Source organism: Budorcas taxicolor, chromosome 3 (genome assembly GCF_023091745.1).
Source record: "Budorcas taxicolor isolate Tak-1 chromosome 3, Takin1.1, whole genome shotgun sequence".
NCBI lineage: Eukaryota > Metazoa > Chordata > Mammalia > Artiodactyla > Bovidae > Budorcas > Budorcas taxicolor.
In genome coordinates this window covers 44,804,532-45,092,889 of record NC_068912.1, presented here as the reverse complement: position 1 = coordinate 45,092,889, position 288,358 = coordinate 44,804,532, and the positions used below count along the sequence as shown (strand labels likewise).

Here is a 288,358-nt window from a genome sequence, read left to right as displayed (position 1 = left end):
CTTGTGAGATAAATACTAACATTACATAGTTATCCATAGTTTATCCTTTCACTCTATCAGGAAAATTTGAATCATTTTTTACACTATGAAATGGTATTCATTAAACAATAACCTCCTGGAGAAAAGCTATGTTCTTCACTTAACTTTTCCAGAAAAAAAGAAAACTTACCTTTCATATTTCAAGTAGTGCAGGTTAAAATTCTAACCCTTTACATAGATTATAAAAATCCACTCTGACAAAATACCTGCTTCCAATTCATCTATTAATTTATGAATGCCATACTGCATTAACTAGAAATTATAATATCACATTTACTGCCAATTAAAAAATTTCAAAGACCCAGATACTATATCAGATTCTAAAACATTGCATTGAGATAAACGAATCTTCTAAAACAGGACTGGGTGACTTGGTCAGTGTTCATAGACTGCAAGTACATATCTGACTTTATGAACATAATGTAGGGTGCATTTCTATACACTCAAAACAGAAATGTTAGCATGAGAGGAAAAAAGGATTTATTCCTAAGGGGCTAAATTAATCATACATCTAACTTTATTCAGTTCATTTCAGTTCAGTCGCTCAGTCGTGTCTGACTTTTTGTGACCCCATGGACTGCAGCAGGCCAGGCCTCCCAGTCCATCAGCAACTCCCGGATTATACTCAACTCATGTTGATTGAGTTGCTGATGCCATCCAACCATCTCATCTTCTGCCATCCCCTTCTCCTCCTGCCTTCAATCTTTCCCAGAACCAGGGTCTTTTCCAATGAGTCAGTTCTTCGCATCAGGTGGCCAAAGTACTAGAGCTTAAGCTTCAACATCAGTCCTTCCAATGAATATTCAGGACTGATTTCCTTTAGGATGGACTGGTTAGAACTCCTTGCAGTCCAAGGGACTCTCAAGAGTCTTCTCCAACATCATAGTTCAAAAGCATCAATTCTTCAGTGCTCAGCTTTCTTTATAGTCCAATTCTTACATCCATATATGATTACTGGAAAAACCATAGTTTTGACTAGATGGACCTTTGTTGGCATAGTAATGTCTCTGCTTTTTAATATGCTGTCTAGGTTGGTCATAATTTTCATCCAAGGAGCAAGCATCTTTTAATTTCATGGATGCAGTCACCATCTGCAGTGATTTGGGAGCCCCTGAAAATAAAGTCTGTCACTGTTTCCACTATTTCCCCATCTATTTGCCATGAAGTGATGGGACCAAATACCATGGACTTAGTTTTCTGAATGTTTAAAGCCAACTTTTTCACTCTCCTCTTTCACTTTCATCAAGAGGCTCTTTAGTTCTTTTTCACTTTCTGCCATAAGGGTGGTGTCATCTGCATATCTAAGGTTAATTGCTGTTTTTCCTGGCAATCTTGATTCCAGCTTGTGCTTTTTCCAGCCCAGCATTTCTCATGATGTACTCTACATATATGTTAAATAAGCAGAGTGACATTATACAGCCTCGACGTACTCCTTTCCCTATTTGGAACCAGTCTGTTGTTTCATGTCTGGTTCTAACTGTTGCTTCCTGACTTGCATACAGGTTTCTCGTGAAATCTTAAGAAAGGTCAGATGGTCAGATGGTCTGATATCCCCATCTTTTAAAGAATGTTCCAGTTTGTTGTGATCCACACAGTCAAAGGCTTTAGCATAGTCAATAAATCAGAAATAGATGATTTTCTGGAACTCTCTTGCTTTTTTGATGATCCAACAGATGTTGACAATTTGATCCCTGATTCTCTGCCTTCTCTAAACCCAGCTTGAACTACTGGTAGTTCATGGTTCATGTACTGTTGAAGCCTGGCTTGGAGAATTTTGAGCGTCACTTTACTAGCGTGTGAGATGAGTGCAGTTGTGTGGTAGTTTGAGCATTCTTTGGCATTGCCTTTCTTTGGGATTGGGATGAGAACTGACCTTTTCCAGTCCTGTGGCCACTGCTGAGTTTTCCAAATGTGCTGGCATATTGAGTGCAGCACTTTCACAGCATCATCTTTCAGGAAATGAAAGAGCTCAACTGGATTCCATCATCTCCACTAGCTTTCTTCATAGTGATGCTTCCTAAGTCCCACTTAACTTCACATTCCAGGATGTCTGGCTCTAGTGAAAGATCGCACCGTCATGATAATCTGGGTCACAAAGATCTTTTTTGTTCATTTCTTCTGTGCATTCTTGCCACCTCTTCTTAATATCTTCTGGTTTTGTTAGGTCCATACCATTTCTGTCCTTTATCGAGCCCATCTCTGCATGAAATGTTTCCTTGTTATCTCTAAGTTTCTTAAAGTGATCTCTAGTCTTTCCCATTCTATTGTTTTCTTCTATTTTTTTGCACTGATCACTGAGGAAGGCTTTCTTATCTCTTCTTGCTATTCTTTGGACCTCTGCATTCAGATGCTTATATCTTTCCTTTTCTCCTTTGCCTTTTACTTCTCTTCGCATCTATTTATAAGGCCTCCTCAGACAGCCATTTTGCTTCTTTGCATTTCTTTTTCTTGGGGATGGTCTTGATCCCTGCCTCCTGTACAATGTCATGAACCTCTGTCCATAGTTCTTCAGGCACTCTATCAGATCTAATCCCTTGAATCCTTTTCTCACTTCAACTGTATAATCGTTAGGGATTTGATTTAGGTCATACCTCCATGGTCTAGTGGTTTTCCCTACTTTCTTCAATTTCAGTCTGAATTTGGCAATAAGGAGTTCGTGATCTGAGCCACAGCCATGGTCAGCTCCCAGTCTTGTTTTTGCTGACTGTATAGAGCTTCTCCATCTTTGGCTGCAAAGAATATAATCAATCTCTTTTTAGTATCGACCATCTGGTGATGTGCATGTGTCGAGTCTTCTTGTGTTGTTGGAAGAGTGTGTTTGCTATGACCAGCGCATTCTCTTAACAAAACTCTGTGAACCTTTGCCCTGCTTCATTCTGTACTCCAAGGGCCAAATTTGTCTGTTACTCCAGGTGTGTCTTTATTTCCTACTTTTGCATTCCAGTCTTGTCTAATGAAAAGGACATCTTTTTTGGGTGTTAGTTCTAGAAGGTCTTGTAGGTCTTCATAGAACCATCCAACTTCAGCTTCTTTAGCATTACTGATTGGGGCATAGACTTGGACTACTGTGATATAGAATGGTTTGCCTTGGAAATGAACAGAGATCATTCTGTTGTTTTTAAGATTGCATCCAAGTACTGCATTTCAGACTCTTTTGTTGACTATGATGGCTACTTTATTCCTTCACTAAAATTGAATAAAACTCATGGGTTTAGTTTTTAAGAAATATAAATTATCCCCCCCCTTTTTTTAGCTGAGCACCATGGTAAGGTATTTGTAGTGAAATAATAGAGATGATTTTTCATGTGTTAACAAAATCTTTTCAAAGGTACAGAAATTGAAGCACATAATGACAAATATCAAACCAGGTGTTTATTATGTTATAATAACAGGAAATTATCTTGGTACGCTGACAAATCCTAACATATTTTGCTGTCATCTCTTAAGATGTAGACTTCTTGAAGCATGCAACTTGAACTCTTTATCTGTGTGCCTATGAATGGAAATAACATCAAGGTATTAACACTTAACTACACACATTGAGAAAACTGTCCTCTAATGGAAAAATGTAGAGACTAACTCTCCAAGCCAGGCTTCAGCAATACATGAACCATGAACTTTCAGATGTTCAAGCTGGTTTTAGAGAAGGCAGAGGAACCGGAGATCAAACTGCCAACATCTGCTGGATCATTGAAAAAGCAAGAGTGTTCCAGAAAAACATCTATTTCTGCCTTATTGACTATGCCAAAGCCTTTGACTGTGTGGATCACAATAAACTGTGGAGAATTCTGAAAGAGAAGGGAATACCAGACCACCTGACCTGCCTCTTGAGAAACCTATATGGTCAGGAAGCAACAGTTAGAACTGGACATGGAACAACAGACTGGTTCCAAATAGGAAAAGGAGTACATCAAGGCTGTATATTGTCACCCTGCTTATTTAACTTATATGCAGAGTACATTATGAGAAACGCTGGGCTGAAAGAAGCACAAGCTGGAATCACGATTGCCGGGAGAAATATCAATAACTTCAGATATGCAGATGACACCATCCTTATGGCAGAAAGTGAAGAAGAACTAAAAACCCTTTGATAAAAGTGGAAGAGGAGAGTGGAAAAAGCTCGCTTAAAGCTTAACAATTCAGAAAACGAAGATTATGGCATCTGGTCCCATCACTTCATGGGAAATAGATGGGGAAACAGTGTTAGACTTTTATTTGGGGGGGCTCCCAAATCACTGCAGATGGTGATTGCAGCCATGAAATTAAAAGACGCTTACTCCTTGGAAGGAAATTTATGACCGACCTAGATATTAAAAAGCAGAGACATTAGTTTGCCAACAAAGGTCCATCTTGTCAAGGCTATGGTTTTTCCTGTGGTCATGTATAGATGTGAGAGTTGGACTGTGAAGAAAAGTGATTGCCAAAGAATTGATGCTTTTGAACTATGGTGTTGGAGAAGACTCTTGGGAGTCCCTTGGACTGCAAGGAGATCCAACCAGTCCATCCTAAAGGAGCTCAGTTCTGGGTGTTCATTGGAAGGACTGATGCTGAGGCTGAAACTCCAATACTTTGGCCACCTCATGTGACGAGTTCACTCACTGGAAAGACCCTGATGCTGGGAGAGATTGGGGGCAGGAGGAGAAGGGGATGGCAGAGGAAGAGATGGCTGGATGGCATCACTGACTCGATGCACATGAGTTTGGGTGAACTCCGGGAGTTGGTGATGGACAGGGAGGCCTGGCATGCTGTGATTCACAGTGTCACAAAGAGTCAGACATGACTGAGTGACTGAACTGTACTGAACTGAACTTCACAAGTAATGATAATAGAGCAATACACTATAAGCACGAGCAGAATCAATACCCCACCCAACCTTCAATCCTGAGTATTAATTAGAAGGACTGATGCTGAAGCTGAAGCTCCAATATTTTGGCCACCTGATACAAAGAGCCAAATCATTACAAAAGACCCTGATGCTGGGAAGGAATTGGGGGCAGGAGGAGAAGGGGACAACAAAGAATGAGATGGTTTGGTGGCATCACCTGCTCAATGGACATGAGTTGTGCAATTCTGGGAGATGGTGAAGGGCAGAAAAGCCTAGTGTGCTGCAGTCCCTGGGGCTCAAAGAGGCGGGCACGACTGAGCCACTGAACAACAACATGGAGCAAGGACCATGATCTTCAAATATGAATTCTCATCTATTTTTGAACCAGCTTAACTCTTGTACTTACTCTCACCAGTGGATTCTAGCCTGTCCAAAGTCTGGGACTGACTTGTTTACTGACTGGCAGTTATTTAAATGTTTTTGCTAGTCTTCAGTTTACAGGAATTTCCTGTCTGTTACAGAAAATGACCTCACCTGTATTTTTCCTACATTTGTCTCAAAGTCCCTCATGCTTCTCATGGACATCACTGCCTGCCACCTTTGACCTCTGGTTAGTGTTGGTTCTTTCAGTCTTTGTCTTGTCTGCCTTGATTTCTGAACCATGAATGATTCTAGTTCCCAATGTCCGCACACTTGCCACTTGTAAACTCCTGTTCTGTCCTTCACTACCACTTTAATTGCTTCTAGATTGGTCTTTGGTCTAGAACTTTGGTCTCTAGGTGCACTGAGATGTCTAGCAATATCCCAACCACTATTCATAGTCTTGGTAGTCGTCCTGTTTCTAGTCCTGGCCAAAGATAAGTGGTCCAGCGAGATGACTGAATCAGAGTGTGTTTATATATTGTGCTTTGTTTCCCCTGACTATTTGAATTTAAAACTAAAAATAGTACTGCAAACTTTAAATGGAGGAAGAAAATGAACAGCATATATATAGGTAGATGTTCCAGAAAAGTGATTGGTTGCTTGATGATTTGTTTATAGCAAAAACTACCACCCCTAACGCTCCCCTCCTAGGACTTAGCAATCTGACTTTGTTCTTGCTTCTTGAGTAAAGTGTTAACATCATAATAAAATTTGCTGTCCCCGGGACCAAAGCACTCAATAGTAAGTATTCAATAAATGTTTATTATTGTTATTACTGATTGCCACTTTTGACATTTCTGGAGTCAAATGGTCTCATTAAGAGAAAATTCAATCGTATTTAAAACACTAAAAAATATTTAGAAAAAAGAAGTCATCTGATGTCTTTTGCTCTTTTTCTAATGGAGAAAAAAGAAAGAAATTACAGGATAACCTTAAATCAATGTTAGGATTTTCATGAACTTTCAAGTGTAGCAACCCTTTAAAATGGCACCATTATGCTGTTACCTTGGGTGGACCACACTTCTCTAAGGCTACTTCTTCATTTGTAAAATATGAGAGATGGACAACAGAAATAAAAAGAACCATTTCCCACCGTCAAATCCCATAGGTGTATGATTTTAAACCCATAGGTATATTGGATATATCAGCAATGTGTCACAGTGACAAACATGCCTTATCCAATATATTATTCAAAGATCCACTGTTTTTTATGCAACGGTAAGTTCAGTTTTTCAAGAATTAATCATTCAAACTGACATTTATAATTTAAGGAATCTTAATACTGAATGAAAGCAGTTTTAAAATTGATAGAAATCCAGTTGATAAAGTGCCTTTGATGAGGTTTAAAAAATTTAGCATGAATTTTGATAATGACAAGGAAGTTAATATCAAGCACAAGTTACCTACCTTAGAAGAAAATAGCATATTGATGAGTTTTATAAAGCCAAAGATCACAAATAAACACTTGAACTTTAAAATGTACTCCAGCTGAAAGTTGAAAACCTAGTTAATTTGTAAAGTTAAAAACTATTTTTATTAAATTTATAACAAGTTACCACTTGGCTTTATAAGAGTCATTTGATTTTTTTTAGTTTAGATACTGGCCCTAATTATATTATTCTTTATATCTAAAATTATCTTCTAAAAGTGATTGTAGTTATGCTTTCCTCTTTTTAATAGTACTTATTAGAAGCAAATCATTAAGCGCCACATACCACTAAAGGATTGGAAAGTTAAGCCCTGCCTTCCTGAGGGGGTAGTATCCATTAAGTTATTTGAAATTCCTCTGTGCTCAAGAGTTGTCTCTTCTCTCCATATGAGGTAAAATTTTAAGTCTTTGTAGATCTGAAAATACCTTTCTTCTGCTCTCACTCAATTGATTGCTTTACCTGTTACAGAAACCTGAGCTGAAATAACTGCCTCTGAGTTTTGAAAACATCACTTTCATATAAGAAATCCAATGTCCTTTGTATTTCTATTCCTTGTGGATGTTCGCTCTGGAAGCTATGGGTATCTTTTGAACCTTGGTGAACTTTTATGATACTGTGCCTTTTTTGGAGGGTGAGGGTGACATTCAATGATATCTTTCAATCTGATGCCATTTGATCTTCAACTCTGTATAATGTTCCTTTATTATTCATTTGATAGTTCCCCCTGTCACTCCCCACTTTCTCTTGCCTATCTTTCTGGAACCCCTCTTGTTCAAGGGGTTAAGAGACTGTTTTTCTTTCCTTGTTCCATTTATTTGTTATTTTCTTTTACTTCTTGAGGAATTTATCTAGCTTTATCTTCTACTAAGTCACTTCAGTCGTGTCCAGCTCTGTGCGACCCCATAGACGGCAGCCCACCAGGCTCCCCTGTCCCTGGGATTCTCCAGGCAAGAACACTGAAGTGGGTTGCCATTCCCTTCTCCAATGCATGAAAGTGAAGTCGCTCAGTCGTGTCGGACCCTCAGCGATCCCATGGACTGCAGCCTTCCAGGCTCCTCCGTCCATGGGATTTTCGAGGCAAGAGTACTGGAGTGGGTTGCCATTGCCTTCTCCGAGTTTTATCTTCTACCTTCCTTTTAAAATTTTGGTTTCTCTATCTGTCTCTTGCTTTCTGATTATTTTATCCTGGCATCATGTTCAATGGAAGCAATAATTTCTCTTATTTATTCCCCAGGTGGCGCTAGTGTTAAAGAATCTGCCTGCCAATGCAGGAGACAAGAGAGGTGGGTTAGAATCCTGGGTCAGAAAGATCCCCTGGAGCAGGGCATGGCAACCCACTCCAGTATTCTTGCCTGGAGAATCTCATGAACTGAGAAGCCTGGTGGTCCACAGTCCATGGGGTAGCAAAGAGTCAGACTTGATTGAAGTGACTTAGCATCCAAACATTTGGTATCAAAGTATAATGTAATATTTGTTTTACATTTTTAGCTTTTTCTGTCTCATCTCTGTTTTCTTGAAATTCCTTGTACTTGTGTGTTTTGTTCATTTCATGGACTCCCTTATTTATTGGGCAGTTTGGAGGATTTCCTCAAACGTCTCTTCATATTGTGTAGCTTTTAAAAGCAGCAAAATTTAGCTCCAATTCCATTATCATAATTTGTCAGAATTGGGAGATCCTTTCTCTTAGACCTTTTAGTTTCTCCAAAGAAGAGATTAAACACCCAGACACTATTTTTCTGGAAATAGATCAAGATTATCTTTAAGAATGCAGACTTTTAACTCAGTTCCTATATATTATCCAATCCCTCTGGTATGTAAGGATCGAAGCCACTTCATCTGTGAGCTTTGGAATTTGACTGGCTGATGGATGAGGAGAGGGCACAAGAGGAATTACTCCATTTACCTGATTCTTAAATATCTCTCTATTTTCAGTGATATACCTTAGCCACACATCTGTTGCAGCAAGTAACTCCAAGTCTCCATCTTCTCAGGGGTTCTTTTGGAAAGTCATCTTGCTCCTCATCCTTAGTTCACTCTGTAGGAATATAAGTTTGAAAATCCTTCTGTTCAGCTCACTCAGGTATCATTCACCTGCTTTAACCTGTAAACTTTGTTGAAATGTCCTCTAAACATCCTCCTTACTCCTTGTTTTCATGATATGTTTACACTTTTTTCTTCTTTTATTTTCCTTTTACTGGGAAGGGAAGAAGTAAGGAGGAAAATGCAATAATCAATTCACCTCATTTCGATTGAAATCCTCCAATATCTAATTTTTTGAGGAGTATTTACACATGGTTGCTTGAAAAAAACTCCCCCTTTTCAGATTATTTACAAAGAAAATATAAATGCTAAAAAATTTCATTTCTTCACATTTAAGAAATATGAGAATTCCACATATCTGGTCATGAAAGCTGTTTATTTGTATCTTGACACTATAGCAAATAGTTAAATTACATTTATATTTCCAGTAATATAAAAAATTTATTTTAATTTTGAAATGCATATTAATACCAAATAATTTTCTGTCATAATTATTTTAAAGTAAGAGGGATAGGAAAATTTTCCTATAGAACAAAAATTTCTTTATTATGAATGCTATTAGGTTTGCATTAAAACTAATTCTATAAAAACCTTTAATAATAAATTGGTCTGAAACATTTTACTCCAAATAACTTCATCATTTACTATGGAAAAAATTTTAATTGAAGATTTTCAAAGCATCTAATAATAAATTTTACTATGAACAAGATTTATGGTTCAATACATTTTTATAAAGTGCTAAGTGAAATAGATGCCCTGCAGCCCTTTCTAGTGTTGATGAAACTCTAATAGTTCTATCATTTTAAGCTACATTTTAACATTCACATTTTTCTTAAAGTGTGTTTTGAATGTGAGATATTTTTAAATTATTTGATTTAACAACAATTTGTTCAACAGTAATTATAAGCCAGGAACTCTTCTAGGCACCAGGGATGTAACAGTGAAGAAAGCAGACAAGATCTTTCAAGAGGCTCATATTCTTGGAGTGGGAAGAGGAGATGACAGTAAATAAGCAAACATACATTACTTTGCCAACTAAGGTCCGTCTAGTCAAGGCTATGCTTTTCCTGTGGTCATGTATGGATGTGAGAGTTGGACTGTGAAGATAGGTGAACGTCAAAGAATTGATGCTTTTGAACTGTGGTGTTGGAGAAGACTCTTGAGAGTCCCTTGGACTGCAAGGAGATCCAACAAGTCCATCCTGAAGGCGATCAGCCCTGGGATTTCTTTGGAAGGAATGATGCTAAAGCTGAAACTCCAGTACTTTGGCCACCTCATGCGAAGAGTTGACTCATTGGAAAAGACTCTGATGCTGGGAGGGATTGGGGGCAGGAGGAGAAGGGGACGACAGAGGATGAGATGGCTGGATGGCATCACTGACTCGATGGACGTGAGTTTGAGTGAACTCCAGGAGTTGGTGATGGACAGGGAGGCCTGGTGTGCTGCGATTCATGGGGTTGCAAAGAGTCGGACACGACTGAGCGACTGAACTGAACTGAAATAGCTAAGATCATTAGGATAAAAACACATGAAGGAAATAAATAAGATGTGATACCTGAAATCAAGATGTATGCTCCTTGGAAGAAAAGCTATGGCCAACCTAGACAGCATATTAAAAACAGAGACTTACTTTTAATAAGTTGTCTTATTTTAATTTATTATTTATAGTAATTACCAACTTATTTTAATAATTGCTTTACCAACAAAAGTCCATATAATCAAAGCTATGGTTTTTTCCTGTAGTCGTATATGGATTTGAGAGTTGGACCATAAAGAAAGCTGAGCACCAAAGAATTGATACTTTTGAACTGTGATGTTTGAGAAGACTCTTGAGAGTCCCTTGGACTGCAAGGAGATCACACCAGTCAATCCCAGTCCTAAATATTAATTGGAAAGACTGATGCTGAAGCTGAAGCTCCAATACTTTGGCCACCTGATGCAAAGAACTGACTCACTGGTGCTGGGAAAGATTGAAGTTAGCAGGAGAAGGGGACAAACCTGGATGATATGGTTGGATGGTGTCACTGACTTGATGAACATGAGTCTGAGCAAGCTCTGGGAGTGGTGATCAACAAGGAAGCCTGGCATGCTGCAGTCCATGGGGTCACAAAGAGTCAGACATGACGGAGCAATTGACCGGAACCGATAGAGAATATCAGGCTTATGGAGATAGGAAGCCTTACTTTTCAGTTAGGTGACATTTATCCAGTTCAGGTTTTTTGGAAGAGTGTTGGACTCAGTCTTTTATCCTTTCTTTCAAATTACTGAAATAACCTAGAGAAGGCATGGTGGCTGGACAACTCAGATACACTGGGGACAGTCAGAGTGGTGAGTCTTTGATGGAGCCTGAACACAGGGAATAGACACTTTGGGGATGTCTGCTCAGCTCACAATACTTCCCTTACTGCCCTTTCCTCCATTCCCAGGATTTTGCCCTCATAGTCATTTTCCCCATAGTATGGTGAATGATGACCATACGGCCTGAGCATATTTGATTAGATTGGTCTGGACCAAGACCAAGTTACTGAGTTTTCCCTGATTGTGGATGGAAATAGAATAGAAGCTATGGGGCTGACCTACGTTTGGGAACCAATTTAATAAGACAGACAAAATGAAGCAAATGTATTGAAAGAAGCATTAGTACAGCAGAGAGTTCTCACTTCTTAAGTCCCAATTGCCTTCAGGTGCTCAAATTCAGTCACTGCTCCCACATTCCAAACCAAATCCTCATCAGACAAGAACATTTAAAAAATTAAGTCTAGTTCCCACAGATTTCTATTATCAAAAGAGTTGGGAAAAAAATATATTAGTGACAATGCCTACTTCATCTGAATACTGAATATTGATAAAACAACTAATATTAATGTGGGCATACAACAAGTTGGGCATCCCAGGTGACTCAGTGGTAAAGAATCTGCCTGCCATTCAGGAGATGCAGGAGACTTGGGTTCAGTCCCGAGTCAGGAAGATCCCCTGGAGGAGGGCATGGCAACCCACTCCAGCATTCTTGTCTGGAGAATCCCAGGGACAGAGAATCCTGATGGTCACCGGCTCCATGCAGTCACAAAGAGTCAGACACTACTGAGTGACTGAGCATCCACACATACAAGTCATAAATCAGTGACACTTAACACACTCACCACTTAAGCCTAAAGAGATATTTATACTACTTATGAAATGGCTCTACTGCATGTGATTAAACTTGCATTATTGGATTTTATTTTTATCCTATTAGCAAGCACAATGCATTTTTAAGCTTGATTCTGATGCCTGGTATAATAACTCCTAGTGAATCCCTAAACTGACCTATATGTAGTTGATCCATCTTTAAAGGGGATGCATGTATAGGGATAATTGTGACTCAATATAATAACATAAAAATCATAAATTTTTGCTTATCTTTTTTGTTTCATGTGTGCATGCTAAGTAGCTTCAGTCATGTCTGGCTCTTTGTGACCCTATAGGCTGTAGCCCACCAAGCTCCTCTGTCCATGGGATTCTCCAGGCAAGAATACTGGAGTTGGTTGCCCTACCCTCTTCCAGGGGATCTTCCCGACCCAGGGATCAAACCCAGGTCTCTTATGTTTCCTGCATTGGCAGGCGGGTTCTTTACCACTAGTGCCACCTAGGAAACCTTATCCTCTGTAAAGTTTTTTTGGTTTTTTAATTATAGTAAAATTTACATAATGTTAAGTTTACCATTGTACCATTTTAAGTGTGGGCTTAAGTGTGGGCATAGCCTCTCACTATCACTCAATGTCTCTCCTGCTTTCAGAATCAAGTACAAACTCTATATACCACAGTGTATAAGACACCTAGCAATTTGCCTTACTCTTCCTTCAAACTTCTCTATCTTCATCTCTCATAATGAGCCTCTTGAATGCTACATTCTAGACCCACTGAGCTATTTGTGATTTTTCATCATATCAACATCTTTCTCTGGGTCGATTATCTTCCTAAACTGTTCAGAGTCAGTACAAACTGCCCTTGAATTAACAAAATGTCAAATATCTTTTGTTTAATCAGTGAATATTTTTTAAAAGCAAAAGTCTATGAGCAAGGTCTTCTTAAGTTGGTGTCAAAATCGGTGGATAAGCCACATCTTGTCCAGGGAGCTAGAAAGAAATGAGAGAGTAGAAACCAATTTATACTCCACCTGCCTAAGGCAAGAGAGTTACTGCAAATCCATAGGAAAATGCCTTCATTATCACCATTTACCATCATGTATCATAGGTTATTGGCAGATGGCCTAGTGGTTATGTGATCAATAATGTAAGTGACTGGAACTTCTGGGCAAATGGGTACCATGACTTCTTCACTCTCAGGATACCTTTCATCTTCTTCATTTTAAAGGTAGAATTAAAAAGTCTTAATTTCTGACAGATTTCAGTCTCTAACTTCTTAAGAGAATCTGTACAAAGTGAAAAAAAATAGTGGGCCTATCTACTCCAATCTGGGCAGATATAGTCACGTAATCTCAAAATAGCTAAAAGATGTTTATTATGTAAAATAAAACTCGAAATTCTGTTCTAGTAAATTTTAAAGCTCCTTTGTATAAAATACATAAATAGCAAGGTCCTACTGTATAGCACAGGGAATTATATTCAATATTTTTTAATAAACTTGGTGGAAAAGAGGGCTTCACTGGTGGCTCAGATGGTAAAGACTCTGCCTGTAATGCAGGAGGCCTGGGTTTGATCCCTGGATTGGGAAGATCTCCTGGAGAAGGGAATGGCAACCCACTGCAGTATTCTTGCCTGGGGAAATCCATCGACAGAGGAGCATGGTGGGCTACAGTGAAAAAGTGTCTGGAAAAGAATATTTACACACAAATATATATGTGTATATATATATACATATATATATATATGTAAGTATCTGTAACTGGATCACTTTGCTGTATACCAGAATCTAACACAACACTGGAAATCAACTTAACTTCATTTTAAAAAATAGTAAATGTTCCACTTTCTTTGAAAACAAAAATCTGTTTAAAAATTTTATATTTTAAAATTCTGTGACATAATTTTTATAACAATTCATCAATTATTAATACTCAATTTCCTCTTTGTTTTCTGGCATGGAAGGGCAACTTTAAATTTCTTTGAGAGAATGTATAGATCCTCAAACATAGCATTATCAGTGGCAGTAAAAAGAACAATAATTACTTGGAAACAAGAAACTGCACCTTCAACAAAGGGGAGGATGTTGGATTTAAGCAATGGACTCCATTTGAGAAAAGTGTATCCATTAAAAAATCAATACTTTTGCTCTAGGGGGTCACAGCAAGTGTTTTTAGATCCTGCCAAAAAAGAAAAGAAAAGACTTGGGAGCATTTCACCTGGCAAACATTTTAAGCTTTAGATTTGTCAGACTTTCAAACTTAAGCATATGCAAAAAACTGTCTTTAAGAATTGACTAACAAAGGATTTACAGAATCAAAATATAAAAATGGCAACTATAGAAACACACAACACAATCATACTTGCAGTAGGGTTGCCTAAGTCAAAAAGGAGAATGCATATTTTTTACTAATATATTTCTTCTTTATATACCAAAGCCTAAGTGAGAAAATAAATGAACATAATTTCCCTAATAAAAGTTGAGTGAGCTTGCAACCCTGATTGGCACTGATATTTATGTTTTTGGGTTGTTTGAACTGGTATAGAGAAATTTTAAAGTCTTACCACTTTTGAGGGTAATGTAAACTGCTAGAGGCTTATCTATCATCCCAGTGGCATGTTTGATAATTTAGTTCAAAATCAATGACAGTTCACCATTCCCCACAGGGCTTCAATGTTTCTATTTTAAATCTACAGAAGGCTGAGCCAAGTACAAACAGTAAATTTTATTTTGGACCCCTAGCTGGGATAATTCCGTAGTAAACTAAACAGAGAAAAGTTTGATTCTTCTAAGGTTCAGTCAAAATACTCAATTTTAGAACCGGATAATCATCAATGAAAATAACATATTGGGAATCAGTTAAGTGTGTTCATTTCTTTTTCTGCAGTTTACTGTATATCAACAGATCTATCCCTCACAATAAAGCAGATGAGGATCTTTCACTATCTCACATCCCACTGTTCGATGAGTTATAGGTATAAAAACCAAGTGGAACAAAAATGTGAACTCTACACAGAAAGTCAAGTCACAGAGGCAAGGTAGTGCAAGGGAATTATATGGAATTTCCTTTAGGGTGAGGGATTATTTTATTCTGATTGGACAGCTGCACAATTTATTTGTTCATGAAATATGAAAGGGATTATTAGCTACACTAATGATATCTTTAGCTTGTAAGTTAAAAAAAAAAAAACTGAAAGTAATCCTGATGTTTTTATTATATGAAACAATTAGACTGGCTAAGAGGAACAAAAGAAAGCATTGCGTAGGTGTGGCTGTTGCAGTTACAGGGAAAAACCTCTTTCAGCCTATGCATTTAATTTCTATTCTAAAATAACCTAACAAATGCAGGGCTTTCAATTCTTTTTTTCTTTTTCTTCTTCCAGGTCCCTTTCTAAATGCTTATAGACATCTCACAAATTTATATCCTTTCAGACATTATTTTTCCCTCATTCAGGGGACTTTTTTTTTCTTAACAGCTAGTAAATATTAGCTTGAATCCTAACATCAATTTGATTCTTGATGTGGGTCAATTTTATAAGTCACCTTTGTATTTCTCCTTGACTTTGCTTATCTTTGCTTGAGTTTTTCTCTCTAAATCACTCTTTCTTGGATTGCTTTCCAATAAACAGAGCTCTGTATCATTCTGTTGATATAAAGGGCTGCATTTTGAAGACAGCAAAAAGGCAGTTAGCTATTGATTTGTTGTTACACTGGAACTTTATTACCACATTTCCCACTAATCTCAGACTTCTGGAACTATGATGGATTTCAAACTAGTTGATACTGTTGTTTTGAAATATTCAAAAATTGTACCATCAAGTCACAGAATCATATAGGGTGAATGTACAGTGGAACCTCAGAAATCATCCATTTCAAACCTATAGTTCTAGAGACGAAGAAACGAATCAAGAGATAGTAAGTTATGACCCTAAGAATGCACATTTACTAATTAGCAATGACATCACTTGCAGCTGGGCCTTATGACTTCATCTGAAGGGAAGAACACCACAGATGGCTTTTTTAAACTCAGAATAAGCATGCGTGAGTAATATTTTATGCTTTTTTTCAGTAGGAGTTAATAACTGATTTGTTTTTAATAGTTCATCCATTATTAAAAGTAAAATTAACAAAGAAGATTGTGTAAAAATTAAATATTTGTATTTCCACTAAGATATGGAAAACCTGTGGTATTGAAGTCCAAGAACATTTTCAATTTTAAAATAATGATAGTTTTAGATTTTGCTCAGTGTTTTATATAAACGCTCCCACTTATATCTTAAAACTACTCTAAGGGGACGGGATAAAGATGGCGGAGGAATAGGACGGGAAGACCACTTTCTCCCTCACAAATTCCTCAAAAGAACATTTCAACGCCGAGCAAACTCCACAAAACAACTTCTGTAGGCTGGCAGAGGTTATCAGGCATCCAGAAAAGCAGACCATTGTCTTCAAAAACAGGTAGGAAAAAATATAAAAGACGAAAAAGGAGACAAAGGATGTGGGGAGGGAGCTCCGTCCCGGGAAGGGAAGCCCGTTCCGGGAAGGGAATTTTAAGAAGAGAGGTTTCCAAACACCAGGAAACACTCTCCCTGCCGAGTCGGTGGCGAATCTTGGAAACACAGAGGGCAACATAACAGGAAGGAAAAATAAAGAAATAATTAAGACCAAGAGATTACAAGCCCAACAGTAACTCCCCCAGCGGAAAAGCGGCACAGACGCCTGCGTCCGCCATTGGGAAGTGGGGGCAGGGCAGGGACGCGCGGGAGGCGCGGGCTGCAGTGCTTTGTAAGAATCGGGCAGGAACGCCCCACGGGCAACCAGAACGATCTAACTTGCGCTAGCAAACCAGACTGTGGGATAGCTACCACGCGAAAAGCTCGAACATAAGACACCGCCAGGACCGAGCACAGAACAAAGGACGGAACGGAAAAAGCCGGCTGCAGACCATCCCCCGCCGGGGACAGGCAGCCAGAGCCGTAAGGGCTGGAAAGGGGCAATTGCAGACCCGGAGAGACTCTACTTACCTAACTGCAAGCAGGCCTCTTTGCTAAGACTTCTGGGGGTGCTGGACACTCACAATCTGCCTCACGGGGGACGCCAGCGGTCCACCCAGAAAGCTGAGAAGCAGCGGCAGAAAAGGTGACGCCGCGGTGATCGCGCTCGCCAAACTCCTGAGCTACTCGGACCTGGGAAGGGCACAAAACACAGTCCCAGCCGAATCTGTGCCTCTGAGGGCGGCCTGAGCGGCTTGGACCGGGGAAGTGCACGCAGCCTAGGGCCGGCCCCAGACGGTTCCCGGCTGAGCATCATAGAGCCAGAGCGGTTTGTACGCCGCAAGAAGGGACAAGTCAGGCGGGGCTGAGACACTGTGCACACGACGGTGCTATTTGTTTGCAGCATCCCCCCTCCCCACAGCGCGACTGAACTAGTGAGCCTAAAAAACCAGCAAACAGAAGAAGTTAAACAGAGGGAACCACCTTGGAAGTGATCCCACACGGCCCAAAACATCAGAGAATGGCCAGATATATTTTTAATAATTTTAAAATCATTCCTTTTTTTTTTTTCCTTTTTTTCTTCTTTTTTTTTCTAACTATTTTTTTAATTGTTAAGTCTTCTATTTATCCTCTAATTTTTATTTCTATAACCTACTATTACTATTAAAAAAAAAAAAAGACTTTTTTTTTTTTTTTTTTAAGGCAAACAACATATATAGCCTTTGGATGGTTGTTGGTGGTTTTTTGTTTTTTTTTTGGTTTGTTTTGTTTTTTTGTTTGTTTGTTTTTTAAATAATTCCTGTGTGTTTTTTTTCTTTCTTCCTTTTTCCTTCTGCTTCTTTTCTTTAATATTGTATTTTCTAAAATCCAACCTCTACTCTAGATTTTTAATCTTTGCTCTTAGGTTTCTGTTGTCAATTTTGTACATTTAAAAACCCAAACTTCACTACCCATGTTTACCTGAGAGCGAGATTACTGGCTCGACCACTCTCTCCTCCTTTGGACTCTCCTTTTTCTCCACCAGGTGGCCTCTGTCTCTTTTCTCCCCCATCTCTTCTCTATCCAACTCTGTGAATCTCAGTGTGTTCCAGATGGTGGAGAACACCTAAGGAACTGGTTACTGGCAGGATTTGTCTCTCTCCTTCTCATTCCTCTCTCTTATCCTCCTGGTCACCTCTGTCTACATCCTCCCTCTCCTCTTCCCCGTATAACTCTGTAAATACCTCTGAGCGGTCCAGACTATAGAGCACACATAAGGAAGTGACTACTGGCTAGCTTGCTCTCTCCTCTTTTGATCTCACCACATCTAATTCCAGTTACCTCTAACTACCCCCTCCATCTTCTCTTCTCCTTGTAACTCAGTGAACCTCTCTGAGTGTCCCTCAATGTGGAGAAACTTTTCATCTTTAACCTAGATGTTTTATCATCGGTGCTGTATAGATGGAGAAGTCTAGAGGCTACTGTAAAAATAAAACTGAAAACCAGAAGCAGGAGGCTTAAATCCAAAGCCTGAAAACATTAGAGAACTCTTGAATTCAGGGAACATTAAGCAATAGGAGCTCATCAAATGCCTTCATACCTACACTGAAACCAAGCTCCACCCAAGGGCCAACAAGTTCCAAAACAAGACATACCACTCAAATTCTCCAGCAACACAGGAACACTCCCCTGAGCTTCAATATACAGGCAGCTCAAAATTATTCCAAAACCCTTGATGTCTCATAACCCATTACTGGTCACTCCACTGCACTCCAGAGAGAAGAAACCCAGCTCCACCCACCAGAACTCCAACACAAGCCTCCCTAACCAGGAAACCTTGACAAGCCACTGATAGAACCCCACCCACAGTGAGGAAGCTCCATAATAAAGAAAACTCCACAAACTACCAGAATATAAAAAGGCCACCCCAAACCCAGCAATATAACCAAGATGAAGAGACAGAGGAATACTCAGCAGGTAAAGGAACAGGAGAGTTGCCCACCAAACCAAACAAAAGAGGAAGAAGTAGGGAATCTACCTGAGAAGGAATTCCGAATATTGATAGTGAAAATGATCCAAAATCTTGAAATCAAAATAGAATCACAGATAAATAGTCTAGAGACAAGGATTGAGAAGATGCAAGAAAGGTTTAACAAGGACCTAGAAGAAATAAAAAAGAGTCAAAATATAATGAATAACGCAATAAATGAGATCAGAAACACTCTGGAGGCAACAAATAGTAGAATAACGGAGGCAGAAGATAGGATTAGTGAAATAGAAGATAGAATGGTAGAAATAAATGAATCAGAGAGGAAACAAGAAAAACGAATTAAAAGAAACGAGGACAATCTCAGAGACCTCCAGGACAATATGAAACGCTCCAACATTCGAATTATAGGAGTCCCAGAAGAAGAAGACAGAAAGAAAGATCATGAGAAAATCCTTGAGGAGATAATAGTTGAAAACTTCCCTAAAATGGGGAAGGAAATAATCACCCAAGTCCAAGAAACACGGAGAGTTCCAAATAGGATAAACCCAAGGCGAAACACCCCAAGACACATATTAATCAAATTAACAAAGATCAAACACAAAGAACAAATATTAAAAGCAGCAAGGGAAAAACAACAAATAACACACAAGGGCATTCCCATAAGGATAACAGCTGATCTTTCAATAGAAACTCTTCAGGCCAGGAGGGAATGGCAAGACATACTTAAAGTGATGAAAGACAATAACCTACAGCCCAGATTACTGTACCCAGCAAGGATCTCATTCAAATACGAAGGAGAAATCAAAAGCTTTACAGAGAAGCAAAAGCTGAGAGAATTCAGCACCACCAAACCAGCTCTCCAACAAATTCTAAAGGATATTCTCTAGACAGGAAACACAAAAAGGGTGTATAAACCCGAACCCAAAACAATAAAGTAAATGATAACGGGATCATACTTATCAATAATTACCTTAAACGTAAATGGGTTGAATGCCCCAACCAAAAGGCAAAGACTGGCCGAATGGATACAAAAACAAGACCCCTCTATATGCTGCTTACAAGAGACCCACTTCAAAACAAGGGACACATACAGACTGAAAGTGAAGGGCTGGAAAAAGATATACCACGCAAATAGAGACCAAAAGAAAGCAGGAGTGGCAATACTCATATCCGATAAAATAGACTTTAAAACAAAGGCTGTGAAAAGAGACAAAGAAGGCCACTACATGATGATCAAAGGATCAATCCAAGAAGAAGATATAACAATTATAAATATATATGCACCCAACATAGGAGCACCGCAATATGTAAGACAAATGCTAACAAGTATGAAAGGGGAAATCAACAATAACACAATAATAGTGGGAGACTTTAATACCCCACTCACACCTATGGACAGATCAACTAAACAGAAAATTAACAAAGAAACGCAAACTTTAAATGATACATTAGATCAATTAGACCTAATTGATATCTATAGGACATTTCACCCCAAAACAATGAATTTCACCTTTTTCTCAAGTGCTCATGGAAACTTCTCCAGGATAGATCACATCCTGGGCCATAAATCTAAACTTGATAAATTCAAAAAAATCGAAATCATTCCAAGCATCTTTTCTGACCATAATGCATTAAGATTAGATCTCAATTACAGGAGAAAAACTACTAAAAATTCCAACATATGGAGGTTGAACAACACACTTCTGAATAACCAACAAATCACAGAAGAAATCAAAAAAGAAATCAAAATATGCATAGAAACTAATGAAAATGAAAACACAACAACCCAAAACCTGTGGGACACTATAAAAGCAGTGCTAAGAGGAAAGTTCATAGCAATACAGGCATACGTCAAGAAACAAGAAAAAAGTCAAATAAATAACCTAACTCTACAACTAAAGCAACTAGAAAAGGAAGAATTGGAGAACCCCAGAGTTAGTAGAAGGAAAGAAATCTTAAAAATTAGGGCAGAAATAAATGCAAAAGAAACAAAAGAGACCATAGCAAAAATCAACAAAGCCAAAAGCTGGTTCTTTGAAAGGATAAATAAAATTGACAAACCATTAGCCAGACTCATCAAGAAGCAAAGAGAGAAAAATCAAATCAATAAAATTAGAAATGAAAATGGAGAGATCACAACAGACAACACAGAAATACAAAGGATCATAAGAGACTACTATCAGCAGTTGTATGCCAATAAAATGGACAACGTGGAAGAAATGGACAAATTCTTAGAAAAGTACAATTTTCCAAAACTGAACCAGGAAGAAATAGAAAATCTTAACAGACCCATCACAAGCACGGAAATTGAAACTGTAATCAGAAATCTTCCAGCAAACAAAAGCCCAGGTCCAGACGGCTTCACAGCTGAATTCTACCAAAAATTTCGAGAAGAGCTAACACCTATCCTACTCAAACTCTTCCAGAAAATTGCAGAGGAAGGTAAACTTCCAAACTCATTCTATGAGGCCACCATCACTCTAATACCAAAACCTGACAAAGATGTCACAAAAAAAGAAAACTACAGGCCAATATCACTGATGAACATAGATGCAAAAATCCTCAACAAAATTCTAGCAATCAGAATCCAACAACACATTAAAAAGATCATACACCATGACCAAGTGGGCTTTATCCCAGGGATGCAAGGATTCTTCAATATCCGCAAATCAATCAATGTAATTCACCACATTAACAAATTGAAAAATAAAAACCATATGATTATCTCAATAGATGCAGAGAAGGCCTTTGACAAAATTCAACATCCATTTATGATAAAAACTCTCCAGAAAGCAGGAATAGAAGGAACATACCTCAACATAATAAAAGCTATCTATGACAAACCCACAGCAAACATTATCCTCAATGGTGAAAAATTGAAAGCATTTCCCCTAAAGTCAGGAACAAGACAAGGGTGTCCACTTTCACCGCTACTATTCAACATAGTTCTGGAAGTTTTGGCCACAGCAATCAGAGCAGAAAAAGAAATAAAAGGAATCCAAATTGGAAAAGAAGAAGTAAAACTCTCACTGTTTGCAGATGACATGATCCTCTACATGGAAAACCCGAAAGACTCCACCAGAAAATTACTAGAGCTCATCAATGAATATAGTAAAGTTGCAGGATATAAAATCAACACACAGAAATCCCTTGCATTCCTATACACCAATAATGAGAAAGTAGAAAAAGCAATTAAGGAAACAATTCCATTCACCATTGCAACGAAAAGAATAAAATACTTAGGAATATATCTACCCAAAGAAACTAAAGACCTATATATAGAAAACTATAAAACACTGATGAAAGAAATCAAAGAGGACACTAATAGATGGAGAAATATACCATGCTCATGGATCGGAAGAATCAATATAGTGAAAATGAGTATACTACCCAAAGCAATTTACAAATTCAATGCAATCCCTATCAAGCTACCAGCCATATTTTTCACAGAACTAGAACAAATAATTTCAAGATTCGTATGGAAATACAAAAAACCTCGAATTGCCAAAGCAATCTTGAGAAAGAAGAATGGAACTGGAGGAATCAACTTGCCTGACTTCAGGCTCTACTACAAAGCCACAGTCATCAAAACAGTATGGTACTGGCACAAAGACAGACATATAGATCAATGGAACAAAATAGAAAGCCCAGAGATAAATCCACACACATATGGACACCTTATCTTTGACAAAGGAGGCAAGAATATACAATGGAGTAAAGACAATCTCTTTAACAAGTGGTGCTGGGAAAACTGGTCAACCACTTGTAAAAGAATGAAACTAGATCACTTTCTAACACCACACACAAAAATAAATTCAAAATGGATTAAAGATCTAAATGTAAGACCAGAAACTATAAAACTCCTAGAGGAGAACATAGGCAAAACACTCTCAGACATACATCACAGCAGGATCCTCTATGATCCACCTCCCAGAATTCTGGAAATAAAAGCAAAAATAAACAAATGGGATCTAATTAAAATTAAAAGCTTCTGCACAACAAAGGAAAATATCAGCAAGGTGAAAAGACAGCCTTCTGAATGGGAGAAAATAATAGCAAATGAAGCAACTGACAAACAACTAATCTCAAAAATATACAAGCAACTTATGCAGCTCAATTCCAGAAAAATAAACGACCCAATCAAAAAATGGGCCAAAGAACTAAATAGACATTTCTCCAAAGAAGACATACGGATGGCTAACAAACACATGAAAAGATGCTCAACATCACTCATTATCAGAGAAATGCAAATCAAAACCACAATGAGGTACCACTTCACACCAGTCAGAATGGCTGCAATCCAAAAATCTGCAAGCAATAAATGCTGGAGAGGGTGTGGAGAAAAGGGAACCCTCCTACACTGTTGGTGGGAATGCAAACTAGTACAGCCACTATGGAGAACAGTGTGGAGATTCCTTAAAAAATTGCAAATAGAACTCCCTTATGACCCAGCAATCCCACTGCTGGGCATACACACCGAGGAAACCAGAATTGAAAGAGACACATGTACCCCAATGTTCATCGCAGCACTGATTATAATAGCCAGGACATGGAAACAACCTAGATGTCCCTCAGCAGATGAATGGATAAGAAAGCTGTGGTACATATACACAATGGAGTATTACTCAGCCATTAAAAAGAATTCATTTGATTCAGTTCTGATGAGATGGACGAAACTGGAGCCGATTATACAGAGTGAAGTAAGCCAGAAAGAAAAAAACCAATACAGTATACTAACACATATATATGGAATTTAGAAAGATGGCAATGACGACCCTGTATGCAAGACAGGAAAAAAGACGCAGCTGTCTATAACGGACTTTTGGACTCAGAGGGAGAGGGAGAGGGTGGGATGATATGGGAGAATGGCATTCTATCATGTATACTATCATGTAAGAATTGAATCGCTAGTCTATGTCTGACGCAGGATACAGCATGCTTGGGGCTGGTGCATGGGGATGACCCACAGAGATGTTATGGGGAGGGATGTGGGAGGGGGGTTCATGTTTGGGAACACATGTAAGAATTAAAGATTTTAAAATTTAAAAAAAAAAAAAAAAAAAACTACTCTAAGAAGCAGCACCAGAGAATTGATTCGTTCAAATCGTGGAGCTGGAGAAGATTTGAGAGTTCCTGGGACTGCAAGGAGATGAAACCAGTTAATCCTAAAGGAAATCAACCCTGAATATTCATTGGAAGGACTGATGCTGAAGCTGAGGCTCCAGTACTTTGGCCACCTGATGCAAAGAGCTGACTTGTTGAAAAAGACCCTGATGATGGATAAGATTGAGGGCAGGAGGAGAAGGAGATGACAGAGGATGAGACGGTTGGATGGCATCATCGACTCAATGGATATAAGTTTGAGCAAACTCTGGGAGATAATGAAGGACAGGGAAGCCTGGCATGCTGCAGTCCATGGGTTTACAAAGAGTCCCACATAACTGAGCAACTGAACAACAAGGAAGCAGGTTTAAATACTGCATAGTACATTTCAAATCTTAAAAGGTGATACTGCTAAAGTTCTGTACTCAATATGCCAGCAAATTCAGAAAACTCAGTAGTAGCCACAGGGCTGGAAAAGTCAGTTTTCTTTCCAATCCTGAAGATGGGCAGTGTTGAAGAATGTTCAAACTATGGCACAGTTGCACATATTTCACATGCTAGCAAGGTAATGCCCTAAATACTCCAAGCTAGGTTTCAACAGTATGTGAACTGAGAACTCCAGATGTACAAGCTGGATTTAGAAAAGGCAGAAGAACCAGAGATCAAAATGCCAACATCCATTGGATCATAGAAAAAGCAAGAGAATTCCAGAAAAATATCCACTTCTGCTTCATTAACTATGTTGAAGCCTTTGACTGTGTGGATCACAACAAACTGTGGAAAATTCTTAAAGACATGGGAATGCCAGACCACCTCATCCGCCTCTTGAGAAACCTGTATGCAGGTCAAGAGACAACTGCTAGAACCAGACATAGACCAACGGACTGGTTCCAAACTGGAAAAGGAGTACCTCAAGGCTGTATATTGTCACCCTCTTATTCAACTTATATGCGGAGTACATCATGTGAAATGCTGGGCTAGATGAAGCACCAGCTGGAACCAAGATTGTCGGGAGAAATATCAATAACCTCAGATGAGCAGATGATACCACCCTTATGGCAGAACATGAAGAGGAACTAAAAAGCCTATTGATGAAGGTGGAAAAGTGAAAAAGCTGGCTTAAAACTCAACATTCAAAAAATGAAGATCATGGCATCCAGCCCCATCACTTCATGGCAAATAGATGGGGAAACAAATGAAACAGTGAGAGACTTTATTTTCTTGGGCTCCAAAATCTCTGTAGATGGTGACTGCAGCCATGAAATTAAAAGACACTTGCTCCTTGAAAGAAAAGCTATGACAAACCTGGACAGTGTATTAAAATGCAGAGACATTACTTTGCCGGCAAAGGTTCATGTAGTCAAAGCTATGATTTTTCCAGTAGTCATGTACAGATATAAGAGTTGGACCATAAAGAAGCCTGAGCAGTGAAGTTGATGCTTTTGAACTGTGGTGTTGGTGAAGACTCTTCAGAGTCCCTTGGACTGCAAGGAGACCATACCAGTCAACCCAAGAGGAAATCAACCCTGAAATTCATTTGAAGGACTGATGCTAAAGCTGAAGCTCAATGTTTTGGCCACCTGATGTCAAGAGTTGACTCACTGAAAAGACCCTGATGCTGGGAAAGACTAAAGGCAGGAGGAGAAGGGAATGGAGATGGTTGGATGGCATCACTGACTCAATGGACATGAATTTGAGCAAGCTCTGGGAGATGGTGAAGGACAAAGAAGGCTGGTGTGCTATAGTCCATGAGGTCATAAAAAGTTGGGCACAACTGAGTGAGTGAACAACAATAACAACTAACTTGCCCAAGACCACACAGCTTCTAAAACTGCAGAGCCATTTAGAAGAGGCAGATATTAGGTTTTTGTGCACAATAGGCAGGGTTTTTCCATAGCCCTTAGTTTTGGGACCACTGCCTAGCTGGAAATTATTCAAAGGAATCACAGTAAATTTATCTCTTGGAGAATGCTTTTCACTAAGCTGCATTCAGTGTTACTGCCTTGGTTTATGTATGGCAGAAACCTGGATGTATCTGGGCAGTATAAATCCTGTGTAATGTCAATGAGAGGCATTGGCACAGAAGACATTGCAAATGATGCCTCGTTTGCAATAGGGATGGACATAAACACTGCTGTATGATATCATTACTACATTTGTTTTCAACAAGTTGTCAAATAGTTCATTTATACAATGAAGTGTTCCTTTTATGAGAAACGTTTCTGATATAAATGTATCCTGAATACTAGGGAGAACATTTTTTGTAAAGAATAATTTCACATTTTCCTTGTAGGAAATTTAGAAGAGTGATGACTGTTTGTATTTTGACTGCTGTGAAGTTCAACTTCAGACCACAGCTGGAAGAACAACAGACCAGGTATTTTCTTAATCTTTTTTTTTTTTTAATTTTTATTATTATTTTTTCAGTTTTTTATTTTTTTAATTTTAAAATCTTTAATTCTTACATGTGTTCCCAAACATGAACACCCCTCCCACCTCCCTCCCCATAACATCTCTCTGGGTCATCCCCATGCACCAGCCCCAAGCATGCTGTATCCTGCGTCAGCCATAGACTGGCGATTCAATACTTACATGATAGTATACATGTTAGACTGCCATTCTCCCAAATCATCCCACCCTCTCCCTCTCCCTCTGAGTCCAAAAGTCCATTATACACATCTGTGTCTTTTTTCCTGTCTTGCATACAGGGTCGTCATTGCCATTTTCTAAATTCCATATATATGTGTTAGTATACTGTATTGGTGTTTTTCTTTCTGGCTTACTTCACTCTGTATAATCGGCTCCAGTTTCATCCATCTCATCAGAACTGATTCAAATGAATTCTTTTTAACAGCTGAGTAATACTCCATTGTGTACATGTACCACAGCTTTCTTATCCATTCATCTGCTGATGGACATCTAGGTTGCTTCCATGTCCTGGCTATTATAAACAGTGCTGCGATGAACATTGGGGTACATGTGTCTCTTTCAATTCTGGTTTCCTCGGTGTATATGCCCAGCAGTGGGATTGCTGGGTCATAAGGCAGTTCTATTTGCAATTTTTTAAGGAATCTCCACACTGTTCTCCATAGTGGCTGTACTAGTTTTCATTCCCACCAACAGTGTAGGAGGGTTCCCTTTTCTCCACACCCTCTCCAGCATTTATTGCTTGCAGATTTTTGGATCGCAGCCATTCTGACTGGTGTGAAGTGGTACCTCATTGTGGTTTTGATTTGCATTTCTCTAATAATGAGTGATGTTGAGCATCTTTTCATGTGTTTGTTAGCCATCCGTATGTCTTCTTTGGAGAAATGTCTATTTAGTTCTTTGGCCCATTTTTTGATTGGGTCGTTTATTTTTCTGGAATTGAGTTGCATAAGTTGCTTGTATATTTTTGAGATTAGTTGTTTGTCAGTTGCTTCATTTGTTATTATTTTCTCCCATTCGGAAGGCTGTCTTTTCACCTTGCTGATATTTTCCTTTGTTGTGCAGAAGCTTTTAATTTTAATTAGATCCCATTTGTTTATTTTTGCTTTTATTTTCAGAATTCTGAGAGGTGGATCATAGAGGATCCTGCTGTGATGTATGTCTGAGAGTGTTTTGCCTATGTTCTCCTCTAGGAGTTTTATAGTTTCTGGTCTTACATTTAGATCTTTAATCCATTTTCAGTTTATTTTCATGTGCGGTGTTAGAAAGTGATCTAGTTTCATTCTTTTACAAGTGGTTGACCAGTTTTCCCAGCACCACTTGTTAAAGAGATTGTCTTTACTCCATTGTATATTCTTGCCTCCTTTGTCAAAGATAAGGTGTCCATATGTGTGTGGATTTATCTCTGGGCTTTCTATTTTGTTCCATTGATCTATATGTCTGTCTTTGTGCCAGTACCATACTGTTTTGATGACTGTGGCTTTGTAGTAGAGCCTGAAGTCAGGCAAGTTGATTCCTCCAGTTCCATTCTTATTTCTCAAGATTGCTTTGGCAATTCGAGGTTTTTTGTATTTCCATACAAATCTTGAAATTATTTGTTCTAGTTCTGTGAAAAATATGGCTGGTAGCTTGATAGGGATTGCATTGAATTTGTAAATTGCTTTGGGTAGTATATTCATTTTCACTATATTGATTCTTCCGATCCATGAACATGGTATATTTCTCCATCTATTAGTGTCCTCTTTGATTTCTTTCATCAGTGTTTTATAGTTTTCTATATATAGGTCTGTTGTTTCTTTAGGTAGATATATTCCTAAGTATTTTATTCTTTTCGTTGCAATGGTGAATGGAATTGTTTCCTTAATTTCTTTTTCTACTTTCTCATTATTAGTGTATAGGAATGCAAGGGATTTCTGTGTGTTGATTTTATATCCTGCAACTTTACTATATTCATTGATTAGCTCTAGTAATTTTCTGGTGGAGTCTTTAGGGTTTTCCATGTGGAGAATCATGTCATCTGCAAACAGTGAGAGTTTTACTTCTTCTTTCCCAATTTGGATTCCTTTTATTTCTTTTTCTGCTCTGATTGCTGTGGCCAAAACTTCCAGAACTATGTTGAATAGTAGCGGTGAAAGTGGACACCCTTGTCTTGTTCCTGACTTTAGGGGAAATGCTTTCAATTTTTCACCATTGAGGATAATGTTTGCTGTGGGTTTGTCATAGATAGCTTTTATTATGTTGAGGTATGTTCCTTCTATTCCTGCTTTCTGGAGAGTTTTTATCATAAATGGATGTTGAATTTTGTCAAAGGCCTTCTCTGCATCTATTGAGATAATCATATGGTTTTTATTTTTCAATTTGTTAATGTGGTGAATTACATTGATTGATTTGCAGATATTGAAGAATCCTTGCATCCCTGGGATAAAGCCCACTTGGTCATGGTGTATGATCTTTTTAATGTGTTGTTGGATTCTGATTGCTAGAATTTTGTTGAGGATTTTTGCATGTTCATCAGTCATATTGGCCTGTAGTTTTCTTTTTTTGTGACATCTTTGTCAGGTTTTGGTATTAGGATGATGGTGGCCTCATAGAATGAGTTTGGAAGTTTACCTTCCTCTGCAATTTTCTGGAAGAGTTTGAGTAGGATAGGTGTTAGCTCTTCTCGAAACTTTTGGTAGAATTCAGCTGTGAAGCCGTCTGGACCTGGGCTTTTGTTTGCTGGAAGATTTCTGATTACAGTTTCAATTTCCGTGCTTGTGATGGGTCTGTTAAGATTTTCTATTTCTTCCTGGTTCAGTTTTGGAAAGTTGTACTTTTCTAAGAATTTGTCCATTTCTTCCACGTTGTCCATTTTATTGGCATACAACTGCTGATAGTAGTCTCTTATGATCCTTTGTATTTCTGTGTTGTCTGTTGTGATCTCTCCATTTTCATTTCTAATTTTATTGATTTGATTTTTCTCTCTTTGCTTCTTGATGAGTCTGGCTAATGGTTTGTCAATTTTATTTATCCTTTCAAAGAACCAGCTTTTGGCTTTGTTGATTTTTGCTATGGTCTCTTTTGTTTCTTTTGCATTTATTTCTGCCCTAATTTTTAAGATTTCTTTCCTTCTACTAACTCTGGGGTTCTCCAATTCTTCCTTTTCTAGTTGCTTTAGTTGTAGAGTTAGGTTATTTATTTGACTTTTTTCTTGTTTCTTGACGTATGCCTGTATTGCTATGAACTTTCCTCTTAGCACTGCTTTTATAGTGTCCCACAGGTTTTGGGTTGTTGTGTTTTCATTTTCATTAGTTTCTATGCATATTTTGATTTCTTTTTTGATTTCTTCTGTGATTTGTTGGTTATTCAGAAGTGTGTTGTTCAACCTCCATATGTTGGAATTTTTAGTAGTTTTTCTCCTGTAATTGAGATCTAATCTTAATGCATTATGGTCAGAAAAGATGCTTGGAATGATTTCGATTTTTTTGAATTTATCAAGTTTAGATTTATGGCCCAGGATGTGATCTATCCTGGAGAAGTTTCCATGAGCACTTGAGAAAAAGGTGAAATTCATTGTTTTGGGGTGAAATGTCCTATAGATATCAATTAGGTCTAACTGATCTAATGTATCATTTAAAGTTTGCGTTTCTTTGTTAATTTTCTGTTTAGTTGATCTGTCCATAGGTGTGAGTGGGGTATTAAAGTCTCCCACTATTATTGTGTTATTGTTGATTTCCCCTTTCATACTTGTTAGCATTTGTCTTACATATTGCGGTGCTCCTATATTGGGTGCATATATATTTATAATTGTTATATCTTCTTCTTGGATTGATCCTTTGATCATTATGTAGTGGCCTTCTTTGTCTCTTTTCACAGCCTTTGTTTTAAAGTCTATTTTATCGGATATGAGTATTGCCACTCCTGCTTTCTTTTGGTCTCTATTTGCGTGGTATATCTTTTTCCAGCCCTTCACTTTCAGTCTGTATGTGTCCCTTGTTTTGAGGTGGGTCTCTTGTAAGCAGCATATAGAGGGGTCTTGTTTTTGTATCCATTCGGCCAGTCTTTGCCTTTTGGTTGGGGCATTCAACCCATTTACGTTTAAGGTAATTATTGATAAGTATGATCCCGTTATCATTTACTTTATTGTTTTGGGTTCGGGTGTATACACCCTTTTTGTGTTTCCTGTCTAGAGAATATCCTTTAGAATTTGTTGGAGAGCTGGTTTGGTGGTGCTGAATTCTCTCAGCTTTTGCTTGTCTGTAAAGCTTTTGATTTCTCCTTCGTATTTGAATGAGATCCTTGCTGGGTACAGTAATCTGGGCTGTAGGTTATTGTCTTTCATCACTTTAAGTATGTCTTGCCATTCCCTCCTGGCCTGAAGAGTTTCTATTGAAAGATCAGCTGTTATCCTTATGGGAATGCCCTTGTGTGTTATTTGTTGTTTTTCCCTTGCTGCTTTTAATATTTGTTCTTTGTGTTTGATCTTTGTTAATTTGATTAATATGTGTCTTGGGGTGTTTCACCTTGGGTTTATCCTATTTGGAACTCTCCGTGTTTCTTGGACTTGGGTGATTATTTCCTTCCCCATTTTAGGGAAGTTTTCAACTATTATCTCCTCAAGGATTTTCTCATGATCTTTCTTTCTGTCTTCTTCTTCTGGGACTCCTATAATTCGAATGTTGGAGCATTTCATATTGTCCTGGAGGTCTCTGAGATTGTCCTCATTTCTTTTAATTCGTTTTTCTTGTTTCCTTTCTGATTCATTTATTTCTACCATTCTATCTTCTATTTCACTAATCCTATCTTCTGCCTCCGTTATTCTACTATTTGTTGCCTCCAGAGTGTTTCTGATCTCATTTATTGCGTTATTCATTATATTGTGACTCTTTTTTATTTCTTCTAGGTCCTTGTTAAACCTTTCTTGCATCTTCTCAATCCTTGTCTCTAGGCTATTTATCTATGATTCCATTTTGATTTCAAGATTTTGGATCATTTTCACTATCAATATTAGGAATTCCTTCTCAGGTAGATTCCCTACTTCTTCCTCTTTTGTTTGGTTTGGTGGGCAACTCTCCTGTTCCTTTACCTGTTGAGTATTCCTCTGTCTCTTCATCTTGGTTATATTGCTATGTTTGGGGTGGCCTTTTTATATTCTGGTAATTTGTGGAGTTCTCTTTATTATGGAGCTTCCTCACTGTGGGTGGGGTTCTATCAGTGGCTTGTCAAGGTTTCCTGGTTAGGGAGGCTTGTGTTGGAGTTCTGGTGGGTGGAGCTGGGTTTCTTCTCTCTGGAGTGCAGTGGAGTGACCAGTAATGGGTTATGAGGCATCAAAGGTTTTGGAATAATTTTGAGCTGCCTGTATATTGAAGCTCAGGGGAGTGTTCCTGTGTTGCTAGAGAATTTGAGTGGTATGTCTTGTTTTGGAACTTGTTGGCCCTTGGGTGGAGCTTGGTTTCGGTGTAGGTATGAAGGCATTTGATGAGCTCCTATTGCTTAATGTTCCCTGAATTTAAGAGTTCTCTAATGTTTTCAGGCTTTGGATTTAAGCCTCCTCCTGGTTTTCAGTTTTATTTTTACAGTAGCCTCTAGACTTCTCCATCTGTACAGCATCTAGGTTAAAGATGAAAAGTTTCTCCACATTGAGGGACACTCAGAGAGGTTCACTGAGTTACAAGGAGAAGAGAAGATGGAGGGGGTAGTTAGAGGTAACTGGAATGAGATACGGTGAGATCAAAAGAGGAGAGAGCAAGCTATCCAGTAGTCACTTCCTTATGTGCGCTCTATAGTCTGGACCGCTCAGAGGTATTTACAGAGTTATACGGGGAAGAGGAGAGGGAGGATGTAGACAGAGGTGACCAGGAGGATGAGAGGAATGAGAAGGAGAGAGACAAATCCTGCCAGTAACCAGTTCCTTAGGTGTTCTCCACCGTCTGGAACACACAAAGATTCACAGAGTTGGATAGAGAAGAGATGGGGGAGAAAAGAGACAGAGGCCACCTGGTGGATAAAAAGGAGAGTCCAAAGGAGGAGAGAGTGGTCAAGCCAGTAATCTCGCTCTCAGGTAAACTTGGGTAGTGAAGTTTGGGTTTTTAAATGTACAAAATTGACAACAAAAACCTAAGAGCAAAGATTAAAAATCTAGAGTAGAGGTTGGATTTTCAAAAATACAATATTAAAGAAAAGAAGCAGAAGGAAAAAGGAAGAAAGAAAGAAAAAAACAAGAATTATTTAAAAAAAAACAAACAACAACAAAAAAAAAAAAAAAAAAAAAAAACCACCAACAACCATCCAAAGACTATATATGGTGTTTGCCTTAAAAAAAAAAAAAGTCTTTTTTTTTTAAAATAGTAATAGTAGGTTATAGAAATAAAAATTAGAGGAGAAATAGAAGACTTAACAATTTAAAAAAAAGTTAGAAAAAAAAAGAAAAAACAAAACAAAACAAACAAACAAAAAGGAATGATTTTAAAAATCGTAAAAATATATCTGGCCCTTCTCTGATGTTGTGGGCCGTGTGGGATCACTTCCAAGGTGGTTCCCTCTGTTTAACTTCTTTATACTGGTTTTTTAGGCTCACTAGTTCAGTCGCGCTGTGGGGAGGGGGGATGCTGCAAACAAATAGCACTGTCGTGTGCACACAGTGTCTCAGCCCCGCTTGACCTGTCCCTTCTCGCGGCGCACAAACCGCTCTGGCTCTACGATGCTCAGCCGGGAACCGTCTGGGGCCGGCCCTAGGCTGCGTGCACTTCCCCAGTCCAAGCCCTCAGGTTCGGCGCTCAGGCAGCCCTCAGAGGCACAGATTCGGCTGGGACTGCGCTTTGTGCCCTTCCCAGGTCCAAGTAGCTCAGGAGTTTGGCGAGCACGATCGCCGCGGCTTGTCACCTTTTCTGCCGCTGCTGCTCAGCTTCCTGGGTGGACCGCTGGCGCCCCCCGTGAGGCAGATTGTGACTGTCCAGCACCCCCAGAAGTCTTAGCAAAGAAGCCTGCTTGCAGTTAGGTAAGTAAAGTCTCTCCGGGTCTGCAATTGCCGCTTTCCAGTCCTTATGGCTCTGGCTGCCTGTCCCCGGCGGGGGATGGTCTGCAGCCGGCTTTTCCCGTTCCGTCCTTTGTTCTGTGCTTGGTCCTGGCGGTGTCTTATGTTCGAGCTTTTCGCGTGGTAGCTATCCCACAGTCTGGTTTGCTAGCCCAAGTTAGATCGTTCTGGTTGCGCGTGGGGCGTTCCTGCCCGATTCTTACAAAGCACTGCAGCCTGCGCCTCCCGCGCGTCCCTGCCCTGCCCCCACTTCCCAATGGCGGATGCAGGCGTCTGTGCTGCTTTTCCACTGGGGGAGTTACTGTTGGGCTTGTAATCTCTTGGTTTTAATTATTTATTTATTTTTCCTTCCTGTTATGTTGCCCTCTGTGTTTCCAAGGCTCGTCACAGACTCGGCAGGGAGAGTGTCTCCTGGTGTTTGGAAACCTCTCTTCTTAAAATTCCCTTCCCGGGATGGGCTTCCCTTCCCGGGACGGAGCTCCCTCCCCACCTCCTTTGTCTCCTTTTTCGTCTTTTATATTTCTTCCTACCTGCTTTTGAAGACAATGGTCTCCTTTTCTAGTTGCCTGATGTCCTCTGCCAGCCTACAGAAGTTGTTTTGTGGAGTTTGCTCGGCGTTGAAATGTTCTTTTGTGGAATTTGTGAGGGAGAAAGTGGTCTTCCCATCCTATTCCTCCGCCATCCTTACCTGATCCCTATATTCTTAATCTTATTTATTTAATCCCATCTTTGTATTTCCTGGCCGCACCTAAATATATTTTTATATATCTTTCTATTAACTTGGAAATGAATATTTGGTGTACCTATAATAGAAGACCAGAAGTACACATCCAAGGTTTGCTAGAAAAGGAATACTGTCATCCCTCAGTATCCATGTGGAACTAGTTCTAGGAACTACCTTGGATATTCAAATTTTGCTGATGCTCAAGTCCCAAAATTGGCCTTTCATGTCTGTAGTTCTGCATCTGAAGATTGAACCAACCACAGATCATGTATTACTGTAGCATTTATTGAAAAAAATTCCCATTGTATGGAGCTATGTAGTTCAAATCCAAGTTGTTCAAGGGTGAACCTTATATAAAACAGGCTATAATTTTCAAAACCGTGCTATGTAGATCTTATGCCAGTTGCTAATAAGGACTCTTTTTTTTCCTGTAACTCTCAATAACATGAGAAAGAATGCCAAAAACCCAATGGAAAGTTACAATTATAAGATTACAGCTTTAAAAAGAAATCATAATGAGAATGAGTTTTTTTCCCTTTTTCTTTTCCCTGGGTTCAGCAGTGGAAAGGAGTTTAAGAAAGAAAAGAAATTTTAATGAAAATGAGAAAATACTTAAAACAGAACAGTGATGAAAGCATTGTATATCAAAACATGGGGTGCGGCTAAGCTTCACTTAGAAGAAATAGTGTGAAATGAAAACATTACAGAAAACTGCTTTTTAAAAAATGAGCTAAGCATTCCGTACAGTAAACTAGGCTGGGGTGGGGAGGGGGGAGGAAGGGTAAAACTAAAAACAGTAGAAATGATAAAACAGTGAATGCAAAATCTCAAAACAACAAAATAGAAACAAAAAAAAAGCCTTTATATTTTCCTAAATTGAAATAATCTGGAACAAAATGACTCTTAGAAATAGTTTGATTAAAATGAACAGAGAAGGTATTATTTTTAAAAAGTAAAGTACAAATAAACAGGGGAGCAGTAAAATGAAATGGTTAATATCATAGAAAATACAGGCTTTTTAAGGCCCAGGCACAAAAGCCAAGGCTTAGACTAAACCAGGATAACAGAGAACCTTCCTGGTGTCCATAAGTAGGCTCTCAAACATGGAGTAAAAAAAAAAAAAAAAACAGTAGTCTGCCACTGGGAGAGAGAGGACTGTGGAGAGATGCTCCCCTCTCCCTATGATTCAGATGCAGAGAGATGCAGGAAAATTGAGAGCAGAGTAAAAAACTAAGGAAAATCAGCACTCCAACATACACCCTAAGAACAAGAGTAGTGTGAACTCTGTGATGCATTAAAGATAACCATAGCAGTAACAAAATCAAACTGAACTCATTTCTTGACTGCATTTACTCATTTCCCCACACCAACAGCCTAACAGACTCAAAGGAAAGACATGCCAGCACTATGAAACAGGGACTTCAAGTTAATATAACAAACACATTTTTTAAAACTTTGTAAAAATTGTGGGCAATATGGGTAAATAAAAATAAGATAACCTCAATCCTGGAGAAGGGAATGGCTATCCATTCCAGTATTCTTGCCTAGAGAATCCCATGGACAGAGGAGCCTGGTGGGCTACAGTCCATGAGGTCGCAAAGAGCTGGACTCAGTTGAGCAGCTAACACACACAATCCCTCAAGAAGGAGATCTCAACAACTTTTAAATTCCATGGAATGGTAAACATACCTTCAAGAAAGTGAAATTTAAAAAATATTTTTTTTCATGCACTATTTCTTTGAAAGCTAGTGAAGAATGTCATCCAAAAAAAAAAAAAAACCAAGGCACTAAACCAGGAAAGAAGAAACCATGGGACTGAAAAAGCAGGAAGACAACCAGAAGAGTAGAAAGAGAAGTTCCCTAAGGGACATCTATGCAGTAGAAGAAACCTGTCCAGAAGAGAGAGGATAAAGGAAAGGGTCTGGAGTACATATCCAAAAAGAAAGAAAAAATATAGGTGAGTTGTGTAAGTATTTGGAAAACCTTACAAATGTGTTGGTGCTATTGGGAAGAATTAGCAATACATACACAAAGTTCAGTAAATGAAAAACCAAGCAAATTATTAATTCTGGGGATGTGGAAGATAGAGAAGATTGTGCCAGAAGGGAGACAATTATGAAATACTACTTGGCCCCACAATGAGTAATGTCCACAGTGGCATGAGGTAGACACTGCCTATTGATTCAAGCAAATGATGTGCTAGAACTATTATTAGAAGGATGGAGGAGGGAGAATCGTCAGGGGTTAGGAATACTAGTGTAAAATGAAGTTAATAATATATTTTAAAGATTGTCAGGTAATAACAACATATGTACATTATACACAAATATCAAGAAAAAGTTGAAAAACAATTGTTTGGGGAGAGAAGGAATGAGGGATAGAGCAGAGAAAGGACCACTGTGTTTCATACAACACTTTATACTGCCTTTGAAATTTTTTGCCATGATGAAAATAACAATTTAAAGATAAACATATAAGCATTTTTATTGTAAGCTACCTCTAATGCTTTTGAGAATCTGAGTAGAAATTATAAATAAACAAGGCTTTTTGTGCATTCATTTACTCACTCAGTCATTTATTTTCTAGGTAATTGTTCTCAGGCCAGAATGTATAAAAATGCACTTCTATAACACTTCTTCAGAGTTGCTATCAAAAGCTTCTTATTAATCTGACTCAATATCAAGAATTTCACAGAAGATTCCATCTAAACTTCAGTTTCAGACCTGTCTCTGCTATAGCTTCCCTTTGAAAAAACATCAAAATGGTTATTTTGTTATCCTTGTGAGAGTTATCCTTATGCTTTCTCTCAAACAAAAGATAGGCATTGTCCTTCATACTGATGGCACAGACTATTTCTATCAAAGGAAACAATTTTAGGAATTGCTGTAGGTGTTGACTAAGTATATAGCCCATGCTCTTTTATACTCAGCTTCTGTTTGGGCTTTGCAAGAAGTTCTGCTAATTGTGGCAACTGCCTCCCCCTGGGGTGCTGCTGATTAGCTGGTGAACACTGAGTGTTAGTGCTGCTGGAGACGGCCTCCTCCTGGCCAACTCAGCTCCATTAAAAACAACTTGATACTCCGTGTTTGATGAGAGTACTAGAAAAAAATACCTCATTTCTGGAAATTTTATGGCACCACACTGGCATGTAGAACCTTCTGACCCTAATAAAGGACAAAGCCAAAGTTGTAAAGTGGTGTGTTTTAAAGACATTGGGAAGCCAATAGGCCTCTAGTTCCAATGCCTGATTACCCTCTAAGGCACTCTGATCCTGAATTCAGCTGTAACATAACTTGTACATCTGTTAAATCCTCTTTTTATGAATGATAACTGACTTCTCTGTTTCTATTGGCTGTCTAGCCCTGCTCCTGAGCACTGGAAGCTAAGTGCCTGTTAGATGTCTCTATTTGAATGTACCCAGTATGACCTAGCTGCATGTTCTTTGGTTTGAAATTTATTTTCTTCCACTTCATTCATCCCTAATCTTAGTAAATGTGCCCAGTCGCTCAGTCGTGTCCAGCTTTTTCTGGCCCCATGTACTGTAGCCAACCAGACTTCTCTGTCCATGAAATTTTCCAGGCTAGAATACTGCAGTGGGTTGCCACTTCCTACTCCAGGGGAATTTTCCCAATCCAGGAATCCAACCTGCATCTTTTGCACCTCCTGCATTGGCAGGCAGATTCTTTACCACTAGCGCCACACGGGAACCCCCAATTTTGGTAAATGTATCAAAATACATGGCACTTGTTCTATTTCCCAGTGCTTCTTTGCACTGTCTGACAAAATCATCCATGAAGTGTTTACAAACTGTAGATACTTACTTCCTACCCAGGCCTATTGAATCAGACTCTCCAAGAATGATATTTGGCATGTATAATTTTATTTTATAATTAATAGCTTTTATTTCAACTTTATTTTAGAAAGACATTATCATTAAAAAATCTTTGCAGTAAAAATGCAAAGTGGTAGTCCTCAGGTAAAATTGTTCATTAGGGATAAAGATTAGTTCATTAGTGTAATGGTTCAGTTCAAAAAGAAAATAATTTAAACATATATATAACTACATACATTTTCCCATTTTCCTGAATTATGATACCAAACTATGATACCAAAGCTATTTTCTAGCTTCATCTCCATTCCTTTAAAAAATTTTTTTAATTTATTTAATTTTTTAATAGAAAGATAATTGCTTTACAGAATTGCACTGGTTTCTGCCAAACATCAGCATAACAGCATGTGTAATTTTTAAAAGCACCACATTAATTTATACTAAGGACTTAAGTTTGAGAACCACTGTATGTCTATTATGTCTCCTCCCCTTCCCTCAATCACTGTCTGCATTTAGACCCTGCTAACCTCTTTCCCGGAGAAGGCGATGGCACCCCACTCCAGTACTCTTACTTGGGAAATCCCATGGGTGGAGGAGCCTGGTGGGCTGCAGTCCGTGGGGTCGCGAAGAGTCGGACACGACTGAGCGACTTCACTTTCACTTTTCACTTTCATGCATTGGAGAAGGAAATGGCAACCCACTCCAGTATTCTTGCCTGGAGAATTCCAGGAACAGGGGAGCCTGGTGGGCTGCCGTCTATGGGGTCGCACAGAGTCGGACACGACTGAAGTGACTTAGCACCAGCAGTAGCAGCAACCTCTTCCCTCGATCACTGCTGTATCTACCCAGTGCACTTCACGTATCCTGTTTCAACCCCTTCAATTTATCTTATTATTATTTTTAAAGTTAACAAATACTGATTGAGGGCCTTGATTGTCAGCAAGTTTTCCTCCACCATGTTGCTTGAATCGTTTTTCTAAAACAAAGGTCTGTTGCTTAAAATCCTGTAAGTTCTTCCTTCACCCTCAGGATAAATTCCAAAGTCATGAATAAAGCATTGATCCTGCCCCATTTCTTCCATCAACTGAAATACATTCAATGCCTTGGCCACAGTATTCATTGTTTCTTAAATAGCTAAAAATGTGATCGGATAGTATAATATAATGCTTAAGAGCTCATGTCAGGAATCACTTAGATATAGTTTCAAAACACCCCTTTGGTATTTATAATCTATGTGTCCATAGCAAGATGCTTAATTTCTTAAGTCTCAATTTTCTTCTTTGCAAAATAGACATAATAATGACTATATCACATGGCTTGAGATGAATAAATTAAATAATTTACATGAAGTGCAGAGTACAAAGTAAGAACTCAGTTTTGGTGACTATTATAGATGGCTATTATTTGCACATGCTATTTTATGCTTTGCGCATTATTTTTTCACTCATTTTCACCTGAATTATCTGTGCTCTATATTTAAATCTGTTTCCTATATCTGTCATACTCTTCTCCAGACAGACTTGACTTAAAACCATGACTCCAGAAATGTGATCTTTCTATCTCAGAAGTCAAGAAACTACAGACAAGAAAAAAAAAAAAACAAAACTATGGCCTACAGACACATCTGGCCTGCTACTTATTTTTCTATAGTCTGTGAAACAAATGCTTTAGTACTATCAGCTGAAAGAAAGCACTGCATGAGAGTTGTGAGTTAAATTTGACTCATCTAGGGGCAAAATGAGGACTATAGCCCTGGAGGCAGCATGTCCAATAGCCCTGAGAAACTACTCCAAAAAGGCAGGGCGGGGGGGCGGGGGGGGGGCGGGGAGTCAGTATATACGTGATCTTGGTGAAGGGGGCATGCATGCAGTCACATACATATTTTTGCAGAAGGTTTCTGCTAGTCACGAGGAGCATTCATCACCATGAAGGAATTTAGTGCTTCTCTAGGAATCAGGAAATGCATGAATTGGTTTCATAATATCTTCTGAAAATACCTAGCTGATATTTTTTCTCCCTATGTCCAGTTACCTCCTTTAGGTCAGAAACACTTCTTATCCTTTCTTCAACATTTAGCACATTTCCTGATTGTACACTCTCAACATGTCTTTACTGAGTGAGTGAAAGAATTATTTTCCTAAAGGGGCTTTTTTTTTTCGGTCCAATATGGCAAGTGTATAACTAAATATTCTGTGTCAATTCAGAGTAATAAGTTCCTAATTCTAATCAGGTGCTATCTATGTGTCAACTTTATAATCCCTAATATACATTATGTCATAAAGTATAGTCTTTTGAAATAAACCATATTATTATTTCCTTTTTCTATATAAGAAACCAGAGGTACAAATCACTCAGATAACATGACTAAGGTCCCAGAATCGGAATTGATAAAGCCCAGCAGTCTGACTCAGAACCCTCTCAATTACCAAGTTATAAAGCTTTCTTATAGTCAAAATGAAGAGTGAGCAGAAATAAAATGTACCTTATTTTTATTGACATTATTTTAAACAACATTTTAGATAAGTTCTAAATAAAATGTAAAAATTTAGATTAGCTCCTTCTGGGCAATCTTTTTGGCAAAATGCAGGAAAGTACTTGCTAGGTCATGGGATATGCTTGAATTTAATTATCTGTTCTTGTTGTCACTTTCATTAGTCAAAAGCTGGAAAAATTTCAAAGAGTCTAATTACTTCTCTATTACATAACATATCTTAAAAACTAGACTATTGATTATGCTTGCAATTGAAAATGAATAGTCGGAATACATGGTAAATGCAACCCTTTAGAAATATGATTCTGTCAGTCCTCAAAAAACATCTCACATCTTAGTTGAAATATAAAGAATGAAATATTATTGAATAGAAAACTTCAAGAGTGGTATGCTGCTGCTACTGCTGCTACTGCTGCTAAGTTGCTTCAGTCGTGCCCGTCTATGCGACCCCATTGACAGCAGCCCATTAGGCTCCTCTGTCCCTGAGATTCTCCAGGCAAGAATACTGGAGTGGGTTGCCATTTCCTTCTCCAATGCATAAAAGTGAAAAGTGAAAGTGAAGTCGCTCAGTCGTGCCCAACTCTTAGAGACCCCATGGACTGCAGCCTACCAGGCTCCTCTGTCCATGGGATTTTCCAGGAAAGAGTACTGCAGTGGGTTGCCATTGCCTTCTTTGCAAGACTGGTATAAAAGTTATTAAGTAATTGAAGTGCTATAGTAGAGAAAAATTCAGTTACATTCAAGTACATTAAAAGCATTTGCTTAGACTGATAAAATATGGCAAAAATAAGAACTTTAAACACAGACAAATTGGTATTACATGCTGATGTAATCTCAGTTTTTGACAATACATCTCAAGTTGCTTTAAGTTTATTAGATAATCCCACTGGTAATGTTTTAGCTGTTTAAGCTCACTTTTTATACCTTTGTGTGGCATAAGTCTATTTAGATACAAAGAATGCTTATACTATTTTCAACTCTTTACAACCAATGTTGAAAAAAAAAAAAGCTGTAAAAATACATCAAGTTTTTATAGCAATAAAAAGTTTCCCAGGAGAGCTAAACCTTTCTGTATGTTAAGCAGAAATTATTAACTAGAAATCATAAATTTAATTTTTCATTAGAAAATAATGGACAAAGATGGTGGATCTTTAGATGTACAGAAAATACAATCATTTCTAAATACTTCAAGAAATATTCAAATGACTTGTCTCATGCAAGCGGGATAGGAAAATATCACAGCTTGCCATCTGGTTCCGTCTGATGGCCATCCTTGATTCTGTGCAGGTAATCTCTCAAAACAGTAACATGAATGTAGTAGAAAAATTCTTCATTCCTTCCTAGTAGTAATCTAGAAATGAATTTTAAAAGAAAAAAAAAATATTTTCTTTAAGAAATCATAAGGTAAGCTTTCTATTTATTTAGAATTTCCTCTCTCCACCCCCCTTTTTTTCTTTAAGATCAGAGCTTACAGGTTTAACTCTTCTTTTAAAATAGGAATTACTTTTTAAATAAAAACAATAAGTTTAATTTTCCATTAGAAAAGAATAGTTCTATGTACGTTCTCATGTTATTAGTGAGTAAATACATTTCTCCACCTTCCTTTCCAAACTGTATGCCTCCTTTTTGTTTTCTTGTATGTGGCACTGATCAGGTAACTTGGTAAAACCCGCAGTAAACTTTGTAAGTGATGAAAAAACTTTTAATATGTTCTCTTTAAGATAGAAACTAGCCAAGAAGATCTACTAATCCTGCTGTGTTTGTCTTACCATTGGAAATTCTGACAAAGACTACAAAAAAGCAAAAAGAAATTAATAAAAAGAATTATAAGGTAAGACACAACACTGTCATAATTTGCAGATAATGTGAACATCTACTTATGAGAGATTTGATTCACTACTACAATAACGAAATAGAAATGAACCTTAAAGATGGTAACTTTCAAAATAGTAACAAAGACAATAAAATGCTTAGGAATTCCTTTGCTGTGCTGTGGTTAGTCACTCAGTCGTGTCTGACTCTTTGTGACCCCATGGACTGTAGCCTGCCCAGCCCCTCTGTCCATGGGAATTCCCCAGGCAAGAATACTGGAGTGGGTTACTATGCCCCCCTACAGGGAATCTTCCCAACCCAGGGATGGAACCCAGGTCTCCCACATTGCAGATGGATTCTTTACTGCCTGAGCCACCAGGGAAGCCCAAGAATACTAGAATGGGCAGCGTATCCCTTCTCCAGGGGATCTTCCCAACCTAGGAATTGAACCAGGGTCTCCTGCATTGCAGGTGGATTCTTTACCACCTGAGCTACCAAAGAAGGCTTAGAATGACACAAGATCTCTCTGTAGACAAAATTTAGATATCTCAGATCAACTCAGAGGATGATCTAAGTAAAGAGAGAGGCATCATATGTTCCTGGATAATATGCCTCAATTCTGTAAACAGTCACTATTTTCTAAATTAACATAAATGGTCAAGAAAGCCACAAACAAAAATTCTTGTATTTTTTGAGAAATAATTTTGAAAAAAAAAAAAAAAGACCAGCAAATAGTAAAGTCAATCTTTAAAAACAAAAGAGGGGAACTTGTTCTACCAGATATGTTAAGATAATCTACAAAATATACTATACATTAAATGTAACATGCTATTGGTGTGATAACAGATAAATGAATCAATGACTATTCCAACGAGTCCAGACAGATCCATACATACTGATAACTTCACATATATTGAAGGTGCATGCATGTATGCTAAGTCGCGTCAGTTGTGACCAACTCTTTGTGACCCCATGGGCTGTAGCCTACTGGGCTTTTATGTCCATGGGATTCTCCAAGCAAGAATACTGGAGTGGATTGCCATGCCTTCCTCCAGGGGATCTTCCTGACCCAGGGATCGAACCTGTGTCTCTCACGTCTCCTGCACTGGCAGGAGGGTTCTTTACCAGTAGCACCACCCGGAGCACCCCCATATTGAAGGTAGTACCACGAAACAATGAAGAAATCTATCAAGGCCAAATGTTACAGAGAATTTAATTCAATAGGAATTTTTATACCAGAGGAATTATAAGGTGCTACAACCACTTTGGAATATAATTTGGAATAAACATTCTCATGTATTCTGATACAATAATTTTTGCACAGGTTCCCTAAGAGTCTTGCACAACTCATTGTGGAAAGAACATTGTGGAAAGAATATGGAAGTAACCCAAATGTCCATCAGTGGGAGAATGAATTTTTAAAAATTATGCTGACTCAAAAATTATGCTGTTTATGTAGTCACAAAACAGTATACATAGTCTTAAAACGAATGAACTACAGGTATATACAGAACAAACAAATTTCAGAAACACAATGCTGAATATAAAAAGCAGGTCCCAGAAAACTACATAATGTGTAATATCACATTTATGATAACACAAAACTAAACAATATATGACTTAGAGGTGTGTGTGTGTGTGTGTGTGTGTTAAATAATATTTTAAAAGAATGAAAATCAAGTTCTATACAACACCTAGCCTGCCTTCTCCACTCCAGAAAAGCCCGCTAGGCAGAGAGTTGCAGTCATTGGCAGTAAGACTTCGTCTGCATTCACAAGACTGGTGAGTGTCAAGAGAATGCATGTGGGGCACAGACAGTGTCTGCAACACAAAAAAATAAAAGCAAACTGAAGAGAACAATTACTTCTAGAGTGAAAACAAGTATACACTATAAGTGAGAACACTTAGTAGGAAAGTGTCACCTCCCTGCCTGTAACACAGGAGACCCAGGTTGATCCCTGGGTTGGGAAGATTACCTGGAGAAGGGAATGGCACCCACTCCAGTATTCTTGCCTGGAGAATTCCATGGACAGAGGAGCCTGGTGGGCTACAGTCCATAGGATCGCAAGGAGTTGGACAGGACTGAGTAACTCACACACAGCGCTTAAGTTGCCGCTTGGTTTGCGGTGTTCTTTTTATTATTATGCTTCCTATCTTACATATACTCTTTTAACACTTCATTAAAATGAAGAAAGGAAAAGTAAACATTTTTCTTGACATGAAAAAGTAAGTTAAAAAAAAAAAAGTGTTCCCAATTAAGAAAAAATTGTTCCCAGCTACAAAAACCTGTTAATTGCACAGTCTGTTTTCTGTACAGTACAAATATGAAAATGTTTTATTTTTTCTTCCAAAATTGTTCTGTTTACTTTTCTTAGGCAGAATACACAGCTCTGCATACATTTTCAGATATTAAAAATCTAGTTGATCAATTGTATCTCATAAATAATTCAGTTTCACCTTCTCACTGCCAGTACCTTCAAGGTATCAGGTGGAAAGAAAGTGCCAGGTAGAGGACATTTTCTGTCCTCTTGCCCCACAATATCTCTCTTCCTTCCAGCATCTGCAGTGTTGGGAAAGGAGAAGACACATTAGTCTTTCTAGCAAAAGTCTTCCTACTAGGATACCTTTATATTATAGGTGTAAGTCTTCATAGCTATTATAGTCCATTCTTGGTTGATGATGTCCTAGGCACAAGTAGGTACCCACTTGCTTCTTTTTGAGTACCTGGGAAGCCCCATGAGAAGAGGCTTATTGCCACTGCTCAGTCCTCTCATGTGGAAGATGCACTCTTATCTCCAGCCCCCTCTGCTCCCATAGCCTTCCCCTCTGCTCCCATAGCCTTTAGTACACTCCATTGTCACTGGCTGCCAGGATCTCTCATCTAGCCATCTTCTTAAGAGAGGTGTTAGTTTGGTGTGCCAGTAAGAACAATGGAAACTCAGCTATCTGTCATGTCCATCTTATATGCCCAGGTTAGCATACTGCATTGTATTATCTAATTTAATTTTCACATCTATCCTAGGAAGTAAGTATTATTCTTTGCTTCATTTTACAAATGAGGAAAATGGAGCTCAAAGATATTGAAAAACCTGCACCTAACTATTGAATACTGGGGCTGGAGAGACCCAAAGCCTTCTGACTTTAGAATCTGAAACCAAATGATAATCAGTAAGATGCTTGGAGGAAATGAAGTCCAACAAATGGAGGTAGTTTCATCCAGGCCAAATTCACATATGATGAACCATTCCTGTCTACACCAGAAACTTTACTCATTGTCCTTAAGATCCAGTGTCCATCTTCCCTGAAATCTGCTGACTGTTTAACTACTCATCTATAAATATCACCACTCTGCTCTCTCAGGTTATTTCTTTTCTAAATGCCATATCTATTAACGTTTTCTTTAGATATGTTTAAAAACATCAGTTAGGTTACAGTTTTATAATGATTAGAATTTTGATTATATTTTACTTTTTAATAGGGTAATCTCTTTACCAACTCAAATTTTTTGGAAGACAGCACCGTTTCTTACTTTTTTAACTACCCAAACAGTTGCAATGTTAAAATACATGATAATGTATGTAGGAAAATAGAAAAAGTATACACAACATATTCTGGGACTAATGAGCATTTTTAAAGAATGATCTTGGGATACAAGTTCAATATATGAAAGTCAATCTTATTCTTAATTACCAGCAAAATTGGAATTAAAAAAAATTTAAATATCATTTATAATATTACTCTAAAATTCAAACTCACTAGGAATAAAGCTAAAAAAGTTCATACTAAATCTATATGCTGAAAACTAAAAAGGCATTTGTGAAAGAAATCAAAGAAGACCCAAATAAATGGAAAAACATCTTCTGTTTATGGATTGAGGATGTAGTATTGCTATGATGTAAATCCTTCTCAATTTAAAATATGGATTCATGTCAATGTATGGCAAAACCAATACAGTATTGTAAAGTAAAATAAGTAAAAATAAAAATAAAAAAAAACAATAAAAAATAAAATAAAATATAGGTTCAGTGTAATGTTTATCAAAACCACAGTTTTAAAATATTTACAAGTTGTATATAAAATTTAAACAGAAAGACAAAGCAACAGAATAGTCAAAACAATTCTGAAAAAGATCAAAATAGATTAGATAACTTATACACCTGATTTCAAGACTACATGTAAACTAGAGTGATGAAGAAAAGAACATAGTACTGGTGAAAGAACAGAACAGATCAATGGAACAATGACCAATGGAACAGAATGGAAAGACTAGAAATAGATCCCACACAAAATAGTAAAATAATGTTTGACATAGTGCAAAGGCAATTCAAAAGATAAAGCATAGTCTTTTTACCAAAACGTGCTGTTACAATTGGATGACCACATTAAAAAAAAAAAAGTTAAATTGACCTGTCACATGTAACACAAAATTATCTAAAATGGAATTATAGTTGTAACTGTGAACAGTAAAACTACAAAATTTCTAGGAAAAGTCTATATGATCTTGGGTTTTGCAAATAGTTTTTAGATATTACACTAAAATCACAATCCACAAAAATAATATTTTGGACTTAATCAAAATTAAAAATGATATAATAGTTTCTTATAAAGCTAAACATATACTTAGCATAAAAACCCAACTATTCTGTTGCTAGATATATACCCAGGGAATTAAAATTTTTTGTTCACACAAAATCTGTATGTGAATGTTTATAGCAGCTTTATTCATAATCACAAAAACTTAAAAACATGCAATTGTCCTTCAGTGGGTGAGTGGTTAAACAGTTATATCTATACAATGGAATTCTACTCAGAAACCAAAATTAATAAACTTCTGCTTCACATAACAAAATGGACAAACCTTAAGTGCATTTTGCTAAGTGAGATAAACCAGCTAAATAGTCTACATGTACATATGATATTCTCTGAAAGACTGTGAAAACAGATGCAGGACAAAAGGAAGAGTTGATCATAAGGAGCACACAATAAAATTTTGAGGGTGATAGAAATATTCTGTATGGTAGATAACATGATTATGTTTGTCAAAACCCATAGAACTGTACGCCAAGAGGACGTTTATGTTAGAGGGTTAAAAAATAATCAGTAGTGATGTTGAAAAGGACCCTAAACAGAATGCAGTTGGTGATACATGAATAACTGTAATACAACTGTAGACACAATTACACCGAAGAGGATGTGAAAGAAAGGGGCTGACCTTTGTAATGTTGTCAAACAGTATTTTAAGTAGATATTGTAAGATTACAGACAAAAAGAACTACACAAACACTTTGGCTGGTAAAGTTGTTTCTCAAAGAATATGATTTAAGTAATTCTGAATCTAAGTTACATGTATAATAGGACTGAAGAAGTAAGTAAATATATTGTAGATAATGACAGCCAGGTTTCTCACCATTAAAAAGTAACAAATAAGAAAGGTGTCAGGCTATAAGGAAACTTTTAGTATTTCTCTAATATAAATACACCAATATAATATCTCCAATATAATGTTACATTAGAGATGGCAGTACATTAATTTAATTTTATGATTTTGATTTCTAAGCACTATTTTTAAAAATAAAAGGTAGGACAACTTCTTGTGAAGTGGCTGAATATTGGCCTTGACCTGGGAAAAAATAAGAAGGGAGGTTGGAGCATTGTGCAGTGTCAAAGAGGAAAGAACTCCAAAAGTGAAAAAAAATAGATTAAAAGAGAGCAAGGAAGGAAGGAGCAGAGGGAAAGAGGAAGGGAGGAAAAGAAAGAGGAAGAAAAAGAAAGAATGGAGGAGGGAGAGAGGAATGGAGACACGCCAACCAAAAAGAGCCCCTCAGTGTCCAAAGCCGAACAATTTGAGCAACAACAACAAAAAATAACAATATCGGGTTATAACCCAACTTATAAAATAGGTGTTCATGAGTTCATGTTAAAATAAGTAAACTATTGACTGACTAAGAGACAACTTCTCTTTTCAGAGAAATTCTAGTTAATAAATGTAGACAATATCTTGCTAAACTGATGCATTACTTCTATTTATATTTTATAGATTCCATAGAATCTTCTGCATACATGCTCATGTTTGTGGATAAAGACTGATTTACTTATTTTGTTACCACCTGGATGCCTTTTATTTCTTTTATTGCCTAGTTCATAGGCTAGAACCTCCAGATCAATGCTTATTTAGGAGTAATGAGAGCAGAAATTCTTGCTTCATTACATGACAAGGGGAAAATAACTTAACCTTTAAATGTTAAGTATGATGTTATCTGTAAGTTTTTGGAAGATACCAGTCTTGTCTGCTCAGGTGTCTTCAAAAATGATAGTGTGCTTAGTTTGACATAACAAAATACCATAGATTGGGGGCCTGTCCTTTTTCTCTCTTTTTCTTTATTGCTTATTAATTATTACTTAGTATTTTGTTATTTTTATTGTTTGAGTCAGCATTTATGGAGTACATCTTTTACTTATCTACCTCTAAGGAATATTCCACTTTACCTTGAGCATATATTTCTTGCAATAATATCCTTTCATTTTTCCCTTCCAGCCTTTGTGTTGTTCAGGCTCTCATGCTGTTGTTAATCTGGAAGCTGAAGATAAATGTATAACCCTATTTGATACTACACATAAAAATAAATTCCAAATTTTGTAAATATTAAAAAATAAAGTAACAAAGTATGAAAAATACCATAGGTAAATATATTTATAATATAGAATGAGGAAGATATTTCTAAGTGTTTAGAGGAAATCAGGAGCCACAGAGAAAAACAATACCTGATTTAATACATAAAAATAAACATTTTAGTTTGACAAGAAATCATTAGCAAAGTTTAAAAAAAACCAGAGGGAAAAGAAGTAGCACAAAAGGAATGAAACATTGCTATTTTAAAAATTAATTTTAAAGACCAATAGGATAAAAAATGGGCAATGATTATGAACAGGCATTTGATGAACAAGAAAATATAAAGGGCAATTAACATGAAACATGCTCTATCCATGTTCAGAGAAGGAAAACAGAAATCACTGTAAGTATTTCTACCAGGAAGAGTTTTATTACAGGAAATTAAGTGCTTACATACTCACTGAAATAGCCAGAGGAAAAAGTCAGGAAATGCTACTCTGGCTCTGAGGTTCATCACCACGCTTCAGAAAACTAAGAAGTCACACCTGTCACCAAGGCCAGGAACCATGGTAATCTATGTCCCTGATAATCACAGCTGCTGCAGGCAGAGGTGGGAGGTTTTAACTTTGGTTAAGGCTTGTGCATTTGCCAAACATTGACAGAATCAACTTCTGCATGACAGAATTTTAACTAGGATGCCTCTGGCAAAAGATTGTGACAAAGATCATCCTCAGAATTCCAGTCCAGCCTTATAGGGAGAAGACAGAGATGCTCAACTTTATGAACGCTAGATGAATCTGTATGGCAAAATGGGTGAGATATTTAAATAGTTTCTTGGTAAATTCTTTTTAAAAGCTTATATACACTATTGTTCATACACTCTCAGCCCAGACTGATGGCATAATCAAAGAAACAGCAAGCAAAAAACACTTTCAAAATAATTATTTTCCTTTTTCGCCTTTCTTGAAAACTGTGAAGGGTACACACACATCAAAGTTACACTCCTTAAAATCCTTTATGCTCCATTTCCTCAAATGCTGATGATTCCATGCTTCTTTAAAACTCTTTCTAAGCAAGCCTATGTGCAAAAATCTTGATTTTTTTTTTTTTTACTCAAACAGCCATGCCATGTCACAGTTATATATGACCAAATCTCAAAGAAACAATTTTGCAAGTGGTGGTTTTATAATCTTTCCAAAATACTCACTCTTTACCCCAGTCTTTATATGGGAAGTATATGGAAATATATATATTTCCATAACCTGTTGAAGTTGTGCTTGGGCATATGACTTGTTTTGGCCGATAGAATATATGATACATCTAGGGCTTAAGAGCCATCCCAGTGTTTCTATTAATATGTGTGCTCTGAAGTAATTCCTTCCTTGACCATATTAAGAACATCACTGTGGCAACTGCTATCCTCAATCTGGGTCCCGATTGACCCAGAATCCTGCTATGTTACAGTATTATTCTAATCGCTTTACATAAGTTAAGCAAATTTTATACTCATAACAAACTTTGAGCTAAGATTGTTCCCTCTATTTTACAGATGAGGAAGCTGAGGCCAAAATAAATAAATAAAAACAAATGAAACTTTATTACCCAAGTTTATTGCAATAGATTGTCACCCTGCTTGTTTAACTTGCATGCAGAGTACATCATGTGAAATGCCACCTGGATGATGCCCAAGCTGGAATAAGACTGTCGGGAGAAATATCAGTAACCTCAGATATGCAGACGACACCACCCTTATGGCAGAAAGTGAAGAGGAACTAAAGAGTTTCATGATGAAAGTGAAAGAGGAGAGTGAAAAAGCTGGCTTGAAACTCAACATTCAAAAAATGAAGATCATGGCATCGGGTCCCATCACTTCACAGCAAATAGATGGGAAACAATAGAAACGGTGAGAGACTATTTTCTTGGGCTCCAAAATCACTACAGATGGTGACTGCAGCCATGAAATTAAAAGATGCTTGTACCTTGAAAGAAAAGCTATGACAAACCTAGATAGCATATTAAAAAGCAGAGATATTACTTTGCTGACAAAAGTCCAAATAGTTAAAGGTATGGTTTTTCCAGTAGTTATGTATAGATGTGACAGTTGAACCATAAACAAAGCTGAGTGCCAAAGAACTGATGCTTTTGAAATGTGGTGTTGGAGAAGACTCTTGAGAGTCCCTTGGACTGCAAGGAGATCCAAACAGTTCATCTTAAAGGAGATCAGTCCTGAATATTCATTGGAAAGACTGATGCTAAAGCTGAAACTCCAAAACTTTGGCCACCTGATGTGAAGAGCTGATTCATTAGAAAAGACCCTGATGCTAGGAAAGATGGAAGGTGGAAGGAGAAGGGGACGACAGAGGATCAGATGGTTGGATGGCATTACCAACTTGATGGACATGAGTTTGACCAAGTTCCAGGAGTTGGTTACGGACAGGGAAGCCTGATTGCAGCAGTCCATGGGGTCGCAAAGAGTCAAATACAACTGAGCAACTGGACTGAACTGAAATATAATCTAGCTTTATAACTGTTCTCTATGTGACATATTTACTTTAATACTGCTTTCATTTCCCAAAACTTTTCAAGTATCTTCTATATTTTATTCTAAAATGTTTTAATAGTTTTATATTTCAGTTTAAAAATTTTCAACTATCTAAGGAAAATTTGCTTTTGTATGATATGATGTAGAATTCTCTTTTAACATGGAATGCTAAAACTCTCCAAGTGCATGGTACTTCATTTTCTGTAGAAGGCAATCAAATAAATCTGTGGGGAATTAGAATAGTATTTCCTTTGATGCTTGCATTTTTCATATTTTAATGCCATCATTTACAATTTAAGTAAAAACATATTGGCAAGTGTCCACTCCTGATTCTCTAGGGTACCATTGTCTTAATGTTTATCTACATAAGTAAATAAATGGATGATAATATTTATAATATAGAAACAGAAACATATCAATACCTAATGCAGAAAATTTTTTCAGTTTTACTGCCCAAAAGTCACCCAATAATCTCCATCCTCAAATTCATCATATAAACCAGACCACAGAAGTTTTTTCCATGTGCTTGAAAGAATCCCAACAAGGAAAACCAATGAATAAATGCATTCATAAGTTATAATTGAAGATCATTAAGAACTTGGAAAGAAGTAGAGGAAGTAAAAGAGAGTAACTGAAATTGCTGACATGACCAGTGTTCTTTTATAAAACCCATTTACTAAAAGTTTATGCTTACTATTTTACTTTTGGATGACAATATAAAAGAAAAGTTTGATATATAATAGATCAGAGTGGGTTCAGCTGTCATTCAGTTACATTAAACTAATACTTGATTATAATATGAGAAAAATAATTGATCTTTTGCACTTACCATCACTTTTTTAATATGAAAAGATGAGCTGGAATATAATTTAGGTAATTTTTAAAAATCTTATTTTAAGAAGTACTTTATATGCAATATATCAGTGATTTTCATTGTGTCTGATATATATAAAAGATTAATGGAATTGTTCATGGAATATTCAAGGTTTGAGGGAACACAGCTTTATAATGAAAGTATAAACTCCATACTCTTAATGGACTATTTATTGTTTTGAGCTTGTCATAGCATTTATGTAAGTTACATGTTTAAGGAACTATGCAATTATTTCTAAATTTGCTCATCACTTGCTAATAATCTAGCTCAATATTTTCATCTCCATTTAATATGAGGAAATGTGAGGTTGGAGATTAAGTGAAATACTTCTCACACAAAATTAGAAGATGTGGTAGGTTTATTATTTTTAGATTTCATAAGCTAAGAACTTCTTTCACTGAATTATAATTTACTAAAGTATAATGTGCTCTTCCTACTGAAGTCTGAGTGTTCCTAATGTTGGCATAGCATAGTCTCAAAAAAAGATGCATTTTAGGAAGAAATGTTAATAAGTGAAGACCAAATTATGTCTTTAAATTTTTATATGTGGTTTCAATCCCTAGGTCAGGAAGATTCCCTGGAGGAGGACATGGCAACCCATGCCAGTATTCTTGCCTGGTAAATCCCATGGGCAGAGTCTGTGCATGTGTTTGCATATGTGTGTATTACATCAACTATCCATTCTCAAGGATTCTTCCTCTTATAGCTCCATCAATACCACTCTTCTAATAAGACTGCATGTCCCAGAACACAATGCAGAACAACCCTTCTAGTACTTCCAGCATTGTATCCTGGAAATCATACTCTCCAAATATATGGACAAATGTAGTGGATACTAGTGCAGATGTTGATGTGGTAAAGGGGTAAAGGTTAGGGAGGGAAACATTTATGTATGAAGTATCATCTGATGTTTTGATCAAAATGACCTTTGCAACCAAATGTTAAATGCTGCCTCTAGAAGTCATTCAAAGTCGTTATATCTTCTTTTGACCCCTAACACTTTTCTGGTTCAGAAGATAGAGCATACATACTACTAGCTTATTCTTACAAAAACAAAATCCACAATGAAATGCTGCTAGTAAAAAAAATTTCCCAGGAAGGTCTATTTTTACTCTTTCTTTTCCAGCATACATGCAGGATTCCTGTGTGTGTATGCATGCATGTGTATGTCTGTATGTTTTCTGAAGCCCGTTCCTCTGAAAAGTCAAGGAAAAGTGTTATAGGTCCCTTAGTCTGCTGCTTAAATAGTCCTTGTCCTACATATTTTAAAATTGGAAATTTAGCTAAGGCTGAATATCAGCCTAATTTCTGGGACTAGATCTAAGGTGAAGTGTGCCAGTGAACAAGTAGAATATAAGGAGTTACCTTGTCTGACAGCAAATTGAAGGACCTGCATGGATCTCTTCCTTTTGAAAATGAATAATGAGGAAACAACAGAAAAACAATAACAATATGGAGTCTTTGAAAAGCATTTTGATGCCAAGAGAAAGGAAAAATTGTTTAAAACATCCCAAGTCTGAAAGTGACTAAAAACAGAAGAAAATTTTTGAAATTTGTCTTATATCTTCTATAAGCTTGAATAGGCATCTTCACAAGGCCTAGAGGAGCTATCCCACGTTGAAGGTCAGGAATGGTGGCGGTAAGGAGATATCCCTCGTCCAAGGTAAGGAGCAGCCGCTGTGCTTTGCTGAAGCAGCCATGAAGAGATACCCCGCGCCAAGGTAAGAGAAACCCAAGTAAGGTGGTAAGTGTTGCAAGAGGGCATCAGAGGGAAGACACACTGAAACCATACTCACAGAAAACTAGTCAATCTTATCACACTAGGACCACAGCCTTGTCTAACTCAATGAAACCAAGCCATGCCTATGGGGCAACCCAAGACGGGCGGGTCATGGTGGAGAGGCCTGACAGAATGTGGTCCACTGGAGAAGGGAATGGCAAGCCACTTCAGTATTCTTGCCTTGAGAACCCCACAAACAGTATGAAAAGGCAAAATGATAGGATACTGAAAGAGGAACTCCCCAGGTCATTAGGTGCCCAATATGCTACTGTAGATCAGTGGAGAAATAACTCCAGAAAGAATGAAGGGATGGAGCCAAAGCAAAAACAATACCCAGCTGTGGATGTGACTGGTGATAGAAGCAAGATCCAATGCTGTAAAGAGCAATATTGCATAGGAACCTGGAATGTCAGGTCCATGAATCAAGGCAAATTGGAAGTGGTCAAAGAAGAGATGGCAAGAGTGAATGTTGACATTCTAGGAATCAGCGAACTAAGATGGACTGGAATGGGTGAATTTAACTCAGGTGACCATTATATCTACTACTGCGGGCAGGAATCCCTCAGAAGAAATGGAGTAGCCATCATGGTCCACAAAAGAGTTCAAAATGCAGTACTTGGATGCAGTCTCAAAAACGACAGAATGATCTCTGTTCGTCTCCAAGGCAAACCATTCAATATCACAGTTATCCAAGTCTATGCCCCAACCAGTAACACTGAAGACACTGAAGTTGAATGGTTTTATGAAGACCTACAAGATCTTTTAGAACTAACACCCAAAAAAGATGTCCTTTTCATTATAGGCGACTGGAATGCAAAAGTAGGAAGTCAAGGAACACCTGGAGTAACAGGCAGATTTGGCCTTGGAATGCGGAATAAAGCAGGGCAAAGACTAATAGAGTTTTGCCAAGAAAATGCATTGGTCATAGCAAACACCCTCTTCCAATGCCATTCTCCCATATCATCCTGCCCTCGCTCTCTCTCACAGAGTCCAAAGGACTGTTCTATACATCTGTGTCTCTTTTGCTGTCTCACATACAGGGTTATTGTTGCCATCTTTCTAAATTCCACATATATGTGTTAGTATACTGTATTGGTGTTTTTCTTTCTGGCTTACTTCACTCTGTATAATCGGCTCCAGTTTCATCCACCTCATTAGAACTGATTCAAATGTACTCTTTTTAATGGCTGAGTAATATTCCATTGTATATATTTACCACAGCTTTCTTATCCATTCATCTGTGGATGGGCATCTAGGTTGCTTCCATGTCCTGGCTATTATAAACAGTGCTGCGATGAACATTGGGGTACATGTGTCTCTTTCAATTCTGGTTTCCTTGGTGTGTATGCCCAGCAGTGGGATTGCTGGGTCATATGGCAGTTCTATTTCCAGGGTTTTAAGGAACCTCCATACTGTTCTCCATAGTGGCTGTATTAGTTTGCATTCCCACCAACAGTGTAAGAGGTTTCCCTTTTCTCCACACCCTCTCCAGCATTTATTGCTTGTAGACTTTTGGATAGCAGCCATTCTGACTGGTGTGAAATGGTACCTTATTGTGGTTTTGATTTGCATTTCTTTGATAATGAGTGATATTGATCATCTTTTCATGTGTTTGTTAGCCATCTGTACGTCTTCTTTGGAGAAATGTCTGTTTAGTTCTTTGGCCCATTTTTTTAATTGGGTCATTTATTTTTCTGGAATTGAGCTGCAGGAGATGCTTGTATATGTTTGAGATTAGTTGTTTGTCAGTTGCTTCATTTGCTATTATTTTCCCCCATTCTGAAGGCTGTCTTTTCACCTTGCTTATAGTTTCCTTTGTTGTGCAGAAGCTTTTAATTAGGTCCCATTTATTTATTTTTGCTTTTATTTCCAATATTCTGTGAAGTAGGTCATAGAGGATCCTGATGTGGTTTTTGTCAGAGAGTGTTTTGCTTATGTTTTCTTCTAAGAGTTTTATAGTTTCTGGTCTTACATTTAGATCTTTAATCCATTTTGAGTTTATTTTTGTGTATAGTGTTAGAAAGTGATCTAGTTTCATTCTTTTACAAGTGGTTGACCAGTTTTCCCAGCACCACTTGTTAAAGAGATTGTCTTTTCTCCATTGTATATTCCTGCCTCCTTTGTCAAAGATAATGTGTCCATAAGTGCGTGGATTTATTTCTGGGCTTTCTATTTTTTCCATTGATCTATATTTCGGTCTTTGTGCGAGTACTGTACTGTCTTGATGACTGTGGCTTTGTAGTAGAGCCTGAAGTCAGGCAGGTTGATTCCTCCAGCTCCATTCTTCTTTCTCAAGATTGCTTTGGCTATTGAGGTTTTTTGTATTTCCATACAAATTGTGAGATTATTTGTTCTGGTTCTGTGAAAAATACCGTTGGTAGCTTGATAGGGATTGCACTGAATCATAGATTGCTTTGGGTAGTATACTCATTTTCACTATATTGATTCTTCCGATCCATGAACACGGTATATTTCTCCATCTATTAGTGTCCTCTTTGATTTCTTTCACCAGTGTTTCATAGTTTTCTATATATAGGTCTGTTGTTTCTTTAGGTAGATATATTCCTAAGTATTTTATCCTTTTTGTTGCAATGGTGAATGGAATAGTTTCCTTAATTTCTCTTTCTCATTGCTCATTGTTAGTGTATAGGAATGCAAGGGATTTCTGTGTGTTGATTTTATATCCTGCAACTTTACTATATTCATTGATTAGCTCTAGTAATTTTCTAGTGGAGTCTTTAGGGTTTTCTATGTAGAGGATCATGTCATCTGCAAACAGCGAGAGTTTTACTTCTTCTTTTCCAATCTTGATTCCTTTTATTTCTTTTTCTGCTCTGATTGCTGTACCGAAAACTTCCAAAACTATGTTGAATAGTAGTGGTGAAAGTGGGCACCCTTGTCTTGTTCCTGACTTTAGGGAAATGCTTTCAATTTTTCACCATTGAGGATAATGTTTGCTGTAGGTTTGTCATATATAGCTTTTATTATGTTGAGGTATGTTCCTTCTACTCCTGCTTTCTGGAGGGTTTTTATCATAAATGGATGTTGAATTTTGTCAAAGGCTTTCTCTGCATCTATTGAGATAATCATATGGTTTTTATTTTTCAATTTGTTAATGTGGTATATTACATTCATTGATTTGTGGATATTGAAGAACCCTTGCATCCCTGGGATAAAGCTCACTTGGTTATGATGTATGATCTGTTAAAATTGTTGGATTCTGTTTGCTAGAATTTTGTTAAGGATTTTTGCATCTATAGTCATCAGTGATATTGGCCTGTAGTTTTCTTTTTTGTGGCATCTTCGTCAGGTTTTGGTATTAGAGTGATGGTGGCCTCATAGACTGAGTTTGGAAGTTTATCTTCCCTTGATATTTTCTGGAAGAATTTGAGTAGGATAGGCGTTAGCTCCTCTCTAAATTTTTGGTAGAATTCAGCTGTGAAGCCGTCTGAACCTGGGCTTTTGTTTGTTGGAAGATTTCTGATTACAGTTTCAATTTCTGTGCTTGTGATAGGTCTGTTAAGATTTTCTATTTTTTCCTGGTTCAGTGTTGGAAAGTTGTACTTTTCTAAGAATTTGTCCATTTCTTCCACGTTGTCCATTTTATTGGCATATAATTGCTGATAATAGTCTCTTATGATCCTTTGTATTTCTGTGTTGTCTTTTGTGACCTCTCCATTTTCATTTCTAATTTTGTTGATTTGATTTTTCTCTCTTTGTTTCTTGATGAGACTGGCTAATGGTTTATCAATTTTATTTAACATCTCAAAGAACCAGCTTTTGGCTTTGTTGATTTTTGCTATGGTCTCTTTTGTTTCTTTTGCATTTATTTCTTCCCTAATTTTTAAGATTTCTTTCCTTCTACTAACCCTGGGGTTCTTCATTTCTTCCTTTTCTAGTTGCTTTAGGTGGAGTTAGGTTATTTATTTAACTTTTTTCTTGTTTCTTAAGGTAAGCCTGTATTGCTATGAACCTTCCCCTTAGCACTGCTTTTAGTGTCCCACAGGTTTTGGGTTGTTGTGTTTTCATTTTCATTTATTTCTATGCATATTTTAATATCTTTTTTAACTTCTTCTGTGATTTGTTGGTTATTCAGCAGCATATTGTTCAGCCTCCATATGTTGGAATTTTTAATAGTTTTTCTCCTGTAATTGACATCTAATCTTACTGCACTGTGGTCAGAAAAGATGCTTGGAATGATTTCATTTTCTTTGAATTTACCAAGGCTAGATTTCTGGCCTAGGACGTGATCTATCCTGGAGAAGGTTCCATGTGAACTTGAGGAAAAGGTGAAATTCATTGTTTTGGGGTGAAATGTCCTATAGATATCAATTATGTCTAACTGGTCTACTGTATCATTTAAAGTTTGTGTTTCCTTGTTATTTTTCTGTTTAGTTTATCTATCTATATTATCTATTTATCTATAGGTGTGTGGGGGGTATTAGAGTCTCTCACTATTATTGTGTTATTGTTAATTTCCCCTTTCATACTTGTTAGCATTTGTCTTATATATTGCAGTGCTCCTATGTTGGGTGTATATATATTTATAATTGTTATATCTTCTTCTTGGATTGATCCTTTGATCATTATGTAGTGTCCATCTTTGTCTCTTTTCACAGCCTTTGTTTTAAAGTCTATTTATCTGATATGAGTATTGCTACTCCTGCTTTCTTTTGGTCTCTATTTGTGTGGGATGTGTTTTTCCAGCCTTTCACTTTCAGTCTGTATGTTTCCCTTGTTTTGAGATGGGTCTCTTGTAGACAACATATATAGGGGTCTTGTTTTTGTATCCATTCAGCCAGTCTTTGTCTTTTGGTTGGGGCATTCAACCTATTTACATTTAGGTAATTATTGATAAGTATGATCCCGTTGCCATTTACTTTATTGTTTTGGGTTCGAGTTTACACACCCTTTCTGTGTTTCCTGTCTAGAGAAGATCCTTTAGCATTTGTTGGAGAGCTGGTTTTGTGGTGCTGAATTCTCTCAGCTTTTGCTTGTCTGTAAAGCTTTTGATTTCTCCTTCATATTTGAATGAGATCCTTGCTAGGTATAGTAATCTGGCTGTAGGTTATTTTCTTTCATTACTGTAAGTATGTCCTGCCATTCCCTTCTGGCCTGAATGTTTCTATTGAAAGATCAGCTCTTATCCTTATGGGAATCCCCTTTACCCGCACCTTCTTAAAGGAAACAAAAGCTGAAGACCAAATTTCTTCACACACAAAAAACTGCTGTGCCAGACTTCCTTGTGAGTTAGAACTCCATCAAATAGGAAGGGAAAATGCTCTCTTTTGTTATTGTTCAACCCAGGTTAGCACAGTAAATGTAAGGACCAACAATCCAGTTGGATATCAATGCAAAAAATTCTAAATAAAGTAGTAGCAAACAGAATTCAATGTATATATTTTCCATAATAAAAAGTTCTTGCTAAGAATAGATGATTTAATATAAAGTGATCTATTATTATGATTTACTGTTTGATATATGCAAGGGGAAGAGAAATGATTATCTTCATAAAACTAAAAGGTATTAGATAAAATTCAAAACAATCCCTTAAAAGATGCCCATTAGGGCTTCCCTGATAGTAGTAAAGAAGCTGCCTGCCAATGCAGGAAGCATGGGTTCAGTCCCTGGTCTGGGAAGATCCCACATGCCATGGAGCAACAAAGCCCATGTGCCACAACTATTGAGCCTCTGCTCTAGAGCCCGGGAACTGCAACCATTAAGCCCACATTCCCTAACTACTGAATCCCACATGCCTTGAGTTGCTCTGCAACAATAAAAGCCACCATAGAGAGAAGCCCGCACATTGCAAAGAAGAGAAGTCCCTACTCCCCACAACTAGAGAAAAGCCTGCAAAGCAATGAAGATCCAACTCAGCCAAAAATAAATAAATAAAATTATATAAAAATATTCTTATTAAAATAGAAACAGAGAAATTCCTCCTTATTATGGTGAATAAATATACACAACTATTTGTATGCATAATGTAAATCATTAACATGAATGTATATTTTTGTGTACATGCATTAATCCAAAAGCTAATCTCAGATTGAATGCTTCAGCAATAGAAGCATTCATACTAAAACCAGAAAGAAGCAAAATGCTTATTATTGCTGCTATCATTAATTAGTCTGGCAGATCTAGCCAAGATAACTAGCAAGAGAAAGAAACATAAGGCATAAACATTTAAAAGGAGAATGCAATATTTTCATTAAAGCAGATAACTGTTATTTTGCCCTAAAATTTTGGGAATAATTTGTTCAGTTACTAGATACAGAGAGAGGACTCAGTAAGTATGCTGGATTTATATGCTTCCCTGGTGGCTTAGAGGTTAAAGCATCTGCCTGGAATGCGGGAGACCTGGGTTCAATCCCTGGGTTGGGAAGATTATATCTATATGTAAGCAATAGTCTGTTATGAAATACAATGGAAATAAAAGTCAAATTTTAAAAATACCTTATGTATGAGAAACTAACCTTAATGAGAAAAGTAGTACATTTATGTAACAAAAAGGAATTTAATGTTACTAAAGGATATCAAAAAGATTTGTATAAATGCCAAGATTTATTATATTCCTGGGTAAGATAACAATGCAAATATGGCAGTTTTTAAAATTTGAAAGCTATGCAAGCTAATTCTAAAGTTTATATGGAAAAAATAATTTAGTGAGAATAGACTTAATTTTGAAATAATATTTTGAAATAACATTGATTTAATAAATATTAAACCCCCCAAAATTCTAAATTAAATATGGGAATATTTTCCCCCAGTGATCTTAGAAAGAAATGTTTTAAATACACAAAAGAGCCTTGGTAGCTCAGACAGTAAAGAATCTGCCAGCAATGCAGGAGAAGTGGGTTCTATCCATGAGTCAGGAAGATCCCCTGGAGAAGGAAATGGCACCCCACTCCAGTATTCTTGCCTGGAGAATTCCATGGACAGAGGAGCCTGGAGGGCTACAGTCCATGGGGTCACAAAGAGTCAGACATGACTGAGCTGCTAAAATTTTAAATACATAAAGCTCAAAAACCATGAGAGAAAGATTAATAAATTTGTGTGAAAATTAAAATATCCACATAAAAACATAAAGTCAAAGAACAATTTCAAAAAAAATTCAACATATCTGACAAATTAACTTTCATGTTTGTAGAGGCATTTCAAATCTATAAGAAAAACATCAGCAATTAAAAAAATGGTAGAGGACAGTTCTCAGAAAATGAAAAATATTAAGTTTTTAAATATTTTTAAAAGTTCCTTTATCTTTATAGATATATCTAAATAAAAATTAAGATATCACCTATTATTTTAAGAAATGAAAAAACCTTTGGAAGCTCACCTTATCAGAGTGGGTATGGAATAAAAGGCATCTTTGGACACAATCAATGGGAGCATACATTACATAAACCATGTAGAGACTGATTTTGCAATATCTATTAAAATTACAAAAGCACACAATCTTTTACCAGGTAGTCCCACTAAATAATACCTGCAAGTATACTTTATGTTCTTGGGCTCCAAAATCACCATGGACTGGAATGATGCTGAGGCTAAAGCTCCAATACTTTGGCCACTTGTTGGGAAGAACTGACTCATTGGAAAAGACCCTGATACCAATTCATAGGTTGAAGCCTTAATCACCAGTGTGATGGTATTTGGAAGTGGAGTCTTTGGGAGGTATTTAAATTTGGGTGATGTCATGGAATTGGAGGTAGAGCCTCCAAGATGGGACTGGTGCCCTTATAAAACGATACAGAGACCTGAATTCTGTAGCTGTCTCTGCCAAGTAAGAAAACCAGGAAGAGCACCATGATCAAAACCTGACCATGCTGACACCTTCAAACTTCTCAGCCTCCAGAACAGTGAGAAATACATATTTGTTGTTTAAAACACTCAATAAATGGCATTTGGCTTATAACAATCTGAGCTAAGAAATCATTCATGATTTAGCTATTAAAAACAATACTTCAAAAATAAACTTATAAATATATCATTAGACAATATTACCAATATTGTTGTTGTTTAGTCGCTCAGTCGGTTTCAACTCTTTGCAACCCCATAGACTGCAGCACATCGGATTTCCCTGTCCTTCACCATTTTCTGAGCTTGCTCAAACTCATGGCCATTGAGTTCATGAAGTCACGCAACCATCTTGTCCTCTGTCATCCCCTTCTCCTGCCTTCAATCTTTCCCAGCATTAAGGTCTTTTCCAATGAGTCAGCTCTTTGCATTAGGTGGCCAAAGTATTGGAGTCACCTCCAGTGAATATTCAGGACTGATTTCCTTTAGGACTGACTGGTTTGAGCTCCTTGGACTTCAAGGAGCTCTCAAAAGACTTCTCCAACACCACAGTTCAAAAGCATCAAGTCTTCGGTGCTCAGCCTTCTTTATGGTCCAACTCTTGCATCCATACATGACTCCTGGAAAAACCATAGCTTTGACTATATGGACCTTTGTCAGCCAAGAAATGTCTCTGCTTTTTAATATACTGTTAGGTTGGTCATAGCTTTTCATCCAAGGAGCAGCATCTTTTAATTTCATGCCTGCAGTCACCATCTGCAGTGATTTTGGAGCCCAAGAAAATAAAGTCTCTCACTGTTTCCATTGTTTCCCCATCTATTTGCCATGAAGTGATGGAACTGGGTGCCATGATTTTAGCATTTTGAATGTTGAGTTTTATGCCAACTTTTCCACTCTCTTCTTTCACTTTCATCAAGAGACACTTTAGTTCCTCTTTGCTTTCTGCCATAAGGTTGGTGTGATCTGTGTATCTGAGGTTATTGATACTTCTGGCAATCTTTATTCCAGCTGGTGCTTCATCCAGCCTGGCATTTCACATGATGTACTCTTCTGCTCCAGGAGATGGTAAAGGACAGGGAAGCCTGGCATGCTGCAGTCCATGGGATTGCAAAGAGTTGGACACCACCGAATGACTGAACAACACTTTGAATATAAGTTAAATATATTTAACTTATATTATATATATATAATACATATTTATAATATATTTACTAACATATATACTTATAATATATTTAATATTATAACAGAGTGACAATATACAGCCTTGACATACTCCTTTCCCAATTTAAACCAGTTCGTTGTTCTATGTCCAGTTCTAACTGTTGCTTCTTTACCTGCATACAAGTTTCACAGGAGGCAGATGAGGGGATCTGGTATTCCCATCTCTTTAAGAATTGTGTACAGTTTGCTGTGATCCACACAGTCAAAGGCTTTAGCATAGTCAGTGAAACAGAAATAGATGTTTTTCTGGAATTCTCTTGCCTTTTCTATGATCCAATGGATGTTGACTATTTGATATCTGGTTCCTCTGTCTTTTCTAAATTCAGCTTGAACATCTGAAAATTCTTGATTCATGTGCTGTTTAAGCCTAGCTTGCTCAGGAATTTGAGCATTACTTTACTATCATGTGAAATGAGTGCAATTGTGTGGTAGTTTGAATATTCTTTGGCATTGCCCTTCATTGCGATTGGAATGAAAACTGACCTTTTCCAGTCCATGGCCACTGCTGATTTTTTCAAATTTGCTGGCATATTGAGCGCAACACTTTCTCAGCATCGTCTTTTAGGATTTGAGATAGCTCAGCTGGAATTCCATCACCTCCAGTAGCTTTATTCTTAGTGATGCTTCCTAAGGCCCACTTGACTTCACACTCCAAAATATCTGGCTCTAGGTGAATGATCACACCATTTTGGGGTTTGTCACAATTCTTGAATCTATCAGTGATGACTCTGATTTTCAATTTCTAAAATTCTTAGCCATTATCTCTTTCTTTCCTCTATTTGGAGACTTTAAATACAAATATCTTAGGTTTTAAAAATATCATTTACCCTGTCTTTTAGACTCTTTTCTGAATTTACAACCTTATTTGTCCTCTCCATGTTTCAGCCCAGATATTTTCTATTAACCTTTCACTCAGTTTACTAATGTTATCTTCACATGTCTTTAATATACTATTAAATCAATCTATTGATTTCTATTTGAATTATTTTATTTATGCATTCTAGATTTCCATTTTGTTCTTTTTATGGATTTTAGTTCTACTATAAGTATCTACTTTATCATTTTTAAAAAATATATTAATCAGAGTTATTTTCAGTGCTAGTCTAATAACTTCAAAGTATTTGTTACCTGTCGTTCTGTTCATCCTGCCTATTTTCTCTTGCTTTCAGTTATTTAATACTGTGTCCTGCCATAGAGGAATTTTGTTTTGTTTTTAATGCCAGCATGTACACACACATTGAAGCTTACATGAGTTTCTTTGAAGTTACATGACATCTTTTTTCAGATTTACATTTGTTTCTGGCTGTCAGCCTGCTATGGATCACCTTAATCTAGTATGGACTGAGCTGTTGAAAACCTGAATTTCAGTCTTTTGTGAGACATGATCAATTTCCTTTTTTTATTATTCCTAGGATGCAACATTTCAGGAATCCCAACTATAACTTCTAAAGGTTTCATCCTTCGCAGAACCTGAACTGAATTTTGTCCTCCTCACACCATGAGTGTTGACATTCTGCTAGGCTTCTCGCGTTTTATTTGCTGCTTTCTGCTTGACTTCTTACTCTTAGCTATCGTTTACAAACAATAAACACTTCAAGGGAAATAGTGACACCAAATGTTAGACTAAGCTCAATGCATAATTTTTTTCCCTTAGGGATCCTGGTCTCTCAGTTTCTGAACATCTTGGTTATTCTCTAATGCTTGTGAACAGTTTTAAATTTTTATCTATAAAGCTTTTTCATTCACTGTGAGAATATTGATTTGACACAAGTAGAATCTTAATAGCCAAAAGTAGAATTTTGAATTAGGTCCTTCTAAGGAATGATGCTAAAGCTGAAACTCCAGTACTTTGGCCACCTCATGTGAAGAGTTGACTCATTGGAAAAGACTCTGATGCTGGGAGGGATTGGTGGCAGGAGGAGAAGCGGATGACAGAGGATGAGATGGCTGGATGGCATCACTGACTCGATGGACGCGAGTCTGAGTGAACTCCGGGAGTTGTTGATGGACAGGGAGGCCTGGCGTGCTGCGATTCATGGGGTCACAAAGAGTCAGACACGACTGAGCAACTGAACTGAACTGAAGGTGTTAAAATTTGGGTAACTTTTTATTTTTCCTGTAATCACACACAAAAAAACCCAATAAATTCCACTTATTTCATGGAAATAAGTATGTCCCTAGAAAAATACATTTGCAGGTGACTAAAAAGGAATAGTTGGATGGACAGAGGTAAAACCAAGAGAATGTGTAATAATGGAAGTCAAGAGATTATTCAAGACTGTAGAAAATACTAATGCTTTGGCCAATACGGTGAAGTTAAAATAAAGGTTAAGATAAGAAAAAGGGAAATGGGTAAGGATAGATATGTTTATTCCAGATATTGATATTAAGCATTAAATCACAATATTACAAGTGAGGTATAGGTGTCAGATATATCAGCTGAATAAAATAAAAAAGCTCATAAACACAAAAGCTACGTAACTATGAATGTCATTATTTTGTCATAAATGTGGTCTTTGGAGTCAGTGAAGAAAGAAAGATTGATTGAATAAATAGCATTGAAATCGTCAAGTACTCTTAGTGGGGATAATAGTTAGATTCTAATTCACACATCATATCAAAACAAATTTTAGACAGATCAAAGACAGAAATCATATAAAATATCATATAATGTAGAGATAAAGAGACTTCAATTATTTTCTTATTTAATAAAGAAAATATTTATAAATATATATTTATGAAGATGGTATTTTAATTTTTAAAAGACTCTAGGGAAAATAATTTAAAAATAAGTTATTTATAATATACATATTAAAACTAGAAATCAGGAAAACATTAGAATTACTAACTCTAGAAAACAAGTATACTGAGAAGGCTTAAATAGATAAAATCTAATTACAAAGAGAAAGAGAAATGAAACATAGCATGAAAAATCTAGTAAGTTAACAATAGTTAGTTTTAATTTAAAAGAATATATATATATATATATAAACTAATATATCTCAATGGAATAGATGTTTTTGCAGAAATGTTTAAAGTGCCATAAATGACACTACTAGTTAAACAATTTATATAAAATAATTTGGGGGAAATATTGTATATTTATAAATATCACTGCTCAAAAAGTTCTGTGCCACATAGGTTTGTGGATGTGGGCTTTCAATATTTTAAAGAATAGTTATTTCTGATCCTAGCATAATTTATTTCAGGCCAATAAAAATGAAAATGAGCTGCCCAATTAATTTTATGTGTCTAGTATCATTCTAAACTGAAATTAACAAAGGATGAAGAAAAGAATTATGTAGACAATTTTATTTAAATAAAGATTCAGACATTTTAAATACATTGTTTTTTAAAACAAATTCAGCAATTTATTTTAAAAATAAGTTTCTATATTCAATAACTTTTATTTAATTGGAGGGAAATTGCTTTACGATGTTATGTTGGTTTTTGCCGTACAATAACTATTGGATGTGCATGCATGCTCAGTCGTTTCAGTCGTTTCTGACTTTTTACAACCCTGTGGGCTGTAACCCCCCAGGCTTCTCTGTCCATGGGATTCTCCAGGCAAGAATTCTGGAGCAGGTTGCCATTTTCTACTCCAGAGGATCTTCCTAACCATGGCATCAAATCCATGTCTCTTACAACTCCTGAATTGGCAGGTGGGTTTTTTACCACTAGCACCACCTGGGAAGCCATAAGTCATAATTATTTTTATATATACACATTGCTTTTTGCTTAAGTAGGTATTCAATATCATTCAAAAGCCATTTCTTATTTTGAAAATGGTTTTAAGAAGTACTAAATGTGTTCTTAAAAATGAGGAAAATCTTTCACCAGCAGTAAAATCTTATTTTTGAATAATTTTAATTGTTTCTGCCATTTATTGGGTATTTATTTATATTAAACATTTTAAGAATACTAGAAGGTGAGTTATTGTCCAGATTTTAAAGAAGCTTTTACTTTATACAGATAGTAAGTGGGATAGGAAGACTCTTAACCATTATAGTGAATAGTAAGGGCATTCCCATCCATTGTGGGCATAACAATGATTTGCTTCATAAACAATAAAATTTCATGCCAGAGAACACCAAAAACAAAAATGAAAGGTCAATGCATTCTTGGAAAGATATTTGCAACTCATCTGGTAGAAAATGGGTTAATTCATTAATATAAAGTCAGGAAGTTTTTTTTTTAATTTAATATATTTTTAAAAAGGGTCATCAACTTACATCTTTACTTCTTTATTATAACCATTTTTCCCTTGATAACGATTATAGCTTTCTGTCCTTTCTTAGTTTATTGCCTTTTATGGAAAGGGAGAAAGAATAAGCATTAGAGAAATTCTTCATAAAAATTACTCTGTATTTAACTTCCATGAAAATGCATTATCTTTGATAATTCAATCTGCTTTGACTTACAACTACTTTAAAAATATTCATGGAATTCATAGTAAGATACTATCATATTTGCATTTTTTGACTCTTCAAAACAAGCAATTAAATTTTCTCACTTTCATATATTGATTTCATTCTTAGCCTGAATATATCCTAATTATGTATTTCAGGAGATTCTGACTTTAGTCATTGAGGAAATTTAATTCCCTTTGATCAGCTAACCAGGTTAAACAGTTTCATCAGGAGACAAAATTTTAATTAATAGGAAATGCTTTGGAACTAAAAGTAAAGGTTGCTAAAACAAACTGAATTCAAAATGTTATCCAATTTTACTCATTTGTGATAAAAATACTAGCTGACTACTTATGAGGTAGGAAGCATTAACTACCTTCTTATTTTTCCCAGTCTTTGCTTCACTTATTTTAAATATGACAAATAGTTGGCCAGAGAATTAAAATATACTTAATTTTTAAAGGAGACATTCTTAAAATTATTTTCATTCTTATTTTCATGGAAGTTACGTATGAAATAACAAAATACAAGCAGGTCTTTATCAGGGTTTCATAGGCTGTATAACTCCTCTGTTCTCTCAGCTCTTTAGATGCAAGCACCTGTGGTTGGCTGTCAATCCAGTAGCATCATTCCCTGGCTCCACCTGCAACCTCAAACAAACTTGGAGCCAATATTAAAAGAACATTTCTTACATTCTTGTATAGTTTGCTATCATATTTATCCTTCCTATCCTGGACACTTGAATTTAATGCCAAATCACCATCCAAAAATATTTGGTGTCTGTCTGGAAATTGGTCATAGGCATCTCTTATACATTTTATTTATGAGAAGAACATCTGTCATATGAGACTGTGAAGTTTATGTTTGGGGTTCCACCACTACATCATTAGCTGTCTGCCTCCCTAGGTGTCTAATAGTAAACTATAATCCCATAGTCTCTCACAGTGTATCTATATATTACACTGTGTTCTTCATGATACCTCATTTGTTCCATTGTTCATCAAGTATTAATTAATTAATTAATTTTTAATTAATTAATTTTTAATTGAAGGATAATTGCTTTACAGAATTTTGTTTTTTTCTATCAAATCTCAGTATGAATCAGCCATAGGTATACATGTATTCTCTCCCTTTTGATCCTTCTTCCCATCTCCCTTCCCATTCCACCCCTCTAGGTTGATACAGAGGCCCTATATTAATTCCCTGAAATATACAGCAAATTCCCATAGGCTATCTATTTTGCATACGGTAATGTAACTTTCCATGTTACTTTCCCACACATCTCACCCTCTCCTCTCCTCTCCTCTCCTCTCTCCATGTCCATAAGTCTATTCTCTATGTTTGTTTCTCCATTGCTGCCCTGAAAATAAATTCTTCAGTACCATTTTTCTTGATTCCATATATATACATTAGAATATGATATTTATCTTTCTCTTTCTGACTTACTTCACTCTCTATAATAGGCTCTAGAACTGATTCAACTGACTCAACACCTCATTAGAACTGACTCAAGTGCATTTCTTTTTGTGGCTGAATAATATTCCATTGTGTATATGTACCAAATCTTCTTTATCCATTCATTTGTCCATGGATAACTGGGTTACTTCCATGTTCTAGCTATGGTAAATAGTGCTGCAATGAACAATGGGATACATGTGTCTCTTTCAGTTTTGGTTTCCTCAGGGTATATGCCTAAGAGTGGGATTGCTGGATTATATGCTGCTTTTATTCCTAGTCTTTAAAGGAATCTCCATATCATCTTCCATTGTGGCTGTGTAAATTTACATTCCCACCAACAGTGCAAGAGGGTTCCCTTTTCTCCACACCCTCTCCAGCATTTATTGTTTGTAGGCTTTTTGATGACGGCCAGTCTGATCTGTTTGAGGTGATATCTCAATGTAGTTTTGACTGCATTTCTCTAATAATGAGCGATGATGTGCACCTTTTCATGTGTTTGTTAGCCATCTGTATGTCTTCTTTGGATAAATGTCTGTTTAGGTCTTTTTTCCACTTTTTGATTGCGTTGTTTGTTTTTCTGGTATTGAGTTGTATGAGCTGCTTGTATATTTTGGAAATTAATCTTTTGTCAGTTGTTTCATTTGCTATTATTTTCTTCCATTCTGAGGATTGTCTTTTCACCTTGCTTATAGTTTACTTTGCTGTGCAAAAGCTTCTAAGTTTAATCAGGTCCCACTTGTTTACTTTTGTTGTTATTTGCATTACTCTAGAAGGTGGGTCATAGAGGATCTTGCTTTGATTTATGTTATTGAGTGTTCTGCCTATGTTTTCCACCAAGAGTTTTATACTTTCTGGTCTTACATTTAGGTCTTTAATCCATTTTGTGTTTGTCTTTGTGTGTGGTGTTAGGAAGTGTTCTAATTTCATTCTTTTACATGTAGCTGTCCAGTTTTCCCAGCACCATTTATAGAAGAGGCTTTCTTTGCCCCATTGTATGTTCTTGCCTCATTTGTCAAAAATAGGGCTGCTGCTGCTGCTAAGTCGCTTCAGTCGTGTCCAACTCTGTGCAACCCCAGAGACGACAGCCCACCAGGCTCCCCCGTCCCTGTGATTCTCCAGGCAAGAACACTGGAGTGGGTTGCCATTTCCTTCTCCAATCAAAAATAGGGCACCCATGGGTAAATAGGTTTATTTATGGGCTTTCTATCTTGTTCCCTTGGTCTATATTTCTGGTTTTGTGCCAATACAATACTGTCTTGATGACTGTATCTTTGTAGTATAATCTGAAGTCAGGAAGGCTGATTCCTCCAGCTCCATTCTTCTTTCTCAAGACTGCTTTGGCTCCTCAGGGTCTTTTGTGTTTCCATATGAACTGTGAAAGTTTTTTTTCCAGTTCTGTGAAAAATGCCATTGTTAATTTGATAGGGATTGTTTTGAATCAGTAGATTGCATTTGGTAGTATAGTCATTTTCACAATATTGATTCTTCCTACCCAGGAACATGGACTATCTCTTTATCTGGTTATGTCATCTTTGATTTCTTTCATCAGTGTCTTTTAATTTTCTGTCTACTGTTCTTTTGTCTCCTTAGGTAAGTTTATTCCTAGATATTTTATTCTTTTTGTTGCAGTGGTGAATGGGATTGATTCCTTAATTTCTCCTTCTGATTTTTGATTGTTATTATATAGAAATGCAAGTGATTCCTGTGTATTGATTTTGTATCCTGAAACTTTGCTAAATTCATTGACTAGCTCTAGTAATTTTCTGTTACTATCTTTAGGATTATCTATGTACAGTATCATGTCATCTTCAAACAGTGAGAGTTTTACTTCTTGTTTTCTGATCTAGATTCTTTTTGTTTCTTTTTATCCTCTGATTGCTATAGCTAGACTTCCAAAACTATGTTGAATAATAGTGGTAAGAGTGGACACCCTTGTCTTATTCCTGATAATAGGGGAAATGCTTTCAGTTTTTCACCACTGAGGATAATGTTTGCTGTAGGCTTATCATATGTGGCCTTTATTATGTGGAGGTAGGTTCCTTCTATGCCCATTTTTTTTTAAAGAGTTTTAATCATAAATGGGTGCTGATTTTGTCAAAGGCTTTTTCTGCGTCTATTGAGATTGTCATATGGTTTTTATCTTTCAATTTGTTAATATGGTGTATCACATTGATTTATTTCCTTATATTGAAGAATCCTTGCATCCCTGGAATAAACCCAACTTGATAATGGTATGTGAGCTTTTTGATGTGTTGCTGAATTCTGTTTGCTAAAATTGTGTTGAGGATTTTTGCATCTATGTTCATCAGTGATATTAGCCTGTAGCTTTCTTTTTTTGTGTTGTCTTAGTCTGGTTTGAGTGATGGTGGCTTCTTGGAATGAGTTTGGATGTGTACTCTCCTCTGAAAATTTTAAAAGAGTTTTGCAAGGATAGGTATTAATTCTTCTCTAGATGTTTGATAGAATTCTCCTGTGAAGCCATCTGGTCCAAGACTTTTGTTTAACGGGAGTTTTTTTTTTTTTTTTTTTTATCACAGTTTCAATCTCAGTGTTTGTAATTGGGTTGTCCGTAATTTCTATTTCTTCCTGATTCAGTGTTGGAAGATTGAACTTTCTAAGAATCTGTCCATTTCTTCCAGGTTATCCATTTTTTTACATACAGTTTTTCATAATAGTCTCTTTGTATTTCTGCTTTGTCTGTTGTCACCTCTCCTTTTTCATTTCTAATTTTGTTGATTTGATCCTTCTCTCTGTTTTCTAGATGAGTCTGGCTAAAGGTTTGTCAATTTCACTTCTCTTCTCAAAGAACCAGCTTATAGTTTTATTTATCTTTACTACTGTTTCTTTCATTTCTATTTCATTGATTTCTGCTCGGATCTTTATGATTTCTTTCCTTCTACTAATTTGGGTTTTCTTTTGTTTTTCTTTTCCAGTTGTTTTAGGTGTAAAGTTAGCTTGTCTATTCAATGCCTTTCTTGTTTCTTACTTAGGATTGTGTTGCTGTAAACCTCCCTCTTAGAACTGCTTTTGCTGCATCCCATTGGTTTTGAGTCATCATGTTTTCATTGTCATTTGTTTCTAGAAACTTTTTTAGTTCCCTTTTGATTTCTTCAGTAACCTGTTGGTTATTAGAAATGTATTGCTTAATCTCCAAGTGTTTCCGTTTTTTACAGTTTTTTTTTTTTTTTACTTGTAATTGATATCTAGTCCCATAGCATTGTGGTTGGAGAATATGCTTGATACAATTTCAATTATCTTAAATTTACTGAGGTTTGATTTGTGACCTAAGATATGGTCTATCCTGGAGAACGTTCCATGTGTCCAAAGAAGAAGGTGTATTCTTTTACATTTGGATCAGTTCAGTTCAGTCACTCAGTCATGTCTGACTCATTGCGACACCACGAACCTCAGAACGCCAGACCTCCCTGTCCATCACCAACTCCTGGAGTCCACACAAACCCATGTCCATTGAGTCGGTGATGCCATCCAGCCATCTCATCCTCTGTCATTTCCTTCTCCTCCTGCCCTTAATCTTTCCCAGCATCAGGGTCTTCTCAAACAAGTCAGTTCTTCGCATCAGGTGGCCAAAGTATTGGAGTTTCAGCTTCAACAACAGTCCTTCCAATGAACACCGAGGATGGATCTCCTTTAGGATAGACTGGTTGGATCTCCTTGCAGTCCAAGGGACTCTCAGGAGTCTTCTCTAACACCACAATTCAAAAGCATCAATTCTTCGGCACTCAGCTTTCTTTATAGTCCAACTCTCACATCCATACATGACCACTGGAAAAACCATAGCCTTGACTACATGGACCTTTGTTGGCAAAGCAATGTCTCTGCTTTTTAATATACTATCTAGGTTGGTCATAATTTTTTTTTACAAGCAGTAAGCGTCTTTTAATTTCATGGCTGCAATCACCATCTGCAGTGATTTTGGAGCCCAGAAAAATAAAGTCAGCCAATGTTTACAATGTTTTCCCATCCATTTGCCATGAAGTGATGGGAATGGATGCCATGATCTTAAGTATTCTGAATGTTGAGCTTTAAGCCAAAATTTTCACTCTCCTCTTTCACCTTCATCAAGAGGCTCTTTATTTCTTCTTCACTGTCTGCATTAAGGGTGGTGTCATCTGCATATCTGAGGTTATTGATATTTCTCCCAGCAATCTTGATTCCAGCTTGTGCTTCTTCCAGCCCAGGGTTTCTCATGATGTACTCTGCATATAAGTTAAATAAGCAGGGTGACATTATACAACCTTGACATACTCCTTTTCCTATTTGGAACCAGTCTGTTGTTCCATGTCCAGTTGTAACTGTTGCCTCCTGATCTGTATATAGGTTTCTCAAGAGGCAGGTCAGGTGGTCTGGTAGTCCCATCTCTTTCAGAATTCTCCACAGTTTATTGTGATCCACACAGTCAAAGGCTTTGGCATAGTCAATAAGGCAGAAATAGATGTTTTTCTGGAACTCTCTTGCTTTTTCCATGATCCAGCGGATGTTGGCAATTTGATCTCTGGTTCCTCTGCTTTTTCTGAAACCAGCTTGAACATCAGGAATTTCATGGTTCGCATATTGCTGAAGCCTGGCTTGGAGAATTTTAAGCATTACTTTGCTAGCGTGTGAGATGAGTGCAATTGTGCAGTAGTTTGAGTATTCTTTGGCATTGCTTTTCTTTGGGATTGGAATGAAAACTGACCTTTTCCAGTCCTGTGGCCACTGCTGAGTTTTCCAAATTTGCTGGCATATTGAGGGCAGCACTTTCACAGCATCATCTTTCAGGATTTGAAAGAGCTCAACTGGAATTCCATCACCTCCACTAGCTTTGTTCATAGTGATGCTTCCTAAAGACCACTTGAGTTCACATTCCAGGATGTTTGGCTCTAGGTGAGTGATCACACCATCATGATTATCTGAGTTGTGAAGATCTTTTTTGTACAGTTCTTCTGTGTATTCTTGCTACCTCTTCTTAATATCTTCTGCTTCTGTTAAGTCCATACCATTTCTGTCCTTTATCGAGCCCATCTTTGCATGAAATGTTCCCTTGGTATCTCTAATTTTCTTGAAGAGATCAGTAGTCTTTCCCATTTTGTTGTTTTCCTCTATTTCTTTGCATTGATCACTGAAGAAGGCTTTCTTATCTCTCCTTGCTATTCTTGGAACTCTGCATTCACATGGGTATATCTTTCCTTTCGCCTTTGCTTTTCACTTCCTTTCTTTTCACAGCTATTTGTAAGACCTCCTCAGACAGCCATTTTGCTTTTTTGCATTTCCTTTTCTTGTGGATGGCCTCGATTCCTGTTTCCTGCACAATGTCATGAACTCCGTCCATAGTTCAGCAGGCACTCTGTCTATCAGATCTAGTCTCTTAAATCTATTTCTCACTTCCACTATATAATCATAAGGGATTTTATTTAGGTCATACCTGAATGGTCTAGTGGTTTTCTCCACTTTCTTCATTTTCAGTCTCTATTTGGCAATAAGGAGTTCATGATCTGAGCCACAGTCAGCTCCCAGTCTTGTTTTTGCTCACTGTATAGAGCTTCTCCATCTTTGGCTGCAAAGAATATAATCAATCTGATTTTGGTGTCGACCATCTGGTGATGTCCACGTATAGAGTCTTCTCTTGTGTTGTTGGAAGAAGGTGTTTGCTGTGACCAGTGCGTTCTCTTGGCAGAACTCTATCAGCCTTTGCCCTGCTTCATTCTGTACTCGAAGGCCAAATTTGCCTGTTACTCCAGGTGTTTCTTGACTTCCTCCTTTTGCATTCCAGTCCCCTATAATGAAAAGGACAAGTCATTTGGGTGTTAGTTCTAGAAGGTCTTATAGGTCTTCATAGAACTGTTCAACTTCAGCTTCTTCAGCGTTACTGATGGGGCATAGACTTGGATAACTGTGATATTGAATAGTTTGCCTTGGAAATGAACAAAAGATCATTCTGTAGGTTTTGAGATTGCATCCAAGTACTGCATTTCGGGCTCTTTTGTTGGCTATGATGGCTACTCCATTTCTTCTAAGGGATTCCTGCCCACAATAGTAGATATAATGGTCATCTGAGTTAAATTCACCCATTGCAGTCCATCTTAGTTCACTGATTCCTAGAATGTCGACATTCACTCTTGCCATCTCCTGTTTGACCACTTCGAATTTGCCTTCATTCATGGACCTAACATTCCAGGTTTCTATGCAATATTGCTCTTTACAGCTTCGAACCGTGCTTCCATTACCAGTCCCATTCACAAATGGGTGTTGTTTTTGCTTTGGCTCCATACCTTCATTTTTTTCTGGAGTCATTTCTCTACTGATCTCCAGTAGCATATTGGGCACCTACTGACCTGGGGAGTTCATCTTTCAGTGTCCTCTCTTTTTTCCTTTTCATACTGTTCATGGGGTTCTCAAGGCAAGAGTACTGAAGTGGTTTGCCATTCCCTCCTCCAGTGGACCACATTCTGTCAGACCTCTCCACCATGACCCAGCCATCTGGGTGGCCATACACGGCATGGCTTAGTTTCATTTTGTTAGACAAGGCTGTGGTCCATGTGATCAGATGGGCTAGTTGTCTGTGATTGTAGTTTCAGTCTGTCTGCCCTCTGATTATCTCTCTCAGTGCCTACCATCTTACTTGGGTTTCTCTTAGCTTGGACATGGGGTATCTCTTCACAGCTGCTCCAAAAAAGCACAGCTGCTGCCCCTTACCTCGGGTACAGGGTAGCTCCTCTCAGCCACTGCCCCTGCCCTTGGGCGTGGGTAGGTCCTCTCAGCCTTGCTTGTGCATTGTGATGGAATGTCCTAAAGATATCAATGAGATCCATCTCATCTAACGTATCATTTAAGACTTGTGTTTCCTTATTACTTTTCTGTTTTGATGATTTGTCCATTTATGTGAATGGGGTGTTAAAGTCTCCTACTATTATTGTGTTACTATCAGTTTCTCCTTTTAAATCTGTTAGTGTTTGTCTTATGTATTGAGGTGCTCCTATGTTGAATGCATAGATATTTACAATTGTTATGTCTTCCTCTTGGATTGAGCCCTTGATCATTATGTAGTGTCCTTTCTTATCTCTTGTAATATTCTTTATTTTAAGGTCTATTTTGTCTTATATGAGGATTGCTACTCCAGCTTTCTTTTGCTTCCCATTTGCATGGAATATATTTGTCCATCCTCTCACTTTCAGTCTATATGTGTCTTGAGGTCTGAAGTGGGTTTCTTGTAGACAGCATATATATGGGTCTTGTTTCTGAATCCATTCAGCCAGTCTGTGCCTTTTGGTTGCAGCATTTAATCTGTTTACATTTAAAGTAATTATTGGTATATATGTTTCTATTGCCATTCTCTTAATTGTTAGGAGTTTGATTTTGTAGATCTGTTTTCTTCTCTTGTATTTCTTGACTATATAAGTCCATTTAACATTTGTTGTGGGCTTCCCTGGTGGCTCAGAGGTTAAAGTGTCTGCCTGCAATGCAGGAGACCCAGGTTCGATCCCTGGATCAGGGAAGATCCTCTGAAGAAGGAAATGGCAACCAGCTCCAGTATTCTTGCCTGGAGAATCCCATGGACAGAGGAGCCTGGTAGGCTACAGTCCACGGGGTCGCAATAAAGCTGGTTTGGTGTTACTGAATTCTCTTAAGTTTTGCTTGTCTGAAAAGCTTTTTATTTCTCCATCAATTTTGAATGAGATTCTTGTCAGATAGAGTAATCTTGGTTCTAGCTTTTCCCCTTTCAGTACTTTAAATATATCCTGCCATTCCCTTCTGGCCTGCAGAGTTCCTGCTGAAAGATCAGCTGTTAAACATATGGAATTTCCATTGTATGTTATTTGTTGCTTTTCTCTTGCAGCTTTTAATATTCATTGTGTTTAGTCTTTGTTAGTTTGATTAGTATGTGTTTTAGCATATTTCTCCTTGGGTTTGTCCTGTATGGGACAGTTTGAGCCTTTTGGACTTGATTTCTTTTTCCATGTTGGGGAAATTTTCAGCTGTAATTTCTTCAAAAATTTCCTCATACCCTTTCTTTCTTTCTTCTTCTGGGACCCCTATAATTCAAATGTTGGTGCGTTTGATATTGTTCCAGAGGTCTCTGAGAATATCCTCAGTTCTTTTCATTACTTTTCCTTTATTCTGCTCTTCAGAAGTTATTTCCACCATTTTATCTTCCCACTCACTGATTCGTTCTTCTACTTCAAATATTCTGCTATTGATTCCTTCTAGAGTACTTTTAATTTCAGTAATTGTTTGTCTTTTTATACTTATTGTTTTATTCTTCTATGTCTTTGTTAGTTTATTCTTGCATTTTCTCCATTCTGTTTTCAGTGTTTTTGATCATCTTTACTATCATTATTCTAAATTGTTTTTCAGGGAGTTTGCCTATATCCTCTTCATTTATTTGGACTTCTGTGATTCTAGTTTGTTCTTTCATTTGTGTAGTATTTCTCTGTCTTTTCATTATTTTTTTTAACTTATTGTGTTTGAGGTCTCCTTTTCCCAGGCTTCAAGGTTGAATTCTTTCCTCCTTTTGGTTTCTGCCCTCCTAAGGTTGGTCCAGTAGTTTGTGTAAGCTTTGTATAGGATGAGATTTGTGATGAGTTGTTTGTTCTTTTTTTTTTTCCATTTGTTATTCCTCTGATGGGCAAGGCTGAGTGAGGTGGTAATCCTGTCTGCTGATGATTGGGTTTGCATTTTTGTTTTGTTTGTTGTTTAGATGAGGCATCTTATACTGGTGGTCAGGTGATGCTAGGTCTCATATTCAAGTGGCTTGTTTTGTGTGAGTTGTCACTATCTGATATTTCCTAGGGTTAGTTCTCTGGTAATCTATGGTCTTGGAGTCAGTGCTCTCACTCCGAAGGCTCGGGGCTTGATCTCTGGTCAAGAATGAAGATTCCAGAAGTGGTTTGTTATGGCATTAAGTGAGATTAACACAAATATCCAAAAATGAGAAACCAAAGATGAACCCCATACAAATGGCAGTTACAATATCAGGCAAATAATAATTGAAATAGTGAAATATACACATATACATACACACCCATAAGCAAAATCAAAACAGTCCAACAAAAATAAAATACAATAGAATGACATGGCAAGAAAGGAAACCAAAAATTATATCTATCAGTTAAGAACAAAACTAACTAAAGCACAAACTGGAAAACAAAACTAAAGCAAGGTACCATGTGGGGAACAAAGCAATGAAAACAAAGCTAACAAATATGTTAAGAGGAAAGGAAAGAAAGAATAGATATGCAAAGTTAAATAGAGGTAGACAAAGAAGATTTCTATACATTAAAGATTAACTGCAAGGGGAAAAGAACAGAAGGAAAAGCAATCAAAGGAATAAATATAGACAAAATAGTAATAAGTTTTTTAAAAATTAAAAATTAAGATTAAAAAAAGAAAAAAAATACAGGAAGAAGAAAGAAAAAGGAAAACTCATAGAACTGCAAAAGCCCAACAAAGAGGCAGGGGTTTATAACAGCAATAAAAAGTGTGCTTGGAAAAAAAAAAACCCTCAAAAGCTTAATTAGATTTCATAGTGCCAATAAAATCAACAACTACAGCAGCAGGGGTTGTGGGGGAGAAACGAAAAGAAAAACAAAATAGAAACAAATCCAAAAGAATCTACAGAACAAGTAAAAACAAAAGAATAATAAATGTTTTTCTTGAGTCACTGCTGTCAGAGTCCTTTCCCTCGCTGGGGGTCACATTCCACCTCACCTCCATAGGATGCCCTCCAACACTGTGCTGGTCTCTGGACCTACTGTGGGGGCAGCTCAGATTCTAATCTGGTCTTACTCCTGTGTGTTCTTGCCTCCATTATCTACAGCTATCAGAACTAGTGCATTTTCTTTTGTGGGAGCTCTCAATGTCCTTTTATATAGTCCATAGACACAGAGTCTGGCTAGTTGACCATGTGGATTTTATCTGCAGCTTATACAGCTAGTGGGAAGGTTTTGGGTCTTATTCCTTAGCCACACTGCTCCTGGGTTTCAATTGTGGTTTTATTTCCACCTCTGCATGTGGGTCGTCCAATGGGGTTTGCTCCTGAGGCTGCTCTGGTGGACGTGGGTTTGCCCCTGTGAGGGCCAGGTGTGGAGGTGGTGCAGCTGCTTGCATTGCAGGGGTTCTGGCACCACCAGGTACTCAGGGGAGCTGGTGGTTAAGGCAGAAGGAAATATAGTGGTCTAGGAGAGTATGACAACCAGTATTGGCCAATATGTTCCAGTATTCTTGCCTGGAGAAACCCCTGACAGAGAAGCCTGGCAGGCCACAGTTCACAGGGTTACAAAGAGTTGGACATGACCAAAGCAACCCTGCATGTTTACATGCAAGCCTTTTTTTTGCCTGTGGCAGCTCTGCCCCAGTGAGGGCTGAGTGTGAAGGTGGCACAGCTGCTTGGATTTCAGGGACCCTGGTGGTGCCAAGTGTTCAGGGACACAGACTGCCTCAGCCACAGGAGTTATGGCCTTATTAGAGTCTTTTTTCAAGCTTCTTGTAGCTAGCAATCAGAAGACCTCTTTGGCCAGTCTTTTTCCATAATTCCGCCCATGCAGGCACTTAGAGAGCTCCCTTGCCTGGGGTCCTACTCTGTAGTTTTGTGCGACTGGCATTTGATGGGCCAGCCTCTCTGTTGTTCAGGTGCCAATGCTGGCATGTGGGGAGAGAGAGGCTATGGTGATGGCTCCACCTCCTACGCATGACTCAGCAGTATCGCCTTGCTTCCATGGCTGCCTTGCTTTCCTCCACAGGCATTTCCCACCACAATCTTCTTCTTTGTATCCACTTGATTCATCTCTCTGCAGTCAACATTTGCCCTCACCCTGGGATTGCTCACAATCCCTAAACTCAAGCTCCCAACCACTGTGCCTTCTAGAGGACCTGCGTCCCTGTCCAGGGTATACATGCTGTGGCAAGGACTGTCTGATGCTCATTCCATTTGGCTGCCACAGATCTGCTGTTTCACTCTCAGCCTTAAATGTTTCTCCTCTGACTCAGACAATTGCCCCGATGAGGAGGTTGGACCCGTGCTTCAGTTCCCCCCACCTGCTGAGAGGAGGTCCAGTCCTTCTAACACTCCTGTTTTCCCCCTAGTTCCTTTGTCCTACCGAGTTTTGGATGGTTCTATGTGTTCTCTTCTACTGGTCAGGTACTCCTGTCCACTCTCAGTTGGTGTTGCGCATGCACTTCTGTGTCTGAAGGTGTATTCCTGATGTATAAGTGGAGAGAGATGTACTCCATGTCCACCCACTACTCCCTATGTTGTCTGTCCAAGTATTTATTGAGTGTTTAAATATGTATCTGACATCACACAAATGATTGGAGTTATACGTAGAAATAAGGCACAATCCCCCGTCTATATCTCTAGTCTTCTCATTCCTTAGGTTACAATTTATGATCTAATAAAACTAATTGCCCAGGCCATCACCTCTGCGCTTGTCCTCATCTGTCAAGATTAAACTCAACTTCCATTCAAGCATCCTTTTCTCATGTCTTTTTTAAAAATTATTCTTTCCTGCCAGAGACTTGACAAATTGTTCCTCTTCTGGGCCTATTAGTAGCCAGGTAATCATCGTGTTTGTATTTCGTTGCACTGAAATCATCAGGTTACAGACCCAGTTTACAAGAACAAAATTGCATCATAGTCACCTTTATAACATCAACATCTGACTGGTTAGAAATAACAGTCACTCTATGAGTGTTCATTGTACTCATGTCAACTGTACTTAACTGAGTCTCGTGGATGAGTGACATCTCCAAATATAATAGAAACATATTCTGTCAAAGTAGCAAATATAAGCAAGGTATTGTAAAACCAGAATGTAAAGAAGGAAAAGGTAACTAATTCTGTGTGCACATTGTTTAGCTGTTAGCTACAGATTCACTCTTTCATACCTTCTGTCTAACTCAGCCTGGGACTGTAGTTCATCTGAAGAAGAAGACAAGAGGAGAGGCAGGAGGAGACAAGGGACTTCCTCCTTTGTGTGTTTCTTGCTGAGTTTGGCAGTGTTTCTTAGCAGTGGAGTGTTGCCACAGCAGCAGGAACTGGTTTCAGCTTCTAGCTATTTTCAAGACTCCCACACCATATTCATCTTGGTCCTTCGTAAGAGCCATCAGCAGCCAGATGGGTTCCATCCATAGGACTCAAGCTCAGTTCCATAGATCCATACATCTATGCTTTTAGGTTCTGAATACTCCTACTTTGTCTCTGTTTTCCCAGTTTTCGTGTGGGAGCTTCTTTCTGAAGATACTATTTCTTGGTAACCCATATTCTGTGGTTTCCATGTGTTGGCCTTATAATACCTATGTAACTATTTCTTTCTATTACATTCCCTTTATGACACCGCTTGGTTGGGGTTTTGGTTTGTTTTACTCCACTGGACCCCAAGACTAATATATTTTGTTAGATGCTGTGTTCTTACAGAAAATATAGTACTAGAGCTGATTTATAAAGAATATGTCAGAAAGCTAGAGAAAACTTTAGAGACCTCAAAAAGCAAAAAATGAGCTAAATCAGTCTACTTCAATCAAGTTACTAATGTCTTAGGGTGATCTAAGTCAAGCTGGAGCTTCGTAAAAATTCATTTGAATGGGGAATTCCTCAGCTTAAAAAAAAATAAAGTTAGAAATATTTCCCTAATCCAAAGATGTAAACCTGACTGGAAACAATTATATTCAATCCTATTGATACATATATGAACCTATGTGGTTCGGGTATATGACCCACTTTGATCTTTTCAGTAAAATAAACTGTGTAGCTATTTTAGATAGGTTTTCTAAAGTCACACAGTTTGTAAGAGACAGATTCCAATGTATTATAAAATCCAGTATATTGTTCACTCTACCATGTGGCCTTTAATTGCAGACAAAAGCTGTTTGGAGGCAGAGAGTTTTTTAGTCCTGTCATGTTCCCATGGGGTCCTCTAAACATAGGCATGGCATTCTTTCCATAGTAATAACTAGTATTCATTTGGTACTTACTATTTGCAAGGCATTTTCCTAAGTGTTTCTCATAGGTTATTTCGTTCGATTCTTCCAACTGTTATTATTTCCACTTTAGAGATGAGAAAACTAGAACTTAAAGATGTTAAGTAATTAGCACATAGTTGGGAAGGGACAAAGTCAGAATTTTATAGCAGGCATGCTGAATCCAGAATCCACATACTTAATCACAACACTCGAATATCCCCTGCTGCTGCTGCTTGGTCACTTCAGTTGTGTCTGACTCTGTATGACCCTATGGACTGTAGCCTGTCAGGCTCCCCTATCCATGGGAAGAGTTGCTGGAGTGAGTTGCCATGCCCTCTTCTGGAGGATCTTCCCGACCCAGGGATCGGACCCAGGTCTCCTGCATTGCAGGCAGATTCTTTGCTGCTGAGCCACCAGGGAAGCCTCTAATGTCCCCTATAAGGAGGTATTGTTAAGCATTATTGTGGTGAAGGGTGTTTTCATCCTCAGGGTCCAAATGAATAAAAACGTTTATATGTTATGGGTTAAAAAGAATTGGTATAGTCATTTCCATGTCACTGTTTAAGTTGGAAACAAATTGGTTATAATAGAACATTTTTAAAGTTGGAAGAAACAATTGAATTCTTACACTAAACTGAAATTGCTTCATTTTTCTAAAGTTTTACTGAAACAAACTAACACTGGAAAATTGGAATTACCTATATATTAATTACTTAAATGAATGCATAAATGTTCATAATTATTTGAATGATTATTTTGTTTTGTGAATTTAAAACGTGATACCATGTGAAAAAGTTAATTCTGTTGAAAAGATTGCTATTATTTTTCAAAAGATTTTGACTTTATTATATACTCATATACTAGAGTTTGTACCACCTTTAGATTCTACTTTTCTTTTTCCATTTGTAGATACTAATGAAAGGCAAATGCCACTTCACTTTCTCTCACATGATCTGTCCATAATATTTCAATTCCTAAAGCACTAACATCAATTACTTTTTAAAAGCTACTCAATTGTCAACTGAACTGACAAATAATATCAAAATAAAATATGAGTCACTGCTTTTGTAGTCTAAGTTGATTTTTAACACTAATAAAGAAAACCTTTATAGAAAATTTCTTTTTGAAATACAAATGAATGCCCAGTAATTGCATCAAATAACAATGTAAGTCATGAAAATGTTTTTGACAGAAGTTTTTTTTGTAGTCACAAGTGGAAATTGTCATATTTGGAGTATGTTGATGTGAAAAACTTTAACAGTTAGTCTTACAGAGCATGAGGATAAAAGGCACTCATTTTATCTGCCTGGTATATTGACTTTTATTTATTTTTAAAATAATTGTATTTATTTATTTTTGGCTGTACTGGGTCTTTGTTGCTATCCAGGGCTTTTTTCTAGTTGTGACAAGTAGGAGCAACTCTGAAGTTGTGGTGCTTGGGCTTTTCATTGTGGTGGCTTCTCTTGTTAAGGGGCACGGGTTCTAGGGTGCCCTGGCTTCAGTAGTTGCAGTTCCCAGCCACTAGAGCACAGGCTTGGTTGCTCTGTGGCATATGGGATCTTCCCAGACCAAGGATCAAACCCATGTCTCCTGCAATAGTAGGCAGATTCTTTCCCATTGAGCCACCAGGGAAGCCTAGTATGTTGACTTTTAGATCAAACCATATTCAGTGCTATCAGCTACCTTTTCTTCTCCTAAGCTCAGTGGCAGTGAAGCTACTCAGCCTAATAGAATTAGCCCCATAAACCAGCAGGTTTTGGAAATTGACATCACTGTTCCTGAGCAAGAGTCTAAAGCTCAAGCAGCTAAATCTGGCAGTTTCTTCCCAAACTCCTACAGAACAGCTGGGGTTTTTTGCCGAGGGTTCTTAGATGTTTCATTTTGCCATCTTTATCAGGAATATAGGATTTCCCTGGTGGCTCAGGCAGTAAAGAGTCTGCCTGCAATGTAGGAGACCCGAGTTTGATTACTGGGTTGGAAAGATCCCCTGGAGATGGGAATGACAACCTACTCCAGTATTCTTGCCTGGAGAATCCCATGGACAGAGGAGCCTACTGAGTTTAAAATCCATGGGGTTGCACAGAGTCAGACACAACTGAGTGACTGCCAACTTTCCCCTTTTCACCAGGATTATAGGAGAAGCTCTTCCTCAGCTTCCAGTTCTCTGAATTCATGTTCTTCAGGCTAAACCTTGCTCCTTTTCTTAGTCTTCTGTGGGGACAGAATTTCTAGAATGACATCCCCAGTTCTGTATCTGACACACTTACAAGCTGTGTTCAGCAACTGACACATGTAACAATGTCTTCTTATATAGCTTTTTTCATTGGTAGCTATTTAGTCAATTTTTTAGGTCATAGTGTCTGCTAGTTGTGTATATTTTTGCCTTTTTGGTTTTCTTTGGCATTCTCTTGTAAACATTGATCATTTATATTTTGCCAGGAGCTATCTATTTTCTGCAGTTTTTCAAATGTGCGGCCATAACATTCATGCAATATTCTTTTATAATTATCTTAACCTCCTGTGTTAAGATATAACCTCCTGGTTATTCCTGTCATTCTTCATCTTGTGTATCTGGTTTTCTCTCTTTTTTACCATTTCAGTGAGGAGAGTATCTGTTTTCCTTAGTCTTTCACAAAAGTAGCCTTTGTATTTACTTTGACTTTGTCCTATTATTTTGCTTTTAACAATTTTAGATTTTGTTATATACTTTCTTAATATTATTTTTTATTGTGTACTCAACTTTTAAAAAATATTTAATTGGAGGATAAATTGCTTTACAATGTTGTGTTCGTTTCTGCCAAAGAATATGAATCAACTGTAATATACATGTATTCCCTCCTTGAGCTTCCTCCCACCCTACCTCCCTCCCACCCATGTTGTCCAACTATCTTAACATGTGTATTCAATTATTTTGTTCTGTTCTCTAGTTTTCCTCTCTTCTTTACTTATAAAGGTAAACAAAGCCAAGCATTTCCTCATGAATACAGACTTCCTTGGGTCTGCAGATTTTGGTGTAATTTCTTCCTTCATTGCTGTCTTAGTCAGTTTGAGACAATATAGCAAACATACCATAGACTGTTGCTTAGTTGCTAAGTTGTGTCCAAGTCTTTTGTGACCCCAGAGACTGCAGCATGCCAGGATCCTCTGTCCATGGGATTTCCCAGGCAAGAATACTGGTTGGTGTGGGTTGCCATTTCCTTCTCCAGGGGATCTTCCTGACCCAGAAATTGAACCCACATCTCTGCATTGCAGGTGGATTCTTTACCAACAAGCCACCAGGGAAGCCCATACCATAGACTGTGTGGCTTAAACAACAAACATTTATCCTCATAGTTCCGATGCTGGGAGGCTCTTCATTTCTCTTCTTAAGACAAAAATCCCATTTATGAAGATTTCCCTTCCATGACCTAATCACCTCCCAATGGCCCATCTACTATTATCATCAAATTGGGGTTTAGAATTTCAACGCACAAATTTTGGGAGTACACAAACATTCAATCCATAGCAATAGCTTTCTAGATAGTTTGCTGTTTTCTTTTAAGTCTCATGTATCAAAATATTGTAGAGTGTTCTATGTTGTAAGCAATTATGGTTTTTGTATACTTCTTTTATATCTAGTTTTATTCATTCCATCAAAAATGTTTACTGTGTAGCTATTATATGACCAGAAAGAATTGTGATGCCAGAAATTCATCAGTGAACAGATTCACTATGCAATCCCACTACTGTTTATCCTATGTTCATTTTGAAATCTCTCACGCTTTGTTTCTAGGTCTATTCCAAAATTTGAAGAAAAATATATGATATTTACATACTAGGGCCATAGAAATGTGATTCACCTCAAAGCAAGCTCGTATGCTGAAACCATCAAAATTCCAATATAAAAAGACACTCCAGACCAAAAGGATTTTCTTTCCTCATACATTATTCATTTTCAAATACTTTACTATATTTTACTTTTCTGCATATCTGTACCATAAGTACCTTATACAGTTTTACATTTTTTCTTGTGTTTCTTCTTATTGGCAGAAAAAATATATGCCTTACTGTTCATAACATCTGTACCTAAAGTTTTACTTATGCTCTATGTTTCTTGCCATCTACTTCACTGTTCTTCCAGGTCACCTTAAAACAATTTTTTTTTAATCCAGTGATTTTCTAATCTAATTATGGCAGGTACTTTATGAAAGTGCCATCTCTGGGACCCTTTTTACTGGATTATTGGGTTAGTTTCATCATTCATTTCAGTGAGTATTTTCCTTTTCTTGTTTTTCTGCCTCCTTTTGTTCAGACTAATCCCCAAATAGTTAATTGATTCTTGCATTTCAGGGAAGACATAATTTGCCTACCTTTTTTATTAATAGTTTGGGTATAGAATTCATGATTAAAATAATTTTAATTAAAAATTTGGGAGATCTGCTTTTTTGCCTTCTAGAATTTAATTTTGCTGATGAGATATCAGATGCCAGTGTAAATCACATTCTTGTATAGCTGGCACATTTTCTTCCTCTCTGCTACCTGTTAACACTATTTCTTCATCCTTGGTGCTCTGAAATTTCATGATAGCACGTCTGTCTCTGGATCTTTCTTTTTTTATTATGTTCACTATGAACATCTTAATATGAAGATCCCTGATTCTTTTCTACCCTGCAAACTTTGCTTCCATTTTTCCTGAAAATTTATTCCTCTCTATTTTCCCTCTCTCTCATTTTGGAATTTACAAGACTTAGAACCACCTACATTTATTATCTATGTCTGATTACTTTCTCTAAATTTCTTTATTTTCTCTATGTTAAGAAATAATGACTTAACAGGCATTTTTAACATACTTTCAAAGTAAGCATTTTTTAAATTATTCAATTACATGTTTACTTTCTGAGAGCTTTTTATTTTTCTCTGATTAATCTACTTTGAAGATTTTTTGATAAAATACCTTCTCAAATATTTTCAAGTCAGTTAGAGTAGTCTTGTTTTTATTTTATATTTTTCTTATTTTTCTCTGGGTTATCTGGATATTTTTCATAAGTAATTTGCTTTGCTAGTATGTCTTTTCTTTTAAGCTATTATATTACTTCATTCTTTAAGCCATTATATTACTTCAGTGTATATTTTTAAATGGAGGACTTGGTTTTCCTTTTTCATTTTTTGATGTATAATTGACATAGGACTTCCAAGGTGGCTCAGTGATAAAGAACCCACCTGCCAATGCAGAGGATGCATGTTTGATCCCTGGGTGGGGAAGATCCTGAAGAGAAGGAAATGGCAACCCACTCCAGTATTCTTGCCTGGGAAATCCCATGGACAGAGGAGCCAGGCAGGCTACAGCCCATGGGGTCACAAGAGAGTCAGACACAATTAGTAACAAAAAAACAACAACAACAAAATAATTGGCACACAACATTCTATTAGTTTCAAGGGTACAATATTATAACTCACCATTTGTATATTTGGCAAAACTCAGTTGACTTTTCTGGATAGCTGATATGGGCTACATTTGCAGGCTTGCTCTTTCCTCTCAGGTCCCTCTGTTGAGGGGTTCCCTAAAGACACATTCAGTTCAGCTCAGTTCAGTCACTCAGTCGTGTCCGACTCTTTGTGACCTCATGAATCACACAGCACGCCAGGCCTCCCTGTCCATCACCAACTGCTGGAGTCCACCCACACCCATGTCCATTGGGTCAGTGATGCCATCCATCCATCTCCTCCTCTGTCGTCCCCTTCTCCTCCTGCCTTCAATCTTTCCCAGCATCAGGATCTTTTCAAATGAGTCAGCTCTTCACATCAGGTGGCCAAAGTGTTGGCGTTTCAGCTTCAACATCAGTCCTTCCAATGCACACCCAGGACTGATCTCCTTGAGGATGGACTGGTTGGATCTCCTTGGAGTCCAAGGGACTCTCAAGAGTCTTCGCCAACACCACAGTTCAAAAGCGTCAATTCTTTGGTGCTCAGCTTTCTTTATAGTCCAACTCTCACATCCATACACGACCACTGGAAAAACCATAGCCTTGACTAGACAGACCTTTGTTGACAAAGTAATACATTCAGGTTTGGTAATTCAATAGAGTTAATCACAGAATTTAGCATGTGGCCATGTTCACAGTTACAGCTCACTACAGTAAAAAGATACAGAGCATCTGGGTTGCTTCCATGTCCTGGCTACTATAAACAGTGCTGCGATGAACACTGGGGTACATGTGTCTCTTTCAATTCCGGTTTCCTCGGTGTGTATGCCCAGCAGTGGGATTGCTGGGTCATAAGGCAGTTCTATTTGCAATTTTCTAAGGAATCTCCACACTGTTCTCCATAGTGGCTGTACTAGTTTGCATTCCCACCAACAGTGTAAGAGGGTTCCCTTTTCTCCACACCCTCTCCAGCATTTATTGCTTGCAGACTTTTGGATCGCAGCCATTCTGACTGGTGTGAAGTGGTACCTCATTGTGGTCTTGATTTGCATTTCTCTAATAATGAGTGATGTTGAGCATCTTTTCATGTGTTTGTTAGCCATCCGTATGTCTTCTTTGGAGAAATGTCTATTTAGTTCTTTGGCCCATTATTTGATTGGGTCGTTTAATTTTCTGGAATTGAGCTGCATAAGTAGCTTGTATATTTTTGAGATTAGTTGTTTGTCAGTTGCTTCATTTGCTATTATTTTCTCCCATTCAGAAGGCTGTCTTTTCACCTTGCTTATATTTTCCTGTGTTGTGCAGAAGCTTTTAATTTTAATTAGATCCCATTTGTTTATTTTTGCTTTTATTTTCAGAATTCTGGGAGGTGGATCATAGAGGATCCTGCTGTGATGTATGTCTGAGAGTGTTTTGCCTATGTTCTCCTCTAGGAGCTTTATAGTTTCTGGTCTTACATTTAGATCTTTAATCCATTTTGAGTTTATTTTTGTGTGCGGTGTTAGAAAGTGATCTAGTTTCATTCTTTTACAAGTGGTTGACCAGTTTTCCCAGCACCACTTGTTAAAGAGATTGTCTTTACTCCATTGTATATTCTTGCCTCCTTTGTCAAAGATAAGGTGTCCATAGGTGTGTGGATTTATCTCTGGGCTTTCTATTTTGTTCCATTGATCTATATTTCTGTCTTTGTGCCAGTAGATGTCCATCAGCAGATGAATGGATAAGAAAGCTGTGGTACATATACACAATGGAGTATTACTCAGCCGTTAAAAAGAATTCATTTGATTCAGTTCTGATGAGATGGATGAAACTGGAGCCGATTATACAGAGTGAAGTAAGCCAGAAAGAAAAACACCAATACAGTATACTAACACATATATATGGAATTTAGAAAGATGGCAATGACGACCCTGTATGCAAGACAGGAAAAAAGACACAGCTGTGTATAACGGACTTTTGGACTCAGAGGGAGAGGGAGAGGGTGGGATGATTTGGGAGAATGGCATTCTATCATGTATACTATCATGTAAGAATTGAATCGCTAGTCTATGTCTGACGCAGGATACAGCATGCTTGGGGCTGGTGCATGGGGATGACCCACAGAGATGTTTGGGGAGGGAGGTGGGAGGGGGGTTCATGTTTGGGAACACATGTAAGAATTAAAGATTTTAAAATTAAAAAAAATAAAATAAAATAAATAAAATAAAAGCCAGAAGGCACAAAGTAAATAAAAAAAAGTAATAATAATTAAAAAAAAAAAAGATACAGAGCAAAATCAGAAAAGGGAAAAGGCACATGGGGAGATGTCTAGAAGAAATCAGACACAAACTTGTAAGAGAAGAGTCACATGACAGTTAATTTTTCCAAAAATGATTTGAGACAACATTTTCAAAATCTCTCAGGGAAGCTCAATAGAGACTTGGCATCCTAAATTTTTATTGGAATATGGTCACATAGCATACTCTGCTAACTGTTCCACAATTCCAGACTCTCAGGGGAAAAGACAGACAGCATAAACTGCATTGTTCATGAAGTCTAGGCACAGTGAACCACCCTTATCAGGTACCTATTGACTGAAAACACTCTAAGAGCCAATTTCCCAGATGCCAGTAAAGGGCCACCCTTGCTATCAGGCTTTTCTAATAATGACAGTCCCAGGCCTTCTAAGTTAATTCTTTACCACACATTCTCTCTTGTGAATATGATGTCTGCTTCAGAACTCTGTAAGCTGGGCTGTTAACATTCACATTATGACAAGTAGGTAGGGAATTGGCCTGAGGTCAGGGAAAGTGGATACACATGCTAGAAAGAGGGGCAGGTTGCAATACACTAAAGCATTGGCATTCATCTTAGTACTGACATTTATCCTCAGCAGTTCTTTATATCTTTGGAGAAGAGCCCTATATCAGACCCATAGCTCCCAAGAGGTCTCTGCACTTTCAAATCCCTCTAAGAGCTTGGTTTTGTTTTTGTTCTGCCTAGATGCTAGAGCCCCACTTCTTCACTTAGAAATGTCCCTCACGTTTAGTTGTTATTGTTTAGTCACTAAATCATGTCCAACTCTTTTGCCATCCCATGGACTGTAGCCCACCAGACTCCTCTGTCAATGGGATTTTCCAGGTAAGAACACTGGATGGGTTGCCATTTCCTTCTCCAGGGGATCTTCCTTACCCAGGAATTGAACCTGCATCTCCTGTATTGCAGGCAAATTCTTTACCACTGAGCCACGAGGGAAGGCCCCTTGTGTTTAAGAACTAGCTATTAATAATACCTCCACTAGAACTTTCTCCATTTCCACTAGTCAGAATTATTTCTTACTTAAAGGATTCAATAAAAATGTTCTGAATGCCAGGTAGTACACTAGGAGACGAGACTTATTTGAAAAGTCTCAAAGCATCAAAGTTGCTTCACCCACAGAAGTTATAAGTGCTGTAATTTTATTACTAACATGTGTTTGCATCATGCTACAGATCCAAATGTTTTTCTCAATAATAGTGTTTTCTTTGACTTTCTGTTATTTATCTATTTTTGTGTCTACTGTAGCAAAGAATGCACTCACACAATAGATAACAAATGTAAAACATTTTTGACAAAGGCAAATACAGGTCAATACAGTTCAATAAGTGTATTGGGATACTTAGAATATTTCAATCTGCTATGTATATATTTGGCTGTGTGTATTAACTTTGAAACTGAAAAAAAAAAGATAACACATTGAAGGAATGTGAATAGAGCAGATGGCAGTGTGTTCACATCTGGGTGTATATTACATTAACTCTAAAACTTAAGGGAAGATGAGAATTCTGCCCAGCACTCAGAAAAAAGCTCCGACATCAAAACATCCAAAGTCTACTTTCATTTTCTGGGATGAAATGTTTCTAATGTTTTATCTTTGAATGAAAGACATCTTTGTAAGTGACAATCCAAACCAAATTGGTTTTGTACAAGGTTGCAATTATGGTTTCTTTGTTGTTTCCACTATCATTCTGATAATAATTTCTAGGTGAAATCAGAATTGAAAAACCTGAGAACCTGGAATTGCTCATAAACATTTCCTTGGTGAATATATTGAGCAGAAAAGTTAAAGAAAATCAAGTTTCTTTCAGGAAGGGGAAATGTGGAAGTCCTTGTTGACTTTATTTTCATATTGGGTTGTCTGATTTTACATTTATTTTGTTTTGGACTTCATTTTAGACTTTGAGACTTTTATTTTATTTTAGTGTTAGTTTAAAAGACATTCAAATTTGCCTTAAAGCTACTTCACATATTTTATTAACTTATCCAAAGCAATCAGCTTATTTTTGCTTTTATAGAAGCAAATATGCATATATAGGATAGACTTTTTCCTTTTATGAAACTAAAATATTTGTTATTCTACTGACTCTAATATTGAATATTGCGTAATTTTAACATAGAGATTCATTATCCTCACAGTGTATATCCATGTTTGAAAAATGGTAAACTTTGAAAAATTATTACCATTTAATTCACCAGTTGCTCTTTCTTTTTTTGTTGGTTCTCCGTCATCTCCCCAAACTAAACATTGGAGTACCACAGATTCAATTTTCAGATATCTTTTATTTTACACATTTGGCAAGCTCATTAAATCTTAGAGGTTTAAATGCCATCCTTATACTTGTGACTCACATTTTTTAATCTCCTGCCTAGACTTTCCTTGAAATTTTAGCCACAATATCTAACTGCCTACTCAACATTCCCACTGTGATATCTAATAATTCTCTCAAATTTAACATGTCAAAATTTGAACTCCTGATTTCTACCCTTCCTCAAACATACTTATTACATATTTTCTCATCTCAGTAAATAGCAATGCCATTCCTCCAACAATAGTGAGTGAAGTCACTCAGTCATGTCTGACTCTTTGTGACCCCATGGACTGTAGCCTACCAGGCTCCTCTGTCCATGGGATTTTCCAGGCAGTAGTCCTGGAGTGGATTGCCATTTCTTTCTCCAGGGGATCTTCCCAACCCAGGGATCGAACCCGGGTCTCCTGCAATATAGACAGACACTTTACCATCTGAGCCACCAGGGATGTCTAGCCCCAAAACTTTTACAGCCAGCTTTTCCTTGGGCATGAATCCATGGCCCAGTCGATTGTATTCTAGGAAGAAGGACCACATGACCCAGGTCCTAAGATCTAACTGAATGGGAAATCCAGTTGGTTAAATCTTCAGGATTTACTCAGCAACCCACCACGTCTCCACTGTTCTCAGCAACCATCATCTTTTGCTTGTGTGTGTGTGTGTGTGTGTGTGTGAGCGCGCGCGTGCACGCGTGCACACTCAGCCTTGACTCTTTGTGACCACATGGACTGTAGCACACTGGGCTCCTCTGTCTATGGAATTCTCCAGGCAAGAATACTGACACAGGTTTCCATTTCCTAGTTCAGGGAATCTTCCTTACCCAGGGATCGAACCAGGGTCTCCTGTGTCTCCTACATTGGCAGGTGGACTCTTTACCACTGGAAAAGTCTCCTTTCTGGTGTTTCAGCTTCCACCTTCACCCTCCTACAGTCTTCTCTTCACACAGTAGTCACAGTGATTCTTCAAAATGTAACAGATTCTGTTGCTCAAATCAGTCTCTTGATATTTTTCCATCCTCCCCAGATTAAAAACCGAAAGCCTAGGTGATCTGATTCCAGGCCACTTCTGTAATCTCATATTTATCAATCTTCCCCTTACTTACCTCCATGACATTGCCTAGAACTAAGCTGCCACAGGTCTTCATATAACTGTTCCTTCCACCTGGAATGCTATTCTCCAAGTGTGTCATTCCTCCTGTCTTTAAGGTCTCTGCTCAAATATTACTTTATCAGAAAGGCCTTCCCTGATTATCCTATAAAAGAGTAAATTCCTCAACATTAATTCCCTCATCAAGTTTCATTTTTGTTCTTGTGCATACAAGCACTTAATATACTTTGTATTTATTCTTTTTTAATTGTTTGATTCCATCTACTGGAATGGAAGCTGCAAAAAGGTAGAGTGTTTATGTCTCTGTTTTGTCTGCTGCAGTAATCCCAGCACTAAAACTTCAGTCTGTCAAGTTGTAGATGCTTAACAAGTCATTGTTAAAATTGCAATAATTTAAAAGTAAGTAAGATCGATTTTATTTTTAATATATGTTAATATAATGAATGCTATCAGCTGTTTCCCAGTGTGGCTCAGACAATAAAGAATCTGCCTATAATGCAGGAGACCCAGATTTGATCCCTGTGTTGGAAAGTTCCCCTAGAGAAGGGAATGACAATCCAACTCCAGTATTCTTGCCTGGAGATTTCTATGGATAGAGGAGCCTAGTGAGTTACAGTACATGGGGTCACAAAAAGTCAGATGTGACTACATACTCATAAACATCAATGATAAAAACTTTAAAACATATATAAGATAGTTATAGTATTAACAAGGAAACTATTCTTAGGCTTCAGTTCAGTTCAGTTCAGTCACTCAGTAGTGTCCGACTCTTTGCGACCCCATGAGTAGCAGCACGCCAGGCCTCCCTGTCCATCACCAACTCCCGGAGTTCACTCAGACTTGCGTCCATCGAGTCAGTGATGCCATCCAGCCATCTCATCCTCTGTCGTCCCCTTCTCCTCCTGCTCCCAATCCCTCCCAGCATCAGAGTCTTTTCCAATGAGTCAACTCTTCGCATCAGGTGGCCAAAGTACTAGAGTTTCAGCTTCAGCATCATTTCCTCGAAAGAAATCCCAGGGCTGATCTCCTTCAGAATGGACTGGTTGGATCTCCTTGCAGTCCAAGGGACTCTCAAGAGTCTTCTCCAACACCACAGTTCAAAAGCATCAATTCTTCGGTGCTCAGCTTTCTTCACAGTCCAACTCTCACATCCATACATGACCACTGGAAAAACCATAGCCTTGACTAGATGGACCTTTGTTGGCAAAGTAATGTCTCTGCTTTTCAATATGCTATCTAGGTTGGTCATAACTTTCCTTCCAAGGAGTAAGCGTCTTTTAATTTCATGGCTGCAGTCACCATCTGCAGTGATTTGGGAGCCCAAAAAAATAAAGTCTGACACTGTTTCCCCATCTATTTCCCATGAAGTGATGGGACCAGATGCCATGATATTCATTTTCTGAATGTTGAGCTTTACGCCAACTTTTTCACTCTCCTCTTTCACTTTCATCAAGAGGCTTTTTAGTTCCTCTTCACTTTCTGCCATAAGGGTGATGTCATCTGCATATCTGAAGTTATTGAGATTTCTCCCAGCAATCTTGATTCCAGCTTGTGCTTCTTCCAGCCTATCATTTCTCATGATGTACTCTGCATAGAAGTTAAATAAGCAGGGTGACAATATACAGCCTTGATGTACTCCTTTTCCTATTTGGAACCAGTCTGTTCCATGTCCAATTCTAACTGTTGCTTCCTGACCTGCATATAGGTTTCTCAAAAGGCAGGTCAGGTGGTCGGGTATTCCCATCTCTTGAAGAATTTTCCACAGTTTATTGTGATCCACACAGTCAAAGACTTTGGCATAGTCGATAAAGCAGAAATAGATGTTTTACTGGAACTCTCTTCTTTTTCCATGATCCAGCAGATGTTGGCAATTTGATCTCTGGTTCCTCTGCCTTTTCTAAAACCAGGTTGAACATCTGGAAGTTCACTGCTCACGTATTGCTGAAGCCTGGCTTGGAGAATTTTGAGCATTACTTTACTAGCGTGTGAGATGAGTGCAATTGTGTGGTAGTTTCAGCATTCTTTGTCGTTGCCTTTCTTTGGGATTAGAATGAAAACTGACCTTTTCCAGTCCTACTAAATATTTCATGAATCATAACTGTCTCCTAAGCCTAGAATTCTCTTCTGAAGGAAACAACGACAAGCCACTCTTTCCAAATAAATGTGCCAAGCCTTGGGTCATGGGATTTTCTCTCCCGGGCCACAACTAATAGGGTTGGAGATTCTGCTGAAGGTAAACAGTGAATAAAGGAGAAACAGGGTTGACATTAAGAAGGTTATCAGGAAACTATGTCTTGATACTCAGAAACTGGCAAATCATCCCAAACAATTCTTTTTTGGAAATTCTGAAATTGATATTCACTTTGAGTGAACAGTAGGTAACAAACATGCACACTTCACAGAGTCTAGAAGAAGATAACGATCAGAGGTATTGAGCTAATAAAGCTCCTGTCATCTCCAGGATGACTGAGGACACTTGATACAACTCTTCCTGAGGCTGACTGTATTCTGACCTGGAAGTATCGGGACCTACATACTGAGATGGTCTTCTTTGTTTATTAATCTCTCCAAGTGCATTCATAACAGTAATATTTTCAAATTAAACATGTTAACAAGCATCACAAACTGTTTAGTGACCAAATTTATTGAGGAAAATTCTAGGCTTTTCTAGAATTTTCTTTACCATCAAATGAGAATTATAAAATATATTTCTTTACCATCAAATAAGAAGTATAGCACATTAGTTAAAAGCAGGGATTTTTGATGCATTCTGCCCTGGAATGAATCCTGACTCTGCTGCTTACTAGCTGGGTAATCTTGGGGAGTTAATCAATCGTATAGTCCTCAAGTTACTCATCTGTAAAATGGAGATAATAGTATTACTTACCTCTTAGGGCTGTTGCTAGAATTAAATAAGTTAATATGTGTGAAGTTTTTAGAGATGTGTCTGTCACAGAGTTGTATGCCATACGTACTAGATACTGTGGCATGTTACCTCATGCAATGCTTATAATTCCATGACGTCCATTCTGTTTGTGTAGGAGAAAATGAAACCTGGAGATAGTGAGCAATATGTCTCTGTTTGAGGTAGAATTTCAACCCAAGTGTTCTCTGACACCTATGTGGCTAAACACTCCATACTCCCAAGAATGCATTTGACTATGAATTTCTTTCCCTCAAGACCTTGCAAGAAACTCATGCTCTGTGCAATACAGTGGACAGTGCTAACTTAAGGTAAATAGCCTTTGGGAATATAGAGTTTTGGGGTCTTCCTCAGAAACATTTTAATACGGTTAGAGTTAACAATTTGGCATATTTTTTACTCACTGTGCTTCACAGCCATCAGAACTACTATACTTTTCAGTTAAGAGAACTAATAAATCCCCCTTTTTATTCATCAATATTTGTTGGGTTCTTTCTTATCTTCAACTGAAAACACACTAAGTGCTACCCTAGAGATATTTTGAAATGTTGTCTTTCCTTGCTACCACCTTGAACAAAGCCTAAAATAGTATTTCCACATTTTAAATTTGCCTTCTTATCAAGGGGAAAAAAATCAGTTTTTTAATAACTTCCCAAATTTTAATTTAATAAAATTTCAATATTAGAACATTAGAATTCTGTTCAGAATTGTTAATCATTAGCAATTAAATTAAGTAATTCTAGGAATTCTCATAAGTGCACATGAAAACAGATTAATCACAGGCAAAAATCGAATATGCTTTGGTTATTCAACTCCAGATTTGAAATTCAAAACTTGAATAGAAATTACTTTTGATTCAATAAATAATATAATTATAGTAAGGAAATTCTTTTAAATAATTAACTATACTCAAATAATTTGTTCTTTAGCTAACTTCTCATTTTTTTATTCCCTCAACACAGACAAGCAAAAATATTGATTCCTGAGAGACAGCCCATCCTTGAGAGATTATGGCAGCTCTTCCTTTTGTTTTGTCCTGTCATCCCACCAGATTCCCCCTGGGGCCCACTATACACATAATCTGTTTCTCAATCTGCACTCTGCAGGAAGAATGTTTGCAAAGAAGTAAACAAGGCCCAGAACCATGTCCTTGAGAACTAACACTAAACTATTTCACGGCCAACTTGAGATGAAAACTGTTACAGAGAATGAGAAACAAAGAGAAAGATGAATGAGAGGACCAGGCAAGTCTGGTGTTGATCCAGTTATGCTTTCCATTAGAAGGTGAAAACCTAACAAGCAGTGGTGAGTTTGACTAACTCTCTTGAGTAAAAGTCCTGATTTACAGAAAGCTTCAGGCATGATTCTATCAGGATTCTCATTCTGTTTCTTGGAGATTCTCTCATGGTAGTGTTTCCACAGGATTGTTTCACTTCTATGGTAAATGAAGCTCAGCAGAACACAGACTGTGTCCTTCTCCATTTACTTCTGAGGAAGAGAGACCACTTATAGGGATCACTCTTCAGTGTGACCATGTGGATGTCACTATGGGCATAGGTCTCAAATCCATAGCCAGTATTGAATAAATTACTGTGGCAAGAGCAAGGAGACTGATACATACCCACTCCTAAAACTGGGTAGGTTTAGTCCTACCTAAACTTCACCTATGCTATATGATGAGAGAGGGATGGAGTGGATACCATACAACCAAAATGTCTTTTGCAGTTGTTATGGGTGTCAGGGTAGGTAACTGTATCAAGAATGAAGGAGTTATCAACTATATTTACTTTTATGGAGTTGGATGGGCAGAAATCATACTGGAGAGGACAGAGGTGTGAAGTGTGGTACAGAAAAAGGATGGCGTGTACAGGTGATTATACTAACATGGCTTGAATGGGAGCACAGCAATGCAACTGTAGTTGTAATAGGGTATGGGATCAATGGATTTTTTTTTTTTAGAATAGGAAGCTTTACGCACGTTTTACACTTTGGGGAATGATCTACTTATGAGAGAAAAAGAAAAAAAAAAAACACCTGATAAAGCTGAAAGAAAAGACCATAACTGATTGTTATGGTCCAAATTCATATGCTGAACTCAACCCCAGAACCTCAGAATAAAACCATACTTGGGGTTAAGGTCTTTAGAGAGGTCATTAAGTTCTAATGAGAAAATTAGGATGGGCCCTAATCTAATATGACTAATATCCTTATAAGAAGAAATTATGATACAGGTACAGAGGAAAGACCATGTGAAGACAAAGAGAGATGAGGACCATCTATAAGAGAAAGAGAGAGGTCTCAAACCTTGCTCATATCCTGTCTAAGATGTCTTGCCTCCAGAACTGTGACAAAATAAGTTTCTATTGTTTAAGCCACCTAATCTGTGGTATTTATTATGGCAGCCCTCACAAGCTAATCCAATGTTAAATTAAAGCCAGTGAGACAGTGAGAAGGCTGGGAGACAGAAGCATATGAGGGGGAACTTGCTCTCTATAAGAGGAAGGCTGCTTCTTCACAACATATGGCATCATGCACCTGCCAGTGGAGGATGGTTAAATTTCCATCAGATAGGCTCCATTTTTTTAATGAAATATGATACCAGTTAGGTTTTTGTTGTTGTTGTTTCTGTTAAGGGTAGGCTGTCAGCACTAGAGGTTTCAAAAGAAAAGGGAAAACATGAAATAATTGCTTTGATGAGTGAGAAATCAAGAAGGGTCATTACCTGACAATTTAACTGAATACTTGTTTTTGGAAAATAACCATGCCTCACTTAGTTCTTACATAATATATGCTTTTTAAAATTTTTAATTTAAAAATAGAAAAAAGGGAAAAGCCCAAATCCGTAACAAGTAGCCACAATTTATTAAGTGTTGGTATTTATATAACTATAATGTCAGGATTTAAAATGATACTTTTTTTAAAGAAAACTTTTAAAAGTTAAAAAATTCTAATCTTTTGGTAATGAGGAAAACATATTCCTTTAAGAATGGAATTGTTCATTTCACAATTCATGGTCAATTGCAATCATGTTAAATGTCCTCCTTGTCAGCAATGCTACATATTGGTCAAAGAGATGGGTCAGCTGTATTAAAAAAAAATCTGAGTGAGAGAAACAAATATTAGTTATGACTATCCAAGTACTTTCTAGGGAATAGAGAGTCTCAGCTATCGAGCTTTGAGCATGTTAAATTTCAATGGTGATCTAACCTTGTTGAGACAAATGTATCAAGTTATAGTTAAAGACTTCAAACTTTTCAGTTGCCTGGGAAACACCACCTTATTATAAACTGAATATATTAGAATGTCTTTCTTAGCCTAATGCTATTAAACAAATTATTTCTAACTTCCTTTAATCCAATTTCAACTTCAAAACTCACTTTCTCATATCTGTATTGGTCTGCCAACATGGACAGACTCCACTGCTATGAGAGACAGATCTTATAGTAAATCAATACAGTTGCGTCTTATTGTAATTTGGAATCTTCTATTGCTTCACTTCAGGGAGAGAATGTGCTGACCATGGTAAAATGTGTATTTTAGGACAGTGTCCAAATATATTTAAGGATAGAATCAATTGAATCTTTTGGTACGGTGGATGATGGGATGGGAGGAAAGAAAGGGCACTGCATCTGGGTTTCTGGTTTGTGTAGTGTGATAGTCATGCCATTTGCTGTGATAAGGAAATCAGAAGAAATCATAGTGGAGAAGACAACAAATTAAATTTCAAAGTTAACATAAAGCATGGGAAAATATTTTAGTAAGATGCAATCTTTATTTCTGGGCAATATTCAGAAGGTAAAGAAAATTCCTTTATTACCTCTTATTAAGAGCAGAACAATCATCTAAGAAAATTTTGTCATTTTCACAGAGAGAAAACCAAATTCTAGTGTTATATCAACATAATAACATAGTAAAATTTCTTTTTAAAATCTTATAAATAAGCCCATAATCTTAGCCAGGTTTTTACCACAGAAATAAAATTCCTTTCCCATAAGCTTTCTAACTTTCCATATTCATTCAGACTTTATCCGGCCCTCTCTTATTCCTCATTCTGAAGCAACTAATAATTTTACTTTAGTGTAAAATTACCCTTTTTTTAAAAACAGAAAGACAACCTACATATTTTGCATAATTAATTTAGCATAAAACTAGGGTTTTAAGTTACCCAAAGACCTTAGAAACTACCTTCAAGTTGACACACTACGTGTAGAAACTAATTACTGTTGAAATAAAGTTTTTTCCAGAATAAGTTCAGTTTCATTAATTTCTGAGAAAATCAGAAACCTGAAAAGGTGTTAAAAAGGAAGAATGAGGAACAGGGATGATTGCTTAGATAAGCCAGTTTGAAGGTTGTCAAGTTCTCCCAAGAGGCAACTAAAGTTCTAAACAGCCTTTGGGGAAATTTGGCTCTTTCTTAAGATATTAGACTGAATCACCACCGGAGTAGAAAGCATGTAGTCTCATGGTGTCAACAGAGAATAAGAGGAAAAAAATGGGCCTTATAGAATGATAGTTATACATGGTATTAACAGAGGAACAGAGTTTGAGGGAACCCTCACCCCCAGCACACACACACACACACACACACACACAATCTTCTTGGTTCTGAGAGCTGAGGAAATTCCCACATTCCAATCCCAGTTTAGAGGATCCAAAGGAAAATAAAAGAAGCTCCCAAAAAGGGGCAAAGAAAAATCTGTTTGCCAAAAAGAATATAAGTAACTCTTTAATACCATGCTACAACAAACAAATTTCCTGAGCACTGGATTGGATTAGGAGTTGTGATTCTTCACCAGGGATGCTGATATCTCTAACTAGAAAAGGACACAGAGGGGCTGAGAAGCCACTAGGAATACCAGGATGGAGACAAGGGGGTCCAAGGAGCAGTCAACAATAGATCCGAAGCATGGCACCATTAACTGCCAAATGATATACAACTCTTTAGGAAAGAGAGATTTTATTTAAAAGGATGATTACAAGGTAGTGGAAATGACTACTGCAATACAGGGAAGGGGAATTTTGTAATAGGGAAAATTCTTTGACTTGAGATCTGTTAAGTATCTCTAAATTCAACTTTAGATATGCTACCTTTGAGGATTCTGAAAGAGAAGGCATAAGAGGAAGTCATCAAGAGGACATGACTTCCTGTTGACCCTAGAACTGGACCCGGACAATCAGAGACTCTTTACTCCTCTCCTGTACTTGGAATGTATATTCTGCCCACCATTCTCACAGTGGGAACTGTTTTTAAGGATGTAGCCTTGAGAAAACAATGTGTTGTTGAGACAATCTGGACAGTACATGGGACTGAACCCAGTGAAGACCTCTATATACACTTTTAAGATTGGGTTGGTACAGATATCTACTCATTTTGCAGCTGCCCAAGACAAACCTCCTTACTTATTAAACCTGCCATTACCAATCTGGAGTGACTGCCTCTTTCTTGGGTCTCTCCTTCCTCTCTGTATTTAGGGCCCATTTAGGTTTCACCCAGGAAAATTTCAAGGTTTTAAAACAGAAAGGTGTCCTACAAACAACTTAGATTTATTCATCTGAAGCTTAGAAAAAAGAAATCTGCAACTATAAGGTTTAATAATTATTGATATATAAAAGAAATTGAAGCACTTTGACTGAATAATGTGACCTAGGAAGAGTGTATAAACAGAGTAAAGATAAAATTCTGAGTAGTACTAACACATAACAATGAGCTGAGAAAGTGCCTCAAAGAGAATAGAAAGAATCACCAGAAAGTGAAGGGAAAATCGGGAGCACAGTCCACAAAATCCAGGCAAATAGGCCCTTTCATGAAGGAAACAGAGATGGAAACTTGTGGGATCAGTTCACTCACTCGGTCATGTCTGACTCTTTGCGACCCCATGGACTGCAGCATGCCAGGCTTCCCTGTCCATCACCAACACCTGGAGCTTCCTCAGACTCCTGTCCATCGAACTGGTGATGCCATCCAACCATCTCATCCCCTGTCGTTCCCTTCTCCTCTTGCCTTCAATCTTTCCCAGCATCAGGGTCTTTTCCAATGAGTCAGTTCTTCGCATCAGGTGGGCAAAGTATTGGAGCCTCAGCTTCAGCATCAATCCTTCCAATGAATATTCAGGACTGATTTCCTTTAGGATGGACTGGTTGGATCTCCTGGCAGTTCAAGAGACTCTCAAGAGTCTTCTCCAACACCACAGTTCAAAAGCATCAATTTTTTGGTGGGATAAGAAGGTTGAATAAGACTGCAATGCAGATCATGGATACTCATGAATAAACCAAATATTTTTCTAAAGCAAAGAAAACAAACAAAATACTGCAATGGACTGGAATGCAACAAAGGGGAGAATGACTGTAGCCATGATCAACCAGCCATGATCCTAGTTACCAACCATGATCCCATCTACCAGCCATGATCACACCATCTACCTGGTGAATATTTAATAAATTAATGAATGAGCTGCCCCCATCCTTATTCCCTGTCACCCTGCACCCTAGTGTAGGTCCCCTACACTACCTGCAAAATGTGACACATGATGGATCAGATAGTGTCTACCAGGAATTTTAAACTTGAGTGAACTAGAAGCTTCATCTTTCTGGTTGAATTGCTTTTTATGGATGATTATTTCTTGCCACTCAGTAATACAAGTTATCTTGAGATCAGTTTGTTATAACACTATGTTTGCTATAATATAGCCTGTACCAAGGGAGCCCTCAAATACTTAGCCTTACCCAATGAGTAAGGTCCACTCCATCCTTTCTCTGGATATCACATTTCCCCTGTTTTTCTAAAACTAACATATTTGCAGTGTTCTCTGAAGAAATTTTCAACAATCATTGGCTTAAGGAATCATATGGTGGGTATGGAGAACACTCCTAGTGTTCATTCACTATCTTGCCAACCAACCCAGATGTTTCCAGATTAACAGCTAAAATTCTCAGACTACTCTGCAGCTAGGGATGACCTTGTGACACTGATCTAGCTAACGATGTATAAGTTGATGGCTGCTTGTTGGGGCTTCCAAAAATACTATGTCTTTTCCTGATTAAAATAAAAAAGATAGACTGATGACATTCACAGTTTATTCTTTTTATTACTTCTTCCTCGCTGGAATGTAGACTCAATGCACAGAAGTAAAGTTGCCATTATGAAACAATGAAAACAGAAGCTACGTGATACGACTGCGAAGCAGACAGAAGAATCTTCTTATCTAGACAACTAAAATTTGGAATGCCTCCATGGACTTCTTATAATCTAAAAACATTAATAATAATAGTAACTCCTTATTTGTTAAAGTTACTCTAGACACTGTACAACCACTATAGACAATAAACACCCCAAATACAATTTAACAGACAAAATATTCAAGATACTCTCATGGAAGTGGTATCTGTTGTCATGACATGAACTTGACTAACATGACTTTCTAGCTTTTTCTCTCATTATCTCTATATCCCCAAATTTCTGGAGAATGCTGCTCTTTATTTCCATGCCTTTGCAAATTCAATCTCCTCTTCCTAGAACTCACTCCTCAGCTCTACATCACAGTTACCTCACCTAGGAAATCTCTGCTTTCTACAGAACTTTCTACTTAGATACTACTTTGTCCAGGAAGCCTTCCCAGAACTAACATACCTAGGATGGGCGCCTCCTTTACATGTTCCCTGAGTACCTTCTACCTACCCTCTACCATCCTGATCACACTATATTGTCATCACTTGCTTACTTTTCTGCCACCCTGTCTAGATGGTAAACTCTTCAAGGGAAGTCCTTCTGTCAGTTTTGTTTACCTTTGTATCCCCCAAACCAAGTATATTATATGGCTTATAGTATATACTAAACACTGTTCATGGAGTGAATGAATGGAAATATATAAACATATTAATATATACATACATACATACTCACATACAAACAACAAATGGTGCCTTGGGAAGTTTCCGTCTTTAAAGAACTATTGTGTCTTAAATTTCAAATCTACTGAAAGATATGTGAAATAGTAAAGGAGACATTTTGTAATTATAGCTGGGTCTACACTTCAGATTTTATCACTCACAACCCTGTGACTTGGGGGAATTTACCTATTTCTTTTGAGCATCTATATATTAATTAGTATAATGATTTAAAACTATCTTGTGGGTTATTTGTGAGTACACAAAGGGATGATATATGCAATGCCTACCACAGTAGACTCTCAAGAATGTTAGTCCTCTTCCTTTCCTAACATGCAGCCTCTCCATCAGTTATCTGGTCACACATTCATTTAAAGGATTCAACTTTATACTGAATTCAACATGCTCCTCTATATGTGAGCCCTTGTCATTGCTTCACTTAACCAATCACAAAATTAATACAATTGTTAAAGTACATAGAAAACAAGAAGGTAAAAGGGATTAAACAAAACTAATTTTGTTTAACATTATTCACAAATGTAATAAATTTAAAGAATATATACATAAGAAGAAAGTATTATGGTTTCAAGCCAAAATTTGTGAGTCTAGGTTTTATACATGACAAATGGCTACCAACTAACTATTCTGATGGAAATATTCCGTATCATGATTTTGGTTGGGATTATACAGCCATATATAATTATAAAAACTCATCTATTTGTATATTTAAATTTGGTGAAATTTATTGACTGTTAATTATACCTCAGTAAGGCTTTCCATGTGGCACTAGTGGTAAAGAATTCACCTGCTAATGCAGGAGACATAGAAGATGTGGGTTTGATCCCTGGGTCAGGAAGATCCTCTGGAAAAGGAAATGGCAACCACTCCAGTGTTCTTGTCCATGGAGAAGTCCATGGACAGAGGAGCCTCGTGGGCTACAGTCCATGGGTCACGAAGAGTTGTACAAAAGTGTCCTGCATAGCAGGTGGATTCTTTATCACTGAGCCACCAAGGAAGCCCAAGATTCCTAATAAAAGGAAGAAGAACTGCATGCAGGCAGAGGTGAGTGGGTCTGTGTTTGGCAACTGGAAGCTTTTGTTTCTTTTTTATTTGTAAACTAAGAGATAAAGTCATCTGTTGAAAGTGAGGAAGGAGTTTATGCAAGCTGGGTTCAGAATCTTCTCTGAACTTTTAAGCGACATCTGACTTTTGAAATAACCATTGCAGTAAGAAGGAAAACAGAATAAAGAAACAGTAGAATAACTGAGCGTTGGTGAGAACACAGTTGAGATGGGTAATTATGAAGTCACTAAAACATGTTCAATATTTCTCTTTCAATAGTACTCAGTACTCAGGTGTGAATACTGAGAAAATAACCAGTTGTAATTGTCACATTGAGGGTATTAGTGTCTGTGCGTGCTAAGTCACTTCAGTCATGTCTGACTCTTTGTGACCCTCTGGACTGTAGCCTGTAAGGCTCCTCTGTCCATGGAATTCTCCAGGCAAGAATACTGGAGTGGGTTGCCATGCCCTCCTCCAGGGGATCTTCCCAACCCAAGGATGAAACCCTTCTCTCCTGTGTCTCCTGCTTTGTCTGTGCTGTGCTGTGCTTAGTGGCTCAGTTGTGTCCGACTCTTTGTGACTCCAGGGACTGTAGCCCCCCAGGATCCTCTGTCCATGGGGATTCTCTAGGCAAGAATACTGGAGTGGGGTTGCCGTGTCTTCCTCCAGAGGATCTTCCCAAACCAGGGATGGAACCCAGGTCTCCCGCATTGCAAGCAGATTCTTTACCATCTGAGCCACCAGAGAAGCAGCAGGGGGGTTCTTTGTCACTAGTGTCACCTGGTGAAGGTGTAAGTTGTTAAGTCGCTCAGTCGTGTCTGACTCTGTGACGCCATGGACTGCAGAACTCCAAGTTGTATTAGAGGCACATACAAAAGAAGAAAAAGGGGACAAGAGGACAGATTGCTAGAATAACAGAAATAAAGGATCAGGAAATCTAAGCTGAATGATGATATATTAGAGAGAAGTAAAGAGGTGACTATCCTGATGGTTCAGTGAGACATAATAATGGTCATGAGATAGTAGAAAGAATAAGCTAGAATAATAGAAGATTGTATTCAGGAAGCACAATGTTTAAAGCACAGTGTTTTTGGTAGCAGAGAAGCTTTTTAAAAAATTAAATATTTTAGGGGAAAGGAGAAAGGGAAAAATTTGGAGTTTGGGATTAAGAGATACACGTTTCTATATATAAAATAAGTAACCAACAAGGATTTATTGTATAGCACAGGGAACTACATTAAATATCTTGTAATAACCTATAATGGAAAAAAAGAATCTGGAAAAGGTTTTATATATACATATAGACATATCTATATATACATCTAAATTATTTTGTTGTTATACCTGAAACTAACATAGCATTGTAAATCAACTATACTTCAATCATGTTACTTGTTTTGAAAAAATTAATTCTTTATAAAGCATGAAAACATGAAGCCATTCTCCTTTAAATTTTGGAGAAAAGCCTAAATTCTTACATGCATTTAAATAAAGGTTAAATCACCTTTGGCCACTCACATCCTCTCCTCCTCTCCAGAAAGGTGAATCATGATCTTGGTTTGATGTTTATTTCACATACATACATAAGTACCCATACAACATATATTGACTTGTGTATATGTATATAGATTTACTACTAAAAAGCATGAGAGTTCCAGAAAAATATCTATTTCTGCTTTATTGACTATGCCAAAGCCTTTGACTGTGTAGATCACAATAAACTGCGGAAAATTCTTCAAGAGATGGGAATACCAGAACACCTGACCTGCCTCTTTAGAAATCTGTATGCAGGTCAGGAAGCAACAGATAGAACTGGACATGGAACAGCAGACTGGTTCTAAATAGGGAAAGGAATACGTCAAGGCTGTGTATTGTCACCCTGCTTATTTAACTTACATGCACAGTACATCATGAGAAACTCTGGGCTGGATGAAGCACAAGCTGGAATCAAGATTGCTGGGAGAAATAGCAATAAGCTCAGATATGCAGATGATACCACCCTTGTGGCAGAAAGTGAAGAACTAAAGAGCCTCTTGATGAAAGTGAAAGAGGAGAGTGAAAATGTTGGCTTAAAGTTCAACATTCAGAAAACGAAGATCATGGCATCCATTCCCACCACTTCATGGCAAATAGATGGGTAAACAGTGGAAACAGTGAGAGACTTTATTTTGGGGGGCTCCAAAATCACCGCAGATGGTGACTGCAGCCATGAAATTAGAAGATGCTTGCTCCTTGGAAGGAAAGTTATGACCAACATAGACAGAATATTAAATAACAGAGACATCACTTTGTCAGCAAAGGTCCATCTAGTCAAGGCTATGGTTTTTCCAGCAGTCATGTATGGATGTGAGAGTTGGACTGTAAAGAAAGCTGAGCACATAAGAATTGATGCTTTTGAACTGTGGTGTTGGAGAAGACTCCTGAGAGTCCCTTGGACTGCAAGGAGATCCAACCAGTCCATCCTAAAGGAAATCAGTCCTGAATATTCATTGGAAGGACTGATGCTGAAGCTGAAACTCCAGTCCTCTGGCCACCTGATGTGAAGAGCTGACTCAGTTGAAAAGACTCTGATGCTGGGAAAGATTGAGGGCAGGAGAAGGGGATGACAGAGGATGAGATGGTTGGATGGCATGACCAACTCAATGGACATGAGTTTGGGTAGGCTCCGGGGGTTGGTGATGGACAGGGAGGCCTGGTGTGCTGTGGTTCATGGGGTTGCAAAGAGTAGGACACGACAGAGTGACTAAACTGTTGTTTGTACTGCTACTTGCTGTTTTCATTTGATGTTTTATTTAACCGTCATATCTGACTTTGTTGATAAATGAAGCTGCTGTTCATTCCTTTAACTACTGTAGATCATTTAATTACATGAATATATCATAATTTATTGAATAATTTCCTTATTGGATGTGCATCAGTCAGGGTTCAGTACAGGAGACAAATAGCTATATGTATATTAAGCATGTACAAATAACATACAGGGAATCGGGGCTTACAAAACTATTAGAAGAGCGAAAAGAGAAAGTTCTCATCAGGTATTTCAGAAATGTTTTCCAAAACAATATGAAATTGACCAACTAAGGTAGACACTGCCTTGAGACCACTTCTGAAGCTGTACCAAAATCAGTTTGCCAACACTGTTTCTACTGCTTCCACCCCAGCTTTCTCAACACCCAGGAAGCCAGGGAATGGATCCTGAAATAATACTACTGTAGGGACAGTCAGTCAAACAACAACAGCAAAGGCCAAAACCTGTACATTTTCACTGCCTCACTTCCTTTTAGAAATTACCAAGTAAAAGCAGAAAGATGGTGTCCACCTCACTTCCAAACCCCATGTGAACACATCTAAGTAATGAACCCAATTTGCACTCAAAGCTCTAGCTGCAGTAGTGTCTAGTTAGCTTTCTGATTTCAAAGAATAGGAGGTAAACAAAATTTGAGTGAGCTGATCCATAATATACAACACAGAAGAAGGTTACTCAGATTACTTCCAATTCTTTTCAATTATAAAAATTATATAATGAGCATACCTGTATGTGTCTCTGTGTTTTTATCTAAAGAAAAGACTTAACTGGAATTTCTGGGTCAAACGGTATCGCATTAATCATCTCAGCCTGCTATAGCAAAATACCACAGACTGGATGACTTAAATATCAGATTTGTATTTTCTCACGGTTCTAAGGCCAGAAGTCCAAGATAAAGGTGCTGTCAGGGCAAGCTTCTTATTAGATCTCTGTGCCCAGATTACAGAGAGCCATCTTTTCATTGTACTCAAACAAGGTCTTTCCTCTGTGCACAGGAGGACACAGACAATCATTTGGGGTCTCTTTATTATAAGGACCTTTATTATAAGGACATCAGTCTTATAGGATTAGGGCCCTACCCTTGTGACTTCATTTAACCTTTATTAGTTCTTGATAGGCTCTATTTCCAAATATTGTCATATTGGGGATTTGGGCTTCAATGTATGGATTTTTGGAGAAAGGCAATTCAACTCATATTATATATGTAAAATTTTTATTTGCCAATTATTTCTAGGTTTCTTTTTTCTAATTACTATCAAATTGAGCCAAAACTCTCTAAACAGCAAAGTTTGAAAAATTAGAAAAAACCTTCAAGATCTTAGATAATTACATAGATTAAAAATGAACTTTATCTATTTTTTAAATTATTATGTTTGTCTTTTTAAATACTTAAAGTCCATTCATATATATGTATATATATATATATATATATACATATATATATATATATATATACATTTTTCTGACAAAATAATTGAGTTGAAATGGTCAGAAAATCTTCAGTGTTATAGAAGATAGAGAACTTAGAAATAATCATGAAGAACACATTCGCTCAGGATGACTGTAGGATTTTGAATATAAGGAAAAACTGTAGACCTAAAGCCAAAATCATTATGTCTTTAGGGAAGAGATAGAGAGCTAAGTGGACGGCATTACCAAGAATGGGAGGAGTATGCTCTATTCCCATGCCCTATGCCTCAACGGCTTTTGATATGCAGGTTCACCCAGCCAACAAATACTCTCTAGATTCATATGAAAGACTATGTGCCAAGGTTTCTGCCTTCAGAGAGTATGTGGTTAGAGCATTCACCAGTATTGTCACTATTAAATCATTTTTTTGATACAACCATTCAAAAGAGAAATATTCTTATCTGAGACTTCTACACATAAAATTCTTCTTATCTTTAAAAAAAATAGTTCTACCACATAAGATCAAACATTTACATAACATATTTAAAGCAATATTCAGTCTCATGATAATAACTGCGATTTTTTTCAAAAAGATAAGGTCAAGGTTAAAATTGTTGTTTAACACTTATAAATATTCAATACTGTTGCTTCTGTTCTCAAAGAATATTAATAATTCACTGCAATTTTTTCTCTTTTTCCTAGAGCTATTAAATGTGAGAGTTTTCGTGTATTTATTTATTTATCCCTGTTTTATGCATTTATTTGACATCATCATTTTTTACAGCCCAGGTACATTAAAGAGTTAATTTTTCAAGCACTCTTTGATTTTCAGAAACTGTATCTAATGTAGATCATTTAAAAATATTTCCCCAGGCCAAAGTGTTGATACTAAGTTCTGATGCTAAGGAAATTTCTTGACAAGTTCTTTTTGAAACAAAAATGCAATTTTAAGAAAAAGAAATGAAAGATTTCCCTGGGATCATGCCACATTACAAAAATTGTATCTTTCAAACTCAGCATCATAATGAAAGGAAGTAAAAACTACTGTAGCTCTGAGCAATTTTCTAGATGGTTTTTATTTACAGAAAGTGAGCATTAGCAACAACTTCCAGAACGGCAACATGAGGAGCTCCATAGGCCTGATTCTCAGAGGAACAACGATCGAGCCTGTGCATTGATTCCATCTCTGCCACCACAATCACTTAGTTCATGGGCCCATTAAGCAAGGGATGTGACAGCTAGGAGGAAAGGATGACTGACATCCCCAGAGTTGATCATTTTGTTCACCTGATCACTAAGAACCTCCTCTGCAGTACTGGTCCTCCGGCGGACATTTCACATTCACTAATACCTCCACAGTCTGTGCCCATTCTAAAGTCCATCCACGTACTTATTCTTCCCTAAGCTTACTTTCCATCAGTTTTCCAATATTGGTCCTTCCAAATCCCTGACCAGTCCAACCAAACCATTTGCAACTACCCATAAGTTAATACATACCTGTCTGCAAACCAGGCTCAGGGGTTTTCTTCTTTCTAAGAAGAAATTCGGAATGCCATCTTTGCAGGTTATTTTTCTTTTTTTCCTCTGGAATCATTCTTGCATTGTTCGGTGTCCAGTAAGGAAATAACACCATAGAGTCATTTGAACAGGGAAAATTTAACATAAAGCTTTATAAACAGGGGATTGGAGTAAGGAGGAATTGGCTACTGAGAGTTAAAAAGAATTCTAAAGAATCTAGGAATAGCAGATATAAGATGTGGTCTCTACACCTATGGCTGAAATAAGTACCTAAGAAAAAGCCTTGTTGCTGTGGTTGAGATGCAGATGTCATCAGAAAGAATACCATCTTGGTTTCCTGAATGGTAAGTCAGTGAATTCATTCATTAGTGGAACCTGTTGGAAGTCCAGCCTCTGGGAGGTGCTGAGCCTCAGAACTTGTTAGGCACCAGGAAAAACTACTAGACACTGTCAGCCAGGGGCTTGTAGGTCCCGGTCTCCTGGAGGTAAACGCACTTCCATGTACAGCACGGACTGGGTCAGTTCCGGGCTGGCTGTGCAGAACAAAGGTTAGGGAATGGCTGACCTCCAGTGCACCTGATGCACATCCATGGCTGGGACTACGAAGAGGATATGGGGTGTAGCAATCTGGGCTGAGACTGCCACAGTATCTGGATTTCTAGACTCTGCCTCTGCAGCTGCATGCATCTGAGCAAACACAGTGAAACTGTGTCCTGCAGGAACTTTACATTCTAGAAACTATGCAGGGGCTGAACAAAGGAGGAAAAAAGCTTTCTGCAGGACACTAGCTAAGAGGGAGCACCCAAAACAGGAAAGGAAAACACTTTCTCCTCTAGTGTCCTTCCAAGCCCTCTACTGACAAAGCTTAACATTATGCTAGGGTGCAAAGTAGAAATATTTGTAAGGCCCAACACCATTATTACGGGGGCTTCCCAGGTGGTGTTAGTGGTAAAGAAAGTAAAAGTGAAAGTCGCTCAGTTGTTTCCAACTCTTTGTGATCCCATAGACTACACTGTCCATGGAATTCTCTGGGCCAGAATAGTGGAGTGGGTAGCCTTTCCCTTCTCCAGAAGATCTTCCCAACCCAGGGATTGAACCCCGGTCTCCTCCATTGCAGGAGGATTCTTTACCAACTGAGCTTTCAAGAAGCCACCCACCAATGCAGGAGACATAAGAGACACAAGTTCAATCCCAGGTTCTGGAAGATCTCCTGGAGGAGGGCATGGCAACTCACTCCAGCATTCTGGCCCAGAGAATTCCATGGACAGTGTAGTCCCTGGGGTCACAAGGAGTCGGACGTAACTGAAGCAACTCAGCACGCACACACCATTATTACAAAGCAGGCAATAAGAGTCAGTTTGAAGTGAACAGGCAAAGAAATCAACCATCAGTTCATGGTAATTGTTTTTCATTCTTGGATTTTTAGTTTTTTGGTAGCATCCTGTAGTTATTTTTATTCTTTTTATTTATTTTTGGTGTATTGTTTAAAGTTCTTTGGGGCTCTAATCCTTTAATTATTTTAATGGGTGTATGTGCTCAGTGCTCAGTCCCATCTAACTCTTTGTGACTCCATGGACTGTAACCCTCCAGGCTCCTCTGTCCATGGAACTTTCCGGACAAGAATACTGGAGCAGGTTGCTATTTCCTACTCCAGGGGATCTTTCTGACCCAGGGATCGAAACCATATCTTTTGTATCTCCTACACTGGCATGTGGATTCTTCACCATTGTGCCACCTGGGAAGCTGTAATCCTGTTTTGTATGGTAACCCTGGTCATGGTAGATCACTTCCTTCCATGTATTTCATTTGGATTATGATCTAATCTGCAGTATTGCTTTTCTGAAGTGGCTCTGCCAGAAGTGAACTGAAAAGAGATTTTGCATTTGATTGTGCCAGAGATCCCAGGGATATATTACTCAACCAGCCTTTCTTGTAGTTTTTGAACTGTGGCTTCCTGAACCATAGTCAGGATTTTGAGGGGAGACATCTCTCCCACTGCGAGCCTAGGCTGATCCAGAAGAGTTTTGTTATTGAGAGAATACTTCACAAATTTCCATTTCCATTATTATCTCATGACAATTCAGACTCATACTTTTAGATTCTTTAGGCCAGTCCTACCACTCCACCCTTGGGAGCTGGCAGAGTATCATTCAAATGTTTAGTCTCATTCTCTACTTAAGCTTTCTTTGTTTCTCCATGCTAGAAGTCAATTACTTCCTTGAAAGCTCATCCGTGCATTTAAAAAGATTCTTGTTATAGTTTGTCAGGATATTTAGCGGAAGGATTGTAGAATTATATATTTTGCTACAATCCAAGTACCAACAGTCCCCTAATATCTTTATAAGTCCTCTCCTCTATTTTTTAAGGCAACATGCATAACACTTTCTTTCAGCGAGTCTTATTTACCAGTTGTTATTTACCTTGGGTAAGTTATTAAACCTCAACTTGCCATGGCAGCTACTACTCCTGGTCCTCCTGATGCCCCAAGATCTAGAACTCATTATTTGTCCTTTGTGGAAAAGATACACTGGGTTTGCTTCTCCTGCTTTTCTCCCAACACAGTCATCCATGAACTTACTGACTGGTTTATTTCCTATCAGATTTTGCATATCACATTTTTTCCTGATCAATTAAATCACCTCCAGCAAAACAAGCAATGATCATGGGGTGACCTGTCTTATCATGGGTCTCATTATCAGAAACAGCTGACTTTATGAATGGTTGAATGGCATATTAACAGGCAGTTATGGTCTCAGGAGATCCTACCTGGAAAATATGAGAAAGAGGGAACTTTCTGACAAGATGTATGTTCTCAGAACCAAAGATTAATATATATTAACCAGAATAAGAGTCCCAAAACCAAGGGACAAAACTGGGTAGGACATCTCTTAATACTATATCTGTATTTAAGGTTTTGTGTTATAGTGATTGAGAGAATTTAGTACCCAACTAAGAACTCTTCCATTAAGGGACTTAGTGATGACCCTATTTAATGGGAAATTGGGACTGCTATGTGGCAATTTAGCATTTTTCATACCATTGAATACATAAGCATGGCATGTTGGTAATTAAACTCTGAAATGTAGTTCATCAGGTACAAAATATCAACAGTTACAGCAGAACCACAGGAGAAAAAGACATGTTAGAAGCGTGTGTGTGTGTGTGTGTGTGTGTGTGTGCGCGCGCGCGCGCGCGCGCGCACGCACACGCGCGCTCAGTGGTGTCCAACTCTTTGTGACTCCATGGACTTTAAACCACCTGACTCCTCTGTCCTTGGGATTTTCCAGCAAGAATACTGGAGTGAGTTGGCATTTCCTTCTCCAGGACCTCTTCCCTACCCAGGGATCAAACCTTGTGTTTCCTGCATTGACAGATGGATTCTTTACCACTGCGCCACCTGGGAAGCCCTTTAGACTTAGAGCTACCCCAGATGTGAGCAGGTTTGGATTTTCCTCCTTTGGGGAGCCGGGGACTATATTCCCAGGAGTTTGAAGCATAGCTGAAGTATAGTTAGAAGAAATTGGGGAAAAAATAAAGTATGTGAGGAATTGTGATTTTACTGTTGGGTGGCCAAAGGAATGAGTTATAGTAGGGATTTGTTTTTTTTCTGTTCTTCTTTCTTTTCTTCTTCTTTTTTTTTTTGGCTGACCAGTATCGATCTGGACTTAATATGCTTAGCAACCTAATTTGTCTTTTAAATGTCTAATTTGTCTTTTAACCCCCTTTCGGGGTTTTGAAAGTAGAATAATTAACAGAGAAACAGGACTTTCTGTTAAACAGAAACTTTGGGCACTTTTGTGGTGTAACAGCCAAGGAAGTTCGCAGAGACAGCTGTGGTACTGATGTGGGATCAGCACCTGGAGCTCAGTGATATCACGGTCAGCGGCAGTATGAGGAGGGGGTGTGATATCTGATGCTCAGTACTGGTGGTGGCAATGTCTGCTCTATTAGTCCCGTGGTATGAGTTTGGCTGTGATACAAGCTTGGTTTGTTCTGTCCATTTTCTGAGCTTGTTTCTATGCTTTCTGGCAATTCTGAGTCACAGTATCCTTAAGAATTTCCTGGTTCAGACTGCAATTTGAAAAACTTGAATCTTTCTCACTAGCCAGTGTGAACTTAGAGAGGAGAAGGTCTTTTAATAACTTGTATCCTTTGTATTCTCTTAGCAGAGAGCCATTTTGAATGAGTACATCTGCTACTGTGATTTATTAATAAATAATGTGATCTCTAATCTTAAAATGATATAATTTAATAAAGAATGTAAGACATTTACATGAAATAAATGCAATCTATTACATGAAATAAAAGTAAATGCTAAATTGGGAACAGACTGTGTCAATCAGAAAATCTTCCTCAAAGACATGGGATTACAGTTAACCCCTGAAGGATGGGCAGGAGATGGCATTTTGGGTACAGGAACCATAAAGCATAGGAAGGAGCTTGGATATTCAACCAGCAGGGAGACATGCTTGATTGAATTAGTGTGTTTGTGAACTGAAACCAATATGACTGGTTAAGAGGCACATATTACTAAGGGCTTGTCTTCTAATCAGAAAGAAATTCTCTTACACATCTAAATTTTTTTCTGAAGTGAAACATGTTAAACATTAGGCTGAACATTTTGCCACAGACATTTTAGAAACCAAGTTTGAATTAGCCTCTGCTCTATGTGCAAACTTCTTAGCTATTCTTTCCTGGCTGATGGGAGAAAAGATTTGGGCGGAGGTGAGTAAGTAATAAAACCTGAAAATAGTTCCAAATATATCGATTTACTTTCAATTTTCCTTTATTTTTGGAATTTCTTTTTAAAATTATTTTTAATATTAATACTAAGTAGCGAACAACTAAACAGTTACAGCTTTGCATTGGCAGTGTAAAGACTGAAGACTATTTCTCAATGGCAACGTCCAGTCATGCTTGCTGTCCTTGACCCTTAGTAACATTCTTGCTCAAGTCTTTCAGAAAGACTTCCAGGAGTAAGGATACATTTGAAAGTGGCTGAAAATAGTTTTAAAATCCAACTTCCCTGGCTTGATAGTGAAATGACCACACTGTCTGGTCACTGGGTCAAAAATCAATTACAAAACAGAAGAGTTTTTGCATTAGCCTTAGTAAAAGACGGACTCGAAAACCACAACCGGGGGAAAAAAAGCAACCATTAAACTACAGGAAATACACTATTGGTTTTTTCCCCTTGCCGAGATGGGTCGACTGCTTTCCAGCCCCGCTGTGGATCCTCTGAAGTTCACGGTTCGCTCTGTCGCTTCTGCCCAGACCCCCGTCCCCATAGAAGCCTTCGCAGGGTAGCGCTGCAGCCAGGTCCCACTCCCTACCTTCAGGGGACCGCGTGCCAGGCCCCACCCTAGCCAGAGCCCCAGAGTCCCACTCCATCGCCTCCGGCAGGCCCCAAGCCAGGTGGGGGACGAGCCCAGGCCGGGCGTTAGCTCCCAGTTCCGCGTCTGCGCAGCGGACGTGGGGCTGGAGCGGGGCCGGCCGGGGAGGCGCAGGATGCGCGGGAGCCAATGGGCAAGCTCGGGGAAGCCGGGCTGGCGGCGACGGCCGGACCGGCGCGCACTCTCGGGATGGAGGGCGAGTGCCGGGCGTCTCAGGCGCGCTCCTGGGGCCTCCCGGCTGGGGGCGCCGGCGGGGAGAGCCCGGGGGGTGACGCCCCCCTCCCCGGCAGCATCAGCTCCTCCGCCCTGCTGCAGGCCGAGGTGCTGGATCTGGACGAGGACGAGGACGACCTGGAGGTGTTCAGTAAGGTGAGGGCTGCGCGGCGGCGCGTCCCGGGAAAGTTCCAAGTCAACTCCCGGAGTTGGCCCCGCCGTGCGGCGGCCGCCCTAGCGCGCTCCCCCGGCCCCGCCGGAGGCTCGGAGCCGAGGGTGGATGGGTCTTCCCAGGCCGCCTGATCCTGCCTGGCTGCTCGCCGCCCCCGGGGCTGACTCCCAGCACGTCCCGAATTGCAGCAGTTCACTCTTCTGCACTTTGACCTTGCGTTCGGCAGGGCCATGGCTTCGTGGAGTCTGCAAAGTTGTGCCATTTCCCACTTTTCTCTTTCCTTCTCTGACGCGGATATTTCCAGGGGCAGTGCTGGAACCCGGGAGGCGGTAGCCCGAAAGTGCCCCCGCCCCTGGCAGCTTCTTTTAGGGCGCAGCCAGCCTTGAACCCTGGGAGCGAAATCACCCGAGTCTAGGGAAATTATTCTCGATTTAGTGTCGTTGCTGGTTTTGGATTGGAGACCTGGGTGGCGCCGGAGGTAAGTCTTAAGTCTAGTGGGAAGAGGCGTTGGGAAATCCCTCTTCAGGAGAAAACAATTCGTGTGTCCAACTAGGAAGCTCCTGCGCTGCGGAGCTCAGGATTTTTTTAAATATTAGCTCCTGCCACCCAACTCACCACCGGCGCTTTCATTTTTAAACCTAACCCAGGGCAACCTAGAGACCAAAGGGTCCTCTGAACTTTCAGGATAGTTGGAGAGAAATTGACTCGGTCACTGGCAGACTTGTGGTGCCTGTAGGCTGATGGTTGTAATTTTGTTTTGGAAAAGAAAAATACCATTCTTGGGAGGCCATTCAATGCCACTGCAGCTTCTCTCAGTTGCTGCTGGCAGAAGAGTTGAGATGGGAACATTGTGTTTCATGACTAAGAAGCCTGTGCAGTAGGTAAGTGTTACCTTGAGGTGTTAAGTAAAGCAACAGACCTCACCACTGCTTTATTCTGGGAGAGAAGTTATAAAGTGGACAAGCATACTCAGACCCCAAGGAAGAATATGCAAAACTCCCCACCCCCCATTTTTCCCTTTAGGGTTAAGTGAAGTGGTAGGCACAGGTGTATTGGGGAAGTTCAGACAGAGTATCTGGTTTATACGCTTGATGAAATCACGTGACCTTTCAGTGTGTTTAAATTGTAAAACAGTGGAATTATTTTTTGTTTACTTGTAAAAAGTTTACACTGACTTTTTTGTTGTTGTTCCACACATACTTTATGTTCAGATCAAGGACAGTTGATCAGTTCTTATTGCCTTCTAAGATACCATTGTTGTTTAGTCACTAAGTCATATCTGACTCTTTGGGACCTGGTGGATTGTAGCCCACCAGGCTTTTCTGTCCATGGGGTTTCCCAGGCAAGAAAACTGGAGTGGGTTGCCATTTCCTTCTCCAGTCCTGACTCAGGGATCGAACCTGTGTCTCTTGCTTTGGCAGGAAGATTGTTTACCACTGGAGCCACCAGACTATGAGCGTTAGCCTTTGGGGCTCTGCACTGTGAAGCTTGGGGTGGGGAGGATGTGTACAGGGAGTATGTAGAGAGTGGCAAGTGCGTATCAGGATCAACTGGGGTGGTTTAAATGTCACGTGCTTTCTCTTTCCCCAGATTCTAAGTGTCCTGGCCTCCACCAAGAATCACTGTTTTAATGAGCCTCTTGTAGTCTGAGGCTGATCTTAGATGAAGCTAATGAAATTTGAGTTTGGGCTGTTTGTTTGCCTAGGTCTGTGGGAAATGTAAGATACTGGGAGTAGCACAGGTTCTAGGTGGGAAAGGAATGATAGATTGTAGCCAGAAGCATTTCTTTCATTTTTTTAAAAATATAAATTTATTTATTTTAATTGGAGGCTAATTACTTTACAATATTGTATTGGTTTTACCATACATTGACATGAATCTGCCACAGGTGTGCATGTGTTCCCCATCCTGAACCCCCCTCCCACCTCCCTTTCCATCCTGTCCCTCTGGGTCATCCCAGTGCACCAGCCCCGAGCGTCCTATATGTGAAAGGAATCGCCAGTCCAGTTGCGATGCATGATGCAGGATGCTGGGGGCCAGAAGCATTTCTAAGTAAGCATTTCTGGTGAATTGCTTAAAGCCATCTCAGAAGAAAGGAATCTAGAACTCTGAGACTCCAATCAGCTGTTGAGCTTTCTTTTCTCATTCCAAATAAAACAATTGTTTTTCCAGCTAATTTTGTTTTGTAATTGTGTATTCTGTTTTAAAAGAATGTAAGTTTCAGCAACATACTTAACCACTGCTTTATTAAGCGGTGCATTTAGTAAGGTGCAATATTGTATCTTTACCTTAACGTATGTGGCTGGCTTCTATAGAAGAGGGCCTTGACTTTTATATAGCTCCAGTACAACACTTGCAAGCAGGATGGATCCAAGCGTATGAAATCCTGCTTGATTATATTTTAGTAAGTTGAATTTTGCAGCCATTAACTGTAGTTTGACAAGCAGATTTAAGAAACTCGTCTTCATTTGGCCTGCTCTCTCTGCTGCTGCTAAGTTGCTTCAGTTGTGTCCAGCTCTGTGTGACCCCATAGACAGCAGCCCACCAGGCTCCGCCATCCCTGGGATTCTCTAGGCAAGAATATTGGAGTGGGTTGCCATTTCCTTCTCCAAGGCATGAAAGTGAAAAGTGAAAGTGAAGTCGCTCAGTCCTGTCCGATTCTTAGCGACCCCATGGACTGCAGCCTACCAGGCTCCTCTGTCCATGGGATTTTCCAGGCAAGAGTACTGGAGTGGGGTGCCATTGCCTTCTCCTACTGCTCCCTTTTTAGCCTGCGTCTCTGTAGAACCCTACCACTGTCCAGCAAACCTTAAGCTGGTATCAACTATTGCTTTTGAAGTGTACTAACTTTACCCTTGAGAACTTTGAGACTGACAGTTTTCTTATTCAGTTTATATTTAGAATTGTATCTCTTATTTCCTTAGATTATTTATGAGTATATATACCATACCCCTGTCCAGGCGCTTTTTCTTTTAATCTTTTTATAATGGAAGTAGAGTTGATATACAGTAGTATAGTAGTTTCTGCTGTATGATGTAATGATTTGACATTTGTATGCATTATGAATTGATTACCATGATAAATCTAGTAACCATCATAAATTTACTGCAGTATTATTGACTATATTCTCTACATGTACGTTACATACCTGTGACTTTAGTTGCTTTATAACTGAAAGTTTGCACTTTTTAATCCCTTTAACCTATTCCTCCCTCCCTCTTCCAAACTACTAGTTTGTATCTGTGGATCTTGTTTCTGTTTTATTTGTTCATTTGTTCTGTTTTTTATATTCTACATATAAATGAAATGATAAAACATTTGTCTGAGTTATTTCACTTCATAATACTCTCTAGGTCCATCCATGTTGTTGTAGGTGGCAAAATTTTATTCTTTTTTATGGCTGAGTAATATTCAGTTATGTGCATATATACACAGTATCTTCTTTGTCTGTTCATCTACTGATGGACACTTAGATTGCTTCCATAACCTGGCTGTTGCAAATGATGCTACTGTGAGAATGAAAAAAAACGTAGTGAAAGTGTTAGTTGCTCACTTGTGTGCCACTCTTTGCAAACCCATGGACTGTAACCTGCTAAGCTCCTCTGTCCATGGAATTTCTGGGTAAGAACATTGGAGTGGATAGCCATTCCCTGCTCCAAAGGATCTTCCTGACCCAGGGATCAAACTTGGGTCTCCTGCCCCGCAGGAGATTCTGACACTGCACTGACAGATTCTTTACTGTCTGAGCCACTAGGGAAGCAAGTGAGCATTGGGGTGCATGCATGCATGCTAAGTTGCTTTAGTTGTGTCCAACACTTTGTGACCCTGTGGACCATAGCCCTCTGTCCTTGGGATTCTCCAGGCAAGAATACTGAAGTGGTTTGCCATTCCCTTCTCCAGGGGATTTTCCTAACCCAGGGATCGAACCCACACCTCTTATGTCTCCTACATTGGCAGGCATAATTTTTATCACTAGCACAACCTTGGAAGCCCAAAAATATATAGAGGTGTGTATATCTTTTCAAATTAGTGTTTTCATTTCTTCAGACAAATACTCAGAAATGGGATTGCTAGATAGTATGATCATTCTTAATTTTTTGAAAAACCTTCATACTGTTTTCCATAGTGACTGCATCAATTTACATTCCCACCAATAGTGCATGAGGGATTCCTTTTCTCCAAATTTTTATCAACACTTGTTTTTTGTTGTTCATTTTATAAAAACCATTCAGACAGGTATGAGGTGATATCTGCCATATTATGATTTGGATTTGCATTGCCATAGTGATTAGTGACATTGAACATTCTTTTCCTTTGTCTTCTGACCATCTTTATGTCTTCCTTGGAAAACTGTCTATTCAGGTCTTCTACTCATTTTTAAATTGGGTTGTTTCTTTTGTTTTGCTTATTTTCTTTTTCGTGATTATTCATTTTATTTATTTTATTTTTAAAATTTTTAGTTTTACTTTATTTTACTTTACAATACTGTATTGGTTTTTGCCATACATTTATATGAATCCGCCACGGGTATACAAGAGTTCCCAATCGTGAACCCCCCTCCCACCTCCCACCCCATATCATCTCTCTGGATCATCCCCGTGCACCAGCCCCAAGCATCCTGTATCCTGTATTGAACATAGACTGGCGATTCCTTTCTTACAAGATAGTATACATGTTTCAATGCCATTCTCCCAAATCATCCCACCCTCTCCTTCTCCCTCAGAGTCCAAAAGTCCATTCTATACATCTGTGTCTCTTTTGTTGTCTCGCATACAGGTTATCATTACCATCTTTCTAAATTCCATATATATGTGTTAGTATACTATATTGGTGTTTTTCTTTCTAGCTTACTTCACTCTGTATAATCAGCTCCAGTTTCATCCACCTCCTTAGAACTGATTCAAATGTATTCTTTTTAATGGCTGTTCATTTTATATTGACTTGAAGGAGTTCTTTATATATTTTGGATATAACACCTTTATCAGATATATCACTTGCAGATAACTTCTTCCATTCAGTAGGTTGCCTTTTCATTTGTTGATGGCTTTCTTTGCTATGCAAAAGCTTCTTAGCTTGATATAGTTCCATTTGTTTAATTTTGCTTTTGGTACTCTTGCCTGAAGAGATAAATTCTTAGATATTGCTAAGACCAAGGTTAAAGAGCAGCTGCCTTTGTTTTCTTTTAGGAGTTTATGGTTTCAGGTGTTACATCTAAGTCTTTAATCCATTTTGAGTTTACTTCTTTTTTTTAGTATAAGAAAATGGTTCAGTTTCAGTCTTCTGCATGTCGCTGTCCAGGTTTCCCATCACATCTATTGAACACACTGTCTTTTCCCTACTATATATTCTTGTACCACTTTTCATAAATTAATTGGCTATATAAGCATGGGTTTATTTCTGGGCTTTCTGTCCGGTTTCATTGATCTATGTATCTGTTTTTGTGCCAGTACCATACTGTTTGTTTACTATAGTTTTTTAGCATAGTTTGAAGCCAGGGAACATGATACTGCTCACATTGTTCTTTTTTTTTTATGTTTTTCATTTTATTTTATTTTCAGAGTTTATTTTCTTTATTTACTTTACAATATTGTATTGGTTTTGCCATACGTCAGAATGAATCCACCACAGGTGTACACATGTTCCCAATCCTGAACCCCCTTCTTTCTTAAGATCACATTGATTATTCAAGGTCTTCTGTGGTTCCACACAAATATTAGGATTATTTGTTCTACTTCTGTGAAAAATGCCATTCATGTTTTGGTAGGGCTTGTATTGAATCTATAGATTGCTTTGGGTAATATGGACATTTTAACAATATTAATTCTTTCATTCCATGAACATGGTATATCTTTCCATTTATTTATATTTTCTTCAATTTCTTTTATAAGTATCTTATAGTTTTTAAAGTATAGATCTTTTACCTTATTAGTTTAAATTTATTCCTTGGTATTTTTTCTTTGAAGTTATTTTAAGTGGAATTATATTCTTATTTCTCTGACAGTTGATATTAGTGTATAAAAACACAACAAATTTCTGTATGTTGATTTTTGTATCCTGCAGCTTTAATGAATTCATTTATTCTGATAGTTTTTTTGGTGGAGTATTTTTTTTTTTCTATTTTTATAGTGTCATGTCATCTGCAAACAGTGATAGGTTTTACTTCTTCCTTTTCAATTTGCAATTCTTTTTACCTCCCTTTGTCTGATGGCTGTGGCTAAGACTCTCTATACCGTGTTGAATAAAAGTGATGAGAGTTCAGTTCAGTCGTTCAGTCCTGTACAACTCTTTGCGACCCCATGAACTGCAGCACGCCCGACCTCCCTCTCCATGACCAACTCCCAGAGTCCACTCAAACGTATGTGCATTGAGTCGGTGATGCCATCCAGCCATCTCATCCTCTGTCGTCCCTTCTTCTCCTGTCCTCAATTTCCCCAGCATCAGGGTCTTTTCCAATGAGTCAGCTCTTCACATCAGGTGGGCAAAGTATTGGAGTTTCAGCTTCAACATCAGTCCTTCCAATGAACACCCAGGACTGATCTCCTTTAGGATGGACTGGTTGGATCTCCTTGCAGTCCAAGAGACAGTCAAGAGTCTTCTCCAACACCACAGTTCAAAAGCATCAATTTTTCATTGCTTAGCTTTCTTTATAGTCCAACCCTCACATCCTCACATGACTGCTAGAAAAACCATACCCTTGACTAGACGGACCTTTGTTGGCAAAGTAATGTCTCTGCTTTTTCATATACTGTTTAGGTTGGTCATAACTCTCCTTGCAAGGATTAAACATCTTTTAATGTTATGGCTGCAATCATCATCTGCAGTGATTTTGGAGCCCAGAAAAATGTCAGCCACTGTTTCCACTATTTCCCCATCTATTTCCTGTGAAGTGATGGGACCAGATGCCATGATCTTTGTTTTTTGAATGTTGAGCTTTAAGCCAATTTTCACTCTCATTTTTCACTTTCATCAAGAGGCTGTTTAGTTTTTCTTCACTTTCTGCCATAAGGGTGGTGTCATCTGCATATCTGAGGTTATTGCTATTTCTCCCGGCAATCTTGATTCCAGCTAGTGTTTCTTCCAGCCCAGGGTTTCTCATGATGTACTTTGCATATAATTTTTTAATAAGCAGGGTGACAATATACAGCCTTGACGTACTCCTTTTCCTATTTGAAACCAGTCTGTTCCATGTCCAGTTCTAACTGTTGCTTCCTGACCTGCATACAGATTTCTCAAGAGGCAGGTCAGGTGGTCTGGTATTCCCATCTCTTTCAGAATTTTCCACAGTTTATTGTGATCCACACAGTCAAAGGCTTTGGCATAGTCGATAAAGCAGAAATAAATGTTTTTCTGGAAATCTATTGCTTTTTCGATGATCTAGCAGATGTTGGCAAATTGATCTCTGGTTACTCTGCCTTTTTCTAATACCAGCTTGAACATCTGGAAGTTCACGGTTCATGTATTGCTGAATCCTGGCTTCGAGAATTACCTTACTAGCATGTGAGATGAGTGCAATTGCGTGGTAGTTGAGCATTCTTTGGCAGTGCCTTTCTTTGGGATTGGAATGAAAAACTGACCTTTTCCAGTCCTGTGGCCACTGCTGAGATTTCCAAATTTGTTGGCATAATGAGTGCAGCACTTTCACAGCATCATCTTTCAGGATTTAAAATAGCTTAACTGGAATTCCATCATATCCACTAGCTTTGTTCCTAGTGATGCTTTCCAAGGCCCACCTGACTTCACATTCCAGGATGTCTGATTCTAGGTGAGTGATCACACCATCGTGATTATCTGGGTCGTGAAGATCTTTTTTGTACAGTTCTGTGTATTCTTGCTACCTCTTCTTAATATCTTCTGCTTCTGGTAGGTCCATAGCATTTCTGTCCTTTATCAAGCCCATCTTTGCATGAAATGTTCCCTTGGTATGTCTAATTCTTGAAGAGATCTTGTCTTTCCCATTCTATTGTTTTCCTCTATTTCTTTGCATTGATTGCTGAGGAAGGTTTTCTTATTTCTCCTTGCTATTCTTTGGAACTCTGCATTCATATGGGTGTATCTTTCCATTTTTCCATTCCTTTTCACTTCCCTTCTTTTCACAGCTATTTGTAAGGCCTTCTCAGACAGCCATTTTGCTTTTTTGCATTTCTTTTTCTTGGGGATGGTCTTGATTCCTGTCTCCTGGACAATGTTGTGAACCTCCGTCCATAGTTCATCAGGCACTCTGTCTATCAGATCTATTCCTTAAATCTATTTCTCACTTCCACTGTATGGTCATAAGGGATTTGATTTAGGTTAAACCTGAACGAGTAATAGAGTTTTGCCAAGAAAATGCACTGGTCGTAGCAAATACCCTCTTCCAACAACACAAGAGAACACTCTACACATGGACATCACCAGATGGTCAACACCGAAATCAGATTGATTATATTCTTTGCAGCCAAAGGTGGAGAAGCTCTATACAGTCAACAAAAACAAGACCGGGAGCTGACTGTGGCTCAGTTCATGAACTCCTTATTGCCAAATTCAGTCTTAAGTTGAAGAAAGTAGGGAAAACCACTAGACCATTCAGGTATGACCTAAATCAAATCCCTTATGATTATACAGTCAAAGTGAGAAATAGATTTAAGGGACTAGATCTGATAGATAGAGTGCCTGATGAACTATGGACTGAAGTTCACGACATTGTACAGGAGACAGGGATCAAGACCATCCCCATGGAAAAAAAATGCAGAAAAGCAAAATGGCTGTCTGGGGAGGCCTTACAAATAGCTGTGAAAAGAAGAGAAGTGAAAAATAAAGGAGAAAAGGAAAGATATAAGCATCTGATTGCAGAGTTCCAAAGAATAGCAGGAAGAGATAAGAAAGCCTTCTTCAGCAATCAATGCAAAGAAATAGAGGAAAACAATAGAATGGGCAAGACTAGAGATCTCTTCAAGAAAATTAGAGATACCAAGGGAACATTTCATGCAAAGATGGGCTCGATAAAGGACAGAAATGCTATGGACCTACCAGAAGCAGAAGATATTAAGAAGAGGTAGCAAGAATACACAGAAGAACTGTACAAAAAAGATCTTCAAGACCAAGATAGTCACGATGGTGTGATCACTCACCTAGAGCCAGACATCCTGGAATGTGAAGTGAAGTGGGCCTTAGGAAGGATCACTATGAACAAAGCTAGTGGAGGTGATGGAATTCCAGTAGACCTATTTCAAATCCTGAAAGATGATGCTGTGAAAGTGCTGCACTCAATATGCCAGCAAATTTGGAAATCTCAGCAGTGGCCACAGGACTGGAAAAGGTCAGTTTTCATTCCAATCCCAAAGAAAGGCACTGCCAAAGAATTCTCAAACTACCGCACAATTGCACTCATCTCACCTGCTAGTAGAGGAATGCTCAAAATTCTCCAAGCCAGGCTTCAGCAGTATGTGAACCATGAACTTCCAGATGTTTAAGCTGGTATTAGGAAAGGCAGAGGAAACAGGGATCAAATTGCCAACATCCGCTGGATCATCAAAAAAGCAAGAGTATCCAGAAAGACATCCATTTCTGCTTTATTGACTATGCCAAAGCCTTTGACTGTGTGGATCACAATAAACTGGAAAATTCTGAAAGAGATGGGAATACCAGACCACCTGACCTGCCTCTTGAGAAATCTGTATGCAGGTCAGGAAGCAACAGTTAGAACTGCACATGGAACAACAGACTGGTTCCAAATAGGAAAAGGAGTACATCAAGGCTGTATATTGTCACCCTGCTTATTTAACTTATATGCAGAGTACATCATGAGAAACTCTGGGCTGCAAGAAGCACAAGCTGGAATCAAGATTGCCGGGAAAAATAGCATTAAGCTCAGATATGCAGATGACACCACCCTTATGGCAGAAAGTGAAGGGGAACTAAAAAGCCTCTTGATGAAAGTGAAAGTGGACAGTGAAAAAGTTGGCTTAAAGCTCAACATTCAGAAAACGAAGATCATGGCCTCTGGTCCCATTACTTCCTGGGAAATAGAAGGGGAAACAGTGAAAACAGTGCCAGACTTTATATTTTGGGGCTCCAAAATCACTGCAGATGGTGACTGCAGCCACGAAATTAAAAGACACTTACTCCTGGGAAGAAAATTTATTACCAACTAGATAGCATATTGAAAAGCAGAGACATTACTTTGCCAAGAAAGGTCTGTCCAGTCAAGGGTATGGTTTTTCCAGTGGTCATGTATGGATGTGAGAGTTGGACTGTGAAGAAAGCTGAGCAATGAAGAATTGATACTTCTGAACTGTGGCGTTGGAGAAGACTCCTCAGAGTCCCTTGGACTGCAAGGAGATCCAACCAGTCCATCCTGAAGGCGATCAGCCCTGGGATTTCTTTGGAAGGAATGATGCTAAAGCTGAAACTCCAGTACTTTGGCCACTTCATGCCAAGAGTTGACTCATTGGAAAAGACTCTGATGCTGGGAGGGATTGGGGGCTGGAGGAGAAGGGGATGACAGAGGATGAGATGGCTGGATGGCATCACTGACTTGATGAACGTGAGTCTGAGTGAACCCTGGGAGTTGGTGATGGACAGGGAGGCCTGGCCTGCTGCTATTCATGGGATCGCAAAGAGTTAGACACAACTGAGCGGCTGAACTGAACTTGAACTGATACCTGAATGGTTTAGTGGTTTTCTCCACTCTCTCAATTTTAGTCTGAATTTGGCAATAAGGAGTTCATGATCTGAGCAACAGTCAGCTCCATCTCTTGTTTTTGCTGACTGTATAGAGCTTCTCCATCTTTGGCTGCAAAGATTATAATAAATCTGATTTCTGTGTCGACCATCTGGTGATGTCCATGTGTCGAGTCTTGTCTTGTGTTATTGTGGACAACCTCAATATTGTCCACAATATTGTCCCTTTATTCCCACTTTGTTGAGAATTTTTATTATAAATAGATGTTGAATTTTGTCAAATGCTTTTTATCTATTTAGATGATCATATAGTTTTCATTCTTCATTTTGTTAATGTGGTTTGTGTGTGTGCTCAGTTGCTTCAGTCATGTCCGACTCTTTGTGTTCCCATGAACTGTAGCCCACCAGGCAATGGGTTGCCATGCCCTTCTCCAAGGGAACGTCCCAACCCAGGGATTGAACCCTTGTCTCTTGGGTCTTCTACATTACAGGCAGAGTGTTTACTGCTGAGTCATTGAGGAAGTCTTTAATGTGGTTTATTGGGATACATTTGCAGATCAGAAGCTTTTTAAAGAGCTTACTTCTTTGACTTATAATCATTTATTTTTTTCTCATAGTCCATTACAAGTAAGTACCTGTTTAAATACCTGTTAAATATTTTTGTGTAAGAAATGCAAGATTCATATCTTGTTATCACAGTCTTGGAGTTCAGCTGGAAGATGTGACAGAAACTCTAAATGACAGTATACATCAAGAGAGATAGGAAAGTAAAACAAAGTATTGTTCTGAGTTTTCAGATAATCCAGTTAGGAGAAAATGACATCAGCTCTCAATAGAACACAGAGAATGCAGAGGCTATTGACTTAAAAGGACAAAAATAGATGTGGAAGATAGGAAAACATAAATGATAATTTGTAAAAAAAGGATAAGAAAAGGATAAAAAGTGTAGCAATAATTTTAGAACTGGGCCAAAATAAGATGAGACTGGCAAAAAATTTACCTAAAGAATAGGGAGAAACTTGCATATATAAAATAAAAAGTTTTTTGGGGAAAAAGATTATATTAAAATAAGTTACCTTTATTTTTATTAAATACTGTAATGTGTAGAAGAAATAATAGTTGAAACAGAGCATAGGTGAATATGTCACAGTGAAACACTGAGATATTTATGTGTTACTCAGTAAATAATACTCAGTAAATAATAGCCAATAAAGTGAAGGTCTATATTATTTAGGATAATCAGGGAATTTACACATGTAATTATTGTCATCACCACTAGTCAACCTCGAGAAGTCATGGTGTGTAGGCTTAGTGCTCAGAAGCTGGAGCTTCTGAGGTAAAAATTCTTTTTAAAAATAATGGGGCAGAATAAAGGTTCTGCAAGGTATGTTCATGTTTCCTCAGTCGTGCCCCACTCTTTGCAACCACATGAACTGTAGCCTGTCAGGCTCCTCTGTCCATGGGATTTTCCAGGCAGGAATACTGGAGTGGGTTTCCATTTCCTTCTCCATCTGGAAGGTACAGACAAACAAAATTAATTTCAAGCTCCGACAAAGCTTTAAAAGCAACAGAACTATTTAGTATATTTAGTATAAACACTTTGAAAAGAAGGAGGTGATCATTTTTAATGAGAATGGTAGATAACTAAGATTATTTTTATAGTAAATTAGAAAAATAACAATGTATGTATTATATATGTATATATTATATGTACAATGTATAAATTATATATAGTATATATGTATATTAATATATGTATATATAATATACACATATGTGTATAATATACATAATATATGTATACCTAATACATAATACATACACAATATATGTATACCTAATACATAATATATACATATGTTAAAATACACAATACATACATAATACACATATATAATACATACATAATATATGTATGTGTACCTTATACATATACATACATAATACATGTATACCTAATACACATATATGTATATGTAAGTATACATATGTAAATATATGTATATGTAAACATACATATGTAAATATATGTAAAATATCATATATATATTAATATGTATTATTTTATATAATATAGAAGATATGTATATGTAAATATACATATATAAATATATGTAAAATATATATTTTATATGTAATACAATATATATTATATATTAATGCACATTATTATATAATATATATAAAATATGTATATATTAAAATATATACATATTTATGTATTAGGTATACATATATATGTATAGTATATATAATATATACATGTATTATAATATATACAATATGTATAATATAATATGTATATATTATATGTACATGTATATAGTATATATATAGTATATATGTATATATTATATATATAAAACACTATATATTATGTTATGTATATAACAATGTATATGTTATATATATAACAATGAATATACTATTTCCAAAGCTTGAAAGAAACACTCATATTTTTGTGGAAAAGGTTATTTTTGAAAGAATAATTAGCTGTATTGTTGAGACTTCCAGCTCTGATATGTTGTGTGTTTGTATGTGTATGTGTGTGTGTCTGTATAATCTTTATCAATGGAGGGGCAATTATACTATTTAACAATTCTATCAAATACTTAGAAGATATTGGAAATCTGGTTACTAATTTTTCATATTTGTTCTCGAAACCATTTTTATTTAGCTCCTATTGTTTGCCTGTATTAGTCATGATCATGATAATCAAAATTCTCTCCATTGATTTAAATGAAGAGAGTTTAATGCAAGGACTATTTATAGCATTTTGGGCAAGTTTCAGGAACAAAGGAAGGATACTGAGGTATTTAGAGACTTGCAGTAATAAAAAGCGATTAGAACCCCTTAGTTCTAAAGGGAAGAGAAATGGAAATAGTGTTGCTGGAACTCAAGGATACTTGGAGCTGTGGAGAAGGGGCCACTTCCACATGAGCTGTGTTGACACAGAGATGAAGCTAGAAACATGCCGCTGCCTGAGGTGTGGTCCCAAAGCAGGGAGGAAATGTAACAGTGTATATATTTATTTGAACAAGCTATTGAAGAAATCACTCACATTTTGGTTGGAAAGGTTATTTTGGAAAGAATTAGCTTTCCAAAAGCTGTAGTTGTTGAGAAATCCAGCTTTGATATGTGTGTGTGTGTAAAATCACTTTAGCCTTAGCTAAAGTTCCAGGCAACATTTAGCATTAAATGACTAGCTTATGAGTAAAGATGTCTAGCATGATGTCAATCCTTAGCACTGAGGCATGGTATCTTCTCAGCCGAGCCCTGCATATAATGCAGGTGAAACATCCCATTTCTGCTGTATCTTGTCAGAATTCTTGACCTAATAAACCACTAAGCAAATAAAATATAAAAACAAAATATCTTGTGTTGATTTGTTATTCAGCAGTAGAAACTATAACAAAAGCTAGTAGTCTGTAAAACATAATCGGCCTTTCCGATCTTTTGATAAATACAGGATTACAGCAGGCAAGTTATGTGTTCCCCTTTCTCTGACCCTCATCTTGATCCTGCCTCCATGAGTCTTAGCATTTTGATGGTTAAAGAGGAACCGATAAAGGAAAATAGGGCTGATCCAGGACTATTTCTATTCCTCCCTCTAGACACTCCACTGTCTACCAGCTCAGCCTTCTTATATGTTAAGTACTTTTATATTCCTCCCAGAGGAGGAAGAGTAGGTGAATGAAGTAGAAAGATGAAAAATCCTCACGTTCTCCTTATGAGTGAGCATATATGGTCAGCAATAGAATTAAAACAAATGAGGAACTTGGAGGGTAAATTTGGATAGATTGTGTATAGAACCATTTTATGTACAAGCATCCCTAGTGGTTTGCAGTGACTGAATGAAAATATATCCAAATGACACAGTTTCTGAACAAATAATATATTTCAAGGTCATATGGTGTATTAATTGTACTGTAATTCGAACTGTCTATGCAGCTGAAGTTCCATTCTACCTTCTGTATTTTACAAGGGAGTTGATAGTCTGTGTCAGAAAACAGCAAAGGGATATTATGTCTTCTGTGGATACCAGTGACCTGACTGTTTGGAATACTGTTTTGTGAGACAGTCTTAGATCGAGTCTGGGCTTGGCAGAGTGAGGGTTTGGATCCAACAGCACTGTCTTTCACTGGCACAAGGAGTAGGGAGGGCTGCTGCAGTAGTAACAGTCTCACTGTACATTTGCCATCGTGAAGGAGAGTAAACTAAGGCGTTTCACTGATGATATGTTTTGGCAACCATGGCCTCTGAAGCAAGGGTGGGAAGAATAAAATGTAGTTTAGCTTGGAAAAAGACTTGGGCTGATTTTTTTAAACAAACTTTATGAAGAGTTCTTCCAGTGGATTAAATGTGTATAGTTTTAAAGGGCAGAACCAAAACCTAGGTCAAAGTATATGGAGATCAGTTTTAGGTCAGTTGATGGAATAGTTTTCTAATTGAAGGTTCCAGAATAAAAGTTATACTCAGCTACTTTGGCCACGTCATGCGAAGAGTTGACTCATTGGAAAAGACTGATGCTGGGAGGGATTGGGGACAGGAGGAGAAGGGGACGATAGAGGATGCGATGGCTGGATGGCATCACTGACTCGATGGACGTGAGTCTGAGTGAACTCCGGGAGTTGGTGATGGACAGGGAGGCCTGGCGTGCTGCGATTCATGGGATCACAAAGAGTTGGACACGACTGAGCGACTGAACTGAACTGAGGCCGTAAATCCTGTCACTGTAATTGCTCTAGGACAAACTGAATGATTAAGTGTCTCAGAGGAGAAGAGCATGTGACGGTTGCACAGTCGCTTCCACTATTAAGAGGCTGTTACAAATGGAATTTTAACTTGCCAGACTTGACTATAAGAGCAACAGGACACCTCACATAGGTGTTCCTACTCATCCCTTCAGCTAACCACTGCAGCTTAATTTCCAAACTAAATTATGTTTTACAATTCCCTAATTCTAATATTTCTCTTCCTACACCTGTTATGTTTTTCATTGAGTTCTCTATTAATGGTGTGGCAGTTTCTTAGCTATCTAGGATGAAATATCTGTGCTATGTCTTAACCTGTTTATGCCTTTCACTCACTTTCTCTGTTCTTTACATATCTGAGAAGTCCCATTTGGTTTTATCTTCTTGGTATCTGGAATTAGTGCCATTGCTCCAACCCTAAGTAAAATTGTGGTTACTTTTGAGAACCATTAATATAGCCTCAGAAGGTCTTCATTCTTCTGATGTTTTGCCTGTAGGCTCACCTATATCCTCACAGAGAACTAATGTTTCCAGAGCACACAGCTCGGACCATACTGAATATATTGTCACATTGTGACATCCAGGCTCTTGGTGATTAGACTACACCCTGGCTTTCCTTGCCTCCTCCCTCACCCACCTACCTTTCTGTCTCTCGCCTTCAGTTCAGTTCAGTTCAGTCGCTCAGTCGTGCCCGACTGTTTGCGACCCATGAACTTCAGCACGCCAGGCCTCCCTGTCCATCACCAACTCCCGGAGTTCACTCAGACTCACGTCCATCGAGTCGGTGATGCCATCCAGCCATCTCATCCTCTGTCGTCCCCTTCTCCTCCTGCCCCCAATCCCTCCCAGCATCAGACTCTTTTCCAATGAGTCAACTCTTCGCATGAGGTGGCCAAAGTAGTGGAGTTTCAGCTTTAGCGTCATTCCTTCTAAAGAAAACCCGGGGCTGATCTCCTTCAGAATGGACTGCTTGGATCTCCTTGCAGTCCAAGGGACTCTGAGGAGTCTTCTCCAACACCACAGTGCAAAAGCATTAATTCTTCGGCACTCAGCTTTCTTCACAGTTCAACTCACACATCCATACATGACCAATGGAAAAACCATAGCCTTGACTAGACGGACCTTTGTTGGTGATCTGCTTTTGAATATGCCATCTAGGTTGGTCATAACTTTCCTTCCAAGGAGTAAGTGTCTTTTAATTTCATGGCTGCAGTCACCATCTGCTTCACCTTAGCACTCAAAATATGTTCCATGAGTCTGTTGGAACACCTGGGAGCTTGTTAGAATTGCAGTCTCAGAACCCACTCCAGACCAAATGAATCAGAATCAGTATTTTAACAGGATTCCTCAGTGATTTATTTGCACCTTACAATTTACTGTTGGGTCTCAACAAACCAAAATCCTTTCTGTTATTTATGGCCCATTGTAAAGTGACCTCTTTCCTAAGGACATTTTTGTTCTCTAGCTAGAATTAATTTCTTCCTATTCTGGGCTTCCTGTAATAGTGTTTTGAATCTCATTAATACCTAATATGTTTTGCCTTATAAAGAGGTATTTCTATTTCTTCTCTCTAAAATCTTGATTGCCTGTCTAGCTCCAATAAATTGAACTCCTTGAAGGTAGAGAGTAGGAACTCTAAATATTAATGGAATAAATACATTAATGAATTTTATGGCCTGTGCATTTTTTTCATGCATACGGACACAGTTATCACAGTAATTTGCCACTGATCTGTTTTCAGTAAATTTGGTTTGTATTGTATTGGTCTTTCCAGTCAGGTTACTAGACCAAATAGAATTTAAAATAAATTTGTCTTGATAAATGTTGAGTAAATGTTATTGATGGATGACACAGGGCTGTGCTGAGCATCAGTCCTAACAAAATCTCCTATTTAGATTTCATTAGGAGAGATAAACACAAAGAATTAAAAAACCCAAAGAAATCATTTAGAAACCTTTTATTTGGAAAAGTAAATCCTGTTAAGCCTATAACACCTGTCTCAATCAGGGGGCTTAGTTGCAAGCAATGGAAATCAACTCTGGCAGGAAGAATGAAATAGTAGCTCACAGAGTAGATTTGAAGGCTGGAAATGCAGATACAGAAAAGGACAGGCTCTAGCAGTATCTATGTTGTTGAGTTGCTAAGTCATGTCCAACTCTTTTGCACCTCCACGGACTGTAGCCTGCCAGGCTTCTCGGTCCATGGAATTACCCAGGCAAGAGTTAACGTGGATTACCATCTTTTTCTCCAGGGGATCTTCCCGACTCAGGGATTGAACCTGCATCCTCTGCACTGCAGATAAATTCTTTATCGTTGAGCAACCAGGGAAACAGCAGAATCTACACCCAGTTTTCTATTTGGAAATAAGATTGGAAGTTGTGTAGCTAAAAGAAAATAAAATCCACGAGAACCTTTAGGGAGAAGAACTATATAGTTCTTTTGTGCAGATAACAATATTTTGTTTATTGGTCAGTGACACTGGGGAAAATTATTACAAGTATTTCAGGAAAATAATATTAGAAGACCAGATTTAAATTTAATATACTTTATTCCATTGAGTTTTGAAGATGGTGTTTTATTTTTGCAGTTTGGGGGTTCGGATAGGATGTTCTAGTGTAAGCTTGATAGCCTGCTAGTTTTTACAAGTGGCTAGTGTGATCAAAGGAGAAGGCAATTGCACCCCACTCCAGTTCTCTTGCCTGGAAAATCCCATGGACGGAGGAGCCTGGTAGGCTGCAGTCCATGGGGTCGCTAAGAGTCGGACACGACTGAGCGACTTCACTTTCACTTTTCACTTTCATGCATTGGAGAAGGAAATGGCAACCCACTCCAGTGTTCTTTGCTGGAGAATCCCAGGGACAGGAGAGCCTGGTGGGCTATGGTCTATGGGGTTGCACAGAGTTGGACACGACTGAAATGACTTAACAGCAGCAGTGTGATCAAAATGAAATAACAGATTCAACAGTTATGTAGTTGTAGTGTTCAAAATTTATTTTTTAATGCATTTTAAAATTGTATCACACACTTTTCAATGACGATATTAGACTAAAAGTTAAACATTTACAGTTACTTTAAGAAGATGCTTTATAGTTGTCTCAATGAACAAATAAAAATTTATAGGCATGAACAGTTTTGTCTGTTTTAAACAGAATATTTGATTAACTCTGACACTACATATATCTAGTCACCCTGGATAACACAGTGTCACTTGTAGTATTAATAAAAAAGGATGTCAGACAACCAAAATTATTAGCAAATACTGATATAAAAATCAGTAAAACACACCTATGATAAAATAGAACAGAAGGTTAAATTGGCAGTTTTTAAAACTGATACTGAAATGATTTTTTTTTGACCTTGAGAAATTCTTTGGTATGACATACCCTTTGAAAATTATTTTTAACTAACTTAATTGAGATATAATTATATACCACAAAATCCATCCATTTTGGGTAGATGATTTTTTTTTAAAGTAAATTTACTGAGTTGTTCAACCATCACTGCCCACTAGTTTTAGAACATTTTCATCTTCTACCCAAATCTGTCATTCCATTTTCAGTTAGTACCCGTTTTTACTCCCAGCCATAGACAACTACTAGTCTCCTATTTTCTGTCTCTATAAATTTGCCTTTTTAGGACGTTTCACATAAAAGGAATCGTACATTTTTTTGTGTGTCTGTTTTTTTTAATTTAGCATAATATTTTATTTTTTTAATCATTTAAATATTTTTGTTATAAGAAATAAAAATTTTATTCTAAAATAAGAATCAGAGCTTGTTCGTTTAAAATGAAACATTAGGAATAGAAATCCTGTTTAGAATTAAAATGAAAACCTTATTATGTGTGACCAAAAACAAAAGGTAAACTCTTGGTATATGGGTTTTCAAAATTGGGGGAAAAAAGTCCCTCATTCATTCTTTTGTATTAATTCTGAGAAGGTTAAGTATGTGCATCTGTGTGCATACATACATAATACATATGTACATGAATACATCTGTATTTAACCCGAATGAAGGTTGAATGGTATTTTTGGGCAACCGGGCTTCCCTGGTGGCTCAGAGGTTAAAGCATCTGCCTGCAAGGTGGGAGACCCAGGTTCAATCCCTGGGTTGGGAAGATCCCCTGGAGAAGGAAATGGCAACCCACTCCAGTATTCTTGCCTGGAGAATCCCATGGATGGAGGAGCCTGGTAGGTTACAGTCCATGGGGTCGCAAAGAGTCGACATGACTGAGCGGCTTCACTATCACTATCCACTAGATAATGCTGTAATACAAATAGCCTCAAGTTCTTAGTGGCTTATCTGCAGTAAGGACTTCTTTCTTCCTCATGTATATGTCAACTGTGACTGACTGTGAGTCTGGTCCAGGCTTTGGGTCTACTTCATCTGGGGATAAAGACTGAAGAAGTGATGCTAATTAGGTCAAGTCATTCCCGTGGCAGAGGGAAAAGAATACGAGCACTGGTGGAAGCAGGCAGTGGCTTCCAGATCTTCTGTCCACATACATGACACCATCCACAGCAAGGCACTAGTCAGATTCACTGGGATGGGGAACAATTTTGCTTTCATAAGGAGGCACTGAAAGTTACCTGGCAATTGACCAGGAGATATATCCCTTTCACAGAAAGACAAGAGATCATTGGGAACAATCAGGCCATCTTCCACAAAGGTTTTGTGGCAAATCCTATGTAAATGGCGTGTCGAACCTTTCTGAATAAGGAAAGCTAATTTTTTTCTATAGTGTATTAAATACAAGCAAGACAATTTTCCACTAGATAGGAAATTACTCAAGCATAATTGAGATAAATGGAAAGACATTAGTCATGATTAATAACCTGCAATTGGCTAATGCTCATGAATAATCTGAGGAAGATCATACAGATCCTTAACAACCTCTAGCTGTGCAACTGGCGCCTGACTTTGGATTTCAGGTGCAGCATTCATTTATCGTGCAGTTCTCCACTCCTTTTTTTTCAAGACCTATCAGATGAAAATGTGAATGCTTCCAATTCTGCTACAGTAAATGTCAGTATAAGTTTTGTTGGTTATACCTTCATCAAAGGCTCTGTTCTACCTGTTTGCCTCCTTTCTAGTCCCTCAGCATCCTAAGGGCTTTCCTGCCGTAGGCATTATTGGTTTCCTGGACTGGAATCCACTTTCCTCAGTGTCTTTCATGGCTGGCTCCTTCTCACTTCACTTCCTTAAAGGCACCTTCCCTGATAGCTCTCTCAGAAGTATTCCTCTCACTCCTTGCCTTAAATGCTCCAGCAAATCACGCTGGAATTTACTCTCTTTCTTTGTATCTGGACTTATCTTATTTTTCTGTAGTTTTATTTGTTTATTATCTGTTACCCTCCCTGCTAATTACAGTGTAAGCTTCATGGGAGAAGGCATCATGGCAGCCAGTCTTGACTACTATAGAATCCCCAGCCCAGTGCTTAACACATTGTTGACATTCAATGAACCTTTGTTAAATGAAATAAAACTGCTATGCTAGGTGCTTTTTGTGTGTGCATATGGGTGGAGGCAGCCGAATCTTGGCTCTTCCAATTAAGCAATAAGTGATTTGGAGATAATTATTATTATCCCTATACTACAAACTGGGCTTGCCAGGTGGCACTAGTGGTAAAGAACCTGCCAGCCGATACAGGAGACCTTGGAGTCTCAGGTTCGATTCCTGGGTAGGGAAGATCTCCTGGAGGAGGGCATGGCAACCCACTCCAGTATTCTTGCCTGGAGAATCCCATGGACAGAGGAGCCTGGAGAGCTACGGTCCATGGGGTTGCACAGAGTCATATATGACTGAAGCAACTGCGCACACAAAATCCATTTTAGCCAACTATTGCACTTCTTGGGAACCATTTTTTACTATATCCCTGAGTTGGGTGTGCAGTGTTATCTCCCCATGGGACCTATTTTCAACCTCTTTGGGAGTTCTGATTAGTATAATTGCTTCTTCTTGGCTTGCTCTGCTTCCAGTTAGTCATCACAGGAATCTACAATAGTAGAACAATAGTAGATTAGAAGTAGCAGTAGTTGGCTGATACTATGTTTCATATATGTATCCATTACCACAGACTTACTTTCAAACACATTTAGTAGATGTTATCAGTTGTGGATTTAACATTCATGGCTTTAAACGTCTTTTCCATGGAATGATGTAACATATCTCTAAGCGAAGTCACTCAGTCGTGTCCGACTCTTTGTGACCCCATGGACTGTAGCCCACCAGGCTCCTCCATCCATGGAATGTTTTAGGCAAGAGTACTGGAGTGGGTTGCCATTTCCTTCTCCAGGGGATCTTCCCGACCCGGCAATCGAACCTGGGTCTCCTGCATTGCAGGCGGACGCTTTACCGTCTGAGCCACCAGGGAAGCAATACATATAAATGCATCTATGATTTGAAGGACACAGTGGAAGATTCTCAAGGGTCTTTCAGTCTTCATGTTTTACTTATTTTTTTCTTTTTTTTTTTACTTGTCCTTGTTTCATATGTAGTAATCATTACTGAGGTGATCAAAAATATTATTTTGTGAGTGTATTTGTATACATATCCAAGTGTTAAGAAAAAAATCCCTAAAAGTTATGCAGATGCTAAAAATATTCTTTTGACTTCTACCTACCTACAAAGGGCTTCCCAGATGGTGCTAGTGGTAAGGAACCTGTTTGCAAATGCAGGAGACCTAGGAGATGTGGATTCAATCCCTGGGTTGTATGGCTGTTTTCAAGAAAAAAATCTTACTAAAATTTTTTAGTGTGTCTGCTATGCAATAGGCTTCACAGGTGGCGCAGTGGTAAAAAATCTGCCTACCAATGCAGGAGACGCAAAAGACACGGATATGATCCCTGGGTCGGGAAGACCCCTTGGAGTAGACAATGGCAACCCAGTCCAGTATTCTTGCCTGGAGAATTCCATGGATAGAGAAGCCTGGCAGTCTACAGTCCATAGGGTCTCAAAGAGTCAAACATGACTGAAGCACCTTAGCATATATGTACTAAAAATGAAGAGGATTTAATTTTTAGCTTTAAGTTTGATGAGAAAATTATGAAAAGAAAATTAGTGGAATGTTTTCAATAATCAAGAATATATCCTATCCTACTTGAACTGCCTTTTATAAAACTTTAAAAATTATTTTTAATATAGAATATTTTCATGTATACAAAAGAATATGTAGATATCCATATGTATCCATATTACATCCATCACTATAGGTAATAAAACTATTTATATAATATCTATAACTATATAATATCTACAGGGGCAAACAGCCTGTGTGGCCAAATCCGGTCTGCATTTTGTTCGCAAGTAAAGGTTATTGGCATATAACCACACCCATTGATTTTGACTACTTTCACACTATAGTGCCCAAGGTAAGTAATTATAACAGAGACCAGATGGCCTGTAAGACCCAAATTTGCTATCTGGCCCTTTATGGAAAATATTTGCAGACTCTTAGTAATAGAATAATAATATTGCATCCACCACTAGCTTAGGAAATAAAGCATAACCTCAAATTTTGGTACAAATATGCCTCAGAGATATTGCAGGTTCAGTTTCAGACCGTCACAATAAAGCCAGTATTGCAATGAAATGAGTCACCCAGTTTTCATTTTTCCAGTGCATATGACAGTTATGTTTATGCTGCAGTCAGTTAAGTGTGAAAAAAGTATACATACCTTAATTTAAAAATACTTTATTGCTAAAAATTATGTTAACCATAATCTAAGTTTTCAATGAACCATAATCCTTTTACTGCTTAAGGGGCCTGCCTCAGTTTTGGTGGCTGCTTACTGATCAGAGTAGTGTGGTTGCTAAAAGTTGGGGTGACTATGGCAATTTCTTAAAATAAGACAACAGAATGAGGTGTGCCACATCAATTGACTCTTCCTTTCACAAATGATTTCTCTGTAGCATGCAATCCTGTTTGGTAGCATTTTACCCACAGAAGAACTTCTTTCAATGCTGGAGTCAGTCCTTTCAAACCCTGCCTCTGGCTTATCACTGAGTGTATCGATTTATGTAATAGTAGTCTAAATCCTTTGTTGTCATTTCAACAATCTTCACAGCATTTTCACCAGGAGTAGATTCCATCTCAGGAAACCACTTCTTTGCCTATCCATAAGAAACAACTTCTCATCCACTCATGTTTTATCATGGCATTGTAGCAATTCAGTTACATCTTCAGGCTCCATTTCTAATTCCAGTTTTCCATCTGTATATACCACATTTTCAGTTATTTCCTCCACTGAAGTCTTGAACCTCTCAAAGTCATCCATGAGGGTTAGAATTAACTTTTTAAAAATTCTGTGAATGTTTATGTTTTCACCTCTTCTCATGAATCAGAGATGCTCCTGGTGGCATCTAGAATGGTGAAATTGTTGCAGAAGGTGTTCACTCTCCTTTGCCCAGATCCATCAGAGAAATCACTGTCTATGGCAGCTATAGCCTTGTGAAATGTAGGCTTCAGTACTGAATGTACTTCAGTACATGTGCTTCAGTAATGTACTTCAGTAGTAAGTCTGAAAAGTCTTAGAAGTCTTTAATCTATGACCTGAAGAATGGATGTTGTATTGGTAAGAATGAAAACATTAATCTCATTAAACATCTCCATCAGAGCTCTTGGGTGTCCAGGTGCATTGTCAATGAGCAATAATATTTTGAAAAGAACTTTTTTTCTGAGCAGTAGGTCTCAACAGTGGGCTTACAATATTCGGTAAACTATGTTGTAAACAGATTGGCTCTCAATTAGGCTTTGTGGTTCCATTTATAGAGCATGTGCATACTCAGTTGCTTCAGTCGTGACTCTTTGTGAGCCCATGGACTGTATGTAGCCCACCAGGCTCCTCTGCCCATGGGATTCTCCAGGCAAGAATTTTGGAGTGGGTTGCCATGCCCTCCTCCAGGGGCTCTTCCTGACCCAGGAATTGAACCCTTGTCTCCTGTGTCTCTTGCATTGCAGGCAGATTCTTTACCACTGAGCTACTGGGAAAAACTCTTTTATAGAGCATAGGCAGAATCAATTTAGCATCATTCTTAAGGGCCCTAAGCTATGCAGAATAGTAAATGAGCAATGACCCCCAACTTAAAGTTAACACCAGCATTAGCCGCTAAGAAGCACTTGAAAGCCAGACATTGACTTCCCTGCTCTAGCTATGAAAGTCTTAGATGGCATCTTCTTCCAATATAAGGCTGTTTCATCTTCACTGAAAATCCGTTGTTTGGTGTTGCCACCATCATTAATGAACTTAGCTAGGTCTTCTGGATATTTTGCTGCAGCTTCTACATTAGCAAGTTGCTGCTTTACCCTGTATTTTTATGTTATAGAGATGGCTTCTTTTCTTAAAGCTCATCAACCAGCCTCTGCTAACTTCATACTTTTCTTCTTCAGCTTCCTCACCTCTTTCAGCCTTCATGGAATTAAAGAGAGTTAAGGACTTGCTCTGGATTAGTTTTTGGCTGAAGAGAATGTTGTGGTTGGATCTTCTATGCAGATCGCTAATACTTCCTCCATATCAGTAATAAGGCTGTTTTGCATTCTTATCATCTGTGTGTTCACTAGAGTAGCACTTTAAATTTCCTTCAAGAACTTTTTCTTTGCATTCACAACTTGGCTAACTGGCACAGGAGACCTAGCTTTCAGCCCATCTTGATTTTCAACATGCTTTCCTCACTAAGAGATTGATTATTTCTGGTTTTTTATTTAAATTGAGTCTTGAGATTCTTCCTTTCACTTGAAAAGGACTGAGTTGTGTCTGACTCTTTGTGACCCCATGAACTGTAGCCCTCCAGACTTCTCCATCCATGGGATTTCCCAGGCAAGAATACTGGACTGGGTTGCTATTTCCTTCTCCAGGGGATTTTCCTGACCCTGGGATCGAATGTGGGATTGAACCCACATTTCCTGCTTTGTAAGCAGATTCTTTACTGCTGAGCCATTAGGGAAACCCGTGGTAGGATTATTACTTGACCTGTTTCAGTACTGTATCTCAGGGAATAGGGAGGCTCAAGGTGAGGGAGAGAAATGGGGGGACAACCAGTGGGGGGAGCAGTTAGAACGGAAACTTTTATCAAGTTCATATCTTATATGGACGTGGTTTGTGGCATCCCAAAACAATTACAATAAGAGATCACTGATCACAGATTACCACAACATATAGTAATAATGAAAATATTTGAAGTAGCATTGCAAGAATTACCCAAATGTAACACAGAGACATGAAGTGAGCAAATGCTGTTGGGAAAAATGGTACCTATAGACTTGTTCAGTGCAGACTTGCCAAAACCCTTCAATTTGTGAAAAACATGGTATCTGTGAAGTACAGTAAAGTGAAGCAAGATAAAATGAGGTATACCTGCATTCTCTGTGTCGTCCTCCCAAGATTCTCTCTCTTGCTTAACAGAAAATAATAATTTGGGTTTTGGTTTCATTCATTTGTTTTCCGTAAGAGTGATGGTCCTAAGTGCAAAATGGTTTGGCGTATGATATTTAGACTTCACAGTGCAAAAGTGTTACACATTCAGTAAAAACCATACTGTGAATTTTGATCTATTCTTGGGTAGTAGGAGATAAGCTTTCTTGGAGCTGGGTAGCAGCAGCGAGCCACAGCTTCCAGCCAGCCACACCATCACGAGGGGAAACAACCATACACTTACAAACATTCTGTGCCTATACAGCCATTCTGTTTTTCTCTTTCATGCAACATTCAGTAAAGTACATGAGATACTCAATACCATAAGATTCAGTTCAGTTCAGTCACTCAGTCCCGTCCGACTCTTTGAGACCCCTTGAACTATAGCACACCAGGCTGCCCTGTCCATCACCAACTCCCAGAGCTTACTCAAACTCATGTCCATTGAGTCGGTGATGCCATCCAACCATCTCATCCTCTTGTCCTCCCCTTCTCTTCCTGGCTTCAATCTTTCCCAGCATATGGGTCTTTTCCAGTGATTCAGTTCTTTACATCAGGTGGCCAAAGTATTGGAGTTTCAGCTTCAGCATCAGTCCTTCCAATGACTATTCAGGACTGATTTCCTTTAGGATGGACTGGTTGGATCTCCTTGCAGTCCAAGGGACTCTCAGGAGTCTTCTCCAATACCACAGTTCAGAAGCATCAATTATTTGGCGCTCAGCTTTCTTTATAGTCCAACTCTCACATCCATACATAACTGCTGGAAAAACCATAGCTTTGACTAGACAGATCTTTGTTGGCAAAGTAATGTCTCTGCTTTTTAATATGCTGTCTAGGTTGGTCATAGCTTTTCTTCCAAGGAGCAAGCATCTTTTAATTTCATGGCTGCAGTCACCATCTGCAGTGATTTTGGAGCCCCCAAAAGTAAAGTCTCTCACTGTTTCCATTATTTCGCCATATATTTGCTGTGAAGTGATGGGACCAGATGCCATGATCTTAGTTTTATGAATGCTGAGTTTTAAGCCAACTTTTTCACTCTCCTCTTTCACTTTCATCAAGATTGGCTTTATATTAGATGATTTTGCCCAACTGTAGACTAATCTAAGTGTTCCGATCATATTTAAGATAGGCTAGGATAAGCTGTTATGTTCAGGAGGCTAGGTGTATTAAATACTTCTTGAATTACAGTATTTTCAATTTACAGTGGGTTTATAGGGATGTAACCCCACTGTAAGTTGAGGAAGATCTGTGTATGTATTTGAAGCAATATCTGTTAGATTTTTCTGAATTTTGACCTTGTATGTTTTAGGACTTTAAAAAATGATGTTGCCCTGTGTGAATTCTTCTCTGATTTGCTTTCCCCCCTAATATTTAGCTTATAATTTAGCTTATATTTATCAATGGCCTTATATGAGGTTGTAGTTGATTTCCTATTTTCTTTAAAAGATTTCTTTTATGTATTTGGCTGGATTGGGTCTCAGTTGTGGCAATGGGATCTTTGTTGCATCATATAGGTTCTTTCATTGTGGAGCAAGGATTCTCTAGTTGTGGTGCATGGGATCTTAATTTGCTAACCAAGGATTGAACCCATGTACCCTGAATTGCAAGGCAGATTCTTAACCCCTGGACTACCAGGGAAGTCCCTGTGGTTGGTTTTCATTGCTGTGTAGTATATGTAACCTTGTGTGTGTGTACCACAATTTATCTATCTATTCTGGGCTGCCCTGAATGTTTTTGTAGTGCCTTAGGTTGTATCTACTACATGACAATGTTTTAGCCATAGAAATTGTATTCTTGTTTCAGATTTCTATTTAATTTCAAGGGAAACTGAAAGAGTGAATTCAGTGATAGTGCCCAGTACACACGACTTACTGGCTGTTGTTGTTCAGTCTCCCAGAGCTGTCTGACTCTTTGCAACCCCATGGACTGTAGCTTGCCAGGCCTCCCTGTCCTTCACCATCTCCCTGAGTTTGCCCAAGTTCATGTTCATTGCCTCAGTGATGCCATCCAGCCATCTTATCCTCTGATGCCCTGTTCTCCTTCTGCCCTCGGTCTTTCCCAGTGTCAGGGACTTTTCCAGAGTCCTCTGTCTGCATCAATTCAGTTCAGTTCAGTCGCTCAGTCATGTCCGACTCTTTGTGACTCCATGATTTGCAGCACACCAGGCCTCCCTGTCCATCACCAACTCACAGAGTTCACCCAAACTCATGTCCATTGAGTCGGTGATGCCATCCAGCCATCTCATCCTCTGTTGTCCCCTTCTCCTCCTGCCCTCAATCTTTCCCAGAATCAGGGTCTTTTCCAATGAGTCAGCTCTTCACATAACATGGCCAGAGTACTGGAGTTTCAGCTTTAGCATCAGTCCTTCCAAACAATACCCAGGGCTGATCTCCTTCAGAATGGACTGGTTGGATCTCCTTGCAGTCCAAGGGACTCTCAAGAGTCTTCTCCAACACCACACTTCAAAAGCATCAATTCTTTGGTGCTCAGCTTTCTTCACAGTCCAACCCTCACATCCATACATGACTGCTAGAAAAACCATAGCCTTGATTAGACGGATCTTTGTTGGCAAAGTAATGTCTCTGCTTTTGAATATACTATCTAGGTTGGTCATAACTTTTCTTCCAAGGAGTAAGCGTCTTTTAATTTCATGGCTGCAGTCACCATCTGCAGTGATTTTGGAGCCCCCAAAAATAAAGTCTGCCACTGTTTCCACTGTTTCCCCTTCTATTTCCCATGAAGTAATGGGACCAGAGGCCATGATCTTCGTTTTCTGAATGTTGAGCTTTAAGCCAACTTTTTCACTCTCCACTTTCACTTTCATCAAGAGGCTTTTTAGTTCCTCTTCACTTTCTGCCATAAGGGTGGTGTCATCTGCATATCTGAGGTTATTGCCATTTCTCCCGGCAATCTTGATTCCAGCTTGTGCTTCTTCCAGCCCAGCGTTTCTCATGATGTACTCTGCATAGAAGTTAAATAAGCAGCGTGACAATATACAGCCTTGACGTACTCCTTTTCCTCTCTGGAACCAGTCTGTGTTCCATGTCCAGTTCTAACTGTTGCTACCTGACCTTTATATAGGTTTCTCAAGAGGCAGGTCAGGTGGTCTGGTATTCCCATCTCTCTCAGAATTTTCCACAGTTTATTGTGATCCACACAGTCAAAGGCTTTGGCGTAGTCAATAAAGCAGAAATTCAGATAACCAAAATACTGGAGCTTCAGCTTCAGCATCAGCATCGGTCCTTCCAGTGAATATTCAGGGTTGATCTCCCTTAAGATCAGCCTAATGGAAATTAGGTGGTGGTCAAATGCTGTCTCCTCTACTTATTAAAATAGCAGTTACAGTTTGAACAAGTGATTTAACCTGGTTCCTCATTTGAAAACAAGAGGTAAAATAGCAGCTACTCAGTAGTATTGTTACCTAGTTTAAAAAAGGGGAGGAAATAGAACATATTCTACAGGGTCATGGTAATGTTTGCATAATTCACATAAAGCCTTTAAGCAGACAGTGTCTATATACATCACATTTATTTGTCTGTTTTTATCCTCTTCTTAATCATCTGGAATCCAAGGTGAGATATGACCTCTCTGAGGTTACAAAGGAGAAAACTGAATCTCAGAAAAGTAACATGACTTGACCAGGTTCACACAGCTAGTATATGTCTAAACTTGAATAAAGAATCTGCCTACAATACAGGAGACCGAGGTTTGAGCCCTGGGTCGGGAAGATCCCCTGAAGAAGAAATGGCAGCCCACGCCAGTTTTCTTGCTTGAAGAATCCTCTGGGCAGAGGAGCCTGGTGGGCTACTGTCCATGTGGTCACAAAGAGTCGGACATAGCTGAGCAACTAACACCTTGACTGCCTAACCTTTTTTTTTTTTAATTTTTTTTTTTTTTTACCACTTTTCCTTTTGTCCAGAGGGGAAAATTTTATCAAATAAAATTATTTGTGACATTTCTATGGTTAGTCTCTAACTATAAATGCAAAAACCCTGTAAAAGCCCAAGTATATTCAAGGCAACACTGTTAGAAAATAGAAAAAAAAAAGGATAAATAAATTATGATATATGCATACAAGGGTATATATGCTGCATCACACTGGAAATTATGTCAAACAAGATTATTGAGTGTTGTATGCCCCTTTATAGAACCCAACACAGGCTGGCTTTTCCCCCAATCACATTTTCAACAGTGTTCCACAGAAGGCCTTTCTAATTTTTATTATTATTATAAGCAGGCAGATTGGAAGGAGTTGTAAACCAAAACACAGCTGGTAAGTCTAAATTTAGGCCCATCAGGATGAGTGTCCCTCATAGCAACATGGTTTCTCAAACTCCTTCCATGTTAAGTTGCATTTTACCAGATGTCTCTTGGTGTACGTGTTTCTTGTACATCAGCAATTTTATTTGCATGGCCTTTTCATGCTAGTATTCTGATTTATCACACTTCTCACATTGATTTTTCCCCTCTCGGCTTGTAAAAAGAAAATAGCTGTTTGTGCACAGATGGTGGATGCAATTTAGTATTATCGGAGTAATTCATGTTATATTTATGAGATGTTCTGGAGTTGAATCTTAGGGAGGGATATTAAGGAAGGACACCTCTCAGAGAGGTCATATCTCACTTTTCATCCTGTTTCTCATGGAGTTTATCTCCTGAGTACCCAAATATTGGCAGGCCGTTGTTTGTTTTAAATTTCAGGTGTGTATTTTATTTATTTCAATAATAGAACTTTGGAACCATCAAATAGTATTAAAGGAGGGAGGCAGAACATTTCTCAGAAATTATTGAGGTTGTTTGTTAACTGGTTTAAAAAAATGAATGGATCGAAGATGGAATGTTTTAATTATAATTCCTTCCTTCCCTTTCTACCCTTAGTTTCCTCTTTACACATTTACTGTGTGTCATTCTGTATACAGAAGTGCTCTTCATTTGCTAGGGCTGTCATGGTGAAGTACCACAGACTAAGTGTCTGAAGCAAATAAATTAATTTTCTCACAGTTCTGGAAGCTAGAAGTCTGAAATCAAGGTGTCAGTCGGGTGGGTTCCTTCTGAATGTGTGAGGGAAGAATCTCTTCCCTGCCTCTCAACTTGGCTTGTAGATGGCTGTCTTCTCCCTGTGTCTCATAACATGCATGTCTTTGTCCAAATTCCCCCCTTTTTGTAAAGATCCCAGTCATAGTGCATCAGGACCCACTTCAATGACCTCATTTTAACTCGATTTCCTCTGTGAAGCTCCTATCCCCAAATAAGGTCACATTTTGATGTGGCAGGGTTCGGAGTTCAACATGTGAATTTTAGGAGGACATGGTTCAACCCACAGCAGATAAAACAAAAGTAACGACAAGGAAAACTTACCCTTATTTCATAAGTGAGTTTGTCAATAAATTGTAGCATGATGCTGCTGCTGCTAAGTCGTGTCAGTCATGTCTGACTCTGTGCAACCCCATAGACGGCAGCCCACCAGGCTCCCCCGTCCCTGGGATTCTCCAGGCAAGAACCCTGGAGTGGGTTGCCGTTTCCTTCTCCAACGCATGAAAGTGAAAAGTGAAAGGGAAGACGCTCAGTCGTGTCTGACCCCGTGGACTGTGGCCCACCAGGCTCCTCCATCCATGGGATTTTCCAGGCTAGCACAGTGCTAATAATGTCCATTTATTTTAGGAAAGTCATTTACATGGATTTTCGTATAGTGAATGTGCTAATTTTGAATAAGGGTAAAAGACAGTGCCATCTTGGTTGTTTCCATGTCTTAGCTATTGTAAACGGTGCTGCCACGAATATTGAGGTGCATGTGTCTCTTTGAATTATGGTTTTCTCAGGGCATATGCCCATTAGTGAGATTTTGGGGTCATATGGTAATTCCATTTCAGTTTTTTAAGGAATCTCCGTACTGTTCTCCATAGCAGCTGTATCAATTTACGTTCCCACCAACGGTGCAAGAGGGTTCCCTTTTCTCCGTATCCATTTGTAGATTTTTTTAATAATGACCATTCTGACTGATGTGAGATGATACCTCATTGTGGTTTTTATTTTGCATTTCTCTAGTTATGAATGATGTTGAGTATCTTTTCACGTGTTTGTTGGCCATGTGTATGTCTTCTTTAGAGAATTGTCTGTTTAGGTCTTCCACCCATTTTTTGAGCTCTGTGACAACCTAGACAGGTAGGTGGTGGGAGGGCAATTCAGGAGGGAGGGCACATAAGTATACCTGGGGCTGATTTCATGTTGATGTATGGCAGAGACCAACATGATACTGTAAAGCAGTTATCCTCCAAAGGGCGCGGGGAATCTATCAAAAAAGAGAGAGAAAATAAGACAAGGACTTCCTGCAACAATGTGACTTACTTCTCTATTATGCATATTCAGATTTTAGCCTGAAACCATCCCTAGATGATTTGGTGCATGCCTCAGTGTGTGTGTGTGTGTGTTCACTATGCTAGCTATAAGTATTCAGGGTTATTTAAGAAGTTTAAGCATGCAAATAATTTCCCCTCTGCTTTAATCTCTTGAAGGGGAAAAAAAATGAAAAGATGTATTTTCACTGTCTGAAATATCATAAGATAATGGACATATAACCAAATACAAAGAATGAACAAATGTATAAATGAAGTTGAGGGCAAGGGAAGGAAGAGAGAGCTAGCAGGAGAAAGAGGCCTCCATTGTCTTGGAGGTGAGACCTTTGTTTGGAAAAAACAAATTTTAACGATCCATTTCTCCTGAAAAGGATCAACCACAAAAGGTTAAATGGAGTTTTTTTTTGGTTAATTTCTTCTTTGGATTGTCTCAAACAGTTATTTTCTTCACTTATTCATGTCCAAACGTAAATCTTTTAAATATCATCAGTGTATTTTCTTTTCCTTTTTCTTTGAAGTGAATATAAAACTCTTTGAATAGTCAGTTTTATTGAGGTTTTAAGAATGTTTCTGAGTGATTCATAGTAATTTAAATCTTTCTGCTGAAATCTTGGAGGTTGCTAAATTTCAGCCTGTAATTTTCTTCCTTTGCTAGATATTGAAGCATATTTTTATGACACCACACTACACTCATTGGAATTGTGAGCCTTTGTAAATTCATGCAGATCTTTCCCACTCTACAAAAGGATGCATTTTAAGCAGAAGAAATAGAATGCTAAATTATGTAGTAGGTAAAAGAAGTGGGTTGTGGTAAGTCAAGAGGGTGACTACAAAGAATGCCAGAGCACATGGTTGTGTGCACTGTCAGTGAAATTTAAAGCACATTTGCCCATCAAATTAAAGTTTGTCAGCTTAGAAAACTATTATTTATATGAAATGAATATTGAGAGAGATTTTTATACTTGCTGGCTGCATGTTTATTTGGAACCTCTAAATTCTGTTGTAATAACTGCTTAGTATTCCATTGTGTTAGCATCCCATAATTTTGACAATCCCATTTTCTTGTGATTCTGGGCATATTTTTAAATTTCCTTTTTAACTTTATAACTTTGATGAGTTCAGAAAAAAAAAAAAACAATCAAATGTGTAATCCAAGGTCTTCTGCCAAAATGGCCCTAGATACTCTTTTAACTTATTACAGTGGTTCTTGCTGTTTATGAACACATTAGATACAGTGTTGACTATAAACAATTAAAAATCTTCCTGCAAAATAATACACATTTATTTTAGAATATTTGTAAACACAGAAACTCAGACAGGAAAATATTAAGCTCAAGAGGAATCCTGACACTTGAAATAACTTCTGTTAACTTTTTGGTATAACTTCCAAGTTCATGAGCACATGCATATTATGAGTCGCTCTTTGTTACTTTTTCTCTCATACCCTCTGGACCCCCTCTGTCATAAACACACAAGCACACATGCATGCATAAGAATCTAGTTAAAGACAAATTTTATAAGCTGCTGTTTTCTCTTAATGACACACTGTGAACCTTTTCCCAAGTTTCTGTATATTCTTCTAATACATTAATCACTTTACTGTATTCTATTATATGGATAGACTTTATTGTATTCTGTCCTAGGGATATACTGTAATTTATCTCACTGAACTTTTGTTGCAAGAAATTTATTATCTCCGTGTTTTTTGTGTGTCTGATCAACCCAACTGTGATTTGTTTTCTCTTCTTTGGTCTAAATCATGCCTAAGATGCATATGTTTTCAAGCATTTATATCTTATATTATAAATACCATTCTTCTCTTAAAGGAACCAGAGCTCTTTGGATAAATGTCTGATTCCATGACTAGGGGCGGGGAAAATAAGTATAAAGTAAATCTGAAATATCTTGATATGCCTGAAAATGAAGTGCTTAAGCAGTAATGAAGACATCAAAAACACACAGATGCCAGTTTTAAGGAACTCCTACTAGGCAAGTTTTGGACACTTAGAACATCAAAATGAATTATATTAATGAATTATAACCCATTGAGTAAAATAGGTCTCTGAGTCTATACTCATAATTAATTGGCTAAATAAATACTCTTTATCCTCCTTAGTAGGAAATCTACTGATAATATCAAAATTGAAAAATTAGGAAAAGAGTATATGTGTTATTTTGAAATAAAGCATGTAACAAGGAACAAATATAGTTAAGAGTTCTGAATTTACTTCTAAGGAGTATGAACTGATAATACTAATACCGGAACATGGGATGCTGCATTTTTATTTTTAATTTGTTTCATTTTATTTTAAGCCTTGTTGAATAACTTGACTTTTGAAAACTATGAATATATTTTTAAATTTTGAAATAATTTCAGACTTGAAGTCTTGCAAGAATGCCGCAAAGAATCTAGGTCTGCTGGATTTGCTTTCTGCCTCTCTGTAAATTGAGTAAATTGGAAACATATTTTATTTCTCATAATTAAATCTCTGTGTATTTTTGAAAACAAGGATACTCTCCTACATAATTACAGTGTAAGTATCTTAATCAGGAAATTAACATTGACATAATACTATTAACATCTTCTAATCCGCAGACCCTTTCAAAATTTTCCAGTTGTACCAGAGATATCTCTTAGAGAGAAAAAAAGCAAAGGTTCTCAAAGGTTCTCCTCCTTTGGTACAGAATCCAGTCTAAGATCATGTGTTGCGTGCTGGTTGTTTCTTAGATGGTCGTCAGCAGTCTGGAATGGTTCGTCTTTTTTTTCCATCATGGTATTAGCATGTCTCCTCCTCTCAGACATACTAATGTTTTTCTTCCTATTATCTTAATCTAACTATAGCACCGTTTTTAGTTAAATTTGGGATTAAGAACAATTTATTTTTATTCACAGTCAAGGGATGCGATGACCTGTGATTACATTTTCGTTCTTGTACTTTTTGTTTTCCTTAGAGTTCACCATTCATTCATTTATTCATTTTTTAAGGCCCTCCCTTTCTCCCTGTCTTGCTTTCTCTTCCTTTCACTTTTTTTTTGCATCAATCTTAATGCATTTACAAAGTCTAACATGGCACGCTTACTTTCACTATGCTTAGATGTATCAGATATTGTCAGTCTCCTTCTTTCCTTCTTTTCCTCTTTCTCTTTCCCTGCTTACTTTGCTCTTCCTCTTTCCTTCCTCCCTCTCTTATTATTTCCTCTTTATAACCTTGCCTCCCTGAAGTCTTTCAGCTCCTCTCTGTATAGGTTGTTTTCTAAGTCTGCTGCAGAGCTGTCAACCTGAAACATTCTTCCTCTGTCATCCAAGGAATTTCCTTTAATTCTCTTCTCTGTTGAATCTTCTGCTTTTAGATCCTATTTCTTCTTTTTTGGTATATGCCCTTATTTTGGAAAAGTGAAGTCCTCCAAAGAATGGATGCATGGGAAGTCAGATTTTGAAATCTTTCATACCTGAAATGGCTTTATTTTTCCTGTATACTTGAATGACTGTTTGTCTGGCTATAAGTAGTTCTAGGTAGAAAATATTTTCCTCTAAAAATTTTGAAGATACTAATTTATTATCATTTTGAGAAATCTGAAGGCATTCTGATTCCTGATGTTCCTGTTGTATTTTGCCTGTTTATATTCTCTCTGGAATTTAGGCTTTCCTAAATTTTTTCCTAAGCTTTTAGGAATTAAAAAACCTCTACGATTATGAAATGTCTTGGTAATGGAAGCTTGTGGGAGTATTCCCCACCCTGCCACTGGTCTTGTTCATTTTGAGGAGGTGTGATAGACCCTGTCAATCTGGAAATATTTCAGTTTGGATTTACCTTCTTCATTTTCTGGAATTATTTTCACTCAGGATCTGTCAACCGGGATCCTTTGATTTTTAAAAATATCTTCTTTTCTTTCTCATGTTCTTTTGGTCCGGCTTAGTTCCTTAGTTCTCTCCTTGGAACTTTCAGTTGAGTTTTTAGCCTTTCATCATATTTCAGCTTTCATGAGCCTCTTTTTTTTTTTCCTTTGGTTTCTCTGCTGTTCTCTGAATACTTAAAAAATATAACACCTGTTTTCATTTATGAATTTGATATCATTCTTGTCTCATGCTTTCCTTTCTTGGTAAGCATTCTATTCTCTATTCTGTCTGCCTTTCATATTCTCTTTGTTGGTGAATCTTTCACCTCAGAGCCTTCCCACATGTTGAGATGTTTGGTGGTTCCTGCACCAGGTAATGAAAAGCCACGTAGACAGTCAGTGTTTGGCCAGGAAGGGGCTTCCCTGTAGGTTTGGTGTGCAGAGGCTTGACTGATTCCCCAGGGCACTGCAGCTGTCAGATTTTTCTTGGAATGGTCGGCTAAGAGAAGAAGTCTCCAACTATTATGTGTAGTTTTCCATCTTGCTGCCACTTTCTTGGGGCCAAATGACAGGAAAGGACAGGATATCTTTCCATCTAGTATGTAGGACTTTCCCTTGAAATCTGTATTTTCACAGGGCCTGTCTCTCCCTCCACCCTACCTTGTGTCCTTGAATTCAGAGGCACTCCAGTAAATTTCAAGTTTTCTGCAAAACTGGGAAAGAAAAGTCTCCTGATTGCATGGGGTATGTCAGGGAATCTGAGGTACCAACTCTCTTTTGTTTTATGAGCTTTTCAACCAGTCCCCTCATTAAACTCTACCAGTATTCTGTGTCTACAGGTTTCTGGAAATTTTGCTTCTTGAGTCTCTCTGTGATCCTCCGTCTCAGTGTGCCTTCTTCTTCCCAGTTAACCATCCTGTCCTAGGCTTACTTTAGCATTTTTTTTTTTACTGGTAGCTTTTCAGTAACTACTCAACCATCAGACTTCCAGTTTCCAAAAGATAGTTTACTTCCTGCTTCAGTTCAGTTCAGTTCAGTTCAGTTGCTCAGCCGTATCCAACTCTTTGTGACCCCATGAACCGCAGCACGCCAGGCCTCCCTGTCCATCACTAACTCCCAGAGTCCACCCAAAACCATGTCCATGGAGTTGGTGATGCCGTCCAACCATCTCATCCTCTGTCGTCCCCTTCTCCTCCTGCCCTCAATCTTTCCCAGAATCAGGGTCTTTTCCAATGAGTCAGCTCTTTGTATGAGGTGGCCGAAGTATTGGAGTTTCACCTTCAGCATCATTCCTTCCAATGAACACCAAGGACTGCTCTCTTTTAGAATGGACTGATTGGATCTCCTTGCAGTCCAAGGGACTCTCAAGAGTCTTCTCCAACACCACAGTTCAAAACCATCAATTCTTTGGCACTCAGCTTTCTTTATAGTCCAACTCTCACATCCATACATGACCACAGGAAAAACCATAGCCTTGACCAGCTAGACCTTTGTTGGCAAAGAAATGTCTCTGCTTTTTAATAAGCTGTATAGGTTTGTCATAACTTTCCTTCCAAGGAGTACTCGTCTTTTAATTTCATGCCTGCAATCACTATCTGCAGTGATTTTGGAGCCCCCCAAAATAAAGTCAGCCACTGTTTCCACTGTTTCTCCATCCATTTGCCATGAAGTGATGGGACCAGATGCCATGATCTTAGTTTTCGGAATGTTGAACTTTGAGCCAAATTTTTCATTCTTCTCTTTCACTTTCATCAAGAGGGTCTTTAGTTCTTCTTCACTTTCTGCCATAAGGGTGGTGTCATCTGCATATCTGAGGTTATTGACATTTCTCCTGGCAGTCTTGATTCCAGCCTGTGTTTCATCCAGCCGAGTGTTTCTCATGATGTACTCTACATATAAGTTAAATAAGCAGGGTGACAATATACAGCCTTGACATACTCCTTTTCCTATTTGGAACCAGTCTGTTGCTCCATGTCCAGTTCTAACTGTTGCTTCCTGACCTGCATACAGATTTCTCAAGAGGCAGGTCAGGTGCTCTGGTATTCCCATCTCTTTGCTGCTACTGCTAAGTCGCTTCAGTTGTGTCTGACTCTGTGTGACCCCATAGACGGCAGCCCACCAGGCTCCACCTGTCCCTGGGATTCTCCAGGCAAGAACACTGGAGTGGGTTGCCATTTCCTTCTCCAGTGCATGAAAATGAAAAGTGAAAGTGAAGTTGCTCAGTTGTGTCTGACTCTTTGCGACCCCATGGACTGTAGCCTACCAGGCTTTTCCATCCATGGGATTTTCCAGGCAAGAGTACTGGAGTGGGATGCAGTCGCCATCTCTTTAAGAGATCACTATTGTGATCCACATAGTCAAAGGCTTTGGCATAGTCAATAAAGTAGAAGTAGGTGTTTTTCTGGAACTCTCTTGCTTTTTCCATGATCCAGCAGATGTTGGCAATTTGATCTCTGGTTCCTCTGCCTTTTCTAAAACCAGCTTGAACATCTGGAAGTTTATAGTTCATGTATTGCTGAAGCCTGGCTTGGAGAATTTTGAGCATTACTTTGCTAGCTTGTGAGATGAGTGCGATTGTGCGGTAGTTTGAGTATTCTTTGGCGTTGCCTTTCTTTGGGATTGGAATTAAAACTGACCTTTTCCAGTCCTGTGGCCACTGCTGAGTTTTCCAAATTTGCTGGCATATTGAGTGCAGCACTTTCACAGCATCATCTTTCAGGATTTGAAAGAGCTCAACTGGAATTCCATTACCTCCACTAGCTTTGTTCATAGTGATACTTCCTAAGGCCCTCTTGACTTCACATTCCAGGATGTCTGACTCTAAGTTAGTGATCACACCATCGTGATTATCTGGGTCATGAAGATCTTTTTTGTACAGTTCTTCTGTGTATTCTTGCTACTTCTTCTTAATATCTTCTGCTTCTGTTAGGTCCCTAGTATTTCTGTCCTTTATTGAGCCCATCTTTGCATAAAATGTTCCCTTGGTATCTCTAATTTTCTTGAAGAGATCTCTAATCTTTCCCATTCTGTTGTTTTCCTCTATTTCTTTGCATTGATCACTGACGAAGGCTTTCTTATCTCTCCTTGCTATTCTTTGGGTATATCTTTCCCTTTCTCTGCTTTTTGCTTACTTTCTTTTCACAGCTATTTGTTAGTACTCCTCAGACAGACATTTTGCTTTTTTGCATTTCTTTTTCTTGTGGATGGCTTGATTCCTGTCTCCTGTACAATGTCACAAACTTCCTTCCATAGTTCATCAGGCACTCTGTCTATCAGATCTAGTCCCTTAAATCTATTTCTCACTTCTACTGTATAGTCATAAGGGATTTGATTTAGGTCATACCTGAATGGTCTAGTAGTTTTCCCCACTTTCTTCAATTTAAGTCTGAATTTGGCAATAAGGAGTTCAAGATCTGAGCCACAGTCAATTCCCAGTCTTGTTTTTGCTGACTGTATAGAGCTTCTTCATCTTTGGCTGCAAAGAATAAAATCAATCTGGTTTCGGTGTCAACCATCTGGTGATGTTCATGTATAGAGTCTTTTCTTGTGTTGTTGAAAGAGGGTGTTTGGTATGACCAGTGCATTCTCTTCGCAGAACCCTGTTAGCTTTTGCCCTGTTTCATTCTGTACTCCAAGGCCAAATTTGCCTGTTATTCCAGGTATCTCTTGACTTCTTACTTTTGCATTCCAGTCCCCTATAATGAAAAGGACATCTGTCTTGGGTGTTAGTTCTAGAAGGTCTTGTAGATCTGCATAGAACTGTTCAACTTCAGCTTCTTCAGCGTTACTGGTTGGGACATAGACTTGGATTTCCGTGATAATGAATGGTTTGCCTTGGATACGAACAGAGATCATTCTGTCATTTTTGAGATTGCATCCAAGTACTGTATTTCAGACTCTTTTGTTGACTATGATGGCTACTTCATGCTTAGCCTATTTTTTTTTACTTTGACGGTTTGTACCTTTTTATGATTTTTGTCTTGTTTTTGTTTGTTTCTTTACTGTCATTTTTAATGTGGGATTTTGTGAAGAAACACAAATAAACATATATTTCCACAGACTTTATTTAAGCAAGTGTCCAGTTATCCTTTTTGTTCTGGACATATTTGATTAGTATTTCTGGTAGCTAAGAAAAAGAGAAGTTTAACTCTTTTCCACCTAAACTTTAATTTTTGAATGTTTTATTCATAGGATGCCTCATTGATGGACATGAATTCCTTCAGCCCTCTGATGCCGACATCCCCTTTATCAATGATAAACCAAGTCAAGTTTGAAGATGAGCCAGATTTGAAAGATCTTTTTATTACAGTTGATGAACCTGAAAGCCATGTTACTACAATTGAAACTTTTATTACTTATAGGATTATTACTAAGGTAAGTATTTAATGAGCATTTTCTTGACTACAGTTGCTTCTCTGAACTTTTTGAACTACTTTTTGTTCACTTTGACACTCAAGTTAGAGAATTTTAGCAGAATTAAGTGCTGGTCTTTCAGCCATTTTGAATAAGACATTGCATCTTATCTATTCTTCACTTGTCCTATATGAATTTGGATTAACTTGAGTACCAGTCACTTATATGTTAGCAGTTGTGCTTCTTATAATAGGAATACTTTAATGTTTTAGTTTAAAGATTATAAAGAAACATATCTGGGAAAGAAGTTTTGCTAATAAAGAAAACAACTGGTTGAAAACATAATACAGTATTCTGTATTCACATTTTTTCTGAAGATTACAAAAATTTTTTTCATTTGTTTTCCAAATAAGAGCGCATGATAGGATTTCCCTGGTGGTCCAGTGGTTAAGAAACCACCTTCCAACGCAGAGGGACATGGGTTCAATCCAGGGAACTAGGATCCCGCATGCCGTGGGGCACCTGGGCCAATGCACTGCAACTAGAGAGCCTGTGCACCACAGCAAAGACCCAGCAAAGCCGAAAAAGAAAAGAAAAGAAAGAAAAAGCAAATGGTTACACTATCTCTTTATCTCATATATGAGATGCTTTTAGTTGTTTAGTGATGCAAAAGCAGAACAGATCTGGAACCCAAGTCTCCTTAATCCTCAGACAAGGCTCTGTAAAATGACAGCTTACACTAACAAAACAGCCAAATAGTATAATCCTTTTTATGATGATAATCTTTGTGTAACAGCAGCCTTTAAGAATTCTGTTTATAAGTTATAACATTTTGTTTGTGAATTCTCACTCTCTGACTCTGGAAGTGCATCCCTTTTGTAGCTGAAAATCTTTTGGACTCTCCACATACAAGCGCTTCCTTCAGTACGGCCTGCTAATTATGTTCCACTAAGATGTGTGTATCTCAGCTCCTCACTCAGATTCTTAAAATCCTGCCTGACTGCTCATTTCCTACAGAACAAGGAGCAGACTCCTTTGTGTGACATTCAGAGACTCTCTCAGTCTGGAGCCAGTCTACTGTACACGACTTGCCTCTTACTGCCTACTTTTAATACCCCCACTCTTCACTCGCATAGAACTGCCTCTTTTATCTGAATATTCTAGGGTATTTCTTGCTCTCATAACTTTGCATGCGCTGCTTCTTCTGTCTGGTATGCCCTTCCCACTCTCAGGCAGAAGAACTACTGTTTATTTTTCAAGACGCAATTCGAAACGATGCTTACCTCCTCTGCTCCCACAAGCTAAAAATCCTTTTTCTACTGTTTGCTCACACTGTTCTAACTGAACTCCTAAAGAAAATGAGATATGACAGTGCAGCAAAGAAATTAAAAGCCTATGCTTAATCCTTCTAAGCCTCAGGTTTTTTTTTTTTTTAATCTTTAAAACTGAACTGAAAATAGGACCTGGTTTTGTACAGTTGCTATAAGAATTAATTTAGGATGGGTAATCAATGTAAAACACTTAACAGGGTGCCTGACACATGATAAGTATTCAGTATTTGTTACCTACCTGTGTGTATGTCAGTAAGTACGTGTGTTTTTTATTTATTCCCACTGAGTCTGTGAGCTTCTCAAGGTAGGTAATTGTATCTTAAATTATCCATAATTCTGAACACAATCCTTCGGATATAACTTCTAAGTCATTTAACCTTTTGGTGAGTGGGTGAGTGAAGAAATTTATAGTGTCAGAGTCCTGTCAAAAGGCTGCAGAGCAAAACAGCTTGAAGTAGAATCTTTGTTGCTCCCTTTCCTTGCTATTTAATTAACCTCTGTGTGCTTAGTTTCCTCATTTGTAAATAAGATAATAATACTAACCTAATAGGATCTTTGTGAATATTCCGTGTGTTAATACAGCACACTGCTAAGAACAGAGCCATATTTCTCCTGTTACTGCTATTATAATCATAATCATCCATTTTCATTATCCTTTCTAGCAAAGATTTTGTGACTGAATTATTTTCCCCTCATTTATTTCTTTCATTAAGACACTTTATAAGCCATCCTATGGATTTCATTCTGATCATAGACATACAATTCTTATGAGTTATCTGTATTGCATCATGCTTTAAATGTGCTGCTTTTATAGTAGAGGTAGTAGCGGTGATAGTGATAATATTATAGTGTGTCAAACTAACTTTTGTTGTGGGACTACTTTGTGCCAGGCAATGTTCTAACCACTTGATACATAATAATATTAACTCATTTGAAGCTTACAGCAATCCTACATCTGGTGATTTACCCCCATTTTGTGGGTGAGGACACTGAAACTTAAAACTCGCCAAAGGTTACACAACATAGTCATTAGCTAAGCTAAGATTTAAATCTAGGCAGTTTATTTTTATACTATTATAGAGAGCTTCCCTGGTGGCTCAGCAGTGAAGAATCCGACTGTAGTGCTGATGATGCAGGCTCAATCCCTGGGGCAGGAAGATCCCCTGGAGAAGGAAATGGCAACCCACTCTAGTATTCTTGCCTGGGAAATCCCATGGACAGAGGAGCCTGACAGGCTGCAGTCCACGGGGTCACAAAGAATCAGACATGACTTAATGAGTAAACAATAACAAAACTATATAGATTTTCATTATACTTTTGTGCATCCGTATGTGATTGTGGCAGACTATCTTTCAGCTTAACTGTTATAAAGTATGTCCCTTTGTTATACATGTGGTTACTTTTATTGCATCCAGTGGCCACAGTACTGGAAAACGTCAGTTTTCATTCCAATCACAAAAAAAGGCAATGCCAAAGAATGCTCAAACTACCACACAATTGCACTCGTCTCACACGCTAGCAAAGTAATGCTCAAAATTCTCCAAGCCAGGCTTCAACAATACATGAACTATAAACTTCCAGATGTTCAGGCTGGTTTTAGAAAGGCAGAGGAACCAGAGATCAAATTGCCAACATCTGCTGGATCATGGAAAAAGCAAGAGAGTTCCAGAAAAACATCTATTTCTGCTTTATTGACTATGCCAAAGCCTTTGACTGTGTGGATCACAGCAAACTGTGGAAAATTCTTCAAGAGATGGGAATACCAGAGCACCTGACCTGCCTCTTGAGAAATCTGTAAGCAGGTCAGGAAGCAACAGATAGAAATGGACAGGGAACAACAGACTGATTCCAAATAGGAAAAGGAGTACATCAAAGCTGTATACTGTCACCCTGCTTATTTAACTTATATGCAGAGTACATCATGAGAAACGGTGGGCTGGAGGAAGCACAGGTTGGAATCAAGATTGCCGGGAGAAATAGCAATAACCTTAGATATGCAGATGACACCACCCTTATGGCAGAAAGTGAAAAAGAACTAAAGAGCCTCTTGATGAAAGTGAAAGAGAAGACTGAGAAAGTTGGCTTAAAGCTCAACATTCAGAAAACTAAGATCATGGCATCTGGTCCCGTCACTTCATGGCAAATAGATGCGGAAACAATGGAAACAGTGGCTGACTTTATATTCTTGGGCTCCAAAATCACTGCAGATGGTGACTGCAGCCATGAAATTAAAAGACACTTACTCCTTGGAATAAAAACTATGACCAACCTAGACAGCATATTAAAAAGCAGAGACATTACTTTGCCAACAAACGTTTGTCTAATAAAGGCTGTGGTTTTTCCAGTAATAATGTATGGATGGGAGAGTTGGACTATAATGAAAGCTGAGCACTGAACATCTGATGCTTTTGAACTGTGGTGTTGTAGAAGACTCTTGGGAGTCCCTTGGACTGCAAGGAGATCCAACCAGTCCATCCTAAAGAAGATCAGTCCTTAGTGTTCATTGGAAGGACTGATGTTGAAGCTGAAACTCCAATATTTGGCCACTTCATGAGAAGAGCTGACTCATTTGAAGAGACCCTGATGCTGGAAAAGATTGAAGGTGGGAGGAGAAGGGGACGACAGAGGATGAGATGTTTGGATGGCAACACCGACTCAATGGGCATGAGTTTGGGTAAACTCCGAGAGTTGGAGATGGACAGGGGGGCCTGGCATGCTGCAGTTCACAGGGTCACAAAGAGTTGGACACGATTGAATGACTGGACTGAACTGAACTGAACTGAGTATATAAACTGTACCAAATATACTAAAATATGTATTACAGATACAAAAATATAAACTTTTAGTAGATGTATATTATGTAGGAAACACAGTCTTTTCTTTGTTATTTACTTAGTATCACTTATTTACTGATATATTTAATAAAGTCCTATTGAGTGCCAGTTATGTTTCAGGCACCGTGTTGTATGTTGAGACTATGCCAGCAATTGAGACAGACCCTCTGCCTTCGTGGAATTTTCAATACGAGGGGGCAGGGCATTGATGATGGATATTAAACAATTGTATGTCTTATTAGTTAATTATAGTTATAAATATTGTGACAGAAAAATACAGAATTTTATGAGCATGGTTGTTGTTTTTCACAGCAGGTACTCCATCTAATTAGGAGATTCAGGGATGGCTACCCTGGGAAAGTTTTAGTTTTATAAACATTTATATTCATGGGCACTAAGATTATTAGGATAAATGCACATACTCTTGCCTACATGTACACTGGCAGTCCCTACTTAGGAATACTGAATAGTGCCATGACTAAATAATTGTGCCAGGAAGCCCACGTTCCTGGCACCTGTTCCCCTTATGAGAGATTACCCTGATTCTCCAGGTTGAAATATCCGAAGTAACTGCTCTGAAGAAATACTTTCAGTTTCAGAGATCTAGAGGTGTGCCTTGACTTAGGACATGTGGGAGTAAGAACTCAAGAGGTTTAATAAAGGTTTGTCCTCTCACATCCTCATTATGAAGACAGACTCATAAATACCTGCCAGTATGTGTCAGTAGTTGGTGATAAAAGCATGTTCTTTTTTCTAAATTCATTTTCCGCAGAAAAATAGTTTTCTAAACCTTCAAATTTTAGAGTAACTATTTGCCCATGACTGAAGGTCAGTATTTGCTAAATAAATGCATTTTGAGGTATAGTCTTTTAGTCCTAAACTTCAAGTACCCAGGCTCTTATGGTCAGACATGAAAAATTAAACCCTATTTACAGTTTACCTTCTATGGGAAAATGTATTCTAGACTAGAAAAGAGATAAAGCTTCCAAATAATAGGAAAATTTGATGACAGATTTCCAACTTAGAAAGGACTTGTGTTCTAAAGAGTTATTTTGGAGGACAAGCAGTATGTAACTTATAGCTCTTGAGAAGTCCAGTGAAGTCTTAGAGTAGGAAGAACGAATGCACTGTCCTTAAGGTTTGTACTTATCCTCTGCTTGCTTCTCTTTCTTGTGGTATGTTAGAGAACTCTTACGTCACTGGCAGGGTGATGAGGACAAAAGCAACCAATTATTTGACTTGATTTTATATCTTCCTGTTGCTGAAATTTATACAAGTTTCTTTTGTGTCAACTTGAAGTTTTGGGAATTCTTAAGACCATGTAATGTTTAATCTTATTTTAACTTCACAGTGTTGGAGTGTTTTTATTGTTAATTATGGCAACTTATTTTTTCTTGGAAATTGGTAGTAAACCTGTACACATGTACCTGGTATGAAGAGGTATCAGTGAGTATTGTTTAACGAGTTACTTTATGTTTTGTGTGTATATGTATGTATGCATGTGTGTGTATTTCCATATATATGTACACATACCAACTTGTATATATATTGTTAAACTGTGTTTCCACTAGATTTAGTTGGCCTATTTTTACCACTTCCACAATTTGTACCATTTTGCATAATAGATTTTGTAGTTTTTTTTGAACATGTAGTTCCTTAGACTTCTGCATCTCATTTACCTCTACTTTTTCCCACTAAAAAGGGAGTGTTTTGCTAAGATATATTTTATGATATTCTAAACATTCACTTTATGAGAATAAACCTTGGCAAGTGTAGATTTTGTGAACCTTATTTTATGACAATTAAGATTGCATCTTATTTTGACTTGAACTGCTTAATTTTACAATTGTGTTCATCTGTGTGGGTGATTGATATTTCTGGTGAGTGTGAAATAATGTAATGTGTTATTTATTCCATATTTACTCCTCCAGGAAAATCTCAAACAATATTTCTGTATAATTTTCTTAAAAACTACTTAAGTGACTTTTTTTCTCATAAGAGGCAAGTGTGCATTGTCTAAGCTATTTTTGTGATTGGCTTGTAATTCAGGTAACAGAGGTGAGGTTGATATTGTGCCCATGTTCTTCTTGTCGTATGTGTTGGAATAGATTCTGGTTTGTTGAGAACAGATATTTTAATGTGTTTGCTTAACTTTTAGGAGTTTAGGCATATAGTTCAAAATTCCTTGAGAAATGACAGAAAGATTTGCTTTTCACATTAAATTGCCATTAATAACATTTTTAAACAGTGGTAAAATCTCTCTGGTTAATGTTAGAATTTTCAAATACTAAAAGCAAATTTTAGCAAAGCAATTCATTTGAGCAGATTCCAAGGAAACATTTTTTTTTTTTTCTCAGTTATGTTCAGGTTATTTTTCCAAGTTGCAAAAATAGGACTTTCCTCAAATTCTGAATTTTGATCATCTTGAGAAACGAAATATATTTGAAACCTAAAGTCAGAACACACTTTCTTGTTAGCAAGAAAGTCATGCCAAAGATAATAGTAGTTAAAATCTTGTGGAAGACAGATGGTTGCTCTGAGACAGATTTTTCAGTTTGGATTTTAAATTTGAGCATGATGTTTGCTTTCTTTCTGGGAATACTGGAAAGTTTGCTTTGTTTCTTCTGCTGCATGAATTGATGACTGCAAAGGAAAAAAAAATGTACAGGCTGACAAACACTGAATAATTAGAATTTGTTAGTTTTTCTTAGAGACCCATTTATTTCAGAATGTCTAAAATAACATTAGGCAAATGTCTTCTGTCTTATATTGCATGTGCTGTTATTTTTTCCTACTTTCTTCAGACATCTCGTGGGGAATTTGACTCCAGTGAATTTGAAGTTAGGAGACGTTATCAAGATTTCCTTTGGTTGAAAGAAAAACTTGAAGAAGCACACCCAACTCTGGTTATTCCAGTACGTTTACTTTTTTTTTTTTTTTCTCACAGAATAGCTGCCATTTTGTCTTGTGAATCATTAGAATGTCTTAACACCCAATTTCAGACCTTTGATTCAATGCAATTCATTTATCTGGGAAACATTTGTTTTTAAACTTTTCAATCTATGTACAGATTTGTTTTTTAAAACTATTGTAATGTGTTAAGATTTTCTGGTATTTGGCTCTAACATTGTGAATTTTGAAAAATTAGTTTTATAAGAAATGATCACACGTTCAAACAGTCTTCCAGAAAGCAGAAGTGTGGAATTCCTTATAACCCCATGCCATGTAATGCTCAGATACCTTTTTATTTCTTGCCCTAGCCATTGCCAGAAAAGTTCATAGTGAAAGGAATGGTGGAACGCTTTAATGATGACTTCATTGAGACACGTAGGAAGGCACTGCACAGATTTTTGAACCGAGTTGCTGACCATCCAACTCTAACATTTAATGAAGACTTTAAAATTTTTCTTACTGCACAAGCTTGGGTAAAAAATTTTAATTTATACTCATATAATCCTTCAGTATTTGTACGTGTAGTAGGTTGTATGCTTCCTCTATTTACCTTTTAAAATCAGGTAGTAGTAACCTTGAAATAAGATGGAGTTTTAAACATTTAAGAAATATCCTTTGGATACAACTCTGTATCAGGTCTACACACGAACATTATGAAAATCATGTACCTTTCTCACATATACATCCTCATATTTCTCTTGGTAGCTGATATATTTTTTTAAATGCCTGGGTACTCCTTGCATATAGCTAATACTGAAAATATAAAAACATTTTTAAAGTGACACTGTTTTGAGTAGTAATGAGTCAGGGCTTTTCAAGTTAAGATAGAAGTTTTTTTATTGATAGATGGATGGATAAATGGATTGATAGATAATATAATTTTCTCACTTTTCCTTCAATTACCTAATTTTAGAGTATCTAATTTCTAATACAGATTCCTTTTATATTCCTTTTATTTTTTTTTCTTTTCTTCTATGAAGATATAATTCACCAAGAAAGATGAGAAATAGGACAGTCAATACCAAACACTTACTGACCAGTGCTGAGTTTTCTGTCTCTCAGTTGTTGCCAAAGTGATTGAAGCTAAAGAAGTCGTTCATCTCCACTTTGACAGTACTTGGTGTCTGGAAGCCCTGTGTGACTTATGTGAGAAGAATTTGTGGCCTGACTCCAGACCCTTAGAAGCTGTTAGAAACATTCTCTGCAGTCAGCAGTTGTAGTAACAGCTTGCTAGCTGTGACTTGTGCTCTTTCTGATAATATTTACTCTATCAAATGATGCCATAGCCCTCCTGAATAGATGTACTGCCTGGTCAAGGGTAGCATTTGTTATTATATTCTTTGCACACAAAATCATACTGACTTGGAAATTAATGTTTATATTTTGTTTTGGGTAAGACCTTCAAGAAAGAAGATCTTAGAAAGATAATATATTATTTAATATTTGGGTAAATAATACATAATAATGTTTTTATCTATAGATCTGGTAGTCAGCATTGTTATTTATAGATTTTTGTACTGTGTGAATGTTTATGTTACTCTTTGACATTGTTACTCTTCAGTAACAATGCTGACTGCCAAATCCACAGATAAAAATATTATTATGTACTGTTTATCCAAATATTAAATAACATATTATCTTTCTCCAGATCATCTTTGATATCAAAGCTATGTTTCAGCAAGTGCTATACCCATTGTCAGAATCCTTGGTCCTTCTTGGTGTTCTTTTTGAGTAGGCCATACTTCTGAAGAGATATTTCTGTGCAGTGTATCCTTTTATAACATTTCCTCTTTGCAAATCTGTAGCTAAATCTCCTAAATTAACTGTGAACCATCTATTACATATTTTATTAAAAATCTTTCTCCAAAGACAGCCAGTCAGTGGAGACAGTATAACAGTTTATCCAATTAAGTTGGTTGCAGAGCTATGGTCAGGGAATTTATTTACCAACTATTCCAATGACTTTAAGAAAGCAGAGCCAGTTAGTGCTTAGCAGTGAAGCCCGTGGGGTCAGACTGCCAGGACTTTGATCCCTACCCACCAATTCATTGCTCTTGGACCTTGAGCAAGCTTCTTTAACCTTCCTTTGCTTCTGTGTTCTTCTGTACAATGAGGGTAATAATAGAAGCTGTTTCATAGTGTTATCGTGAGTGATGTGTATAAAAAATGCAAGTATAGTGCCAATAACATTAAGCTCTTAATAAATGCTAGCCATTATTATAACTAAAGGATTAACACAGTTTCCCCATTTTTCTTCCTAGTGTGTAGATTAGACTCTGAGAGATCTTTTTCTCAATCATTTTTCTAAATTCCTGTTAAGAAAATACAGGTTTCATCTCATATCATTTTCATATCTTCTCCAGTATCTCTATAAGTGCAGTTCCCTCTATTATACCTTGTTCTTTGAAGGATCCATGCTCTGAGAAAACATGATTACATGTTTTACAGGAGCACTTTGGAAATGAATGTTATCAAGGAGACTGAGACTTAGAGAAAGGACTGTGTGCCCTAACTTACCTGCTTCAAATTAACATGAAATTTAAAAAATGTATATGGAACCTTTTTATCATCTTTATTCTGATTAGATTTCTTTTTTCATTGTTGGATCTTAGAATATCATTGTTTGCTTCATCACCGATGTTTTATTTTTTTTTTATTCCTAGGAATTCTCTTCTCACAAGAAGCAAGGGCCTGGATTACTCAGCAGGATGGGACAGTCAGTCAGAGCGGTTGCATTGTCAATGAGAGGAGTTAAAAGTCGCCCCGAGGAGTTCATGGAAATGAATAACTTCATTGAAATATTTAGCCAGAAAATAAATTTGATAGATAAAATATCTCAGAGAATCTACAAGGAAGAACGGGGTATGTAGAACTGCTAAACTATGATCTCAAAGTTGTTGCATTTCTGATGAATCTTTTTCCATTTGCTGATGTGGTAAGGCAGCATCAACTTAGCATTTCTTTTTGGTCATTCTTAGGATTTCTGTCTCTGCTTACAGTGCCCATCTGTTATTGCATGCTGTTTACTGTATCTAATTAGGGCCCTTAGCATATTCATCATAGTTGTTTTAAAATCATGCTCTAATTCCAACATCTCCGCCACATCTGGTTCTGATGCTGCTCTCTATTTAAACTGTGTTTTCTGCCTTTTAGTATGTCTTTTAATTTTCTTTTGCCCCTGGTAGCCAGACATGATGTACTCATAAAAGTAAATAGGCCTTTAGTAATGTGATGGCGAGGTGTGGGGCGGGGAAGCGTTCTGGAGACCTGTGGTTAGGTCTCAGTGCTTTCATGAGTCTGTGCCTTGGACCACTGTGAGCCTCACAGAAGTTCAGGGTTTTTCCTTCCCCCTCTTAGTTGAGACAGGATGACCAAAGGGGGCTCAAGTTGGGTATTTCCCTTCCTCCAGCTCAGTTGTGCTTAGTCGCTCAGTTGTGTCTGACTCTTTGTGACCCCATGGACTGTAGCCCCCCAGGATCCTCAGTCCATGGGGATTCTCCAGGCAAGAATACTGCAGTGGGTTGTCATGCCCTCCTCCAGGGGATCTTCCCAACCCAGGGATCGACCCCACATCTCCCACATTGCAGGCAGGTTCTTTGCCCACTGAGCCACCAGGGAAGCTACCAGGTCAGTTAGCCTCTGATAATACCCCAGCAGGTTATGCTCTGGGTAACCAGTTTCCCACAAGGGAAGGCCTTGTTAAGAAGAACCCTGGCTATTAGGTAGAGTACCTTGGCTATTACAAAATGGCTTATTTTCTCATCTCCTGCAGGAAGCAGAAGTAATTTTTGCCTGATATTTACTGTGCAGGCTTTTGGAGGTAAATCTCACAATATTGTGGGATTTCACCCATGGCTAGTTTCCCTGGAGTTTTTAACTCCTTGAATTGTCCACACTGAGACTCCAGCAATTCATCATTGACAGTTTCAGTTTCCCAACCACTGAAACTGGGCACTGGCTGGGCATTCCTCTCTCTTTTTTGTTTTTAAAAATTTTTATTGGAGTATGCCCAGGTATGCCAGTGATAAAGAACCTGCCTGCCAATGCAGGAGACGTAAGAGATGCAGGTTCAATCCCTGGGTTGGGAAGATCCCCTGGAGGAGAAAATGGCAACCCATTCCAGTATTCTTGCCTGGAGAATCTGATGGACAGAGGAGCCTGGAAAGCTACGGTCCCTGGGGCTGTAGAGTCAGACATGACTGACATGACATAGCACACAGGGGCTTCCCAGGTGGCACTAGTGGTGAAGACCCCGCCTGCCAATGCAGGAAATGTAAGAGACCTGACCCAGGTTTGATCCCTGGGTTGGGACGATCCCCTGGAGGAGGAAACGGCACCCTGCCCCACTATTCTTGCCTTCTTACCTGGAGAATCCCATGGACAGAGGAACCTGGCAGGCTACAACCCATAGGGTTGCATTGAGTCAGACATGACTGAGCACACACACACATTCTTATTTCCATTTATAAATAATAGGGATAAAGAGCTTAATATTTTGGGTGTAGTCAGTCTCAAATGTTCAACATGGGCCATAATTTTAATCAAAGAAGTGATGTTTCAGGAAATAGGGTTTCCACATTTGCTTGGGCGGGGGTGGGGGAGGAGGTGCAAGAACTCTATATTAGATCTGTCCAAGCAATGGCAGAGAGATTTAAAATAGATCTCTTTTCCTATTTTCAAGTTAGATTTTATTTCATGATTCAATGAATTCTATAAATTCTGTGATGAGTTTTTGCCAACTTAGATGGCTAAGTCTGACAAAATTTTATTTATGCCTTCTTGGTCTTTGTATTTACCATTTGTAATTTTTTAAAAAATCAAGAAGATAATTGTTTTAACTAGGTTTAGTGATTCCAATTCTATTAAGTGAATTCTTGATGGATAGTTAAGTGGTATGGCAATTCAAAGAGACCCCTGGAAACTCTTGACATTTAAGAGTTCTACAGAATATCAAATAGCATCATTATGTGTTATATTTACTGGGGCAAGGGACTAGTTTTCAAATCTCTGATCTGCTCTAATATTTGTGAAATCCTCAAAAGGAAAACTGGGTTTTTGTGGTGGACTTTATAAATTTGAGCTCTCAATTTCAAGGAGTGGAGGCACACTGGCACAAACTTAAGGGATTTCTTGGTCTTTCGAATGTAAAGCCCATTTTTCAAGCTTTCATTTAAAATGATGGGGTGGTTTTTTTTTTTTGGTTTTTTTTTTTGGAGTTCTGGGAGTCTAAGCTATATAACGCATTTCATGTTTAAATCATGAAGAATTTGTTTATCATAATGAGTCATTTTTCTTTTGACTTGCTTTTATTCCTTTTTTTTTTTCTGTGACTTTGTTTTGTGTTCCCTAATTAATTAGGCAAATTTGTATTGACCACAGCATGTGCTAATGCTTTGTGCTAAAGATTGAAGGAGGGTTAAAATAGTATCTGTCCCTGAGTTCACAGTCTAATTGGGGAAACAGATATATTAACAGACAAATTAAAGTGCAGCTCAGTAAGTGTTTCCATACAGATGCAATTTGAGTGCTATATAAGCACAATTTAGAATTTCAAGGAAGCTCTTTATATTAAAATAAATACTTTACAGGGTAAATAACACACTTTGATATATGCAGAAATTAAGAAAAGAAATAAAGGAGAATGTTTTCTTTTATAGAAATATTGGGGCCTCCCTGGTGGCTCAGACAGTAAAGAATCTACCTGCAATGCAGGAGACCTGAGTTTGGTCCAACGGGAAGATCCCCTGGAGCAGGGATAGTGTCACATGACCATTATCTAAAATAAAAGATAGGCCTAGATCAGGAGGATGCAATTTGGAAGGATCCTAGTGGTCGTCAAACATAGTATCTTCTTTAGGTGATAATAGTATTTGTATTGTTTTTAAATCTTTAAAGTCTTTTTTAGTTTACCTGATCATATAAACTTTTGAAAAATGTAATAGTTTAATAAAAAAGTTTAATTTAGAGCAATATGACATATTTCAACTAACCCCAATGACTAATAAGATGATTAAATATAGAGAACTTAATTATACTTATGTGGGTATTAGACCAAAAATTCTCACTATTCATGCATCCTCTACCATAAAAAGCCATCTGTCATTAAACATTGATAGTGTGAAAGCAAATGTATAAAAATATTCAGATTTTAAAATGAAATCCAAATTTTTGGACAAATGGTTTATCAAGCATTGAATAGTCTTTTGTTCATTCTTTCATTGATATGAAAATATTTATTGAATACATTATGTATTAGGCTTTGAGATTAAAAAAATAATGACTCTGCCCTATTGTAATGAGTGTATGGCCTTAGAGTATGTGAGTTATGCAAGCAGTTATAATAGAGTGAGATAATAGTATTAAATTATGATAGGCTTTAATAGAACTATAAAATTATGACACTCATTGAGGACAAAGCATCTACGAATCCTCTGGAACAGAAACGGGAGAGATTTACTTGTGTTACGACTTCAAGTGTGAGAAGTAGTTTGTCAGATGATAGAAATGGTAGAGGGCAACTAAAAGACATGTGCAGTGTTTAAGTTAGGAGAAATCATGATATTCATGAATGAGCTGTTATTTTGGCTTGAATTAAAATATCTGTGAGGGAGATTTTTCAGGAGTTAGACCTGGAGAGGCAAGGTAGGGACTGAAGGACTTAAAGGACTTTCTAATTCAGCTAAGAGGCTTTAATGTTCATATACTGTGACAAAAATTGAGAGGGAGAATTGTTAGAAGTCTCTTGCAGGAGCACAGGTTAGAGATGCTGATGACGGTGCAAGTGAGGATACGTAGATGGGTGGGGAGATGGATGGATGGGTGGGCAGATAAGTAGATACAGATTTAGAAAGACTGGAATTAGTGATTGACTGTCTCTTTGTAGGTGTCAGTTTAGGGTGCAGGATGACCCCACAGTTTTTGCTTAGGTCTCTGGAAGCAATTGCCAGTAACTAGGATATGTAAACAGAAGAGGAAAAGAAGACATGTTTTGTTTACATCATGTTGGCAATGAAATACTCAGGTAGAGTTTGTTTGGTAGGCAGAAGTCCATGATACAGTAGACACAGTGATCATATAATTTATTGCCCAAGCCAGGATACTTTTGACAATGAAAAAGCATGTTATTATTGATTACACCTGGAAAGCTTTTATTCAAGGACTGTTCTGAGCAGACTGGGAGGACAGGTCAATTTAATGAAAGACGATATCTGCATTAATGTTCATCTACAAGAACATGTGCACAATGAGAAAAATAAGGTCTTTTCTTATTGTCTATAATACAGGGATTTTTAAACTTATAAACATATACATTTTAATGTATTTTAAGTATATAATTAAAGTTATGTTGAAATATATATTGAAAGAGCATATTATAAATTGAAGAACTTATTATTTTTTAGAATATTTAGATGAAATGAAAGAATACGGTCCAATTCATATTCTGTGGTCGGCATCGGAAGAAGATCTGGCTGATACTCTAAAAAGTGTTGCCAGCTGCATTGACAAATGCTGTAAGGCCACTGAAAAACGGATGTCTGGATTCTCAGAGGCCCTGCTACCTGTCGTACATGAGTATGTGCTTTATAGTGAAATGTTAATGGTAAGGACTCCTAACTATACTTCTACCTGAGTCCCTGACTTGCTTTATAAGCTTTATAAAGGCAGTTTCTGTTTCAGCTTGTTCATCACTATCTTCCTCTCATAGAAAGATGCTTTGCATGTAGATGCTCATAAATATTTGTTTACTGCGTGAATGAATTGATGAGTAGAAGAATATGTTAATAAAAGACAGGCATATTCAACAGTAGTAACAGTAGTTTATATCATAGGTTTGAAGCATCCTCAGTCAAGATTTACATAGAGAGTATGATTAGTTTTTCCAGTGTTTTAAAATTTTACTTTAAGAAATTTCAGCACTTTAGAAATTTCTTTTCATGGACAAGTTGCTTTCTTGCTTCTAGGTACATTTCAAAGATGATATCCACATTCTTAATGTTCATGTACAGGAACATGTGCACAATGAGGAAAAATAAGGTCTTTTCTTATTGTCTGTAATATAGGGATTTATATGAATATACATTTTTGTTACATTTTGTTTTCATATTTGTATGAAAATCCCTATAATATAGGGATTTAGTATGTTTTGTTTTGTTTGTATTGTTATGTAGAAAGTACTTGAGTAGGATCTTGATGTTTGTTCTGTCTTCTGGACGCTTCTAAAAAGAAATCCTCCAAATTACCATGTTTTTCTTTCATGACTTGAAAAGGCTTTTATTCCTTTTATATCAAAGTTTTACGTGTAACCTCCTAAGTTCCAGTTTAAGTCTCCAGATATTTGGGATTTTGTGATGTTATCTGCAAAGCTAATGTTTTTCATCCTGTATTCTCTGCATAATACCTCACACAGTTGAACTGACACCCTCAGCTTTCTGGTGTTGTAGGTGACAGTGGTGGAAGAAGTCAGTTTGCATTGCCTGGTAGTCCATTTTTTCCTGCCATTTATGCTTGAATCTATGGTTTCTGTTTTCATGTACTCTTGATTTGGGAGGATTTAAAAATTTGTTTTGCTTCTGTCTCGGTAAGAAAAGCTCTCTCAACCTTTCAGCATAATATCTGCCTCTTTCATGTTTATTATGTTTAGATTTTCCTTCACAGAATCATTAAATATTTTGTTATTCTGCTGTTATTTGACTTTGTCAGGGTCCTCCTACAAGCACATCCTCCCTGCTTCTCAAAGTCCTCTAGTGTTTTACTGTTGAGGCACCTCCTCTTTGCCTCCTTCACTTTCCCTTGGCTACATTCCATTGGTTTACTTCATTATTGATCTCCCTCTTGTGCGGCTATTCAAAGAGATCTGATTTTTATCATTAAAAATATAATATTATTTTCCCTTAATTATATGTGTTTTGCTCTTTATTATGTCAAGATGGAAATTATGCAGTTTAAATCATGTGTCATTAAAGGTGTGGAAAAATGATAATAGCAACCAGAATTGAATTATTTTATAAGTCCTCATTTGATTGTATTATTTTGTAGGTTCCCAGGGTATAATCAGTAGCACTTACATTGCAGATCTGTTTCTGTTTTATATTGGAATGTTTTCTTCAGTGTGAGCTAAAATAATGAAAAGTATATGCTTTGACAGAACGATTATATTTTTGCTGTTTTTACTAGTTGTCTTCTGAAGCCACCTCTTACTTAAAATATTTCTATCTATATGAAGCACAATATTTCATATTGATGGAAACAGCTCTTAATGGGACTAAATTATTGCATGTGCCATTTGGGTTAGAAAAAGGAAGGAGTTCCTGACATTAATGGCGATTAAACATTGAAGTAAATATAAAAGAATTTGTGACAATTAGTTGAATTTTCTATTCATTTCTTTGAACACAAGAGAGTTGTTAATCTCTTTTGAACATTTTAAGAGTGATTCTACCAGGCACAAAACTAGGGTGAGTTATTTTCAGGATGCTTTTTATCCTTGTGTGCTGTGCTTTGCTCAGTCACTTCAATCATGTCCAACTCTCTGCAACCCCTTGGGCTGTAGCCCACCAAACTCCTCTGTCCAAGGGATTCTCCAGGCAAGAATACTGGAGTGGGTTGCCATGTCCTCCTCCAGGGGATCTTCCTGACCTAGGGATCAGACCCTCATCTCTACATCTCCTGCATTGGCAGGCAAATTCTTTACCACCAGCGCCACCTGGAAAGTCAGCTTTCTATCCTTAATGACTCAATTTTCACACAAATACTATAGAGCCAGCTTGTTTGGTTCCATTTAAGTGATTTGCTGTTTAGGTACTTCTCTTCCTCTGAAAACACCCAGAAGACCTGTATCACATTAAGGTTCTTCTCTTATACGTCCTACAACTCCACTCTTCCTGGTTGAACTGTTTGGTTACTCAGAGTTAGTTTTATTTTTGCCTTGAACTGTTTAGGCCACTTGTATTTATTATTACAATTTCACTATTATAATTAATACTATGAAAACCAGTGAAAGATGGGTACAAATAGTCTTTGCATCTGCAAAGCCCAGGTAGACTGTCTAGAAGAAAAGTGAGTCACCAAGGGAAAGACATTGTAAAATGCTAGAAAACATCATAAAAGATGTAGATGAATTCTGTACTTAAATGCCTTCACAGGGGTGTTTTAACTGAAACATAAAATCATGATTATTCAAGTAAGTAAGGTGAAACTCCTATCAGTCAGAGTAGAGGCCATATTTCTTCCTTAAAAGCTTGGCTAATTGGTTAACACTTACATATTTTAAGCTAAAATAAAATCTTAAGATGTGAATGCATACTTCCATTTTGATTCCCCACTGTAATTGACTTTGTTTAGCTATTAGCTTTTGGAGTCCAGTAAGAAGGCTGATTGTAGATACTTTCAGATGCGTGGTGCATATGCATTCACAGCTGCAACTAGTTTACACCATAGCATGTATTTTCAATGCTTCTACTGATTTTATGTTGTTGTTGTTAATTTGTTTTGTTCTTTGGTCTTTTTGAAGAACTGTACATGCCTAGAGTACACCACCAAAACATTTGTATTTTGTGCATAAAATACTTACATCAGTAAGAGGCACATTGGGAAAACTAATAGAAGATTTATGAACAAGTTTCTTTTAAGTGCTTGCTATCTGTTTAGCTTTTAGAGATTAAAAACATTTTAAGGCATTATACCCCCAAATGGACTGATGGCCTGGGGAAGAGATGCAACTTGTATTCTCGAATGTATATTTTTGCTATACAAAGATTATTAAAACAAAGTACAGCCTATTTCCTTCCTGTGTTTTAATACAAAGGCTGTCATGAAAAGAAGAGACCAAATACAGGCAGAACTGGATTCCAAAGTTGAAGCTTTGACGTCCAAAAAGGCAGATACTGATCTGGTAAGTTTTTAATTTTCTTGTTATAATCATGTAGAATTCATTGTCTAAGATTTTTATTAGCTCCATTACACGCTTGTTTTAAGCATTCAGTTAATGCTAAAATTCCTTCCGAAAATTGATTATACATTGCATACCATGTGAGTCTGTAAACTGAAGATGCATTTCTGCCTTTCTGTCTTATATATTTTTCTTACAGTGAGTAAAGTATGAAGTTAATTTTGTAAAATTAGAATGTTTAAATAAGGTATGGATAAAAGAACTTAACATCATTCCAGATGGTTAATAAGTATTCAGTACATAAATCTATTTTTTACTAGTTTTATAAGAAAATTTTATAAGCTAAATTGGTATTCTTAATATTTTCGAATTATTATAAACATCTTTACAAAAGAAGTATATTTGTTTTCAATTCTTTCCATAAAATACTTTTTTATGGAAATTTTTAAACGTAGAAAAAGATCTAATAATATAATAAACTCATATATCTATCACCAGGTTTCATTAATTCCCAACATTTTGCCCAGTTTTTTTCTTTTGACCTCTTTCCTCGTTTTTTTTTTTTTCTGAAATATTTGAAAGCAATTTTCAGACATTATATTTTTACCCGGAATAGGTTAGTATTTATATTTTATTGTCTTTGTGTATTTTCAAAGTAATAGTATCTGATCAGAATTGTTATTATCATTTTAAAGTTGAGGAAGAGGCTTGAAAGGTAGAGTAACTTGCCCAAATTTGTACATTTCTTGAAACAGTGGTAGCACTGGAGGTGGTGGGATCACTTGCCTGCCTCAGACCATGCTGCCTCTCAGAGAGCAAGTATAAATGTAGGAAAAATTACTCATTACCCTGTTAACTTTCATTGAATTCTCTATGGAAGAGATTTCCCTAATTTTATTTTTAATTTAAGAAGTTAGAGTACACTTATGTCATCTGAATGGGTGAATCCTTGAAACCCCCCTTGTTAATCCATAGTACTATTACTGCCCATTCTAACTTGGCTTGGGGCTTAACCTCTCTCCTCCCTGCTCTAATTTTCTCTCTAGCTTTAATAATTTTCTGACACAACAGATGATAGTCTTACTGATTTTCCTTTTATCTTCTCTTTCTTTCTGTTTTCCCCTGTCCATAATCTAAATACTCTAAGGGTAGGAATTTTTTAATTGTTTCCTGAAGCATTCTCAGCCCAAAGAACAATGCCTGGTACATGGTGGACAATGAATAAATAATTGTGAATGAATAAGAATTGCAGTGATTGCTCTGATTCGTAAGACATATTGAAAGCTTGAGACAATGTCTCTACAAAATCAGACTTTGTGTTAAATGTTGAGCTTTGACTAAATAATGATTATGAATTATCCTCATCTTTCTTAACTATATTTATTTTTCAAACTTAAGTTTATTCTCCCGAATGGAACATGAGTGGGGAGTGGTGCGCTGTTATGGACAGAGTAGGAGAATGGAATCTGTGAAAGAGAGAAACAAAATGTAGAACAAATGAAACCAGCAAATCATTTCCTTCAACCTCAACAGAGGAGAAAAAAGAGAAAAACCAAGATTAGCCCTTTTCAGTACAATAAGTGATGTGCTCAGTTGCTCAGTCATGTCCGACCCTTTGCAACCCCATGGACTACAGCCCACAAGGCTCCTCTGTCCTTGAAGTTTTCCAGGCAAGAATACTGGAGTGGGTTGCCATTTCCTGTTCCAGGGGATCTTCCCAACCCAGGGATCGAACTCTCGTCTCTTGCATGTTCTGCGTTGGTAAGGTGATTCTTTACCACTGCACCACTTGGGAAACTCTACAATAAGCAAAATATATGTGTGTATATATGTGCATATATATTTTTTGACTTAAAGGATCAACTGGAAGGAACAAAAATGGGTGAGCACATGTAATACAAAATTATAATTGTGTCATTGGAACTGTAGAATTTTTTAACTTGTTAAATAGTTTTTAAAGATACATAAATTCATGATTGAAGTTTGTGATTAGATAAAAATTTGCCCTTGAATAGATACTAGAAAAAAGTACAGTGTTTTAAAGTTTCAGGAGAATAGTAAAATGGCTTAAAAACCAAGCATCTGTTCAGAATGGCTTATATTCGTATTTTAAATTGAAAGGAAGAGTAGTTGAGATTGTTCCAACCACAGAAATACAGGAAAAAATAGCTTAGGCCCAAATATGGCTAGGCTTTCCCAACTCAACTAAAAAACACATTTTTTCTTTTCATTTGACTTGCAAATATTTTGTCTTTTTGCTCTATAAAAATTTCCTTGATATCCAGTTATAACCTGATGAGCCATCTGTATTTTTGCTTTCATTGTGTATGTGTGAGAAAGAGACGTGTCCACTATAAAATATTTTTTACCTAGTTAGCGTCTATGCTGTGAGATTGGAGAAATTTGGAACTTTGACTATCTGCATCATTCTGTAAGATAATTTTTATTAAGATTGGAAACAGAGATGTTTAACAAAGACATTACAAGTATTTTTTTGTTACCTATCAAAAACAGATCCTAAAATGCACAGGCACTAATTTGATGATTTGTGAATGGTTCCACTTATATTTTCATGTCATTTATTTGTTTATAGACCTCACTTTGAAATACCTATGTTATGATGATATCTTTGGAAGCAACCTTCCAGGGTTACTCTCAAAATGAACCTGCTGTGATTGGTCACAGAACAACCAAAGGAAAGTTGCTTAGAAATATGCAGGATAGGGTCACCATGGAAACGTGCCCTTGTGAGGTCCTTCTAAGGAGCCCTCCTTTGCAGTCACCATGGCGACCCTGGCAGGGAACTGAATAGAGCAATCTATCCTGGTTGTTTACCATGGTAACTCAAGCAGGGCCACTTTGGAGACAACCCTGGGGCCATTTCTATGGAGACCTGCTGGGGATGCCTTCAGAGGCTCCATCAAAGTTACCTTTGGGTGGGATGCTATATGCAAACCCGACAAAGCAGCTCATAATGCAAAGGACAGTGAAATGAAGCTCTGCCAAGGAGGGCAAAGACTAGGGGAATTATAATTATTGGGTGGAAATAGAGCCCTGATGTAACTAACATTCCAGAGGTCATGTTAGACAGATGATCTTTATGTGGGCTACGTGCCATGTGAATGCAAGGCTCTTATCTTTTATCTTGCCTATAACTTTGTATGTGCTGTGAACTGGCAATTATGGCATTATTATTTGTTTTTCTCATCACGTAAATATGCCCACAAAAATTATATGCTTTCCTGCAAACCAAAATAATGTTTTAGAGTGAATTCCTTGATTTATTACCTAGGTAGTTGCAAAGTGGCTGCTGCTTAGAGTTGTGGTTTGTACTTCTTGTCTCGCAACAATAAAATTAATGGTTTCAAAATGACCTTAACTTAATAAAGACTAGAATACTCATGTGAAGGTCAGTTCAGCTGTTCATTTAGTGTCTTGTCATTTAGACTTTGGGGTTAGATAGACCTAGAATCAAATCCTGTCTTATTTGCTTATTAAATCTTAAGACACGTTTCCTAACATTTTAAAGCCTCATTTTATCTTGTATAAAGGGGGAGATTATTAGTACTTTTCTAATAGCCTTGTTAAGGATTCAGCGATAAAATGTAAGTCAGTTATTTGGATGATATGAATAGAAAGCAGTCAGTGGTTGTTAGCTGTGGTTATTTTGATGGCTTTACAAAAGTTTAACACTTGAGTTGGGTCCTATAAAATGAGTAAGGAATTGTTCCTTGAAGACTAGTGAGTGGCTATTATGAAAAGTAGTAAAAGCTGAAACAAGTGTGAGGAACCCTGGTTGATGTGTAGTGAGCAGAGTGCTGGAGAATGTGAAGAAGAATCCTGTTGGAGGATGTGGCTCTAAAGGTGGGTTGCCGTCAGATCAGAAGGGAGCCTTATTTTTCAGGATGAAGCAAAGAGGCTTTATCCTTTGGACTGTGTGGTTCCAGCAAGTGCCTGAACTGAAGCGGTGGTTGCAGAGTTGCTGAAAAGAGAAATTTGAGAGAGATGTAGGTGGGAGATAGAATCTGAAGCATATAAAGAATGAGGGTAGCCCTTGTTTCAAGTTCTTAGTGACCCTTGACATTTCTAGCTCATAAGGAAGGCAGATTGTGGCTCAATAAACTGAACTGTAGCATATAAGGGAAGAAGAAAATTGGAGATGTGCAACTTTATGTCATGATGAGACAACATTTAAAGCAGAATATTCAGTGAAACATTTTATCAAATGTTGTTGGGTACCTAACATATAAGAGACATTAATCCAAGCACTAGGGAGAAAATGGTCAAGAAAAACCCTACTGAGTCCTAAATTCTAGAGACAGAGACAAAAGCAACAAATAAAATTTATAGTGTATTGTCACATATGATAAGTATGGACAAGAGGCAGAGTTGGGGAGCAGTGTGATTTAAAGTTAGGGGTCAGGAAAGGTCTTACCAAGAAGCTGTTATGTAAAACCCCAGAAAGTTGAGGTCTTGAGCTCCGTGAATACCTGCAGAACATGTCAGGCAGTGGGGACAGTACATGCCAAGTGGAGTTATGCCTGCATGTTTCTTGCAAAGCAAGGAGACCAGTGTTGCTGGAGTGGAATGAGAATGCAGAAGAGCTGTGGGAAATGAGGTTGGAGAGGTAAGCAGGGATCAGATAGTGTAAGATTATAAGATTTGGTCTCAACAAGTTCGAAAGATGACAGTGGAATGGAGGAGTGACATGGTAAGACTTGTTCTAAAATGACTACCATGCTTGGGAAAGATGAAAGGTAATGCATATGTGGGGTGTGCATGGAACGGGAGGCCAGAGCTGGAGACTAGCTCTTCCAATCCCAGGCCACACCCTAGCTTGGATCCGGGCAGAAGTAGTGTGGAGTGGTCAGATTCTGAGGATATTTTGCAGATATAGCTGTTGCTATTTGGTGCACTATAAATTGTGAGTGAACAAGGATTATACCATGGTTTTCAAACCAAGCAAGTGGGAGTTAAGTGTTGCCACTGAAATGGCAAAGACTTTGGGAAGAACATGGAGAGGGTGAGTAAATCAGATCGAGTGTATGAAGCTGGTGTGGCTGGAGATAACCCAAGTGAGGTGTTGAGCAGGGACATATGGAAATCTGTATAAAAATCCAGAGGTCAGGGAGGGACCCAGCTGGAAATTACTAGCAGGTAAGTTATAGTTAAAGCCATGACATTTGTTCAGATCACTAAAGGATGAGAAAAAGAGACCCCAAGCCTTCATAGGACTGAGCCGTGATACATTCCAACAACAACAACAACAACAACAACAACAAAAAATCAGAGATGAGATGGCTGGTTATGAGAAGGAAAGGGAATTTATATAGCTTTGGCTGGAGGTAGATAATTTGACCTATAAGATGAACTAAACAGATTTACTTGGGCTTCCCTTGTGGCTCAGCTGGTGAAGAATCCACCTGCAGTGTGGGAGACCTGGATTCGATCCCTGGGTTGGGACAATCCCCTGGAGAAGGGAAAATCTACTCACTCCAGTATTCTGGCCTGGAGAATTCCATGGACTGTATAGTCCATGGGGTTGCAAAGAGTCAGACATGACTGAGCGACTTGCATGTTCACTTTCAAACAGATTTACTTAGGGTCATTCAACTTTTTTAGTCACTTCTCTGTTTATGAGGTATTTGTAAAACAATTTGATACAGAATAAAGTAAGTGTAGATAATAAGATATTTTAATAGACATTGAGAGTTATATGCTCTGATAAAGAAGATATTAAAAAACAGATATTCAGTCAAAGTAAGGAAATCTCTGCCTGTGAAGATGAAGGTATAACAGTAACTAAGATTTTGAGGAAAACTCAAATATTTGCAGGAACTTGTGGTTTTTGCAGTTTAGTTATAAGTTTTCAGAGTCAGAGCTTCTGTTTGAAAATGCTTATTCATTTCACTGTTTAACTGTAAGATAAATAAGGTTCATCTGTGCTGCTAAATAATGCTGCATATCCATTTTATTTTTATTTTTATTTTTGAATGGATGATTTATAGTTTGCCACTCAAAGCAGCGTTCAAATATAAATGAATATGAATACATTTGACATTTAGCAATATGTGCATGGAATCTGAGAGTTGGATCTAGATATAATGCCATAGCCGTTTAGCAGTATATTTATGTGAGCAAAAATAAAAAATGCATTTTCATAAGATCGTTACAGTTTGGATTTGCATATAGCCACATTCAGAAGATGCAAACAGACACCAAATTTATTTAATCTGGTCCTTGCTTCGTGTGAGTTGCTATTTTTGAACCAGTTTTTTACTCCCATCCTCAAATTGTGGTTATTAATCTTGAAATGTTCTTGATACTGTACTAAATGCTTTTTAAACTTTAAAGAAATAACATTGACATAGCTTTTTTTTTTTTTGTAGTCAGGGCAGAGGTTGGCTCTACCTTTTCTTGGATATTTGTTATTTCACTTCTCTCCCCTGATTTTTTAACGAATTTATTCCTTTCTATAGGCCTCATTTTCTAGTGTCTATTTTTCTCTCTCTGCTTCTTTGGTGTCTATTTGCTTCTACATGGGTTTCTCATGCACACAGATGATATGCATATGTACATATATACACACTCACACAGCAGTGAAAGACATGATGCTATCCAGTGAAAGAAGAAAGGACTTTCTTTTTGTATGTTTCCTTTTATCACTTTATCCTAGAAGATATCAGCAGACTTTTTCTCATATCTCGTGGTGAGTCCATGATCAAACTAGTACTGTGGAGTAGAAATGTGACCATCAGTACTGAACTGGACCAGCTCGAAGCTGCCCTCTGATGCAAATACCTAAAAAATAAAAACAAACAAACTGGGGCTTTTACATGTAGTAAGAGGGAGAATGGGGAATGGATTTGAAGTAAATAATAAATATGTGCCTCACATACACAGTGTAGCTGTACATTGGAGTTGTAGACACACTACTGGTTGGGAATCCGGGTGAATGAGTGATGAAAGCCCTCAGTAACCTCTCCTCCCAGAACAAGTACCAGGCAGTGCCTAGAATCCCTCTCCCTCTGAACCACCACTGGCAGGCCTCTCATTCAGGGCATCATTGGTTCAAATGGTTGGAAAAAAAAATCCATGTGCTGCTATTTATATAAACTTGTAGAGGGTAATAATAAGTATTTGATTAAAAAGCAAAGAATTATGTCAGTTCTATGAATAAGAGCCTGTTGAGCCTGAGATCTTTATTTGGAATTTTATCAGGTTACTTTTCTCCTCTGTTATTTATCTCATGGCATTGCAAGTAGAGCAGTATCTGAAGTGTTTAATAAAAGATCTTAAACCCAGTTGTAGAATTGCATGTGATTTTAGCCATAACATTGTGTGCCTTTATAGTTTAGGACAAGTTACTTACATTTCTCCTTGCTTTAGTTTCCTCAACTATAAAAGTTGTGGGTAACACCTTCCTTGGAGTGCTGTTAAGTCAGCCTGTGAATACTGTGAGTTCAGTACCTAGCTAGGTAGATATTTTGTATTTGATATATATATTGATGTCTCATTCAAAGTTTGGAAAGTGGTAACTGTTATCCTGCATGTTAGATCATTACACTGCTTAAAAAAAAAGACGTAGTAATTATCTTGAGTTAAATAGTGACTGCTCCTGTTGCCCCACCTGATCACTAGGCAATTGAATATATAATTTAAAATGTATATGAATATATACTGACCCTTAAAAAGTTTTTTTACTTCAAACAGTTGTTTTACTTCAAACAGTTGTTTTACTAAACTGCATTTGGCATTGTACCATTGATTTGTAATAAAGGACATTTTAAAAAAGAGAACCATTAATTTCTTTATTATAAGCATCATCATCACTGACTACTTACTAATTAAGTTTTTCTTTATGAGGATCCCTGAGAAACAATTCATTTATTTATCAGCACCAGCAATAGGATTTAATTTCTCTGGAGCCATTAACTTGTTTTCAGTGTGTGCACATCTTGGGTTTTATACCTATTCCTAGAATACTCTTTATCCCACTCTTTACATTAGTTTCTAGAATTTTGAGAACCCCAATTCTGATCCACTTCTATCTAGCCAATGTGTTTTGTGTTTCTAACTCACCCCTGGCTTTACCTTGTTTTTCCCCTACTTTTGTTTTCCCTTTGTGCTTTTGTCTTAATCTACTTCAGTTCAGTTCAGTTCAGTTGCTCAGTCGTGTCCAACTCTGTGACCCCATGAACTGCAGCATGCCAGGCCTCCCTGTCCATCACCAACTCCCGGAGTTTACACAAACTCATGTCCGTGAAGTTGGTGATGCCATCCAACCATCTCATCCTCTGTCATTCCCTTCTTCTTCCACCTTTAATCTTTCTCAGCATCAGGGTATTTTCAGATGAGTCAGCTCTTCACATCAGGTGGCCAAAATATTGGAGTTTTAGCTTCAACATCAGTCCTTCCAAGGAACACTCAGGACTGATCTCCTTTAGGATGGACTGGTTGGATCTCCTTGCAGTCCAAGGGACTCTCAAGAGTCTTCTCCAACACCACAGTTCAAAACCATAAGATGTTCAGTGCTCAGCTTTCTTTATAGTCCAACTCTCCCATCCATACATTATTACTGGAAAAAGCATAGCCTTGATTAGAAGAACCTGTGTTGGCGAAGTAATGTCTCTGCTTTTTAATATGCTGTCTAGGTTGGTCATAGTTTTTATTCCAAGGAGTAAGTGTCTTTTAATTTCATGGCTGCAATCACCATCTGCAGTAATTTTGGAGCCCAAGAATATAAAGTATGTCACTGCTTCCATTGTTTCCCCATCTATTTGCCATGAAGTGATGGGGGATATATTGATCTTAGATTTCTGAATGTTGAGGTTTAAACCAACTTTCTCACTCTCCTCTTTCACTTTCATCAAGAGGCTCTTTAGTTCTTCTTCACTTTCTGCCATAAGGGTGGTGTCATCTGCAGTTCAGTTCAGTTCAGTCACTCAGTCGTGTCCGACTCTTTGAGACCCCATGAATTGCAATCCATACCATTTCTGTACTTTATTGTGCCCATATTTGCATGAAATGTTCCCTTATCTCTAATTTTCTTGAAGAGATCTCTGGTCTTTCCCATTCTATTGTTTTCCTCTTATTTCTTTGCACTGATTACTGAGGAAGGCTTTCTTATCTCTCCTTGCTATCTTTGGAACTCTGCTTTCAAATGGGTATATCTTTCCTTTTCTTCTTTGGTTTTTGCTTCTCTTCTTTACACAGCTATTTGCAAGGCCTCCTGATAGCCATTTTGCTTTTTTGTATTTCTTTTTCTTGGGGGTGTACAGTGTCAGGAACCTCTGTCCATAGTTCTTCAGGCACTCTGTCTGTCAAATCTAATCCCTTAAATCTATTTCTCACTTCTACTGTATAATCTTCTCACTTCTACTGTGTAATCCTAAGGGATTTGATTTAGGTCCATACCTGAATGGTCTAGTTGTTTTCCCTACTTTCTTCAATTTAAGACTGAATTTGGCAATAAAGAGTTCTGTGATCTGAGCCACAGTCAGCTCTTGGTCTTGTTTTTGCCAATTATATAGAGCTTCTCCATCTTTGGCTGCAAAGAATATAATCAGTCTGATTTTGGTGTTGACCATCTGGTGATGTCCATGTGTAGAGTCTTCTCTTGTGTTGTTGGAAGAGGATGTTTGCTATGACCTGTGCATTCTCTTGGCAAAACTCTATTAGCCTTTGCCCTACCTCATTCCACATTCCCAGGCCAAATTTGCGTGTTACTCCAGGTGTTTCTTGACTTCCTCCTTTTGCATTCCAGTCCCCTATAAGGAGAAGGACATCTTTTTGGGGTGTTAGTTTTGAAAGATCTTGTAGGTCTTCATAGAACCGTTCAACTTCAGCTTCTTCAGCATTACTGGTCAGGGCATAGACTTGGATTTCCATGATAATTCAATGGTTTGCCTTGGAAACGAACAGAGATCATTCTGTCATTTTTGAGATTGCATCCAAGTACTGCATTTCAGACTTTTGTTGACTAGGATGGCTACTCCATTTCTTCTAAGGGATTCTTGCCCACAGTAGTAGATATAATGGTCATCTGAGTTAAATTCACCCATTCCAGTCCAGTTTAGTTCACTGATGCCTAAAATGTCAACATTCACTCTTGCCTTCTCCTGTTTGACCACTTCCAATTTGCCTTCATTCATGGACCTAACATTCCAGGTTCCTATGCAATATTGCTCTTTACAGCATCGGACTTTGCTTCCATCACTAGTCACATCCCCAGTTGGGTACTGATTTTGCTTTGACTCCATCTCTTTGTTTTTTCTGGAATTATTTCTCCACTGATCTCCAGTAGCATACTGGGCACTTACCAACCTGGGGAGTTCCTCTTTCAGTGTCCTGTCCTTTTGTCTTTTCATAGCATTCACAGGGTTCTCAAGGCAAGAATACTGAAGTGGTTTGCCATTCCCTTCTCCAGTGGGCCACATTTTGTCAGAACTCTCCACCAAGACCCGTCTGTCTTGGGTGGCCCTACAGGACTTGTCTCATAGTTTCATTGAGTTGGACAAGGCTGTGGTCCATGTGATTAGATTGGTTAGTCTTCTGTGATTGTGGTTTTCAGTCTGTCTGCCCTCTGATGGAGAAGGATAAGAGGCTTATGGAAGCTTCCTGATGGAAGAGACTGCATGAGGAGGAAACTGGGTCTTGTTATGATCGGCAGGTCTGGGCTCAGTAAATCTTTAATCCAGTTTTCTGTTGATGAGTGGAGCTGTGTTCCCTTCCTGCTATTTCAGTTCAGTTCAGTTCAGTCACTCAGTCGAGTCCGACTCTGCAACCACATGAATTCCAGCATGCCAGGAATCCCTGTCCATCACCAACTCCTGGAGTTTACCCAAACTCATGTCCATTGAATCAGTGATGCTGTCCAGCCATCATCCAGTGTCATCCCCTTCTCATCTAGAGCCCAGTCCCTCTTAGCATCAGGGTCTTTTCCAATGAGTCAGCTCTTCCTATGAGGTGGCCAAAATATTGGCGTTTCAGCTTCAACATCAGTCCTTCCAGTGAACACCCAGGACTGATCTCCTTTAGTATGGACTGGTTGGATCTCCTTGCAGTCCAAGGGACTCTCAAGAGTCTTCTCCAACACCACAGTTCAAAAGCATCAATTCTTTAGCACTCAGCTTTCTTTACAGTCCAACTCTCACATCCATACATGACCACTGGAAAAAAAAAATAGCCTTGACTAGACAGACTTTTGTTGGCAAAGTAATGTCTCTGCTGTTTAATATGTTGTCTAGGTTGGTCATAACTTTCCTACCAAGGAGTAAGCATCTTTTAATTTCATGGCTGCAGTCCCTATCTGCAGTGATTTTGGAGCCCCAAAAAATCATCAAGAGGCTTTTAGTTTCTCTTCACTTTCTACCATAAGGGTGGTGTCATCTGTATATCTGTGGTATTTAATATTTCTCCCAGCAATCTTGATTCCAGCTTGTGCTTCCTCCAGCCCAGCATTTCTCATGATGTACTCTGCATATAAGTTAAATAAGCAGGGTGACAACATACAGCCTTGACGTACTCCTTTTCCTGTTTGGAACCAGCCTGTTGTTTCATGTCCAGTTCTAACTGTTGGTTCCTGACCTGCATACAGATTTCTCAAGAGGCAGGTTAGGTGGCTGGGTATTCCCATCTGTTTCAGAATTTTCCACAGTTTATTGTGATCCACATAGTCAAAGGCTTTGGCATAGTCAATAAAGCAGTAATAGATGTTTTTTCTGGAACTCTCTTGCTTTTTCGATGATCCAGTGGATGTTGGCCATTTGATCTCTGGTTCTTCTGCCTTTTCTAAAACCAGCTTGAACATCTGAAGTTCACGGTTCATGTATTGTTGAGGCCTGGCATGGAGAATTTTAGCATTACTTTAATAGCATGTGAGATGAGTGCAATTGTGTGGTAGTTTGAGCATTCTTTGGCATTGCCTTTGTTTGGGATTGGAATGAAAACTGCCCTTTTCCAGTCCTGTGGCCAATGCTGAATTTTCCAAATTTGCTGGCATATTGAGTGCAGCACTTTCACAGCATCATCTTTCAGGATTTGAAAGAGCTCAACTGGAATTCCATCACCTCCACTAGTTTTGTTCGTAGTGATGCTTCCTAAGGCCCACTTGACTTCACATTCCAAGATGTCTGGCTCTAGGTGAGTGATCACACCATTGTGATTATCTTTCTTGCCACCTCTTCTTAATATCTTCTTCTTCTGTTAGGTCCATACCATTTCTGTCCTTTATCGAGCCCATCTTTGCATGAAATGTTCCCTTGGTATCTCTAATTTCCTTGAAGAGATCTCTAGTCTTTCCCATTCTGTTGTTTTCCTCTATTTCTTTGCATTGATTGCGGAGGAAGGCTTTCTTATCTCTCCTTGCTAATCTCTGGAACTCTGCATTCAAATGCTTACATCTTTCCTTTCTCCTTTGTTTTCGCTTCTCTTCTCTTCACAGCTATATGTAAGGCCTCCTCAGAGAGCCATTTTGCTTTTTTGCATTTCTTTTCCATGGGGATGGTCTTGATCCCTGTCTCCTGTACAATGTCACAAACCTCATTCCATAGTTCATCAGGCACTCTATCTATCAGATCTAGTCCCTTAAATCTATTTCTCACTTCCACTGTATAATCATAAGGGATTTGCTTTAGGTCATACCTGAATGGTCTAGTGGTTTTCCCTACTTTTTTCAATTTAAGACTGAATTTGCAATAAGGAGTTCATGATCTGAGCCACAGTCAGCTCCCAGTCTTGTTTTTGCTGACCGTATGGAACTTCTCCATCTTTGGCTGCAAAGAATGTAATCATTCTGATTTCGGTGTTGACCATCTGGTGATGTCCATGTGTAGAGTCTCCTCTTGTGTTGTTGGAAGAGAGTGTTTGCTATGACCAGTGCATTCTCTTGACAAAACTCTATTAGCCTTTGCCCTGCTTCATTTCATACTCCAAGGCTAAATTTGCCTGTTACTCCAGGTGTTTCTTGACTTCCTACTTTTGCATTCCAGTCCCCTCTAATGAAAAGGACATCTTTTTTGGTTGTTAGTTCTAAAATGTCTTGTAGGTCCTCATAGAACCGTTCAGTTTCAGCTTCTTCGGCATTAGTGATTGGGGCATAGGCTTGGATTACTGTGATACTGAATGGTTTGCCTTGGAAACAAACAGAGATCAGTCTGTCATTTTTGAGACTGCATCCAAGTACTGCATTTCAGAATCTTTTTTTGACCATGATGGCTACTCCATTTCTTCTAAGGGATTCCTGTCCACAGTATGAGATATAATGGTCATCTGAGTTAAATTCACCCATTCAAGTCCATTTTAGTTCACTGATTCCTAGAATGTTGATGTTCCCTCTTGCCATCTCCTGTTTGACCACTTCCAATTTGCCTTGATTCATGGACCTGACATTCCACGTTCCTATGCAATGTTGCTCTTTATAGCATCCGACCTTGCTTCTATCACCAGTCACATCCACAACTGGCTATTGTTTTTGCTTTGACTCCATCCCTTCATTCTTTCTGGAGTTATTTCTCCACTGATCTCCAGTAGTATATTGGGCACTTACCAACCTGGGGAGTTCCTCTTTCAGTGTCCTATCATTTTTACTTTTCATACTGTTCATGGGGTTCTCTTGCTATTTAACTGGGGCCAAACATGGTGGAGTTAATGAAGATAATGCTGACCTCTTTCAAAAGATCCCGTGCATGTACTGCTACACCACCAACTCACGCCTACACTGGAGACTCCTGGATACTTACAGGCAAGTCTGGGTCGGTCTCCGGTGGGATCATTGCTCCATTCTCCTGGATCCTGGTGCACAGGGTTCTGTTTATACCCTCAAGAGTCTATTTCCCCGTCCTGTGTAAGTTCTGGCAGCTCTGTGGTGGGATTAATGGCGACTTCCTTCAAGAGGATTTATGCCATACTCATGTCTGCTACACCCAGAGCCCCTGTCCCTGTGGCTGTCCACTGCTGACCCGTACCTCCACAGGAGATACTCAAACACAGTTCTGTCTCAGTCTCTGTGGGGTCCCTGGGTCCTGGTGAGCACAAGGTTTGTTTGAGCCCTCTTGGTGTCTCTGATAGAAATCGAGTTTCACTCTGAATGCAAATTCACCCCTCTCATCTTGCTGGGGTTTGTTTCTTTGATCTTGGATGTGGGGTATCTCCTCATAGCCAGTCCAGCGAAGCACATCCACTGCTCCTGAATTTCAGTGTTTGGTGTCTCCTCATGGCTTCTGCTCCTGACCTTGGACATGGGGTATCTCCTTTCTGCCACTCCAGCGGCTCCAGCGCTGCTCAACTGCAGCTCGCTGCTCCTTTAAACTAGTTGTAGGATCTAGTTTTGGAGGCCATCTTAAATCTAAAATGGATCAGAAATGATAAATTTAATGACTGAAGTAAAATGCTCCAGATAATTTCAAAGATCACACTTTTTCAAACATATTTTTGACCTCCCACCTCCAAAATGTATTCTCATTTTTTAAAGAATGTTCCATACCCAACATATCTGATGTGAACACAAACTTGAACATCAAACTACTTGTGTTAACTGTATTAACCCAGAAAATCAGTCAGGAGGTGTCTGATGGCGAAGTGAAAATATTGTACTACTTCCAAAATTTTTAGCCATAAAATTTGCTTAGGGAAGTTATTGCATTATTAAGGTTTACTGTTTTGAAAATGAAACATATAAACTTACGGTGTTGACGAATAAGGCTTGTGTACCTTTGTGGTGGGTGAGGGTGGATGGAGTTGGTGGAGGAGAAAATGAAATACTGTACCATAAGAGAGGCAGTGGGACATTATGGTAAATTACTTTCTAAGGGAGGGTTGTCAGCTCTGTGTCTTTCTGTAGGAATGTTTGGTTTGTTTTTTTTTTTTCCTCCCCTCTGTCTTGACTGCAACAGAAAAATAACAGATGGATAAGTGAAAGGAATAGTTTAAAATTCCAGTCATTTCTTCTCAGGATTTAAGAAATTCTACTTATAGTGTCCTTGTGGATTTGTGGTTTGGTTGTGGAGTTCTGCCTACCATAGATATAATAGTTTAAACAGCTGTCCCATATAGAAACTCAAAATAGATTCTATTTCCTTTTAATTTAGACTTTTTGTTAATAAGGAATGTGTCCTAAGGGTCTGTCTTACATATCTCTTTCACTCCCAGCCCTGCCTGGGCACTCAATAAATATTTGATTATGCTTAGAGCAGGAACACACTGGGAGTCTGAAGCCTGGAGAGGGCTTTGATTTGCTTTTACTTAACTTGTGACTTAAATCAGACGTTTAGTATTCTTTACCCATGAACATGCAGAAATAATGCTTACTTTGAAGAAACTTTCTTTGAAGATGAATTAGTGTTGATAAATCTAGAGCTTGTGTCAGTAGAAATTTTGGTAAGTTAGAAGAAGAAAGTATAAAAGACTAATATACTATAAAATATGTAATGGTATCATAAAACATTATTTAAAGTATGAATCATTTCTAAATATTACTTCTAAAAATTAAAAAAAGCCTATTTCTACAAAGAACTGGAAATTCTCTTCTAGTACAGTGCCACATGACTAAATTAACTGCATTTTGATTTATTATATTTCTCGGTTTTGGAGAGTAAACTTTTTTTTCCTACTAAATCTTAGTCAATAGGGAGGCAAACTTAGTGGGGAATGCCCCAGTCAAATTTCCATTCACTTTTCAAAGAGGTTCTAGACTCTCTTTCTTGCTTTCCTTTCTGAAGCATATTTAGCGTTGGTTTAGTCCCTATTATATGACAGGCACTGTGCCAATAGTTTACATTTACTATCCCTTGGAAGAGGAAATGACAACTAACTCCAGTATTCTTGCCTGGAGACTCTCATGGACAGAGGGGCCTGGTCCATAGGGTTGCAAAGAATCAGACACACTGAAGCAAATTAGCATGCACACATGCATACAATGAATAATACTCTAAGGTAGGCACACTTGAGTCTCATTTTTGTAGATGAGAAAATTGAGTTCTAGATTATCAATTAGCCAAGAGTTTTGAATTCCCTTCTTTGACTTTTGTGACCATTTATGCTGAAGATTGCAGGCCAGTTACAGTAACTTGTTTGATACTTCCTTATGATTAAATTGTCAATATTTGACAGGAATATTATTAAAGTGTTGCTGTGATCTATGTGTTCAGTAGCACATATTTATTTGTCCCATTAACAAATAAAGGCAATGTCAAATAATGTTCAAACCACCACACAATTGCACTCATCTCACACGCTAGCAAAGTAATGCTGAAAATTCTCCAAGCCAGGCTTTAGCAATACTTGAGCTGTGAACTTCCAGATGTTCAAGCTGGTTTTAGAATAGGCAGAGGAACCAGAGATCAAATTGCCAACATCCACTGGATCATCAAAAATGCAAGAGAGTTCCAGAAAAACATCTATTTCTGCTTTATTGACTATGCCAAAGCCTTTGACTGTGTGGATCACAGCAAACTGTGGAAAATTCTGAAAGAGATGGGAATACCAAACCACCTGACCTGCCTCTTGAGAAATCTGTATGCAAGTCAGGAAGCAACAGATAGAACTGGACATGGAACAATAGGCTGTTTCCAAATCAGGAAAGGACTCCATCAAGGCTGTATATTGTCACCCTGCTTATTTAACTTAGATGCAGAGTACATCATGAGAAGCACTGGGCTGGATGAAGCACAAGCTGGAATCAAGATTGCCCGCAGAAATATCAATATCCTCAGATATGCAGATGACACCACCCTTATGGCAGAAAGTGAAGAAGAACTAAAGAGCCTCTTGATGAAAGTGAAAGAGACGGGTGAAAAAGTTGGCTTAAAACTGAACATGCAGAAAACATAGATCATGGCATCTGGTCCCATCACTTTATGGCAAATAGATGGGAGAAGAGTGGAATCAGTGGCAGACTTTATCACTCCAAAATCACTGAAAGATTGGGATTGCAGCCATGAAATTAAAAGATGCTTACTCCTTGAAAGGAAAGTTATGACCAACCTAGACAGCATATTAAAAAGCAGAGATATTACTTTGCCAACAAAGGTTCTTCTAGTCAAGGCTATGGTTTTTCCAATAGTCATGTATGGATTTGAGAGTTGGACTGTGAAGAAAGCTGAGCGCCAAAGAATTGATGCTTTTGAACTATGGTTTTGGAGAAGACTCTTGAGAGTCCCTTGGACTGCAAGGAGATCCAACCAGTCCATCCTAAAGGAGATGGTGTTCATTAGTGTTCATTGGTTGAGAAGGCAATGGCACCCCACTCCAGTACTCTTGCCTGGAAAATCCCATGGATGGAGGAGTCTGGTAGGCTGCAGTCCATGGGGTTGCTGAGAGTTGGACACGACTCAGTGACTTCACTTTCACTTGTCACTTTCATGCGTTGGAGAAGGAAATGGCAACCCACTCCAGTGTTCTTGCCTGGAGAATCCCAGGGACGGCGAAGCCTGGTGGGCTGCCATCTATGTGGTCACACAGAGTCGGACATGACTGAAGTGACTTAGCAGCAGCAGCCGCTGCAGTGTTCATTGGTAGGATTGATATTGAAGATAAAACTCCAATATTTTGGCCACCTGATGCGAAGAGCTGACTCATTTGAAAAGACCCTGATGCTGGGAAAGATTGAGGGCAGGAGGAGATGGGGACAACAGAGGATGAGTTGGTTGGATGGCATCACCGACACAGTGGACATGAGTTTGGGTAAACTCCGGGAGTTGGCAATGGACAGGCAGGCCTTCCATGGGGTCGCAGAGTAGGATACAACTGAGTGACTGAACTGAACTAAACTGAACTGAACAATATACTCTTTGGTTCCACTTGGTTAAGATGATGTTTGCCTAGCTTCTCCATTGTGAAATCACTCTTTTCCCTTTATAAGTAGTAAATATTTTGGGGGGTGCACCTTTGAGGCTGTATAATTGTCTCATTCCTTACCTTATTTTAAACTTTAAATTGATATGTTGTGTGAGTGTATGTGTGTGTGGTTTTCTGTTTCACTCAGTGGATTTTAGTCCATTATTATGCCTATGTATTTTGATATATTAATTGCCTGTTTGACTAGTAGGACCAGTTTGGCAAATGGCACCATCTTCAAACATTTTTATTACCTTTTGACACAGTCCCATCATTCTTTGCTTCTTTCTGGTACAGCAAGACATTCTAGGCTCTTCTTGCACTTTTCTTACCTGAGCCCTGGAATTAGCCATTTCTCTAACAAGCCCTGGTTAGTATTTGTGGAAAAAATTGTGTTTAGGAGAACATAGTATTAATATCTTGGCATTAGATATGTTCATTGCTTTTTAGATATCATTATTCTGAGATCTGAGTGGACATAGATACAAAACATTTCTGTATAATCACATGTTTTTGTATCTATATTGAATTGTCTATTTATATATATTAAAAACAACAATTTCATACCAACACCTCCAACTTAAACCTGATATCATGAGAGTTCATTCTAGTTTTCTTTCTTTTCATATTTGTAGTTCCTTTTCTGACTATGAGAAACAGACTCTCATTATCCTTTACATATCAACTTATTTGATTGATTTTCTGTTTGTAAACAATCTTGCATAACTCATGTCATCTTCTTTCCTAAGTGGAGGTACTCCTCACCTCACCCTACTGGACCACAACCACGGGGGAGAGGGGCATCCTCTTTTCTGCTCTAGGATCTTGTTGCATGCTGGCCTTGGCTCCCCCATGCTGCCCACATGGAGTATGCACTTTCTCCCCCTGACTGGGCTGTTACTTCCCATTCTGGACCACTCTTTGCAGGGACGACCTTATCATCTTGCTAACACCTTCACATCCTGCTCTGGGCCACCTTGCCTTTGCCACCTTTCCTCCACCAGCATGGACACCATCCTTGCTCTGCATTACCAAATAAGCTTTAAGACTGAATTGTTCGGGAAGTGAAAGGGGAAAGGAAGAACTGGCAGTTGCTTTCAAGTGCTCACGTTGTTTCTGCATGGGAAGCAAAAAGACTATTGAGTCCAGTGCGATAGGAAGGAGATGAGGATGGCATAAACCAAGGTGGTAGTAGGGAGGTTTTGATCAGAAAAGTTAAGTGATTTGTCCACAGTGGTACAGTTAGTTAAATAATAGAACCAGAACTATAACCTGGCACTGTACTCCCTGGTCTCTTATAAACACTTTTTCCCCCACTAATAGATGAGTTTGAAGTCTATTAGGGTATAAGACTATGAAGGCAGTTAATAATTATAGTCTGTGAAGATCAAAACAAAAAATGAATTTTAAGAATATAGTGATTATTTTTTTTCTTTTTTTCTGCTTACTTTATTTTTATTTTTGTTTATTTTTATTTTTATTTTTTTTTAAATTTTTGTTTTTACTTTATTTTACAATACTGTATTGGTTTTGCCATACATTGACATGAATCCACCACGGGTGTACATGTGTTCCCAAACATGAACCCTGCTCCCACCTCCCTCCCCATAACATCTCTCTGGGTCATCCCCGTGCACCAGCCCCAAGCATGCTGTATCCTGCATCAGACATAGACTGGCGATTCATTTCTTACATGATAGTATACATGTTTCAATGCCATTCTCCCAAATCATCCCACCCTCTCCCTCTCCCTCTGAGTCCAAAAGTCCGCTCTACACATCTGTGTCTCTTTTGCTGTCTTGCATACAGGGTCATCATTGCCATCTTTCTAAATTCCATATATATGTGTTAGTATACTGTATTGGTGTTTTTCTTTCTGGCTTACTTCACTCTGTATAATCGGCTCCAGTTTCATCCATCTCATTAGAACTGATTCAAATGTATTCTTTTTAATGGCTGAGTAATACTCCATTGTGTATATGTACCACAGCTTTCTTATCCATTCATCTGCTGATGGACATCTAGGTTGTTTCCATGTCCTGGCTATTATAAACAGTGCTACGATGAACATTGGGGTACACGTGTCTCTTTCAATTCTGGTTTCCTGGGTGTGTATGCCCAGCAGTGGGATTACTGGGTCATAAGGTAGTTCTATTTGCAATTTTTAAAGGAATCTCCACACTGTTCTCCCTAGTGGCTGTACTAGTTTGCATTCCCACCAACAGTGTAAGAGGGTTCCCTTTTCTCCACACCCTCTCCAGCATTTATTGCATGCAGACTTTTGGATCGCAGACATTCTGACTGGTGTGAAGTGGTACCTCATTGTGGTTTTGATTTGCATTTCTCTAATAATGAGTGATGTTGAGCATCTTTTCATGTGTTTGTTAGCCATCCATATGTCTTATTTGGAGAAATGTGTATTTAGTTCTTTGGCCCATTACTTGATTGGGTTGTTTATTTTTCTGGAATTGAGCTGCATAAGTTGCTTGTATATTTTTGAGATTAGTTGTTTGTCAGTTGCTTCATTTGCTATTATTTTCTCCCATTCAGAAGGCTGTCTTTTCACCTTGCTGATATTTTCCTTTGTTGTACAGAAGCTTTTAATTTTAATAGATCCCATTTGTTTATTTTTGCTTTTATTTCCAGAATTCTGGGAGGTGGATTATAGAGGATCCTGCTGTGATTTATGTTGGAGAGTGTTTTGCCTATGTTCTCCTCTAGGAGTTTTATAGTTTCTGGCCTTACATTTAGATCTTTAATCCATTTTGAGTTTATTTTTGTGTGCGGTGTTAGAAAGTGATATAGTTTCTTTCTTTTACAAGTGGTTGACCAGTTTTCCCAGCACCACTTGTTAAAGAGATTGTCTTTACTCCATTGTATATTCTTGCCTCCTTTGTCAAAGATAAGGTGTCCATATGTGTGTGGATTTATCTCTGGGCTTTCTATTTTGTTCCATTGATCTAGATTTCTGTCTTTGTGCCAGTACCATACTGTCTTGATGACTGTGGCTTTGTAGTAGGGCATGAAGTCAGGCAAGTTGATTCCTCCAGTACAGTTCTTCTTTCTCAAGATTGCTTTGGCTATTCGAGGTTTTTTGTATTTCCATACGAATCTAGAAATTATTTCTTCTAGTTCTGTGAAAAATATCGCTGGTAACTTGATAGGGATTGCATTGAATCTATAGATTGCTTTGGGTAGTATACTCATTTTCACTATATTGATTCTTCCGATCCATGAACATGGTATATTTCTCCATCTATTAGTGTCCTCTTTGATTTCTTTCATCAGTGTTTTATAGTTTTCTATATATAGGTCTGTTGTTTCTTTAGGTAGATATATTCCTAAGTATTTTATTCTCTTCGTTGCAATGGTGAATGGAATTGTTTCCTTAATTGCTTTTTCTACTTTCTCATTATTAGTGTATAGGAATGCAAGGGATTTCTGTTTTGATTTTATATCCTGCAACTTTACTATATTCATTGATTAGCTCTAGTAATTTTCTGGTGGAGTCTTTAGGGGTTTCTATGTAGAGGATCATGTCATCTGCAAACAGTGAGAGTTTTACTTCTTCTTTTCCAATTTGGATTCCTTTTATTTCTTTTTCTGCTCTGATTGCTGTGGCCAAAACTTCCAGAACTATGTTGAATAGTAGTGGTGAAAGTGGGCACCCTTGTCTTGTTCCTGACTTTAGGGGAAATGCTTTCAGTTTTTCACCATTGAGGATAATGTTTGCTGTGGGTTAGTCATATATAGCTTTTATTATGTTGAGGTATGTTCCTTCTGTTCCTGCTTTCTGGAGAGTTTTTATCATAAATGGATGTTGAATTTTGTCAAAGGCCTTCTCTGCATTTATTGATATAATCATATGGCTTTTATTTTTCAATTTGTTAATGTGGTGAATTACATTGATTGATTTGCAGATATTGAAGAATCCCTGCATCCCTGGGATAAAGCCCACTTGGTCATGGTGTATGATCTTTCTAATGTGTTGTTGGATTCTGATTGCTAGAATTTTGTTGAGGATTTTTGCATCTATGTTCATCAGTGATATTGGCCTGTAATGTTTTTTTTTTTGTGGCATCTTTGTCAGGTTTTGGTATTAGGGTGATGGTGGCCTCATAGGATGAGTTTGGAAGTTTACCTTCCTCTGCAATTGTCTGGAAGAGTTTGAGGAGGATAGGTGTTAGCTCTTCTCGAAATTTTTGGTAGAATTCAGCTGTGAAGCGTCTTGACCTGAGCTTTTGTTTGCTGGAAGATTTCTGATTACAGTTTCAATTTCCGTGCTTGTGATGGGTCTGTTAAGATTTTCTATTTCTTCCTGGTTCAGTTTTGGAAAGTTGTACTTTTCTAAGAATTTGTCCATTTCTTCCACGTTGTCCATTTTATTGGCATATAATTGCTGATAGTAGTCTCTTATTATCCCTTGTATTTCCGTGTTGTCTGTTGTGATCTCTCCATTTTCATTTCTAATTTTATTGATTTGATTTTTCTCTCTTTGTTTCTTGATGAGTCTGGCTAATGGTTTGTCAATTTTGTTTATCTTCTCAAAGAACCAGCTTTTGACTTTGTTGATTTTTCCTATGGTCTCTTTTGTTTCTTTTGCATTTATTTCTGCCCTAATTTTTAAGATTTCTTTCCTTCAGCTAACTCTGGGCTTCTCCATTTCTTCCTTTCCTGGGTGCTTTAGGTGTAGAGTTTGGTTATTTATTTGACTCTTTTCTTGTTTCTTGAGGTATGCCTGTATTGCTATGAACTTTCCTCTTAGCACTGCTTTTATAGTGTCCCATGGGTTTTGGGTTGTTGTATTTTCATTTTCATTCATTTCTATGCATATTTTGATTTCTTTTTTGATTTCTTCTGTGATTTGTTGGTTATTCAGAAGCATGTTGTTCAGCCTCCATATGTTGGAATTTTTAATAATTTTTCTCCAGTAATTGAGATCTAATCTTAATGCATTATGGTCAGAAAAGATGCTTGGAATGATTTCAATTTTTTTGAATTTATCAAGTTTAGATTTATGGCCCAGGATGTGATCTAATCTGGAGAAGGGTCCGTGAGCACTTGAGAAAAAGGTGAAATTCATTGTTTTGGGGTGAAATGCCCTATAGATATCAATTAGGTCTAACTGGTCTAATGTATCATTTAAAGTTTGCATTTTTTGTTAATTTTCTGTTTAGTTGATCTGTCCATAGGTGTGAGTGGGGTATTAAAGTCTCCCACTATTATTGTGTTATTGTTAATTTCCCCTTTCATACTTATTAGCATTTGTCTTACATATTGCGGTGCTCCTATATTGGGTGCATATATATTTATAATTGTTTTATCTTCTTCTTGGATTGATCCTTTGATCATTATTTAGTGGCCTTCTTTGTCTCTTTTCACAGCCTTTGTTTTAAAGTCTATTTTATCGGATATGAGTATTGCCACTCCTGCTTTCTTTTGGTCTCTCTTTGTGTGGAATATCTTTTTCCAGCCCTTCACTTTGAGTCTGTATGTGTCCCTTGTTTTGAGGTGGGTCTCTTGTAAGCAGCATATAGAGGGGTCTTGTTTTTGTATCCATTCGGCCAGTCTTTGCCTTTTGGTTGGGACATTCAACCCATTTACATTTAAGGTAATTATTGATAAGTATGATCCCGTTATCATTTACTTTATTGTTTGGGGTTTGGGTTTATACACCCTTTTTGTGTTTCCTGTCTAGAGAATATCCTTTAGAATTTGTTGGAGAGCTGATTTGGTGGTGCTGAATTCTCTCAGCTTTTGCTTGTCTGTAAAGCTTTTAATTTCTCCTTCGTATTTGAGTGAGATCCTTGCTGGGTACAGTAATCTGGGCTGTAGGTTGTTTTCTTTCATCACTTTAAGTATGTCTTTCCATTCCCTCCTGGCCTGAAGAGTTTCTATTGAAAGATCAGCTGTTATCCTTATGGGAATGCCCTTGTGTGTTATTTGTTGTTTTTCCCTTGCTGCTTTTAATATTTGTTCTTTGTGTTTGATCTTTTAATTTGATTAATATGTGTCTTGGGGTGTTTTGCCTTGGGTTTATCCTATTTGGAACTGTCTGGGTTTCTTGGACTTATTATTTCCTTCCCCATTTTAGGGAAGTTTTCAACTATTATCTCCTCAAGGTTTTTCTCATGGTCTTTCTTTTTGTCTTCTTCTTCTGGAACTCCTATAATTCGAATGTTGGAGCATTTCATATTGTCCTGGAGATCTCTGTGACTGTTCTCATTTCTTTTAATTTGTTTTTCTTGTTTCCTTTCTGATTCATTTATTTCTACCATTCTATCTTCTATTTCACTAATCCTATCTTCTGCCTTGGTTATTCTACTACTTGTTGCGTCCAGAGTGTTTCTGATCTCACTTATTGCGTTATTCATTATATATTGACTCTTTTTTATTTCTTCTAGGTCCTTGTTAAACCTTTCTTGCATCTTCTCAATCCTTGTCTCTGGGCTATTTATCTGTGATTCCATTTTGATTTCAAGATTTTGGATCATTTTGACTATCAATATTCAGAATTCTTTCTCAGGTAGATTCCCTATCTCTTCCTCTTTTGTTTGGTTTGGTGGGCATTTCTTCTGTTCCTTTACCTACTGAGTATTCCTTTGTCTCTTCATCTTGGTTATATTGCTGCGTTTGGGGTGGCCTTTCTATATTCTGGGAATTTGTGGAGTTCTCTTTATTATGGACCTTCCTCACTGTGGGTGGGGTTGTATCAGTGGCTTGTCAAGGCTTCCTGGTTAGGGAGGCTTGTGTTGGAGTTCTGGTGGGTGGAGCTGGGTTTCTTCTCTCTGGAGTGCAGTGGGGTGACCAGTAATGGGTTATGAGACATCAATGGTTTTGGAGTAACTTTGAGCTGCCTGTATATTGAAGCTCAGGGGTTTGTTCCTGTGTTGCTGGAGAATTTGCGTGGTATGTCTTGGTCTGGAACTTGTTGGTCCTTGGGTGGAGCTTGGTTTCAGTGTAGGTATGGAGGCGTTTGATGAGCTCCTATTGCTTAATGTTCCCTGAATTAAGGAGTTCTCTGATGTTCTCAGGCTTTGGACTTAAGCCTCCTGCTTCTGGTTTTCAGTTTTATTTTTACAGTAGCCTCTAGACTTCTCCATCTATACAGCACTGATGATAAAACATCTAGGTTAGAGATGAAAAGTTTCTCCGCATTGAGGGACACCCAGAGAGGTTCACTGAGTTACATGGAGAAGAGAAGAGGGAGGGGGGTATTTAGAGGTGACTGGAATGAGATGTGGTGAGATCAAAAGTGGAGAGAGCAAGCTAGCCAGTAATTACTTCTTTATGTGTGCTCCATAGTCTGGACCACTCAGAGGTATTCATGGAGTTATACAGGGGAGAGGAGAGGGAGGAAGTAGACAGAGGTGGCCAGGAGGATAAAAGAGGGAAATGAAAAGGAGAGAGACAAATCCAGCCAGTAACCAGTTCCTTAGGTGTTCTCCACCGTCTGGAACACAGAGATTCACAGAGTTGGATAGAGAAGAGAAGAGGGAGGAAAGAGACAGAGGCCACCTGGTGGAGATAAAGGAGAGTCCAAAGGAGGAGAGAGTGGTCAAGCCAGTAATCTCGCTGTCAGGTAAAATTGGGTAGTGAAGTTTGGGTTTTTAAATGTACAAAATTGACAACAAAAACCAAAAAGGAAAGATTAAAAATCTAGAGTAGAGGTTGGATTTTCAAAAATACAATATTAAAGAAAAGAAGAAGAAGGAAAAAAGAAAAAAGAAAAAAAAAAAACAACAAGAAAACCAAAAAAAACAAAGCCACAATAATTATTAAAAAACACCACCAACAACCATACAAAGACTATATATGGTGTTTGCTTTTAAAAATAGTCTTTTTTTTTTTAAAAGTAATAGTAGATTATAGAAATAAAAATTAGAGGAGAAATAGAAGACTTAACAATTTTAAAAAGTTAGAAAAAAAAAGAAGAAAAAGAAAAGAAGAAAAAACAACCCCACAACAGCGTCAACAAAAAACAAAAATAATAATAAAAAAAAGAAATGATTGTAAAAATAGTAAAGATATATCTGGCCCTTTCTCTGGTGTTGTGGGCAGTGTGGGGTCACTTCCAAGGCGGTTCCCTCTGTTTAACTTCTTCTGTTTGCTGGTCTCTTCAGTGTCTGATTTCCATCCTGACACAGCAGGGCGGTGGTGGACACTTTTTTTTTTTTAGGCTCACTTGTTCAGTTGCGCTGTGGGGAGGTAGGGATGCTGCAAACAAATAGCGCTGTCGTGTGCACACCGTGTCTCAGCCTCACTGGACCTGTCCCTTCTTGCGGCGCACAAACCGCTCCGGTTCTACGATACTCAGCCGGGAACCATCTGAGGCCAGGCCTAGGCTGCGTGCACCTCACTGTTCTAAGCCGCTCAGGTTTGGTGCTCAGGTAGCCCTCAGAGGCGCAGATTCGGTTGGGACTGCGTTTTGTGCCCTTCCCAGGTCCGAGTAGCTCAGGAATTTGGTGAGCACGGTCGCTGCGACTTGTCACCTTTCCTGTCTCTGCTGCTCAGTTTTCTGGGTGTACCGCTGGCGCCCCTTGTGAAGCAGATGGTGACTGTCCAGCACCCCCAGAAGTCTTAGCAAAGAAGCCTGCTTGCAGTTTGGTAGGTAAAGTCTCTCCGGGTCTGCGATTGTCCCTTTCCAGCCCTTATGGCTCTGGCTGCCTGTCCCCGGCGGGGGATGGTCTGCAGCAAGCTATTTCCGGTTCTGTCCTTTGTTCTGTGCGTGGTCCTGGAGGTGTCTTATGTTCGAGCTTTTCGCGTGATAGCTATCCCACAGTCTGGTTTGCCAGCCCAAGTTAGTTTGTTCTGGTTACGCGCGGGGCATTCTTGCCCAATTCTCACAAAGCACTGCAGCCCGCACCTCCCGCACCTCCCTGCCCTGCCCCCACTTGCTAGTGGCAGATGCAGGTGTCTGTGCTGCTTTTCCACTGGGGGAGTTACTGTTGGGCTTATAATCTGTTGGTTTTAATTATTTTTTATGTATTTTTCCTTCCTGTTATGTTGCCCTCTGTGTTTCCAAGGCTCGCCACAGACTCGGCAGGGAGAGTGTTTCCTGGTGTTTGGAAACCTCTCTTCTTAAAATTCCTTTCCCGGGACGGGCTTCCCTTCCCGGGATGGAGCTCCCTCCCCACCTCCTTTGTCTCTTTTTTTGTCTTTTATATTTTTTCCTACCTGTTTTTGAAGACAATGATTTGCTTTTCTGGGTGCCTGATGTCCTCTGCCAGCGTTCAGAAGTTGTTTTGTAGAGTTTGCTCAGCGTTGAAATGCTCTTTTGAGGAATTTGTGAGGGAGAAAGTGGTCTCCCCGTCCTATTCCTCCGCCATCTTAGGACCACCTCTCTAAGAATCTAGTGATTATTTTTTAATCCCTTCCAAAAATATATATATTTAGAATCACAATAAATCAGAAATTGCAACTTGGAAGCACATTTGGAACATGTAGAGCTGTGATTTCAGAAAGCTGAAATTCTTTTTTTCCTTCTTTCAAGGAATTATTATATAAAATTTTATTTTAACCAGGTCAGTATGTTAAACTGAAACTAATGGATGATGATGATGTTGATGATAAGAGCTAATATTCTTTAAGCACTTACCAGCTGCTAGGCAGGATTCTAAGTACTCTAAATGCCTTATTTAAGTCTGACACAGTACAATGAGGTAGATAGTATAACTTTCCTCATTTTACAAATGTGAAAATTGAGGTACAGAGAAAAGTTACTGGCTCAATATTGCATGTTGTAGAGGTTGTTGAAGCAGGACTCCAAAAATTGTGCCAGTAACTTGAAAACTATATTCTAAGGTAACATGTGAAAAGATCCTTATCAACATGCTTCAGATAACTAATATGGATCATTTAGAGTTTTTACTCAATGTACAGTCTTGTTGCCATGCCTGCCACAGGACATTATTGTTGATTTGAAGTATTCTGTGATAGTGAGCTGGCAGTTTTAATGGTATGAATTTTAGAGTGAATTGACCTGCCTTGCTTATCTCTCAGTTAAAAAAAAAAAAGAAGAGAATGTGAAATGAGTTCACGAGGCACAGTGTATGTCAGTGGTTCTCAGTAGCAGTGTGGCTGGGCAGGATCCCCAGGTGCAGTTTCAAAATAAACTGCAAACTTGCAGAGGTTCTGTCCTGCCTGGAGGCAGGTTCTGTTGCTACTGAAACCCTTTGATGGAGAAGCTTTTAATCTAAAATGAGTAAGAGAAAGGACAAAAAAATGCGTTCAGAACAAATCTCTAATGCATTAAAAGACCTATCACAGCCCCTTCCACCAGGAAAATGCTGGACACATTCATTCTTCGTATTCCATTAATGAGGATACAACAGGGGCATGCATGTATGCCACATATGGTCATCACTATCACATGTAGAAATGCACATGTAAGGTTACCCTGGCATAAATTTCCTGAAGATGATCCCGCACCAGTAGACAAGATTTTCATCCAATGTCAATTTTTTAGTTATGATGTTTAGATTAACTTACTTATATACATTGGGAACAGTATCAGACCTTATTTTGGGGGCTCCAGAATCACTGCAGATGGTGACTGCAGCCCTGAAATTAAAAGACAGTTACTCCTTGGAAGGAAAGTTATGACCAACCTAGATAGCATATTCAAAAGCAGAGACATTACTTTGCCGACAAAGGTCCACCTTTTTTCCGCTGGTCATGTATGGATACAAGAGTTGGACTGTGAAGAAGGCTGAGTGCCGAATAATTGCTGCTTTTGAACTGGGGTGTTGGAGAAGACTCTTGAGAGTCCCTTGGACTGCAAGGAAATCCAACCAGTCCATTCTAAAGGAGATCAGCCCTGGGATTTCTTTGGAAGGGATAATGCTAAAGCTGAAACTCCAGTATTTTGGCCACCTGATGGAAAGAGTTGACCCATTGGAGAAGACTCTGATGCTGGGAGGGATTGGGGGCAGGAGGAGAAGGGGATGACAGAGATGAGATGGCTGGATGGCATCACTGACTCGATGGATGTGAGTCTGAGTGAACTCTGGGAGTTGGTGATGGAAAGGGAGGCCTGGTGTGCTGCGATTCATGGGGTCGCAAAGAGCTGGACACGACTGAGCTTCTGAACTGAACTGACTGATACACATTTAAGATCACATACATATATGAATGTGTGATTCTTCAATATACACACTAAATGACTTATTAATGTAGAAATACCACCTTTTGCACTTCCACATGCATCTTCAGCACACCTTTGAGTCATCTAATATTCTTTTTTCATTGGAAGAAGTGATATAGTTATTCAGTTCAACAGCCAGAAAGAGGGAGCTCAGAGTCTCTGTGTCTGTCTCATTTTCAGTCCCTGTATGTGTCCCTCAAATGTTATCTCCAACCACCAGTGTTCATTTATAGAACATTAGGAATGTCAACATTTCATTGTTCCCAGAGATGTATTTCTTGATCTTTAACATAAGCAATTAACATGTAGCTTAAAACCCACCAAAATGATTTATTTGAATATGTAATATATTGTGTGTGTGTGTGCGTGTGCTGTCATGTCCGTCTCTTTGCATCCCCATGGACTGTAGCCTACCCTGCAACTCTGTCCATGGAATTTTCCAGGCAAGAATACTGGAGTAGGTTGCCATTTCCTGCTCCAGGGAATCTTCCTGACCCAGGGATCTAATCTGCGTCTCCTGCTTTGGCTGGCAGATTCTTTACCACTGAGCCACCTGGAAAGACCGTAGTAAATTCACGTGGTTCAATATTCATAAATTTGAAAACACACATTTAATGAAGTCTCCTTCCTGTCTTATATGCTATCTCCCCAACTCCCACTCCCACTTATGTGCATGCTGCCATTCGTTACTTTTGTAGCCTTCCAAGTTACTTTATGGATGTGCAACAAATACAAATATACATTCTGAATTTACTTTTTAATGAATGTAATAATATGCTATAAAGATTGCTGTACTTTGCTTTAGATAATTTCAGTTATTAGTCTTTTATAGCTACACGATCTTCTGATATATGCATGTACCAGAATTTATTTAATCTGACTCCTACTGGTGAAAATTTATTTTTAACCTTTGCTACTATAAGCAGTGCTTCAGTGAATACCTTGTGCATGCATTATTTTCTGAATGCACCAGTAGATCTGTGGAATAAATACCTAAAAATGAAATTGCTGAACCAGAGACTATTCAGTTTTGATAGTTCATTATTAATTGTTCAGTCTTGAAAAAGTTAGCTAATTTCTTGTCAACTTTGTTTCTTATCTTTGATAGGGATTCAGATGGAAAAGAGATTAATGTCTGAAAAAACCTCAAAAATTCACTTGATTAAAAGTCTAATGTACACACTGTATCAGCAAAGATAACATTTCAGTCACTAGACTTTTTGATCTATCACCTAAATATTTTTAGCACATCTCCCCATATGTGTATATTTTAAATTTATAAATTATCTCTACTTACACAACTATATGTATATATTTTATCTTTATTATAAACTATGCATGTAAGTTAAAAACATTACATGAGTTAAATAGAAGGTGGTCAAAAGGTACAAACTTCCAGTTATCAAATAAGTGGTGGGAATGTAATGTATAGGGTGGTGACTATAATTAATAATACTCTTGTATATTTGAATTGCTAAGAGGGCAAATCTTAAAAGTTCAATAGATCTCATCACAAGAAATATGGTAAATATGTGTGGTGATGGATGTTAGCTAGACATCCGTATTATGGTAATCATTTCTCAATATGTACATATATTAAATAATTTTGTTGAACACTTTAATATAATGTTTTTTGTCAACTGGCTCCCCTGTTCATGGGATTTCCCATGCAAGAATGCTGGAGTGGGTCCCCATCTCCTTCTTCAGGGGATCTTCCCGACTCAGGGATCAAACCTGCATCTCTTGTGTCTCCTGCAGGCAGATTCTTTACCACTGAGCCACCTGGAAGCCCCCAGTAAAAAAGAGTTAAATATAAATGGAAGTCCCTTCATGTAGCCTATGAGCTATCTAATATATATCCTGAAATTCATGGACCCCTTATGGAATTTTGTAATATAGTAGAGTTGGATCACAAATTAGGGAACCTGGAAACTCCGGGAGAAAGTTACAAAAAAATAACTTAAACTTCAATAAGCATTCCTTTTTCTTGTTAGTAAAATGGGGAAAATAATATTTATATTATGGATGTATAGTGAGAATTGAATGAGATAATATGTGAGATATTGTTTGGTTAAGTAGTGAATAAAATATTTAATGGCAGAAAATTGTATGACCTGTGAAAGTCTATTAAAGAAATTGTAGATTTGGCTTCAAAATAATTTTTAACTTTATTGAAACCTAATGATAGTATGGCGTATCATTTTTCTAGGCTTCAATTATGTTCTTCCAAAACAACTATAGGAAATTATACCTAAAGAATTAAAAGACTTGATTAAAAATTTTTTTCAGGAGCCATATCATTAGGGCTCAGGGAAGCAGTAGGAAAAATTAATCCTCTTCTATCTTGTATGTTTTTACTGTGCTTCTGTTGTGCAGAAGAGATCACTATACTTCCTAAAATGGGGCTGCTTAATAATTGGCTTTCTGTTGCCTCCAGTGTCATGATTATTCCTTACTTGAAGGATGTTAATGGTGGTGGAGGTACTGACTTGAAAGGAGATGTGTCAACTGCGTTTGTGGGTGTTTTATGACTTAATTTGTCATTTTAAGAAAATGCATTGTGTTTTACTGAACAAGTTACATTTGGATAATAAAATTGGCAGTGAATTTCAGGAAGAGAGGTTTCTACTTTTAAAGAAAAGTGTGTATTATAAACTATATAAAAAGGGTACGCACGTGTAGTAATCACATGTATGCTTGAGCAGCGTTGTATAATCAAGCATCTAATTTTTCAGACACATCTTACCTCTCTCACAAATCAGAAAATAATGTAATTTTATTGTTAACAGCCCTCTTCTCCCTCCCCTGCAATTTAATTAATACTTGTTAAGAAGAGGTAGCTGTCAGATTAGAACTGAATTTTAGAATTTTCTATTGTCTTCTGATGGAGTAGCAATCCAAATCTTTTTATTTAGGTATATTATTTTCAAGGACTTTCAAAATGGTAATTCCTCAGCTTTTCTGATTATGAAGAGAAATTTTTAGCATTTGAATAAATAGATTGAATGGTTATTTTTTTTCCATAAAAGGCAATAATAGAGAAACTATTTAAAAAGAAAAAAGTGAAGATAGTCTTAAGTAAGAATAGCTGTTATCCTCAAGTTGTATTGTTTTGCTCAGAAATTTTGGTGATACATACCTTTAGGATAAGGTATAGGCAGCTTGTAAGTTTCTGTGGTATTTCACAGTGTAATAAAACACTCCTTGGAAAGGAGTGGTGAAACAAGACTAGATTTGTTACTAATATTTCACCTTTCTGAAATCATTAATTTATTCTACAAATACTTATCTCATTTCTAAGTAGTAAGTACTAAGGATAGAATGGTCAAAAGATAGACACATGGCTCATGTTACAACTTATATTGTAACAGGAAAGTGCATAAACATACATAAAATGATTGTCGTAATGAATGTTAAGGAGAGGAACAGTGGACTGAGAGGGAGAGAGTAGTGAAAAAATACCTACATTGTACATAAATGCTATTCTGATAAGAACTATCTGAGGAACTGGTACTTAATCTGAAATTAAAGGAGGTACTAAATAGAAGACTTAAGGTAGAATAATTTTTAGAAACCATACTTTCTTTTGTCTTCTTTGATATATCTCAATAAAAAAGTTTTACAATGTCTTTTCCAAAAAGGTCTTCTACACTTTTTCATAAGTTTAGTCCAGAGTATTTTATATTTGGTTTGTATTTGTCCTAAATTATTACTACATATTTAAAAATTTTTCTTTTCTATCTGTTGTTGTGCTAGAGTATAGAAATATAATTTACTTTTTCATATTTATCTTTTATCAGCAATCTTCTAAATTGTTTTTATAATAATTTTTGATAACTTCTTTATATAATATTTGAAATTTTTAATGTAGAAAATCTTATGGGTGTATATTAATAGTTTTGTCCTATTTATTCCATCTTTACACCTTGTATTTATTTTTTCATTCTTATTGATCTGGCTAAAAGATGCATTATAAAGTTATTAGTGATGAGACATCCTTGTATTATCCCTGTTGCTGTTTCTGTTGTTCAGTTGCTAAGTCATGTCCGACTCTTTGCGACCCCCATGGACTGTAGCATGCCAGGCCCTTTTGTCTTTCACTGTCTCCTGGAGCTGCACATATTCATGTCCACTGAGTCAGTGATGCTGTCTAACCATTTCATCCTCTTCTGCCCCTTTCTCCTTTTGGCGTCAATCTTTCCCAGTATCAGGGTCTTTTCCAGTGAGTCGGCTCTTCAGATCAGGGGGCCAAAATATTGAAGGTTCAGTTTCAGCATCAGTCCTTCTAATGAATATTCAGGGTTGATTTCCTTTAGAATTGACTGGTTTACTGATGGTAAAGTAAATTTGGGGGGGATTTTTTCCACTAGTAATGATGCTTGCTAAACTTTTAAAATTACATGTTTTTAATCAGGCTAAGGCAGTTTTTATTTACTCCTGTGTGATGACAAGTTGATTCATAAGTGGGTGTTGAAATTTATTGAATAGTTTCCTGTACCAGCTAATGTAGTATGATTTTCTCCATTATTCACATAATTTGGTGATTTACACTAAGACATTTTCTCATTTTAACCATCCTTGGATCACTGAGATAAATTCAACTTGGCACTTGTTCGATTTGGCTAGCTCAACTTAAAATTTAAGACTTTTGTGTTTACATTTCTGAATAAGAATGATTGGTCATCATGTTGTATATTTCAAACTTATACATTTTCTGGGGTCAATTATACCCTGGTCATTTCTTCTATCCCCTAATAAAGCTGGGGGACAGGGGAAAGAATGATTTGTAATTACCATTGTTTGTATTAGAAATGTCAGTTTTTGTATCAAGGTCTTGCTATCCTCCTTAATTTCAAGGTGCTAGAGTAATTTGTGTGACATTATGTTTATTCATTAGGAAAAGAACTCTTCCCATATTGCATTAGGAGCAGACCCTTGTAAGTGTTCAGATGTTAGGAGCTCAGTTACAGTATTGGATAGAGACAATCACAGGGTGAGGCAAAGGGATGCTTACTTGCTATACTAGTAATATCAGGGATAAGTGATGAAGGGTGAGTGATTAAATAGTAAGGTGGTTTTTTCTTAGAGAGGTAAGCGAAATTTTCCTAGATTGCTGTTTAGCAGTGATAGATCAAAGTAGTTGAAAAAAGTTTGACTTTTCTTCTATCATCCTGGCCGCTATTCCTGAAGAAATAGACAGTGAGGAAACACTTCTTTTTCAATCTGTAATTTTTATAAATGATACTTTGATAAAACTTGGTAATCTTGGCAATTAACTCACCTAGAATTATCATGCCAACGTGTATTAATTCCTTATTAAGCATGTAGTTCAGCAACCAAGCAGATTTACTTCTAACACATTGTAATGCACTATGTAGTTCAAACATTTTTATCAAAAGTGTTTATTTTCTTTGGTACAGGGAAGTTGAAATGTATACCCCAGTAGTTTTAGAGACACATCTATGACCAATGCAAGCTTAATGTTTCTTTAAGATCTCCTGTTTTACAGTTTCATATAAATATCACTACTCCATAATATGTTTATATTTATGTTAATTTAAATATTTTTCTCTGATCTCCATAAAATATCTATATCAAGATTATGCCATGTTTATTTATGACATTGATGATCCTATAGATTATCACTGAGTATTGATGTGGATATAGAAATCCCAATTTAAGAAACACCCATCAAGGCATTCTGTAACTTATCTCATCATGAAACTGTATCTGGATTGGGAGGATTTTCCAGTTTAAGGGAAGATTTACCTCTGTGACATCAGTATGCCAAAAATTCAGTGAGAAAAAAGAAATATTTCACATAGGGGCACTGTGCCTAGTAGGTACTCTTGACACATAGCAGATTTCAACGAATAGTTCTTGAATGAACTAATATATTTTCTCAAAATTAATCTCTGGTAAATAAGAAAAACTAAAAGCTTAAGAGAATGTTTGGAAGTATAGGAGGTCTTAAGTTGCTGGACAGGCTTTTTTAGTTATGAGGAAGTATACTTTTAAGGTCAGTTAGGCTAAGGTCCACCTGCATTTTTTTTCTAAGGATTTGTCATTCCATAATCAGCAAGATACTAATATATCTTGTATTAGAGTGAAATAATGTACTGATGCGATGTGATAACCTAGTTCCTCAAAATGGAGGTAATTTCTGGTCTTTCTGGTCTTGCCCATCTGATTTGGAGGAGGGTCTGATGAAATGGCCTTACATAGACTATATAGCCTGACTACATTTTCCGTTTCAGTCACCAGCACTCCCAGACATCTTGGGGGTATTTGGGGAGCTTTCTGACCTTTTGCCATCTCTTTGTTTCCCCAAAGTTGTTCTTTTTACATGCATGCCCTCATTAAGGATTCCCTAACTTAGTAGAAGTAAACTGGCAGATGCAGTCAGGACATTTCTGAACCCTACAATAGTCCTTTCGTAATCACTTCATAGTGCCACTATAACCCTAACATGTATTCAGTGCTTAAGTCCCAGGCACTTTGCTAACACGTTATTCAAAACAGTCCTATGAAGTGGGTACTTTTCTTTCTCCTCATTTTACTAATGAGGAAACTGCAACCTATCAAGGAACTAAATTTAAGATGACACAGTCAGGATTCCCATCCATGGACTTCAGAGCCCAACCTCTAGATCACTTAGAGTGTGTGTGATTATGAATTTATTAAACTTCAGGAAAAAAAGGAGAGGAGGAGCCAAATACATCTTATCCATACTCTAAGGCAACTTAAAAAGATGAAATAAGGGTATTTGTTGGATATAAAGATAGATTTCCTCTTTTAGGGAAAGCTTTGAGTCTAGATGGTCTTGATTTCTTCAGATTTTATTTGGAAGGTACTTCCTTATTTTATGAAACAAAACAAAACACAAACTCATTGATAGATTCTCAGGCAGTTGGTCAGATGACACAGAGGGAATGCCCAATGCAGTGTGGATCTGAAACCCTTCCTAGATTGTAGCTCCCAGCTATAGTAACCTTCCCGCTCATATTCATCCCTGTGTCCTTGCTCATGTGCCTGGCACATAGTAAGAACTTAAAGATTTGTTAAATAAATGTTTACTTTTATACTTTATTTGTATTTTATTTATATTCTACTTGTATTTTATATTTTATTTTTTATATTCTATTTTGCATTTTGTACTCTATTTGTATATTGGTGGAGAAGAGAGGTTTAAGGAGTACAAATAAATAAAATTAAAATGGAAGGGGCTAGGAAACATTTAAAAAAAAAGAAAAGAAAAACTTGGATTGAGTTTGCCAAACAATTCAGAAGAAGAAATACATAACTGAGAACTGGCCAAAGGATGTTAAAGCTTTTCAGATTCATCTGGTGCAGTTTGTTAACACTACTGAAAACTTCAACCAGCTAGACTAAGGGGAAGAAAACTACCTCTAAGAGTTATAGAGAAAGTTAAATGAGATGCTATATGTGACATGCAGCTCCAGACCTGACCGCAGGAGGAGCTCAGCATTGTTAAGTGAGCAGGCAGGTGTTGTGAATGTGCAATAAATACACAAACAAGATTGCTTTCCCTAACTCTCCCCCCTCCATAGCTGCAAGCTACTTCTCGTAAATCTCTCCTTTTCTTGCCATCAGACCATTCTTGATAGTGTTAGAGACAAGGAAAACTAAGATAATCAAAAAGCTTTCCAGCAAGAATATAAAGGAGATCAGGGTTGTTTGTCATCTCCTAAATAACAACAGCGACTTCACTCATCTGACTGGCTAGGTGGTCACATGTATTTTGTGCCACCCCTCCAAAAGTTAATTGCTTTCATTCATAGTCCTTGTGGAATCTAAAGCCTTTCTAAGTGAAGTGAAAGTTGCTCAATGGTGTCCAGCTCTTTGTGACCCCATGGACTGTAGCCCGCCAGGTTTCTCTGTCCATGTGATTTTCCCAGCAAGCGTATGGGAGTGGGTTGCCATTCCGTTCTCCAGGCAGTGTTCCAGATCCAAGGATCGAACCTGGGTCTTCTGCATTGTAGGCAGATTCTTTAACATCTGAGACACCAGGGAAGCCCAAAAATAATTCCTAAATACCTGCACTCCCCTTCTCAGAGTCCATTTGTAGGGGGAAATGGTTCAGATGTAGGATGAAAAAGTCCATTTTCATGGTTCAGTTCAGTTCAGTCACTCAGTTGTGTCCGACACTTCGCAACCCCATGGACTGCAGCATGCCAGGCTTCCCTGTCCATCACCAACTCCCAGAGCTTATTCAAACTCATGTCCATTGAGTTGGTGATACCATCCAACTATCTCATCCTCTGTCATCCCCTTCCCCTCCTGCCTTCAATCTTTCCCATAATACGGGTCTTTTCCAGTGAGTCGGTTCTTCACATCAGGTGGCCAAAGTATTGGAGTTTCAGCTTCAGCATCAGTCCTTCTGAAAAGTTGTTGTTGAATCATGATGCTGGGATTCTTGGACGCCAGGATTCTTGGCCCCCGGAGGAGAAGAATTCAATCTTGGGCCAGAGACAAGGCTTGATCACTCAGAGCTTTTGTGTAATAAAGTTTTATTAAAGTATAAAGGAGATAGAGAAAGCTTCTGACATAGGCATCAGAAGGGGGCAGAAAGAGTGCCTCCCTGCTAGTCTTCAGCTGGATGTTATATAGTCACTAGCAGTCTGTTAATGAAAGAAAGGAATGTCTCAAAACTCAGAATGGCACTAGGCCCCTCACCCATAAGATGTATTTTGGGATAATCTTGGCACCAAATCAATATCACAGTAATCCAAGTCTATGCCCCAACCAGTAACGCTGAAGAAGCTGAAGTTGAATGGTTCTGTGAAGACCTACAAGACCTTTTAGAACTAACACCCAAAAAAGATGTCCTTTTCATTATAGGGGACTGAAATGCAAAAGTAGGAAGTCAAGAACCACCTGGAGTAACAGGCAAATTTGGCCTTGAATGCGGAATGAAGCAGGGCAAAGACTATAGAGTTTTGCCAAGAAAATGCGCTGGTCATAGCAAACACCCTCTTCCAGCAACACAAGAGAAGACTCTACACATGGACATCACCAGATGGTCAACACTGAAATCAGATTGATTATATTCTTTGCAGCCAAAGATGGAGAAGCTCTATACAGTCAACAAAAACAAGACCAGGAGCTGACTGTGGCTCAGATCATGAACTCCTTATTACCAAATTCAGACTGAAATTGAAGAAAGCAGGGAAACCCGCTAGACCATTCAGGTATGACCTAAATCAAATCCCTTATGATTATACAGTGGAAGTGAGAAATCGATTTAAGGGCCTAGATCTGATAGATAGAGTGCCTGATGAACTATGGAATGAGGTTCGTGACATTGTACAGGAGACAGGGATCAAGACCATCCCCATGGAAAAGAAATGCAAAAAAGCAAAATGGCTGTCTGAGGAGGCCTTACAAATAGCTGTGAGAAGAAGAGAGGTGAAAAACAAAGGAGAAAAGGAAAGATATAAGCATCTGAATGTAGAGTTCCAAAGAATAGCAAGAAGAGATAAGAAAGCCTTCTTCAGCAATCAATGCAAAGAAATAGAGGAAAACAACAGAATGGGAAAGACTAGAGATCTCTTCAAGAAAATTAGAGATACCAAGGGAACATTTCATGCCAAGATGGGCTCGATAAAGGACAGAAATGGTATGGACCTAACAGAAGCAGAAGATATTAAGAAAAAGTGGCAAGAATACACAAAAGAACTGTACAAAAAAGATCTTCACGACCCAGATAATCACGATGGTGTGATCACTAATCTATAGCCAGACATCCTTGAACGTGAAGTCAAGTGGGCCTTAGGAAGCATCACTATGAACAAAGCTAGTGGAGGTGATGGAATTCCAGTTGAGCTATTTCAAATCCTGAAAGATGATGCTGTGAAGACAGAGTTTGGAGTAAATGCATAGTACATTAGCATAGCTTAAGATAAACATTTCCATAAGAAAAAGGCAGTGATTATCTCTAGGTGTGAGAATAGTTAACTTCAGGTGAAACCAGGTGTCATGGCAACACAGAATTTTAAGAGGAACCTCCTTTTAAATTTGTATAGAGAAGGAAAAAAATATGGCTAGTTTGTTTCTTCCTGCTGCTTAAGAAAGATAAAAATGTCTGACACTTGCCAGCTATTTCCTCTGTTTGGAGACCCCTGGCCTTCCTGCCTGTTACCTTCTCACTTCCAGTGAATATTCAGGACTGATTTCCTTTAGGATTGACTGGTTGGATCTCCTTGCATCCAAGGGACTCTCAAGAGTCTTCTCCAACACCACAGTTCAAAACTATCAATTCTTCAGCGCTCAGTCTTTGTAGTCCAACTCTTACATCCATACATGACCACTGGAAAAACCATAGCTTTGACTAGATGGACCTTTATTGGCAAAATGTTGGACCATGGTATAGCCAAGCAAATCCAGTGAAATCTTGTCTCTATTGGTAAATATAAAAGTTCTTGCCTCTATTGGAAAAACTTTGAAAGAAATAGCATTAAAAGATCAACCTTAAATCTTAAGAGCAAAAGTCCTACTTAATCATCTTTAAGCACACTTTAATCTCTTAGAAGAAAAGCCTAATTATTTTCAAATGTTCAGTATAAGATCAAATATATACACTCTGGATACATGGGGGGTTACCAGGTGGCTGAGGTGGTAAAGAGTCCCCCAGCCAATGCAAGAGACACAGTCAGGAGATGTGGATTTATCCCTGGGTAAGGAAAATTTCCTGGAAGAGGAAATGGCAACCCATGCTAGTATTCTTGCCTGGGAAATCCCATGGACAGAGGAGCCTGGAGGGCTATAGTCCATGGGATCCTGAAGAGTCAGACATAACTGAAACAACTGAGCACATACTCACTGGATACATTCTAAATACCTCTCATATAGCTTATGAGCATATCAGTTCAGTTCAGTCACTCAGTCATGTCCAACTCTTTGTGAACCCATGGACTGCAGCACGCTAGGCCTCCCTGTCCATCACCAACTCCCGGAGTCCACCCAAACCCATGTCCATTGAGTCAGTGATGCCGTCCAACCATATCATCCTCTGTTGTCCCCTTCTCCTCCTGCCCTCAATCTTTCCCAGCATCAGGGTTTTTTCAAATGAGTCAGCTCTTCACATCAGGTGGCCAAAGTATTGGAGTTTCAGGTTCAACATTAGACCTACCAATGAACACCCAGGACTGATCTTTAGCATGGACTGGTTGGATCTCCTTGCAGTCCAAGGGACTCTCAAGAGTCTTCTCTAACACCACAGTTCAAAGGCATCAATTCTTTGGTGCTCAGCTTTCTTTATAGTCCAACTCACACATCCATACATGACCACTGGAAAAATCATAGCCTTGACTAGATGGACCTCTGTTGACAAAGTAATGTCTCTGATTTTTAATATGCTGTCTAGTTTGGTCATAACTTTCCTTCCAAAGAGTAAGCATCTTTTAATTTCATGGCTGCATAGGTGATACCATTTTATAAAATTTGTGTCCAAGCTTTATTATAAAATATTTTTGGCAATTTATTTGTGTGAAATATGTTCTTTTCAGCAATATTTTAAAATATTTTTTCATGTTTTATTTGTAATCCTATTTTATTCACTACCCTAACTTTGATTTTATCCTATTTCATTCATTAGCCTAACTGATCATAAAATTCTTATCTATATTATTTTATTCATAAATATATATTTCTGATATAATTTCCAGGGCCACATTTTATCACAAAGAAAAATAATTATCTTTATTGTGGAATTCTAAAATGTTCTATCACATATCTTTTTTATTAAGTTAATAAAATACTAATTTTCTGTGAAAATTTTTAATCATTTGTTAAAGAAAGGTAATAAATAAACTATATTTGCATGGATTTATATAACTTTTCTATAAATATAGGAAATCATATTCTTATAAATTTAAATGTAATAGAACAATAAAATACACAAAAGGCCTATTTTAACAAAAATTATGAAAATTCTATACACTTTTTTGGTTTCACTTTCTAAAGTCAGCTTTGAGGGAAGAAGGAGGAAAACCTCCAAGGTGGTTAATTGGGTTTGAGGGACTCTGCACCTGGGGTTGCCTTAGCAGATGCATGCCTTAGCAGACATGTACTTCCAACACTGAGTAACTATTAAAAATAGTGGAATGGTTTATACCTGTTTAATGGTTCCCAGGGCTATCCCTTAGAATGTAGCTTTTGTTTCCTAGCAATAATGAATGATTTGGGTGGATTCATCCAAATCATTTTACGCACTTTCCCACTTGACCTGTGACAAACGTACATAGTGTGATATAACCACGGTTCAGAGCTATAAGTGATGTGAATGGAACCAGTACATCTGCTCTTGGCTCTTTAGCCATCAGGTCTTTCTCTAGATATTTTGAACTGAACCAAAGAAACAAAACAAGAAGCAACACCCTTCACCTGAAATCTAGGATACCTCCAAGTTGATGGGATAATACATGAACCTCATGTATCTTTTATTCTTTGATTTGACACCCACCTCTTAGACTGTACTTTTCTGGATGAGAAATAATGAAGTGTAGTAATTATGTAATATGTTGATAGTGTGTGCATGCTAAGTTGCTTCAGTCATATCTGACTCTTTGCAACCCCTCTTTGCAATGGACTGTAGTCTGGCAGGCTCCTCCATCCATGGGATTCTCCAGGCATGAATACTGGAGTGGGTTGCCATTTCCTCCGCCAGGGGATCTTTCAGACTCAGGGATTGAACCTGTGTCTCTCAAACATCTCCTACATTGGCAGGCAGATTCTTTACCACTAGCGCCACCTGGGAAGCCCTTGTTGAAGCCTTGATATTAATGGTGGATTATTTTTAGCACAATCTTTTTTTTTTCCCATTGTTATTTCATTATTTTTTCCTCTGTGACCCCATCCCTTCTCAGGGATCGGTATTTTTTTTTCCACTTTGTAAGAATTGGAGTAAATTTTTAGTGAAATATGTCACAGGGTTGACCTCCAAAATTTGTTTGATGTATACCTCACTCTGCATGACTATTACTGTTGTCTTTCGGCCTTCATTTCCTCTTACCCTACCTGACCTGTTCTTCCAGTGAATGTTATCCAGTTTAAAAGACCAGATGATCTTTTCTTCCAATGCCCACACTTAATCACTTTTCAACCCACTACTGATTCTGCCTCAGGGTCTCCTCCTCTCAGATCCCCTCATATCTGGAACCTGATTGTTATGCTTCCTTCCTGGTCCTCTTCCCTAAAATTCTTCAGTGATTCCACTTGTTTTTTTCTTTTTTTAATTAAAAATCCTCACCCCGGGAAATTCCTTTAGTATCTGGCAGTTGCATGTCTCTTTTTCCTATTTTCAGTTCAGTTCAGATGCTCAGTGGTGTCTGACACTCCTTGTGACCCCATGGATTGCAGTACTCCAGGCTTCCCTGTCCATCATTAACTGCCAGAGCTTGGTCAAACTCAGGTCCATCAAGTTGGTGATGCCATCCAACCATCTCATCCACTGTCGTCCCCTTCTCCTCATGCCTTCAGTCTTTCTCTGCAAATGAGTCAGTTCTTCAAATCAGGTGGCCAAAGTATTGGAGTTTCAGCTTCAGCGTCAGTTCTTCCAATGAATATTCAGGACTGATTTCCTTTAGGATTGACTGGTTGGATCTCCTTGCAGTCCAAGGGACTCTCAAGGGTCTCCTCTAACACCACAGTTCAAAAGCATTGATTCTTTGGCTCTCAGCTTTCTTTATGGTCCAACTCTCACATCCATACATGGCTACTGGAAAAACTATAGCTTTGACTATATGGACCTGTGTAGGCAAAGTAGTATCTCTTTTTTCCTCTTTTGCTCTTTTCCCACTCACATTCCAGGTACCAACCTTGACAAACCACTTGCAGTTTTTAAAAACTTCAAAGTAAACTTGCTTTTAGGATGGTACACACTATTTGCTTTGCATTGAATGTATATCACATTTTATCTAGTTGTTTTTATTTTTCCCTTTAGGCATGAGTTCTTGGGGCAGAGTCAGTTTTTCACCCTTCATCTTAGTTCTTAACACAGGAAGTAAGGATGTATGCTGAGTGAGTGCTGCTGGATGAGTAAAAGGGAGTGAGCCAAATCCTCATAATTTTTCTTGCTGTTTCCACAGTCCCTGTGCAGATTAATTGGTTTCTTTCTTCCTGTCCTCCTTCCTTTCCTACTAGCCAAAATCTTTCAGTGGCTTACCTTTTCCTACAGAATTCATTTTATGCTCATTATCAATTATACCCTCTAATCATCAGTCTTCAGTTGGCCTGTCCAACTATATTTCCCGTATTTTTTCTTATGCGTGTGGTAGCCACTTAGTCATGTCCACCTCTTTGCAATGCCATGGACTGTATAGCCCACCAGGCATCTCTGTCCATGGAATTCTCTCAGCAAGAATACTGGAGTGGGTAGCCATTCCATTCTCCAGGGGAGCTTCCCGATCCAGGGATCAAACCTGGGTCTCCCACATTGCAGGTAGCTTCTTTACCATCTGAGCCACCAGGGAAGCCCATGTTTCTTCTTGACTACCTCCAAACCTATTTCCTATCTGTTCTTTTATCATGTTGTATACCATAACATCTCTGTGGTTTTATTCATGCCACACCCTCATCCATTCATTGCCTAGCGGTTTAACACTTGGAATGTCTCCTACCCCTGTTAGAATCAATCCTCCATTCTGTATCTTTCTATATTCTAATTTAATTTTTTCCCTCCATTATTATATATATCACATTCTGCTTTGAATGATTGCCTTTGGTTTTTGTTTTATTTTTGCATATCTATTTTCTGTTAGATTGGCTTCCCTGCTGGCTCACTGGTAGAGAATCCACCTGCCAATGCAGGAGATGTGGGTTTGATCCCTGGGTTGGGAAGATCCCCTTGAGAAGGAAATGGCAACCCACTCCAGTATTCTTGCCTGGGAAATCCTGTGGACAGAGGAGCCTGGTGGACTATAGTCCATGGGGTCACAAAAGAGTTGGGCAAAAAACAACAACAACATCCTATTAGATAACAACTCCTTGAGCTAAGAGCTGAATTAGTTTAAAGCTGAAAGCCATAGGCAAGGCTCAGTTCAGTTCATTCACTCAGTCATATCCAACTCTTTGCAAACCCATGGACAGCAGCACGCCAGGCCTCCTTGTCCAATACCAACTCCCAGAGTTTACTCAAACTCATGTCCATTGAGTCAGTGATGCCATCCAACCATCTCATCCTCTGTTATCCGCTTCTCCTCCTGCCTTCAATCTTTGTCAGCATCTTTTCCAGTGAGTCAGTTCTTCGCATCAGGTGGCCAAAGTATTGGAGTTTCAGCTTTAGCATCAGTCCTTCCAATGAATATTCAGGGCTGATTTTCTTTAGAATGGACTAGTTGGATCTCCTTGCAGTCCAAGGGACTCTCAGGAGTCTTCTCCAACACCACAGTTCAAAAGCATCAATTCTTCGGTGCTCAGCTTTCTTTATAGTCCACCTTCACATTCATGCATGACTATTGGAAAAACTATAGCTTTGACTAGATGGACATTTGTTGGTTAAAGTAATGTCTCTGCTTTTTAATATACTGTCTAGGTTGTTCATAGCTTGTCTTCCAAGGAGCAAGTGTCTTTTAATTTCATGGCTTCAGTCACTATCTGTAGTGATTTTGGAGCCCCCCGCAAATAAAGTCTGTTACAGTTTCCCCATCTATTTGCCTTGAAGTGATGGGACCAGATGCCATGATCTTAATTTTCCGAATGTTGAATTTTAAGCCAACTTTTTCACTCTCCTCTTTCACTTTCATCAAGAGGCTCTTTAGTTTTTCTTTGCTTTCTGCCATAAGGGTGGTGTCATCTGCATATCTGAGGTTATTGATATTTCCCCTGGCAATCTTGATTCATCCAGCTTGTGCGTCATCTTGCCCAGCATTTCTCATGAGGTACTCTGCATATAAGTTAAATAAGCAGGGTGACAATATACAGTCTTGATATGCTCCTTTTCTGATTTAGAACCAGTCTCTTGTTCCATGTCCAGTTCTAACTATTGCTTCTTGACCTGCATGCAGATTTCCCAGGAGGCAGGTCAGGTGGTCTGGTATTCCCATCTCTTTAAGAATTTTTCACAGTTTGTTGTGATCCACATAGTCAAAGGCTTTGGCATACAGGCAAGGTAACTTGGGGCTATTCTGCTACACATAGCTACAGGCAAGGTAGCTTGGGGCTATTTAGTCACTCTGGAAAGAATATGTGTTTTGACTTGGTTTTAATCTCTATAAAGTTATGTGATCTCCTTTGTATATTTCTCCCAGTTTCTCCTTTGTATATGTCTCCCAAAAGCTAGACAATATTACAAAATTTGCAGCATTATAATGCAGATTAAATGAAATAATGTATGTAAAGCATATAGCTTAATATGGTGGCCTGTGGCAGAAATACAATAAATGCTCATTATTATTGTTGCTGTTCCTAGTACTAAAGTATTGAAGAAGAATATTGTTTTGTTTTCCTGAGCTCTCAGTATTTATGGTTTTCATTTAATCGTGTGACTCCTTTTTAGCTGAATATTACTGAAGCTAGAGATTACCACATTAGCCTGTGGTTAAATCTAAATCATTATTTTCACTATGTTACATTCTTTTATTACTTATTCTGATATTTCAACATTTTCCTGGCAAAAAGGATTGTTTACTTCTTCAGTTTTTCCATCAACAGAGGGCCAATTTTCCAGTGTTTGTGAAATGAATGACTCAAACTTTAATCTTTTAAAACTCAGTCTTTATGTTGTTTTGCGGTAGAAACTATGAATTTAATTTCCTGCCTTTAGAGTTATTGAAACTTTGCCATGTGCTTAGAGGGGCTTCTTTAGTCTGCCAGGCCCCTGACATGTTGTTCTCCCACTTTGGTGAAATTATATTGAGTGTTTATCTTCATAACCTTGACTGTGCCACCTGTATGGACATATTTTAGCAAAAACTTGCTAAAATTGCAGTCAACTAAGGGAAGGGAGATCTAATAATATATCTTTATAAATTGGTAAGAAAGATAGAGTCCAGATTATTTCTAATTTGAATTAAGTGTTGTGTACTTATTATCAGTTAGAGTTTCCTAAAAGTTAAAATTATGGGAAGATGATTCAGTGTGAGGAAATACCTAATGTCACTTTCCTGGTTTTCAAACTAAAGTCATGATGGAGTCATCAATAAAAATGGTCTGTCTATATATATATATAGCCAGCAAAAATAAGAATTGGTAAATATATATTTAGAATGAATTACATAGAATTGGATATATTATCATGTACATTGGTGAGAATAAATCAAGAAATTGCCATGGAAATTAATACCTAGATCCTGGCAGAGGAATAGGATATTTCTGGAGACTAAAATACTGGAAGAGGAGAGGCAGTCAGCTCCCATTCCACCAGCTGATGATGGTGGTGCTGGTGATGGTTCTGATAGATTACATTTAGTAGGCAAATTGTCAGACACTGTGAACATTAGTTAATGTGTTCATTATCTCAGGCAATTTTAAATAAAAATTCCTATGGGATAGGTATCATTATTTTTATGTTCATTTTGTAGATGAAGAATCTAAGCCTTCAAAAAGTAGTCTACCCAGTGTCATACAGCTTGTGAAAGACCAATATGGAGTCTGAGATCAGTTCAACCTATCATTAATCATATAATCTCAATGCCATGCTGATAAGGCTACAGACATTTCTGTGGATTGGAGTGAAGTCAGAGAACAGGACAGGACTTCTTTAAGAATGTAGTAGCTCTGGGCCAGAGCAGAAGCACCAACCAGCCTAGCCACCACTAACAAGGGCTAGCCAGATGGGGAGTTGCAGGTTGGTAAAGAGAAGATTATTGTAAAGCCCTTATGGCAGTGACACCGTTTTAAGCTCTATCAGGAGGGGAAGCAAGATGGAACGTATGATTTAGATACTGTTTCCTGAAGCTATTTTCAGTAAAGAATTTTGCAGGTCATCCCACTCCAGTGCAGAGCAGTTTTAGACTGCAGAACCTAAGCGGAGGAGAAAAAGTGTAGTTACAGTTGGTCTAGTTACCTCTTGATCCTAGATATAAAAAAGATACTTTTCCAGTCATTTCCATCTGGCTGTGAAAATGGGAAGATTTGAGCCAACAACCCAGGGAAATGAGGTTTTGTAACCAGCGCATGAGCTTTCTATGGATCCTGTTTGAATTTGGCCTGTCAGTAATTTCACCTTAGCTTATTCCCCAGCATCCAAAGTCCACTATTAGACTTCCTGTTAATGTCCTGTTGGGCTTCCCAGGTGGCACAGTGGTGAAGAATACATCTGCCAATGCAGGAAATGTACGAGACACGGGTTTGATTTCTGGGTTGGGAAGATCCCCTGGAGTAGGAAATGGCAACCTGCTCCAGTATTCTTACCTGGAAAATTCCATAGACAGAAGAGCCTAGTGGGCTACAGTCCATGAGGTTGTAAAGAGTCAGACACGACTAAGCAACTGAGCATACATACACACACAACACCGTTTTAGACATCCTCTATGATTTAGCAAAATAATTATCCCATAGAGTCATCAGTTCAGTTCAGTTCAGTCGCTCAGTCGTGTCTGACTCTTTGCGACCCCATGAATTGCAGCATGCCAGGCCTCCCCGTCCATCACCAACTCCCAGAGTTCACCCAAACTCACGTCCATTGAGTCGGTGAGGCCATCCAGTCATCTCATCCTCTGCCATCCCCTTCTCCTCCTGCCCCCAATCCCTCCCAGCATCAGAGTCTTTTCCAGTGAGTCAGCTCTTTGCATGAGGTGGCCAAAGTATTGGAGTTTCAGCCTCAGCATCAGTTCTTCCAATGAACACCCAGGACTGGTCTCCTTTAGGATAGACTGGTTGGATCTCCTTGCAGTCCAAGGGATTCGCAAGAGTGTTCTCCAGCACCACAGTTTATAGGTACCCATAAAAGTAATAAATGGCCTCACTGAGATAGTTGACAAACAAAACAAGAAAGTTAAGGGGAAAAAAAAAAACAAAACTACATATTCCCACCACACACAAACCATGAAAACCAACCCTACATATGAAATAGATCTCCCATGGGTAATAAAGAGTCGGACATGACTGAGCCATTAACACATTACATTTTGCAGATAATAAAAGATTTATATAATACCAAACATCTAGTCTGAGGGCAAATATGGCTACAATGAGATAAAGTCTGAGTGAAATTTCATAGCAAAATGAATGAATAAAAAGTGAAAAAAATAAAAATGAATGAAATGAATAAAATTTTAAGCAAGCATTGAAAGTAAAATAACATTTTTTTTTTAAATTCTAAGACATACATTATTACCTTTTAACATGTCTGTAATGGTGACCTTCTTAATGACAGCCTCTTTTGAACACTTGGAGTTAAGGAAGAGTAGTAATGTATAATGCCCCTTTTATTAATAAAACATGGGAGAAATGGTGTTAATTCTCCTTAACTGTCCCTGCCTTTGGTCACACTCAATAAACCCTAGGGCCTTTATCTTGGACTGCATAGTAAGATCTGGTCACCCAGCTGCTTCTCTGACTGCATCTCCTAGGATCTTCCCTCTTTTTTAACTCTGCCACCTGCTACAGTCATACTGGTCTCCTTGCTCTTCTTGGACCATCCAGACCTACTTCTATCTCTAGACCATTGCCCTGTTTTTTTTCTCTGCCAGGAATGCTTTTCCTGCTAAGAGCTGCATGATTCACTCTAAGATCAACTTTAGATATGACACTTTATTTAGATTTTCCCTAGCCATCTTATCTAAAAATGCATTGTTCTTATACTCCTTATCTACCTTTCTACTTCATTTTTCTTTTTGGCACTTATTATCAAATAATAGATATTTCATTTGTCTTGCTTATGGTTTGTCTTTGCTGATAGAATATAAGTTCTGGTAAAAGCAGGAATTTTTGTCTGTTGTCTTCATTATTGAATATCCAGGCCCTTGAAGAATGCCTGATACATAGAAGACACTTAATAAATATATGTTTGCTGAATATAAGAATAAATAAAATATGGATAAATATATTAAAATTTGTATAAATATAATATGTTAAATTTAAAGCAGTACATTGGTGGGTTCCGTGCTCAAATGTTGCTGGGTGATTTGGGGAGGTTTGACTGTCATACACAGCTTGTCTAATGGAGTGTGGAATCAGTGTCATGTGTCTTGAGATATAAACCTGTCTCTGTTACCAGCTGAATGGAATGTAGCCAGTTAATCCCCTGGGCCTCCAGGCTGGATAATCTATATGGACCTTATAACATGTCAGTTAATTGAGCATTCTGCTCAAAACAGTTGAAAAGTAAGAAGCAGGAAAGAAAAGCTGAAGATGTGAAACCATATCTTTTAATATAAATATTATCACCACAAACAGTGGTAATGAGAGAGTTATTGCAAAAGAATTTTGAGATTACTTGTAGTTCATTTTCCTTTGATTTATAAATAGTGAGACTGAGGCCCAAGGTTTGAGAGATTTATCCAAAGTCAAGTGCTATTGGTCGCAGACCTTTAGAACCCTACATGACATCCCTGACTATACTGGCAACTCTTCAAAAAAAATACTCTTGTGCTTTTTAAAAATATGGAATATTCATCTTAGATTCAAAGAATTTGCTTAGTGGCAGGAATGCATAGATCAACTGATCTCTCTTTGTGATCTAACTCAGCTTACAGAAGAGACTGGAAAACTGGAAGATAAAGTGGAGTGCGCTAATAATGCCCTGAAAGCAGATTGGGAAAGATGGAAACAAAACATGCAAAATGATATCAAGTCAGCATTTACAAATATGGCTGAGGAAAACATCCTCTATTATGAACAGGTAATTAGTGATATGCAGTATTGCCTTCTTTTTCTTTTTAGAAAGTTATCCTCTCTCTTACTTTCTGTTTGTCTTGTGTTGAAAGAGTCTGTTCAGGAACCAAGTGTCACATTCAAAGTCCTCTCTGGTGGCTCAGTGCCAGTGGAGCTGCCAGTCAACAGAGCATCACGAAACCCACCCACCAACACAAAGTGTTTACCTGTAAGAAGGTGATGAGCTTTCCTTCCTCCACAGCATGCCCACGTGCCTAATATGAGCTGAGTTTGACGTGAGAGAGAATTCTGCTATCTTCATGTAAAACTGGTGGCTCAGAGGTTAAAGCATCTGCCTGCAATCCGGGAGACATGGGTTCGATTCCTGGGTTGGGAACATCCCCTGGAGAAGGAAATGGCAACCCACTCCAGTATTCTTGCCTGGAGAACCCCATGGACGGAGGAGCCTGGTGGGCTACAGTCCACAGGGTCGCAAAGAGTTGGACATGACTGAGCGACTTCACTTTCACTTTCATGTAAAACTCAGAATATAGGGGAAGGGACAAAAGTAAGTGCCATTTTGCACATTTAGACTGATCTAAGGTAAGACTCAGGATGACAGGAAGCGATTTAAGTTTAAGAAGTAGCCATAAAAAAAACCCTCAAATGTAACATTTATTAATGAAGCAGACAAGAAATTACAAAACCACCATGAGTTGTAGTCATGACTTTTAGCAGTTATACTGAAGTTGTTTTGACCAGTGCCAAATTGAAATGGTTTCCTAATATATTACATAAAAAGCTGCAAATATTTTATATGTTACAATTGAGCTTATTTAAACACTGATTTTTTTATTTTCTATTTTTCTATTCCCTAATTTTAAACAATACAAATAAACTGAACAGAATCTTATATATGAAAAAAAATTAAATGCTACCATTTTGTTTTGTTTGTCTTCCCTTCAGTTTCTTGTTTTGGCAGGATCTGACATCTTCAAAAATCATTTGATCGGGCTTCCTAATGATTCTCCTAGCTGATTAAAATTTCGTTTCCTCTCCTTTTCTTACCCGGGCTTCCCAGGTGGTTCGGTGCTTAAGAATCCTCCTGCCAATTCAGGAGACACGGGAAACACGGGTTCTATCCCTGGGTCAGGAAGATCCCCTGGAGAAGGAAATGGCAACCCACTCCAGTATTCTTACTTGGAAAATTCCGTGGACAGATGAACCTGACTAGTTACAGTCCTTGGGGTCACAAAGAGTTGGATATGACTTAGCCACTGAGCATGCACACTCCTTTTCTTGTATTGTTTGCAAAGTCAGGAAAGAAATAGAAGTTTGAATGAGCAGGAAATTAGTTCAGAGTTTATACTTAATGTCCCTTCCATCCCCACCTTTCCTCTGTAGCTATTCAAAAAGGTCAGAGAAGAGCATTAGCTCACTCTAGTTTAGTTCGGTTGGTTTTGTTTCTTTCTTTGTTTACCTTAGGAAAAATGCCTAATCAACATTTTGCTTTTCAAATGATTGTCTTTTTTGAACACAGTAGTATTTATTTTCAGTGAATTTTATGCTATTGCTTGCTTCATCTAGCTATTCTGAACATACTTTTCCTAGAAGGTATATATTAAAATACATCTTTAACCTTATCTCTGTCTGAATATATGACTATATGAAATTGATACATTAAAAAAATTATATTTTGTACTCTGTAGTGCTTGCCAGGTTAAAGGTACTTTAAAATATTTTATAATTTGCAAGATTATCTAACTGATACTGATATTTTCATTCAGCAAGAAATACTTGAGCCCCTACTACCACCAGCCACTGTGCTGGGTCCTGGAGAGACCACAGTGTGCAAGACAAACACAGTCTCTTTCTCATGTGGTTACAATTAAAATATTATAATAAAAAGTATAATAAGATCCAGGATAGGAAGACTTTGCAAGGGCATCTAACCTAATCTAGAAGGAAAGAGGACAATTCCTCAGAGGATATATTTAAGCTGAGTCCTGAATAATGAATGAGAGGTAGCAAGATTCAGATGTGAGAAAGAGAGTTCCAGGCAGAGAAGACATGCACAAAAGCAGAGAGGTGAGAGAGAACATGTTCAAATTACTGAGGTTCCTTTTGGGAGCATGGTGGAGTAGAGATAGTGTTGAATTGAAATATGAGGCTTGTAGAGGAGGAAAATGTTTCCCTCAACCCTCATAGGATCCCTGGCTGGGTCTGAAAATGAAACTGACAAGGATAAATTCACAGGAGAAAAAGCATATAAGTTGAATGAATATAATTTCTTTGTGGCACAGGAGCCTTCATCAACAAATCAAGATCAGAAGAAATAGATCTGAGTATTTTTATGCTAGTTTTGATGAAGATTGGGTTGTCGTGTAGAGAGGGATAGGTTAAGGGGTATAACGTAAGCCCAGTAAACTAAGGGAGACTTAGCAGGGCCTGTTTGTTAGGAGTCTTCTCATGTCCTTGGCTTCGGAGGTAAAGATGCACCTTTCCTCTGGGGATGAGGATCCCACCTCTTACTTGAGGATTTTATGACTTGCCTCAGGAGGTAAGGGTTGGAAGAAGGTCAGAGTGACCTTTCCACTTCTATTTCTCAAACTCTTTCATCTTAATATGACAGTGTGTCATATTTTGTGTTAGTATGTCCTGAACCCTATTAGGCTGAAAGTGAAAGTGAAGTCGCTCAGTCGTGTCTGACTCTCTGCGACCCCACGGACTGTAGCCTACCAGGATCTTCCTTTGATGGAGTTTGCCAGGCAAGAATACTGGAGTGGGTTGCCATTTCCTTCTCCAGGAGATCTTCCCAACCCAGGGAATGAACCCAGGTCTCCCGCATTGAAGGCAGACACTGTACCATCTGAGCCACCAGGGAAGTCTGAAGAAGGCCTTAATAAGCTTTGTTTTTTATTTCTCATTCTAAGGGAAATGGTAAATGCCATTAAAGAGTTTTCAGCAGGGAAGAGACAATTTGGACTTGCCTTTTAGAATGATCACGCAGGCTATATATGGGTCATAGTGGAACAAAACTAAACATATTGAGCCTGGTTAGAAAGTGGAGCAACAAAGACAGAGAGGTGAACTGACATAGAGGTTTCGTGGCAGCAGGCTACAGATTGGAGGACAGATTTAAGTGATTTTCTTTTTAGCAAGTGTTGTTGGAAAGATCGTTTTCTACCTCCCCTCCTTTTTTATTCTATAATAACAACCTTAAGTAAATTAAAATATCTAAAAGGAACTCCCCATAAGTCTCAGATTTTGAAATGATTTAAAATATTTCTGTTGGATAAAGCAGATTTGTCACTATACGCTTTTTTTTTAACAACTGTTTTAAATCCATAGAAATAACTTTACCTCTCCTTTATAATAGAACATGGCCACACTGACATTATAGGAGTGCTATGACAATTAATAATTGAAATAATTTTTAAGAAAGTTAGAATACACATTATACTATAAGTGATTGTGATTATAAAACATATTAGGTTATAAAAATCATGTGACAAACACTGAATACTATGTTGTCCTCTCAATGATAATGTCTGCAAAACTTAGTTCTAAGTTTGGATTTTTAATTTTCTTAAGAGAAAATGTTCATAGTAGTTCCATTGAACTTCAACTGAAATGTTTGGATTTTGACTATACCTCTCACATAAATGCACACTTTTTTTTATTCTCATAGATTGCACTCAGTTTATACAAAATACTATCTTCTTAGAAATAGTTAAATTAGCATCACTGTGCCATATTGCCGTATTGCAAATTTTGTCCCTCACAGCAGTTTATATCTATGTTTTTAAGTCTTTCCTCCAAGTGAATTGTATTTCTAAATCTTACTAAAATTATATCAAGTGTACGGCATTTTAGATGGAGATGTTTGGAGGAATCATTGGTTTTCTTTATTATAACTTGGTCTCTACATCTCAAGTTATTTATTGAGTTTTTTCCTGAGTGAATAACTTTTAACTGATCTGGCACATGATTCCAGGCATAATCGGAAATTGAAGCCCTTATATAATCAAGGCTTCCTAATTAACACACAGACTGTATGGCCTGAAACAGCAACAGTCTGCTGTTATCTGTTGACTTCAGAATATGTCAGATATATAAGGAAGTAAAATGTTGCAGAATCTTTCCAGTTCCTTTTTAGTTTAATCATATTATTATGGAAATACTTCTGTCTTCATCAACATTTGTAAAAAAATAAATAATAAATCCCTAAAGGGATTTGCTCCTAGTGTGATAGAAAAAATAGGGTATAAACATTTGTCTTTGGACTTTTATGAAGTGAAATGGTCACAACTTGTTTATAACTTAAAATTTAACTATTAAAATGACAGAGGAAAATCAGTTTGTAAATATGAGATATGTCTGTATCAAAGGCCCATTATTGTCTAACTAAAATATTGGACTTAGATGTGTGAATTAACTTAGAAACAGTTGACCTCAAATATAAAACAAGGATCTGAAATAAACTCTGAATAGGTAAAATGAAGCTATTCCTAATTGTGTTCTCTATGACCAGTAACTAAGAATAAACTTGAATCAGTTTTGAAAAAATAAGAAGAACAAAGCAATAAAATAAAAAGTCCCATTAACCATAGGTGAATAATTTCAAAGTGAATAATTTCAAAGTATATAAGTATCCAAATAACCAAAGAAAGTTATTTCTTACTAAAATGTGAAGGGATGCTAAAACTATAAACTATGACATGTTGGATAAAGTGCACAGACATTTTCTAATTGTTCTTTAGTAGGTACAAAATAAGATTGCCCAGGTGGCTCAGTGGTAAAAATCTGCCTGCAGTGTAGGAAAGTGAAGTCACTCAGTCGTGTCCGACTCTTTGCGACCCCGTGGACTGTAGCCTATCAGGCTCCTCCGTCCATGGGATTTTCCAGGTAAGAGTGCTGGAGTGGATTGCCATTTCCTTCTTCAGGGGATCTTCCCGACCCAGGAATCGAACCCAGGTCTCCCACATTGCAGGCAGACGTGTTACCGTCTGAGCCACCAGGGAAGTACAGTGCAGGAAATGCAGGTTCAATTCCTGGGTTGAGAAGATCCCATGGAGAAGGAAATGGCAATCCATTCCAGTATTCTTGCCTGGCAGGCTACAATCCATGGGGTTGCAAGAGTCAGACATAACTTAGTGAATAAACAAAAACACAAGGTACAAAATAGTATGTTTTTATTGTTGTTGATGATGCTGATGCTGATAATTATTATGATGGTGAAGAAATTTAAAGGGAAGGAATCCTTGGTAGATATCATAAACTGAAATAATATGCTCTTTAAAGTTTAATAATATAATCATGAAAAGATCATGTAATATTAATTATTGCCAAATAAAATCATTTGTAGTTAACTGAATGTAATACTTGAAGTAGTAAAATTTATTTCTTTACATAGTTTATTTTAGAGTTAATATATGAAAGTCTTTTTGGCCTCATTTTCTGGTTTTAGAATTAATACATGTACAGAAACAACAAAAGTTAAGTACACAAATGTATAAAGAAGAAATAAAGAATACCCATAACCTTATCTCCTACAGAGGGGTATATTGAAATACATTTATAGAAAAATAATTTGCTCTATGCTGATGAAAATATTTTAAAATTTCTGCATTTCCAAATATGTCAACATAAAAACATGATACTTATTTGTGTCATGATGACTACAGTGGACATGTGTTATTTTGAATTCTATATTTTTCACTTGTTTAAACATTTTTCTGTGTAACTTGATCTTTATATAGTACATAATGTTCATATATCTTTATTAGTGAAGATAACTACTAATAATTGAACATTTATGTAAATTTTTATGCTCTCATAAACAATACTATTTAAAATAATTATGAACATTAGACTTAAGATCTTTCTTGATAAGATATTCAAGAAATAGCCAAGATAGAGGTGACTTCATTTCAAATGCTATCAGTCTTATTTAAGAATGTTAGTTGCCTCATGTAAAATCATTCTTTAACATCAAAACCCTATGCTAAGCAGCATTCAAATTAAAACTTAAATCTTCCCCTTAGGGAAGAATAATAAGTATATGTATTTTTCATTTGATTGATACAGCTTTACAATATATTACTTTTTTAATGAAAGAGTATTTGAATTCATTTAGTTGAATCATAATAAACTGACTTAGTAGAAGGTTCTATCATTATTGAATAATAAAAATATTTATATCTACATGGGTATCTAGGAAGCAGAAAAGCATCTAGTATAGGATGTTTTCTCTGAGATAAAAGAAGAAAAAAAATCATTTCAAGAGTTCACAGTCTAGCCAAATCAATAACACAACCAATGCTTCCCTAAAATCCAAGTCCAGCTATATACGGACCATTCAAACAGCAGAGAAAATTTTAAAAATACACATCATGGAAGTTCTTTTACAAAGTAAGTAACAGATAAGCATTGAATCTCCTAGAAGTTTTCAGGTATAGTTGTTTTTATTTAGAAATTTATTCCTTGTTATATTGGGGAATAGTAAAATAAACTGGAGCGAAAGAGTTTTTTGTTTTACATTCATTGATGTGCTACATATTTTGGAACATTTTAAAAATTTTTCATGAATATTTAAAACACCATGTTCCAAGTAAAGGTATCTCCCAAACACTGTGACTTTAAGAGGTTAAAGTTGATAATGATATGTTGATATCATTGATAATGATAATAAAGCTGCCAGCTAAGAAGATTCTGATGAGTGGAATTTATGTATCTGTCTGAGATTTCATAATTTTTTTCTAAATTGGGTCTCAGATAAATTATGGACTTGCTGTTCATCTACAGTAATTGAAAGGAGCAGTGAGGGAAAATAACTTTCCCAAGATCTAACTCCATCCGACAAAGAGGAGCTGTTATGTAACAAGACAGAAACTTGATGACAAAGTACTATTTTGAAAATCTGGGAGTCAAAGAAAAGGAAAGGAAGGAAACCCTGGCCATCTAGTCATATTCCCCAGAATTTAGTAAAGTGATTTGAAAAATTACAAAAAAGTTTAATTTCAGCATCAGTATTATGTCTTTCTTGTAGAGGGGATGGAAGTGATTGAAGGTTTACTTAACTATAGTTATTTAGTATCATTTTGGTCACAAAGAATGACCTGTAGTTTCTTAGTTTTCCTTTTAAATGTTGGGAGAGAGGCATAATAGTTGCTCTATGTTCAGCAATTTAAATTATATTTTTATGTTGACAGTCTCTTAAGATGAAATGGAGTAAATAGATACTTTCTTTAAGGTTAATGTGTGTCTCAACTCCCTTTGAAAATCATAAAAACAAAAAGCTAGAATAATTCAGTGTTATCTAGGACAGGGATTTTGTAATCCATATCAGGGTACTTTTCTTTTTACAATCATGCCTCATAATGTTTACTTAAACTGGTACCTTACCGAATCTCTAGAACTCAGGAAGACAGATCTTCTGATGGTGGTTAAACGACCCTTCAGAAAATAACAGTCTCTATTTGGAACTGTTAGAAGAATGTTTCAGAACTACATTATACACCCTAGTGAATTCAGTAGATTTCCATTAATGGGTAAGATAGATTTCCTGAAAAGTGAACGTGCTACCTGCTTGAGAGGCTAAGATGCTTGGATATTTACTCAACCTGACCATTTTTGTGCCAGTTAGAATTTCCAATTCATTACATTCTTTTGTCCACGTTACTGACTTTTTTACTCACTGGAAGGTACTCATTAGAAACCTGATGTCAAGATTAACAAATTCGGGCTACAGTACACCACACGTTTAGGGACCATCCAGTTTATTTAGGGACAGTCATCTTCATCAAAACATCAAGTTTTCATCTTCTTAATGCCATAATGCTCCATTGAATGCCTAGGAGCTTTCCCCTTTGTATTTTTAGTAAAGAGACCAACACTATTGATTATTTAATGATTAATCTTGTCCTTTTTACCATTTATTCTATCGAAATTTTTTTTTTTTTTTTTTTGGTAAGCAATCAATTCCTATTTGAAATAGAATCTTAAGGTACATAATAATAATGCTTAAAACAAGGGAAGCAGAGAGGAAATAACCTTGTGCATCCTAAGACTTTAAAACTTTTTATTCTTACTCTCAGATGAGAGGCTTCACCGCTGCTTATAGAAACAAAATCTTCAATAAACTCTTGCTTGGGCTGTTCATGGGATGCTGTTATGGTCCTCTGTTATTAGGTGATTGGTTGTGGGAGAGGCATCCATGGAGAATACCAACCACAGAGGCTGGGAAGCTGCCTTCTCAGCTTGATAGATTGTACCAGGAATCTTGGTTGAGTGAAGAGATGAAATTATAAACTGAGCTGAGGGAATGCTACATTAAAGACATTTTATAAATTTTTAAAATCAACTAGTACAAATGCTGGAGGAAGTCCCTGGGCATAGTTTTTGAGTCTCTAATTGTTTATTTGAGGACATATTTGATCGCACAATCATTTGCTCCCATTTATTTTACTTTTGCTGTCATTGGGTATGACAACTTCATAGCCAAGTGCCTTCCTCTTAAGTTATGCTGTTTCATTTTATTGAAGAAGGTTGCAATGCATCTTAACACATTAAAGTTCCTAAGATACTCCTTAGAAAAGAACTATGTTCACCTTTGTTTAAGATCTCAGATTTATTTGTTCACAGAAGTCATTTATGGAATTCATGTCTGAAATATTTATGGAACTATTATCTAGAAAATACTTAAGAAACTGATAAAAATGTAAGACTTCTAATGTTCATTAAAGCCTTTATTGTAAAACCATCTGAAGATGTTTAGTAGCTATGAACTCTTGACAGAGTAAATTTCAGTTCCACTTGTCTTAAAAAAAAAAAGAACTGCTCAGTGGTAGCCAACTACCTTTTTAAAGTTTCACCTCAATAATTTGATACAGCTTTTCAGTGATTCAAAGGAATTCTCTCTCATAGCAAATAAGGTAAATGTTATCCTCTATATTGATGACAAAGTCCTTTCATATTCCAAGTTGTAAATCTACTTCTAACTGGTTTCCCCCACCCCACACCCTAGCACCAAGGAATCTTTATATTCAAACCAAAAATACTTTGCAAAAAGATTATTTTCAGCATGTAGAATGATAGTATACTTTGTCAAGTTTAAGTCATTTAATTTACTAGGTCTTTGTCTTAATCACCACATTGAAATTTGCTTCTTTCAAAATTGAAGTTTTATAAGATTCATGAGGTCTTGTTATGTTGCTGCTGCTGCTGCTAAGTCGCTTCAGTCATGTCCGACACTGTGCGACCCCATAGACGGCAGCCCACCAGGCTCCGCCATCTCTGGGATTCTCCAGGCAAGAACACTGGAGTGGGTTGCCATTTAAAGACACTTTTAAAAAAAGTCCCTGCCACCCTTCCTGTTGTTGTTCAGTCACTCGGTAGTGTCCGACTCTTTGCAACCCCATGGACTGTAGCACACCAGGCTTCCCTGTCCATCACCAAATCCTGCTCAAACTCATGTCCATTGAGTTGGTGATGCCATCCAACCATCTCATCCTCCATCGTCCCCTTCTCCTCCTGCCCTCAATCTTTCCTAGCATAAGGGTCTTTTCCAACAAGTTGGCTTTTTGTATCAGGTGGCCAAAGTATTGGAGCTTCATCTTCAGCATCAGTCCTTCCAATGAGTATTCAGGATTTATTTCCTTTAGGATTTATTGGTTTAACCTTGCAATCCAAGGGACTTTGCAAAGTCTTCTTCAGTACCACAGTTCAAAAGCATTGATTCTTTGGCACTCAGCCTTCTTTATGGTTCAACTCTCATATCTGTACATGACTACTGGAAAAACTACATAGTTCTGAGCAACTATACGCCAATGAAATTTTTTTTTAAAAAGAAAGCATATCTAGAATTAACTTTTGGAAGTTGAATAATTTGAATTCACAGAAAAAGAATTATATCCTATGTATTATAATTCTCTATATTAAATTGCATTGCAAAGAAATTAGTTCTCTGCCACTGGGAATTTTAAAGCAGTTGTTGAATAACGTACATCAGCAATTCTGTTTAAACTAGAATTTCTCTATGCATTTTATAGGAAATTAGTTTTTGTAATGTTAAAGGGTGTTTATCTTGATAGACAAGGTAGATTCTGTAGTCAAATAAGTTTGAATTAAACAGGCATGTTTATTAAAGAAGTTCTTAGAACGTTTTATGTGCTTATATGGGCTTCCCAGGTAGCGCTAGTAGTAAAGAACCCAGTTGCCAGTACAGAAGACATAAGAGACAGGGGTTCAGCCCCTGTGTTGGGAAGATCCCCTGGAGGAAGGCACAGCAACCCACTCCAGTATTCTTGCTTGGAGAATCCCATGGAAAGAGGCACCTGGAGGGCTTCAGTCCGTGGGGTCACAAAGGGTCAGACACGACTAAAGTGATTTAGCCCATGTTCTTATATGGTTTATGAATCTAAGACATAACTTTGACTAGGTTAGCATTTCTTCTTATAGCCTTAGCCTGTCATGGAACACAATTTAGGAAACCTTGGGTAATTATATTGATCTCTAAAGTTATGTTACTTAAAGTGTGGACTAATGCCTAATTCATAAATTATTTATTACAGATTTATAACATAAATTCAGAAATAGAATATAACCAGTTGAAATATTCTAGGGCAATTTGACATTGTCATGATGTCCAGGTGATTATTAGACTTCTTTTGTTGAATCAAGTATAGGCCAGTTGGGATACTGTCCAGCTTTTGTGATGATTTCTTGTGGCATGAAGTGCAAACTAGTCAGCTCAGTATGATCACTAATGGTTCTTGGCCAACAAAAGATGTGTTCTTCACCACAGATAGTTTGAGAAGCACTGCTCTAAAGTTCCTTCTGTTTTCTAGAAGTTTGTTCATATCTTCAAATTAACATAGGTAGTGTTTTATATCATTTAAAAATTTATAATCTGGCTGATATTCAAGTATTATAATGTATATTAAGCATGATTAATTATAGAATTCAGTTTAAAGGCACCAAGGTCTGATTTTTATATGCTTCTAAGGAAACCTTAAAAATGAAGTATTTATCATTATTAGAATTCAAAAGTATCATGTAAATGTACTGTTTTATTTATTAAGTGATTGCAGCCATGAAATTAAAAGACGCTTACTCCTTGGAAGGAAAGTTATGACCAACCTAGATAGCATATTCAAAAGCAGAGATATTACTAAGCCAACAAAGGTCCGTCTAGTCAAGGCTATGGTTTTTCTAGTGGTCATGTACGGATGTGAGAGTTGGATTGTGAAGAAAGCTGAGCGCTGAAGAATTGATGCTTTTGAACTGTGGTTTTGGAGAAGACTCTTGAGAGTCCCTTGGACTGCAAGGAGATCCAACCAGTCCATTCTGAAGGAGATCAGCCCTGGGATTTCTTTGGAAGGAATGATGCTAAAGCTGAAACTCCAGTACTTTGGCCACCTCATGCGAAGAGTTGACTCATTGGAAAAGACCCTGATGCTGGAAGGGACTGCGGGCAAGAGAAGGGGACGACAGAAGATGAGATGGCTGGATGGCATCACGGACTCAATGGACGTGAGTCTGAGTGAACTCCAGGAGTTGGTGATGGACAGGGAGGCCTGGCGTGCTGCGATTCATGGGGTCGCAAAGAGTCGGACACGACTGAGCGACTGAACTGAACTGAAGGAAACCTTAAAAATGAAGTATTTATCATTTTTAGAATTCAAAAGTATCATGTAACTGTGTTGTTTTGTTTATTAAGTGATGAGTTCTATTCTAAATTGCATATTCCAAAGCTGTAGTTCATGTTTCCAAATAACTATGAACATTTTTTATTGTGTTCATGTAAGTTTTAAAGCTTTTGTTGTTTTATAGGTTTCTGCTTTCTTAAAAACTTACGTTAAAAACATTTTCATTAATCTCTTATATTCTGAGATATAGTTATTTTTCAATTATTTATACAAGCGAAGTTGAATTTAGGTGTAGAAGTGACAGTTATACCATAGCATCGACAGTCTATCTTTTCCCAACCTTTGAGTTAGATGAGTTTTTCTGTAGTTAAGTTAATCAAACATTTAAATAGGTGATTACATTTTATAATGTAATCATTTCTAAAATTATCTAGATTCTGAATCAAGAACTTACATCTCACTGTGCTTCATAAAGGACAGATTATATGCTATGGACCAATGTAATAGTTCCTGTAAAGAAAAGGAAGAAATGACTTAAAACACACATGTACACACTGCATGTTGTAACATTTTGAAGAAAAAAGGTGGATTTCCTAATGAAGCAAATTAAACTTAGATATCAGGATGGCTGCTACTAAATGTAAGATAAGATCTTGGTCATATTTTCTCTATACCTAGCTTTCTAATCTGTCAAAAGGTGGAACCAATGGTCTTCCTCTGCCCCTGCCCCCTATCCACACACATCCCTCACAGGTTTTTAGAAGAATAAAATTAGAAAGTGTGTGAAATGCTTTAAAATAATGTGCTTTATCATAGCTGTGCCTTGATCCAGTAATCCAAAAGTAAATGTGCTTTTCTTTTAGTTTGTTTGAAGTGTCTGGTACTAAACTGGACAAACTTCATGTAATTGGCTTGTTACTAGTTAAAAAAAAAAGAGAATGATGATATCGTATATAAAAGTATGAGTGGAAAATATGAAAATTTTGGCTCTTGTATTCTCTCTATATATTTTCAGTGTGTTAGATCTTTGGAGCTCCAACTTTTCCACATGTGAAAATGAGAGAAATGGAATTGGTTGTATCTAAGGACTTCCCTGGTGGCTCAGATGGTAAAGCATCTGTCTACAATGCAGGAGACCCGGGTTCAATCCCTGGGTTGGGAAGATCCCCTGGAGAAGGAAATGGCAATCCACTCCAGTACTCTTGTCTGGAAAATCTCATGGACAGAGGAACCTGGTAGGCTACAGTCCATGGGGTCGCAAAGAGTCGGACGCGACTGAGCGACTTCACTTTCACTTTCAAGGCTCTTTCTATCTTTAGAAGATCTTGAGTTAACGGAGATCTACAAACTACAAAATAATTTTTAAAAGGACCACAAGATGGCGTTTGTAGCTAATGAGTTTTTTTGTGTTAACTGTTGCAATCATTTAACATTTAACAGTATTAACATTTGCAGTATTTACAAATGCAAACTTATTACTTATATTCTTGAGGAATATGTAAAACTAATTTAAAAAAAATGCAAATCTTGTCATTTTGAAGTTACTGATATTTCTCAAATGATAAATTAGCAGTTTATTCTGAATTTAATTTAGACTTTTCAAAAAATGAAATTTATTGAATAATTTTGAGCCATTGAAAAATAATAGAAGTTGATTTCCTTTTATAACATCATCTCTCATTTTTTTCTAGATTGGTTATATTTCAGAAAAATGTTTAAATATGCAGCTCCTAATAGTTTTCATTACTATTTGGATCTTAGGTCTAGGTGATTAAAAAAGCAGTTACTAAAATGTTACACACCCCATTGCCCTCATTTTAGGTATGGCCTACAATTTTTACAGTGTAATTTATTTTGCAATGATATTAGCCTAGTACGGAGATGTTTACATATTTGAGCTTCAGTGTTTCCTCACATGTAGGTGATGTCATCTATGCCCAAGATAGTTGAGATAGCATTAAATTATGTAAAGGATGTGCAGTCATATTTGTTTTAATTTATTAAGAGAGATGCAGTTATTATGTCATTGGGGTTAGTAGGAAAACTAGAAGCACAGCTTTTGACTTAATGTGGAAATTTCTGGTTTAAAAAAAAGTACATGGTAAGGTTTGGCTGTTATCACATTTTATATTAGTAGATATCGTTATTGTTTTAGGCAAATTTATGGTTATTTTACTTCATTAGCAGAGATATATAGATAATATTTTATTGATTTGATTCTTGTGATAATTTACATGAGACTAGGTTTTCCACTAGCTGTTCCATGAACAGGGTCATAGCATTACCTATGGAGATATAAAACTTTATGTTGGCACTATCACCTGGTCACTAAGAACATGGGCTTTGGATAGGCCTAACTTGTGACTTTAAGTTCAGACACCTTTCATTATTTCAGTGAGCCTCAGTATCCTCTTCTGTAAAGTGCTGAAAATAATAGTATACACATCATAAATTGTATTTGGTATTAAAATATATATGTACATGTATGTACATATGTACATAATAAAATAAAGATGAAAGAAAAGTCTTAGAGGCAAAAAACTTACAAATATCAAATACTGAGGGGAGAGGTAAAATTGTATGTTTGATGCCTTTCCACACTCTGTTAAGCCAAATAGAGCAAGGCATATTTATTAATTATATGCGATCTCATTTGCCAATTTAAAAAAAGTTTATTTAAGTACAGTTGATTTACAGTGTTGTATTAGTTTCAGGTGTATAGCAATGTGATTTACTTATACGTACATATATATATTTTTTTCCCAGATTCTTTTTCCTTATAGATTATTACAGAGTATTGAGTATAGCTCCCTGAGTTATACAGTAGGTCCTTGCTGGTTATCTATTAAATATATAATAATGAATATATGTTATTCCCAAACTCCTAATTTACCCTCCCTTCCCACTGCTTTCCCCTTTGGTAACCATAAGTTGGACTTCCATGTCTTTGGGTCTATTTCTGTTTGGTACAAATAAGTTTACTTGTATTTTTTTTTTTTTAGATTCCACATGTAAGCAATATCATATGATACTTCTCTTTGTCTGACTTACTTCACTTTGTAATGATAATCTCTAGGTAATGTAATGTTCATGTAATGATAATCTCTAGGTCCATCCATGTTGCTGCATATGGCATTATTTCATTCATTTTTGGCTGAGTAATATTCCATTGTGTATATATTACCACCTCTTATTCTTTCATCAGTGGTCATTTAGGTTGCTCCCATGCCGTAGTTCTTCCAAGTAGCACAGCAATGAACATTGGAGTGCATGTATCTTTTTGAACTATGATTTTCTCTGGATCTATGCCCAGAAGTGAGATTGTAGGATCATATGGTACTTCTATTTTTAGATTTTTAAAGAACTTCCATCCTGTTCTCCGTGGATGTTCTCCATACAGTGTAGGAGGGTTGCCATATCTCCGCACCCTTTCCAGCATTTGTTGCTTTAGATTTTTTTTGATGATGGCCATTCTGAGCTGTGTGAGGCGATGTGTGTGTGCTCAGTCACTCCTCACTGTAATTTTGATTTACATTTCTCTGATAATTAGCAATGTTGAGTATCTTTTCATGTGGCCATCTGTATGTCTTCTTTGGAGAAATGACTATTTAGAACTTCTGCTCGTTTTTCAATTTTTTCCTTTATATTAGGCTGTATGAGCTGTTTATGTATTTTGGAGAGTAGTCCCTTGTTGGTCACGTCATTTGCAAATATTCTGTAAGTTGTCATTTCATTTTGTTTATGGTTTCCTCTGCTGTGCAAAAGCTTTTAGGTTAATAACTAGGTTGCATTTGTTTATTTTTGTGTTGGCCATTTTAGGTTCTCAAATGAAAGTTGATGCATGCACGTGGTTTAAGCCTCCTCTTCTGTGAATGGGTAAATAGGCCCAGAAAAGTGAAAACATTCACTTGAATGTTTTCAGACTGTGGGACAGAACCTCTTTATATCCCACCATTTTGAGAAAATAGTGATTCTTTAATGTGGAAGCTTTCATTGGAAGCTATATTAAACCAACAGAAACCCCATTTTTGTTATCATTCATTCTTTAGAAAATTTAATCACATCTACTTGTGGATCACTATCACTTTTGAGAGCTAAAGAGACATTTACCTTTTCTTAGGGCAAAATGTCATCACTGCTTTTACTGAGATAGCAAGAGATTTACTTTCAAGACTAGTTTTGTAATTAAAACTTACTTTCTATTTAAAAAGAAGTCTTTAAGCATGTGTCAGAACGAAAGGGCTTTTATTTACCTTTTGGATCTGTTTGCCCTAGTTCTGGCTCACTTTGCTAACTGTACAGTCTTTCCCAGTCGTGCCTTCAAAGAGAAGCTACAGTTTTTGGTCTTTGGCTACAAACTGGTGCCACCTAGGAACATGCCTAATAGCATGTTCAACATGTTTATGGGCTTTCTTTTACTGCAGTGAGAAGCATAGGGCAATAGAAAAGAGTACTGGACTCAACAGATCAGTTCTCTTACCTATAAGATGCAATTACTTCAGTTTGTCAGAGTATTGTTATATCAAATAAAATAATATGTACAAAAAATATGCACATTATTCAACTAAATGTGGAATTGCTATTGATGCTCTATGACAGTATGATAATCAAACTAGAATGAGCTAAGTTGCTGCTGCTGCTGCTAAGTTGCCTCAGTCGTGTCCGACTCTGTGCGACCCTATAGACGGCTGCCCACTAGGCTCCGCTGTCCCTGGGATTCTCCAGGCAAGAACACTGGAGTGGGTTGCCATTTCCTTCTCCAGTGCATGAAAGTGAAAAGTAAAAGTGAAGTCGCTCAGTCGTGTCTGACTCCTAGTGACCCCATGGACTGCAGCCTACCAGGCTCCTCCGTCCATGAGATTTTCCAAGCAAGAGTACTGGAGCAGGTTGCCATTGATGAGCTAAGGGGTACAATTAAAGGTCAAGTCAACTGTGACACTAGGTATTTTTGATTGTTACTTTAATTTTAATAGATATTAGCTTGCTTTACTAATTATAATGATTTAAAAATGGGAATAAATCAGTTCCTTGATAGAAAACAGTGAGAAGCCAAATAACAGAAATACTTTAAAATATATATATAATTTACAATTATGAACAAGTCTCACACTGGGTTTTCAGATTTTTGTTGTTGTTTTGATGATTCTTTGTATCATTCAATTATCCCAATTACTTATGGTATAAAAAATCCATTTCTTGAGTTTTCACTTAGTTTTTCATACTCAAAAAATGATAAAGAGATTTAAAGAGCATTAGAGGTTATCTTTGATTATTTAAAAAATAGACTTATGTACATTAACTGAATAAATATACAACATATCAATATTAACAGGTTAATATTAAACATTGGCAGGAGGGGGCAATTAGCATATTTAGTTAGTGAAAATATCTGCTGTCAAAATTCCAAAAGATGATTGGTAGCATCAGGAGTTACACAGTTCAGGGCCATGTCTCCAGTTTGTAGACCCAGAAAACTGATTGGTCAGCACCCTGACTAGGGATCAGGTTTTTATGGCAAAACTGAACATTAACACATTTAGCGATCAATAGAAGCCAGGATGTCAGTTGATTAATATTCAGATTGAAAAGTGCACTGTTTCTGATGACCAGTGTATTTGCACCAGCAGTTCAGTACATTCCTTCCCAATGCTCTCGGCATGTATTGAACACTTACTTTCTGCCTGGCATGTTATTAACTCAGTCATCTTCAAAGAGAATATGTACACCTGGAAATGCTTAAAAACTTCCAAAAGGTATGTAAAGAATCAGTTTCCACACTCCACCTGCATTGATACACTTTCCTAAAACTGGATCCACCTGCAATCATGCATTTTTTTTTTGCCCTCTTCTCCTCAAAAATGGTTCTTCTTACATTGTGTAAAAGAAAGTTATCTCACCTTGATGGCCCAGTGACTTATTAAATGTACTCTTGTGGTCATTCAAGCTATTAATTATTTTCCATTTCCTAGTAAATGGCTGTCCCTCTTATCAGATTTGTCATGTCACAAACATTTAACCACTGATCCTCAGCTTTCTCATCTGTAAAATAAGATTCATAGTCATCATGTGAAGTTTAAAGAAAGTGATATGTGATAGTCAAGTGTGAAAGTTGCTCAGTCGTGTCCGACTCTTGTCCATGGAATTCTCCAGGCCAGAATACTGGAGTGGGTAGCCTTTCCTTTCTCCAGGGGATCTTCCCAACCCAGGGACTGAATCTACATCTCCTGAATGGCAGGTGGATTCTTTACTAGCTGAGCCACAAGGGAAGCCCAGTATGGGATAACAACCACAATGATGCCTCACCGAGTATTCATATAGATATTTAGCAGCATCATGATGCTTGTTTTCCTATGCTAGTGTTCTATAATCTATATTTCAAAATACATAAATTGTTTTTCTGCCTTTCATGTGGTGGATGATAAGGAAATGGTTAAGTAGCTAGTTTGTTTCTTTTACCACATTTCACTGTCCTTCTGAGGATTTTCTTTAGAAATGAAAATATTAATTCACAGCAATAATCAGCGTGGAGGGCTGATCTCCCTTAGACATTTATTAAACTAGGATAGTTGAAGAATATGACAATGATAGAAGCTTCTTCACATTAGGATTAATACCATTTTGGGGGCAGTTTGGATCTACCTGACAGGAATTCTAAATAGAGCAGACTGCTCACATTTTCATTGAGTTTTGCCTTGAATATGTTCAGAAGTTTATTTAAATAATAGTTTGGCAGAGTTATCAAAAAGATATGATATCTCCTGAAAGCAGCAATTGCTTTGGGCTACCCTGGAGGGTTACCAGATAGTAGATTATGTATGAATTTGCAGAAGAGGCCAGAAATGAGTTTCACACAGGAAACAGGACTTTTTACAAAGGTGAACTATGATTCTACTGTCTATTAGCCCTTCAGTTCCATAGTTTTGTATACATTGTGGATAGGTTTTTAAACATTATATGTATTTAGGTATTGCTTATTTCCTTTCTTATGTTCAGAATTTGGTGGAGATTTTTAAGTATCGATAGAGCTGGATTAAATTTTTTTCTTGGCATTCAAAAGAAATAAAATACTAATAACAGCTAATAGTTAATACATTTGTCCATATGATGTTAATTGTAAGTTTTTTGAAGATGTTCTTTCTCAAGTTGTGGAAGTCCCCATCTGTTTCTAGTTTGCTGAGAATTTTTTTTTAAACTAAGAAATGGACATTTGTAATTTGACAGATGTCTTTCCATGTCAATTGAGATGATATTACATTGAATACAGTCAGTTACACTGATTGATCTGAACATTAATTGAATCTTACATTCTTGGGATAAACTCCATTTGGTCATGATGTATAATTCTTTCTATAGATTTCTGCATTTGATTTGCTAAAATTTTGTTTAAAATTTTTACACCTGTATTTATGAGGGGTAGTGATCTGTAGTTTTCTTCCCTTGTAATATCTCTGGTATGATGGAAACCTTTCCTTTCTCTTCAGTTCTCTGAAAGTTTGTGTAGAATTAATATGATTCTTCATTAAATTTTTGATACTATTTGCTAGGGAAGCCATTTATTCCTGGAGTATTCTTTATGGGAAGATATTTAACAAAAAATTCAGATTTATTTGGATTATTTATTTTTTCTAGATTTACTTTTTCTAGAGTGAGTTTTGGTAATTTTGGTAGTGTGTGTCTTTTCATTGGTTTTATTCAAGTTCTCAAATGTATAGGTATAAAGTTTTCAATAATATTTTCTTTTCCTTCGGTAGAATTTAGACTGATGTCACCTCTCTTAACCTTAACAGTTGGTAGTTTATATCATCTCTCTTCTTTTATGAACAGTCTGGCTAAAAGTTTATCAATTTTGTTAATCTTCTCAAAGATCCAGTGATTCTTCTTTCATTGATTTACAACTGCTATCTTTTCTGGTTTTTTCCTTCTACTACTTAAACTTTTGGTATAATTTGTCCTGTTTTAGTTTTTAAGATGGAAATTGAAGTCATTTAAGACCTTTTTCTTTTCTTACATAGGTGTTTAGTGTTATAAATTTCTCTCTATGAACTACTTTAGTGGCATCCCAAATTTTTTTTATATATTGTGTTTTCATTTTCATTCAGTTTAAAATAAAATACTTTTTAGATTACCTTGTTATTTCTTCTTTAGACTTCAAATATTTGGGGATTTTTCAGATACGTTTCAACTGCCGATTCCTAAGTTAATTTCACTATGCTCAGAGAATAAACCTCATATGATTTACTCTTTTTAAGTGTATTGAGACTTATTGTATAACCTGGAATATGGTGAGTTTTGGTATATGTTTTATGTGCACATAGAAATATGTATACTCTTTTGTTCTATAGTTCTCAATTAGATCACCTTGATTCATTTCCTGGACACATTAATGGTGGCTCAGATGGTAAAGCGTCTGCTTACAGTGCGGGAGACTCCCTGGGTCAGGAAGATCTCCTGGAGAAGGAAATGGCAACCCACTCCAGTGTTTTTGCCTGGAAAATCCCATGGACGATGGAACCTGGTAGGCTACAGTCCATTGGGTCGCAAAGAGTCGGACATGACTGAGCAACTTCACTTTCACTCACTACTTAGTCTTGGTAGACCATTATAATATAATAATTGCTGATTTTTAAATATTTACTTTGAGCCAGGCATTCTGCATAGAGATTTATACAGATTACGTAAATTTAATTTTCCACAACTGCTTTTGTGGTATTATCATTAACCTAATTTATAGCTGAAGAAACTATAACAGAGATTAATCACTTTGCACAAACATATGTGGTATAGTAGGATTCAGATCTGATTAAACCATGCTTGTATCACTACTCCTCTGTCTAGATGCTTTATGCCTGCCTCATATCCAAATGGTCCATCTTTTCCTCTGTAATTTAGATCTGTTTTCTGCCCTGACAGTGGGGAAATAGTAGATTATTTCAGCAATCTAATCCATGCTAATTTTTTAACCTTTATCTTTTCATCTTATTTAGCAATAATTTCCCTCATTAAGAGTTAAAATATGTAAAAAATGACAGGGATCCTGGCAAGCCAATGGAGAAGAGATATTGGACACATTGCTATCAGAACAGTTATATAAGGATTTACTAATTTTTCTATCAGTGAAAGTGAACTACTGTTGATCTGCTGATGGTGTGTTTCCATTATTTAGTGCCTTGCTACATGGGAATCCTTCCTTACATCACAGACAGATCTCCACTTGGAAGAAGCCTCTGAAGATAAATTGTAATCTCATTGAAGACCTCTATGTGATCTTTGGAAGATAATGTCTGTTAACCAAAGTTATTCTTTCTCAGTGGGCTGGATCCTTTCGAAAGTGGATGAAAAGTATTTCACACTATCTGGAAAACCAACAACTTAAAGCTCAGGTGTTCCAGATCATTGATATAAATTTGGATATATATATATATGTACACACACATATACATACATATAAATATTTAGCTTAGTTTTAACTATGTTCTTAAATTTGTATGCCAATAATTATACATAAATTTTTTTTCTTAAATATTTGTCTGTGGAATATGTCGTTTTAAATATATTGTAAAGACTCAGTTTTAATAAAAAGTTTAATATGAAATGACTGACTATTGTGCGTTCTTTTCCTATTAGTAGCTCAAGGCTCTGAATCGGATTCTAAAATGAATCCAGTGTATATTAATAAATATACTGTGTTGCTGCTGATAAGTCACTTCAGTTGTGTCCGACTCCGTGTGACCCCATAGATGGTAGCCCACCAGGCTCCGCTGTCCCTGGGATTCTCCAGGCAAGAACACTGGAGTGGGTTGCCATTTCCTTCTCCAATGCATGAAAGTGAAAAGTGAAAGTGGAATCGCTCAGTCGTATCCGACCCCATGGACTGCAGCCCACCAGGCTCCTCCGTCCATGGGATTTTCCAGGCAAGAGTACTGGAGTGGGGTGCCATTGCTTTCTCTGAAGTATGCTGTGTATTCACCTTTATTTGATCATAATTTTCTCTGAAATACTATTTACTTTGATGTTAGGAATTCAAAGTAAATATGCAAAACTGATTAAATATTTTTAAACAATTAAAGATAACTTTGAAAGTTGGTTTGCTAAAAGCTAAAAAATTGTTTAAAGGCTACCAAGTAAATATAAATTATTTTTGAGTTATTATTTAGAAATACTCATATAGTCATTTTCCTACTAGTAACTTTGTGTTTGGGGGATTTTTTTTTTTTTTACATACTCTTTGCAACTCACATCTAGCTTTATTTTTTAATGTACACAGTGCTTATCAAATTTGTTTTCCCATTTTATTTGTTGTAAGTCACAAGTGCAGGTGACTTACGGTAACAGGGATAAAGACACAAGTTACAATAACAGGAATAGAGACACATGACACCTCAATTCTTTCTCCAGGCTCACAGTCTAGTAATATTTATCATACAAAGTGATTTTATATTCATTTTATAGATATGTAAAAATTGAATATATCATCTAACATTTGCTAATTTTTGGATATAGATATTTCTCAAGCCTTGGAATAAAGTTTGAGATATTTAGTCACGCATATTACCTTACATGGATGACTTGTACCATTTGGTGGTGGTGGTTGTTCAGTCACTCATGTCTGACTCTTTGCAACCCAGGGACTGCAGCTTGCCAGGTCTCTCTGTCCTTCTCTGTATCCCATAATTTGCTTATTATTTTTAATCACTTGGTTATTAGCATTTAAATAAGTGTCTCACACACACAAAGTAGACATTTAAATCATCTTAACTAAAGGAAGGAAGCTGAAGCTCCAGTATTTTGTTCATCTGATGTGAACAGCCGACTCATTGAAAAGTCCCTGATGTTGGAAAGATTGAGGTCAGAAGGAAAAGAGGGTGTCAGGGTGTCAGAGGATGAGGAGGCTGGATGGCATCACCAATGGCATGGACGTGAACTTGGGCAAGCTTTGGGAGATGGTGAGTGGTGAGGGACAGGGAGGCCTGATATACTGCAATCCATGGGGTTTCAAAGAGTTGGACACGACTGGGCAACTGAACAACAACAAACTAAAACGAGATACACAATCATATAGAAATATAAAACTAAACATTTTTTTAAAAATACTGACATGTACAATTTTTAAACCATTTGTAGTGAAGAATCTGCCTTCATTGTTTCATGTTTGGCTGCTGACAGCTTTTAAGCTTCACCTGCTTTTTCCTCTCCTGCCCCATGTCTGGACAAGCTGCTAAGAAACCCAAAAGAATGTTCCCTCTTTCAGCACTCACAGGAAGTTCAAACCATTCAACCTCCTCCCTGTGTACAGGGACTCATCTAACTATCATAAAAACCTCAAGCCAGTGAGTGTCCTTTCCCAGGTCTCAGGACACTTTCAGAGAGGACTGCCCTGTTGGCCCCATTATGTGATAACTGTAATGGGGAAGCCTCATTATGTGATAACTCTTTTCATACCCTGTTTGTGTGTTTGTGCCACCACTGGTCTTGACATCCAAATCAAATTTGGGTTGAGAAGCCTTCCTATTTATCAGGATGACTCCAACTGTATTGTTTTGCAAACCATTTAGCCACCCCAAACTTCATTTCCCCATCCAGAGATAATAATCTGGTACTCAAATGGAGGTAATAATCTCCAACTAACAGCCTGTTAAATGACACAGAAAACTTAGAACACCTGCTAGAGGGAAGTAGGGGTTGGGGAATTAGGTGAAAGTGGTCAGAAGGTACACACTTCCCATTATAAATAAGGCCTGGGGATGTAATGCACAGCATGACAGTCATTAATACAGTAATGTGTATTTGAAGTTGACAGGAGAAGTAGATCTTAAAAATTCTCATCAAGGTTTTGGTTGCAAGTGTGAGGTAATGGATATTAACTAATCTTACTGTGTTAGTCATTTTACAGTGTATAAATAGATCATTATGTTGTAATCTTAAACTTAATGTTATTTATCAATTATACCTCAATAAGCCTTTAGCTCTGCACATCTTTCCTCTCTTCTGTCCCTCATTCTATCCATGAGTGACATCCCACATACACACACATGCCCACAGAGGTTACATGTGGTAACTTGTGTATATCCTTCCACACGTTGCTCTATGCTTACAGTATCCTGTACAGACTTCACACACATACACACACTCCCTCACAGGTAGTTTTTAGCTTTGTCTTATAAAATGAAGTCATATTATACATACTATTTTGCCTTTTGTTTCTCATCTAACAGTATCTTGTGGAAAGCTCTTATGCACTTTTTAAATGGCCACACAGTATGTCATGGTGTGAATCTGTAGTGATTCGTGAGCCATTTTGTTGATTAGAGTTACTTACTTTGCTTCTAATTTATCATCTCACCACAAAAAGAAACACTATACATTTGGTTACCACTTCATATCTATAGCCCCTCTCCCCATTTCTCCAGGCCTAAGGAACATCTAATCTGTCTTCTGTCTTTACAGATTTGCTTGTTCAAGATATTTCATGTTAATGGATCATATAATATGTGATTCTTTTTTTGTGACTGGCTTCTATCATTTAACATATTTTCAAGTTTCATTCATGTTGTAGCATTGATCAGTATTTTGTTCTTTTTTTATGGCCAAAAATATTCTATTGTGTATGTGTGTGTTTGCAAGTGTGTTATTGTTTACTCACTAAGTCATGTCCGACTCTATGGACTGAAGCACGCCCGGCTTCCCTGTCCTTTACCATCTCCCAGAGTTTGTTCAAACTCACGTCCATTGAGCTGATGATGCCATCCAACCATCTCATCCTCTGTCACCCTTTTCTTCCCTTGTCCTCAGTTTTTCCCAGCATCGGGGTCTTCTCTAGTGAGTCGGCTCTTGACATCAGGTGGCCAAACTGTTTTAGCTTCAGCTTCAGCATCAGTCCTTCCAATGGATATTCAGGGTTGATTTCCTTTAGGATTGACTGATTTGATCTCCTTGCTATCCAAGGAACTCTGAAAAGTTTTCTCCAGCACCACAGTTTGAAAGCATCAGTTTGGCACGCAGCCTTCTTAATAGTCCAACTCTCACATCCATCATGTCTACTAGAAAAACCATAGCCTTGAGTATACAGACCTTTATAGGCAAAATGATGACTCTGCTTTCTAATATACTGTCTAGGTTTGTCATAGGTTTTCTTTTTTTTTTTTAATTTTAATAATTTATTTATTTATTTTTTATTTTTTTTTAAATCTTTAATTCTTACATGTGTTCCCAAACATGAACCCCCCTCCCACCTCCCTCCCCATAGCATCTCTGTGGGTCATCCCCATGCACCAGCCCCAAGCATGCTGTATCCTGTGTCAGACATAGACTAGCGATTCAATTCTTACATGATAGTATACATGATAGAATGCCATTCTCCCATATCATCCCACCCTCTCCCTCTCCCTCTAAGTCCAAAAGTCCGTTATATACAGCTGCGTCTTTTTTCCTGTCTTGCATACAGGGTCGTCATTGCCATCTTTCTAAATTCCATATATATGTGTTAGTATACTGTATTGGTGTTTTTCTTTCTGGCTTACTTCACTCTGTATAATCGGCTCCAGTTTCATCCATCTCATCAGAACTGATTCAAATGAATTCTTTTTAACAGCTGAGTAATACTCCATTGTGTATATGTACCACAGCTTTCTTATCCATTCATCTGCTGATGGACATCTAGGTTGTTTCCATGTCCTGGCTATTATAAACAGTGCTGCGAGGAACATTGGGGTACATGTGTCTCTTTCAATTCTGGTTTCCTTGGTGTGTATGCCCAGCAGTGGGATTGCTGGGTCATAAGGGAGTTCTATTTGCAATTTTTTAAGGAATCTCCACACTATTCTCCATAGTGGCTGTACTAGTTTGCATTCCCACCAACAGTGTAGGAGGGTTCCCTTTTCTCCACACCCTCTCCAGCATTTATTGCTTGCAGATTTTTGGATCGCAGCCATTCTGACTGGTGTGAAGTGGTACCTCATTGTGGTTTTGATTTGCATTTCTCTGATAATGAGTGATGTTGAGCATCTTTTCATGTGTTTGTTAGCCATCCGTATGTCTTCTTTGGAGAAATGTCTATTTAGTTCTTTGGCCCACTTTTTGATTGGGTCGTAGGTTTTCTTCCAAGGAGCAAGCATCTTTTAATTTCATGGCTGCAGTCACTACAGTGATTTTGGAGCCCAAGAAGATAAAATTTGTCACTGTTTCCATTTTTTCCCCTTCTCTTTGCCATGAAGTGATGGGACTGAATGCCATGATCTTATTTTTTGAATGTTTTATTTTAAGCCAGCTTTTTTACTCTCGTCTTTCATTCCTGCATGAAGCTCTTTAGTTCTTTTTCACTTTCTGTCATTAGGGTGGTATCATCTGCATATCTGAGGTGATTGATATTTCTCCCAGCAATCTTGATTCCAGCTTATGAGTCTTTCATCCTGGCATTTCGCATGATATACTCTGCATATAAGTTAAATTAGCAGGGTGACAAGAACGGATACATATTTACACACACACATATATATATATGTGTAGACAAATACATTTTTTAAAATTCATTATATTTGTTTTTTCTTTCACTGATAGACATTTAGTTTGTTTTCAGCTTTGGCTATTATGAATACAGCTGCTATAAATATTGGTATGTAACTGTTTGTGTGAACATAACGTTTCATTTCTTTTGCACCTGTACCTAACAGTGGAATTGCTGGTTCATACCACAACTATATTTGACCATTTAAGGAGCTACCAGAATGTTTTCCAAAATGGCTGTACCATTTTACATTCCTACCATTAGTGTATGAGAGTTCCAATTACTTTACATCCACATCAGCATTTATTTTTAAAATTTAATTTTATTATAGCCATCCCAGTGGATGGAATGGTATCTTGTTTTGACTTGCATTTCCTGTTGCATCTTTTATTGTGGGCCTGTTAGTGATTTATATATATTCTTTGGAAAAATATCTGTTCAGATCCTTTGCCCATTTTTAGTTATTGAGTTGTAAAAGTTATTTGTATAACTCTAGATGCAAATCTCTTATCAGATTATGATTTGCAAATATTTCTTTTTTACTTTCTTGATAATGCACTTTGAATCACAGAAATTTTAAATTTTGGTGAAGTTCAGTATATTTTTTTATTTTTGTTGCTTATCCTTTTGGTGTCATAACTAAGAACTCATTGCCAACACAGCAGTCATGCAGATCTACCTCTAAGTTTTCTTGTAAAAAGAGCTTTAACTTTTAGATTTAGGCTTTTGATATCCACTTTGAGTCAGTCATTGCATATGATGTGTGATAAGGGCCCAATTCTATTCTTTTACATGAGGATATACAGTTGTCTTAGCACTATTTGCTGAAGAGACTGTGTCATAATTTTCACTACTGAGGAACATGTAGTTGGATCTCCTTGTATTGTCATCCTGGAAGTGGAATTCCTAGTGTAGTTTTGAACTGGCCGGTGTGATGTGTACTGTGGTGGTTGTTGTTAGCATATGGAAATATGACTACTGGATACCTCATCATAAAAACAATTTTTAAAAACAGCAAAATGAGACATTTAACTTTTACTTAAAAAAATCTACCCTAAAGTCTATAGGTACTTTTCATTGCACTCATGCCCTCTTTCAACAACTGCTTCTCGAAGAATACAATTGTTGTTCAGTTATTCTTCCACCAAGCACATAGCCTTCAAAAAAAAAAGGCAAGGGTTTCAAGTGGAACAGGCCAGTAGCCATTGTATGGAATTGGAGATAGACTTGGCATATTTTGAAAGTGGTTTAAGTCCATCTTGTATAATTGCTTCCAGCCAGGTAATACTATTTCTTTCTTTCTAAGGATTCCACCCCCTCCTTTCATTTACCTGGAGGGAAATTTAAAACCTTTTAACCTCAACTTGATATTTAAAGCAGAAACATTCATGGTGAATTTCTCTGTTATTTTGACCTGAGGTCCTAGGAAGGAAAACAGTTATTTCCTGTGTTGTACTTGGATGAAAGTCACCACCATAGAGTTTGACTCCTGTGAATTTTAGAGTCAGTGAGCTCAGGTTTAAGATATGATTTGAGAATGTTACTTGTTTGGTTCCTAGTTTGTACTTTCCCTTCTCTTTTTAAAAAATTGTTGGCAGTTGATTGACTAGAAAACATTATTTGCTTCTTTTTTAGAGAACTACAAGCACACAGAGACAGACGCTTAAAATAAGAAATTATCACTGGACATGTGTATGATCCCCAGAATATACAAATAAAAGTATTTTTCCACTTTCTTACACCTCATCCCAAGATTACTACCTTGACTAGTTTTATATTACTCTGGAAACTTGGATTTCTACTCATGCTGTCGACCATCTATTTTATAATCAATTTCTTTGTCTTTGCCTTAAACAGAGTTTTAAGTTCTTCTATTTTTTTCCAAAACTCACAGTTGATTCTGTGCTTTGATTAACCTATTATTGACTGTGTGTTGTTGTTGTTGTTGTTGTTTTTTGCCTTTGGTCCAGTTTCTCCTTCAGTCTTTTTGTGATATTGTTTCAGAATTCTTATTTTAACTGATCAAAGAAAGAAACTGCTTTAGAAAAAAATGGGAAATAATGGGCTTATATAACCCAGAAGGAAAAGGGCGTAACTGGTTCTGAATAGGTGTATTTCTCTTTCTGGCTTTATTTCCTACTTTGCTCGAATGGGTTAACCTCCCTTCCACCTAGTCCTGCCTTTGAAAGTGAAAAAGTGAAAGTGTCAGTCAGTCAGTTGTGTCTGACTCTTTGTGACTCCATAGACTGTAGCCCACCAGGCTTCTCTGCCCATGGAATTCTCCAAGCAAGAATACTGGAGTGGGTAGCCATTTCCTTCTCCAGGGGATCTTCCTGACCCAGGGATCAAACCTGGGTCTCCTGCATGCAGGCGGATTCTTTACTGTCTGAGCCACTGGGGAAGCCCAGCCTTGCCTTTTCATGAGGCTTATTCTGTGGTTCTCAAATGGGGGCCAATTTAACAGAGTCTGGAGATATTTTTTGAAACCACATTATGGGAGCAGATACTGGCGTATAGTTGATAGAGATCAGGGATGCTGCTAAACATCTTAACCCAACAAAGAACTATCTGACCCAAAATGCCATGATTGCCAGGCTGAGAATCCTGGGCTAGATTAGTGTTTCCTAGTAACTCCTGGCTCATGAGTTCCTAGCTTTGCTGCTGGGAAGGAAAGAGCTCTTCTTTTCCAGCTTCAATCAGAAAAGTGGCTTAGGATATAGCCAACTCTCCCTCTTCCCCACATCCTGGTCTCAGGCCAGTCTGGGGCTGAAAGCCAGGGTGCCATTATCAATAAATCCTAGGTCAAGTTCTTGTTTTTATACAAAGAACAGCAGGCAAGGGGATTATTATGGTCAAGGGAAGATGCAGCTTTCATTCAGACCTCATGTTAGATGTGCACCCTCAAAAAGAAGAGGGATGCTTTATGCAAAAGAAAGAAGAGGTTGAGGGAACACAAATTATGTCCACAGTATAATTTTTAAATGATCATACATTTTTATTCATTTAGAATTGTATAAGTTCTATACACTCATATAATTAACAATATTCTGTACTTACACCTAAATTCCTCAACAAGAAAGGGCTAATGTAAAAATAGCTCTACAGGGAACATGGATTAGAAATTGCAAGTGTAAATAGACCATTAGTCCAGCACATGTAATTACATAGGAAGTCAATCATAATTTTATTGGCTAAAAAATAGCACAAGACTGGGAAATTAAGATTTGTGAGAGTACTCATATATTGAAAATACAGTCTTTACATTAGATTTGATTGAGCCCAGTGGATAAAATATATTCCTATATTGAAGTACTACATTGAGATCCCATCAAAGCACACTGATGTGAAGGATATATTGAATGACAAAGCTATGATCCTTTCTTTTACAAATATATTCAACCAACTACATGATTATTGTAACATGAATAGTGTAATGAAGGGTTGCTGCACTGAATTTCATTAAAGATCAAGCTCAGCATTCTCACTGTTTCAAGGAGATTTGAAAAATTAAGAATAATGAAATTAGTCTATTATGTGGAGATTTCCATGTCTCTTAAGCTAGGTTAGCAAATGAAATATGGCTTATAAACACCTTTAATTTAAATTGAAGTGACTGTGTTCATGATTGAACTTGTAACTAATCAGTCTGTTCTTTGATTCCTCTACCATGTTATACTCTGACCCCCTTTAGCAGTGAACCTCCTAATTCTGGCACCTGTCACAGAAAATGTTCATGTGAAAAGCAGCTATTTTTTCATAATGTCTCAAGTGAAACTTTTACATACATATAGTACCGAATAAGTATTCACAGATAAAACAGAATCAGACCCATTTGTTTCCTCCTTCACAAGTATTTTAGAGGGTATTTTAGATTCAATTTGCTGTTTTATTTTATGTGGCTTTGTTTTTAAATAGAATTAGTCCTTTTTTTCTTCTGAAAATGAACAAATCATGAATTTCTTACAGCTGCCGAATGACTCGAGCCACCTGGTAGGCTTGGTATGACTTCCAATTTTTCTGTCCACTGCTCTGATTTCACCAGATCTCTGAGGTATAAGCTCTTGACAAGTTGTTTTATTTCTGTCATGTCACGGATCTACTTAGCTTGAACATCCAGAATCTTGGCATTTGACAACCAGTTCTTAATAGTGTCTCAGTTAGCCTTTGTCATACAAGAAAAGAAAAGCTCCAGGGGGCATGATGACTCTTATTTGGTTGCCCTCTCCATCTCATCACTCCTTTCATAATCTCAGGGGCAGAAAAGAAAGTCTTTGGATTTCAGTGGACACCCACGTCAGTATTCCACTCCCTTGCCTACTCTCCCTAGAGCCTCCAAACCTCAATTTTCTGACTCATTTCATCCTGGCAGCTTTATTTGGTCCATATTAAAATGAGAAAATGAAGGACAGTTGCTATAATTTTTTATAGCCAAGTTTTTTTTCTATAGCCAAATTTAACTCTCATGATGAGTTATTTTGAAATTGTGTCTTATTTAAAGTCATTTTTATTTTTATGTATTTATTTTTGGAAATTATTTATTTATTTGGTTGCAGTGGGTCTTCATTGCTGCGACAGCTTTCTCTAGGGCGGCTAGAGTAGGCCACTTTTTGTTGCAGTGATTGGGCTTCTCATTGCGGTCGCTTCTCTTGTTGTGGAGCACAGACTCTAGGCTCATGGCTTCAGCAGTTGTTGCCCACAGACTTTAGTTGACCTTGGCATGTGGAATCTTCCCAGACCAGGGATTGAACCCATGCCCCTTGCTTTACCTATTCTATAAAAAGGCTAATAATAGTACTTTATTAATGTAGTACTGTATAAAATAATACATGTAAAGGGCTGTACATATTAAGGGCACAGGTTAAACATAAGAGGTAAAAACAGAATCTTAGAAGTTTTTCAGAGAGACCCACCTTACAGCATAGGCATCTTTCCTAAATGGAAAAATCTCTTTGATTGCTACCTAATCTGAAACAGAAACATGCAACTGATAGGTTCTGACCAACTCATAGGTAACATAATGATCAAGAAAACTTTCCTAATTTCTAGCTTTTTAAAAGCCAGATGTAGGATTATATCAATGTGTACTATGAACAGCCTAACATCAGAGGGAAATAGAAATTGTCCAGAAACAGATTTTTTTCCTGGCAACTCAGTCCTGACATCTAGTTTATAAATGTAGAAATAATGTTCCTTCACATTTAATAATGGTTTTGAATAAACTCTTAGAGTTGTTAAATGTTGAATCAAGTTCTGAGCACACTGTAAAAAAAAAAAAGGCATTTAACATTTAAAATTCTGAGCCTGTTAGTTAAGTATTCTAGGCCCCAATTTCCCATCTGTGGAAAGGGGAAATTAATCTGCCAGATTTACATTGCTAGGAAGTATTAGAATAAATTATACACAGCTGACTTTGACTACTTAAAAAAATTCTATATCAGCTTTCCTTTGTTACTTATCTAAACACTGAGACTTTCAGTCCATCCGTGAATTCAGGGTATCCTGAGATAAAACAAGCTAATGATCATCGTTACTAAGGTGTATTACATTAAGAAAGATTCATGTGTGTAACTATAGATAGATATAGATACACATTTATGCTTTTTTTTATACACATAGATGTGAGTGTATGTGTGCATATGGGTACGTGGTGTGTGAATGTGTATAGTAATTAGTGGAACAATGTGAATTAAAAATGAATGGAGCATGGGACTTCCTTGGTGGTCCACACATCTAAAGCAGGGGATATGGGTTCAATCTATGATTGAGAACTAAGATCCTGCTTGCCACATGGCATGGCCAAAAAAAAAAAAATTATTGGAGCAGAAGTCAACAGCATGCATACTATTGCTTATCTTACTCCCATCTTTCTATGTGTTACAGTTTTTCCAGGTTTGAAAATGTATTTATGTTCATGTTCATAAGGTTCTTGAGCAATGATATCCTGTATAATAGGTCAGCTATTTGTGTGTTTGCCACCACTTTGGCTAGTGAAGTTCTTTAAAGCTGTACTTACATATGTTCAAAACAGAAAAATTGAACTTCCACTGTTCCTGTTTATATTTCTCTTAATATAAGTCATGGAGATTGAAGACATTGTTTATATTTTTTATTCTAAACATGACAGTTAGGATCATCTTTGGGTAAGATCAGAAGAACAATGCTCTCTCATTTTAAGGGAAGTCTTTCCAGAACATGCAATTAAACAGCTAATCAGAGCTGGTTAAATGAGGCATTTGTTAATTATGCATAAACAAGGTTCTCTTCCTACTTGAAGTATTATGATTACTGATTTTAAGATTAAACTAATATTGCTTCTAAGTGGTTTATTTAAGCAATCTGAGATTCTAAAACCTTTTGAAATACTTTGCATTCAAATATCCATCAACCGTGCATCCACTCATAGTGTTGTTCACCAATTCCACAAAGATTCTGCTGCTAATAGGGACCAGATACCATCATCTGTGCTGCTGTAAATTGTTGTTGTTCATTCACTAAGTCATGTCCAACTCTCTGTGACTTCATGAACTGCAACCCGCCAGGCTTCCCTGTCCTCCACTATCTCCCAGAGTTTGCTCACATTCATGTCCATTGAGTTGGACTATCTAACCATCTCCTCCCGTGCCGCCCCCTTCTCCTTTTGCCTTCAGTCTTTCTCAGCATCAGGATCTTTTCTAATGAGTTTGCTCTTTGCATCAGGTGGCCAAAGTATTGTAAATGGTAATGGTAAATAAACATAACTTGCCTTCAGTAAGTTAAAGTCTAATGAGGAGAAAGACACCAAGCATAAATAAAAATTAAATCTCAGTCTAATGAATGTATTAGGCTCTTGGGCTGCCGTAATAAAGTATCAAAAACTAGGTTACTTAAAACAACAGAAATGTATTGCCTTTCAGTTCTGGAGGTTGGAAGTCTGAGGTTCTAGGGGAAAATCCTTCCTTGCCTCTTCTAGCTGCTGCTGTTTGCTGGCAGTTGGGGTTCCTGGGTTTGTGGGTGTGCCACTCCATTCACTGGGCAGTCTTCTCTGTGTCTTCATACTGCTTTCCCTCATTATTGTCTGTGACCAAATATCCTCTTTTCACAAGGACACTAGTCATAATATATTAGGGCCCACCCTAATGACCTCATTTTAACTTCATTACCTCTATAATGACCCCATTTTAAAATAAGGGCACAGTATGAGATACTGGGGATAGAACTTCAACATATGTTCTTTAGAGGGCACCATTCAACCCATAACAATGCACAATTACGAACAGTAACAAGTGCTATAATGTAGTCTGACCACTAACAGAGAGAATAATATGAAGCATCTATTTTAAGTTGAGTTAACAGGGAAGGACTACTGAGGAATCAGAAAATAAGAAATTAGCCAAATAGGGCTTTCCAGGTTGTGCCAATGATAAAGAATCTGTCTGCCAATGCAGAAGACATGAGTTGGATCTTCCCTGGATTGGGAAGATCCTCTGGAATAGGAAATGTCAGCCCACCCCAGTATTCTTGCCTGGGAAATCCCATGGACAGAGGAGCCTTGCAGGCTCCATAGAGTCACAAAGAGTCGGGCATGACTTCGCGACTAAATAACAACAACAAATAGGCAAAGGCGAGTAGATGAGCTGAATGAAGTGCACATGCCAAGGTCCTGAGGTGTGAAAAAACCTGATGTACAGAAAGAAGTGAAACACAACCTGAGTGTCTTAGAGTGTAGTGAATGAGAGAAAAGGTGTTTCAAGACAAACTTTTAACTTTATCTGAATTGTTAACTTTTTTTTTTTTAGCAATTGTAAGTAATTACCAGAAAATACTGAGGTAAGATAGCATAACTTATAAGGAATATAATCAGTATAGTTTGATGCCTTCCTTGATAAAATGTGTAAAAGGTGAGAACACTAGAGGATATTTGCAAGCTAGGAACTGCAAAAGAACAGGGAGAAGGAAAAGGCTGGCATATCAATGACAATATCAGTGGAATCATTAACGACTTGAAGAAACAGGTTGCAAATTTTCATAAGCAGTGGTGATATTCAAGATGATTTAAGCTAATCCAGTCATAGTTGTCTTTATAATATTTAATAACATTGATGACAATTGGTAAATAACCCCAGCCATAGGCCTCCAGTCACTTTGCTGGCACCTCTCCTGGAGCATTTCCTAGACTGCCCCCAAATTTCAGAATTGAAAGTGTTAGCTTAAAAGATAGCTTGGGCCTGGAAGTTACCTGCATTCACTCTGTTGCTTGCTATTCTCCATTCTGATTGACCTACCCATAATGCACTGGGCACATCATAGCAAGAAATATTTACATGTGATAAATATATAGAGATACATATTTATGTGCACATACAGCTAGAGGTGCACAGTATATATACATAAATGTGTTCATACACACCCATATTATGAAAATTAACTCAGAGGGTAAGCTTAAAATTTATTTATTTTTATATGCCTGTTGGAGCCATAACCTGAAATCTTAGCCATTCACTAAAGCTCAAGAGGTGACTCACTGGAAAGTTGAAGAGGCTAGAGATAGTTGTATCTGGGGAAATAAGCCCTGCAGCAGAAAATCCAGCAGTTGCTAAATTGGCCTTGATTCAGGCAGGTAATCCACATCCTAATTGGCCTCATTCCATAGAAAAAGATTAGAAGTCGGAGGCTTCAGACAGAGGCAGTGCCCAAAAGTGAGAAAAATAATTGCATGCCATTTATAGGAGAGCATCCCAGGGATGAGAAACAAGATCCGCTCCATATGGGAGGGACTTGCCGACGCTGGACGCAGGATAGGTCCTGATGTACGTAAAGGAGTGGTAGGCTTACACTGACAAAGAAAGTAGGACACATTGACTGTAATAAACAGGGAAATAATCAACTCTTGCAGGTTTAAACAGAGAGGAAATATACCCTCACTTAACTAAGAGGTTCAGAAGAAGGGTAGAGCTTTAGCAGCAGCTTACTCAGATAACCCCTGCCTCTGCCACACTCTCACCCCTTGCTGGTGAGCACTTTGCCTGCTGGCCTTTCCTCTGCCTGCTTTCCTCATCAGGTGAAAATTATGACTTTTGGATTCATATCCACATATGCAGTAGTCAGAGGACACTGGAAGCTGTCTTCCAGTGGTTGTCTATTTTTAAGAACAGGAAAACTTTCCCAGAATGCCCAGCAAACTTCTCCTTGTGTATCGTTTTTCTAGTTGGGAAGGTATGCCCATCTTGAATCAATCCCTGTGTCTGTTTAGTAATGCAACAATTGGCCTTGGTTTGAGTTCCTGAATTCATCCCAAACAGGGAATGAGATTACTTTTAAATCCATTTAGTCCACTCCCAGCCTTATTACCAATAGTTATTTTTAAATTATTTGGGAGTGGGCCATTTGGTTAGGTCCTCTCTCAAATATCTTTGAAAGTGAAGAATCAGAAAAGGATTTGGTGCCCTAGTATTAGGGTGTGTCAGATAGAAGTGCAGCACACCTGTGGACACCTTATCTTTGACAAAGGAGGCAAGAATATACAATGGAGAAAAGACAATCTCTTCAACAAGTGGTGCTGGGAAAACTGGTCACCAATTGTAAAAGAATGAAACTAGAACACTTTCTAACACCATACACAAAAATAAACTCAAAATGGGTTAAAGATCTAAATGTAAGACCAGAAACTATAAAACTCCTAGAGGAAAGCATAGGCAAAACACTCTCTGACATAAATCACAGCAGTATCCTCTGTGACCCACCTTCCAGAGTAATGGAAATAAAAGCAAAAATAAACAAAGTGAAATCGCTCAGTCATGTCTGACTCTTTGCGACCCTTTGGACACCAGGCTTCTCTGTCCATGAGATTTTCTAGGCAAGGGTACTGGAGTGGATTGCCATTTCTTTCTCCAGAGAATCTTTCCGACCCAGGGATCGAACCCAGGTCTCCTGTGTTGTAGACAGACGCTTTACCATCGGAGCCACCAATGGAACCTAATTAAACTTAAAACCTTTTGCACAATGAAGGAAACTATAAGCAAGGGGAAAAGACAGCCTTCAGAATCTGAGAAACTAATAGCAAATGAAACAACTGACAAACAACTAATCTCAGAAATATACAAGCACCTCATGCAGCTCAATTCCAGGAAAATAAAATACTCAATCAAAAAATGGGCCAAAGAACTAAACAGACATTTCTCCAAGAAAGACATACAGATGGATAACAAACACATGAAAATATGCTCAACATCACTCATTATCAGAGAAATGCAAATCAAAACTACAATGAGGTATTGTCTCATGCTGGTCAGAATGGCTGCTATCCAAAAGTCTACAAACAGTAAATGCTGGATAGGGTGTGAAGAAAAGGGAAGCCTCTTACACTGTTGGTGGGAATGCAAACTACTACAGCCACTATGGAGAACAGTATGGAGATTCCTTAAAAACCTGGAAATAGAACTGCCATATGACCCAGAAATCCCACTGCTGGGGATACACACTGAGGAAACCAGAATTGAAAGAGACACATGTACCCCAATGTTTATCGCAGCACTGTTTACAATAACCAGGACATGGAAGCAACCTAGATGTCCATCAGCAGACGAATGAATAAGAAAGCTGTGGTACATATACACAATGGAGTATTACTCAGCCATTAAAAAGAATGCATTTGAAACAGTTCTAATGAGGTAGATGAAACTGGAGCCTATTATACAAAGTAAGTCAGAAAGAAAAACACCAATACAGTATATTAATGCATATATATGGAATTTAGAAAGATGTTAATGATGACCCAATATGCAAGACAGCAAAAGAGACCCAGATGTAAAGAATAGACTTTTGTACTCTGTAGGAGAAGGTAAGGGTTGGATGATTTGAGAGAATAGCATTGAAACATGTATATTACCATATGTGAAATAGATCCCCAGTCCAGGTTTGATGCATGAGATAGGGAGCTCAGGGCTGGTGCACTGGGACGACCCTGAGGGATGGGATGGGGAGGGAGATGGGAGAGGGGATCAGGATGGGGAACACATGTACACCCATGGCTGATTCATGTCAACGTATGGCAAAAACCACTACAATATTGTAAAGTAATTCACCTCCAATTAAAATAATTAATTTAAAAAAGATAGAGACGCAGACACCAAGACAATATTAGAAACATCAAAGATTTATGTAGGATATACCTATAAGAAATAAAGGGTTGAGGAACAGAGAAAGGCTTCAGAGTGCAATGTGGCTCTAAACCTAAGAGGGAGCAGGAAAGGAAACGAGGCTCAGGACACAGTTCAGCCCTGAAAAAGTCAGGCCAGAAGGGAGCCCCAGGGCAAAGACCACTGTTGGGAGAGTCTTGTGTGGGCAGAAGTAGCCCGGCTCTGGTCCCTCTGCCAGGCTGAGTCACTGGCTGTGAGCAGCCCAGGGAAAGCGTCTGGAGATGTCTGCTAACTAGGCTTCTCATAGCAGGTCAGTGTTTGGAAGGAGACCGATGCGACACCTGGCTGCTGTGTAAAGGACTGTCACGCTGTCCTTCTTCACTTGTTAGTTTCTGGGACATACAACAAGTAAAATTTTACCAAAACTTATTCAGTGACAATGATTAATTCTCTTACTCTTTCACTTAGAGGCACTTTGTTAAACAGAAAGATTTTGGAAAATTTAACTATTGCTAATTTTAATAAAAGTTGGCCCTTACAGTAAATTTTGATTAAGTGCATTAATCTTATATATGTTAACCATATCTTTGTCATAAGTTTGGAGTTAAGACTTAGCTCATTCAATTTATGTATGTCTGTCATATGATCTAACTGGCAAAACCAGCCCTCATGGTCAAATCAGTTAGACTTTCTGTAAGAAATCCTTTCAATTCACAGAAACATATGTTTGTATTTTTGTGGTAATCATCTTCTTTCTGAATTCTAAAGTAGGTACATGAGAGATACATAATAGATGGAAGGATAGGTTCACAGATAGATAAATAGATCGGTCTTGCTACCAGTTTGTTATTGGATAAAGTAAAACAGCTCAACTTTCAATATTTCTTATATTAAATTCTTTGCTTGGCTTTCCCTGGTGGCTAATGATAAAGAATCAGCCTGCAATGTGGGAGGCCCAGGTTCAATCCCTGGGTCAGAAAGATCCCCTGGAGAAGGGAATAGCTACCCACTCCCGTATTCTTGCTTGGAGAATCTCATGGGCAGAGGAGGCTGGTGGATTACAGTCCATGGGGTTGCAAAGTCAGACACTACTTTTCACACAGTATAGACATTGGAGCAATGCTTTCTTTCATGATCATCCAGAGATGGATATGAGGTCATGAAGTAAAAACTACATAATTCCACCTCACCCAACTTTCTGAACATCTCTGCATTGACAAGAATACAGCATTTTAGATTGCATGCATTGTTACACATATATAGACTGTTTGTTTAATAACTAGTGGATTTGTACCCCTGGGAAATTAACCATAGTAAAATTCAGTTTTGTAAGAGATATACATCTTCTTTATAAAGTGGGACAAGATCAACTGTAAAAGGGAGATGAGAAAAAAAAAAGTGGGCCTGACTTCTAGAAAAGTTTTAGAAGTCTAAAACTTCTCAAGGAGTTTTAGAAGTCCCATGGACTTGTTTGGCAGTCTCCAACTATAGGTACACCAAAAACTACCGTCCAGTTGCACTCAACTCACATGCTAGCGAGGTGACGCTCAAAATCCTTCAAGCTAGGCTTCAACAAAGTATCACTATGAACAAAGCTAGTGGAGGTGATGGAATTCCAGCTGAGCTGTTTCAAATCCTGAAAGATGATGCTGTGAAAGTGCTGCACTCAATATGCCAGCACATTTGGAAAACTCAGCAGTGGCCGCAGGACTGGAAAAGGTCAGTTTTCATTCCAATACCAAACAAAGGCAATGCCAAAGAATGCTCAAACTACCACACAGTTGCACTCATCTCACATGCTAGTAAAGTAATGCTAAAATTCTCCAAGCCAGGCTTCAGCAATATGTGAACCATGAGCTCCCTGATGTTCAAGCTGGTTTTAGAAAAGGCAGAGGAACCAGAGATCAAATTGCCAACATCCGCTGGATCATGGGAAAAGCAAGAGAGTTCCAGAAAAAACATCTATTTCTGCTTTATTGACTATGCCAAAGCCTTTGACTGTGTGGATCACAGTAAACTGTGGAAAATTCTGAAAGAGATGGGAATACCAGACCACCTAACCTGCCTCTTGAGAAATCTGTATGCAGGTCAGGAAGCAACAGTTAGAACTGGACATGGAACAACAGGCTGGTTCCAAATAGGAAAAGGAGTGAGTCAAGGTTGTATATTGTCACCCTGCTTTTTTAACTTCTGTGCAGAGTACATCATGAGAAACGCTGGGCTGGAAGAAGCACAAGCTGGAATCAAGATTCCTGGGAGAAATATCAATAACCTCAGATATGCAGATGACACCACCCTTATGGCAGAAAGTGAAGAGGAGCTAAAAAGCCTCTTGATGAAAGTGAAAGAGGAGAGTGAAAAAGTTGGCTTAAAGCTCAACATTCAGAAAACGAAGATCATGGCATCCGGTCCCATCACTTCATGGGAAATAGATGGGGAAACAGTGGAAACAGTGTCAGACTTTACTTTGGGGGGCTCCAAAATCACTGCAGATGGTGACTGCAGCCATGAGATTAAAAGACGCTTACTCCTTGGAAGAAAAGTTATGACCAAGCTAGATAGCATATTCAAAAGCAGAGACATTACTTTGCCGACTAAGGTCCATCTAGTCAAAGCTATGGTTTTTCCTGTGGTCATGTATGGGTGTGTGAGTTGGACTGTGAAGAAGGCTGAGCACCGAAGAATTGATGCTTTTGAAGTGTGGTGTTGGAGAAGACTCTTGAGAGTCCCTTGGACTGCGAGGAGATCCAACCAGTCCATTCTGAAGATCAGCCCTGGGATTTCTTTGGAAGGAATGATGCTGAAGCTGAAACTCCAGTACTTTGGCCACCTCATGCAAAGAGTTGACTCATTGGAAAAGACTCTGATGCTGGGAGGGATTGGGGGCAGGAGGAGAAGAGGATGACAGAGGATGAGATGGCTGGATGGCATCACTGACTCGATGGACGTGAGTCTGAGTGAACTCTGGGAGATGGTGATGGACAAGGAGGCCTGGCGTGCTGCAATTCATGGGGTCACAAAGAGTCCGACGTGACTGAGTGACTGAACTGAACTGAACTGAACTGAGGATTCAACAGTATATGAACCAAGAACTTCCAGATGTTCAAGCTGGATTTAGAAAAGGCAGAGGAACCAGAGATCAAATTGCCAACATCCATTGGATCACAGAGAAAGCAAGGGAATTCCAGGAAAACATCTCCTTCTGCTTTATTGACTACTCTAAAGCCTTTGACTGTGGATCACAACAAATGGTGCAAAATTTTGAGAGATGGGAATACCAGACCTTCTTATCTGCCTCCTAAGAAACCTGTATGCAAGTCAAAAAGCAACAGTTAGACCAGGGATAGAACAATGTACTGGTTCAATGTACTCTTATTTAATTTATATGCAAAATGCATCATGCAAAATGCCAGGCCAGATGCATCACAAGCTACAATCAAGATTACTGGGAGAAATATCAACAACCTCAGATACGTATGCAGATGATACCACTTTAATGGCAGAAAGTAAAGAGGAACTAAAGAGCATCTTGATGATGTTGAAAGAGGAGAGTGAAAAAACTGGCTTAAACTCAATATAATGAAGATCATAGCATCTGTTCCCATCATTTCATGGCAAGAATGGGGCAAAAGTGGAGATAGAGACAGATTTTATTTTCTTGAGCTCCAAAATCACTGCAGAGGGTGACTGCAGCCACAAAAGTAAAAGGTGCTTGCTCTTTGAATAGAAAGCTATGACAAACCTAGACAGCATAATAAAAAGCAGAGACATCACTTTACCAACAAAGGCTCGTATAGTCAAAGCTATTGTTTTTCCAGTAGCTATGTATGGATGTGAGATGTGGACCGTAAAGAAGGCTGAGCACTGAAGAATTGATGGTTTTGATTTGTGGTGCTGGAGAAGACCCTTGAGAGTCCCCTGGACAACAAGAGATCAAACCAGTCAATCTTAAAGGAAATCAACCCTGAATATTCATTGGAAGCACTGATGCTGAAGCTCTAATACTTTGGCCACCTGATGCAAAGAGCCAGCTCAATGGAAAAGACCATAATGCTGGTAAAGATTGAGGGCAGGAGGAGAAGGGGGCGACAGAGGATGAGATGGTTGGATGGCATCACTGACTCAATGGACTTGGGTTTTAGGAAACTCTGGGAGATAGTGAAGGACACAGAATCCTGACTTGCTACAGCCCATGAGGTTGCAAAGAATCAGACACAACTTAACGCCTGAATAACAACAAAAAATGCCCCTGTGATTTTGCTCGTTTTTCTTTCTACTAATGAATTATTTCCTCCTGCCTTTTAAATTCATACTCGACCTTTAAGACTGACCTCAATATTACTCAATTTTTTATGAATTTTCCTATCATCACCAAGAGTCAGACTTCCTTCCACCCTCCCATGATACATTATAGGTAGGTTTGTTTATTTATTTAAATTTTTTCAACTTTATTAAGGTATGATTTACACATAAAATTAAAGCTATGTAAGTGCATTTGATGATTTGATATATGTGTACATTTGAAAAGATTCCCTGGCTTATTTCACTTAGTATAATGCCCTGAAGATTCATCCTTGTTTTTGCAAGTGGCAGGATTTCCTTTATTTATTTATTTGTTTATTTATTTATTAAGGCTGAATAATGTTCTACTATATATCTATTCATCCATCAGTGGACACTTAGGCTATTGTGAGTAATGCTACAATGAACATAGAGGTACACATTTAAATTTCCAGATAGTGATTTTGCTTCTTATGGATATAAACCCAGAAGTGAAAATGCTAGATCCTTTGGGAGTTCTATTTTTTTTGTGTGTGTGTGAAGAACTTTATACTGTTTTCTATAGTGACTATACCAGTTTATATTCCCACCAAAAGTACAAACACTCCATTTTCTCCTTGCCAGCAGTAGTTATCTCTTGTCTTTTTGATTAGCTATCCTGACAAGTGTGAAGTGATATTTTGTTTTGTTTTTGACTTGCATTTCCCTGATGATTAGTGATAATGAGCATCTTTTCATATACCTGTTGACCATCTATATGTCTTCTTTGGAAAAATTTCTATTCAGGTCCTTTCCCTATTTTTTAATCACATAGTTTGGATTTTGGCTATTGAGTTATATGGATTTCTTATATATTTTTGGATAGTAACACCTTGTCAGATATATGGCTTGCAAATATTTTATTTTATAGGTTGTCTTTTCATTTTGTGTCTTCTTTGTTGTACAGAAGCTTTTTCGTTTGATGCAATCCCATTTGGTTATTTTTGCTTTTGTTGTCTTCGCTCTTGATGTCAGATCCAAAAAGTCATAGCAAAGACCAATGGCAAGGAACCTATGTTTCATGTTTTCTTCTAGGAGTTTTACTGTCTGGGGCCTTATATTCAATTCTGTAATCTGTTCTGACTTGATTTATGTATATCATATAAGATAGGTAGTCATTGTTATTCTTTTGCATCTGGCTCTTCAGTTTTCCCAACACCATTTATTGGAGAGACTATCATTTCCCCATTGTACATTCTTGACTTCTTTGTCAAAAATTAATTAACCATATATGCATGCATTTAAAGGTTTATTTCTTGTCCTGTCCCACTGTTCCTGAAATCTGCTTGTCTATGTCATCCTGAGACTACAATCACAGTAATAATATTTATTCTTTAATTCTCTGCCTCATATTTTCAACCTCAAACTGTATTGGTTTAAAGTGTTTAGAGAAAATAAGGTGATTCTGTGCATAACAAACTGAAGTTACATTTGAATTGGAGACTGCAAGATTAGCTAAGAATTTGTTGCCATAGCACAGATTAGAGATTACTCAGATCTTAACTAAAGTAGTAGCAGTAGAATTTGAAAGGAGTTGCTAAAATGTTAGGAAAAAGAAGTCAGTTTTGTTTTGAAAGCAAAGGGAAGGACAGAGTTTCAGAATAAATTAAAAACAAAATAATGTGAATTGCTTCAGAGCCAACATATAGGAATGGACCTACTGAACTTGGTAACTAGGAAGTTAATGCTAACTATAATAAAAGGGGCTTCCCTGATGGCTCAGACAGTAAAGAATCTGCTTGCAATGCAAGTGACCTGGGTTTGATCCCTGGGTTGGAAAGATCCCTTGGAGAAGGGAATGGCTACCCACTTCAGTATTCTTGCTTGGAGAATTCCATGGACAGAGGAGCCTGTAGCCCAGGTGGGCTACAGCCCATGGCGTCACAAAGAGTTAGACACAACTGACTGATTAACACACACACACATATAATAAACAGTTTTGCTTATAACTCAATGGATGTAATTTACTGCAACTCAGTGGCTGGTCAAATAACATACTTAGATTCAAGGAAAACTGGAGAATATAATATTTATTTCTATATGCAGTTTCCATAGAATAATATCAAAGTTCCATTACTAAGAAAAAGGGAAGGCGAGATATGAGGGAGATTGCTAGCAATACTGCAATGAATTCCATTTCCTATCACCAGGAATTTGGTGCAGTAGATCATAGACTGAAAGACTAAGTCTTCTGAGATGTTTGCAGCCTTGATCCCAGACTTCATGCCTTGACCAGAGTCACTCTTGAAGGACATACGGTTTCTTTCCCCATTATTTGTTTCTTCTAAATTATCGTTGTAGTCAATTAATTTTGTCTTTTGAAATTATTATAAAATATGAATATTTTCTACAGAAACATCACAGTAAGTTATCTTTTCCCTTTCCCTTCTTCCTCTTTTTCTCTGTATTATCATCCTTTCTTAAACTCATTATTTTTTTTTGAAGTTTCATGCTCTTATGTATTTCTGTCATATTGGAATGCATTCCACTCTAAGGAATTCAGATTCTGACACTTAAAGGAAGGGAAAATTGTGTGCAATAATCAAGATGTCTTTGGAGAGAAAACTTTTTTGTTTATCACAAAGCCCTAAAGGACTCAAGATGGCTTGATGGCATAATTTGTATCATCCAGTAAACTTGAAAGGACTAAAATGGAAAATGTAAGCCAAAGAACTATAATTACCCACTGCTAAACTTTAAGACTGAAAAATATATAATAGCTGCATTTTCTGTTTTGTTTTTTTTTTAGATCTTAGCACGTACAGTTTATTTTATTTTTTTATTATAGAAAGATATTTTTATTTATGAAGGTCTTATACTGATCCCTTTTCTCTAACAGGTGACATTAGTTAAATGTTCCATTAGTGATGTGTTGAAAACCATGAAGAATTCTATTTAGGAAGTCAGTATTTTTCTCCTCTTGAAGGCAAGGCTGCAAATACTTGAAGATTTGGGGGTAGTTCCTTAAAAAAATAATCCCCAAAGTCTGCTACAGGTAAACTTTATAATCTTTTTCAACTAAGAAGCATAATATATTATATAGTCAGGACATAGGGCCCTAAAAGCTGTAGAGAAAATTTAACTTAGTCTCTGAGTTTATGAAGAAACTGTGAACCAGGGACTCAGTCAGGACCGGCTCTAAATTAGTACCCAATACAAGGTGCTATTTCACCCATAGCCAGGATTCAATTTCATCCATAACCAGGATTCACAGGTCCAAGAGTCAAGTGACAGAAATAGAGATGGCACCACTCCCTGTTACTCCTAGTGACCCACAAGCAAACTTTTTGCTTTCTGTTCTCACAGCTTGATGCTCTACTGGCTTAGAGGGGTTAGTTCCAAAAGGAGGAATATTTCCATCAGGAGACACAAACAATAATTCCATTGAACTGGAATTTTAAACTGTTGCCTGACCACTTTGGGCTCCTCATGCCTTTGAATCAATAGACAAAACAGAGGGTTACTATGCTTGCTGTCTGACTATGAAAAGGAAAGTGGACTTTAATAGAGATAAGAAAGAGTACATCTGGAACATAGAAGATGCCTTAGGACATCTTGATAGTGAAAGGTTGTTGCTGAACCATGAAAGACACTGAGATTCTTGGCCTCCAGAGGAAAAGAATTCAATCCAGGGCCAGAGACAAGGCTTGATTGCTCAGAGCTTTTGTGTTATCAAGTTTTATTAAAGTATAAAAGAGATAGAGAAAGCTTCTGACATAGACATCAGAAGGCAGCAGAAAGAGTGCCCCCCTGCTAGTGTTTAGCTGGATGTTATATAGCTATCAGCAGTCTGCTAATTAAAGAAAAGAAATGTCTCAAAACTCAGAGAATGGCACTAGGTGAGTCATCCTGGGCCATAAAAGGATTGACATGAATCTTGAAGAAAGGCAGATTTCCATACAAATATATAGTTTCATTAACATAGATTAGGAGAACAATGTATGAGTATGACATACTGGTTTGTCAAGTTGGTTCTGAGTCTTTAGGCAGAACTGGGCTCCAAAATAACTGCAGATAGTGATTGCAGCCATGAAATTAAAGGACACTTACTCCTTAGAAGGAAAGTTATGACCAGCGTAGGTAGCATATTGAAAAGTAGAGACATTACTTTGCCAACAAAAGTCTGTCTAGTCAAGGCTATGGCTTTTCCAGTGGTCATGTATGGATGTGAGAGTTGGACTGTGAAGAAAGCTGAGCACCGAAGAATTGATGCTTTTGAACTGTGGTGTTGGAGAAGACTCTTGAGAGTCCCTTGGACTGCAAGGAGATCCAACCATTCCATTCTAAAGGAAATCAGCCCTGGGTGTTCATTGGAAGGACTGATGCTAAAACTGAAACTCCAATACTTTGGCCACCTCATGCGAAGAGTTTACTCATTGGAAAAGACTCTGATACTGGGAGGGATTGGGGGCAGGAGAAGGGGACGACAGAGGATGAGATGGCTGCATGGCATCACCGACTCGATGGATGTGAGTTTGAGTGAACTCTGGGAGTTGGTGATGGACAGGGAGGCCTGGCATGCTGTGATTCATGGGGTTGCAAAGAGTCAGACACGACTGAGCAACTGAACTGAACTGAACTGAGGCAGAACTAACTTGAAGATAGAGTCCAGGGTAAATGCATAGTACATTAACATAGCTAAAGACAAATATTTCCTTAAGAAAAATGCATTGGTTAGCTCAAGGTTTGAGAAAAGTTAAGTGCAGGTGGAACCAGGTGTCAATATGGCAACATAGAATTTTAAGAGAAACCACTTTTTAAATTTGTATAGAGAAGGGGAAAAAATATAACACTAGCTTGTTTCCTCCTGCCACTTAAGAGAGAGATAAAAAATGTTTAACACTTGCAGCCTATTTCCTCTGTTTTGAGACCCCTGGCCTTCCTGCCTGTTACCCTCTCAATAGTACCACATCCTGTGACATGGCAATGGAAAACTATGACAGTCTGATTCAAGGAGGGATACCAATGGCCCAGACCCTTTGAGAATGAAGTTTTCGGTCACCTACCAGGTAAAAACTTCAACCAGTCAAGCTGCTTGCTGAAGGCAAAGAGAATACAGAATAGGTAATGGAAGAAGGTAGTTATAAATACCAGGTACAACCACAACCATGTAACCAGTTACCAAAATGAGGACCATCATTGTCATGAGCATTACTTCCTTATATTGTTATTAACGTTTGGGTATCTATTTAAAGCAAATATCTTTGTTTTCTTCCCTCTTTTATCTTTTACCATCAGATGTATTGAATCTATATTACAGTATTTAAATATTGTTAGACTTACATTAGAATGTTTAAGTTATACAATAGCAAGGAGAAGAGTAAGCATTATCCAAGCGCTTTGCATATTCTGGGGAAAGGATGAACATGCTGTTCGTTATACACAGGATACTTGTATCATGACAGGCAAAAGTAGGATGTGGTTATTGTCTTTACTGGGACTTAAGTATGGTTTAGGAAATACATGAGGGGCTCAAGATGGCCAAAAGTGGACTTGTGATGGCTGATTTTGAGTCAACCTGGTTGGACCACAGAAACACAAAAGATTGTAAGAGAATATTGTAAACAGCTGTATAACAAATTGGGGCTTCCCAGATGGTGCTAGTGGTAAAGAACCAGCTTGCCAATACAGGTAGACATAAGAAGATGAAGGTTCAATTCCTGGGTCGGGAAGATCCCCTGGAGAAGAGCATGGCAACCCACTCCAGTATTCTTGCCTGGAGAATCCCACGGACAGAGGAGCCTAGTGGGCTACAGTTCATGGGGTCACAAAGAGGTTATACATATGATTGAGGTGTATAACAAATTTGACAGCCTAGAAGAAATAGATGGATCTTGGAATCATAACAACTTTCTAAGACTGAAGAAATAGAAAATCTAAATCAATTACTTGTACAGAGATTGAAACAGTAATAAAAATTTCCTCTAAACCAAAAGTGTAATACTTTACCAGTGAATGCTACCAGCCATTCAAAGATTTAATACCTATACTTCTCAAACTACTCTTAAAAATTGAAGAGGAGTGAACACTTCCTAACTCATTTTATGAAGCCAACGTCACCATCATACCAAAACCAAAGACAACACACACACACACATGAACACATGTGCACACACATCAACACACGTGCACACACATCACAGGTCAATGTCTCTGATGAACACAGATGCAAAAATCCTCAACAACATATTAACACACCAAATTCAACAATATGAGAAAAGGATCATATACCATGATCAAGTAGAATTTATTTTAAGGATGTAAAGATGGTTAAAACCAATCAACATGAGACACTGTATTAATAAAATGAAGCATAAAAAGCATATGGTAAAAAGCAATCTCAAAAGATGCAGAAAAATTTGACAAGATTCAATATACATTTGATAAAAACTCTCAATAAAGAGTATAGAAGGAACATACCTTAGTATGATAAAGGCCATGTATGAAAACACATGGCTAACATCACACACAATGGTGAAAATTTGAAAGTTATTCCTTTAAGATCAGGACCAAGACAAGGATGCCCACTCTTGCCACTCCTATTCAACATAGTACTGGCATTCCTAGTCAGAGCAGTTATGCAAGAAAAATAAATAAAATTCATCCATGTTGAAAAAGAAAATGTAAAACTCTTCCTATTTGCAGATGACATGATTTAATGTATAGAAAGCCCTAAAGACTCCACCAAAAAGCTATTAGAAATAAAAATCAAGTACAGTAGAGTTGTAGGATACAATATTAATATACAAAATTTCGTAACATTTTTATATGCTAACAATGAGCTATCCGAGTGAAAAGACAACCCTCATAATGAGAGAAAAATAATAGCAAATGGAAACAACTGACAAATAATTAATTTCCAAAATATACAAGCAGTATATTTTGTATATCATACAAGTCAATATCAGAAAAACAACCCAATCAAAAAAGGGAAAAAGACCTAAACAGACATTTCTCCAAAGAAGACATGCAGATGGCTAACAAACACACGAAAAAGTACTCAACATCACTTGTTATGAGAGAAATGCAAATCAAAACTATAATGAGATACCACCCCACACCAGTCAGAATGGCCATTATCAAAAATTCTACAAACAATAAATGCTGGAGAGGGTGTGGAGAAAAGGGAACCCTCTTGCATTGCTGATGGAAATGTCAATTGATGCAGCCACTATGGAAGACAGTATGGAGAGTCCTTAAAAAGCTAGGAATAAAACCACCATATGACCCAGTAATCCGACTCCTAGGCATATACCCTGAGGAAACAGAAAACTGAAAAAGACACATGTACCCCAGTGTTCATTGCTGCATTATTTACAATAGCTAGAACATGGAAGCAACCTAGATGTCCGTCGACAGATGAATGGATACAGAAACTGTGGCACATATATACAATGCAATACTACTGAGCCATTGAAAGGAATGCATTTGAGTCAGTTCTGATGAGGTGGATGAACCTAAAACCTATTATACAAAAGAGTGAAGTGAGTCAGAAAGAGAAATATAAATATCACATATTGCTGCATATATATATGGAATCTAGAAAGATGATACTGATCTATTTATTTTCAGTGAAGCAATGGAGAAACAGATATAGAAAACAGACCTGAGGACACACAGGGAGGGGAGGAGGGAGAGGATGAGATGTACGGAGAGAGTAACATGGAAATTAACAATACCATATGTAAAAGAGATAGCCAAAGGGAATATGCTGTATGACTCAGGAAACTCAAACAGGGGCTCTCTGACAATCTAGAAGGGAGGGAGATGGAAGGGAGTTTTGGGAGGGAGGGGATATGCGTGTACCTATGATGAAATCTTGATGCATGACAGAAAAACACAAAATTCTGTAGAGCAACTATCCTTCAATTAAAAAACTAAAGTGGCAGAAAAACAGTCCCATTTACAAAAAGAATAAAATACCTAGAAATAAATTTAACCAAGGAAGTGAAAGACCTATACTCTGAAAATTAAGACATTGTTAAAAGAAATTGAAGAAGACACCAAAAAAAAAGAAAGATATTCTGTGCTCATGAATTGGAAGAATTAACATTGTCAAGAGTCTATGTTGCCTAAAGCAATCTACTGATTCAATCCTTATCAAAGACCCAGGACATTTTTCACAAGTTCAGTTCAGTTGCTCAGTTGTGTCCGACTCTTTGCAACCCCATGAATCACAGCACGCCAGGCCTCCTTGTCCATCACTAACTCCCAGAGTTCACTCAGACTAACGTCCATCGAGTCAGTGATGCCATCCAGCAATCTCATCCTCTGCCATCCCCTTCTCCTCCTGCCCCCATCCCTTCCAGCATCAGAGTCGTTTCTAATGAGTCAACTCTTCGCATGAGGTGGCCAAAGTACTGGAGTTTCAACTTTAGCATCATTCCTTCCAAAGAATCCCAGGGCTGATTTCCTTCAGAAGGGACTGGTTGGATCTCCTTGCAGTCCAAGGGACTCTCAAGAGTCTTCTCCAACACCACACTTAAAAAGCATCAATTCTTTGGCACTCACCCTTCTTCACAGTCCAACTCTCACATCCATACATGACCACAGGAAAAACCATAGCCTTGACTGGACGGACCTTTCTTGGCAAAGTAATGTCTCTGCTTTTGAATATGCTATCTAGGTTGGTCATAACTTTTCTTCCAAGGAGTAAGCGTCTTTTAATTTCGTGGCTGCAATCACCATCTGCAGTGATTTTGGAGCCCCAAAAAATAAAGTCTGACACTGTTTCCACTGTTTCCCCATCTACTTCCCATGAAGAAATGGGACCAGATGCCATGATCTTCGTTTTCTGAATGTTGAGCTTTAAGCCAACTTTTTCGCTCTCCTCTTTCACTTTCATCAAGAGGCTTTTTAGTTCCTCTTCACTTTCTGCCATAAAGGTGGTGTCATCTGCATATCTGAGGTTGTTGATATTTCTCCTGGCAATCTTGATTCCAGCTTGTGCTTCTTCCACCCCAGAGTTTCTCATGATGTACCCTGCACAGAAGTTAAATAAGCAGGGTGACAATATACAGCCTTGACATACTCCTTTTCCTATTTGGAACCAGCCTGTTGTTCCATGTCCAGTTCTAACTGTTGCTTCCTGACCTGCATACAGATTTCTCAAGAGGCAGGTTAGGTGGTCTGGTATTCCCATCTCTTTCAGAATTTTCCACAGTTTACTGTGATCCACACAGTCAAAGGCTTTGGCATAGTCAATAAAGCAGAAATAGATGTTTTTTCTGGAACTCTCTTGCTTTTCCCATGATCCAGCGGATGTTAGCAATTTGATCTCTGGTTCCTCTGCCTTTTCTAAAACCAGCTTGAACATCAGGAAGTTCATGGTTCATGTATTGCTGAAGCCTGGCTTGGAGAATTTTAGCATTACTTTACTAGCATGTGAGATGAGTGCAACTGTGCGGTAGTTTGAGCATTCTTTGGCATTACCTTTGTTTGGTATTGGAATGAAAACTGACCTTTTCTAGTCCTGTGACCACTGCTGAGTTTTCCAAATGTGCTGGCATATTGAGTGCAGCACTTTCACAGCATCATCTTTCAGGATTTGAAAGAGCTCAACTGGAATTCCATCACCTCCACTAGCTTTGTTCATAGTGATGCTCTCTAAGGCCCGCTTGACTTCACATTCCAGGAAATCTGGCTCTAGATGAGTGATCACACCATCGTGATTATCTGGGTCATGATGCTCTTTTTTGTACAGTTCTTCTGTGTATTCTTGCCACCTCTTCTTAATATCTTCTGCTTCTGATGGGTCCATACTATCTCTGTCCTTTATCGAGCCCATCTTTGCATGAAATGTTCCCTTGGTATCTCTAATTTTCTTGAAGAGATCTCTAGTCTTTCCCATTGTTTTGTTTTCCTCTATTTCTTTGCATCGATCACTGAAGAAGGCTTTCTTATCTCTTCTTACTATTCTTTGGAACTCTGCATTCAGATGCTTATATCTTTCCTTTTCTCCTTTGTTTTTCGCCTCTCTTCTTTTCACAGCTATTTGTAAGGCCTCCCCAGACAGCCATTTTGCTTTTTTGCATTTCTTTCCCATGGGGATGGTCTTGATCCCTGTCTCCTGTACAATGTCACAAACCTCATTCCATAGTTCATCAGGCACTCTATCTATCAGATCTAGGCCCTTAAATCATTTCTCACTTCCACTGTATAATCATAAGGGATTTAATTTAGGTCATACCTGAATGGTCTAGCGGTTTTCCCTGCTTTCTTCCATTTGAGTCTGAATTTGGTAATAAGGAGTTCATGATCTGAGCCACAGTCAACTCCTGGCCTTGTTTTTGTTGACTGTATAGAGCTTCTCCATCGTTGGCTCCAAAGAATATAATCAGTCTGATTTCGTGTTGACCATCTGGTGATGTCCACGTGTAGAGTCTTCTCTTGTGTTGTTGGAAGAGGGTGTTTGCTATGACCAGTGCATTTTCTTGGCAAAACTCTATTAGTCTTTGCCCTGCTTTCCACATTCCAAGGCCAAATTTGCCTGTTACTCCAGGTGTTTCTTGACTTCCTACTTTTGCATTCCAGTCCCCTATAATGAAAAGGACATCTTTTTTGGGTGTTAGTTCTAAAAGATCTTGTAAGTCTTCATAGAACCATTCAACTTCAGCCTCTTCAGTGTTACTGGTTGGGGCATAAACTTGGATTACTGTGATATTGAATGGTTTGCCTTGGAAACGAACAGAGATCATTCTGTCATTTTTGAGATTGCATCCAAGTACTGCATTTCAGAGTCTTTTGTTGACCATGATGGCTACTCCATTTCTTCTGAGGGATTCCTGCCCACAGTAGTAGATATAATGGTCATCTGGGTTAAATTCACCCATTCCAGTCCATCTTAGTTCGCTGATTGCTAGAATGTTGACATTCACTCTTGCCATCTCTTGTTTGACCACTTCCAATTTGCCTTGATTCATGGACCTGACATTCCAGGTTCCTATGCAATATTGCTCTTTACAGCATCGGACCTTGCTTCTATCACCAGTCACATCCACAGCTGGGTATTGTTTTTGCTTTGGCTCCATCCCTTCATTCTTTCTGAAGTTATTTCTCCACTGATCTCCAGTAGCATGTTGGGCACCTACTGACCTGGGGAGTTTCTCTTTCAGTATCCTATCATTTTGCCTTTTCCTACTGTTCATGGGGTTCTCAAGGCAAGAATACTGAAGTGGTTTGCCATTCCCTTCTCCAGTGGACCACATTCTGTCAGACCTCTCCACCATGACCCGCCTGTTTTGTGTTGCCCTGCGGGCATGGCTTAGTTTCTTTGAATTAGACAAGGCTGTGGTCCTAGTGTGATTAGATTGACTAGTTTTCTGTGAGTATGGTTTCAGTGTGTCTGCCCTCTGATGCCCTCTTGCAACACCTACCATCTTATTTGGGTTTCTCTTACCTTGGGCGTGGGGTATCTCTTCACGGCTGCTCCAGCAAAGCGCAGCCGCTGCTCCTTACCTTGGGCGAATGGTATCTCCTCACTGCTGCCCTTCCTGACCTTCAACGTGGGATGCTCAGAACCAAAAATTCTAAAACATATATGGAACCACAGGAGACCCTGAATAGCCAAAGCTCTCAAAGACAAAAAAGAGCAAAGCTGCAGGTATAACACATCCTGACTTCAAACTATATCACAAAGTTATAGTAATCAAAATAACATGATACTGACAGAAAAACAAATATATATATATATATCAGTGGAACTAAATTGACAGTCTAGAAATAAACTTACCCTTATATGAACAATTAATTTACATTAAGAACATACAATGGAGAAAGGATAGTGTCTTCAACATTATTAATTATTAGAAAAATGCAAATCAAAACCAAATGAGATAGTACCTCATACCTATCAGAAAGACTATTTTCAAAAAGGTGAGAAACGACAGATGTTGGTGAGGAGGTGGAGAAAGGAATCCTCTTGCACTGTTGGTGGGAACCTGAATTGGCCCAGCCAGCATGGAAGACAGAATGGAGATGCCTCCTTATATTAAGAATAGAAGTACCTATTATTCACCTATCCCATTTCTGGGATATTTATGAATATGAAAATGAATATGAAAGAATATGAAAACAGTAATCAAAAAAGATATTTGCACCCCCATGTTCATTGAGGCAGTATTTATGATATCAAGATATGGAAACAACTTAAATGCCCATTATGGGATGAATGGATAAAGGTGGTGTTATATAGGTATATATATTTTACCATAAAAAAGAGGAAATCATGCCAATTGTCACAATATGGATGGACCTTGAGGGTATTATATCATGTGAAATAAATGGAGAAAAACAATTGCTGTATGATTTCACTCATATGTAGAATATGAAAAATAATAAGCAAATAAAAACAAAAGAAATGAATAAACCAAATGAAAACAAATAAGTAGATACAGAGAACAGTGTAGTGGTTACCAGAAAGTAACCACTAGTAAATCGGTAAAGAAATTCAACTATATTATGACCAATGAAAACTAAATTTTGGGTGGTGAGCATGTATATATATAGGCTACCCTGGTGGCTCAGATGGTGAAGTGTCTGTCTGCAATGCAGGAGACCCAGATTCGATCCGATCCCTGGGTTGGGAAGATCCCCTGGAGAAGGAAACGCAGTCCTCTCCAGTACTCTTGCCTGGAAAGTCCCATGGACAGAGGAGCCTGGTAGTCTACAGTCCAGGGGGTTGCAAAGAGTCGGTCATAACCGAGCGACTTCACTTTCACGTGTGTGTGTGTGTGTATACACATTAAAATGAAAACCTACATAATGTTGTAGGTCAATGTTACTTCAATTAAAAAATACAGTACAGTCATGGAAATATTAACAATCAGAGAAAGAAACTTTATTACAAATTTGGTAGAGTTAATTTATTCCTTTTAGCTTTCAGAAATATTTCATAAAAGTAGATGGCACAGACTCTAATGTATAATCTTGTTGTGAGTGGGTGGTAATACATTGAGATATCTGACACCCAGTTGTTAGAAGATCAGAAAAATGCAAAGTCTAACTGAAAGGCTAATTGTGTTTTGTGTCACAGGTGGCATCGCAGCAAAGGGGAGGCACACCGTGGGGGAAGAATACACTTTCTAAAGGCTGAGAGCCATTCATTTCGCAGTATGTCCAAACAAATCTTACAGAGAAGAATAACTTTGTTCCACCTTCCTTACCTTCATTCAGGAATTTAATAATTCATTCATCAAAAGATCTTTTAAAACACATGAAAGGAAAATAATTTATTGATATACTAGTCGAACAATATTTCTCTGGTTTCAGTACAGGAAGCAAAGACACTGGACATGAATTGATTCAATGATTATCAGACTCTTCTGTCTTACCACTCAACTTTTCTTGGCTCAACTGCTAGGTTGCACTTTCAAGAGCTGTTATCAACTAGACATATGGCTCTCAGTCTTTTGAATCCAATTTGGTTGAAACAATCAAACAGAATGCTGTACAGAGGGTGAAGAGGTGGAGAAGGTCATCCACTAACTCCAGATGTTTACGGGTCACTGCCCTCGCCAGCATACAGGCTGCAGAGCTCCATCACTGCTATTTTTCAAGCCTATAATTCTTTTGGGTTATGGCCCCAATAAGTCTGATACAGAACTTTGATAACAATATAATATTGATTCTGAAATGATGTGTTTTAAATACTGTATACTTGACCCTTGGAAGCCTGGTTGCCTCAACAAATTTGTTGGCTATAAACTATTCTGGTGTTTTTTTTTTTTTTTCCGTTGTGAATCTTGAGTAAAATCAAAGGCTATGAGATCACAGTCCTCTTTCAGGAAAAAAAAAAGAAAAAAACCATTAAGGTTAGGTAACCCTGTTTGATTTTATTAGTAACAATGGATAATATTTTCAATAATGGATAAAAATGTTAATGTGTCAAAAAATTTACACACATAAAAGTCTTTACTTGATGAGACCAAAGCAATTATTATTATTACTTTTAAATAAGCGGAAAAGTGAAATCTGTATATTATCTCACATAGCAATCAGTATGATTCACACCAAAGTCTGTGCTCTTAGTGTTACTGTCTCAGTCATGTCTGACTTTTGCAATCCCATGGACTATAGCCCTCCAGACTCCTCTGTCCATGGAATTCTCTAGGCAACAGTACTGAAGTGGATAGCCATTCCTTTCTCCAGAAGATTTTCCCCACCCAGGGAAAGAACCCAGGTCTCGTGCATTGCAGGCAGATTCTTTATCATCTGAGCTACCAGAGAAGCCCCCTCCTCTAAAGTGCCTTCCCTATAGAGAACTCCAAGTCTTTGTTTTTGATAAGCACAAGTTACTCAGCATTTCCCTGAAGCATAGAGTCTACAGTGGTGAGGAGCCTTGGCATTCTCCAGCTAAATGCCTTGGAAAAGGATGAGGGTGTCAGGCAGTAGGAGAAAGAGGCACTGCTGCCAGCCATAGCCAGGATCTTTCCCCTTTAGAAACCCTGCTGAGTGGAACGTGAACGTGAAGTCGCTCAGTCGTGTCCGACTCTTTGCTACCCCATGGACTGTAGCCTACCAGGCTCCTCTGTTCATGGGATTTTCCAGGCAATAGTACTGGAGTGGATTGCCATTTCCTTCTCCAAGGAATCTTCCCAACCCACGGATCGAACCCGAGTCTCCCACATCGTAGACAGATGCTTTACCGTCTGCGATCTCAGCCCAAAGGCCGAGAAGCAATAAGGGAGGAGGAAATTTCAAGTCAACCAGTTCCGCGATCCAACCAGTCCATCCTAAAGGAGATCAGTCCGGGGTGTTCATTGGAAGGACTGATGTTGAAGCTGAAACTCCAATACTTTGGCCACCTGATGGGAAAAGCTGACTCATTTGAAAAGACCCTGATGCTGGAAAAGATTGAGGGCAGGAGGAGAAGGGGACAACAGAGGATGAGATGGTTGGATGGCATCACCGACTCAATGGACAAGGGTTAGGGTGGACTCCAGGAGTTGGTGATGGACAGGGAGGCCTGGCGTGCTGTGGTTCATGGGGTTTCAAAGAGTCGGAGACGACTGAGCGACTGAACTGAACTGAATTTGGTGATCTACCAGGTAGGACTGAGAACTAACTTACAATAGATGTGCTTGGATAGGCTTTTATCTTGTAGCTGTGTGAAGTTTCTTCACTTCCTAAAACATGTACAGCTAGGGAATGTGTTAGCTGAATGTTAAACTCAAATTATGTGAAACTATGAAACATGACATTTAGATTGTATTGGGTTGGAATATTTCCAATAATTGAAAATATTCATTGGGGTTTTTCTTTAAGATCTTATGGAAAAACCCAAATGAACATTTTGACCAACCCAGTAGTTTTGTCTTACTTTTAACCCAGCCCCCATCTTAGACCATGTGGCTTCCTTTCTAATACTCAGTTCAGCCTGTGTTTTTTTCTTAATGAAAAAAATGAAGTTAGGAGGGAAATGGGGATAGGGAAGGTACAATTATCAATACCACTCTAAACTACAAGATTTCAGAGAAACTGTGCTATTCTTCCAAGTTAGTCTTTTTCGAAGTCTCTTAATGTACAAAATGACAGTCTGAGCAAAAACCTCAATTCTGACTATTAAGAAGTTTGAAGCAGGCCTATTAGTACTATTGTGCTTACTGACCTTTCAATGACAAGGAGTGCCAAGATACACTTTGTAAATCCAGCATACATGTCCTAACCTATTTATTGAAGGCCATTCAAGATTTCTACTCCAGCTTTGCCATGGTCCTTTGGTAAATATTAGACCACTTTCCTATTGGAGAAGGAAATGGCAACCCACTCCAGTATTCTTGCCTGGAGAATCCCGTGGACAGAGGAGCCTGGTGGGCTGCTGTACATGGGGTCACATAGGGTTGGACACAGCTGAAGTGACTTAGCATGCATGCATACATTGGAGAAGGAAATGGCAACCTGCTCTAGTATTCTTGCCTGGAGAATCTCAGGGACAGAAGAGCCTGGTGGGCTGCTGTCTACGGGGTCACAAAGAGTCAGACACAACTTAAGCGGCTTAGCAGCAGCAGCAGCAGACCACTTTCAAACTGGTGTTTCTTTTATTTAGTTAATATGAGTGTTCTATTCATGATACCAACAGGGGGTTGTTATTCTAAGTTCTAAATGTGATTTCCTCACTTGATACTCTATTGCAAAAATGCATTTCATAGACTATTTGCAATCACAGATTATTTCTTCAAATACCAAAGACACTTTAGCTCTAAGGAGCTTAAATACTGTATCTTCAAAATCCTTTGATAAAAACATTAGAAGAAAAGAAGGGATTCACAAGTGTTTTTTCAGTGCTCTCCAAACCCCACAGCACTCTACACGAGATTATTCCCAGATTGTCTATGACTCCAGATACAACCAGTTCAACTTTTGATTGACTTCGTGAGTCATTTCAGTGAAACAACCTGTCAGTTTCATATTATATAATGGTCTAACCAATTTAACTGAATTGCTAGGGAGTTTGAAGCAACCAAGCAATCAACCCAGGCAAAGCAGTTAAAGTGATTTTACCTATAGGTACAGTCTGAGCATTTAATATGAAGTTCTGTAAGTTGGTGTGCTTTATCTACACAAAAATTATGTTTTCTTTATTATAAAATATCCCTATTGTTTCAGCCTGTATATTCTTCTAAAGTTAAGTTTACATAGAAACATCCTGAATTTTATTTTTTATTTATTTATATTTTCATTGGTCAGCATAAATTTCCTTTAATAATTTCTCCATTTCCAGTAGAATTTCATTTTTGAGGTTTAACATATCAAACCAGTATAAACTTTTACAGTTTTAGTAGATCTGGCTTCCCAGTTATTTAAGACAGAAAATGGAAATGCAAAGTTTACTTAAGAAATTTAATTTTTTCTTCTGTAATGTCTGTATTCCTCCTCTTCATCAATCATCTTGGCTTGCCTGTCATTTCTTAGTCAACAGGTAGATACCTGTTCTGTTCCAGATAAACACTTAGCTGACAGGGATTTCTGAAGAGATGCCTTTGATTTGCTCTTATGATATCTAAACAAGGTAAATCATCTGGTGGATACAGAGAATTTCAGAAAACCTCCAAGTCTTCATTAGTGTTTTGTTTATTTTGGTAGATAGCAGTGTAGACCTCTACAGCTTCACTGTGAAATAACATTTCAATAGTGATAGATTCTGAAAATATAGTCTTTATATCCTTTATTTTCTGCTTTTGAAAATTGTCAGTAGTTTCCTCCAGATGATGAGTTGTTCAGATAGCATCCACTGTAGCTCTTTGTAATTCAGTTTCTGCCTGTGAAATAACATGTCAATCAGATGGGTTTCTCTGATGTGTTCTTTCTAACTGAGTTAACTGTTTAGCTTCTTGATTCCTTGCTGTTAATATTGCTTTGAGTCATCTAATTTTATTTTTACAATGGTTCCGTAAGCTTTCAAAGGTTCAACTAATACTTTGACTTCAAATCTTTCAACTTCTGCCTGTCAATAATCCTGAAGTCTAGCAAACTCATCAGCAAAGTTTTTCAGAACCCTCTTTAAATTTGGGGTCTCTGTAGAGACATACACATTGATATCATTCACCAGGAGTTCTGCTTTGTGTCACAGTCTGGCAGTTTTCTGCACATAAGCAGCAGAGATTCAGCACAGCTCCCCAAAATGCTTTTCCACCTTTGTGACAGCATCTTGTAATTGTCTGGTTTGGATGTCCTAGTTTCCCAAGCTGAGTCTCAACATCTTGCCTCGCACACGACTGGAGACTCTGGGCTGTGGCCTAATGACAGGGGCCCCAAGGCACCCAGGCCCATCCTGAATTTTAAGAAAAAATAAATGTAAAATAAAGAATTTCTAAATTTATCTTTGTGGTTGGTTTAGTCGCTAAGTTGTGTCCCACTTTTGTGATCCCATGGATGATAGCCCTACAGGCTCTTCTGTCCGTGGGATTTTCCAGGCCAGAATATTGGAGTGGGCTGCCATTTCCTACTCCAATAGTCTATTGAAAAGGACTCTAATTTGGCAGTAAAATCCAAAATAATACACAGCACTTTAACAGATACCACTACTCAAGAATAGTATGAAAAAACAACAACAGTTCAGGTCAAAGCCATCTATTTTTTTCTTTTCTTTTTGTATGAGTTATTTCACAGAGGAATAATTGAGACTCCATGATTGTATGTGATCGTCTGAACATTGTGGTTGCTTATTCACTATTCAGAACACTGAGACTTACAGGTTGTCAATCCGAGTAAGAATGAATACACTTAGGGATAGCCATTTCCAACTAAGATGTAATTTCTGGTAACAGAATTATCACTGAACCTGAAAAAAAAAAAATGGACAGCATGTATGGAATAAGGGTTTTCATAGTATTACTATCAGGGAATGGAGGACAGTGATGCCTGAAAGGTGGGGAGAAATGTGGTATGCTCTATGAATTTCCCTATATTTCTATGTTGAGAGGGCTTCCAGGCCATAGAATATGAAGACAGTCTGGCCAACATCCTGAGGTGAAGAGACAAAGCTGGGAGTTTGAGGAAAAATAGCTGCCTAGAGTTTACCTACCCAAAGGGCTGCAGAGGAGACAGCTTCACAGAAAGAGAACCCAGAAATCTGAGCCCATCTCTTTGTTTCTTTAGCAGAGTGGTGATGAGTGAACAGGGGTGAGGAAACTACCCAAGGCCATGGAAAAAATCACCCGAATGGGTTAAAGATGACGGTCCCTGGCAGGGATATAGGGCTGATTATAGCCTTTCTTCTCTCCAGACAGAGTGAAAAACCTCCCAATTCATAGGGCATTACAGGGGGCTCACTGGTGTCTTCATCAATTATAGGATATTATTAATCTAAAACACTTTCTTCAGCCTCACCTAACAAATCTTAAAAGAAATAACAAACAGTACCCAAGTAAATTAATTGTGACCCAGAACAAAGCTCAAGAGTATTTATGACAATACAAAAATATCCAGCATCTAGCAAAGTGAAGCTCACAATGTTGGAATTCAATAAAAAATGATTGAACAAAATAATAGAAAACTATGACTCATAATGAGAGGGGAAAAAAATCAGTTAAATGTCTGATGTTACAAATGTTATAATTAGCAAATAAAAACATTTAAATAGTTCTCAAAACCCTATTCTATATGTTCAAAAAGTATAGAAGATATAAAAAAGAAAAATTTCATTTCTATAAATGTAAATTAAAATGTTTGATAAGAATAACACACTGGATGGGATTTGTGTTCCAGATGTAAAAATTTGCAAGCATGAAGACTTGGGAATATGTCTATTTACAGAAATAACAGAAACAGAAATAAAGGAGAATTTTTAAAAAACGGATAGAAAATAAGTGAGATGTGAAACAATGTTATGTGGCTAATACACTTAATGGAGTGCTCACAAAAGACAGGGACTAAAAAAATATTTGAAGACATAAAGACAGAAAAATTCCAAATTCAGTGAAGTCTATGATTCCACAGATCAATAATATCAATGAATCCCAAGTACAAGAAACAAGAATAAAACTACAGTCTGTCTAATGATGCATTTGTTGAGAACTAATGGTAAAGAGACCAACCTAGATAGCATATTGAAAAGCAGAGACTTTGCCAACAAAGGTCCGTCTAGTCAAGGCTATGGTTTTCCCAGTGGTCATGTATGGATGCAAGAGCTGGACTGTGAAGAAAGCTGAGCACCGAATAATTGATGCTTTTGAACTGTGGTGTTGGAGAAGACTCTTGAGAGTCCCTTGGACTGCAAGGAGATCCAACCAGTCCATCCTAAAGGAAATCAGCCCTGGGATATCTTTGGAGGGAATGATGCTAAAGCTGAAACTCCAGTACTTTGGCCACCTCATGAGAAGAGTTGACTCATTGGAAAAGACTCTGATGCTGCGAGGGATTGGGGGCAGGAGGAGAAGGGGATGGCAGAGGATGAGACGGCTAGATGGCATCACTGACTTGATGGACGTGAGTCTGAGTGAACTCCGAGAGCTGGTGATGGACAGGGAGGCCTGGCGTGCTGCGATTCGTGGGGTCGCAAAGAGTCAGACATGACTGAGTGACTGAACTGAACTGAATGGTAAAGAGACCTTTTTAAAATCATACATATGATGAAGAATTTATATCCAGAATATATAAAAAGCTCTGAAACTCAATAAAAAAGAGAACTAATTTTTTTTTAAATGGGCAGAAGGTTTGAATAGACCAAAACAGTTATACTATTGAGGCAAATAAGCAAATGAAGCAACACACAGCACAATTCATCACTAAAGAAATGCAAATTAAAATTGCAATGAGGAACCACCACATATCTGGGAGGATGGCTAAATTTATAAAGACTGAACATTCCAAGTGAATGTAGAGTAGCTCAAACTCTTATATAATGCTGAGTGCTCAGTTGTGTCCAGCTCCTTGCAACTCCGTGGACTGTAGCCCACCAGACTCCTCTATCCTTGGGATTTTCCAGGCCAGAATACTGGAGTGGGTTGCCATATCCTGCTTCAAGGGATCTTCTGGACCAGCGATCAAACCTGCGTCTCTTGTGTCTCCTGCACTGGCAAGCGGATTCTTTACCACTAGTGCCACGTGGGAAGTTCCCATATAATGCTGAAGAGGATATAAAATCGTACAATTACTTTGAGAGCTTGGCAGTTTCTAAAAAATTACACCCACCTCTACCACGTGATCTAGATAGGACACTCCAAAGTATTCATTAAAGGGCGAGAAGTCTTTCCACACAAAGACTTGTATTGTTCTGTTCAAAGAAGCTGTATGTTTAATTGCCAAAATCTCTAAACAAATCAAACAAGTGAACCGATAAACTTGTGTTTTATATGTTTGTCACATAATTTTACATACATATTATTTTATATAATAAATATTTATAAAAATAAATATAATTTTATCATGTGTATAACATTAATATAATTATTCTATGTAAAATTTTATATAATGGAATTCTGCTCAGCAATAAAAATGAACTGTTGGTGTATTGTACAGCATGAATTAATCTCCAAATAATTATGCTGAGTGAATGAAGCAAGCAAAAATAGAGTATACTCAACATAATTCTATTTATATCAAATTCTAGGAAGTGCAAATGAATCCAGAGTGACAAATTAGTCTGTAATCTAAAGTGACAAATTACTTTGGGGACAGGGTATGTGGGTGGAGTGAGGAGAGGTTGGAGGGAGCATTTATAAAAACATAAGGAAATCTTTGGGAATGATGGACATGTTCATTACTTTGATCATATTAATGGTTTCATGGGTGTAAACATACGTCAAAACTCATCAAACTGTACACTTAAAATATGTGGTGTTTGTTGTATGCTAATGTAACATCAATAAAGAAGTTAAAAAAATAAGTATACTTAGGAATACATAGCTTTTCTATCCCTCACTACCCCTGTTAACACTCTTAGAATGTGCTGTCTTAGATGGCAAACTGCAAGGGTTAAACAGTGGCAAAATAAAAAATACATGTCTTCCTTTGACATTTTTGTGTGGGTGCTCAGTCTTTTCCGACTCTTTGTGATCCCATGGACAATAGCCTGCCAGACTCCTCTGCCCATGAAATTTTCCAGGCAAGAATACTGGAGTGAGTTGCCATTTCCTACTCCAGGGGATCTTCCTGACCCAGGGGTCGAACCCACGCCTCCTGCATCTACTGCATTAGCAGGCAGATACTTCACCACTGAGCCGTCTGCAAACCCTGACATTACCATTGTCTTATTTGATGTTACAGATGATTAAATATCTTTCTACATACACATTTTAGGGGCTTCTCGGGTGGCACTAGTGGTACCAGTGTAGGAAATGTAAGAGACCCAGGTTCAATCCCTGGGTTGGGAAGATACCCTGGAAAGGATATGGCCTGGAGAATCTCATGGACAGAGGAGCCTGGCAGGCCACAGTCCATAGGGTCACACAGAGTCAGACATGACTGAAGCCACTTATGTGTACACACGCATACACATTTTAATCATCTTGGAGACTTCTTCAACGGATTGTTTCTATTGGAGCTGCTATTTTGCCAATAACTAGTTATGTTACTGGCATAATGTATCTGGCCTCTCCTGGTCTTAGACCTGGAAGCCAAAGGAAGAAAAGCGTCCTCTGTGATGACTCACCAATCAGATTTCATTATGCAGCTAACTCTTTAGCACTGGAATCATTTATTCCATGCTACTTGCCAGAGAAATTGTTCTTTGGGAAGTTTAAAACTTTTTGTGGAAACATTTTTGTCATTAAAAAAACAGTTCACATTTCTTATAGAAAATTTTACAAAATACCCCTTCCCCAAA

General features: G+C 37.9%; 1 protein-coding gene, 1 non-coding gene and 1 pseudogene across 2 annotated transcripts; 2 read left to right on the top strand and 1 right to left on the bottom strand.

Annotated features, from left to right (window-relative positions):
- The first annotated feature begins 76,355 nt into the window (after positions 1–76,355).
- Positions 76,356–76,428, top strand: TRNAC-GCA (transfer RNA cysteine (anticodon GCA)). The gene has a single exon. It is a non-coding gene; the product is annotated as a tRNA-Cys (tRNA).
- Positions 76,429–116,187: 39,759 nt separating this feature from the next.
- Positions 116,188–245,523, top strand: SNX7 (sorting nexin 7). Its single transcript, XM_052637874.1, has 9 exons — positions 116,188–116,367; positions 156,587–156,769; positions 163,718–163,828; positions 164,174–164,338; positions 166,529–166,727; positions 171,266–171,465; positions 174,670–174,756; positions 224,385–224,537; positions 245,324–245,523. The coding sequence occupies exons 1-9, from the start codon at positions 116,188–116,190 to the stop codon at positions 245,399–245,401; spliced, it is 1,356 nt and encodes a 451-aa protein (XP_052493834.1). The 3' UTR covers positions 245,402–245,523.
- A 37,397-nt stretch (positions 245,524–282,920) lies between these two features.
- Positions 282,921–283,795, bottom strand: LOC128045490 (CBY1-interacting BAR domain-containing protein 1-like; annotated as a pseudogene).
- Between the last annotated feature and the right edge of the window lie 4,563 nt (positions 283,796–288,358).

Bases quoted from the DNA above. Each gene is read 5' to 3' on its own strand.
- SNX7 (XM_052637874.1), top strand. From the start codon at position 116,188: ATGGAGGGCGAGTGCCGGGCGTCTCAGGCGCGCTCCTGGGGCCTCCCG. The intron at 171,466-174,669 runs GTAAGGACTCCT...TTTAATACAAAG, and splicing joins TTTATAGTGAAATGTTAATG to GCTGTCATGAAAAGAAGAGA. The intron at 224,538-245,323 runs GTAATTAGTGAT...TCCATTATTTAG, and splicing joins ACATCCTCTATTATGAACAG to TGCCTTGCTACATGGGAATC.